General features: G+C 43.6%; 3 protein-coding genes across 10 annotated transcripts in view; 1 reads left to right on the forward strand and 2 right to left on the reverse strand.

Moving 5' to 3' along the window:
- The window catches only part of LOC122561324 (ectonucleoside triphosphate diphosphohydrolase 4-like), a 98225-nt gene extending 47106 nt beyond the window's left edge, over nucleotides 1–51119 (forward strand). Inside the window, exons 5-13 of the mRNA XM_087998736.1 lie at nucleotides 11283–11433; nucleotides 13316–13419; nucleotides 18085–18144; nucleotides 22084–22238; nucleotides 29776–29942; nucleotides 31789–32113; nucleotides 39144–39229; nucleotides 43216–43377; nucleotides 44443–51119. Of these exons, the coding sequence (XP_087854862.1) occupies nucleotides 11283–11433; nucleotides 13316–13419; nucleotides 18085–18144; nucleotides 22084–22238; nucleotides 29776–29942; nucleotides 31789–32113; nucleotides 39144–39229; nucleotides 43216–43377; nucleotides 44443–44650 (1418 nt within the window). The 3' untranslated portion in view covers nucleotides 44651–51119. The remainder of the gene's footprint in view (nucleotides 1–11282; nucleotides 11434–13315; nucleotides 13420–18084; nucleotides 18145–22083; nucleotides 22239–29775; nucleotides 29943–31788; nucleotides 32114–39143; nucleotides 39230–43215; nucleotides 43378–44442) is intronic.
- Nucleotides 51120–74006: 22887 nt separating this feature from the next.
- On the reverse strand, nucleotides 74007–235080 carry LOC122561323 (CREB3 regulatory factor-like). 8 transcript variants are annotated; one of them, XM_087998739.1, is made up of 11 exons: nucleotides 234985–235080; nucleotides 221239–221312; nucleotides 178483–178661; nucleotides 146523–146741; nucleotides 138222–138347; nucleotides 130330–131335; nucleotides 114315–114506; nucleotides 108373–108562; nucleotides 104016–104089; nucleotides 101413–101535; nucleotides 74007–84046 (listed from the first exon to the last, which is right to left on the reverse strand). In XM_087998739.1, exons 4-11 carry the CDS (start codon nucleotides 146529–146531, stop codon nucleotides 83958–83960), a joined length of 1809 nt encoding a protein of 602 aa, XP_087854865.1. In that variant the 5' UTR covers nucleotides 146532–146741; nucleotides 178483–178661; nucleotides 221239–221312; nucleotides 234985–235080; the 3' UTR covers nucleotides 74007–83957. The 8 variants fall into 8 exon arrangements, with proteins under 8 accessions (XP_087854865.1, XP_087854866.1, XP_087854867.1 ...); XM_087998740.1 differs by lacking the exon at nucleotides 178483–178661 and adding an exon at nucleotides 211537–211643; XM_087998741.1 differs by lacking the exons at nucleotides 178483–178661; nucleotides 234985–235080 and adding exons at nucleotides 211537–211643; nucleotides 224012–224225.
- A 10479-nt stretch (nucleotides 235081–245559) lies between these two features.
- atp6v0e2 (ATPase H+ transporting V0 subunit e2) lies at nucleotides 245560–261908 on the reverse strand. Its single transcript, XM_043713015.2, has 4 exons — nucleotides 261756–261908; nucleotides 257341–257388; nucleotides 254956–255075; nucleotides 245560–246113 (listed from the first exon to the last, which is right to left on the reverse strand). The coding sequence occupies exons 1-3, from the start codon at nucleotides 261857–261859 to the stop codon at nucleotides 254982–254984; spliced, it is 246 nt and encodes an 81-aa protein (XP_043568950.1). The 5' UTR covers nucleotides 261860–261908; the 3' UTR covers nucleotides 245560–246113; nucleotides 254956–254981.
- Nucleotides 261909–262587: the final 679 nt, after the last annotated feature.

Consider the following 262587-nt stretch of genomic DNA (forward strand, 5'->3'; position numbering starts at 1 on the left):
CCAAACGCCGCCTTCACTATCCTATCTACCTTCGAGTCCACTTTCAAGGAGTTATGAACCTGCACTCCAAGGTCTCTTTGTTCAGCAACACTCCCTTGGACACTTACCATTAAGTGTACATGTCCTGCTAAGATTTGCTTTCCCAAAATGCAGCACCTCGCATTTATCTGAATTAAGCTCCATCTGCCACTTCTTAGCCCATTGGCCCATCTGGTCCAGATCCTGTTGTAATCTGAGGTAACCCTCTTCGCTGTCCACTACACCTCCAATTTTGGTGTCATCTGCAAACTTACTAACTTATACCTCTTATGCTCGCATCCAAATCATTTATGTAAATGACAAAAAATAGAGGTCCCAGCACTGATTCTTGTGGCACTCCACTGGTCACAGGCCTTCAGTCTGAAAAACAACCCTCCACCACCACCCTCTGTCTTCTATTTTTGAGCCAGTTGTGTATCCAAATGGCTAGTTCTTCCTGTATTGCATGAGATCTAACCTTGCTAATCAGTCTCCCATGGGGAACCTTGTCGAACGCCTTACTGAAGTCCATATAGATCACATCTACTGCTCTACCCTCATCAATCTTCTTTGTTACTTCATCAAAAAGCTCAATCAAGTTTGTGAGATATGATTTCCCACGCACAAAGCCATGTTGACTACCCCGTATCAGTCCTTGCCTTTCCAAATGTACATCCTGCCCCTCAGGATTCCCTTCAACAACTTGCCCACCACCGAGGTCAGGCTCTGACTGGTCTATATAGTTCCCTGGCTTGTCTTTACCGCCCTTCTTAAACAATAGCACCACGTTTGCCAACCTCCAGTCTTCTGGCACCTCACCTGTGACTATCGATGATACAAATATCTCAGCAAGAGGCCGAGCAATCACTTCTCTAGCTTCCCACTGAGTTCTTGGGTACACCTGATCAGGTCCTGGGGATTTATCCTTTTTTAACCGTTTCAAGACATCCAGCACTTCCTCCTCTGTAATCTGGACATTTTGCAAGATGTCACCATCTATTTCCCTACAGTCTATATCTTCCATATCCTTTTCCACAGTAAATACTGATGCAAAATATTCATTTAATATCCCCCCCATTTTCTGCGGCTCCACACAAAGGCTGCCTTGCTGATTTTGAGGGGCCCTATTGTCTCCCTAGTTACCCTTTTGTCCTTAATATATTTGTAAAAACCCTTTGGGTTCTCCTTAATTCTATTTGCCAAAGCTATTTCATGTCCCCGTTTTGCCTTCCTGATATCTCTCTGAAGTGTACTCTTACATTCTTTATACTCTTCTAAGGATTCACTCGATCTGTCCTGTCTATACCTTTATAGATTAGATTAGATTAGATTACTTTACAGTGTGGAAACAGGCCCTTCGGCCCAACAAGTCCACACCGACCCGCCGAAGCGTAACCCACCCATACCCCTACATTTACCCCTTACCTAACACTACGGGCAATTTAGCATGGCCAATTCACCTGACCTGCACATCTTTGGGCTGTGGGAGGAAACCGGAGCACCCGGAGGAAACCCACGCAGACACGGGGAGAACGTGCAAACTCCACACAGTCAGTCGCCTGAGGCGGGAATTGAACCCGGGTCTCTGGCGCTGCGAGGCAGCAGTGCTAACCACTGTGCCACCGTGCCGCCCATATGCTTCCTGACATATGCTTCCTTCTTTTTCTTAACCAAACCCTCAATTTCTTTAGTCATCCAGCATTCCCTATACCTACCAGCCTTTCCTTTCACCCTGACAGGAATATACATTCTCTGGATTCTTGTTATCTCATTTCTGAAGGCTTCCCATTTTCCAGCAGTCCCTTTACCTGCGAACATCTGCCTCCAATCGGCTTTCGAAAGTTCTTGTCTAATATCGTCAAAATTGGCCTTTCTCCAATTTAGAACTTCAACTTTTAGATCTGGTCTATCCTTTTCCATCTATTTTTAAACAAATAGAATTATGGTTGCTGGCCCCAACGTGCTCCCCCACTGACACCTCAGTCGCTTGCCCTGCCTTATTTTCCAAGAGTAGGTCAAATTTTGCACCTTCTCTAGTAGGTACATCCACATACTGAATCAGAAAATTGTCTTGTACACACTTAAAACATTCCTCTCCATCTAAACCTTTAACACTATGGCAGTCCCAGTCGAAAGTTAAAATCCCCTACCATAACTACCCTGTTATTCTTACAGATAGCTGAGATCTCCTTACAAGTTTGTTTCTCAATTTCCCTCTGACTATTGGGGGGTCTATAATACAATCCCAATAAGGTGATCATCCCTTTCTTATTTCTCAGTTCCACCCAAATAACTTCCCTGGATGTATTTCCGGGAATATCCTCCCTCAGCACAGCTATCCCTTATCAAAAATGCCACTCCCCCTCCTCTCTCGCCTCCCTTTCTATTCTTCCTGTAGCATTTGTATTCTGGAACATTAAGCTGCCAGTCCTGCCAATCCCTGAGCCATGTTTCCGTAATTGCTATGATATCCCAGTCCCATGTTCCTAACCATGCCCTGAGTTCATCTGCCTTCCCTGTTAGGCCCCTTGCATTGAAATAAATGCAATTTTACTTATTAGTCCTACCTTGTCCCTGCCTGCCCTGACTGTTTGACTCACTTCTGTTCTCAGCTGTACCCGTCTCAGATCGATCTCTTTCCTCACTATCTCCCTGGGTCCCACCTCCCCACCTTACTAGTTTAAATCCTCCCAAGCAGTTCTAGCAAATTTCCCTGCCAGTATATTAGTCCTCTTCCAATTTAGGTGCAATCTGTCCTTCTTGTACAGGTCATTTCTACCCCAAAAGAGATTCCAATGATCCAAAAATGTGAATCCTTCTCTCACACATCAGCTCCTCAGCCATGCATTCATCTGCTCTATCCTCCTATTCCTGCCCTCACTAGATCGTAGCACTGGGAATAATCCAGATATTACTACCCTTGAGGACCTCCTTTTTAAATTTCTGCCTAATTCTCTGTAATTTCCCTTCAGAATCTCAACCTTTTCTGTTCCAATGTTGTTAGTTCCAATGTGGACAATGACCTCCTGCTGGCCCCTCTCCCCCGTGAGAACATTCTGCACCCTCTCCGAGACATCCTTGACCCTGGCAGCAGGGAAGCAACACACCATTCTCCTTTTTCGCTGCTAGCCACAGAAACATCTGTCTATACCTCTGACTACAGAATCCCCTAATACAGTTGATCTCTTGGAAGCCGATGTACCCCCTCTTTGCATTAGAGCCAGTCTCAATACCAGAAACTTGGCTGTTCGTGCTACGTTCCCCTGAGAATCCATCACCCCCTACATTTTCCAAAACAGCATACCTGTTTGAAATGGGTATATCCACAAGACTCCTGCCCTAGGTGCCAACATCTCGCACCCTTCCTGGAGTTAACCCATCCATGTGACTGTATCTGAGACTTTCCCCCCTTCCTATAACTGCCATCCATCACATACTGTTGCTGTTGCAAATTCCTCATTGCTTCTATCTGTCTCTCCAACCTATCCACTCAATCTGATATGATTCGCATCCAACAGCATTTATGGCAGATATAATCCACAGTAACCCTTAAACTCTCTTTAAACTCCCACATCTGACAAGAAGTACATATTACTGCAAAGGCCATTTTTACTCCTTCACAATCTACAGACCCAGCAAATAACACCATCTTATTCCTCTACAAACACTGCCCCAGGTTAAAGTAATAGCTATGGCTTATATTTTAAGTTGAATCAAGAGACTTATCTCCAAAAACATATAATCAAGAAAGAATCCACTATACTCACTACTGCAGCCTTTCTCTTGGACAGACTTAAAACAACAATTAACTTATCTGATTCTGTGCTGTGAACTTCACCCAACAGTTCCTCCAAGATTAGTTGTGAATTTCACTGTTTGTTAATTTTCCCAGATAGTGAGCACTCCGACGTCCAGCGATACACTAATTCAAACAGCAAAGACGGTAACTGTGCAGGTTCTCTCTCTCTCTCTCTCTCTCTCCCTCCCCTGCACTGTCCTCACCATGTGCTTCCTTTGTCTGCTCTTCTCCCTTTTAAATTGCTGTTGTTTTGACTTTTATTTTGGAACTTTGGGAAAAAAATGCAACAGCGTATAATTGCTGCTCCTGGAATTCGAGGAAATCACTTCCAACGCCTAAAATACCTCAAAAAAAGGAGCAGCTCTTACAGCCAGAAATTTTTCCCATCCTCCATCTTGGATTGCTAGCAAGGGAAAGTATGGGCTTTATCTAACAGGTCATCATTGTCACAAAAAAAGGTGTAAAATTGTTTGGCGCACAGCGAGTTAGTGTGAACATTGCACAGTGGATAGTGTGTGATGTCAGTTGAAAGACCATTGTTGGCTGCAGAATCACAGAATGATTATAGCCCAGTAGGAGGCCAGTCAGCTTGTTCTGTCCATGTCAGCAACATTGGAATTGGAGCAAGTCGCACAGCACCTTGATTCTGCTCTGTCATACAGTTAGATCTCAATTGGTCTTTCTCGCAACTTCCCTGTCCTTTGATTAACTTAGTGGACAAAAATCCATCCAACCCTGTTTTGAGAGCTCCATTGGTCATTCAGCATTTGCAGCCTTTTGTTAGAGTAGTTTTCTAGATGTCTACAAACCCCTCTGTGCAAAGTCAAGTGTGTGAGCATGTCTGATTGAATTACCTTAACATCTTGAGATTTGAAAACTGTTTCTCATTTACACCAAAGCATTTTCCGTTCAGAGTTGCCATTCTGCTGCAGGTCTGCACTGCATGAAATGATAACTCTCAATCAGAACATTATGGTTTCAAGGTTACACAAACATTTAGGTAAGAGTGACTACAAATGAGCCCTGCAGGTAGCTTTGACATCTGATGCTTATCGGTGATCAATTTTAAACATTCTGTGTATTTTGGTGAAGTGGTAGTGTCATAAATCTTTGGACCGGGGACCAGGTTCAATTCCTGTCTGCTGCAACAGGGTGACATTTCATCTCTGATTAGGTTGATAATAGAAGGTCTTTATGCAGTTGTGGTGCACATGTAGTTTCCTTGCACTGGATCAGGAGGCGTGTGTTCAAGTCCCACCTGCTCCAATGGTGTGTAAGACATGGTTGCAGCAGGTTTATTTAAAAATAATTTGCGAAGGGCTCTTTTGGTGCAGTAGTAATGTCCCTGCCTCTCATCCTCAAAGCCCAGGTTCATTTCCTACCTGCTGCAGAGGTGTTATAATACAGCCTGTGAACTGATTTGATGGGGGATGCGCCAGAGACAGCCTGCTGGAAGAGACAAAACTCTCAGGGAATGTTTGTGCTGGAGAGATGGTGGGAGCTCCCTCTGCTGAGAGAGTTTGGAACCCTTTGTCCCATTTCCCTTAAAAACAAGGTTCCTTGCTGTACAGTGGTAGTGTCCCTACGTTCACCCACGAGGCCCAAGTTCAAGTCCCATCTGCTCCCAAGGTGTGTCATAACGTCTCTGATCAGGCTGATTAGAAAATATTCAATATTTGGTGACTGACTTGTCACTTGTGGGTGGCATTCTAACCTTTCCCTCAAATCCCCGGGGCCTCAGCATACAGTGAAGCTGGCCTTGCACGGTGTGATCTCTGAAATGCTGTCTTTACATTAAAGTTTAATTCTCTGATGGCTCAGCTGGGTCTTAAAGAGAGAAAAGTACAATTTGTAGTTGAGGCAGTTCTCTCCTTATCCTCAGCAGCGACTCTCCCTCAGACGTCCCCTCCAGTAAAGTAAGAGAGAAAATTGGTTGCTCATCTTAGGACAAGTGGTTAGAATGCAGCTGGTCTGTCAACATTTCACCATCTGAATTATATATCATATGAAGCATTTGAGACCAGGTCTGGGATGTGTCGTGAGGCTCCGTGTAAATGCAAGTTAATTTTTCATTAAGCACGTGATTCCAAAGCTACTGTAGATCTGCGCTGTTGTGTTCTGTGGACCTCTGCTGCCCCCCTGTGGTTGTGCAACTGAAGTAGATCCATAGCTAATGAAGGATTTGTCTACAGTGCAGCCTTGTCTGATTCCAACGTGATCTTGATTAACCTGGTCTCACGCTACTCACTCCAAGTCTGTTGAGCTTTTAATAAATTAATTACTCAGGCTTTGCTTTGCTGTTGAAATTGAAGACTGATTTGTTGCTAATTCTTCACCCATAAGATCAAACCTGGTTCTGTTTCTAACAGCATGTCACTCACTGCCCAGTGGGGACATTGGTTGTCATTAAGTTCACTTTGCAAATTATTGTGGAGTTCAGCATCTGCAGAAAGACAATTTCGTCCCACTGAGAACAGAGCAAATGAGGCACTGAAGGTTTTGGGTAAAGAAGAGGCTGGTGGAGGGGATAATGTTGAAGAGTTTCTCAGAATAGCCACTGAGACTTTTTAAAAAAAAAATTTTCATGGGAAGACGGCATCACTGACAGGACCAGTACATGTCACCCATCCCTAACTTTCCTCATTAAAACTGAAAGAACTATGGATGCTGTAATTCAGAAACAGAAATAGAAGTTGCTGGAAAAGCTCAGCCAGACTGGCAGCATCTATGAAGAGAAATTAGAGTTAACGTTTCAGGTCTGGTGGGTCAGGTTCTGACGAAGGGTCACTGGACCCAAAATGTTATCTTTGAAGTCAACGATCTTGCTGTGGACCCTTTGGTCATGTGTAGGCCAGGTAGATAGGGCAGATTTCACAGATGCTACCAGACCACCTGAACCTTTCCAGCAAATTTTGTTCTTGTTCCTTATTGCCCTTGAACTGACTCACCTTTTTCAGAGTCTCGGCCATCTTGCTGTGGATCTGGGGTCATGTGTAGGCCGGGTAGATAGGGCAAAAATCCTTCCCTATGACTAGGCAGGGTCTTAACAGCCATCACAGCATTTCTTGATCATTAAGTTACTTTTCAATTCCAGATTTACTAATTGAATTCAAATTCCGCCAACTGCCATGCTGAGATTTGAGCCTGGGACCTCTGGATTATAAATCCACTGACATTCCCAGTTGACCACAAACTCCTCCTAATTATATACCATCCCTCAAACTGCTGCTGCAGTTGGCAGATTTAAGTGACTGTGTGACCTCTTACGGGATCAGGTGTCACCTTTCTCCATGTCTCCAGCTCAAGAGAACTCCTAGTACAAGCTCAGAGTACTATTTGGATGCAATTTTCAATCTTTCTCTCTGTGTCTCTCTCCCTCTCTGTGTCTCTTTCTCTCTCCCTCTCTCTTTCTCTCTTTCCTCCCCCCCCCCCCCCACCGCCCAAACTCTCAGGGGGTCATAAAAGATCTTACAGGTATGATTTTGAGGCATTCTGTTTGAAGCTGTGCCCAGTATTTACCCCTCAATCAACATCTCTCAAATGGATGGTGTGGTCATTGTCCCCTTACTGGTTGTGGGAGATTGCTGTGTGCAAATCAGCTGCAGCATTTCCTACGTTAGAGCACTGCCTACACTGAGGAAAACATAATTCTCTGTAAAGGCAGTTGGAACATTCTCACTTCATAAAACTTAGTACACAAATTCTCTCTTCCATTCAGGGCATCCCCAAGCACTTTGCTACTAATATAATTGTGTTGAAATGTAGTCCCTGATGCAATGTGGAAGAAACTTGGATACCAATTTTACACTCGATATCCTCCCATAAGCTGCTGTGAGAGAGAGGGCAGTCTCTGTTCGTACTACATTGGTGTGTCAGTCTGGCAAAGCTGATGTGCTCATATCTCTTTGGAACTTGACATGTGATCTTCAGACTCTTTAACCATCACTGAGTCAATGTCAGCTTATCTTATAAAGCACAAAAGCAGTGCTAGGTATTTTTGGTTTTAAAATTGTAATTTAATAGTGTCTTAAATAAGCTGAGCTGTGTTTTCTTTCAGGTGAGTTAGCAGTGAAGGGGCATCCTGTCTATAAAACACAGAACAGGTGGACTATTCTGAAGAAGTCATTGGATTTGACATGATTAACTGTTTTTCTTTCACCACTGTGGAGGGGTGCGACATTGCTGTTCGGAAAGGATTCCAGGATTTTAATTCAATGACAGTGAAGGAATAGTGAGATATTTCCAAGTCAGGATGATGTGTGAATTGAGAATTTGCAAATGATGGTTCATATGTATGTGCTGCCTTTGTCATTGGCATGGTAGAGGTTGCATTGTGGGCGGCATGGTGGCACAGTGGTTAGCACTGCTGCCTCACAGCGCCAGAGACCTGGGTTGGTGTGGACTTGTTGGGCCAAAGGGCCTGTTTCCACACTGTAAGTAATCTAAAACCAGATGCTGTCACATCTGCTGAGTATTTCCAGTACTTTGTTTTGATTTTGCTTTTATTTAGATGTTTTGTGTATCCTTGAGCATGATGTAATTTTACTGCCCTCCTGTGGTTACAATAATTATGAATCCTGACTATGAAAGAATTTCACGTATGTAGATTAGATTAGACTCCATACAGTGTGGAAACAGGCCCTTCGGCCCAACAAGTCCACACCGACCCTCTGAAGAGTTTCTTCAATGTCCATTGTATTAATGCAGTCTAACAGAAGTTGTTATAAACAGCAGCTATGCACTTTGCTGGAGGCTTTTTTATATAAGTTTTGAAAAACAACAGTATGAGTACTGCTGCTGTTGAAGGCTGTCCATGCTTACAAGTCACTGAAAGCCATCATGAAGGTGCATCAAGCCATTTTTATTCATTCATTCAAGGGGCGTGTTGCTGGCCAGAGCAACATGCGATGCCCATCCCTCCCTTCCTTTCCTGGAGAAGGTGGTGCTGAGCTGCCACTGTGGAGGGGTACGACATTGCTGTTGGGAAAGGATTCCAGGATTTTAATTCTATGACAGTGAAGGAATAGTGAGATATTTCCAAGTCAGGATGATGTGTGAATTGAGAATTTGCAAATGATGGTTCCTATCTATGTGCTGCCTTTGCCATTGGCATGGTAGAGGTTGCATTGTGGAAGGTGCTATCTATGGAGCTTTGGTGGCTTGTTGCAGATGGTTCACACTGCTGCCACTGTGTTGGCAGCAAAGGCAGTGATTGGTGGATAGGGATTACCAAGCATACAGACTGTTTTGTCTCAGATATATCGAAAATGGCTGCAGGAGAAGGCCATTCAGCCCATTGAACTTACCCCACCATTCAGTATGATCAATGCTGATCATGCAATCTCAGTATCCCATTCCTGCTGCTTCCCTACAGCCTCAAGAGCCGCATCCAGCTTCCTCTTGAATATATATTGAAGGAACTGGCCCCAGTGACTTCCTTTGGGAAAGAATTCCACAGGTTCATAACACTCTGAAGAAATTCTTCCGTGTATCAATCCTGAAATGGCTTACCCCATATTCTTAGACTGTAACCCGTGTTCTGGAACTCCCCAACATCAGGAACATTCATCCCACATCTAGCCTGTCCAGTCTCCTCAGGATTTTGTTTCTATGAGATGTCCCTAATTTTAAATTACAGTGAGTACAAACCTAGTCAATCCAGTCTGTCTTCATATGTCAGTCCTTCCATTTCAGGAGTCAGTCTGCTGAACCTTCCCTGGACTTCCTCAGTAGCAAGAATGTCCTTCCACAGACTAAGAGACCAAAACTGCACGCACGATTCAAGGCATGGCCTCACCAAGGCCCTGTATAACTGCAGCAGCAGCCTTACTCCTTGGATGTTGTCAAGCTTCTTGAATGTCATTGAAGATTTGTCATCCCGGTGAATGGAGAAGCAAATGCTACGTTGCCTGTCATTGTGAGAGGATTTGTGTACAGAGGCACAGAGGGTTGGATTCGCTTAGGTAAAGCTGTAGTTATGTAGACTGCACTTGGAGTCTTGTGTACAGCTTCGATTTAAGGAAGGATGCAACAAAGGATCACTTGAAATGTCCATGGGATGGTGGTACTGTACCATAATTGGGGATAGATTAGACTGGATCTGTGTTTTTTGGAGTTTTAAAAAGTTAGAGTTGACCTCATTATAAATTTTAAAAGTCTTCATCATAGAGTCATAGAAATGTACAGCATGGAAACAGACCCTTCAGTCCAACTCATCTGGATATCCCAATCCACTCTAGTCCCACCTACCAGCACCCGGCCCATATCCCTCCAAACCCTTCCTATTCATATACCCATCCAGATGCCTTTAAAATGTTGCATTTGTACCAGCCTCCACCGCTTCCTCTGGCAGCTCCACACACGTACCATCCTCTGCATGAAAAGGTTTCCCCATAGGTCTCTTTTATATCTTTCCCCTCTCACCCTAAACCCATGCCCTCTAGTTCTGGACTCTCCCACCCAAAAAGAAGTCTTGTAGGATTCAAAAGTATAAATGCAAGAAGGAAGTTTCCGCCCTGGCTAGGGGTATCTTGAACCAGAGGATGCAGTCATAGAGACACCATTTAGGATGGAGAGAAGCTCCTTCATGCAGTCTGTAGTGAAGTTTTGGATATTTATTCCCACAGATGGTGGTGGAAGTAGTCTGTACTATACAGACACTGATCAATTTCTAAATAATGAAAAGGGACAAGATATGGTGCAGGAAATCCGTGTTGAGGCTGCAGATCAGGTGTGATCTAGAATTCGCACGATACCAGGTTACAGTTCAACAGGTTTGTTTTGAAACCACAAGCCTTTTGGAGCACTGTCCTTTGTCAGGTAAAGTGACTTCTCCTGATGAAGGAGCAGCACTGTGAAGGCTTGTGTTTTCACCTAAACCTGTTGGGCTACCACCTGTTGTTCTTACTTCTGACTTTGTCCACCGCAGTCCAACACCAGCATGTCAACATCATGATCTAGAATAGCAGAGCAGTCAGTATGTAAGTTAGCTCCCTGAGTTGGAGGGTTTGTTTTCAGATGTTTCGTCACCATACAAGGTAACATCGTCAGAGAGAGTTTCCGGTGAAGCACTGGTGGTGTGTCCCATCTCTCTATTTATAGGTCTTGGTTTCTTAAGGTGGGTGATGTCATTTCCATTTTTTTCTTTTCAAGAGAAGGTGGATGGGATCCACCTTAAGAAACCAAGACCTATAAATAGAGAGACTGAACATACCACCAGTGCTTCACCGGAGACACTCACTGATGATGTTACCTAGCATGGTGATGAAACATCTGAAAACTAACCTTCCAGCTCAGTGAGCTAACTTACATACTTATAATCAGTCTGAGTTACAAATTGTCTCAAAAATCGATGGTGTGGCGGTGTCAGGAGCCTGAATGGCTGCCTGCTCCTATTTCCTCTTACAAAAAACATTCCAAAACCTAATGAACCTTTTGATGAACATCTGTTGCACCACTCTTGCAGGTATCTCGACATTGGCCTCCTCCCCAGCAAAAGCCAGCGATTATCTCCGTCCTCTCCTACAGTTTGCTGCCACACATGTTCCTGTTACCAAGCACAAAGAGACACCATTATACATCCTGTGTACTGCTGGAATGAGGCTGTTACCAGAAAGGTACTGCAATCGCAATTCGGAGAATTTCACAGGCGTTTCTCAATTTGAATATGCTTTTGACATTTGACTGTTAATCGGGTGTGCAATGTGTGCAATTAGACCTTTGCTGATCATGTTCATGTTTAAAAGAGAAATGGTGGCACGGTGGCTCAGTGGTTAGCACTGCTGCCTCACAGCGCCAGGGAGCCAGGTTTGATTCCTGTGTGGAGTTTGCATGGTTTCCTCATCCAGTGACATTACCACCTTGCCAACTCTCCCTGAACACAATCTGCTGCTGCTACCTTACCTGAGGTCAGCTAGATGTATGATTTCGCCCAGACTAGTGACAGAACCAGGGAACTCCCTGGCAAATACAGAACACAAGGGAATGAGTTTTCCAATTGTGCTATCAGGTCTGGTCGCAATTTGATCTTTTAGAAAAAAGAAAAGAAGTGCAGGGTTTTATAGATTTTATTTTTGGAAAATTTCCCATTCACTGTAACACAGACTAAATATCTCTACCAGGGTTGTTTTTTAGTTGAACGTTTTGTTTGAGCATTGATTTCAGTTGCTGACTTGAAGGTCCTTTAAGTTGGATCCCTGTTGGACTGTGTTGAATTTGGCTGTGGGGCGTGTACCTATTGCAAAGGGCCTGTAACTGCACATTGGCCTGTGGGCTACTTTGCAAGTATCCATCCTGTGAGACCACATTCAGCACTGACAATATTTCACACAAAACAAAGTCTGTCTCGCCACCTCCCCCTAAACCTGCACTCCAACTTTATTAAAAATAAAGCCTTTCCTCTCTGAGCTGTCCCATGTGATATTTATGATCAGTTCAACTTTTTTTTGATAGCAGCTGTCTTTCGATCTTCAGATGCAGATTCGAATTCAGCGTATGTTTAACAAGGTAATGTAGGCTCGCACAATGTCTAGCAAAAGCAATGCCAATCTGTGCTCTTTCTTGGAGATTTCCCAAAAGGAAAGGGAGATTCTCTATTTCACCATGAAATGGTGTGTGTCATCCGAGGGCCACAGCTGTGCCAACAAAGGCAGAATGCCCAGTGGAAGAGTGCTTCATCGAGGAATGGAAGTTGTTCCTCTACTTCACCCTCATGCTCAGATTTTAAAGCCTGTCAAATCCCCATCTTAGAGTCGAAAGTGTGGTGCTGGAAAAGCACAGCAGGTCAGTAGCATCTGAGGAGCAGGAGAATCGGCATTTCAGGCAAAAGCCCTTCATCAGGACTCCCCATCTTAGCCATGTACCCCAGTTAGGTATCTCAGCTGTTTTTCATTGGTGTTGTTTAATTTCCTTATCCAAAAGTAGGTTAATTCATAAAAATTTGGAACCGCACATTCCAATATTGAACATTATTGCAAGTTCAACGAAATTTAACTTTTCTCTGTAGAGCATGTTTCACTCTGAGATGCCTCAATACAGTTGCATTCTGAGTGATATTTCCTGCATGCATTCAGTATCAGGTACACAACCCAAGGATTTCTACACATTGTCCATCACCTTGATGCTCTTCAGCTGGAAGACATTAGACTGTGGCCTTTCCATGTTTTGATGGAGTTTTCCCATTTGGAGTCTGCCCATTGATATCACAGCAGTTAAGAGGGGACTGGGTAAGCTGAGCCTCCTGTTATGGGGAGCTATACCCCCACTGAAGATCCCATCTAGAGGCTGGCACTCTGTATCTGGACTGTGGCTGCTTACATTCTAATGGAAATGTACCAGAAGGACTGGAGCTATTCAGTGCTATAAGCACTTCATTTTATTTTCAGGATTAATCAGTTGATTCATGTTTATTTAATTAATTAATAATTAATTACTAATTCATTATTAGTTATGTTGAGGGGGAAAATCTGACCTGAATTAAACTGTTTTTAATCTCTCCAGGCAACAGAATGCTATTCTCGAGGACCTATACACTGATGTGCCAGTCGAATTTGACTTCCTGTTTTCTGAGTCCCATGCGGAGGTGATTTCTGGTAAACAAGAAGGTGTGTTTTATGGTGCATCCAATCAGCATTTCAGCTCAAAATTGGGCCCTGGCCAAATACATTTTATAGATATTTTTAATCAACCTGTTCAGACACGTTCCAACACACATCCGGACCAGGTGGGATTTGTACTCTAATCTTCCGGCCGAAGACATCGGCACTGCCACCCCAGCACAAGAGTCCTTCAGTAATGTTTTACATTCTCCAACCAACCAACATCTAAATAAAAACTCTCCACGGCATTGGCAACTCGTAGGGTCGCCCTTATTGGATGGTCTGGTCAGCTCTGCGGGTGCCCTTAAAGGGTGAACAGAAAAAGACCCGGTTTTAGCCAGCTTTCTCAAATTCTTGGGCGGTTTGGTGCAGGGGGAAGAGGGTGTTAGCAAGGGGGGGGAAGGGAGTAAGGGGAGCAATGCCATGTGAAGCAGTGAGTGGTGGGGGCTGAACTTCAAGTAGAGCAGTATGTAGAGTGAAGGTGGTGAGAATTCATTGGGTGTCAGAGACATCATCCATGAGCATGTAGGTAGAGTTCGCACAGACATACAGATCCAGGCTCCGATTGGTGACGTCAGCCTCTCCTGCTTGCAGGAGGTACTCTGTATATTGAAACCCTTCAATCTGAGACTGGTTAGGTTAACATGTTGACGGCTACAGAATCAAAATTACCGATTAGCCATGTTGTAACTGAATGACAGAACAGGCTGTCAAGGTGCTGAATGACCTACTCCAGTTCCGAGGGCATTGACTTGAATAATAGTCCCTAAATTGGGACTGCTTAATAAAGTGCGCTTAACAGTCGGTTCTTGACGTAATTGAAATTATTTATCTCTCGCAAAGAGTCACTATGATGCTTACATTTCTCATTAGACACAATGCAGATCAGGACATTTGCACAGATTCTGCATATGAATCATGAAAGCTGAACAATTGCAAATATTTCACGTGGCACAGTCGCAAAGGTCAAACATAGCCAGGCATGAAATTAGAGTTTCACTCGTGTTTTGTATTTGACTTCTTAAATTAGTTCTGACACGTAATCCAGTTTGCAAGGTTCTCTGGTCGAATTCTTGAATAGTTTTGTAATTTAAAATGCAAATGTGTATGTTTGTTGCATTCCTGGAGCGCAGAGCCACAACACTGTGGCTGTGTGTGTGTGTGTGTATTTGTGTGTCTACTCGCAGACCTATAGAAGAGACTATTAACACTTGATCTGTCTGGGGAATACAGTCATAGTGATGTACAGGATGGAAACAAACCCTCGGTCCAACGTGTCCATGACGACCAGATATCCCAACCCAATCTAGTCCCACCTGGCCCATATCCCTCCAAACCCTTCCTATTCATATAACCATCCAGTTGCCTTTTAAATGTTATAATTGTACCAGTCTCCACCACTTCCTCTGGCAGCTAATTCCATACATGTACCACCTCTGAGTGAAAAAGTTGCCTCTTAGGTCTCTTTCATATCTTTCCCCTCTCACCCTAAACCTATGCCCTCTAGTTCTGGACTCCCCCACCCCAGGGAAAAGACTCAGCTGCAACATGACCTCCCAACTCCTGTACTCAATACTCTGACCAATAAAGGAAAGCATACCAAATGCCTCCTTCACTATCCTATCTATCTGCGACTCCACTTTCAAGGAGCTATGAACCTGCACTCCAAGGTCTCTTTGTTCAGCAGCACTCCCTAGGACTTTACCATTAAATGTATAAGTCTTGCGAAGATTTGCTTTTCCAATATGCAGCACCTCACATTTATCTAAATTAACTTCCATCTGCCACTTCCCAGCTCATTGGCCCATCGTGATCAAGGTCTCGTTGTAATCTGAGGCAATCTTCTTCATTGTCCACTACACCTCCAATTTTGGTGTCATCTGCAAACTTAGTAACTATGCCTCTTATGCTCACATCCAAATCATTTATATAAATGACAAAAAGTAGTGGACCTAGCACCAATCCTTGTGGCACTCCACTGGACACAGGCCTCCTGCCAAAAAAACAACCCTCCACCACCACCCTCTGTCTTCTACCTTTGAGCCAGTTCTGTATCCAAATGGCTAGTTCTCCCTGTATTCTAACCTTGCTAACCAGTCTCCCATGGGGAACCTTGTCGAATGCCTTACTGAAGTCCATATCGGCCACATCTACTGCTCTGCCCTCATTAATCCTTTTTGTTACTTCTTCAAAAAACTCAATCAAGTTAGTGAGACATGATTTCCCACACATAAAGCCATGTTGACTCCGTAATCAGTCCTTGCCTTGCCAAATACATGTTCGTCCTGTCCCTCAGGATTCCCTCTAACAACTTGCCCACCACCGACATCAGGCTCTTTGGTTTGTAGTTCCCTGGCTTGTCCTTAAAACCTTTCTTAAACAGTGGCACCACATTAGCCAACCTCCAGTCTTCCAGCACCTCACCTGTGACTATCAATGGTACAAATATAACTTAGTAAGAGGCCCAGCAATCACTTCCTTAGCTTCCCACAGAGTTCTAGGGTACACCTGATCAGGTCCTGGGGACTTATCCACTTTTATGCGTTTCAAGACATCCAGCACTTCCTCCTCTGTAATATGGAAATTTTTCAAGATGTCACCATCGATTTTCCATGTCCTTTTCCGCAGTAAACACTGATTCAAAATACTCATTTAGTATCTGCCCCAATATGAAGTGTTAGCCAGTTACACGCCTGAAATTATTACTGTGTTTTATTGAAAGCTACAGGTGCCATACTGAAGGCACAGAGGTGTGGTATGCTGCATGGCATAGTGTCAAATCAGGGCAGATGAGCCATGACCAAAGTCCTAAATTTAATACAGTTTGTACTGATGTGGGTAATCCTACCTGATGCACCATAGGCTGCACAGCCCTCTTGCCCTTCACTGTTTTCCCACTGATTGCTCTGTGAAAATGTGAATATCTGTTGATTGTGCTCAGTCTTGATCTTTGTGACTGCAGTGGCTGTCCCCTCTAAGGCAGAAGGTTGTGTGTTTCCATATCCCCCTGCTACTGAATCTGGGCCTCTTGATTATTGCACACAATGAGATCGCCACTATGCTATCATGTTCATCCCAAAATTATTCTTTCCCTAGTTAGGCAGCCTTTTGACATTCACTACATCTATATTCCTTCCTACTTGAGAAATAATCACTTGTACCAAAACTGCAGGATAACAGGAGCCTATTAGGTTGTTTCTGTGAGATTAAGAGTAGTACAGAGATGAGGATGGAAGGCCTTAAATGCTGTACAAAGCCTATTTATGCAGACACTGGGATGGTCTGGGCCCTATCCCAGCTTGACTTTGTTTCCTTTATGTAGTTGTAAGAGGCCATGAGTTTGTTGCCACAGAGCAACGACATTACAAAACACTTGTTAAAAAGAAATTCAAATCAGTGATGTTTGTCATATCGTTGACAGCCAGCAAGTATTCGATAGTTTTGGTGAGCTGGGAATTGTAGTCCATCACTACATCAGTCCTATGCACCATGTTCTTGCAAATTACTCCGAGAACTGCAAGCTTCACTACACCTCCGCATGAACTTGATTGATATCTGGGTCAGCAGTACCAAGGCAACACAATTGCCCCTTGCTGAAGCTGTGCAAATGCATGTGCTTTATTGTAGGAAACCTTTGTTTCTGGTAGCTTTCAGATTTTCCTTTTGGTTTTTTACATGAAGATATAATCGTGTATAAATTTAACTCCTTGCACCATTGTTCAAAATATCAGTGAGCGATGATTAATTATCTCTGTAATTTAACCACCCCTGCAGCCAAACTTGATTAAATCTTCAGATTTTACAGGGTTCCGTTTGTAAAGTATGATCAGAATAGACTGAATTAAACAAAAAAAAAGTTGCAGTTTTTTTTCCCCCACAATTGAAATTCCTCTCATTGTGTGTTGGATTTCCGTTGAAAGAGCCTTCTAGAAACTGACAGAATGTCAGACGATGCTTAAATGCAAGCATTATTACTTGTACTTTAACAAAACCTTTTCATTGCAATTGGTCAGATTGTCCAATTACTCAGTCAGTGGACTCTAAAGCACACTGAAAAATCCCTTTGCATGTATTACATTTCACCAGCACTGGTATTTGATCCTATAAGGTGGAGACTTCATTGATGGAAGGGACTGAAGGTGAAAGCTTGCTGTTAAGTTGCAAATGACCACATATTCCAGCTAAGTTTGTAGCAAACCTCCTGCAAACCAGATCAAACTAGTGCACAACCAGTAAGACTACATCATTTGCCTCACATTTCATTCTGTCTCAAATCTTCGCTACTCTCCATGACAAAGTACTCCATCTTGGAGATGCAGTTTCATAGACCTCAACCTTCCAATAACCAACACAATTTCCTTTGCATTCCATCCAATTTCCTGTTGATACCATTGATCATTTCTGCACCCTTGTCATTTCTAATCTCTGCTTAAAAATGTTCTTCCCCACATTCCCTGCACCCCCACTTCCTCCCTCATCTCTTGCCCAAACAGTTAAATCCCTGAAGTCCCTGTACCATTAATTAACAGGAGCATCATTAGATTTTCCACAAGCTCCTTTGCTCCAGGATAAACAGCCTCAGCTTCCCCAACCCTGGGTTAGTATTCTGAAACACACTCACATGTTTCACTTGATTAATGTTGTTGCTGATTTGTAGAATTATTTTGACAGGAGTCTACGCCTGGATCGGAATCAATTTTGTTCTTGGTAGATTTGACCACATTGAAGATGGTGAGTTCACCCATTAGTATGTTTGTTTCTTTAATGGGTTGGTTGTGGATCTCTGTAGCCCAACCATAGCCCTGCTGTCTGTTCTAGTCTACATCAATTCTTAACTCCTGTTGCACGTGTCTTTGTTCCACCTTGTGTTTTCTTCATTATCAGTGACATATATTTCAGCTCTCCATCCCCCTTTTCTCTAGAGGTTTCTGCCCAGACCTCCTTCCTGGCCTAATTTTCTTTCCTGTTTTCTAAAGCCATCTTAAAAACACATCAACTATGCCGCATCTCAATGCATCTTTCCTTCTTTCAGCCATTTGTCCTTTGCTCCCCCCCCGAGGTGTTTTGGATTACAGGTACTTGTTTTTTCTACCAAGTGCTACCTAAATGTAAGTTGTTTTCTTCCTCGTTCTCATTTGGCCGGTTTCTGTTTCATGTTTACTGCTTTATTTTTGTCTCCAAAAAGTTATTTTTGCAGGAAGTGTTCGTACAACCACCAACATCCTTTCAGAAGCTCCTAATTTCACACGTCTGTCTCAAATTGTACATCAAGTCTTTCAGTTACTCAAAAGAAAAGTAATTGCAGTCAACTAGTTTCAATTCCTGAGTTGAAAGGGTAAACAATATTCTGGATATAGGAATGTAGGGAAGTGTAATTGGCTATTTAGCCCTTGAAGCTTGTTTTGTTATTCAGTGAGATCATTCTCCGATCAGTATGGAGAGGCTATAGAGTAGTGGTATTGTCACTGGACTAGTTATCCAGAGAGTGTGGTGCTGAAAAAGCCCAGCAGGTCAGGCTGATGAAAGGCTTATGCCCGAAACATCGATTCTCCTGCTCCTCAGATGCTGCCTGACCTGCTGTCCCCTTCCAGTGCCCCACACTCGACTCTGATCTCCAGCATCTGCAGTCCTCACTTTCTCTGTTATCCAGAGACCCAAGTAATGTTCTGGGGAACAAAAACGGAAATTGCTGACTAAGTTCTGCAGATCTAGCAGCATTGGAAAAGTCTAATGCCTTTCCATCAGGACTAATGTTCTGGGGACATGAGTTTGAATCCTACGGCAGATGGGAAACTTGAAATCGATGTATTTCAGGAATTAAAAGTCTAATAATGATGATGGAGCAATCGATTGTAATAAACCTGGTTCAGTAATGTCTTTTAGGGAAGGAAGACTGCTGTCCTTATTGGGTCTGACCTATGTGTGACTCCAGACCTATTCACAGTATGTTTGATTTTTAATTGCCCTTTGAAGTAGCCTAGCAATCCACTTGGTTCAAGGACAACAAGAAATGCTGACCCAGCCATAATGCCCACATCCTGTGAATTAATTTTCTAAAAAAAAATTATATTCCCAACTAGCAAAAACTGATGGATTTTGGGTTTAACTGTTAGAGATCAAACTAATACAGATGAGTTTTCATTTTGGAAGAGTTCCACATTTGAGCACCAGACACTGATTTTCATGTTCTGTTGTCCCATTCAGATTTCAACACCAATAGGAGATGTTTCTCTCTGTCTACTATTTTGAGTTCTTTTCAAAATCCTAAACGCCGCAACGAAATCATCATTTAACCTTCTCGAATGTTGCTAAAAGGAGGAAATCGATTCCATATAAGTTTGCACTCTTCAGGACAAAGGCAAGAATGCCAAATTTCAAACTATCATAACATGTTATACTTCATTAAGGAGAAAAAGGTGCTAATGAGTTGGCAGGTCATCTCTGACTGGTATTGCCATGGTTAACTAGAGGCTCCCAAGTCATGAACATGTTCCTTTTGTGCACAGATTATGGCTCCCTGCATATGTGTTGCTCTAGCAAGCATAATTACCACATTCTGAGCTTGACTGAATACCTTACATTGGTTGTCATGTAGCTATTATTGTATCCATATTATTCAGCCCATTCGCAAAACCACATCAAATGTTATACATTTTAGTTTAGGTTTTGCAAGTACCGGCTTGATGAGTACGGTCTGTACACCAGCTATAAACAAACAATTGAAGGAACATAAACAGCAATTGCTGGAGAAACCCAGCAGTTCTGGCAGCATCGATGGAGAGAAAGCAGAGTTGATGTTTCAGGTCCATTGATCTTTCATCGGTGGTTGTTCTGATGAAGGGTCACCTGAAACATTGGCTCTGCTTTCCACAGGTCTGTCAGACCTGCTGAGTTTCCCCAGTGATTTCTGTTTTTGTTTCAGGTTTCCAGCAATTGCAGTTCTTTGAATCAATAACATGTTTCCTCAGTGATATAAATAAGGCAATCAGTCAATAACTGGTATGCATATGGATAATACCACTCAACCAATCATAAGCTTATTTGGCCAAACAGGCCTACCCTGCCATTCAACAAGATCATGGCTTATCTGTCCCAGACTTGAACTCCTCATGCGCAACAGGTCATCATAGCTCTCAACTCCTCAATATTTCAAAAATCTATTGACCTCTTTAAATACTTTATGATCAAGTCTGTACAAGGCAAAGTTGATTTGCTTTCAGTCAGCACCCTTTTCTCCTGTACTATAAATTGTTGTGATCAGTGGAAATTTGGCATTCTTGCATTTGTCCTACTGAATGCGAGATGAGAACATGTGGACACATGCCTCTTTTCAATGGTATTTCTGTACTGCTAAGTGGCTTAACCTAATACACAGGGAATTTGAGCCTCAATTGTATAATCTTTTTCATAATTTTGCTTTCAAAATCTTTTAACATACTGGTGAGAGAGAACGCAGTTTCATTTGTGTTGGATTAATGTCCCCAGTCTAACCATGCTAGACGTAACTCCTGGAACAATTCAGCTGCCTTCAGTCTGAATTTGAAATGAATTTGGGTGACGTTATGTTTGTTGCATTTTGGCTTTAAAAAGTATCTGGAAAAATATCTGATTGAGAAAGGAACTGAATGTTCCAAGGACAGATTTAGATGAACTCTTTCCATTATGCTAGGTCACAGGAAACTCTCAACTGGTCAGAGCTGAGCAGCATAAACAAAATGTCGATCAATATCCTGGCATTTGATTTTCTGCAAATTACACAGTACTTGATTTTTCACTAGTGGTTATACAACTGTTCCCCCACTTCCTCTTGCCATAGGCTATTCCTTCTCACCTCAACACTCGTAAAAGAATATAGGAGGGTCTTGGATGGGACAGCTTGTTGGAAAGATGAATATCATGGCTAAAATGGTCTTATTTATTGAGATCTGATCCTCTGAATAGGAGCAGTTAAAAGGTTGGTGTTAGGCTAGAACAGACCTGAGTTTGGATATCTTGCAGTGAATGTTTCATCTCCTGATTTTCTAAGGCCTTTCCATCACTTACAAGGCACGCAGTCAGGAGTGTTATGTAAATCTTGCCACCTGTCTGAATGAGTGCAACTACAATGACACTAAAAGTTCAGTATCCTCAAGGACAAAGCAATCTACTGACATGCAACTCTTCCAGCAGATCTAGTCTTCATCACCACAATGACAGCAGTGTGTACAAGATGCACTGCAGAAATTCATCAAGGTTGCTTTGACAGCACTTTCCATTCACACAGAAGGGCAAGTTCAGATGATGTTTGGAAACAACGCGACTATCCAGATTTGTATCTACATCGCTGTTTCTTCGATGTCGCTGTGTCAAAATCTTGGAATTCCCTTCCTAATAGCACTGTGGGTATACCTACATGACTTACAGTGGTTCAAAAGGGCAACTAAACACCACCTGCTCAATGGTCATTAAGGGTGGGCAATGAAAAGTGATCACAACCTTTTCGGCTTAGGCTTGGAGGGCCGAAGGGCCTGTTCCTGGGCTGTAAGTTTCCTTTACACCATGGTCACACCCATATCCTGTGAACCCATATTTCAAAAATGTTGTTTGTGCTGTGTTACAATGCTTTATCAGACTTGAAGACGTCACTGACCTAATCGCAGCCTCATTCATTTGCTCTCCTGTTGTTTTTAGATAATGATGCACGTGTTGCTGTGACTGTCTCCAGCAATCCTAACCAAGGTCCTGTGATTCGCAAGCGAACTGTTGGCATACTGGACATGGGTGGAGCTTCTGTTCAAATTGCATATGAGGTGACGAATCCTGTAAGCTTTACCTCACCAGTGCAGGTTAGAACAACATTTTATATCAATTATTCTTAATAAATAGGATGGCTTTTAGATTGTGTCAGTGGTTGCAAGAAACAAACTGCAAAGACTCCCTGCCTCTAATGATCTGTCACACTCTGATGCATGAAACTGTTTTCCAACCTACAGAAAATAAAACAAAATCAACCCTTTCTCACAACCCAACTTAAATCCTGTGCACTGATTCCTGTTGGAAGGTGTTTAAGCAGTAGGAATCAGCAAGGTCAGGATTGAACTCAATTATGATTTCCCTGTGCAATTGGATGGCTGTATATACCTGCCTGAAGAACAGCCGTGTCAGGCGGTACTAGACTTCCAGAGTGTTGAATTGCCCTTTAGTTAGTTGATGCATCAGCAAGGGGCCTGGGGTTTGAGACATGACGACAGAAATTTGCCACCTCCACCCATGGCCATTCCTGCCTGTGTCTTACTGTAATTGGTTAACGTTTCTGGTCTTCCCACGGGCAGTTCTGGACTCAGCATTGAGTTCAGCTCCAGACCAAGAACTCTTTCATGTTTTTGCCATGTGCTAGTAATAATTTGCTTTCCCTGCTTCTACTTTCCTTCATTAGCTGGGAATTTATGCTCACTCTGTTTCTTCACTACAACTGCCACCACCCCTTTTGACTTTTGCACTATGACATCTTTGTTATTTAATCTTTTCTGCCCTGTACTCTGTACTAAGCCTTCCCTTTTGTTCTTCCATACCTACAGATTTCCGTGGCGTATTACACAGCACATTTCTATCCTTGGTTCTCAAGGAAGTTGATATTTGATTGTTTAACTCTGTAGTCTCACCACAGATGCTGCCAAAGCGATTGAGTGTTTTTCTGAACTTCCTGCACTGAGTTCAGATTTTCAGCATGTGCAGTATTTTACTTTGCTTGTTCAGTTCCCTCCATAGCCTCATCTCTTCCCTTTTTTGTATTCTCCTTCAACTCTACAACCTTCTGAAACTAACATTTCTCTAACTCTGGCTTTATGTGTATTCTCAATTTTCTTTCCCCCACTGAATATAGATGAGCCTTTGGTTGTCTATACACAATACACTGCAATTCCCTGACTAAACCTGTTTCCTTCTATACCTGGATTCCTTTAAGGTGCTCCTTGAATCGTGCCTTAATGACCAAGTTTTTGGTTCCCATCTTAATTTCTCCTCATTTCATTATCAAGTAGGGGAGGCAATGACCTCGTAACATCGCTAGACTTAATCTAGAAACTCAGTTAATGTTCTGGGGACCGAGGTTCAAATCCCACCATGACAGGTGGTAGAATTTGAATTCACTAAAGAATCTGGAATTAAGAGTCTAATGATGTCCATGAAACCATTGTTGATTATCAGAAAAATCCATCTGGTTCACTAATGTCCTTTAGGGAAGGAAGCTGCCATCCTTACCTGGTCTGGCCTACATGTGACTCCAGACCCACAGCAATGTGGTTAATTCTTAACTACCCTTTGGGCAATTAGGGATTGGCAATAGTTACTGGCCTAGCCAGAGATGCCTACATTCCGTGAGTGAATAAATTTAGTAATTAATGTTCCTGTGATGCATATTGGAAAGTTATATTACCTTTAAAAGTTGCTTACATGAACAAAAATTGTTACTATTACAAAGTCTCATTTTCAACCTCCGATATTGCTGTACCTGCAAAGTGCATTATGGGGAACTTTAGTTCTCTCGTAACCATGACCAAGTCAATTATAAACACACAAATCTCTTTTGTACAACCAAACTGCCGAATGTAGTGGTTTAGGCAGATTGCCACCACTATCTAGGGCAGTTAATGACGTATAATAAATTCTGGCTTAGCCAGCTGCTCCCACATCCCATTGAAAATAACATTTCAAAAATGTCCCTCTTCAGTGACAGCAAATTGTCATCATGTGGCAGAAGTACTATGGCAAACAACTAATTTCAATACAAAACCCTCCAGTTGACATCCGAAAAGGTTTTTTAAAAAATGGTAAATTATCTCTATTTCATGAAGAGAATGCACTGGAAACCAATTAGTTACCCGCTTATGTTGCTGGCTTAATACACTTCCTGGCGTGGGACTCTTTAGGATCAAATCTGTAATTCAAAGGTTCAGTGCTAAAGTAATACTGAGTTTTCTATTGCTGCTATGAGGGACTATTACACTGAAATCAGAACTCGCTCTATTGTATTTCACTTTTGTGTTGGAGACCAGTCATGGTAATCTTCTACGACTTAATTGGCAAGAGGAGAACAGCAGAAATGTTTAGCAATTAGCTCATCTTCCCTGAGCCAACTACTGGGCACAACGTGATGTTGAGCAACAGTTCATTACCATTTACTGTAGCTTCTCCCAGATCGCGGGAGGAAAACAAAGTACCAACAGTAAACACAGTGGCCTTTGCTGTATTGATGTCAGCTGAAAGACAGGATCAGGTTTAACAATGTTCGTTCTTTCCTGCTTTTTGCCCATTCTCTTACCCATCCAGTGTACCCATCCCTCACCAACCACTCTCCATCTCCACCTATACCACTTTACTCCACTTTCTCCATTCCCCCGTCTCCTCCTCACCCACACCTCTCGTGATCCTCTTCAGTCACCCATCTCCCCCCCCTCTAGGTTAGAATGCAGTTGACTACTTCCATTCCTGCCATAACCAATGTTTCCTCACCCAGCCATTGAGACTCGGTTCACATTTTTTCATGAATTGATGCATGGTGTCTGCTTCTGGAAGAAATGACTGTGACCTCAGAGGCTGCAAGCAGTGACAAGAATAAGAGGGAACATTGATCATTACAGAAAATCATTTGCAATGGCTTCTCCTCCTGTTTCCACTCTATTACAACTGATAGTGTCCTCACTTGCGCCCACCTATAATTTATCCTTAGCTCATTCCTTGGCGCTTGGAACAATCATCCAAATAGTTGGCGCATGCTGAAGGCACACAGTTCTGTCATATCCGTGTAACTTCTGACATCTTTGGCTCCCAAATTGTCCCATTTTGTAGCTAACATTCCGTAAAGGACCAGCAGAAAAATCCCCCAATGACACATTGGGAAGATTCTCAAGTCCCTGCCTCCAAGCTTCTTTCCCTAGATTAAAAAACCGAAAGAACTGTGGATCTAGAGTATTACAGCACAGCACAGGCCCTTCAGCCCTCAATGTTGTGCCGAGCTGTGGAACCAATCTATCCTACACTATTTCATTTTCATCCATATGTTTATCCAATGACCATTTAAATACCCTTAAAGTTGGCGAGTCTCCTACTGTTGCAAGCAGTGCATTCCACACGCCCTCTTCTGAGTAAAGAAATTACATCTGACATTTGTCCTATATCTATTACTCTTCAACTTATAGCTGTCTCCTCGTGCTAGCCATCACCATCCAAGGAAAAAGGCGCTCTCATAAAGTCTACCCTATCTAACCCTCTGAATATCTTATGTTTAAGTTAAGTCACCTCTCCACCTCCTTTTCTCTAACGAAAACAGCCTCAAGTCTCTCAGTCTTTCCTTGTAAGACCTTCCCTCCATACCAGGCAACATCCTAGTAAATCTCCTCTGCACCCTTTCCAAAGCTTCCATATCCTTCCTATAATGTGGTGACCAGAACTGTATGCAATACTCCAAGTGCAGCCACGCCAGAGTTACGTACAGTTGCAGCATGACCTTGTGGCTCCAAAACTCAATCCTTCTATCAACAAAAGCTAACACACCGTATGCCTTCTTAACAACCCTATCAACCTGGGTGGCAACTTTCAGAGATCTCTGTACATGGACACTGAGATAATGCTGCTCATCTACACTACCAAGAATCTTGCCATTAGCCCAGTACTCTTTATTCTTGTTGCTCTTTCCAAAGTGAATCACCCCTCACTTTTCAGCAGTAAACTCCATTCGCCACCCCTCAGCTTAGCTCTGCAGCTTATCTATGTCCCTCTGTAACCTGCAATATCCTTCAGTACTAACCGCAACTCCACCGGCCTTAGTGTCATCCGCAAATTTACTAACTCATCTTTCTATGCCCTCAATCACTGCTAAATCACCCTCAATCCCATGCCGCCGCATTTTATGCAACAGCCTATTGTGGGGTCTTACTGAACGCGTTACTGAAAGCCTAACTGAAATCCACATCAACCACTTTACCCTCATCCATCTGTTTGGTCACCTTCTCAAAGAACTCAATAAAGTTTGTGAGGCACGACCTACCCTTCACAAAACCATGTTGACTATCCCTAATCAACTTATTCCTCTTGAGATGATTATAAATCCTATCTCTCAACCTTTTCCAACACCTTACGCACAACCGAAGTAAGGTTTACTGGTCTATAATTACTAGGGTTGTCTCTACTTCCCTTCTTGAACAAGGAGACACCATTTGCTTTCCTTCAGTGTTCTGGTACTATTCCTGTAGACAATGATGACATAAAAATCAAAGCCAAAGGCTAGGCAATCTCCTCCCTGGTTTCCAGAGAATCCTAGGATAAACCCATCCTGCCCAGGGGACATTTTTATTTTAACGCTTTCCAGAATTGCTAACACCACCTCCTTGTGAACCTCAATCCCGTCTAATCTAGTAGCTTGTATTCTCTTCAACAACATTGTCTTTTTCCATTCATTTAGCGCTTTCCCTATCTCCTCAGATTCCATGCACAACTTCCCACTGCTATCCTTGTTTGGCCCTAATCTTTCCCTAGTCATTCTTTTATTCCTGATATACCTATAGAAAGCTTTAGGATTTTCCTCTGCCAATGACTTCTCATGTCCCCTCTTGGCTCCTCTTCACGCTCTCTTTAGGTTTCTCCTGGCTAACGTTTAACACTCAAGCACCCTAACTGAGCCTTCACGTCTCATCTTAACATAAACTACCCTCTTCCTCCTGACAAGAGATTCAACTTCTTCAGTAAACCACCATTCCCTCGCTCAACCGCTTCCTCCCTGTCTGTCAGGTACATACTTATCAAGGATGCTGAGCTTTTCCAGTAATTTCTAACTTAGTCTCTGTTCCCTTGATAATGGCTCCATTTTTCTCTGGCTGAAGAGCAACCAGCCACTTTGGGCTAAGTTTCCCTTCAATTATAAGGATTGCTGTGTAAATATTTGTTCTTGGGGAAAAAAAACAACAAAATTTGTGGTCTGTTGAACTATAAGAATGTTGATTATAATAGCTCTCAATTTTTGCCAGGTGTGATAAGAACTGCTCCCTCAGCTGTTGCTGACAATTGTCCTTTACTGTTGTTTTGAACTAGTTGTCTACAGATAGCAATATTCCAACTCAAGGTTTTGTCCAGGGTCATACGTAGTTATTCAGTGAATTAATTCAACACAAAGCTTGAACTGACTGAGGCACAACATTGGGGGGAGACATTGGTACTGAAGGTTAAATGGTCACACAGCAGACACTTCATTTGAAGCTGATTGAAATCCTGTCACATTATACACAGGAACTGAAGACCAGTGACTTCAGATGAAGCAAGGTTAAATCATGTCCTAGTCTAATGAAGGCATAAAGTGAGCCTTCGTTTGTGGTCGGATATTCTGTCCTCCTTGCAAAGCACCTTGACCTGTACTTTGATTGATAGATATAACTTGCATTTATGTAACACTCTTCATGACCTCAGGAGATCCCAGATTGCTTTTATGTCTAATGCAGTACGCTATTGAAGTGTAACCACAGTTGTGATATTATAATTAAATTGCAATGTGTGAGACAACTCAGAAAGCGAGCAGTAGAGTTGGTAAAACTGTCAGAGCCCAAAGTACTGACTGTAGAGAACTGGTTGGAAGATGAGAAACAGAAGCACCACAACACCACCGTTGGGAAGAGGGTATTTTTCCAGTGTAACAAGTTTACATGGGTGCTTTTCAGTATAAATGTAAACATAGAGGTTTATTACAGAAATGTTGACAACAATTATGAGCGGAATTTAAATAGAAACACAGTTTTTATTTAAAAATAAATTCTCGATTTAAACAAATCACCTTTGAAACCCTTTTTTTAAACAAAAATGTAGTTGGACAAACTTTTCTCCGAGCTTCAGGTGAAAAGTGGCTGATACTGATGGCACTGGCAAAGATTGGAAAATTGTTCCATTCCCAGCAGTGATGGACTTCACTGGGAGTATAAATTTCATTCATAACGTAATAAAGGATTTCTTTTTATACTTTAGGTTTCTACTGTAAGGAAAGATGGGAGGATGTTTTCTGGAGGTTTTATTTGAACAGAACATGTAATAGGAGCAGGAATCGTATATTCGTCTCCTCAATACTACCCCCTCATTCTACAAGAACGTGGCCGATTCGCCCCAGGCCTCAAATCCTCTTTTGTGCCAAGTTCTCATATTTCAAGATCTAACCGCTCTTTAAATACTTTGTGGTCTAGCCTCCACAACTCTCTAGGACTGAAAAATTCCAGTCATCCTCTGGGAGATAAAATTCCTTTGCTTCTTAGTTTTGAATGAGTGACCCCTGTGAGTCTGTCCCTGAGTTCAAGATTTTGCCACAGGTGGAAACATCTTTTGAGCACCCACCCTGAAAAGCCCCCTGAAAATGTTGCATGTTCAACTGCCTCCAGTGTGTGTGTCCTTTTTTAAATGCAAAACGGTACACCGCACTCCTGGTGCAGCCTCACCAGCACCTGGATATTTGTAACAGGACATCTATTTCTAAACTCCCACTCTCCGAGCAATGAAACCCAAATTTCCATTTTCCTTCTTAATTTTTTTGCTTTACCTTCACACTAATTTGCTTTTTGTGCACAAGAACATCCAGATCACTCTGTGATGCAATCTTTTTGAGTCTCTCTCTATTTAAATAATAGCTTGTCTTTTGATTCCTCCTTGCAAACTGTATTACCTCTCACTTTGCTACGTTAAATTTCATCTGCCGTGTTTTTGTCCACTCACGCAACCTATCTACATCCCCATGCTGGTTCTTCATGTCCTCCCTGCAACATGTTTTTGAATCATCAGTAAACTTGGATACATTGCATCCTGTCCCTCTCCTTCAAGTCATTAATACAGATAGTAAATAATTGAAGCCTAGGCCTCAAACATGTGGCAATCCACTAGGCTTTCCGACCAGAAAAGGCCCACGAATCTTGCTCTATCTTTTGTCTGCTAACCAATCCTAAATCCATTTACCCCCATACTGTGAGTTCCTATCTTATACAATAACCTTTTATGTGGCACTTTATCGAATGTCTTCTGAAAATCTGTTCCTTTTTTATCAACTCTGCTTTTAATACCTTCAAAGTACTCGAGCAAATTTGTCAAACACATTCCGTTAATTCTATTTGATTACATTAAGCTTTTCAAAACATCTCAATATTTCTTCCTTATTATGAACCCTTAGCATTTTTCCAATGATGTTAGGTGAATGGCCTATAGTTTCCAGCTTTCTGTCTCACTGCCTCCTTGAACAGGAACATCACATTAGCAGGTTGGGTGGCATAGGGAGGAGAAAAGGTACTTAAAAGATTATTTTTGTATGCATCTCCCATGGTGCATTCAATTAACTTCAATTAAGCTGCACATTTATGATTACAGGAAGAAGCTGCCAAAGGTTTACTAGCTGAATTCAATCTCGGCTGTGATTTGCATCATACTGAACATGTGTACAGGGTATACGTAACTACCTTCCTGGGATTCGGTGGGAATTATGCACGACAACTCTATGAAGATCTAATTTTCAATAATACCACTGCCACGAATAGGTATGTTATACATCAGAGCGCAGTAGTTTACTTTTGGAACCCCAAAATTGGATAGCAAATCCAACAGCTCAACTTGAGATACAGGCAGCATGCTGGCAGTGATCTCTGTGCCAAGAATCATGGCAGTTTCCTGATCCTGATTTCTATCTATTCTTTCTTGTTTTTAAATGCATTCGTATAGCCATCAGTGAGATGAGACTGTCTGACCTTTGCAGTCAAACAGTTGGTGTTTGTGCTGATAGTTGATGACTGATGTATTAGAAGATAGATAGCAATGTGTAAGAGGGAGATGGGGAAAAATAAGGGGAGAAATGGGCAGGAGTATGTAGGAATCCATAAACACAGCCCACTGAAAAGCAGAGTAATGCTTATGCAGTATATTGCTGTAAGAGAAAGAAGTTTATACTTAAATGGTATCTTTCCCTCACACAGGCTTTTATAGAGCACTATTGTAGTTGAATATGAATATATTTTGACTTGTATATGCCCAAAGATAAATCAGTACTCTAAGTGGATATTATTTAATAAGTGGATATATAAATTGCAGCAAAACTCTGTTTCATAATAAGTTTATCGCAAAACTAAATATTTTGAAGTTGACACCACATTCTGCACTTCAGCATTCAAGGCCAACTGGGGACAAGGAATAAATGCTGGCCAGTAGGCAACACCCACATACCACCAGCAAATAAAGTGAATTGAGTTAGTAATTCTCATTGTCTGCATTGCAAATGATGGATCAAATAAGAGGAAATGAATGGTTCAAAATCTTTTTATATAGTGTAATAATAAATATCTGGACTGATTTACAGGCTGTGATCTAGTTGAAAAGGATTTAGCAGATTTTTGAGGTGTTAAAAAGTAAAGCTGTAATTACAGTTTAGGTGGTTTGTATTTTTTAATCATTACTCACATGGGTTCAAGACATCAGCTAAGGACATATAAAAATGCTTCCAAATTTTCCGTCTAAAACCATCCAAGGGAGTGTTGCTGAACAAAGAGCAGGTTCATAGCTCCTTGACAGTAGAGTTGCAGGTAGATAGGATAGTGAAGAAGGCGTTTGGTATGCTTTCCTTTATTGGTCAGAATATTGAGTATAGGAGTTGGGAGGTCATGTTGCAGCTGTACAGGACATTGGTTAGATAACTTTTGGAATATTGCGTGCAATTCTGGTCTCCTTCCTATTGGAAAGATGTTGTGAAACTTGAAAGACTTCAGAAAAGATTTACAAGGATGTTGCCAGGATTGGAGGGTTTGGACTATAGGGAGAGGCTGAATAGGCTAAGGCTGTTTTCCCTGGAGCGTTGGAGGCTGAGAGGTGACCTTATAGAGGTTTATAAAATCATGAGGGGCATGGATAGGATAAATAGACCAGGTCTTTTCTCTGGGGTGTGGGAGTCCAGAACTAGAGGGCATAGTTTTAGGGTGAGAGGGGAAAGGCATGAAAGAGACCTAAGGGGAAATTTTTTCATGCAGAGGGTAATATGTGTATGGAATGAGCTGCCAGAGGAAGTGGTGGAGGCTGGTGCAATTGCAACATTTAAAAGGCATCTGGTTGGTTATGTGAATAGGAAGGGTTTGGAGGGATATGGGCCAGGTGCTGCCAGGTGGGACTGGATTGGGTTGGAATAGCTGGTCGGCATGGACGGGTTGGACCGAAGGGTCTGTTTCCGTGCTGTACGTCCCTCTGACTCGATGACTCTTAAGCTAAACATGACTTTGAAATTGAGATAGATGCCATTTATTTGAGATACAGTCCAAATGGAATAAATGATAGAGAGAGCAAACGTGATTTAAGTAACTGGAGAGTTTGATTTTAATATTAAAGTGGTTACCTTTCTTGCAGGTTGCTTGACCAATATATGGGTGTCAGTGCAGAGAGCCCCTACCTTGATCCTTGCCTGTCAATTGAAACAACCGACATCATTCAAAAGGATGAACAGACAATGCACTTGAGAGGTGCTGGGAACTTTGATGAGTGTTGCAAACTAATAAAACCACTCCTGAACAAAGGGAATGAGGCAAACATGTCCCTCAATGGGGTTTATCAATCCCCCATTGACTTCCATAATAGTGAATTCTATGGATTCTCTGAATTTTATTACTGTACTGAAGACGTCTTGCGCATGGGAGGTCACTATGATGGCGTTAAATACACAAAAGCAGCCAAGGTACGGAAATCTAGTATATTTTTTCAAATGGTCATAAAATTGTTTGGTAAAATCCAGTGTATAATATATATAGCTCAGATGCCATGTGTTTTTACTGAATGTGGCCATCACTAGCTAGGTCATCATTTATTGCCCATCTCTAATTGCCCTGGAGAAGTTGGCAATGAAACATGTTCTTGAACTACTGTAGTCTGTGTGGCATAGGTACACTCACATTGCTATTAGGAATGGAATTCCAGATGATGACCCAGCGAAAATGAAGGAATTGTTTCAATTGAGGATGGTGTGAGGCGTAAAGGGAAACATGCAAGTTTTGCTGATCTTGTCCTTCTAGGTGGTAGAGATAGCAACTCCAATAGGTCCTCTTGGAGAGGTCTTGGTGAGATACTGCATTGCATATTGATGCTACTATGCATCAGTGGTTGTGAGGGTCAGTGTTGAAGGTGGGTGCCTCTCAAGCAGCCTGCTTTGTCCTAAATGGTGTCAAGCTTCTTGAGCATTGAATAAACTGCACTCATCCAGGCAAATGGGGAGTATCCCATCCCACTTCTGACTTGTGCCCTTATAAATGGTAGACAGGGGAGTCGAGAGGTGAGTTACTTACTGCAGAATTCCCAGCTTTTGACTTACTCTTGCAACTACAATATTTATATGTCCAGTTTCATTAAGTTTCTGGTTAACACTAACCCCCAGGATATAATAAGGAGGATTCAGTGATAGGAATTTCGTTTGAATTTTGAGATGGCCATTGCTTGGCACTTATGTGGCATGAATGTTATTTGCCACTTATTAGCACAAGCCTGAATGTTGACCGGGGTTTGCTGCATATAGAGATGAATTGCTTTTCCAGTTTCTGCGGAGATGTGAATATTGTTCAGCATTGTGCAATCACCAGTGAACATCCCCACTGCTGACCTTATGAAAGTAATTGATAAAACTGGTGAAAATGTTTGTGTTGATGCACTAACTTGAGAAACTCCTGCAGTGATGACCTTGGACTGAGAGGATTGACCTCGATGAACCACAGTCTTCCTTCATGCTTGATTTGATTCCAGTCCATGGCGAGCTTTCCCTCTTGACTCCCATAAACTCTGGTTTGCTAGCGCTCCTTGATCCCATATGCTCTCAAATGTTGCCTTGATGTCAAGGGCCACCACTCTCGCCTCGCCTCTCGAGTTCAGCCTTTCTGTCCAAATTTGAGCCAACACTGTAATGAGCTCATAATCTAAGTGGTTCTGATAGAATTCACAGTGCATCAGTGAATAGGTTATTGTTGTGCAAGTGCTGTTTGATAGCACTCTCAACGATCACTTTCTCCACTTTACTGATGATTAAACAAATGGGGCAATAATTGGCCCGAATGGATTTGTCCTGAATTTTGAGGACAGGACGTACCTGAGAAATGTTCTGCATTGCCAGATAGATGTCATTGTTGTAGCAGTTGTTGGAACAGCTTGTTTTGGACATAGCCAGTCCTTCTCTTTTTAATTCACTTGTGGGATGTGGGCACCTTTGGATGGGCCAGCATTTATTGTGTGTCCCTTGAAAACATTGGTAAGCTGTCCTCTTGACCTACTGCACTCCATGTGCTGTAGGTAGACCCACAATATTGTCAGGTGTTACAACACGGTGTAAACCCTCCTGCTTAATTAAACCCTCCAGCAACACAGAAAAGATTTCACAGTAATCTGTGAAAATTTGAGACTAAGAACTATTTAAAGTAAAAATTAACAACTTTATTTCTTAAATTATAACAGAGAATAATTAACTAACAACTATTTACAACTCCTTCCTCTAACCTAACTTTTACCTTCCCTTCTATAATACTAGTCCAATAAAACCCCCCAATTAAGATTTACCAAAAATTCAAGTTTTCAAAACCAGCCAGATGTCAAATCTTCTCTTCCTCTGTCTTTTCTTCTTGGGGGTTTCTGTTTCACAGGTCACTGATTGATAAAGGTATCTTTAAGAGAGCTAGTCTCTGGGCAGACTGCAGATGCTGGTGGCTTGGCAGTTGTCCTTCCAACTGTTTTAGATTAGATTCCCTACAGTATGGAAACAGGCCATTTGGCCCAACAAGTCTACACCGACTCTCCGAAGAGTAACCCACCCAGACCCATTCTCCTCCCCTATATTTACCCCTAACAGTATGGGCAATTTAGCAAGACCAATTCACCCGAGGAGGAAACCAGAGCACCGGGAGGAAACCCATTCAGACACAGGGAGAACGTGCAAACTTCACACAGTCACCCGAGGCAGGAATCAAACCCGGGTCCCTGGCGCTGTGAGGCAGCAGTGCTAACCGCTGAGCCATCATGCTGCCCAATTTTCCCCGATCTCATACCCCCAAAACATCGGATTGTGTCATTGGCTTTTAAGGTTGTCAGTATACTAAATTCAGACTTGATTGGAGTTTGGTATTTTTTCGGGGTATAATTTAAACTGGTTGGCCTAATTCAAATTTTTTTGTCGTGTCCAGCAAATCGAGTTGTTTGACCAAATGTTAAATTATATCTTTTTCAGAACACTTGGTGCTGTGTCAGATAGTTCTGCTAGCTTTTAGCTCTCTTAAAGGTACAGTACACTTAGATCTTCATAACACAGGGAGGCAATTCCAGGGTTTTGGCCCAGCGATAGAGAAGGGATAGCGATTTATTTCCAAGTAAGGATGATGAGTAGCTTGGAGGGGAGCATGCAAGTGGTGCCCTTGTCCATCCAGATGGAATTGGCTGAGAGTTTGGAAGGTGCTGACTAAAATCTTTGGATTGCTCCAGTGTATCTTATCAATGGTAGACAATGCTGCTACCTAGCATTGGTGGTGGAGGGAGTGGCGCCTCCATAAGCATTCAATCACGTGGGCTGCTTTGGCTTGGATGTTGTCCAGTTTCTTGTGTTGTTTGAGGCTGCATCCATCCAGGTAGGTGGGAAGTATTCCATCATACTCCTGACGTATGCCTTGTAAATGGTGGGCAGTGTTTGGGGATCAGGAGGTGAGTTCCTAGTCTCTGAACAGTTCTTGTTGCCAGTGTATTTATATGGCAAATCCAGTTCAGGTTCTGGTCAGTGATAACCCCTAGGATGTTGATAGTTGGGGATTCAGTGATGAAATTATCATTCATTATCAAGGGATGAAGGTTAGCTTGTTTGTTTTTGGAGTGGTTGTTGCTTGGCATTTGTGTGGTCTGAATATTACTTACCACTTTTCAGACCAGGCTTGGTATTGCATTTAGACATGGACTGCAGTCTGGAATGCAAGTCTTCAGTACTGTTACCAGAATGTTGTCAGGGCCCATAACCATTGTGATGTACAATGTCTTCAGCTATGTATTGAATAATCAATGAAGTGAATTGATTTGGCTAAAGATTGGTATCTGGGCTGTTGGGGACCTTGTGCTAAGGCTGAGGTCGATATCCATCTGATTCAGCTGATTGATACTAGCGTATATTGTCCAAATGAGCCTTCTCTCACCTTTCTTCACAATTTTGGGATAATATTCTCTTCCTGCTCCCATGTGTTTGTCTAATTTTCCTTAGAATGCATCAATGCCATTTGCCTCAACTAGGTCTTGTGTGGAGTTCCAAATTCCATGGTAAGAAGTGCTTACCTTTCACATGTAAAATTGTTTGTCGCATTTTTGACTCTTTCATCCAGAAAGATGCTGCAAATTTTTCTTCCCCATTCTTCCTCCCTTTCCTGTCATGGTATATAATGATTTGAAGATTTTTGACTCTGTAGCGCTGTCCAGAGGTCTGTGCCATGTGTTGGTCCTTTCTTCTGTGGTACCAGTGCTAAATTTGTCTGATACAAATTTAAGTCATTGTCGTTAATTATCATCATTATTACAGTTTAGCTTGATGTGTTCTGGATCCAGTTCTCCAGTGCCATGGAATAAAAGTTCATTTAAAAAGCAGTTAGGATATCAATCCTGTTAGAAAGCTTTCTGAGACACAGTGAGTGCTACATGGATATGTGTAGGAGCCAAAAATGCACACAGTATGAGCCCACAGGCAGTTTTTGGTATGATTGGCCAAGGATGGAATGTTGACTTCGAGAAACATTTGGAATTCTTCTAGTCAGCTGGGAGTTTACCATCTTGTCAGCTTCTACAAGATCACCTTTCACTCACCTCTTTCTCAATCTTAAAAAGTCCCATTTTCTTGTTGATTTGCTATAAGACCATTAGAAATAGGAACGGGGTTTGTCCCTTGAGCCTGCTGCACCATTCAATATAATCATGGCTGATCCAACACTCCTCACACTCACTTTCCTGCTCTTTCCCTGTAGCCCTTTATTTTCCTACTGATCAAGAATCTAGTTGTTTCAGCCTTCAGTAGATGCTTACTCTGCCCCACACCTCTCTGTGGTAAGGAGCTCCCAAGACATGCGACCGTCTGAGAGAAGAAATTTCTCTTTATCTCAACCTTAACTTGGCGCTCTGTTAATTCTGTAGCTGTGTCCTGTGGACCTAGACTCGCCAGTGAGGGAAAACATCCTTCAGCGTTTACCCTGTCAAACTTCTCAACACTGTGTCTTCTAAACTCCAGTGAGTGGAGTCCCAACCTGTTTAATCTTTGCTCTTAAGAGGGGTGACTTGATAGAGGTTTATAAGATGATCAGAGGAATAGAAACTTTTTCTCCGGGTACAACAGAGTGTTACAAGGGGACATAAATTTAAGGTGAAGGGTGGAAGGTATAGGGGGGATGTCAGGGATAGGTTCTTTACCCAGAGAGTGCTGGGGGCATGGAATGCACTGCCTGTGGGAGTGGCAGAGTCAGAATCATTGGTGACCTTTAAGCGGCAATTGGATAGGTACATGGATGGGTGCTTAAGCTAGGACAAATGTTCGGCACAACATCGTGGGCCGAAGGGCCTGTTCTGTGCTGTATTGTTCTATGTTCTAATCCCTCCAAATGGGAGATCATCCTGGTGGACCTTCTCTGAACTGCCTCCAATGAAATTATACCTTTTCTGGTTATAAGTTTGCGCATTGAGCTGGAAGGTTTGTTCTCAGATAATGCTAGGTAACATCAGTGAGCCTCTGTTGAAGCTTCACAAAAATCGCAGATATCTTTTCTTAAATAAAGGGACCAAATCAGCTGAGGCACTCCAGATGCAATCTCAATAGCACCTTGTACAGCTACAATAAGACTTTCTGACTCTTATACTCCAACCCTCTTGAAATAATGGCCAACATTCCATTAGCCTTCCTGATTACACACTGCATCTGTGTGCTAGCTTTCTGTGTTCCTCTGATGTTCGAAGCGTTTACTGAAACATTTCGAAATCTTGAGTGACTATCTTGCATCTTTGTGACCAGAAATGAACGCAGCGCATAAGAAGTGACCTAACTAAATTCTTATGCAGTTGGAGTCTAGCCTTCTCTGGTGTGTAATCTCGTGTTGCGATTCAGCATGCTGTTTGCCTTGTGGTTCACTACTTCAGCGTGATTTGTCTGATCTGCTAAAAACCTCGTGGTCTATTTCAATTTCCATGTTTACTCACATTAGCATCACAGATAAATGGAGAAATACAGGGTCAAAGATGTGGTTGCTTTGAGTTGGTTTCTGAATAGGATCTTCATTATCTCTCTCACAGAGCAATAGTGTTAAGGTGTGAAAAGAAAAGTTAATTTGGTTTTTAAAAAAATTAACATATAAATAAGATTACTTTATAAACCAGTGGTTGGTAGAGACTCTCTCACGTGAGATTGAAATTTAATACAATCTGGGAGAGTTTACTGAGGTACCATTTATAAGAAAGTACAACCAAACTCTCAAGCTCACAGCATGACTAGGGTTTTCCGCAGTCGCCACCAATCTCCTCCAACATCTGCATCAGATGAACATTTCAAATTCCTTTTCCATTTGGACAAAGCCTCTGTTTAACCCACATTGATGAGAAGGTAAGTGTGTGCACAATTGAGAGGAGGTCAGTCTCAGAGAGACAGAGTGAGAATATTAGGCTTGCTACACAGGTGGGATACATTATGCAGTCACCTTACCAAGTTCTGGTAAATGCTTTGTATTTCTTTCTATAGATGTGATTGACAAAGGCAAGACATTTATTTTCTGTAAGTTGGTGTTAATTTAAAAAGAAATTGGGAATTTGTCCCATACTAGTAGGAATGAGCCAGTTAAGTTATTAACTACAATTCAGAAATTCCAAACCACCAGAATTTAGTTTCCTTTTTGATTTTTAAAAAAATGGGGAAAGTAGCTATTGCAATTTGGCATTGCATTTGTCAATAGTCATAGAGCACAGAAACAGACCCTTCAGTCCAACTCGTCCATGCCGACCAGATATCCTAGCCTAATCTAGTCCCATTTGCCAGCTCTTGGCTCATATCCCTCTCAATCCTTCTTATTCATATACCCATTCAGATTCCTTTTAAATGTTGTATTGTACCAGCCTCCACCACTTCCTCTGGCAGCTCATTCCACACATGTACCACCCTCTGTGTGGGTAAGCTGCCACTTAAGTCCCTTTCATATCTTTGCCCTCTCACCCTAAACCTATGCCCTCTAGTTCTGGACACCCCATCCCAGGGAAAAAGGTCTTATCTATTTATATTATCCATGCCCCTCATGTTTTGTAAACCTCTGTAAGGTCACCCCTCAGCCTGTAATGCTCTGGGGAAAGCAGCCCCAGCCTATTCAGCCTCTTCCTACAGCTCAAACCCTCCAACCCTGGCAACATCAATAATGCTAGGAGAAAGTGAGGACTGCAGATGCTGGAGATCAGAGCTGAAAATGTGTTGCTGGAAAAGCGCAGCAGGTCAGGCAGAGTCCAAGGAGCAGGAGAATCGACGTTTCGGGCTCATGCCCGAAACGTCGATTTTCCTGCTCCTTGGACTCTGCCTGACCTGCTGCGCTTTTCCAGCAACACATTTTCAGCATCAATAATGCAGCAATTTTGAATATATTATTGTAATTAATCTCGCAAGCCTGGTGAGAGTGTTCCATGAGAAGCTTTTGTGATAACCAAATGACTTTAAGATTAATTTTATTCCATTGCAATTTTTTTGTTAGGATTACTGTGCTACCAAATGGACAACGTTAAAAGAACGGTTTGATCTAAATCTGTTTTCATCACATGCTGATCTTCACAGATTGAAGTAAGTATGTCAGAGACTTATCTTAACACATCAGAAGCTTGAACAGAACCACATAAATCTCTGCCCAAGTAATTGTTCAAGGGCTGTGGTTGATGGGTAGGCTCCAAGAGGTCAACTGAGATACTGTATTAAATGGATTTTACATGGCACTATGTTCAGACAGTGTTCGAGAACAGTCGAGTAATTAAAGACTCTGGGGCTGAAGGTTAAGGTGAGCAAAGAAGGAAATAATTTGACAGGATAATTAAAAATGAGCAATAAATGCAAGACTTGCCAGTGATGTTCACATCCCAGAAACAGCTACTAACAAAATGTTCCAAATATATCCGCTCCCCTTCCACAGTGTTTGCCTCAAGCATCTAATAGGAGGAGAAAGACGACAGGAAAAAAAACCTTCTTGAGGTGGAAAGGAGGATGAAAATATTGGAACATCTGATTCAATTATGCAATAAGCCATTCCACATTGACAAATTAGAGACTAGACAAAAGGCTACCCTGTATTCATAGAATAATAATGCAAAAAGAGGCCATTTGGCCCATTGTTGTGCGCTGGGTCTCTGAAAGAGCAGTTCACCTAGTGCTGACCCCTATCTAGTTCAGCATGCTATTTGTCTTGTGGTTCACTACTTCAGTGTGATTTGTCTCATCTGATAAAAACTTGGTGGTCTGTTTCAATTTCCACGTTTACTCACATTAGCATCACAGATAGCTGGAGAAATACAGGGTCAAAGATGTGGTTGCTTTGAGTTGGTTTTGGAGTAGGATCTTCATTATCTCACACAGAGCAATAGTGTTAAGGTGTGAAATTCCTGTAATTCACTTCCGTTTTGGATAATAATCTAACTCTCTTTCAAATGTCATGTCCAATCCTACTTCCACCACACTTGCAGGCTGTGCATTTCCAGCTCTTAACCACACACTGCGTTGAAAAAAAATTTCCCTCCTGTCTCGATTGCTTCTTTTGCGAATTACCTTATATCATTGTGCCATTGCTCTTGATTCCTTCGCCAATAAGAACAATTTTCCCCCATCCTTCTTTTGAGTTTCCTCAGAATTTTATCAAATATCCTTTCAATCTTTGAGGAAAATAATCCCAACTTCTCCAGTTCTGTGTCACTGAAGTTCCTTGAGTCTTTCTCATGAATCTTCACTACACCTGTCATTAATTAGTTGATCTTGATCAGAGGCATGCTCATTTCTGCAATCAGAGAGGGAAAATTTAAAACCTCCTTTATTTTCTGGATTAAAGTTATACACAGATTTACACACTAACACAGCCACTGCAGGTGAAACTGTTTACTGTACTTTTGTACAACAATCAGGCTAACCATCTACCTGCTACCTATGCTCCTTGTTAACATGAATGATTAGTTATTTAGGAGAGGATTTTCTCGCTTGCTATGATCAAATATATCCACTGACCCTCTTTGCAGCTAAGGTCAGTCTTGCTGGACCCTACCATTTAAGAAACACACTGGGCACATGATGGAACCATTATAAAACCGCATCAGTTACAAGCAATTGTAACTACAAAGAGGTTTTCAAAAGCTTGGCACTAAATTGTGCACTAATCTCCTGGACCCTTCCTTTTGTCTCCTGATTGATGGGCGATTGTGTGACACAGCTCCTGTGCCTGATGTTTTAATTCTCAGATGGGAAGTGAGTGTCACTAATGAGGCCAACATTTCTTGTCCATCCCTAATTGTCTTTGAACTTATTGGCTCCCTAATCTATTTCTGAATCAGCCGTATCACTTGGGTCTGGAGTCGCCTTTAGACCAAACTGGCTGTGGACATAGATTCTTTTCTGTAAACGACATTTGAAAACCCAGATAAATTTTCATGGCAATAAGTGAAGGTGATCACCTAGTGGTATTATGTCCAGACTATAATTCGGAGACCCAGGCAATGTTTGGCAGAGCTGGGATCAAATCCTGCCAAGAATTTGATTTCAGCATAAATCTGGAATTAAAATGCAAATGATCATGAAACCACTGTTAATTGTCAGGAAAACCTTATCCAGTTCACTGATGTCTTTTAGAGAAGGAAACTGCCATCCTTACCTATCTGAACTACGTGAGACTCTCAACTGTAATTAGGGATGGTCAGTGAATCCTGGCTCAGCCAGCTATGTCCACATCCTGTGAATGGTATATATTTGTAAAAAGCAATGGTTTTGTGATTGTGATTAGACTAGTCTGTCTTTTTAAATTCTAGATTTTGTTGATTTCAGGTTTCACCACCTGCCATGGTGGGATTCAAGCCTGTGTCCCTGAATCATTAGCCTGGGGCTCTGGATTACTCGTCTAATGAGGTTACCAGTACACTGCCCCTTCACCATGTTAAATGATCACACTCTCTGTTGGAGTTTTAGAGATGGATTTTATTTGTCTTTTTTAAAATAAAAAGTATGTATGTTTCAGCCAAATCTATCATAAATTTATCAAAGTTAAGGACATCAGGTGAAGGTTTGTGTTCAGAATTCTCTGCCAGATCCAGCCAATCTGAATACAAGATATGGCAGTAGTTCTGCTGTCGAAGGGGCCACTGTTTGGGAGAGAGTTTAAACTGAGGTCCTGTCTGCCTGATTAATTTAGAAGATCTCCAGGCACTCCGTCCAGTCTCCTAGCCAATATCCGCTCTCCATCAGTACACACTGCATTGGTGAGTCATCTAATGCCTGCTGACATTGAAATGTTGCCACATCTTTTCAGATTACAAGTCCCTGCACTGCCTTATAGAAGTGCCTTGAAATGATTTAACATGAGATAAAGCTGTACGTGGACTGAATTCTCTGCTTTTGTGCAGTAATGTTCTACACTGGAGAATAGGAAAAGAGTGAATGACTCACATGGAGAATGACATTGGTGCAGAGATTGTCTCTCTGCTGCAGCATTCTGTTTTGTAATTATTCCATTAATGCAAACAGATTGATAGCAGGAAAGGAAGCGCAAGTGATCATTGAATGGAATATTTTGAAGTATGCACTGAGCAAATGGCAAAAGGAATCGTGAGTACTGGGTTTATTTTCCAACATAAACAGAGATGGAAGAGTGAGGTCCCGTTCATGTGGGACCCCAGCAAGAGAGTGAGAAAAAATAGTTCTAACAGTAGTAGACACCAATCCTGCATTTTTAAAGGAAGAACTTGCATTTGTATAGCACCTCAGAGTAACTTTTGCAGTATAGACAATTGTTGTTTTACAGTATGTTGCAAAATTCAGTAATTGTAAGGGAGACATGGGGGATAATTAGATTAATAAAATCATCTAAAATTTAGAGCTGTAAGGACTACAATCTATTTTTTTGTTTCTTGAGGCTCTCCATTTAAGAAACTCCTTAAAGCCCGTCCCTTTGAAGAAGCCCCCAATATCTCATTTTGTGGCAGAGTGTCTTTTTTTTAATTCACTTGCTTTGTCCTAGACAGTGTTGAGCTTCTTGGATTGTTGGGGTTGCACTTGTCCAAGCAAATTAAGAGTATTCCATCACACTCCTGACTAGCAGATGGTGGATGGGTTTTGGAGAGTATTCACCACAGTATTCCTTGTCTCTAACCTGCTCTTGTAGCCACTACATTTACTTGGCAAATCCAGTTCAGTTTCTTGTCAATGGCAACTCCAGGATGTTGAAAGTGGGGGATTCAGTGATGGTAACACCATTAAATGTCGAGGGGCGATGGTTAGCTTGTCTTGTGTTGGAAATGGCCATTGCCTGGCATTTGTGGTGCGAATGTTGTTTGGAACTTCTCAGGTCAAGCCTGGATTTTGTTGTATTTGGATATGGAGTGCTTCATCTAAGGTGCTGAACATTGTGCAATCCTCAGCGAACATCCCTACTTCTGACCTTACAATGGAGGGAAGGTCTGGATCTAAAGTCACACTGGATAACATTCCTGTCACATATCCTGGCATGTTTTGCTCTTGTTGCATGTGGGGTGTACAATTTATTTTGGTCTGTCATTATCTGACCACTTTCTCTAACTTTGTAGATATCAGTGTTTTAAGTCTGCATGGATGCATGAGGTTTTGCACAGTGGTTTTAACTTCCCAGTTGACTATTCCAACCTGAAGACAGCTCAACTGGTGTATGACAAGGAAGTACAATGGACACTGGGAGCAATTCTTTATAAAACTCGCTTTCTACCTCTCAGGTAAGTTTCCTCAACAAAAGAATGGTTGGCGAAACTCGAAGGATTTTGCAAAGTCTGAATTTCAGACTCTCATTGCTGTTTTGTGTGCAAGCTGTGTTGTTATTGGCAAGAATTTAGAAATAGCAACATTCACTGTGCATAGAAATAGGACAATAACTTCTGGTCATTGTATATACACTGTTAATGGTGGAAGTAAGGATGTTGGTGTCTGAGCTTCCCTTTATTTCCAAACACAATGAGAGATTCATCAATGAAACAAAACAGTGTGAGTGTTTCCTCATTACACACTAAACTCCCCGTTGAATGCTAGGTCTTGTCCATTCCCGGTTAAACACCCTTTTACTAATAAGCGGCCTCTCTGGTGCTGAAAATTAACTTTTCTAATCGTAGAGTGTCATTCCTTTAAAATTTAGTTATTTAAAATAAAACAAATGATTATACTTAATGTGTTTTGTATATTCCCTGAATTCCATTTCCGTCTCATTGATCTAACAAACACTTCCTGTTTCAGACACTGTGCTGCTCATTAACCGTGCCTCAATCGGATTTCTTAAGGGAGCACACTGTTGTTTGCTCCCAGTTGCCCTGCAGAGGCCATTGCACCTTATGACTAGTTGACAGACAAAAACCTGCATTACAAAAGTCCATGGGCCATTGCAAATCATAGCAATGGCCTGTTTTTTGTTTTGGGGTATCCTTGGGATAGTTTTTGTTTTAGATGGTACTTTAGTGTGATGAACCTCCTTATCAATGTAGAGCCTGACCACTTTTTAATCTCTCACTTTTTATTACTTAAAAGGTATTGGTAAAATTTCAAAGCCATTTCCCTGTGTTTCATTAAGTATGAGTGCCCCTCCCTCTTGCAAAATAAAAGGCAAAATCTCTGTCTGTCTCTCTCTCTCTCATTTCTTTTTCCCTTGTCTCTCCCTCCCTCTCTCTTGTCTGTCTCTGTCCTTAACTAAATATTGCTCAGCAAAACGAGGAAGTTAAAAGATTCTGTAGAAAATGATGGTAATGGTTTTTTCCCGGCTCTCTCTTCCCCTTAACCCCCTCCACCAATGACAGGGATCTCCAGCGAGAATCTGGAAAAGCAAACCATTCTAGGTGGCTGCGTATCTCCTTCGTCTACAACCACTACCTGTTCTTCGCCTGCTTCTTTGTGGTCCTTCTCGCCATTGCCCTGTATATCTTGAGATTACGGCGGATTCACAGAAGGACACAACGTGAGCTGCTGTGGATGGAGGAGGGCAAATTGTCAACTGAGGGGCTCTGACTTGCAAGATAGATCCATCAGAAAACATTCCACCATTCTCTTCATATTCCAGGGCAAATCTCAAGTGCACCATGGGCAGAAGCCTTTCAGATACCTCAATTATTTATGTTTAGTCTGGAAGTTCCTGCCTTTGGATAACTTTGTCCTTTCCAACCATCTGACTTCCTTTTCGAAGTTGGAGGTGGTTGAACATTCAGTAACCTGTATTTATTTTCATTCACCCTGTGATGTTGGGATGCGAAGTGATACATTTAAAGTTGTGATGATTTGTATGATGTCTTGATATCAGGTCTTGTCTGCATTAATTATTCTCCAGAGTCGCCACAGGGTAGGTGGTGGGAACAGTACTGATGTTTTGGGTCCTCTTCTACTGGCACCCAAAGACTTGTTCCCACAGTTCTCCCTCTATTCCGGGAGTGAAGGGTCAGCTGAGATCATGTGTCCCTGGAATGAGGTCCCTTCTCAGAAATCAGTGCTACCAACTGAGCCACGCTCACATTGCCAGAGTCACCTACATCCACTCCAAGAGTGAACATTAAGGCAGCTGGAATGAGGAACCTATTTGACATGGATTCAAATGGGAAAATGGACTGATGTTTTTCAATTAATTTTTCTTACTCATTCATGTGATGAGGTCATCGCTGGTTGGGCCAGCATTTATTGCCCATCCCTAATTGCCTGGAGGAAAGTTCAGAACCAACTACATTGCTGTGCACCTGGAGTCACATGTCAGCCAGACCAGGATGGCGTTTGCCTTCTTAAAGGACATTAGTGAACCAGGTGGGTTTTTCCAACGATCGGCAATGGATTCATGGTCATCATTAGATTCTTAATTTCAAATTTTTATTGAATTCAAATTCTACCATCTGCCTTGGCGGGATTTGAACCTGGTTCCCCAGAATGTTACCTGGGTCTCTGGATTAACAGTCCAGCAATAATACCACTGGGTCATTGCCTCCCCTAAATTTGGGTAGATGATCAATAAAACCACTGATGTGTTTTTCATAAGGCGATCTAAGGGACAGAATAATTCAAAATGATCCCCAAACCCCTGGTGAAAGCCACTGAATCTACTATATTATGGTCCGTTCAGTCCAGCAATGCAGCGCTGTTGTAGGCCATTGCCAATTTTCATGGAGTTGTCTGAAAATTAAAATCTGGATTCTCAGTAGCCAGATTTTGTTCTTTATGCTGAAACAGTACCTGAATTGCAAGAGATTTTTAAAAAAACAAATTAGTTCATGGATTGTGCGTCACTCCAGTATGTTTTGCTCCTCCCTAATTGCCTTGGCGAAGATGGTGATGAGCTACCTGTGTGAACAGCTAAAGTCCAGAGGAGCGCCCACTGTGCTCAAATATAGAACTACAGCTGCAGTAAGCTTCTCTTGGGAATTGAAGGACACTTACATTTGCTGTTGATCTGTGCTCCATTTTTGCATTGAAGGTGAGAAATCTTTGTTTGGAAGCATCCTATAATTCAAGAATCCAGGCTTCATCTCGTCACTGCCAAGATAACACAGGCGATGTTGAGAAACGTATGTTGGAAGGAGGCAAATGGGTGTGGGCTCGCTGTCTCTCTCTGCTGTGTTCCGCTTCCAAGTGTCGCAAGTCTTTGCAGCATGAATTATTACCAGCTGCATGAAATTTGAAAAATGTAGTGCTGGGCATTCCCTTTAACTATTACCATATCATTCTTGGAAATCACTCTGACACACACAAGCACGGTCTTGTGGAGCGGTTATCACAGCCTGACAGGACGGTTGTGCATTGTTTTTTAGTGAAATGATTTCCCCTACTTCAAGCTCAAAATGTCATATCACAGAAGCTCTTGTTAACTTTGAAATTTCCTGTGATGAAATGGGAAGAGGTTTATAGATCCAGTGCTCCATTGTTTTGATTTGAACCCTGTGCGTGTGCGATCTGAGATAAGACTGCACACTTGGGGTTGCTGTTGCTGCTAAATTGTGGGTAATTCTTCTTCAAACAGTTGGGCACTTTTTAAAAGTTATTGCTGACCAAATGATTGAATGTCTCTTATTTTTAAACAAAAGATTTTTCTAATTTACGAATGTAAATGCTGGAGCATTTTCTGAGTCTAAATGGAAGCAAAGGATTTAATGCAGTTTTCGTGAGCCTGAGACATTCCAGTGTGCCATTGGAAATGTTGCACTGTGGGAAATGCAGCTGTCAATGTGGGGCTCAGTAAGATCCCACAAATAGCAATATGATATTGACCATGTAATCTGTTTTATTTGGGTTAATTGAAGAAAACTGTTTACCAGGACAAGGAATAACTCTCCTGCTGTTCTTCAGGATAAGACCATGGTGTTTTTAACATCCCATCTGAGAAAGTAAACAGGGTCTAGAATTAATATGTCGCATCTGAAAGTCATTCCCTCAGTGCTAGATTTTTGTACTCAAATCTTTGGGTGTGACTCAAGTTTCTGAATGCAGCCCAAGAAATTGGGATGAGGATGTTCACTCTATATGTGTGAAATGAGTCCTGGGCAGCTGTTATCCAGCTGTGGTGTTACTAGTTATGCCCACAATATTGAACTGTGGTTCAGCTACATGGTGATGATTATTAAACAAGAATGATAATGAAAGAAGGAGAAAGTGAGGACTGGAGATCAGAGTCAAATAGTGTGGTGCTGGAAAAGCACAGCAGGTCAGGCAGCATCCAGGGAGCAGGAGAATCGACGTTTTGGGCATAAGCCCTTCTTCAGGAATCTGCATTTACTTAACATGTTTCAGGTGCTCAAGGTGTTTCGAAGCTCTCCACAGAAATGAAGTGTTGTCGCTGTTGAAATATGGAATGTAGGGTCTACGCTGTTCTGGTGATGTTTTAACGTTGAGATTAAAGCATGTTCCTGCCTTTGTTCTCTACCTAACTGTTGCTATACCTGGCTTTGAGCACTGTTGATGGAAAAATGTCCTATTCCAAAGTATGGCCATCAGTTAGCTGAGAAGCAATTCTTGTTTCCCCCTCTCTCCCACTACCTCACTACGAGAGTAATTGAGACCTGGAGCTCACCATTTGTCTCCCATAGCTGGTTTGCCACCTACCATTTGCCTACTTCTAATTGCAATCTAACATTCAAACTAACAAGCCCACCCCATGTAGAGACCATATGAATCTACTATCATGGGTTCTTCCAGGACACTATCAGGGGGATTTCTTTGCAGCTACAGTTCCACACTGGGCATACCCACAATATTTCTCATTATATATCTTGCTTTATTGGGAGTGATCAGGAGGACATCAGGGTTTAAGTCTGCATGCTATCACTAATTTCTAGCTGCTGTTCAGCTGGGAGCATTGTTGCCACTGAGGCAGAAGGTTGGGGATACACATCCCTAGCAAAGACTTGAGCACATAATCGAGGCTTGGCAGTATGGTGCAGTACTTAGAGAATACATTTGGATGTAATGTGTGAAACTGAGGACCCATCTAACTTCTCAAATGGACGTTAAAAATCCTGATGGCATTTTTTTTTGAAGTGGCTATGTCCTGTTTGGAATCCTGCCAATAATTATCCCTCAAGTGCCATCACTTAAAAAAAATTCTAATGATTGCAGCATTGTAGTTTATGGGGTCTCACTGTGCATAAGTTGGCTGCCACAATTCCTACTTTGCTGCAGCAATCTCATTTCAAAAGTATGTCAAAGACTGTAAACTGCTATGGCACATCCTACAGTTGAGATAATGTGCATTCTTCAATAAAACAAAAGTCACCAAACTCAAAAGCGTTAACTCTACTTTCTGTCCACAGGTGCTGCCAGACCTGCTGAGTTTCTCCAGCAATTTTTTGTTTTTGATTTTACCCTCCTTACTTGTGCAGACCCTTTCATGCATTGTTACACAAGAGGCAGGACTGGATGAACCACTGCTTTCAATGTTTGTTTCTGCCAGTATAGTTCAGCAACAAATTTAAACCCCTGTCAGCAACCATTGTTCTCACCGTAGGCAGGCTGTGCACACATTCCACCAGTGTACCTGTTGTAGTGGATACCTGTGGGAAACTTGCTGTAACACTGTGAGCAACTCTCCTGTGGGAATTGTTCCGTGACTGCACCAATACTCTGGATCTCCTGATGTCAGTGGCTTTTTTTTTTAAATAGCTTTCGACCATAGCAGTTGAAGATTTTGTTGCAGTGTCATTGACGATACTTTCTTCCCCTGTGTCATTGACGATACTTTCTTCCCCTGTGTCATTAGATTTAAATGATTTCCCTTTGTTTTAATCCAGTAGTGTTTGTGGTGCATTTCTCCTCCAACAGTAAGGCAGCGAAACCTGCTGAAAATACTTTTTCTGAAAAGAATTATATTTTTATAGTTGCATTTTTCTTTGTCATTTTGCTCAGTTGTGAGGACTTGGGGAAATTGTTGAAGTGATTGACTGACTGACTAACTCACTCTCCATCCGATATAAAGTGTACAAGTGACAAAAGTTGAGTGTGGTTCTGATTTCCTTCCCCGATTTTTTCCCCCCCCCAATTCCCATGGGAAATTATATTGCTATTTTCTGCCATGCTGTGGTTATTGATCTTGCCCTCTCAAAACTTAAAAATGTCCTAATCTTATCAATCTGTGCAGCAGTAACATCATACTGCTAATGTCATCTGAGCCAAATATGGAGTTCTAAGTTATCCTGTCCAGACGAGAGGAAAAACTTGTACAATAGTTTTGTTTTTGGAAACTTCCCCAGTTGGAACATCCAACTCACAGATCTGTTGATGTTCATGTTCAGGCAATTTGAAAACTTCCCCAGCTGGTAAACAAATCACCAGAAGTAGCCCAATATTATACAGACGAAAAAGGTCCAACCTGCAGGACCAGGTGGAGCGGTCTATGGTAGCAATACGGTTCGACTTGGAACTCTGAACTAGGAAGTGGATTGGGGGTAGGAAATGCCCTGGTTCCTGCTTACTTGGCAATAATCAACATGGAAGACAGCAGTCAGATCAGCTATGGTGCTCTGCACCTAATGGTTGCTGCCGAAACATAAAATACCCTTTTGTGAATCATAGACAATATTAGGAATAAGACAATGGGGAAGGAAAAGAAAAGAAATATTGAACTCGATTTATTATTCCCAGTTTATACTCCACTGAACTTTATCTCGTTAATAAGCTTAAGCTTCTCTATGGATGTGATCACTGTTCATGTTGACTCTTTATTGACCAACAATACACAATCTTAAGCTTTAGTTCCAAAGTCTGAAGTTTCTTTGCTGTCACCTAAATTCCTGTCATGAATATGCTGCGTACCAGCCCAAAGAAGCTAGGAATACCAGTCATTAAGTTCTGTTGATGGTTCGGTTTGGAGTTGAAACTTGAGAGCTTGTCAGTGGAAGTCTCATGGCAGCACAATATCTTCTGGTTAATTAATTAGCAAATGCAATGATTTGCTATTTTGTTTTAACTTATTGATGGTTAGTCTCCACCTCTACTGAATCTAGAACTGTTGTCTACTGACGCTTTCCACCCAAAATCTTTTGAAGGTATATGGAGGAAGATAAATTGCAAATTTTCAATGTTTATAAGTGTACCGATACTAATTAGATACAAGTAAGTTAAGTCAACTAATACATGTCTGAACTTCTAACTCATATGTTGCCTTCAATCTTGTAACTGAAACTCAGAGTCAAACAGATTTGCTGTAATTGAATTATATTTGTGTACTCTAGAATGAGATAAAATTTAAAACTAGAATTGTTATTAATATTGTGTCTAGATACATATAACTTATTAAGCAAGCAATGCATTTGATTTGATTTGTGCACTTTGGAGCTATGAATGTCACTGGCAAAGCCAGCATTTATTTCCAATCCATAATTGACAACTTCAGTTTTGCACCGGGATTCCTTCCAGCCAGGCTGCTTATTATTCCTCCATGTCGGCCTGATAATGTGGGCTCACTGGTTGATAGGACAGAGCTTTGTATCCAAAGATTACTGCTTCTGTCCCCAGCAGGTAAGAGACCAAAGTGCAGCTTTGTAACATTTCATAACAGCCTAGTGTTGGCAACCCAACAGGGAATACAATTCGCAGATGCCTAAAATATTTCCAGGTGATTCTAAGTTCAAAGTTTACCTCATTTCATTTGTAAACATGCTGCAGGTTAATCAATAGCCAATGCCAAGACAGCACAGTGGACCCAGTCAAGCCAATGCAGGCTGTGGTTTTTATATCACTTGGCAACGTGCACCCTAAGTAGTGTTTAGCGTTCACAGTTTAAAGTTATCGAATGATTTTCCTTCTGCTGAGTCATGAGACTGGTTAATTCCTACCTAATAAATCGCAATTGAATGTTTGTATTCATTGAGTGATATTAGATCATTTCCTTTGTTTCGTAAGAATTGCTTAGTTGGACCTGATATGCCAGCAAACTATTTAATGACGTACATTTGTCGAGAATTTTAAAGTAAATTACAAAATAAAATTTCAGTGTCATTTGTTGATCTCACCACCATGGACTCTGACTCTATAAACCTGATCTCTACTGGCAAATAAAACACGGGGAAGGGTGTAACTATATGAATAGGCAAACATAGAAAATAGGTGCAGCAGTTGGGAATTTGGCCCTTCAAACCTGCATTTCCATCCAGAATTATCACGCAATCTCAGTATTCCATTCCGGTTTTCTCTCCGTACCCTGATCTCTTTAGCATCAAGGGCCAGGTCCAGCTCTCTCCTGAATTTATCGAATGAACTAGCCCCAACAGTTTTCTGTTGGAGAGTATTCCCCAGGTTTACTCATCTCTGAATGAAGAGATTTTTCCCTATCTCAGTACTTGAATAGCTTACCCCTTAGTCTTAAACTGTGACCTCTTGTTCTGAACTTCCCCACATCGGGACCATTCTGCCCGCATCTAGCCTGTCCAAATCAAGACTTTATATGATTCTGTGCGATCCCCCTTCATTCTTCTAAATTCCAGTGAGTACACGCATGGTCGATCCAGTCTTTCCTCATATGTCAGTCCTGCCATCCCGGGAATTGGTCTGGTGAACCTTTGCTGGACTCCCTCAACAGAGAGAATGTCTTTCCTCAGATTATGAGACCAAAGTTGCATACAATACTCAAGCTGTGAACTCATCAAGACCCTGCAGCAAACTAAACAAATTCCAAGTCTAACACTGTCCGAGCATCATTCGACTTACCTCCAATTCTGAATGAATTCTTCAATTAGTCTCGTTCCCTGGCTCTTTCGCCATGGCCCTGCATGTTTCCCAGTTTAAGAATATGTGCAATTCCTGTTTGAAAGTTAAAATCAGCTTTTCCATCTGCATAAAGACAATTTTTCCTCATCTCCCACTGGCTCCCTTGCCAGTTACCTTAAACCTGGTTATCAACCCTCCAGCCATTGAAGACCGTTTTGGGCTATTTCCGCTATTAAAATGTTGCTGATCAGTTGTCCATTGACCCTCTCTAAAATGAACATTGCAGTTTTTCTAGTCTCACCGCTAAACAGATATGAAAGTTTGAATTCCATTTCTCATTGAAACTGTTATCCATTAAACAATAATTAAATAGAAACTAAATGCATTGCAATGAAAACCGAAACCAGGCAAGAGTCGTGGCGCTTAGCCTTTAACTAGTATAATAATGTTTTGCTTATTATTTATTCTTTGATGCAATATGGATGCTGCTGGCAAGGCCATCATTTATTGCCCATCTCTAAACTCTGCCGTTTCAGACTGCAGTTAAGAGTCTAATCGCATTGCTGTGAATCTAGAATCCTGTGTAGCATGTTTCCCTCCCCACAATAACACCAGTGAACCAGATTTTTTTAAACAATTGATAGCTTCATGTTTACCAATGGAACTATCTTTTCAATTCCAGGTTTATGAAGTAAATATAGCTTCCAGGAGCTGCTGTGACACATTTCTGATTGTGAAGCCATTGGCATTACTCTACGCCACTATTTCCTTGTTTATATAGCACCTTTCAGATCTTCAGAAAATGCAAAGACTACTTTACAGAGTAGTTAAGTGTTGAAATGTGGGAACCAACTTGCACAAAGTAAGCTGTCACAGGAAGCAGAGAGATAAGTGACCAGATCATTTTGGTGATGTAGAAGGTCCCCACGTTAAACAGTCACACCAAGGTTCTCTAAGGGATCATTTACGAAGTCCGTGGTGATAGGGAATTGGCAACAGAGGTAGGACTATGAACCTGGTCAAAATCCTAGTCAAGAATGCGCAGACATGAGGGTTGCATTAAGGTGTTAGGGCACCTGTGTCTGAACAGAGTCTGGCAGCTGTGACTGTGACATCAGATGACTCCTTACCAGTAACTTAATTCCTTTGCTAATTTTCACCTAGACTAATTCTGCATCATATTCTATTGCTCTTGTATCACTGCCTGCATTGTTACCCTCCCTGATAAACAAAGCTACCCAGGCTCTTTTTCTGAATGTCTATTCTTCCAGATCGTGCAATAACCTTACATTTTGAGTATGAAATCTTGCTCACACTGCAACCCTGTCTCTGCCATAGCTATCAAGTCATACTCATTTATTTCTATTTGTGCCATCAACTTATTTGTCTTGCTACATATCTTGAGTGGCAAAGTGATTGGGTTAATAATCTAGAATCCCAGATCAATGTTCTGCAGGCATGGGTTCATACCCTACCATGGCAGATGGTGAAATTTGAATTCATTAAGAAGTTGGCTAATGGTGGTCTTGTAGCACTGCTACTTAACATTTTAAAAACAAAATCTGGTTTACTGATTTCATTCTGGGAAGAAGATCTGTTCTCCTTCCTTGGTCTGGCCTACATATGACAATATTGTTGACTTTTAACTGCCCTCTGCAATGAACTAGTAGCTCGCTGGGCTCAAGGCATTAAAGGTGGGCAACAAATGGTCTTGCTGGCACATGAGTAAAACAACAGACTGGAATTTGAAAGTGGAATGATTAATAATAAGGATAGTATTATAGCAAGGTGAGGATTTGAAGTCTTTCATTGCAGTGAGGAAAGCAGTCTATCCCAGAATAATAAATTCATTCCAATTGAGTGTCAAATTTGAGGACACATATTTTAACAACATTAACCTTATTGCACTGTTCATGGACTTCTAAGACCAAAGAGACGAGAGTAAGAAAAAAAGTTCAAGAAAGCCACATCCTGTCATCAACCACAGACTGACCAACAGCCTGATTAATGAAAGACTGTCGTTTGGATTTTTTTCTCTTTTGTTTTGATGGAATACATAATAACTAACCCACATCAATCTTCCTTCCTCAACAGTGCACTGATAGGCAGAACCCTAGTTTAATATCTCACCATACTCCAGTGTCCTTGGCAATGCAGCATCCCTTTGTTTTGACCTGGTAGGAGTCTTGGTCTTGAAAAGTTTGACCAATGGTGTCAACTAGGTCCTGGAGACAATGACAATGAACCAAACCTTATTGATTGTGCAAAGGCCTCCTTATTAATGCACTAGTCGGACCACAGCTGGAATACTGTGAACAATTTTGGATGCCTTATTTGAGGAAATATATACTCTCATTTGAGGTAGTCCAGAGCAGATTCACCAAGCTGATATTAGGTATCAAGGGACTGTCTTATGAGGACAGTTGGTGAATGATGCCCGTACTTGGAATGTGGAAGAATTCTTGGGGAACATGACAAGTTAGATACAGAGAGGTTGTTTCCCTTTGTGGCAGAGTCCTGGACCAGAAGGCTATCTCTGAATAATGGGTTGTATGTTCAAGACGGAGATGAAGAGGAACTTCTTTAACAGTAGTGATTCTGCGGAATTCTTTATTGCAGAGAGCTGATGAGGCTGGGGCATTAGGTACATTTAAGGCTGAGAACGATTTTTAATCAGTAAGGGAATCAATGACTATGGAGCAAAGGCAGAAAAGAAGTTGAGTATAAACAATTCAACCATGATCTCAGTGAACAGCAGAGGCAGACTTGAAGGGCTGAACAGCCTGCTTCTGCACCTGCATCTTAAAGTTTGGCAGCTGTGCCAGAATTGGGAGAGATGTCTCACAGCAGAGTTGTTATATTCTAGGAAACCTACCTTATGGGCAATTTTCCAGAAACCATCACCTTCCCTATGTATGTCCTGTCACAACAGTGGCATCGGAGTACATGGTGAGGACAATGCAGGAGAGAGAGAACCTGCACAGTTACTGCCTTTGCTGTTTGAATTCGTGTATTGCTGGACATCGGAGTGCATCTGGGAAAATTAACAAACAGTGAAATTCACAACAAATCTTGGAGGAACTGTTGGGCGAAGTTCACAGCACAGAATCAGATAAGTTAATTGTTGTTTTAAGTCTGTCTAAGAGAAAGGCTGCTGTAGTGAGTATAGTGGATTCTTTCTTGAATTATCCTCACTATAGGAGGAAGTCAAATATCTCATGCATTTTGTATTTGCAAATCTGCCTGCTGTACTTTAAAAGCAACCTCCAAATCTGCAATGTTTGCTTGCTAATCATAAAATTTTATTTTAATGTTTTTTTTTAGCTCTCCTGTTGGTTCATACTCTTATCAAAAGTGTACAGATGACTGATAATTCATTGTTCTATTTTGCACTAATACATTGGTGCCTCGGAATCCGACTTTAATTCGTTCCAGGAGGCTGTTCCGATTGCGAAAAGTTCTGATTCCAAAACTATTTTCCCCATAAGAAATAATGGAAAGTGAATTGATCCGTTTCTGGACCCCAAAAAAACACCTTTTCAAGACACTTTTAACTGCAAATACACATGGTTGCGGTAAAATGAGTAAATAACCTAAATATCAAGTATTTGATATATGTCTCAGTTGAAGTAAATAGAGCACAGGAGACAGAATTGTCGTTCTCACGGACTTCCTCTTACTCTTATTTGCTTCACTACTCTTCTTGGGTGCCATGGTGAATGCACAAGGGTGATAATTAAAAAAAACAGCACAAATCAAGGTGGAAACATGATGTAAACTAGTGATGGATACACGAGAGATGCTTTCACGATACTTCCCGGGACGAACTGAACAAACAATGTGCAACCTGAACGGTACGTAGTGTTCGGATTCTGAAAATGTGTTTGGATTTTAGGGAAACTTTTCTTGAAATGATTGTTCGGATTCTGGGGTCAGCACTGTATATTGAATGAGCCAATAAAATGACATAAGTAATATAGAGACAAGAAGTAAGCCTGCGCCAGCATTCAATAAAATCATGGCTGACCTAATTGTAACCTTAAATCCACATTTCAACCATCTCTGATAACCTTTCACCCCTTTGCTTAACAAACATCTATCCACCTACCTAAAAGTATTCAAGAACTCTGTTTCCACCCTCCTTTTCATGATATCAGCTCCAAAGACTCCCTGATTGGAAGTGTGTAGACTGCAGCTATTAAAAATGAGCTGTTATTTGTTATTTTCTCCTTCCCTGTTTTGTACACCCGTTTTCATTCTTGAGCCCAGTTCTAACAACAATGGTCATTTCCCACTAATTCTACAAAAACTTCATTTATATTTATATTTCAGCTTCAATGTAGAAACCTGCCCCAAGTTGCTTTACAGAGTGCAATCAGATGAAAATAAACACCAAACAAAGGTGATATTAGGCATGGTGATTAAAAGCTTGATCCAAGTGCAAGGTCTTAAGTTGTAGAGGGGGAATGCTAGAGTTTAAAGGCCTGAACAGCTGAAGACATAGCGATTGATGATGGCCGAAAGAGGTGGAAGATACCACAGAAGTAAAAGAAGTCAGTGGAGGCACCTATCAGTCAGGGATTCCTGAAACAGTAAGCCCAGGGTGTGGTCAGGTGGGCAGCAGGTGAAATGGCAACAAGATTGGTTAAGAGTTACAATCAAGAATGCTGGGAGCTTTGGTCACGCTAGTTTAAACTCTCACCTTGGTTAGAAGTGCAGTCAGGACACGCTGGAGCTTATACTGTAAGCTGTAACCTGCAGTTTCCTGTTGGCCAAGTGAGAGAGGTGTCTCAGTGGTCTGCTTGACACACTGACACCACTACCACCACCTTATATGAAGTACGGTTTGTGGCTGTTTACGACTCGCTATAAACATTTGGGAGTTGTTATTAGTAAATTCCATTGGCTGGAATCGACCATTATGATCAGGTTTGTTCAATTCATTGGCTGAGTGTCAGAGAGGTTCCTGGACGTTGAGCACATTTTGTGATAACAGTTAGGAGGATAAAGGTTTTGGCAGGAATGAGCCTTGGGACCAACATTTGAGAAGCACAAGCCCTGAAGTTATCTTCAGAGAAGACAAAGACCCATGAGGCAAGATCCATACCAAGAGCAAAGTTGGCTGCTTCACTCAAATCACGTCAGTATGTATTTCAAGCAAAATTTAGAGTTAGTGTTAAATGTAGCTTAACTTAAAATAAGGTCAAGTGAAGTTAAATGAAGTAAAAAGTAAATGTTACAACAAATGTTTTTTTAACCCCTACACTGCCGCCTAACTGCGGTAGTGCTTATTACGAATGTGATTTATCTTGAGTCTTGGTACCTAAAGGGTTAAATAAAGAAAGGTTTATTTAATTAAAATCCAAATTGACTTCCCTGTCTTTTGTTATCACGCAAAGGGAAAACACCTGGGAGAATTGTTTGTGTGTGTATGTGTATTTTTCTGTATTCGGGGGGGGGGGGGGGGGGGGGGGGAGGTGGGGTTTGGGGTGTGATATTAGCGAGGCAAGGCAAGGAGGTGACATTAAGAACCAATTTCTAGATTGGAGTGCTGTGGGAACTTAGAGGCAAAGGATGTTGGTGAGCACCAGAACACTGGGTGAGAGAGAAAAGGCAGGAGAATGGGATTGAGACACAAATCAATGAGCAATGACCAAACTCAAAGCAGCAAACCAATGGGCCAAATGACTTAATTCTGTTCCAGTATCAGTGGTATTACATAGAGGGACTTGGGGGAAGTTAGGATACAGGAAACCAAGTGGCTGTTCTTCATTCTTGGGCCTAGACCGTGAACATCAGCAGGTTATTCCCACTGTCGGTCGGTGTGGTGACTCAGTGGTTAGCACTGCTGCCTCACAGCGCCAGGGACTTTGGTTCAACTCCATGCTATCTACATGGAGTTTGCACATTATCCCTGTGTCTGCATGGGTTTCCTCCAGGTGCTCAGGTTTCCTCCCACAGTCCAAAGATGTGCAGGTTAGGTGAATTGGCCGTGCTAAATTACCCATAGTGTTAGGGATGTGTAGGTTAGGTACATTAGTCAGGAATAATGTAGAATAATAGGGTAGGGGAATGGATCTGGATTGGTGTGGACTTGTTGGGCCAAATGGCCTGTTTCCACACTGTAGGGATTCTATGATTATTCCGATGAGGGGGTTCCACTGTGTCCTTTGCTCACTTCTATGTATATGCAATCCTGGTTAGACGACAGTGGGAGCACTTGGCCTCTCTATTGTATCAGGAATATTATGTCATTGGAGGAGATTCAAAGTATGTTTCTTACAATCAGATCAGAACTGAAGGGTTAATTGTTTTGGGAAAGGTAGAAACTAACAGACTGCAGCACGATTTATAAAAGTGTTGAAAATTATGAAAGAGCTTGACAAAGTTGGCATCAAGATGTTTTCAGTTGCAAAACAAAACCAAATCTAGAGACCATAAATTCAAAAGGATGGCTAAGAAATCAGATAAGGAATTTCTTTCAGTAGAGTGTGGTGAGAATGTGCAACTTGCTACCAGATGGAGTAGTTGACATGAATGCTATTTAAGGGAAAATTAGTTACACACATGGAGGTGAAAGAAATGGGAGGATGGGAGATTACAGTTAGAAGTAGTTCAGGAAGAGACTGATAGAGTATATAAATATCGACATGTACCTTTTCGGCCAATTGTCCTGTAGTTGAGCTTATAACCACTTAGCAATTACTTTTCCACAAGGTTTGAGAAGATTTGTAGCTCAGGTTGAGCTTCTGGATGTAGGTTTGCTCGCTGAGCAGGAAGGCTTGTTTTCAGACGTTTCATCACCATTCAGTGAGCCTCTGGATGAAGCACTGGTGGCGTGGCACACTTTCTATTTGTATTTAGGTTTCCTTGGGTATGTGATGTCATTTCCTGTGGTGATGTAATTTCATGTTCATTTTCTCAGGGGGTGGTAAATGGGATCCAAGTTGATGTGTTTGTTGATAGAGTTCTGGTTGGAATGCCATGCCTCTAGGAATTGTTGTGCGTGTCAGAAGTCAGATGCTGGAGATTAGATTCAAGATTAGAGTGTTGCTGGAAAAGCACAGCAGTTCAGGCAGCATCTGAGGAGCAGGAAAATCGATATTTCAGGCAAAAGCTCTTCATCAGGCTTTTGCCCGAAATATCGATTTTCTTGCTACTCGGATGCTGCCTGACCTGCTGTGCTTTTCCAGCACCACTCTAATCTTGATTCTCGTGAATGTGTCGGACCCACTCTCACTGGTATCCTTACATACAGATGAGGAAGGACAACACATCCATTCCAAGTCAAGCCAAACAGAGACACGCATGAGAATTCCTAGAAGCATGGCATTCCAACCAGAACTCTATCAACAAACACACGGACTTGGATCACATTTACTACCCCTGAGGGGAAAAAAAACAGGAAATGGCATCACCATGGGAAATGGCATCACTGACCCAAGGAAACCTAAACACACAAATAGAATGCAGGCCATGTCACCAGTGCTTCATCCAGAGGCTCATTGATGATGTTACCTAGTATGGTGACGAAACGTCTGAAATCGAATCTTCCAGCTCAGTTAGCAATTCTACATCCAGAATTACTTTTCCAGTGGGGATCACATGATAGTGACCAAGAGCACTAATCAGGCCAATTTCCTGACAACCTTAGAAGAAAAATACTGCGGATGCTGAAAATCTGAAACAAAAACAGGAATTTTTGGAGAAACTCAGCAGGTCAGGTAACATCTGTGGGGAGAGAAACAGAGTTAACGTTTAGTGCCCAGTGACACTTCTTCAGAATGGAAGAAGGGATTGGTCAGAAGTCATACTAAGCTCAAAATGTTAACTCCGCTTCTCTCTTCACAGATGCTGCCTGAGCTTCTCCAGCACTTTCTGTTTTTGTTTCAGATTTCCAGTATTCCTTTCAGTTGTACCCTTTGTCATCTTAAACCGTTTGAGATTAACCAATTCAGCACTAACCCACACAATGTATCTGAAGTGTTTCCCACAGCTTACAAAATGACTCTCAGGGAACTTTCCACATTGGTTACTCATTTTAAAATAAATATTCTGTATTAATCTTGGGTGTAATTTTAGATTTATGCTTTAATCTAGCTCCATCCTCATGTCACCCCAAAGGTCTTCACAGTCAGTGAGTTACTATGGCAGCATGCTCAACCGTGATATCATCAAACTTGGCTGCCAATTTGTGGTCATAGAGGTGCCATGGAGTGTAATCGAGTCAATATTTTCTTAGTATTGATCGGGGTTGGGGTTAGGTGGATAATGTCAAGGGCATCTCCCCTGCTTTGCTTCCTTTAGTACCATGGAACTTCTTCACTTTCAACTGAAGAGGGAGATGAGCCTCAGTTTGACATATCATCAGACAGATGGTGCCTCTGATTCACAGAATTATTATGGTGCAGAAGGTGGCCATTCAGCCTTGCACTAGTTCTATTACTTCATGCCAATCTCCTACATTTTCCCCATATCCCACCATTACTACCCAAATAACCATTCACTGCCCTGCTAAATACCTCAACAGAATTTGGGCGGCATAGTGGCAAGCACTGCTGCCTCAGAGTGCCAGAGAGCCGGGTTCAATTCTCACCCCCGGCGACTGTGTGGAGTTTGCACATTCTCCCCTTGTCTGTGTGGGTTTGCTCCGGTTTCCTCCCACAGTCCAAAAATGTGCAGGTTAGGTGAATTGGCCATGCTAAACTGCCCATAGTGTTAGGTGAAGGGGTAAATGTAGGGGAATGGGTCTGGGTGGGTTACGCTTAGGAGGGTCGGTGTAGGCTTGTTGGGCCAAAGGGCCTGTTTCCACTCTTAAGTAATCTAAAATAACTGCATTTCCAGGCAGGGCATTCCATGCCCTAACTAATCACTGTGAAATTCATTATACTCACATTTTGCTTGCTTTCTTTGTACATTACTTCAAATCTAGCTCCCCTCCTACCCCATCACTCTTATTCCTTTCACAGGAGGGAACAGCTTCTCCCTATGCTCTGATGAAGAGTCACCTAGACTCGGAACGTTAGCTTGCACTCTCTCCACGGATGCTGCCTGACTTGCTGTAATTTCCAGCAATTTTATTTGTTGACAGAACACTGCCTCATTACTGCACTGAGTGTGTCAGCCTGGATTTTATGCTCCAGGTTTTGGAGTGAGAATTAAAACTCCAATCTTGCGCTTAAATGTACAATTCCACTCTATAAACCCATGTTTCATTTGCTGCTAACCTGTCCCTTTAAGGCCATCTAAGACCATCCTGTGGTGATGTGTTTGGGTTTGTTCAGAAGTATAAGGTACCTCCTAACCCTGGCCCCACTCCTCAGGAACAGAGTGAAATATTTTAAATGATAATGGTGTAGCACAACAGGAGAGGTTGGGCTTGATTTCCTTCGAGCAGATAAGCATGAAGAGAGATTTAATCAAACTGGCCAATGTGACTAAGGATTTAAACCAAAGGCACAATGAGGGTAAAGTCTTTTTGCAGAGCAATTGCCATTGTCTGGAATGTGCTGTCTGAAAGGATGGTGGAAGCAGATTCAATAGTGCATCTCAAAAAGAGAATTAAATAAATGCTTGAAGGGGAAAACATTGCAGGGTGTAGCAGCGTCCTGGCTGCTAAAACACAGAGAGGTTGCTAACTTGGCCAAACAGCAAGGGATGTTGGGTACATTGATCAAGTAAAACAAAACCCACACACCACACACACGGCAAACACAGTGGCCAGGTGCTAATGACATTAGCATAATCTAAAAGGCAACAATTATCCTGGGTTGAGAGTGTGGTGCTGGAAAAGCACAGCAGGTCAGGCAGCATCCGAGGAGCAGGAGAATCGACGTTTTCGCCATAAGCCCTTCATCAGGTGCAAGGCTTGTGTGTTGGGGGGCTGAGAGAGAAATGGGAGGGGGTGAAGGTAGCTGATAATGCAATAGGTAGGTGAAGGTGAGGAAGAAGGTCATAAGTCAGAGAGGAAGGTGGAGCGAATAGATGGGAAAGGTGATGGACAAGTCCGAGACAGACATATCCCCAACAACTTATCCATGAAACAAAGGAGAGCCTAGACAGAAAGGCATTATATCCCCTGTGACACAAACAAACAAACAGTAACATGCCATCCAAATAACTGATTCCGTTTCAAACTATTAAGAGAGTCTTCCTGATTGGCCAGAACTATAGTGTGTTCCAAAAAATGAACTCTAAAGACCTGCAGACCACTCTGGAATTTTCTGGAAGCCTAGAGAACAGACCAGCATTGCAAGGGGCAGGGATCCACTGACCATCCAGAGAAAGCAGCTTCGCAGAGACAGAGCCAGATCCAGAGTCAGAGCCAGGGACACAGATAGAGACAGAGCCAAACCCAGAGCCAGAGATAAAGACGTGACTGAGATAGAGACAGAGCACGACTGTATAAACCTACAAGAGACTTGGGAAGTATTATAAATTTAAGGGTTCAAAGTTTGTGAGAAGATTTGTAGCTCGGGGTGCTCGAACAGAACCACAGCAAATTTAAGGGGTTGAATAGGATTAGAGATAGTTTAGTTTTGTAGTAAAAGCTTTGTAAATTGTTTCTTAACAAAGTTGGGATTGTTTTGCATTAGCACCGGCTTGTGTTCATATTGATTTGACCGCTTTGATTTTGTGGGACACCTGGACAAATTCATTCATAACATTCAGGTCAGAGTTGTCTCACTAGACAACAAAGGCAACAGAGCAAGAGCAGGGGAATTGGAACAACTGTTCATTCTCGCATTGATACTATTTGGTGGTAATATAAAGCATGGTATGAATCAAGAAATTAGAGGTGCATGTAACAAGGGCAGTACTGTAATCATGAGAGATTTTCTATCAAGACTAGGAACTTTAATTAGCACCAACTCTATGAGAATGGATTTCTGGAATGCATGTAAGTTTCTCGAGGAGTATGTTGAAAAAGATTCTATTTTAGATGGAGTATTTTGCATTTGAAATGGCTAATTAATAATTAAAAAGTAGCCTTATGGGAAGAGTGACCATAATATATCGAATTTTACAATTTCCATTATAACTCCCCTTCCCTGGAATTTCTATTGTGTCACTTACATTTGAATACAGCTCAGTGACTGAGCAACTATGAGAGAATTAGTCAGTCCAATTTGTAAATATTCTGTTCTAAGATTCAGTGAAACAGAACCTCTCGATAGCTTTATTAAGGAGGCTGATTATCTCTGAGTTGATCCATTTTATATGTAAATTAGAAACTCAATCTTGAATCATTGTGCAATTTTCCAGCACATTTCAAGAGCAAACAAAGCATTTGTGTTTTTCTGAAATGCACTGGGCTGCTTTATTCCCTTGCAATCAAATACAGATTAAATTTTCATAATTTTGTGATGACTACATTGTAAATTTAATCTTTTAGTGACCTCCACACATCAGCTGTTGCTGTCGGCTATGACATTTTGGATTCCATGGCAACCTATCCAGTATCTTGCAAAAGATCAGACTTCAAGCTCATTAATATAAAAAACACCATGCCATACTGTCTTTAAGAAAGGTTACAATAACAATACTTGCATCATGGTTTTAATAGAATAACGGCCTTGTGGAAAGAGTTGGGTCTGTACCTTGCTCTGCAGGGAATAGCTGATCTCAGCTGAGGACCGAAGATTGAGATGCCAAAATTGGATTAAGCCTCCTCAGAAAGGGATGGGGATGGGAAGGATTCACTCTCCTAATAATGCCCCAGTCCTTTGGTTAAGCAGAATAAAGTATGGATAACAAGCAAAGGTTCATGCAAAGCTATATTTTGAAAACATTATTTCAGGGATATGAGCATTAATGATAAGAACTGACATAACTCCACAAAGGCTGATACCATCAAATCACCCTTTATTTACATGTGCACAGTACATGACACTGACCCAGCTGCCTCAGAGCCAGCTCTCAGAGTGAACCTGACCCCTGACACTCCTGTTTGTTTTTTTTCTTTTTCTCTTTCCTTTTTCTTTTTTTCTTTTTCTTTTTCCCCCAGCACCCATGGTGTGTGTGTGTGCAGGTGCGAGACCTTGTGTTTTTTCTTTTTTTTCTTTTTATTTTTTTGCCCCCACACTACCGCCTAACTGCGGTAGTGCTTATTTTTTTCCCTCAGCACCCATGGTGTGTGTGTGCAGATACACTCCTGTTTGTATCTGTCAGCTAAGGTTCCCTGATTGGACCAGGTTAACAAATTGGCCACTCATATTCCATGAAATTCACCTGGCTGACCTCGTTACAATCACCACATGTCTTTTCCATTGCTAAATACTCTCAAGAGAGTGGTGCTGAGCCACCATCTTGAACTGCTACCATCCAAGTGGTGTAAAGACACCCACAATACTTTTAGACAGGAAATTCCAGGATTTGGAACAAGTGACACTGAAGGAGTGGAGATATATTTCCAAATGTTCTGCTTTCCATCAAACAATCTCAGACCAAAATTCCTTTTATTCATGGTGGGGGGGATGTATTTATTGCCCATTCACTAATAGCCCTGTAGAAGGCAGTGGTGAGCAGCTGTGTTGACCCATTGCAGCTGTTGTGGTGTAGGTAGACTTAGGGAGGGAGTTCCAGGATTTTGATCCAGCGACACTGAATGGACAGTAATATATTTCCAAGTCAGGATGGCATGTGGTTTGAAGGGGAACTTGCAGGTGGTAGGTTTCCCTACGTGTCTGCTGCCCTTGTCCTTTTAGATGATCCTGGTTATGGGTTTATTACTGGAAGCTTGGTGAGTTGCAGCAGCGTACCTGTAGGTGGTACACACTGCTGTCTCTTTGTCTCAGCAGGGGAGGGAACGTGAAGGTGAATGGATGTGCCATCAATGAAGCAGATTGCTTTGTCCTGGATGGTGTTGAGTTTCTTGACTTTTGTTAGAACTGCACCCATCAAGGCGAGTGGAGAATTCCATCACACTCCTGACTTGTTAGGTCGAACATGCAGCATGGGCCCAACCAGTCCATGCTAGCATTTATACTTCACTCAAGTCTCCAACCATCCTTCCTCATCAAACTATCAGCAAAAGTCTATATTCCTCTCTCTCTCTCTCTCTCTCTCTCTCTCGCTTGTTTATCTAGCTTTCCTCTGATGCACCTTACCATCTATCTTGTTGCTCCCCATTGGAGCAAGGTCTACAACCTCACCACTCTCTGACAAGGTAATTTCATTTGAATTACCGTTTAATTTCTTGGTGGCTATCTTACATTTATAGCCAATCAGTTTTTCTGTTGGCCAAAGGCAGCATCATTCTCTTCCTTATTGAAGAGAAACCAGGCCCAGCTGTTCATCCTCACTGAATTACATTGGCCCTGTAAAAGTTTCCTGCCCCCTCTCCAATGCCTCGACTTCTGCTGATAAAACAACCAGAACTGACCGCAGCACTCCCGAGTGTGCTCTAACATGCCTCAGACACCACTGTGCTGCCCCCTCTCAATGGCCTGCTGGGGTAAAGCCTGACCATGGATGATCACGTAGCATTGTCAGGAATTGCGTCTGAATAATATGATGCGAAATTATCACACCAGACAATTGCTTGATTTGCTACGCTTGCCCCCAGACGCTTGCGAGGGAGCTCTTTCACAGGGTCAGCTGGGTAGGTTCTGCGTTTGTCATATCATGTCAATATTAAGCAAGATGCTCCCAGACTATTTTTAGTTTATGCTCAGTATTGGGCACAGAGGAAAACATTTGATTCAAGCACATAACACATTTATTTCTATGACTGCCTGAGGCACTCACTGAAATCTGGTTGGAAAATTCTGATTTGACTAGCCCCTACCTAGCAAGTGCTAGTTTTAGCCAGCTGTGCTCAATACAGAGCTCCTTCAAAAGATAAAGTGGCAACTGGACTATTTCGATTTGGGGCTCGTTTCAATTTTCAATATCTTAGCAACTCAGAATTCATCCTGACATTTCCCGAAACTGCTATTCATGTCCCATAGCACCAGGGGTATAAAAGATGAGAGAGCACAGGTAAGAGACAGAGTCAATGAGAGTGAGTGAAAGTCTGCAAATGAGAGAAAATGAGACGGAGAGAATGCATGTGAGAAGTCAAGAGAGTGTGAGAAAGAGAGGGAGAAAGAAAGAGGAGCGAGAGAGAGACACTCAGACAGACAGGGAGAATGAGTTAACTCAATTTCATAGAATCATAGCATCCCTACAATGTAGAAATAGGCCATTTGGCCTATCAAGTCTCAGTAACCCTCCAAAGAGCAGCCCACCCCACTACCCTATCGCTGTAACCCTGCATTTCCCACAGCCAATCCATCTAACCTGCATATCCCTGGACATTATGGGGCAATTTAGCATGGTCCATCCACTTAACCTGCGCATCTTTGGACAGTGGGAGGAAATTGGAGCACCCAGACGAACCCCACACAGAGATGTGGTGGTTTTAGGTGCACAGGATAACAATGTTCATTGGAGTATTATAAACCCGGGTTCAATTCCCACCTTGAGGAGAAAGTGAGGTCTGCAGATGCTGGAGATCAGAGATGGAAATGTGTTGCTGGAAAAGGGCTAATCCTGAAGAAGGGCTAATGCCCGAAACGTCGATTCTCCTGTTCCCTAGATGCTGCCTGACCTGCTGCGCTTTTCCAGCAACACATTTCCATCTCAATTCCCACCTTGGCCAACTGTCTGTGTGGAGTTTGCACATTCTCCCAGTGTCTGCTTGGGTTTCCTCCCACAGTCCAAAGCTGTGCAGGTTAGGTGGATTGGCCATGCTAAATTGCCCACAGTGTTCGGTGCATTAATCAGAGGGAAATGGATCTGGGTGGGTTGCTCTTCGGAGGGTCGGTGTGGACTTGTTAGGTTGAAGGGACTGTTTCCACACTGTAGGGAACCTTGTTAAAATGGAGACAGGCTATGGACGTTTGTGGTACAGTGATAGCTCTGGGTCAGTAGGTCTGGGTTCAAGTCCCACCTACCCCAGAGATGTGTCATAACATCTCTGAACCAGTGGAGTAGAAATATCTAGAGCCAGGCAAGGGAAGGTTGCAATGCAAGGTGTTAGAGCCAGCTACCTCCTGGTTAAAGTACAGGGGATGGGGAGTGGTAAAGCAGCCTGTGTGATGCACAGAACATGATGGGTTCATATGTGTTAGCAATTACAATTAGGCATCTGCTTATCTGTAAAAGTGTTTCTGACATCCACAACCATCCCTTACGAGAAAGAACCAGTACAGAACTTGTTCCAGATGCCCTCTTACTTCAATGTTGCCAGGATTCTCTCTTGTTGCACTCTGCTAAATGCCACCTCAATAGAATAGTCACTCTCACCTCTCCCCACACTAAACACTAAAAGGAAACTGGTCTACAGCTGAAGCACTGTAACCAAAGAGCTGGAAGGTCAGCGTCCAGCTTTCTCTCAGCTGTTGCAGACACAGAGGGGAGACTTGGTAGAAGTCTTTAAAATTATGAGATTTGAGTTGACGCTCAGAATCTTCTTTCCCCCCAGAATTGAAATGTCTAAGTGTTTACGGTGGCAAGTGTTTACGGTCAGAGGGGAAAGGTCAAAGGATACGTGAGAGCAGGTTTTTTTTTTACACAGGGAGTGGTAGGAGTCTGGTAGGCACTGCCAGGGCTGGTGGTGGTGGCAGATACCATAGGGACATTTAAGAGATTCTTAGGTAAACACGTGGATACGCAAGGAATGGAGGGATATGGATCGAGGGCAGGCAGAAGGGATTAGTTTCATTTGGCATAACGTTCATCACACCATGAGTCGAAGGGCCCGTTGCTGTGCTATACAGTTCTATGTTCTATGGAGGGCTGAATGGCCTCTTTCTGTGCTCCTATGCCCTCAGTGATGTGCACATTGGAAACTATTTGATCACAGCATGTGATTCAATACTTATTCCAGCAGCAAACCTGTGCTCGAAACAGGACTCTAAGAGAGTATTCACAAACTGCAGTGAAGATGGAAAAGGCGAAGACTGTAATATTTGCAACAATCCATCTCGACTTCTCCCTGAGCATTACACCAGCTGTCACTCCAGTGAGCTGCGAGATACTTGAGACACAGTACTGAAGGCTTGTGCTGCAGGGTTAGCCACATACCTTTCCCCAGGCCATTCCAACGTAGTCACATTGTCTATGTTTTCGGGTAGATGCTGACAATGGTTCAGGTAGATCTTGCCCTGAAACAGTAGGATGAATCCAACCTGGCCAATTACTGTCGAATTGACCTTGATTATCAGCAAAAGTGATGCAAGGGATTATTGACAGTGTCACAGGTTCACAGAAGGGTTGCAGAGTTGCTGCTCGGGCTCTTCAAAAGCATCATTACCTTGTGCCAATCTCCTCCTTTCTCCTCAGACTCTTGCACATTACTTTTAACCAAATGCCCCTCCTGAAAGCCTCAGTTGAACCTGCCTCCAGCACAGCTCCAGTCAAAGTGCATTCCAGACCCTAACTACTCACTGAGTGAAAACATTTTTCTTCATTTTACCTTAGATTCAAAAAGTGAAGTCCAAAAGAAGCAATGTTCTTTCAATTTTGTTCCTTTTCCAAATGGGAACAGCGTATCCCTCTCTACTCTATCCAGCCCACTCATGATTTTGAAGAGCTCAAATCAAAATTCTTCTCAGCCTCCTTCTCTCCAAGAAGAACAGTCCCAACTTCCTCAATCTATCTTCAGTGGCCACAAGGATCGGTGCTGGGTCCTCTACTTTTCATCATTTATATAAATAATTTGGATGTGAGTATAAGAGGTATAGTTAGTAAGTTTGCAGATGACACCAAAATTGGAGGTGTAGTGGACAGTGAAGAGGGTTACCTCAGATTACAACAGGATCTGGACCTGATGGGCCAATGGGCTGAGAAGCGGCAGATGGAGTTTAATTTAGATAAATGTGAGGTGCTACATTTTGGGAAAGCAAATCTTAGCAGGACTTATACACTTAACGGTCCTAGGAAGTGTTGCTGAACAAAGAGACCTTGGAGTGCAGGTTCATAGCTCCTTGAAAGTGGAGTTGCAGGTAGATAGGATAGTGAAGGAGGTATTTGGTATGCTTTCCTTTATTGGTCAGAGTATTGAGTACAGGAGTTGGGAGGTCATGTTGCGGCTGTACAGGGCATGGGTTAGGTCACTGTTGGAATATTGTGTGCAATTCTGGTCTCCTTCCTATCAGAAAGATGTTGTGAAACTTGCAAGGGTTCAGAAAAGATTTACAATGATGTGCCAGGGTTGGAGGATTTGAGCTATAAGGAGAGGCTGAATAGGCTGGTGCTGTTTTTCCTGGAGCGTCGGAAACTGAGGGGTGACCTTATAGATGTTTATAAAATCATGAGGGACATGGATAGGGTAAGTAGACAAAGTCTTTGCCCTGGGTGGTGGAGTCCAGAACTAGAGGGCATAGATTTAGGGTGAGAGGGGAAAGATATAAAAGAGACCTAAGGGCCAACTTTTTCATGCAGAGGGTGGTACATGTATGGAATGAGCTGCCAGAGGAAGTTGTGGAGGCAGGTACAATTGCAACATTTAAAAGGCATCTGGATAGGTATATGAACAGGAAGGGTTTGGAGGGATATGGGCTGGGTGCTGGCAGGTGGGACGAGATTGGGTTGGAATATCTGGTCGGCCTGGACGGGTTGGACCGAAGGGTCTGCTTCTGTGCTGTACATCTCTATGACTCTATGGGGAAACTTCTCATTCCTGGAACTGATCTTGTAGACCGCTTCTACACTCTCTCCAATGCCTTTCCATCCTTCCTGTAATGTGATTCATGGAAATCAATACACCTGTCAAGAGGAAGTTACACAGCAATAATTTGTTCAGTTTGTATTCTGTTATGGCCACGCAGCTCCCTAGCTCATTACAGCCTTGGACCAAGATTGAAAATGAGCTGAACTCCAGAAGGTCAGGGGAGAGTGACTGCCATTAAGATCAAGCTCCCAATGAAGATCATGTGACATTAAGGAGCCCTGGCAAAATCGAAGCAAATGGGGATTGGGGGAAAAGGCTATGTTGGTTGAAGTCATATCTAGCTCAAAAGAAGTTGGTTATGGTTGTTGGAGGTCAGTCATCTCAGTCCTACATATTATTACAAGCAATTTCTCAAGGTCTTCAGCTTCAGCTGTTTGAACAATGATCCTATCTCCATCACAAGGTCAGAACTGATGATTAGAGTGTTCAGTACTGTTTGCAACTCCTCAGATATTGAAGCAATCCTACAAGCAGCAAGACCTGGATAACATTCAGACTAGGTCTGCTAAGTGGCAAGAAACACTCGCATCACACAAGTAGCAGACAATGATGTAACCATCTCACCCCTGACATTCAATAGCATTACTATACCACTCCCACAACCTGCAATTTAATAACGACCAATTCTTACTGGGGAGGTGTTGACATGTTTGTAAGTCACTAAACTCGTGATCCAAAACCCCAGTTAACATTCTGGGGACAAGGATTTGAACCTCACCATGGCAGTCAGTGAAAGTTAAATTTCAACTTTGAGAATGCCAGCCTTGTTGTGACACTGTGATCATTGTTGATTGTTGTAAAAATCCATCTGATTCACTAATGTCCTTTAGGGAAGGAAATCTGCCATTCTTACTTGGTCGGGCCTACATGTGACTCCAGACCGACAGCAATGTGACTGACTCTTAACTGCCCGCTGGGTAATAAATGCTGGCCTAGCCAGTGATGGTCACATCCTATCAACAAATCAAAAGAGAAGCTTCTTAGTGACAAATCATGAAAATTGACTCCCTGCAGAACTCTGCTCTGTTCCTTTAAAGTTAAAAATCGCACAACATCTGGTTATAGTTACCTGATGAAGGAGCTCTGAAAGCTCGTACTTCCAAATAAACCTGTTGGACTATAACCTGATGTTGTGTGATTTTTAACTTTGTCCACCCCCCGGCTCCTCCACATTACAGCTGTTCCTTTAAGATAATGCAATGGGAATGTTATTTAGTATTTACCTTGGGGGGGGGGGGGGGGGGGGGGAGAGAAGGTTTTAGTTTAATACTCCATCCAAAATACTGTGCCCTCCGTCAGTACTGCAAAGGGATTATCAGTTTAGATAATATTCTCAAGTCTCTGAAGTGGGACTTCAACCTTCTGGCTTAGAGGTGAAGAGTATTACCAATCAGCATGTTACATTTGTAGAGCTCTCTGTGACTGGCAGACTCCTTTGTGACCATTAACCTGTGTCGTTTGGACTAGAGTGTTGTCTTCTGTTAGGCTATCAAACTGCCTTTACCTCCAGGACTCGAGCTTAGCTAAAAAAATAATTTAAAGAGTGATTAAAATATGCAGCTGGGCCTTGGGGAGATCTTTTGCTGAAACTTGAGCTGTCTGTCATTGAAGCTGTAAATAAAAAGTACAAAGGAAGCTCAAGGTCATTGTTTTAATAATTCGCCTCTCGGTCTTGAATGAAATATTAAAGGAGGAAAATTTAACATCTCGATTCTAACACTGGGCTCTCTTCCACTAGTTTGATAAACTCATCCAGCCACACAAACTTGGCAAGATGGGATTTACTGCTTTGTGCTGTTCATCTTTGTCAAGTTAACTACAAGATTTCAGATTCACTTGGAGGAGTAAGGGTTACAATTGGCTTTTTATTTGATCAGAGTGAATCAGCAATGATCATCAGATAAGAATCTGCACCATCACATTATGTATTGTTATTCTTTCTGATTAAAGGTCATCAAGACTTGAAACATGAACTCTTCCTTCTCTTTCTCTCACCACAACTACAGCCTAACTTGCTCCAGATCTTTGTTTTGTATCTCACAATTTATCTGGGGTGAGCGCTTTGGATGTCTCCTGTCACAGGAACATAGAAAATGTGTGGGAGGAGGTCATTTGGTCCTTCGAGCCTGCAGCACCATTCAGTATGATCATGGCTGATCCTGTAATTTCAGTATCTCACTGCTCGCTTTCTCTCTCTCTTTTGGCAGAAAGGGCCAATATCCCTTTGTGTTGCCCGACGTCGAGCTAAATCAATTCACAAATTATCAAAATTCCAGGCCATTAGGTCTGGAATTTGGCTGAGAAAGGACCTCACCTTCTGGGCTTCATGTGAGACAGCTCACAATGACTGTAAAATGCAAAGTGACCAGGGTTCCAGAGCGTTCTCTCTCATTAGGAAGAAATGATTGGGGTGGGGGTGGTTTAACCCAAGGGTCACCACACCTCAGTGGTAACATCACTCTGCATCGCAAACCGGCCACCTGAGCTAACTGACAGCCAGGGAACAGGAAGTTTGGGTTAAACAGTAAGAACAGTCAAATGTCTCACCTACAGAAGATAAGCTTGATCTGTTTGGGTTTGAGCAGGAAGGGAAGGTTGTTGAATTTGGACAACATGCTTCAGGCATATTGAGAAATAATTTAATTGATTTAAAAATGTTTCCTTATAGGAGATGAGGAGGAATCCAAATCCTGTTCTGTATCCATTGATTCCTGATTCACAGCAGCATTAGTAAAGTAACAAGAGGTGATTTTGTGCTGACTGCAATATCTCTACACGAGCGGTAATTATTTTTAATTTCGCTCATGGGGATACCAGCGACACTGGCATGGTTGGCATTTATTGCCCTTTACTAACTGTCCTACTGGCTCCACAGTGTGATCAATCCAACCCTGTGTGTGTAGATGGTTACCATGCTTTCCCCCTTGTGTACTGGTCTGCTTCTTGTTTTGCAATTCACAGCCCAGTTTGGGCCATTCGTTCCGCACCTCAATACAGACTTGGTTCAAACATGGACAAAACAACTGAATTCCAGAGGTGAGGTCAGAGTGACAGCCCTTGACGTCAACGCTGCATCTGACTGAGTGTGGCATCAAGGAGCCCAGAATTAAACTGGAATCAACAGGAATCAGGGGGGTAAACTCTCCGCGTGTTGGAGTCATACCTGGTACATAGGTTGCGGTTATTCGAGGTCAGTCATCTCAGCTCCAGGACATCTCTGCAGGAGTTTCTCAGGGTAGTGTGCTAGGCCCAACCACCTTCAGCTGCTTCATCATTTACCTGCCCTCCATCTTAAGATCTGAAGTGAAGATGTTCACTGATGATTGCACCACTCCTGACTCCTCAGATACTGAAGCAGTCCATGCTCAAACACAACAAGATCTGGACAATGTCCAGGCTTGGGCTGACAAGTGGCAAGTAACATTCACACCACAGAAATGCCAGGCAATAACCATTATCAATAAGAGCCAATCTAACCACTGACCCTTGGCATGCAATGGTGTTACCATCACTGAATCCCCTACTATCAACATCCTGGGAGTTATCATTGACCAGCAACTCACTGGACTCATTACATAATTGCAGGGACTACAAGAGCATGTCAAAGGTTAGGAATACTGTGATAACTCACCTCCTGACTCCACCATCCACAAGGCAAAAGTCAGGAATATGATGGAATATTCCCCACTTGCCTGGAATAGTGCAGCTCCAACACTCAAGAAGCTTGACACCATCCAAAGCAAAGCAGCCTGCTTGATCAACACCACATCCACAAACATCCACTCCCTCCATGACCAATGCTTGGTAGCAGCAGTGTGTACTATCTACAAGAGGCACTGCAGAAATTCAAAGTCCCCTCGACAAACTCATGACCACTTCCAGCTAGAAGGTCAGGGGCAGCAGATACATGGGAACACCACCTCCTGCAAGTTCCCCTCAAACCACTCACCATCCTGACTTGGAAATTTATCGCTGTTCCTTCAGTGTCACTGGGTCGAAATCCTGGAATTCGCTCCCTAACAGGGTTTATCTACTGCACATGGACTGCAACGGTTCAAGGTGGCAGCTCACCACCACCCTCTCAAAGGCAACTAGAAATGGGCAATAAGTGCTGAGCCCATCCAGCAATCCCACAAGTGAATAAAAAGACGCATTGATCAGCACTGATGTGGAAAAACCAGGGGCAAAAGGTGTGAGTGCTGTATACTGGCCAGTCCACAGTGCTGCAGTACCAAATGGAAACTGGGTGCAATTAACCTCAGACTATTGCTTCCAAGTAACTCTGAGGATATCTGGTCCCTGGGCGGGGTGTGTGCCAGCCTACTCGATGGCAATAGAGGAAGGGGGGGGGGGGGGGGGGGGGGGGCTGAGGGAACGGGGAAGACAGCCAGTGTCATCCTGAGTAACACTCTTGCAAACTCTCTACCTTTTCCACATTACACAACCTTGGAAGAAATCAAAAACAATTTGACAGATGGAGAAAATTATTGGCTTTATTGATGGTCTCAAACAATAAAAAAAATTAAACATTTTTCAAGAAAATGATTTCGTTTAGATAGCAAAATTCTAGCGAGCTCTAATGAATAGCTGGGTCTTCAACAAATTTGAACTACAACATTTAAATAAAATCTTCTTAAAAATAAAGACACCATACTATATTTTTTAAACACAAATAATCAGAATCCAACCAGCTCAAAATTTACAATATAGGTGAACATTTAATAGCAAGGGATCCCAGATTCTAATCATCTTTGATCCGTTGACTAGCCTGTTTTATTAATCATGACTGATTTACGATCACTGCTTGGGAGAAGGAGAGACATCAAATGTGCTTTACCACAAAAACCCTTGTTAAACAACATCCAGTGAATGAACAACTCCCATCAATAGCAATTGCAAAGATTTATCCCTCAACTAGAAATCAATTAGATCTGTGCTCATTTCTTGACGAACCCCTTTGGAGACAGATGAAGGTGTTTAAAAAAAATGAAAAAGACAATACATATTTACAGCACTATCTGTTTAATTGTTTACCACCCAGCACTGTGTCTAATTTCAACACACAAGCTACAGGTATGATGGAATAATTGCAGAAGGATGGTGAAGTTGCGTTTTTCATCTGGGGAAAGAAGAATGGCTTCAGAAACCAGTTCAACTCCTTTGGAAGGATCACCTTTTAAAAAAAAAGATTACTTATAGATCTGCAGTGTGAAAATCTGGCCCCACTCCATCCAAAATCACCTGGGAGTTGGAGCTCTCTCTTTCCCTACTCTGTACAATCACCTGCCTGGACAAAAAAAGATTGCACAACTTCTATATTTAGAATAAATGCACCAAACAGTAGCAGGTTAAACATTATCAACAGGTTAGAAACTACAAACTGGGGAGGGATAAAACAACTTTGAACAAAACTACATAATCCAAGACAGAAACTATGCATCAGTTAGGGAAGAGAACTTTCATAGTTCATCGTTTCTCTCCAGTCAAATTCCAGGCAATTTCACCATATGGGCTTGATTCAATCACAATGTGGGGAAGGTCTCCATTTGAAAAAACAGTGGAAGATACCAAATATTAGTCGCTATGCCCGCGTGTATCAGGGCAAGGCAGCAAGGTATCAACATCGGGATGGAGTGTCAGCACAGAAAGAATTCATGAAAATCACAGCTCACTTGCTGACCAGTCCAATGTAGGTTTATCTCATTCACGGTATTGTGCATTTCCGGGTTATGCCTCAGCTATCTTCTCCAAGGTATGAGTCACGAAACATTGAGCTGTTTCGAGTGACTTAGAATTCTTGCTTCTTTAAAAGTCAGCGATTCCCATCACCTATATCAGAAACTTCCATCAAGTTGGACCCACCAACTTTATTGATCAAGGCAATATGAAACAACTGTGCTTTACCTTCAGCTACAGTTATCCCTGCTCTCCTCCCATCAGCAGTGTAGTTAGGCTTAGAGAGTTGTGGTGTTCTCGCAAAATATCAACTGTCACTTTTACCCAAAAATAATGTATTGTGCATATCAGGAGTGGAGGCCAGAATAGAGAAAGCTTCTACTAGGGGAAGAGCAGAGCTCCAGTGATGGATCTGGGCTCAGTTGCTCTTCCTTCACCCACAGTACTGCACTCCCTTATTCCAGTTATGCTACTGCAAGAAGGTGCTGAGCACAGACAAGGCCACATGCCCCTGTCCTTTTGCACCGAAAAATAAGTGAAAATTGAAGAGTGAGTCATGCTCAGTTGTCCCAAGCAACATAATTAAATGTCCTGCCTCTCACTTCTCTCTCTCTATGTATGGCATAGGGAAACAAAAAGTCAGAAATCGTAAAAATGCAGAGTTGGAAGATATCCCCTGTTCGGATGGGGCTGTTTGGGTTCAGACAGGCCCAGAAATAATTACCTTTGGGTCCACTTGGAGGAATGTAGCGACAAACTCGATTTCTGTATTTCTTATCTCCTTGACTCCAGCCAACCTGTATGGCTGGCTTGCAGACACAACTTTAATGTTCACGTGTTGGAAGGGAACAAAAATCACTTAAATTGCTGAATGATCAGGTCAGGGGTGGACTGAAAGGAGGCGATTCCCCTCTGGGGAGCAGTTCCTCGCTGGTGAACTGGGCCTCAATCACACAGTTATATACAACTGTACAACGCAGGATACGGAACAAAGAACGAGATAATTGGTAAAGCAGAACATAATTAATTTGAACTTGAAGAGGAACATTAACCCTGGAAAAAAATCCAAATATCGCTTCTGGAGCCTTTCCTTTGACTCAGTTTGGTTCTGGTGGGACAAAGATGTACAATTACCACGTGGGTTCACTTATCCTTTGAGTGATTTTGGGGCCGTCGAACACTGCCCTGGACAGGTCAGAAACCAATTAAGGTCAATTTGTCATTTAATTATTTTCAAAAGGAAGCTTTGAACAAATTTATGGAGTTGGGAGCCATTTGATTTATTTGGAAGAGTCCCACCAATCCCCCTAGCTGGCCATTGCACAAGTGTGTGATCCTGTACAGGGGAGATAAGAGATAAGCCTGAGGCCTGGTTCAGGCTCTTCACCATCTCTGACCTGACAAAATAAATAGTGATCCCCTGGCTTTCAACACGAACCCTTAGAAAGGCGTTGAGCAGCTTGACTCTCCCTGGCCCTTTACAACCCCTTGGGGAACAGCGTTAAAATATACATCACCAAACATATGGACTTTGACAGGCAGGACAGCCCGTGTGTTAAGAAGCATTTCCCATTAATATCCTGAAGCTCAATGACATGGAGAGAATCTCAATGAGAGGGTGCAAATTGAAGCAAACAGCTCTCTGCACAGACCTCATCAGTCTATCTGATTGCAGTTAGATGGAGAGCCAGAGTCTCCTCACAGAGGGATCTCCCGCTGTCCACAGTCCAACGTAGCCTCCAGCAGCTGAAAGCTAAATCGATAGCTCATCAATACTCAGCCATTTTCGCAGTCACGGAGAACCCTTGGCTGAGGTCTGCGCATGTGGTAGCAGGGGGAGGTGGTGAGGAGGAGGGGGGGTGGGATTGAATATGGTGAGGGCCAGTGGGTGAGCCACCTTTGAAAGGGAGTGAGGGGGGGTGGGCGGTGGTTTTTTCAACCCTCCCCCACAAATCAGTGGGGGGAGGGGATAAAAAGTGACTGGGAAAGAACAAAAATGGGCAAAGTGCAGAAGTCAGGAGTTGCATGCCACCCAGACTGTAAAATAAATGCAAGGTTTGGTGTCTGAGGGGCACAGGGAAAGGTGCAATGACAGCTCAAATCATCCAGAGGTGCCATCTTGGCCAACCCTGGAATTCAGACTCCTTCCTGAGTAAGATGGAGTTACTTGTGTGCTTCAATAACTTGTACAAAGAGTGAGGAGCCACAACAACTCAATAAGCCTAGCTGTAGCTAACCTTAATATGGATTTGTTTTACAATACACACACACTTTCAACCTTCTGATGAAAATTCAGACCACACTTATCCAAACTACTAAAATATAGACTCTTGACAACAGATTTACTCCACATTCAAAGTAGTTTACAGTACTTATTAGCCAGGGACAAGAAAGAAGACCTCTGTATATACATATGACACTTGCATAACAAGCAAAGATCAGTGTAGCAGCTTTCAGTTATAAATGGCCAACCTGCTCAGGTTTGTAAATGGTTCCTGTTCCCATCTCTCAAACAACATTCCCTTGGATGATGCCTGCTTCTCAATCAATGGGGCAGACAGCAAACAATTTTCTGTATCCCTTTCATTCTCCCCCTCCATCACACTCCCTCCTCCCACTACTGGATGATTGCTTGGTGAAAAACCAGGCAGGACCAGCTGCTCCTTGCTGCAGTTAAATCCAGGCTCAAGGTGTTGACCCAGCTCCCAAAGCCCCCGCCCCTTCATCCATTCTCTAGCCCCAACCCACCTTCTTAACCTGAGCTAATTCCATGGGAAAATAAAAATCCACGTTCACACCCACCTTGGCACAATGAAGTTGGCACATCAATATGCTGATCCCTCCCCATTGGCCTCCAGGAACACAGTGTGTAATAAGGGGATATCGAGGAACGTGCACACATTCAAGATGGCGTCGCTCTCAATGAGAGAGTTAGGCCTTTGGGCGAGTCCAACATTCACATTTCACCAACATCACTTCGAAAAGAAGATCAGCCCTGTACATTTCCTGATCAGTCACATAAGAATCTTGCAGTCATACAGAAAGGATTTCTTCAAGTCTCTGACATCTGTCCAGCCACCAAAACCTGCACTGTAATCACTGTCAGAGTGAGCCTTTGTTGAAGTTAAATTTTAAACCACTCGAGTTGGCAGCATTGGACTGACAGTGGTCGGGGGCTACATGTTGCCAGAGAGGAGGCATCCATTAACTGTCATCCACAAACTCAAACTCAGCTGGATACTGTGCGGTGTTTTAGAATGGTCTGGCTCCATCTTCAATCTTTGGTCTGGATTGGGAAGAGGTGATGCTGGGTTGGGGAGGAGATGGCGTTGCTGGTCATTGAGGAATTAGCTGTAGGTATTCATGAGTTGAACATTCACCAGGATGAAGAGTTACAACTGACTGCCAGGCCTCAGCAGTCTGTAACCACGTCAGCAGCTCCAAGTGAGGAGTTCTGCCAGTCCTTATTCTGGATGTTGATTGGAGGATCATGAGCAAAGGAACTTATGACTCTTGGTCTTTTACATCTGATCCGTGGAACCCGAAAACAGCAGAACAATCAAGCTATCTTCATTCTACACATACAACACGGGTTTTGGGGGAATTATCAACTTGAGTTCTGAAAATTACACATATCCCTGGAGACCATAGAAGAATCAAGCTACTGGAGAAAGTAATGTAGAAGGAAAAACTAACTGCTGGATATACAATGCAGTTGGGCAGAGGCTGTGTCAACACCACGGGCATATCAAGAACTCAAAAGGGTTGGAAACTTCTACTTCTGGCCTTGAAGGAACCTTCTGATGAGGGACTGGCGACAAAACCCAATTATATGCCAACAGTGAAAGAACATTCATATTTTTCCTTCATGTCCCGACAGGAAAAGATCCCGATGGCCAGGACATAGGCATTTAACCCTTTACTTACCATCAAACCCCGACTCTCATTGGCAGAGAACAGGGAAGATTTGCAAACCCCTCACAGGTTGGCCATTGACTTTTAATGAAACCATTTACACAAGTGCTGAGTTAATAACAGAAAGAGCCAGCTTCAGAACCTCAACTTCAAATATTACATTCTGTTCGTAGCCGACAACTCTCCTTCTTCCCTCAAAAGGCATACCTTGTGTTTTTATTTTTATATATATATCTCTATATACTTTATAATATATCAAAGCCAAGCCTATGAAACTTTGGACATTGACTATTTCTAGCTCTGCAATGTATTACAATAACTTGCTTAATAAAGTGCTCAGAGTCAGCAATATAAGTTCTGGACTTGACAATACTATATGCTAAAATACATTCTTCTCCTCCATAAGTGAAATTTTCAGCTTCTCCAAATGCTTTGGCCCCACTGAGTTATAAAACATAACAGCCCTGACTTACAAAGGAGAGGCAGTGCCATCCTCAACAAATTGGAGGGTTGGGATTCAGGCTTCAGAGTGTAACTCAACTCAAACTACACATCCACCCTCCCGATACTAGACTTCCTGCCAAAAGGACATTCCAGGGACAGTACATGGGTCAGACAAAGTCAGGTTCAGCGAAACCAGTTTCCCATTCTTTGTGCTCTGCCATGATGTGAGTGACCAAGAACATCTTGCCCCATTCTAGCCCCACCCCTCAAAAAGGCAGCTTCATAGATAGACCCCAAAGTAATGAAAACATTCAGACATTATCGGCAGTCCAGAGCAGTGTATCCAATTTCTTCCTGGCACTCAGTATCTTATTGAGTTCACAGCAGGTGCAATAACACTTCAAAAGAAGCCCCTGTTCAAAGAAACCCAGCTTCCCCAACAGTCAACACCAAGGATTCCACCTTCACCCATCAGGATGATGTATACAAGAATATTTGCAGGCCTCACTTTAACATGGGCACAGCAGCATTGAAGGGAATAGAATAGGAAATGAATACATAGCAACATAGAAACATGTGTACAGGAGTCGGGAGGGGGGGAGCAGAAGAGGGGGGGTGGTGGGACAGGGAGGGCGGGGGGGCAGGAAGATGAGAGAGAGGGAGGGAGGGCGAGAGGGAGACTGAGAGGGAGGGCGAGACGAAGGGAAACACGGAGGGAGGGAGAGAGGGGGCAAGAAACACAGAGGGATGGAGGGAGAGAGGGGACAAGAAACAGAGGGATGGAGAGAGAGAGAGAGAGAGGGGGGCGAGAGAGAGAGAGAGGAGGAGGGAGAGAGGGCGAGAGAGACAGGGAGTGAGAAAGGGTGAGAGAGTGGAGAAGAGAATTGTTACAGAAAGTGAAGTTTAATGTCTATGGAATAGCTTTTCCAATTTCTTGACCGCACTCAGAAAGCAACTTAAAACCGCACAGTTCTGAAGGAGGTGATATTCACCTCAAACATTAACTAAAGGCAAACCTGCTGGATTTCCAGCACCTCAGGTTTTTTTTTCAGATTTCCAGCATCTGCAGTATTTTGCTTTTAATTAAACTGCGCAGGATTGTTAAATCAATCGGAATTCTCTAACTGCCTCTGGTACCAACAACTAAAAGCCAGTCAGAAGCCATAGGCTAGCAAATATATAAAAAAAAACAAAGTTCCAATTTTAAAAAGAAACAAATTGAAATTTGTGCTTTGCTCTCACCAAAGCAGAAACGTAGTGGCCAGGAGACATCGGCATCGTGAGGTCAAAGGATCTCCCACAGAGTCACAGACGTGCTATGATGGAATGGGAGCAGGAGATTTATCTTTTAACCCGAGACATTGTCAGGACTGGAGGTTAAACCCTTCTGAAAAAAAACACTCGGGAAGATGGGGTTATTGAGATCTCCCAGTGCAGCACCCAAGTGGTAAAGGATTGAAGAAATCTTTCAATAAAGTTCTCTTTTTGGCCTCATCAAGTTTTGAAGTAGACTTGTTCTCCCCAATCACCTCTGGGGAGAAGTGGGATTTTTCTCTGTTCTTTCACTTTATCAGTTTTTTAAGATTTTTCAGTAGTGTTTCATTGTTCAGTTGTCCATTGAAACTTCCAGGCAGTGTTTAGATTCCTGCTGGAAGTTGGGGGAATGTGGCAATTTATCAAATTCACAGAATTGAAAATGAGTATAATTGCAGCACAGGGGGATTGGGGAGAATCTCAACCAAGAATTTCACTTTCACATTTCAAGATTCAATTGTCTGGAAAAAGACTGGTAAGGGACAAGATGAGAGAATGAGAGAGAGAGAGAGAGAGAGAGAGAGAGACACACACAGAGACAATGAGCGTGAGAGAGTGCGAGTGAGCACGAGAGAGAGAGAGAGAACGCATGGGGAAAGAGTGTAAGAGAGAACAAAAGGGTATGATGAGATAGGTAAAGAGAGAGAGAAAGACAAGGGATGGGGGGGTGGGGGGAGGGAGAGAGAGATTACAAAAGGCATAGAAATCAGGCTTCAATTTGGCCCTTCTCTCCGAAGGCCAGAGAACATGGCAATGTTTTACCTTAGTGCAAAGAAAATTGAAGAATCATTATCCAGCATGACAAAAGGGAAGGCAATTACTTTACTAAAAACAGAAAGTGCTGATGAAACTCAGTTTGGCAGGTTTGGCAGCACCTGGAGAGATCAAAGTTAATGTTTCAAATCCATTTGGACTCTCCTTCAGCACCAGACTCGAAACATTAACTCGGTTTCTCTCTTCTTTGACACTGGAGTTTCTTCAGCATTCTCTGCCGTGTTTTTTTTCAGATTTCAATAGAGCTGCTGGCTTATGATTGGCTGGTAATTCTCAGTCTGTCCATCTTACCCTCCCCTGGGATAGGTCAGCTGCCGTCCAATGAGATGCCATCAATGATGGATATGGGCAGGCTTCTCAAGAGACATCCTGGGGCTCTTACAGAGCTCTCCAGGTGCCAGGCAACCCCCTCCCCCCCCATCCCACCAGTTAACTACTCCCCAAAAATCACCTCTGTAATTGTGTTCACGACAGGCAAGTCCCCCTCCATTTGGCCATTGCCGAAGATACCCTGGCTAGACAGTTTCCCACTCCCTGGGGCCTTTACACAGTCTGTCACCAGCATCTGGAATAACAGCTTTAACAGTAATTGCACCCCCTTCAGATTTGTTTTTCCTTCCTCAGTCTTCTCCTCTGCCCCAGCTTGGTGCTGGGGTGGGATTGATAAAGATCAGTTGCTCTCTCAGCTCCCGAAGTCTAAAGGGCCATTACTGAAGAGGGAATGTGGTCCTAGTGGGTTATTTCTCCACTGGGGATATCTAACCCAGGTCTGTTTTCCTTCCCCTGTGCCTGATGGACAAGTTCTGAAACTTGTTGAGTTCCAATTCCATCATAGCAGGAGCCTAGGACCAATTCCAAAGCACGGGAGGCAATTTAAATATGGAACGAAAATGGTGAAAACAGGGGTGAATCATATCTGATGTGGGACAACTCACTCTAGCCTGATGTCAATGTCAGTCAACTCTTGGGTCTTTTGTAAGAAAGCAAAGCCAAAAAATGAAATCGGCAGTCAAGGAGAAATTTGTTGCAAGATGCACATTCATAACTGTCCTCAAGAATACCTCATTCTCGTCCCCAACTCTGCTCCTCACCATCTCTCGCAGATAGGACTATGTTAACTGTCAGTAGCTAAACTTTATTTAGAAATTCTCTCCCGCGTCCCAACCCTAACCTCCCCCCCACCCCCAGAAAAAAATAAAGCTGTCACCCAACACCTGTAAAAGTGATTTCTCTTTTTGTGTCTATCTGTAAAGTTAAAGTGCTTATTATGTATAAAACATTAAATCACAGGAACTACAGGGAGCCACCCAATTCCCAATTCACAGTATCCATTGAATAAAGTCTGGTCAAGTCATAAATTCTACATTCAAATGCACCTATGATAAAACACTGGACTTTTCTTGACCAAGCATCGCTTTCACTGTGTCACCAAGGCAACCAAAATTCCATCATTCCTTCGCCAAATCCCAACACCCCCACCCACCTTCCCCCTCCCCCCACCCCTCCCCCCCCCTCCTCCCCTCATCGCACTGCCTTTTCTCACAGTCACTGAAATATTCCCGCAGAAACACCATTAACGCCTGATGTTCCAGGACCATGTTTTTTTTTGGTGATAGCGGGAGGGGGAGGTGTGTGTTGATGGGGTGCCGGGACATATAAAACACTACACTTACTCTGAAATCAAACGTTCTCCTTCAATAAAAAGGATGTTAACATCTGGAAAATGAATCGTGGGAGTTCAGTGGAGGCTGGATCGTTTCAGAGAGTCGTGTTCACCCACCATCAGAATCATTCCGACGCAACTGAGATCGCCCTCAAGTCTGACCCAGCAAACAAACAGCCAACTCCCTGTGCCCTCTTTCCTCAATCACTTGTTGAAAGGCGAAAAGAATATTAATGCAGCTCAATCTGCTATTCTTACCAAAATCGACATCATTTCCTTGCGTCCCTTATTGCCATCAGCTTAAGCACCCCATAATTTTGCCCGGGGGATCAGTCCCAGAGGACACAGATTGGCACACAACATATCTCCCAGGCATGCCAACATCAAGGGGCACTGGGTGACCAGAGCAGGGAGCAGTGGCAAAATGGGTGAAGACAGGGATTCAGGAGAGAGTGTCAAAACTCTCCCCCAAATCCCCTCACCCTGCCAAACACCAAAAAAAAAACCAAGATTACAGGTAGCGCAAGGGTGCTGCAGAAATAGTGACTTCTTTTCTGTTTGCATTCTCCCTTCCCTCCTGTTTAGGAACATCCTGTTGTTAAGGAGAGGTTTCGAATTGAGGACGATGCTCACGATGGTCAGCTCAGTCCTGCAGCAGACTCTCCAGCGGACACCTTCTCCAGGACCTCGTTCACAAACTCAGACGTTTGACCTGCCACCGAGCAGCCTGCAACACAAGACACAAGAGTCAGTGAACAGCCGAGTGAGCATTCCACACAGGCACTGATTCAATTCAAAAAAGATCAATTAATTAAATTATGCTGGAGGTGGGTCAGCAGGGTAGGCAGCATCTGCAGAGAAAGGGTGGGGAAGAACAGAGAGAGAGAGCGGGGAGAGACGGGGGGGGGGGGGTGAAAGAGAGAGGTGGGGGGGGGAAGAGATAGAAGGAGGGGAAAGGGAGAGAGAGAGATTGTGGGACAGAGAGATGGGGGGGTGAGAGAGATGGAGAGAGAGAGATGGAGAGAGAGAGATGGAGAGAGAGAGATGGAGAGAGAGAGATGGAGAGAGAGAGATGGAGAGAGAGAGATGGAGAGAGAGAGATGGAGAGAGAGAGATGGAGAGAGAGAGATGGAGAGAGAGAGATGGAGAGAGAGAGATGGAGAGAGAGAGATGGAGAGAGAGAGATGGAGAGAGAGAGATGGAGAGAGAGAGATGGAGAGAGAGAGATGGAGAGAGAGAGATGGAGAGAGAGAGATGGAGAGAGAGAGATGGAGAGAGAGAGATGGAGAGAGAGAGATGGAGAGAGAGAGATGGAGAGAGAGAGATGGAGAGAGAGAGATGGAGAGAGAGAGAGATGGAGAGAGAGAGAGATGGAGAGAGAGATGGAGAGAGAGAGATGGAGAGAGAGAGATGGAGAGAGAGAGATGGAGAGAGAGAGATGGAGAGAGAGAGATGGAGAGAGAGAGATGGAGAGAGAGAGATGGAGAGAGAGAGATGGAGAGAGAGAGATGGAGAGAGAGAGATGGAGAGAGAGAGATGGAGAGAGAGAGATGGAGAGAGAGTGATGGAGAGAGAGTGATGGAGAGAGCGATGGAGAGAGAGCGATGGAGAGAGAGAGAGAGAGAGATGGAGAGAGAGAGAGAGAGAGATGGAGAGAGAAACAAGTGTTAAAACTGGAAATAACAAAATGCTGGAAATTACAGCAGGTCAGGCAGTGTCTGGCGAGAGAGCAAGCTAACATTTCGAGTCTGGGTGACTCTGAGCACTGTGACCAAACGTGGCTATCCTGGGCTGACAACTTTCTGTTGATGGCTGTGGAGAGTAATATAAGGTAGAGGGGAAGTCACCATAGTCCTACTGGACAACAGCATTGCTCTCTCATTAACTGGAAGGTCACCATGTCTCAGGCGAGGGGAGAGTCTGGGGAGAGTATTTCACGGTAACCTCAGCTGGTGCAGGAATTGAACCCACACTGTTGGCATCTCCCTCCATTTCAAACTAGGCATCCAGCCAACTGAGCTGATGTAATATTGGGCCAGTGAGTTAGCTTCTTTGGAGATACTTTAACACTTCAGGTCATTCATGCTTTCATTAGATCCTTCTTTCTTTAAAATTGAATTCTTTGCTCATTTTGACTTCAAAAGAAAATAAGATGGATGCTTGAAGGTAATTAACCTGCAATGTACCAGCGATAGATCAGGGACTGGGATAGACTGGCTTATTTTACAGACAGCCAACAAGATGGTTCCTCCTCAAGGCAGATTTGAGAGAAAAGTGCAAATCATAAAGGGTTTCCACAGAATGAATCAAGAGAAACTGTTTCCCAAAAGGTTACAACCCAAAGGACACAGATTGAAGGTGATCGGTGAAAGAATCAGGAGCAACATCAGGATATGAACAGGCAATGAGCTGTCTGTCAGGTATAATGGGGGTCAGATGCAGGAGAGTGGGTGAGTCAGATTAACTTGTTTGCTCTTCGAAAGAGCTATGGAGGACTTGGTGGGCTGAATGATCCCCTAATATGCTGTACTTTCCTATACTTACCTTAGAAAGGATATGATTGTCATAGGGGGAGTACAGTAAAGGTTCACGAGATTGATTCCTGGGATGGCAATTTGTCAAATACTGTATGTTGATTCGGCCTCTATACACTGGAGCTTAGCATAATGGGAGGGATCTCATTGAAACATTTACAATTGTAACTGGGCTGGATGGATTGGACACAGAAATGATGATCTCCCCAGCTGAGGGGATCAGAACATAGGGGTCACAATCTCAGTACATGCAATATGCCATTTGGAGACTGAGATAAGGGGACATTTCTTCACTCAGAGGGGGGTGAAGTGGGGGAAATGCTCTACTATAGAAAGCACTGGAAACCAAGTTATAAAATGTGCTTCAGAGAAATCTAGATAGAGTTGTAGAGACTAAAAGCTGTTGGGTACTGGAATAGTGGAAGAGTATAGCATTGAGATAGAGGATCAGCCATGATCATACTGGAGTAGGCTTGATGGGCTGAATGGCTTGCTCCTATTTTCTACCCTCCTGTTCTCAGGCTCACTAACAGAGTAAGCTAGTTACCAAGTGCACAGACAGGGAGTGCTAAAGTTTCTGCATGCACACGATCACATGAGCTTTTTTTTCCAAGGAAGGAGCATTTAGACATTTATGTTGCAGTTACAACATGCAGAGGCAGGCTACGTGATCTCCAGCATTTGTCATTTTCAGTACAGATTCCAGCATCTGCAGGCATTTGCTCCTAGCAGACAATGTGAAGCTGACACTGATCACAGTGCAGTGCTCCAGGGATGAGAGCAGGGTACTTATAGATTGAACAAGCAATGTTCTGCACAGTTAACATCCCTGTTCTAAAATGTATGAGAGTGTTAGAGGTAGGCAGTGTGGAATTGAAGTTACATTTGGAGGAATCGGGGAGGAATTGATGCACTGGCAGCAAATCACCCCAACACAGAGCAGAATTTACGCAACAGAGCAAAGATTAAAAAAAAAGCTTAGTACAATTATGATTATTTTAACAGTACATATAAAAGGTACAGTACAGTAGTGATTATGTACTTGGAGTAACAAACCAAAGGACTAGACAAAATAATGGAGACAACATGAGTTCAAATCCTATCGCAGCAGAGAGAATTTAAAAAAGACAATAATAATGAAAATAAAATGAAAATTAGGTCTCATTATGAAGTGGCCAGCTTTTGAGAAGTGCACATATCACCCAGTCCCAAACTGGCAGCATATACAACTCCGGTCTCACAGTAGGACAACTGACTCTGGAATGCTCTCTGACAGAAACATTCAAATCACTTGGCTGTATCAAATGTTGCAGTTTAATAAAAGCAATTCACAACCTTTCATTGGCCCAACGAGGGATCTGCAATAAATACCCTGTCAACCGTCAGCCACAATCTTATTGAAAGATGGAGCAGGGTCAAGGGCTGAATGGTCTAAGATTGCACAGGTCCATATTGAAGATCTAAATACTTTCAAACTGCTTTCAATTTTTCATTTATGTGCAAGGCCAGCATTTATTGCTCATCCTAATTGCTTTCCAGAAGGTGGTAGTGAGCTGTCTTTTTGAATATGACTGGGTGGTTTCCTCAACCATTGCACAGGGCAGTTAAAGAGTTAACCACATTGCTTTGGTCTGGAGCCATATGCAGACCAGACCAGCCAAGGACAGCAGACTTCCTTCCCGAAGGAATTTTCTTTTCTTCATTCTTCCGAGGGATGTAGGCATCGCCATTTATTACAAGTCACTACCTTCCCTTGAATTGATTGGCTTACTAGGCCATTTCAAAGGGCAATTAAGAGTCAACCCAGATGGGTTTTCAAAAACAACCCTTAGTTTCACTGTTGTCTTTATTGATATTGATTTTTAAATGATACATTTATTTAACTAATCTGGATTCTCCATAACTGGTAAGATATCAACCTGTGGCCAGGTTTTACACTACTAGCTCAGCAACACACCTATTCAATGCTCCAACACAAAGGTTTCTCCCAGACTGCACCACAAGTTCCTGGTCCAAATTCCTATCCATTCCCTCATGCTGAGGAGCTTGCATTGTAAAAGGCCAGTCCGGGACAACATCAGGCTTAGTCCCAAGGCTCTCCAGACTCCATTGACCTAATGATGATAGCTCATCAGTGACTGAACATGGAGGATCTGGCAGTCTAGTGCTGTAATTGAGTATGGGTTAGCATAGTCAGCACAGGAGAGAGAGAAGTTAATGCAAGGCAGCTAGACAATGACACCAGATTCTGATCAGTCATTCAAGAGAAAGTTGTTCAGTTAGAACGTCCTGACAAAATCCTCACACCTTTAAAACGAAAGGAGGGTCATCCCCTTTATACTAGGTCAAAAGGATACTTCTGAATTCCATGCTAAAGCTAATTGCCAGGGCTGCTTTGAAATGCTGCATTTTTCATTATTAAGTATTAATTACGTGCTCCTCCCCTCAAATGATCATCCCTCTTTATGTGGAGGAAGTTAGAAGGTTAAAGCTGTAACGCAGAGATTGTGACTAACCACCCAGCCTATAACCAGCCCAAGAAACAGTTCAGACATCAGCTGTCAGGGCTGACTTAAAGTCTTCGAGATGTACAGCACAGAAACAGACCCTTCGGTCCAACTCGTCCATGCCGAACAGATATCCCAACCCAATCTAGTCCCATATCCCTCTATACCCTTCCTATTCACATACTCATCCAGATGCCTCTTAAATGCTGTAATTGTACCACTTCCTCTGGCAACTCATTCCGTACACACACCACCCTCTGAGGGAAAACTTTGCTCCTCAGGTCCCTTTTATATCCTTCCCCTCTCACCCTCAACCTTTGCCCTCCAGTTTTGGACTCCCTCACCCAAGGGAAAAGGCCTTGTCCATTTCCCCTATCCAGGCCCCTCATGATTTTATAAACCTCTATAAGGTCACCCCTCAGCCTCAGACATTCCAGGGAAAACAACCCCAGCCATTTCAGCCCCTCCCTATAACTCAAACCCTCCTAGTAAATCTTTTCTGAACTCTTTCAAGTTTCACAACATGCTTCCTATAGCAGGGTGACCAGAATAGAATGTAGTATTCTAAAACTGGCCTAACTGACTTGTCAATCAGATACTGGAACCTTCTATTGCAACCTCTGCTCTAGATCAAGGCAAAAAAAGCTGTGACTGAGGGCTGAGTGGGAGGAGCTTCCTTGCTCTCCTTCCTTTCTGGTACCTTTGATTTCGAAGATCTTTCTGGTTCAAAGCCATTATACATTTTTTATATCTGGTTCCAAACTACTGAAGTGTGAAATTCCCCAGTAACTGATCCAAGCACAGCTCAACAGTCTATCCTGGAGCATCCGCAAGACAAAGAAACTGTTAACAGAAGTGTTCAATCACAAGATGAACTGCTGATTGCCAGCTGCTCTCTGAAATGTAGGAACACATGACATAGGAACAGAAGCAGTTATTCCTAAAACAGATCATGGCGGACTAGCTAAATAAACACCACTTCCTTCCCTATATCATTATCCCTTAATGTCATTCACAACCATAAACCTACTGAAATTTGTCTTGATCATACTCAATGAGTGAATCTCCACAGCCCTTGGAGGAAGAGAATGCCAATGATTCACTGCTTTCTCAGTGAAGGAATTCCTCCTCAAGTCAAGCTACAGCAGCCTCCCCATTAACCTGAGATTCTTCCCCTGTTTCTTGATTCACCAGACGGGAAACTAATATATCTGTATCTACCCTGTTCATGCCCTGCAAGAACGTCATAGGTTTCAATGAGATCATCACTCATTCTTCAACATTCTAGAGAATATAACATCAATTTCCTCAAGGTGTTCTGATAAGACGATCCTAGGGATTAGTTTGATGAACCTCCATTGCACTCCCTTTATGACAAATACATCCTCCCTTAGATTAGGAGACCAAAATGGCACATCATAATCCAGGCTTGGTCTCAGCCAGGCTCTGTACAACCACAGCAAAACATTGTTACTCCTGCATTCCAATCCTCTTATGATGAAAGTCAACATATCATTTCTCTTAGGCAAAAGTGGGTACTGCAGATGCTGGAGATTAGAGTCAAGATTAGAGTGGTGTTGGAAAAGCATAGCAGGTCCTGCAGCATCCGAGGAGCAGGAGAATCGATGTTTTGGGCCAAAGCCCTTCATCAGGAATATCATTTCTCTTCCTAATTGTAATTGCATGCAACATGTAGATTTTGAACAATTGTGGCCCAAGCTCTGATCCTTGCAGCTGTACCAACTGCCTGCTATCCTGAGAATGACCAGTTCATTCCCACTCTCCATTAGCTGTCTGTTAACTAACACTCAATCCATGTTACCAACTGAGTTGAGGATAATCAGATTATCCGATCAGCCATGATCCTACTGAAAGACTTCCTTTAGCTCCTAAACCTTATCATCATACTCCCAATTTCACAGGCTCTGACTTGTTGTTTTAACCAGTCTCCTTTGTTGGTCCTTAATGAGAGCCTTCTCAAATGTCAAATACACCACATCCACTGTTCTCCTCCTATAAGTGACAGGTCTGTCAAACACAATCTCCCCTTTCACAAATCCATATTGAATCTGTCCAAGCATTCAAGAGTTGAGTAATCACATCCTTTAGAAAAGTTCTAACACCTTTCCTCCTACTGACATCAAACTAACAGGTCTGTCAGCTCACTTTCTACGCCCATGTCTGACACCAATGCCAACACAACCTGTACCATCATCACCTTGGCATGCCAAACACCCTTTCTTTAATAGTGTGGTCACATTTACTACTCTCCAAGCCTGTGAATTTTGAAAGATGACCAACATTGCATCCACCATCTCTACAGCCACCCTCTTTAACACTCTGTGATGGAGTTTTGGACCACTTTCTGAAACTATCTAATCCACGAGATTCTCTTTATAGCCATTTGATGATCTGGGTAACTTGAGAGGCCAAATCACAGGACAGCTCACAGCTGGTATGGTTCTGGAGCCACATTGAAGATAAAAGGCTTCCTCGGTAAGTGAACAGTTTGCGTTTTTAATGTCAACCCAATCAGTTCATTAATGAGCAAAAAGCTTTCACTACTGTAGCATTTTTCACAACCCTGGGCTTTCTCAAAGCACTTCAGAGCTAATGCGGTTCTTTTGAAGTGTCACTATTTTAATGTAGGAAACCAATTTGCACAGAGCAACTCTCACAAATAGTGATGGGTTAATGGCCAGATAACCTGTATATTTCCAAGGGTGATTAAAAAAATCCTTCATTTTTGTGACTACTGGATTTCATATGTTTACCCAACAGAGCCCCATAAGGAGATATGTAGCCAGGTGCCCAGGAGGAGTCAATGAGTTTCTGAAAGGAAGGGAGGTGTCATGTTTCAGGGGCAGACCTCCAGGATTGAGGGCCTTGGAAGCTGAGGATGTCTTCATTAACAGGAATTTGGGGATGTGAATGAGGCCATATGGAAGGAGTGTGGACACAATTGGACAGTTCACCCTGGGTACTCCCGTGGCCACAGTTAGCAGAACCCTCACTCAAATTCTCTCCCATAAACCCTCTGCTTTGACAGTGTGCACTTTCACTCTTTTCTATGTAAAGCACCATTTATATTCTTTGCCTGATCAATGTTCAAACTCACTCTCTCTCTTATTTACCCTTCTTACACAGACCCTGGATTCTGTTATTGTGACAATGGCTGATAATTTGCCTTTGACAAAGTCAGTACAGGGCTAAAAGATCTGATCAGGAGAGGGGGCAGGAGAGAAAGGGAAGACAAAAGGGGAGAGAGAGAGAGAGAGACAGACACACAGAGAGGGACAGCCAGACAGAAGGAAGAAAATGGGGAGGAAAAAATGAATTGGAGAAATGGTGAAAAGCAAGCAGAGAGCAGTGTAATTAGACCAAATAACCCAGTGAGTTTTCAAAGTTTAAATTTCAGTGTAATTAATATTTTTCAAGTGCTTTTGAATGTTGGCTGTGAAGTCTCTTGTGGGTTTTAGGGGGAAAAATAGAATCCAAATTAGGGAGTGGAGAGACCAGCAATCGCAAGATGGATTATGTTAATCAGTGATATCATCACCAAAAGTCCAGCACTTTCCTAATGTAGACTGAGCCTGAGAACAAAATGTCCCCTTGGGGCAAGATCAAGCAACATACAGGATGACCCATGGTTTCGGTCTGTGTGCACGTGGGTGTGACAGTTATCTGATGTACCGAATGGTTGAATGCTTTTAGCATTATTCATATCTGCCCGAGACCGTGGAGTAGGCCCACCGATACAGTCATACAGTGCAGAAAAGGCCCTTCAATCCATCCAGCCTATGCCGATTTATCTACCCCTATCTCATTTGGCCTATTGCCTTGAACGTTATGACACTTCAAGTGCTCATAGTTTTAAAGAGGTTTCCGCCCAACTACCCTCCCAGGCAGTGCATTCCAGATTCACATCACCCTCTGTGAAAATATTTTCCTCAAATCCCCTCTAAACCTCCTGCTTTTCACTTCAAAATGATAGCAAAGGGAACAGCTGCTCTCTATCCACCCTGTCGATGCCCCTCATAATCTCACACACCTCCAGGGGGTTCCCCTCTCAACTTTCTCTGCTCCAAAGAAAACAGCCTGAGCTTATCCAGCCTCTTTTCATCGCTAAACTGCTCCATCCCAGGCACCATCCTGGTGAATCTCCTCTGCACCCCCTCCAGTGCAATTACATCCTTCCGTTAGCGTGGTGGCCAGAACTGCCCACAGTACTCCAACTATGACCACTTGAGCTACTAAGACATGGTAATCTTCCCAAGATGATAGCAGGAGAAAATGAGGACTGCAGATGCTGGAGTACCAGAATTGAAAATTGTGGTGCTGGAAAAACACAGCAGGCCAGGCAGCATCCGAGGAGCAGGAGAATCGACGTTTTGGGCATAAGCCCTTCTTCAGGAATGAGTTTTTTGTATTTACTTTCTTTGATGTTCGATATGGCTAGGAAAAAACGTTTGTTCAGTGTATGAATCCTTCTGAGGATGAAGAACAGCAAAGAACAGCCAAGATGATAGCCAGCAAGAGGCCTTTATGACACCTCTATTGCTCACCGTTGATATTACTAACATTTACAGCACTGACCTTAATGTAAACCTTTTGTAAGATGTCAGATTCTCCTTGTAAAGGGGAGGAAGGATTTAGGAGCATGAACAGGCCATTCAGCCCCTTAAGCTTGTACTGCCATTCAATACGATCATGGCTGTTGTGGTTTCAACTCCACAGGGTCACAATTGGCAAGTGTAGGAGGAGTCCATTCTGCTCATCATGCCTGCACCGGTTCTATCCCCTAGTGCCAAATCCCTTGCCTTTTCCTCCAATCCCTGCACACCATTTCTATCCAAATAATCATCCAAACCCTCTCTTGAATGCCTCAATCGAACCTGCCCCCAACACATTTCCAATCTCTGTATTCCAAACCCTAACCACTCACTGTGTGAGAACCTCTTTTTTTTCCTCATATCACCCTTCCTTTATTGACAAATCACTTTAAATCTATGGCCTTATCATCTTGTCCCATTTGCAAGCTGGAACAGCTTTGTCCCACCTACTCAATCCAATCTATTCAGGATTTTAAAAGCCTTGAAGAAATCTCCTCTTTGCCTTCTGCCGTCTAAGGAGAACAGTCTTCAATCTATCCTCATCATTGAAGATCCTCACTCCTCTATCCTCATAACTGAAAAATCTGAACCCACTTGCTTATCAGACCCTTCAATCTTCCATTCCACTTGCAATCTCTAGGTTCCTAGGCCTCCCCCATTAGTGCTTCTAGATTTATTTTGATCTTCTTTCCAATTCCTTCCAACTGTGGCAGTTCTTTTTTGACCTTGCGTTTCTCAATTATGAAAGAAATGTTAAACACCCTACAGTTCATTTTGTTTTGAAATGGGTGAGTCAGAGGAGGAGATTTCAACATCAGAATGTTTCCAAAGTATTAGCAGTGGAGAGACAGGTCATTCCGCCCAATGGTCCATGCTGGCGGTTAGACCCCACACAAGTCTTCTTCCATTCTTCCATGCCTTGTCCAATCAGGATTTGCTTCATTTCCTTTCTCCCTCATCTGTTTATCTGTCTCCCCCTAAAATACATCTGTACCTTAACACCTTGTGATGGGCAAGTCCACATTCTAACCAATCCTATCGGTAGCCAAAGTGAGGAAGTCTTACCCAATTTCTGCAAGATGTTGAGCCAATTCATGATAAGGCCATGATGTAAGAATAGGATTTTAATAATCTCAATGACTCCAACTTTTGACAAGGCTCATGCAATTGGAAAGGAGCCACAAAACACGGATGGGCAGGAATTATCATGGAGATCACACTGGAAGGGATGGGAGAGAGGTGGAAGTGAATGGATCAATGATAATCAAGGGGAGCCACAGGAAAATGGGGGATGCACCTTGGGGAAGACAAGAGAAATGAGTCTGCATAGAAACAGGATTGGGACAAGGGGCACCAAAGCTGAAAAGAATGAGTCACAACGCAGAGACAGAAAGAAAGTTGCAAAAGCACTATGCGATAGAGAAATAGGAGAGCTCATGAGAAGGAGACAACATAGTCAAGAAGATCAATTCTACAAGGCAAGGCCTCATGACACTGTGGGGTGCTAAGGCTTGGGTGGTAGAAACAGCGTCACAATTGGATAATGCCAAACCTCACAAGGGGCTAAAAAACCAGACCAAAGGAAGAAAGGAATTTCTTTACAATTTCAGAATGATCCTGGAATTCAGGAGGTTAAGATAAAAAACCAGACCACATAAACAACCTTATCAATGATCAAGCAGTGATCGAATGGAGTCTGTTAAAATATCTCCTTCCCTTGGTCCAGAAATCAAGCAGAAGGACTAAACATTTAACACTAACACCATGTTATTTAGCAGTTAAATCAGAAAATGTTTCTTTATACACAAGGATTCTACAATTCAGTGCTCTGTGGGTGCTAAAATAATGAACAACAGGGGGTTGGGGGAGGAGGGGGGGGTGAGGGGGGAATGATTAAAAAGACCACTCGGCACCTTGAGCCTGTTCCATCATTTCAACTTGATCACAGCTGATCTCCTACCTCACTGTTATTTTTCCCACACTCTTTTCCCATCTTTAATATGCAACTATCTGAACTTCAACATCTAGACATCTATCAATTTGCAGGCATTTCAAGAGGAGATAGATTTTCTTGTTAAGTACTGTACTGGTATTGAGGGATATGCAGCTAAAACAAGGTAAACTTGCAGGTTGAGTCAGTAGTTTGGAAGGCAAGTGTAATGTTGGCATTTATTTTGAGAGGACTTGAATATAAAAGCAGGGATGTACTTCTGAGCCTCTATAAGGCTCTGGTCAGACCATATTTGGAATATTTTGCACAGTTTTGGGCCCGATATCTCAGGAAAGATGTACTGATCCTGGAGCAGATTCAGAGGAGGTTCACAAGAAGGGTCACAGGAATGAAAAGCGTTTGAGGACTTTGGGTTTATACTCGATGGAGTTTAGAAGGATGAGAGGGATCTATTAAAACATACAGAATACTGAACGGCCTGGACAGAATGGACATTGGGACGATGTTTCCATTGGTAGGAGAGACTAGGACCCGAGAGCACAGCCTTAGAGTAAAGAGGGGACCTTTTAGAATGGAGATAAGGAGAAACTTCTTCAGCCAGAGAGTGGGGAATCTATGGAATTCATTGCCACAGAAGGCTATGGAGGCCAGGTCATTGAGTATAAACAGGTTCTGGATTGTCAAGAGAATCAAGGGTGATGGGGAGAAAGGAGGAGAATAGGGTTGAGAAATATATCAGCCATGACTGAATGGTGGAGCAGACTTGATGGGCTGAATGGTCTAATGTCTGGTACAGTAAACAGGAGTGTAGGTACAGATCAAGTGTAATCTGATGGCATAGTGGAGCAGGAGAGAAGGGCTGAATAGGGCATATTCCACCCTTTATTTTTAGAGAAAAATACAAATTGATCCCATTCCAGAAACTGAGATGAGCTAAGATTGCTGGAGCAGCTTTGAATAGCTGCTTCAATATAATAGACAACAAGTGAAGAATTGTCCAATAACTCCAGGGTCATCTTGCTGTGGAGGTGATATTGCATTATAGTCATATCAGCAATTCCACATGCTTAGAAAGATAGTCTGGTTAATTAGTGTGAGAATTAGCCTGCAGCTGGTCATCCTGGGAATTTGAAGAATCCCATGCAGCCACTTGGAGAACAAGTTAATTTAAAAAGGGCCACATTCTGCTTCTTTTTAAGAGACTCATTTAATTCAACAAACTTAAAGTTCTGATGAGTTTAACTCTGGCTTAATTTATAGGGAATACTTCAAAAGACTCAAGATGGTGGCAGAGTAGGGTTCCTGAGCCTGAGCTCAGCTGCTCCGTCCATTGATTGTCACATTTTCGTCTTTTCCTTCCGTCCTCAATGGCAATGAGTTGAGCCAGCACGGACCCGAGTTGGAGCCCAGCGCGGACTTGTCTGATTTTACTTTTTTTCTGACTTTAACCTCACTTTGCTTCTGTGAAGAGTACCCGGCAGCTTCAGCAGTGGCTGCATTGTCGAGACCAGCCCCAGGACAGTCTCACAGTGGTAATGTCATTGGCAGAGGCAAGATGGTGCCAAAGAATGGAGACATGGTTCTGTGGCAGTGAGGGGACTTGTGCTGGTGACGGTCTCAGTGTCGGAGTGGAAGAGCCCAGATTCAGGCTAAATACTTAAGAAGGCCTGTCAGGCTAAACTTATAACCTTCTTTCTTTTCTACTTTATACCTAAGATTTTGTAGCTTTGTCACTAAGATGGTTGTGCAGATTGGTTAAAAATCCCACAACACCAGGTTATAGTCCAACAGGTTTAATTGAAAGCACTTGCTTTCGAAGCACTGCTCCCTCATCAGGTGGTTGTGAAGGATCTGATGAAGGAGCAGCGCTCCGAAAGCTAGTGTTTCCAATTAAACCTGTTGGACCATAACCTGGTGTTGTGGGATTTTTTACTTTGTACACCCCAGTCCAACACCGGCATCTCCAAATCATGACTGGAGATTGGTGACTTTGTACACTTTTCACTGTATTCCTATATCTCTGTACTCGAGCACACGTGATAATAAAACCTAATTTTAAATCTAATTTTTAGGTACTTTACAATATGAAACATATACAGCAGCTAAATGCAGCAATTAGATTAGATTGGATTAGATTCCCTGCTGTATGGAAACAGGCCCTTCGACCCTCCAAAGAGTAACCCACCCAGACGCATTCCCCTATACTATACTTACCCCTGACTAATGCACCTAACACGACGGGGCAACTTAGCATGGCCGATTCACCTGATCTGCACATCTTTGGACTGTGGGAGGAAACCAGAGTGCCCAGAGAAAACCCACACAGACACGGGGAGAATGTGGATGAGGTGGGGGACCTCATTTCCCCTTCCCCCACCTCATCCTAGTTTCAAACTTCCAGCTCCGCACTGTCCCCTTGACTTGTCCGGACTTGTCCGACCTGCCTAGCTCCTTTTCCACCTATCCACTCCACCCTCTCCTCCCTGACCTATCACCTTCATCTCCTCCCCCACTGACCTATTGTACTCTATGCTACTTTCTCCCCACACCCACCCTCCTCTAGCTTATCTCTCCACGCTTCAAGCTCTCTGCATTTATTCCTGATGAAGGGCTTTTGCCCGAAACGTCGATTTTGCTGCTCGTCGGATGCTGCCTGAATTGCTGTGCTCTTCCAGCACCACTGATCCAGAATCTGGTTTCCAGCATCTGCAGTCATTGTTTTTACCTCGTTGAAGGACTGAATGGCCTAATCCTTCTCAGATTTCCTATGTTTAATGCAGTCCATATCGAGTAAACTAATGGAAACTCTGCTGGTGTAATAAACTGATTAGTTTGTCAATCTAGCTACTGAGCCCAATTTTCAGCACCCCAACTACAAGAAAGAAACAACAACAACTTTAGCAGGGTGCAAGTTTCACCTGGCATTCCAAATGAATCTAAGCTAGCCGTATTATTTAATACAGACAACATTACTCCACTAGAGTTAACTTGGGTAGCTATTTAAAAAGTAAACTGTGCTCTCGTGGGGGGAGCTGCAAGTCCAAAGCTGTTCCGAAGCAGCATTGACTGGAGGCCAACAATTCTCATCACTTTCTCGCTGCCCTTGAAGAGGTCGAGCAGTGACAGCGAGACTGTTTCTGGTTGGTAAATAGGGGTGAGGGGGGGGCGGGTAGACAGCAACCAATCGTTGCTAATGTTTGCAGAAACTGCCCTGGTAACAAAAATTGCCTTTTACTGTAAATGCAGGCAGAACTTTCCTGAAGTCATTAACCTTTAACTGAACTCCCATGTTACTGTAATTAGAGTTTGATTGCCCCCAACCCCCACCCCATAAGAGTCAATAAGCAGTGTACGTGCCTATTAAGGATGTGAAGGCATCGGAAAGGGTTCAGAAACATTATATTAACAAGAACTGTGCAGAGGCTGGAGAAGTTCATTTGTGTGGTACCGCATTTCTCCTTAAGGAAAAGGAGGCTGAGAGGAAATGCAACAGAGGTGTACAAAATCACGAGGGTTCTGGACAGAACTGTGACGGAAGGATCTAGAACCAGAGACGGAGTCAAGGTGATTGTTTAAAAAGAGCCAGAGACAATTCGGAGCAAACTATATTTTTTTTAACGCAGCAAATGTTTGGATCTGAAATGCATCGCTTGGGAGCTGGATGGAGGCAGCTTCAAATACGTCTTTCAAAAGGAAACTGGATAATTACCTGAAGGCAAGAAGAAAATTGTAGAGCCGTGGGGAAAAGACAAGGCAGTGGGCACTAGCTTAGTTTCTCTTTGAAGGAGCAGGATGTACCCAATGGGTTGAATGGACTTTGTGTTCTACGATTCTATGACAGGGATGCAATAATTCCATCCTTTCAGATCATCTTACACTGCCACTCATCAGGAACAGAAGTAGTCCATTCAGCCCATCGAGTCTACCCTACCATTCAATGATATTGTGGCTGCTCTAATAATCCTCAACTCTACTTTCCTGCCTTATCTCAACAACCTTGATTTCCTTACTGATTAATTAACAGTGTATTAACAATAAATACACATCTTTCATTCTGAAACAATTATTTTTCTCTTAATTCAAGGAAACAATAATACAGTTGGCATGAGTGACTGACTAATCAAAGTTGCCATAGTTATACCAGCATATAAGACTGGTCTCCCAATAGAGAGCAACAGGTAGTGATGGTTTAACCTGAGGGTCACCATACCTCAGGTAAGGGGAGAGTGTGAGAGAGTGTGAGAGAGTGTGAGAGAGTGTGAGAGAGTGTGAGAGAGTGTGAGAGAGTGTGAGAGAGTGTGAGAGAGTGTGAGAGAGTGTGAGAGAGAGTGAGAGAGAGTGAGAGAGAGAGTGAGAGAGAGAGTGAGAGAGAGAATCCTTTATAACAACCCAAGCTGCACATGGTGAATTGAAGCCACATTGCTGGCATCACTATCACAAACCAGCTGCCCAGCCTAAATCTGTATTCTCAATCTATTAATCATACCCAAGACCTCATCCTGTTAATCCATGTAAATGCACTCCCTCTGTGAAATCAAATCTTGCAACAACCAAATTCATTGACCTCAATCTCATCCAAGTAAAAGAAGTTACGACTTATTTTTCTTCCTCAAAAGAGACTCTGTCTACACCCCTCAAGGATATGTTAGAATTACTAAACCTTCCATTTGATGGATGTGCTGCTGAATACATTATTTCTCCAGTGTTCTTGGTATCTATTGTCTCTTGCACTACAACTACAACCACTACACTCCGTCAATGCTATACCGTCATCTCTCCCTTCACAACAATCACATTAAGAAGCCCTCAAGTTTATCCAGAACCTGAATATCCCAACTGTAACCAAGGAAGCTTTGCTAATTGTCATTCATGAGAAAAGATACACTATAAGTTTAAGTTCTTAAAGACAACCTGCTCTCATCCACACACTGCATCCTCTTATCAGCTGTAACTGTGACACATAGGCCGTGTTACTGGACAGCAAACCAAAGGCCCTTGGACAGATGATCAGAGGGGATTTCAAATCCCAGCTCAACAATTTAAACTCCACTTGTTCAATAAGTCTAGAATTAGGTTAAATTTTTAGGCCCTGATTGGCTTGGACGTTTATGGGAGTTGTGACTCATTTCCATCCTGCCCTAGCAATTTCCCAGAGGCAGGGTCTCTGTAAGCACACTGTAGCCAAGTGACCAAAAGGACAAGTTCTGGAGGTCAAAAGCTTCTCAGAGTACTGGGGGTCAACATGGCTGCTTGAAGACAGGCAGAGAGACTCAGAGAGGCCCAACAGCAGAGCAGGGCATGGGAGTGGGGTAAGAGCACTCCAAGCAGCATGCTATCCTGTCAAAGATTCACTTCAACTCCCAACAAGGGAAGCCTAGCTGCTAAGGACTCCTTATTATTTAAAACTTAGAGCCAGAGAGCAGAGTAAATGATTGAGGTGCAATAGCATGTATGTTATTGGACTAAGGCCTGGATAATGATCTGGAGACAGGAGTTTGAATCCCACCAGAGCTCCTGGGGAACTTAAATTCAATTAAAGTAAATCTGTAATAAAAAGCTAGCATCAGTAACAGAGGGAGATTCAATTGAGGCATTCAAGAAGACATTGGAGAATTTGAGGACTGCAGATCTGGAGATCAGAGTCGAAGAGTGTGGTGCTGGAAAAGCACAGCCGGTCAGGCAGCATCCGAGGAGGAGAGTCGATGTTTCGGACATACGCTCTTCATCATGAACATCAATTATGCCTGAAACGTTGATTCTCCTGCTCCTCAGATGCTGCCTGACCGGCTGTGCTTTTCCAGCACCACACTCTCCGGCACTGGAGAATTATTTGGATAAAGATAATGTACAAAGCTTGGAGGAAAACGTAGCAGATTAGTACTAGCAATGACACTCACTTGAAGGGCCAGTGCTGGCACAAAGACCTCCTTCTGCATTCTGTGATAATCACCAAGACCCAACTGTTTAAAAATGCCCTTTAGTAAAGTGAGACCCAGTTACCATATCTACCCTATCTGTAACTCCAGACCCTCAGCAATGTGCTCAATCCCCAGCTGTCCTCCAAGATGATCAAACAAATTACTGTGGAGCACTACAAAGATCCATAATGCAAATGCAGCAGCATTTTAAGATGGCAACTCACCACCATCATTAAGGACGATGAAGAGACAAATCACAAATGCTGGTGTTGCCTGTGACAACCACATCGTGTATACGTTTGGAGAAAAGAAACTACCCAACCTGGCCCTAAAGTACTTAACACAGTGGAGCTCAACCTTGCAAACATTATGACATTTCCATTTCCCAAAGCCAAAATCAAAAACTACCAATAAATTGCCAATACATAGCATTGCAAATTCCTAGCCAAATGGAATTGGATCACACTTGACTAAGCACATCTCAGCATCTTACACCAAGTTTCAAACTGAATTCCATGGATGTGCCAATTTGAAACCTCCTCAAACTCAGGAGCTCTCTCTCGTTCTTACCAATTGTGTCTTTCATCAGTTTCTCCAGCTTTTCGGTCATGCTCTCTTCTTCAGCTCGATTACTGCTCTCCACTCGCTGCATAATCTGCCGCTTGATTGCGACAATAACTTTGAGTAAGTTATCTTGGGACAAAAGAAACAACAATTTTAATCGACGTCAATTACTTGCATTTTCCATATTGATATTAGCTCAGCTGAAAGAGGCCTCTTAAAATAACTCCAATCTTAACATGCAACAATTATTTTGTAGTACAACAACACTTAAGACAAATGAAAAGAAGTAGGCCATTGAGCCCATTATACTGAATGATTAACTAGATCCAATCATTACTAATCTGATAATCCTCAACTGCACTTTCCTGCAATTTCCCTGTAATCCTCAATTCCCGCACTGATTAAAAAATGTGTCCATCCTGGCTTTGAATATAATTAACAACCCAGTCTTGACAGCCCCCTGTGATAGAGAATTCCACAGATTAGCTACCCTCAGAGAGAGAAGAAATTCCTCACCTCTGCCTAAAATGTGCAAGGACTCATTCTGAGATTATATCCTCTGGTCTGAGACTCTCCCATAAGGGGAGACAACCTTTCCAAATCTACCCTGTCAAGTTCCCTATGAATTTTGTATGTTTTAATAAGGTTACCTGTCATCCTTCTAAATTCCAATGGGTAATGCCCAAACTATGTGACCACTCCTTGTAAGACAGTCACTCCATACCTCATCAGCTGAGTGAACCTTCTCTCTACTGTCTCCAATGTCAGTTGGGCTTTCCTTAGTTTTAGTTTCATTGTTATCTACACAAACATGGCTACCATTTTGTGAACAGTAGGCTCCAAACGACCATGGGAGTTTTTGGGTGGGGGAGAAAGGTGTTTAGGGAGGGGCAAGTCTATTCTTTGGGTTAATAAACAGGGCACCAAGAAAAATCTCATTTCATTTTGAGATACTGTCTGTAAGACCTTTAACATTCACCTAAAGTCAGGTCATTAACTTAGCTGAAACACTGCACCTCAGACAATGCAGCTCCCTGCATTGTAGTGTCAACCTAACTTGTGTACTCAGATCCTGAGAGAGAAGCTTCAATGCTCCCCTTTTGACTCTGTAGCAAGATGCTAATCAGCTGATGCAAGCTGATACCTGGCTATTAAGAGATATCAGATATTTTCCCATTACTTTATTTGTGTATTAGTAACATCTCTTTTTTCTTTTAAAAATACATAAGTATCTGGGCAGATGATTATTGATGAAACCATCCAAAAGACACAGGAGAACCTAGGAAGGCAGACAGAATGGGCAGCTGGATGGAAGCTGCAGTTTAATCAAGAAAAATATTTGCTAATGCACTGTGAAAACAAGATCAGACAAATAATAGGTCAAGACTTTGAGAATACAGGCCAAATGGTCTTGGGTGTGCAGGTACACACACACACTGAAGGTGATATCACCAACCAGGTACAAATATAAAAGCAAGACAAACTGAATCTTCAGATTTGTACTGAGGGACAGGATAATTTGTACAACCACACTTTCGTACCATAATTAGTTCTGGGTGTGGGTTTGGGGGCAGGGGGGGAGGTTTATAAATTCATTAGTATTTCAGCAGGTTTTACAGATCATTGAAAAATTAAGGTTCACTTTCTTCTTAGGGTAAAAAGGTGAAAGGGATTGAAATCATGAGAACTACTTTCATGAGTCAATCAGATGGTAGTGAGAGAGCACAAATATAAGATAATAGGAATTAAGGTAAAGTTGGATACACATTCAGAATGGTTACAATTAGGAATTCTTGACTAAAAACAAATGCAACCTTTCAAAATGGAGGATCGATCTATTGTCTGGAACATTTTGCAATTTCGTTCCAAAAGGTAGATTGTTTAACTTTCTTCTCGGTTTACCGCTGTTGTGCAAAAGGATAATGTCACAGGAAAACTGCTAACGATTTGATGGGAAGGTATTCTTTAATTTATCCGTTCAGGTGAATCAGATGGGACTTGAACCGGGAACTCCTGCCTTAAAAGGAGAGGACATTACCACTGCGCCACAAGAGCCCTCAATTTGATTAAAAGGTTTGTCAGATAAGGAGGGAAAAATCATATACATTATCACATTCTTAAAATGCCTTCAAGCTAACTTATAACTATTTAATTGTGTCTGGAATGTTATGGGGAAAACGACGGAGTGAGAAAAGGTTCCATAAACAACAAATTAATTTTGGAAACTGAAATTTAATTACTGCAAATGAATGCTTCCAGTGTCTGCACAGCGTGAAGCTCTCCCTCAGTTTGAGCCCAGATACAGGCGGCTGTGCAGCAGGTCAGGAATGGGAGGGGAGGAGACTCAGTATTGTTGCCTGGAGACACTACACTTTGCCAAGACTGAGCTGCCTGATTCCCTGCAAAGACTTGCAGGGATTCGCTCTGAGAACCAGGCCAAGAATTCAGGGTGGGTTCACAGCTGAGGGAATGTATCCCTTGGAGGAAGCGATGTGGGAGGCAGGGGAAAGGGGCAGGACTGGGAATGGTGCAGGGACCAAGTTCCTCAAGTCAATCCCCATTCCCCTCAATCCAGCACTAGTCTGTAATATGGAGATGGGGACACTCACCGTGCTCGGTGTTGAGACCCCATAACTTGATTTTGTTGGCCTCATGTTGGGCTTTCTTCTTTAGTCTGCAGGCCCTGTGCACACAAACAGAAAAGAATGTGTAAGATGTGGTGAAATGGCACCCTTCAGATCCTGGCCTCAACTGCACTACATGACCGTTCGTTCATAAATATGGAATCACACACAACTCAAAAAAAAAGAACCTGTGAGATTGTGAGTCTTTAGAAAGAATGTTGCTCAAATAAGATAATGGGAATTAAAGGTGAAGCTGCATAAATATTCAGAATGGTTACAATTAGAAAATCTTGACTAAAAACGGATGCAACATTTCAAAAATGGAGGGTCGATCTATTGTCTAGAAGTTTCTGCAATTTAATAAGGTTTTAATAAGGTCAAGACACAAAGTAATGTCGCCATAGTCTCAGAGGGCAGGGCTGCTCCCTCATTAAAGAGAGATAACTGGTGCTGATTTAACCTGAAAGTAAAATAAAAGCGCATTCTCTTGTCACTCTGAAACGTGATTAGCATTTCCCATGACTATGACATACTAACAAGGAAAAGGCCATTCAGCCCTTCCAGCCAACTGTCATTCAATAAGATCATGGCTGACTTGAATTTTACCCCAGCTCTACATTCCTGCCTGTCCCCCGCAATATTCAGGCTGTGTCAATAATAAGATCTATTGCTTCGCTCAGAGTAGAAGCTGTTTCAAAAGTAGTGAATGTTCTGAATGCTGTAGTTAACTCCAGGTTCGTCTGGATGGAATTGAATACAAAACACTCGAGATCATGAATAAAAACTGCAGGTGGAAACACTCACTGGGTCAGGCAGCATCTGTGGGGAAAACATGGTTCACTGCAGTTTGTCTGGTAAAGTTTGCAGGGGCACTGTTGTACAAGGATCTGAAAGGGTTAGTGCTGAGGCGTACCTTTTGCACTACCCACTGTATACCACCATTTAGAAGGAGAAAAGATTAGGATCTTGAAGGACTGAAAATAAAGTTACCAGTTTCCCAAAAGATCACAGTGCTGCTCTCTCATTAGGAAAGAGATGACTGGTGGAAGTCTAACCGGAGAGGTTGAGAAGGAGCGTCCTCAATGGTAACCTCAGCTGGTGATGGGAGTTTAACCTACTCTGTTGTGCCACTCGGCATCACAAACCAGCCATCCAGCCAACTGAGCTAACTGACCTGCGGTAGAGATGCAAGTCTGTGAGATAATATACACAGACTTGTGTTCTTGAATTTCTAATATAGAACACTCAAGCACACAATAATATAGGAGGTCAGGTTATATTAAATGAAAGACTATTTGATAGATACTTACACAGAACCTTGAACGCGGTAAGTCCAATAGCTTTAGACCCCCAGCAGGGAAGCCACGTTTGCAGGGAGGTTTCAGGATATGATCACTGGCACAGTTAATAGAGAATAGCTCAGACCTGGTCAGAGGAACAGAGTCCGGGATTGTTCTCACTGCCTACTACAACAGTCTCGAGAGCACCACTCCCAAGGCTTTGTGAATGGTCGTGGGCCTGGGGTAGGGGTCAGGGGTCATTGCCTGCCTCCCCTCCCCGCATTGGTCTCCACCTTTCCTACTTGCTGTGCGAGAGTCACGTTTACAGCACTGCTGAGTTGGGGTAGCGAGTACTTCTCTTGCCTTGGCTACAGCAAGCATGGAGGAAGTGAGGACTGCAGATGCTGGAAAGTCAAGGGTCAAAAAGTATGGAGCTGGAAAAGCACAGCAGGTCAGTCAGCATCTGAGGAGCAGAAGACTTGACATTTTGGGCCAAAGCCCTTCAGGCTGCTCTACTAGTTCCCACCCAGCTCATCCAAGTGGAAAAAAGTCAATCAAATCAAATCGGAACTCCCCATTAGAATACGGGGAAGGTAGAGTCTAACATAACCCCTGGCAATCGGGTGGTCCTTGGGATGATGAGCTGAATCTGATTTGAATTTTTCACTGCAAGTTTCACACATGCCACATGCTTTTATCAGGACTAGGATACATATAGTCCTGAAGGTGTTGGACACCTTCAGGACTATATGAATAAAAGTAAAATGCTGCAGATGCTGGAAATCTGAACCAAAGATGGAAATATGCTGGAGAAACTCAGCGAGGACTGGCAGCATCTATGGATTCGGAAATAGTCCTCTTCAGAACTTCAACTGACATGCTCAGATTTTCTGTTGTCACCGGCAACATTCTACTGTGAACTTAGCAGGACAAGGGCATGGCAATTCCTCGGATGTCTTTCAGTTTTCCCCCTTTCACTTGCTGGAGCTAGACACTGTATGGAGTGAATTCCTATTCATCATTCCCTAGGATCACATCACCCTGGAAATCTAACCTATTCCCTTTCAAAGGGAAGGTGTTTGATTCAACAAGAAACACTGGATCAAATTATAGCCTCCAAAGCTTCCCCAGAGTAATGCAGAAGATAGGTAATTAATGCAATCTGAAATGCACTCACAACCAAAGGTAATATGGCAATACCCGAAATTAAAAAAAACTGAGGATGCTAGAAATCCGAAACAAATTGCTGAGGAATCTCAGCAGGTCTGGTAGCACCTGTGGAGAGAAAGCAAAGTTAATGTATTGGGTCCAGCGACCCTTCTTCAGTTAACTCTGCTTTCTCTCCACAGATGCTGCCAGACCTGCTGAAATTCTCCAGCAATTTCGGTTTTCAAAATTGAACTTGGAGAGATGCCAGGGAGTCAGGTCTTGGGCAGATGGTGTCAAAACCCCTTGCTGTACGCCCACTGAGTACAACAGTGGAACATCAAATCAATCTCTGTCTGATAGATGGACAATGTTCTGCATTAAAGACAGGCTTTTTCTGAATTTTTGTAGCTGCAATTTATAAAGATTATTCTCGCTCTTTCCTAAGTGTTTGTTGACTTAAAGAAAGAAAGGAAGGAAGAAAGAAAGACCTGTATTTATTTTGCACTTTTGATGATGATGGACATGTCAAACTGCTTAACAAGGAGACAGGGAGGACTGCAGATGCTGGAGAGTCACAGCTGATAAAGCGTGGTGCTGTAAAAGATACAGGACATGCAGCATCCGAGGAGCAAGAGTCGCGGTTTTGGGAAGGACCCCTCATCAAGATGGTGCCTAACCTGCTGTGCCTTTTCCAGAACCACACTTGATCAAAACTGCTTTCCTGATGAAGGGCTTTTGCCCAAACCATCGATTCTCCCACTCCTCGGATGCTGCCTGACAATAATGGTTCCAGCACCACACTCTCGACTCTGACCTCCAGCATCTGCAGTCCCCACTTTAGCCAAAACTGCTTTACAGTCAAGGGAGTATTTATATAAATGTAGTCACTGTTATAATTCGCCCAGAGTGAATTACCACGAACAGTAACGTGAGAATGACCAGATTTATCAGGTTCTTTGATGCTATTTGAAAGCCGTGTCCCTGGAGAGAGCTGAATCAAAGTCCTGGAATTCCTTCAGCATTGTGGGTGTCCTTACACTCTAGGGACCGCAGTGGTTCACAAAGGCAGTTCAGCAACTCAAGGTCAGCCATACGACTGGACTATAAAGACTGGTCTAGTCAGTAATACCTACATCCCAGCAATGCAAAAATAAAAATCCCTCCACTTCATGTCCATCTACAAAAACAAAATCGCTGTCTCTGAAAACAAGAAAGTAAGATCACTGAATATTTTTAAGGCGAAGGTGAACAATTATCAGGGATTCAAATTAAAAATAAAGAAAAGCAGAGGCTGGAAACCTGAAACAAAAAACAAACAGGTGGAGAAACTCAGCAGGTCTGGCAGCATCTGTACTGCGAAAGAATTAACATCTTGAATCTAGTGACAAAAGTTACTAGACTGGAAACAAGAACTCTGACAGGATTGCAGAGTTCCTGCAGCACTTTCTGTGCAAGATTCTGAAGTGATCGGGGAGGGGGGATAGACAGGAACGTGGAATCTGAAACCAACAGAACATCTTATCAATGGTGTAGCAGAGGGCTGAATGGCCTACTTCTGTTCCTAAATGTATATGTCGTTACTCGGAAAAGAAAAAAGTATTGTAGTTATTTTTATTTCTATAGCACCTTTCACAACCTCAGGCTGCTGGAAAGTTGTTTTAAACCATGAATTGAGGGGTTTGGACTGTAATTGATGGCAGGAACTGTGACTATATCCCAAAAGAGAGTATTTTCTTGTCTTCCCATTCCTGATGGATATGTCAAAACTGCTCCAATTGGAAGCACGAGATGAGTTGTCACAGTTTAAAGAATCACAAGTCACTTTGAGAGACATAACGTATACGCTTGCAACAAAGAAATGACTCTAATCTACTTGATGCAGCTCAGCTAAGTTGCTTGCTGATTTTATTTACCTAGAAGCCAGTTTATTTTTCTCCTTTCTGGACCGTGGTCTGGCGTTCACTGGCAGCTCGTTCACTGGTGTCAGGTCATCAATTACCTTGTTGAGCTTCTTCAGTTCATCTCCGATGTGCAGTAACTTTCTTGGGTTAGGCGTCAAGTCATCCACATCTGTGCGCCGGGATTTTTTCGCTATTCTGCGTCCTGGATCAGAGGATACAAACAATTACATAGGAGAACGGAACTCTTAACAATCATCCTCTAGCATCATCTACCAAGAAAATGACGCTTCCTTCAGAGACCTTTCCATCTGTATTGGTCACACCGCAAATTAGGTTTGCTGAGGGAGAAAGGGAATGGGTGACCAAAAGGCAGAGGAAGAGCAGGAAGGCAGTGCAGGTGTCCCCTGCGGTCATCTCCCTCCAAAAACAAGTATACCATTTTGGATACTGTTGGGTGAGATGGCTCACCAGGGGAAGCAGCAGTAGCCAGGTTCATGGCACCATGGCTGGCTCTGCCGTACAGAAGGGCAGGAAAAAGAGTGGAAGGACTATAGTCATAGGGGATTCAATTGTAAGGGCCATAGCTAGGCATTTCTGTGATCATAAACGAGACTCCTGAATGGTATGTTGCCTCCCAGGTGCACAGGTGAGGAACATCGCGAATCGACTGCAGAAAATTCTCAAGGGGGAGGGTGAACAGCCAGTTGTCGTGGTGCATGTAGGCACCAATGATACAGGTAAAAAAATGGGATGTTGCTGTACAAGAAGAATTTAGGGAGTTAGGAAACAAGTTAAAAAGTCGGACCAGAGAAGTAGTAATCTCAGGATTCCTACCAGTGCATGTGCTAGTCAGAGTAAGAATGATAGAATAAGCAGGATGGATGCGTGGCTTGAGAGATGCGGCAGGAGGGAGGGGTTCAGATTTTTTTGGACATTGGGACCAGTTCTGGGGGAGGTGGGACTATTGCAAATTGGATGGTCTCCACCTGGGCTGGACTGGAACCAATGTCCTTGGGGGGAGGTTTTGATAACGCTGTTGAGGAAAGTTTAAACTAATGTGGCAGGAGGATAAGAACCAAATGCGGCTAGAGGACAGCAAGGAGGTAGTACCTAAACCTTGTATGGAAATAAACAATGAAGTCAGCGTGAGTAAGGGGAAGAGTGGGCAGGAAGCGGAGGATGAACGCAGAGGGACTGATGAACTGAGGTGCATTTGTTTTAATGTAAGTAGTAGGTAAGGCGGATGAACTTAGGGCTTGGATTAGTACCTGGGAGTATTATTGCTTTTACTGGGACTTGATTGAGGGAAGGGCATGATGAGCAACTAAATATCCCAAGATATCGATGCTTCAGCCAGGAGAGAGGGGGAGGTAAAAGGGGTGGAGAGTTGCATTACTGGTCAGAGAGCATATCCCAGCTGTACTGAAGGAGGACGCTATGAAAGATTAGATTAGATTCCCTACAGTGTGGAAACAGGCCCTTCAGCCCAACTAGTCCACACCGATCCTCTGAAGAGCAACCCACCGAGACCCATTTCCCTTTGACTAATGCACCTAAAACTACGGGCAATTTAGCATGGCCAATTCACCTAACCTGCACATTTTTGGACTGTGGGCGGAAACTGCAGCACCCGGAGGAAACCCACGCAGACACTGGGAGAATGTGCAAACTCCACACAGTCAGTCGCCCAAAGCTGGAATTGAACCTAGGACCCTGGTGCTGTGAGGCAGCAGAGCTAACTTCTGAGCCACCGTGCCACCCTTAAATTAATTAGGGAGCTAAAAGGGGTGGAGGAGTTGCATTACTGGTCACAGATGATATCCCAGCTGTGCTGAAGGAGGGCACTATGGAAGACTCGAGCAGTGAGGCAAGATGGGCAGAGCTCAGAAACAGAAAGTTTGTGGTAACAACGTTGGGGCTGTACTACAGGCCTCCGAACAGCGAGTGTGAGATAGAGGTACAAAAGTGTAAATAGATCATGGAAAGATGGAGAAGCAGCAGGGTGGTGGTGATAGGAGATTTTAATTTTCCCAACATTGACTAGGATTCACTTTGTGTTAGAGGTCTGGATGGAGCAGAATTTGTAAGGAGAATGCAAGAGGGCTTTCTAGAGCAGTATGTAAATATTTCAACTCGGGAAGGGGCCATACTGGACCTGGTGTAGGGGAACGAGTCCGTCCAGGTGGTTGACGTTTCAGTAGGGGATTACTTTGGGAATAGTGATCACAATTCCATAAGTTTTAGAATATTCATGGACAAAAATGAGAGTGGCCCTAAAGGAAGAGTGCTAAACTGGGGGAAGGCCAACTATACCAACATTCGGCAGGAGCTGGGGAATGTAGAATGGGAGCAGCTGTTTGAAGGTAAATCCACATTCGATATGTGGGAGGCTTTTAAAGAGAGGTTGTTTAGAGTTCAGGAGAGATATATTCCTGTGAAAATGAGGGATTGAAATGGCAAGGTTAGGGAACCATAGATGGCTAGCTAAGAGGAAAAAGGAAGTGTACATAAGGTCTAGGTGACTGAAGACAGACAAAGCTTTGGAAGAAAATCAGGAACGTACGACCAATCTGAAATGAGGAATTAAGAGGCTAAAAGAGGTCATGAGATATCCTTAGCCAGCAGGGTTAAGGAAAACCTCAAAGCCTTTTATTCATATATAAGGAGCAAAAGAGTAATTAGTAAAAGGGATGGCTCACTCAAGGACAAAGGAGGAAAGTTATGCGTGGAGTCAGAGAAAATGGGTGAGGATTCTTAATGAGTACTTTGCATCGATATTCACTGAGGAGAGGGACAATGTGGACGTTGAGGTTAGGGATAGATGTTTGATTACTGTAGGTCAAGTCAGCATAAGGAGGGAGGAAGTGTGTATTCTAAAAAGCATTAAGGTGGACAAGTCCCCAGGTCCGGATGGGTTCTATCCCAGGTTACTGGGGAAAGTGAGAGAGGAAATAGCTGGGGCTTGAACAGATACCTTTGCAGCATCCTTTAACACGGGGGAGGTCCCAGAGGACTGAAGAATTGTTAATGTTGTCCCCTTGTTTAAGAAGGGTAGCAGGGATAATCCAGGTAATTACAGACCTGTGAGCCTGACGTCAGTGGTAGGGAAGCTACTGGAGAAGTTACTAATGGATAGGATATGTATGCATTTGGAAGAAAATGGGCTTATCGGTGATATGCAGCACGGTTTTATGCAGGGAAGATCATGCTTGCAAACCTAACAGAATTCTTTGAAGAGGTGACAAAGTTGATTAATGAGGGAAGGGGTATAGTTGTCATACATACAGACTTTAGTAAGGCATTTGATAAGGTTCCCCATGGTAGGCTGATGAAGAAGGTGAAGTCGCATGGGGTCCAGGGTGTTCTAGTTAGATGGATAGAGAACTGGTTGGGCAACAGGAGACAGAGAGTAGTAGTGGAAGAGAGCTTCTCAAAGTGGAGACCTGTGACCAGTGGTGTCCCACAGGGATCCGTGCTGGGACCATTGTTGTTTGTGATATACCATAAATGATTTGGAGGATAGTGTAGGTTGCCTCATTAGCAAGTTTGCAGATGACACTAAGATTGGTGGAGTAGCAGATAGTGAAGGGGACTGTCAGAGAATATAGCAGAATATAGATAGGTTGGAGAGTTGGGCAGATGGAGTTCAATCCAGACAAATGCGAGGTGATGCATTTTGGAAGATGTAATTCCACAGTGAACTATACTGTAAATAGAAAAATCCTGGGGAAAATTGATATACAGAGAGATCTGGGTGTTCAGGTCTACTTTTCACTGAAGGTGGCAACGCAGGTCAGTAGAGTGGTCATGAAGGCATATAGCATGCTTTCTGTCATCAGATGGGGTATTGAGTACAAGAATTGGCAGGTCATGTTATAGTTATATAAGATTTTGGTTCGGCCACATGTGGAATACTGCGTACAGTTCTGGTCACCACATTACCAAAAGGATGTGGATGCTTTGGAGAGGGTGCAGAGAAGGTCCATTAGGATGTTGCCTGGTATGGAGGGTGTGAGCTATGAGGAGAGGTCGAATAGATCAGGTTTATTTTCACTTAGAAGGAGGAGGTTGAGGGGGGAACCTGATGGAGGCCTACAAAATCATGAAAGGTGTAGACAGGGTGGATAGCAAGAAACTTTTTCTCAGACTGGAGGACTCCATTACTAGGGTTCATGAGTTCAAAGTGAGAGGGGAAAAGTTTAGGGGAGATACACGGGCAAAGTTCTTTACACAGAGGGTGGTGGGTGCCTGGAATGCTTTGCCAGTGGAGGTGGTAGGAGTGGGAATGATAGACAGATACATGAATGGGCAGGGAGCAAAGGGATACAGATCCTTAGAAAATAGACATCAGATTTAGATTTGCATTGGCAAAGGCTTGGAGGGCCAAAGGGCCTCTTCCTGTGCTGTCAGGTCTGTGTTCTCTGTTCTGTCCTGTAGGGATTCTAGGATTCTATGATTCAGTCTTGCCCTTGGCTTTTTGAAAATGATCAGGGGTCAGAAAGGTGCCTGGTTCCAACCCTGGTCCGCGTTGAGTGATCGATCTCACTCCCATAGGCTGGTTTCGTTTGGAGTTACTGCAGTCAAGGAAGTGAAAATGCAAAGGGCTGGATTCCCCAAACGAGTTTGGCAGCTCTCGCTGTCAACACAGGAGTGTGTACATGAGTGTAGACTCCAGAATGCAAATTAAAAAGATCATTTGTTCCCCAGATTACGAGACTTCATCACATTCTGCACCAACACCTCCAGTTGTTCACTTGGCAATGGGATGCTCATGCCAACCTGTACAGCTGCAGAGAATTCTCCTTACCCTTTCCTGAAGCCACTGATTTCTTCAACATCACACTAAATCCGGATATTCAATAAGCTGGCCACCTGGCCTCATACATGACCATGAACTGGTGGACCAATGATGACAGGACACAGTTGGGTGAAACGATGCCTAACTTGATGCCTACACTCTAATGTTGGCAGCAAGAGCTGCCAAATAGGTTTGGGAAACCAATCTCTTTACATTTTCCACTCCCTCGGCCTCAATGACTCTAAAACAAACTAGCGTTTGGGAGTGAAATTGATCACTCAACACAGACCAAGGCTAGAACCAGGTACCTTTCTGATCATTTTTAGAAAGCCAAAGGCAAGACTGAATTATGGAATCCTAGACCCTCTACAGTGCAGATAGAAACCACCTGGCCCATCAAGTCTGCACTGACCCTCCTGAGAGCACTCTATCCCTCACCCTATCACATTAACCTCGCATTTTCTATGACTAACCCACCTAGCCATGAATCCCTACTCAATATGGACACTTTAGCACAGCCAAACCACCTAGCCTGCACGTCTTTGGACAGTGCGAGGAAACTGGAAACTGAAGCCAGATTAAGAAATAATATTAAAACACGACTTCTTTTACTGAGAAAGTGGCCATGCTTAAATGTAAAGCAAAAAAAAAAAAAAAAAATTGCTTCGGAAATTCCTCTCCCTCAAAAGATTTCCATTTCCTATTGTCATTCATAATGTTCAGTCTGCTGATGTTTCTCAATCTTTTGGTTCAACTCCCTCACCATAATAACTACAAATCATACAAAATCATAAGATGTTAGGAACAGAAGTAGGCCCTTCAGCCCATCGGATCTGCCCCGCCATTCAGTGAGATCATGGCTGGTCTGATCATCGCCATCTCCACTTTCCTGACTTCCTCCACAACCTTTGATTATGACCAGTTAAGCCTTCCCTCTGCCATTCAGTAAGATGATGGCTTAACTTCGACCCCCAACTCCACTTTCCCGGCCTATCGCCAATCATTCAATGGCGTTGAAGTCTTTACCAACAACAACATGCATTTATATAGCAACCACGAAGGTCCAAGACACGCCATAGACACACATCAGGCAAGACGTACAAGGCAGCTAATGGGATGAAGGCTTCCAGTGGCATCCACTCATTTTTGCTCTCACCTTGCCCGATGCCGTTTTCCTTCTGATAGACATTACTCGGTAACGTGGAGCAGTCCCACTCCGAAGGCTGCAGGGTCCGTTCTTGTTTGCTGGGCGTGGTGTGGCTGTCACTGTACTCCCAGAAATATCGCCGCTTCAGCCGCCTGCCGCCCACCTCCGATGTGACGTCAGTCGACGTCTCGTGCTCATTTCCTGAAACATTAAAAAAAAAGTTGCACGTGGCGTTTAAAACACCTCCCTGGGCTCTGCGCCTTTCACATCCAACACTGCCGACAACAAAACCAAAAACAAAAGGGGTGTCGGGAAGCAGGAACCTGGCCCAAGGGTGACCAGCAAGTCCATCGTGCAGCAATCATTGCCTTAATGAGAGGTGAGAAGGACATGCTGATTAGCCACAGGCACACAGTGAAAAAAGCAAATCTATCGAAGAATTGATTAAAAGCTGCCACAATTCTTCATGGTTGCACTGCTCCCTTTCCGTACACCTCGCTGCATCTCCTCAACCCTCCGAGAATTGCATTCTTTTAAGTCCACACTCTCGCAGCACGGTAGCTCAGTGGTTAGCACTGTTGCCTCACAGCGCCAGAGATTAGATTCCAGTCTCGGGCGACTGTCTGTGTGGAGTTTGCACATTCTCCCTGTGTCTGCGTGGGTTTCCTCCCAAAGATGTGCAGGTCAGGTGAATTGGCCATGGGAAATTGTCCATAGTGCTAGGTGCATTAGTCAGGGGTAAAAAGTAGGGGAATGGGTCTTGGTGGGTTGCTCTTCGGAGGGTCGGTGTGGACTTGTTGAGCCAAATGTGTTTGCGATGATTTCATTCAGTGCTAAGTAACTGACAGATGCAGCTAAACCATTCAGTCAATTATCAAGCTGACTGCTTAAGACTTGATGGCACTTTCTTACTGTGGAGCTCAGCTTGGCCAAACATGAGTGATTAGTTCTCAGGAAAGGTCAGTGAAAATGTCAAAGAGTTCAAGGGACAAATTATTTTAAATATCAATGCTCAAGCCATCAAGCGAGTGACAGCGAGAGAGGCATCTTTCCAAGCTAATCCTTCTTTGTATTTTCATAAACACATTACCAGCTTACTGATCACAAGGTGGCTATCAATACTGCTCCACTCCAAGTTCATCCCTCATCATTTCATCAGCTTCACCTCCCACACAAACCTTTGTTTGTCTATTTTTACAGATGCCAGTATGGCAGAGAAACAGAACAATGAAGCAATCCTGTTAATATATTTATAACCTTTGATAATCTTTAATGGATTTCAGATCAGTGATCTTTCCTGAGAATCTCTTTACCAGTTCACTGTCAGTGTGAGAGTGGCGGATGTATAAGAGGGAATGATTTTACTGACCCCCATGAGCCTCCTTAAGGAGAGTCAAGGGGCAGAGTTGAGTATGGTGGCCATTACAAAGGAGAAAGTACTTGATAAGCTAAAAGGTCTAAAAATTGATAAGTCTCCTGCCCTGGATGGGCTACATCTTAAAGTTCTGAGGGAGGTGGCTGAGGAAATAGCAGAGGCGTTGGTTGCAATCTTTCAAAAATCACTGGAGTCAGGGAAAGTCCCAGATGATTGGAAAATCACTGTTGTAACCCCCTTGTTCAAGAAAGGATCAAGACAAAAGAATTGGAAGTGCAGGGTCAAATTAGAACAAGTCAGCATGGATTTAGTAAGGGGAGGTTGTGCCTGACAAACCTGTTAGAATTCTTTGAAAAGGTAACAGGTAGGTTAGACCAGGCAAACCCAGTGGATGTTATCTACCTAGACTTCCAAAAGGCCTTTGATAAGGTGCCTCACGGGAGGCTGCTGAGTAAGGTGAGGGCCCATGGTGTTCGAGGTGAGCTAATGGCATGGATTAAGGATTGAGGATTGGCTGTCTGACAGAAGGCAGGAGTTGGGATAAAAGGTTCTTTTTTGGAATGGCAGCTGGTGACAAGTGGTGTCCCGTAGGGTTCAGTGTTGGGGCTGCAGCTGTTCACTTTATATATTAATGATCTGGACGAAGAGACTAGGGCATTCTGGTGAAGTTCTCTGATGATACGAAGTTAGGTGGACAGGCAGGTAGTACGGAGGTTCTGGATTAGTGGTACTGGAAAAGCACAGCAGTTCAGGCAGCATCAGAGGAGCAGTAAAATCGACATGAAGGGCTTTTGCCCGAAACGTCGATTTTACTGCTCCTCAGATGCTGCCTGAACTGCTGTGCTTTTCCAGCACCACTAATCCAGAATCTGGTTTCCAGCATCTGCAGTCCTTGTTTTTAACCTAGGTAGTACTGAGGAGGTGGGGAAGCTGCAGAAAGATTTAGACAGTTTAGGTGAATGGTCCAAGAAATGGCTGATGAAATTAAATGTGAGCAAATGTGAGGTCTTGCACTTTGGAAAAGAGAACACAGGCATGGACTATTTTCTAAACGGTGAGAAAATTCATAAAGCCAAAGTACAAAGGGATCTGGGAGTACTAGCCCAAGATTCTCTAAATGTTGACTTGCAGGTTGAGTCCGTGGTTAAGAAAGCAAATGTAATGTTGTCATTTATTTCAAGAGGGTTGGAATGTAAAAGCACCGATGTGCTACTGAGACTTTATAAAGCTCTGGTTAGGCCCCATTTAGAATACTGTATCCAGTTTTGGGCCCCACACCTCAGGAAGGACATACTGGCACTGGAGCGTGTCCAGCGAAGATTCACATGGATGATCCCTGGAATGGTAGGCCTAACATACGATGAATGGCTGAGGATCCTGGGATTGTATTCATTAGAGTTTAGAAGGTTGAGGGGAGATCTAATACAAACTTACAAGATAATGCATGGCTTAGAAAGGGTGGACGCTGGGAAATTGTTTCCATCAGGCGGGGATACTAGGACCCGTGGGCACAGCCTTTAGAAATCGAGGGGGACAATTTAGAATGGAAATGAGGAGACATTTCTTCAGCCAGAGAGTGGTGAGCCTGTGGAATTCATTGCCACGAAGTGCAGTGGAGGCCGGGACATTAAACGTCTTCAAGGCAGAGATTGATAAATTCTTAATCTCACAAGGAATTAAGGAGAGTGCAGGTAAGTGGAGTTGAAAGCCCATCAGCCATGATTGAATGGCTGCGTGGACTCGATAGGCCAATTGGCCTTACTCCCACTCCTATTTCTTATGGTCTTATGGGGCCACCTCTACTTCCTGAATTTCTGTCAATTGCACAACCGACCCCTTGACAATTGAGGACATGGTTGTTGTAAATGCAAAATTCATCGCTTTTATATTAAATACTGCTACTGTAACCACTGCACACACTGAATGAAAGTGTTGCCTTTACATTTTTAATAGAGGCTTTTCAAGATAAAAGGAACTGCTAAATTGGCTGATCCATCAAAACATCAGATGGCCTCACTTTATGCTATGCTCCTCTAGAAGATACCATCAGTGCAGTGCTGCCACCCCCATTCCCCATTGTGTCATAATAAACCGACATTCAAGAAGCCACTATTTTCAGAAATTTATTAGACGCTAGTCTTCATATCTTTAATTGAAGACATGGAGCCTGAAAAATTCAATCTCAATCCCAAGAGAATGAAGATGGGGTTTGAATTGCAGTAGAGCCCCATTGGCAACATTCTTTCAGTCTACTCTATACCCAACGTTTCTGTAGGAGAGGAAATGGAGGTGCATTAATACACTGAACTGAAAGGTGAGAGGGATCACCTCTTTGGAAAATGTTGGGTAGGGTGGATATGGTATCTGACTCATATACCATGGATATGAAAAGTGTACACAGGTGTCTAGGCATCTGGTCATTGGAGTTTCACTGTTCTACATATATGCCACATGTGGACAGACAGACAGACAGACAGACAGACACGTACACATAGTACTCAGCCATCCTAAACACCCTTATGCACTGCCCCCTCCCTCATTTCCCCTCTCATACCCGCAAAAGTAAGTATGTCACCTTATTGTGTACAAACCTCTCAAATACACTGGACAATGTAGCATTGCTGTCACTGTCCCAGTTAACTGGAGTCAATAAGCGCAAAGACTGAGTCCTTCCAAAATGTCTAGAGTGGTATGGTGCCTTAGTGGTTAGCACTGCTGTCTAATAGCACCAGGGACCTGGGTTCAATCCCACCCTCGGGCAACTGTCTGGTTGGAGTTTGTGCATTCTCCCTGTGTCTATGTGGGTTTCCTCCCACAGTCCAAAGTTCAGGTGGATTGGTCACACTAAATTGTCCAGGGATGTGCAGCTTAGTGGATTAGTAATGGGAAATGGGGCGGGTCTGGGTGGGATGCTCTTTGGAAGGCTGGTGTGGACTCAGTAGGCCAAATGGCCTGTTTCCATTCTGTAGGGATGAATCTAACCTCATAAACTGGAGGTCAGCCAAATCTCCACAGCAAGTATCCTATTGTACCAAGATTCGTTTCCTCTAACATCTTTAATGAAGTCTATTGGAAGCTGCACACTTCAGCCAGTGTAGAGATTCACATTGACTGCTGGAGCTTATTAAAAAGAGATGAAACAGGGATCTGTATTATCCTGGAAATGCAGAGATCATCTGCATTGTTTAGGATTTGGAAGACTGAATTAATTCAGCAGTAGGTTTGGGGAAGGGAAGTTTTTAACTGGTTGAACTGGATGATCCGGTTATCATCAACTTCCAAGTAAGTTGAGTGATTTAGAATTGCTTCATCATAGATGAGAGTTTGTTTGGAAATGTTATCAGCTCCCCTCATGGTAAGGTCTCAGGAACAGGCAGTTTAATTATAAACAGTATAGACGGTCACTTGCATCCACCTGAGAAAGTAGAGCCATTTTGATTATCAGAACTCTTGCTTTCTCCCAATATTTCTCCTGAACTCTCAGGTTAATATTTTGGTGAGATTCCACAAAGCCAAGCTTTCTGATGTCTCACCATAGCTGGTGCCTCTCCAACATTACACTCAAGGGGCGATTTACAATAAATTGGTAAAGTGAAACTTGGCCGGCAGCTTAGCCATTTCTAATAAACAGCTCAGACCTGCTGTATCTAATGCCCCGACAACCCAACTCTCCGGGACAAATTCAATTCCCCAACCCCTCGCTTAACCGAGGGTGACTGCCCCTTCATGGCTTCCCAAATTGCTGCCTGCTCAATTAGCCCCACCAACAGTTCCACTGTGATCTCATCTCCCAAACTACAAACGAAATACACAACAGGATACCAACAGGAGCGGAAAAAGGTTTGAGCGCGGTCAAAAGAAAGATGCAAATTGGTTAACAAAAATTGTAAAAATATTAAAACTTGTTCATGGGATGTGGGTATTGCTTGCTGTGCCAGTCTTTATTGCCAATCCCTAATTGCCTTGGAGAAGAAGCGGTAGGGGAATTGTCTTCATGAATCACTGCAGCCCTTGGGATGTTGTGACACCCACAGAGCTTCAGGAATTTGACACAGTGATACTGAAGGAACTGATGTAGGTTTTGCCTCCAGTCAGGGATCATTACCTGATACAGCAATGCTTATCTAATTGTTTAACATTAATAAAACAAGGCATGGATAAAATGGGATTGGAAAATTCAACAGATATTGTTTACAATTGACTATTATATAAAAAGACTGCAATCACATGAATGGTGCCTTGGCAGATAATAGGTCAGAGCAACATACTTTCAAAGAGCATGTCTTGCTTCAAGTGGTCCCAAGTAAGATGGAGTCTGAGACCTATATACTCTCAGGTCACATGCTATCATGCAATAATGAAATCATGAGCAAGTCTCTTAAAGGCATACTGAGACACTGAATATAGAGACAGAAAACAAGAACCACAATATATTTCTAAGTCAGGATGGTGAGTGGTTTGGAAGGGAATATGCAGGGGGCCGTGTTCCCGTTTATCTGTTGCCCTTGTCCTTTTAGGTCACGAGTCTTTAGAAGTCTCTTCCTGAAGAGGCTGTGAATATTCCAAAGGTAGATTGGGGATAAGTTATGGGGGTGATGGAGCTCAGGTTAGGTGAGGAATGTAGGGTAATCAGATCAGCCATCATTGTATTGAATGGCAAAACAAACTGCCTTCATCTGGTTTCTAAATCATATGTTCATAAGTTTGAAACACGTTGGGATTTGGGGAGGGGGAGGGGGTGCAACTTTTTTAAAAAAAAGCTCATGAGATAGGTGTTGCTGACAAGGTCAGCATTCGTTGTTCATCCCTAATTGCTTTGAACTGAACAACCATCCAGGTCATTACTGTGGATCTGGAGTCATGTCTACACCAGACCAGGGAAGGTTAGTAGATTTCCTTTCCTAAAAGGACATTTAGGAAATATCGGGGTGGCATGGTGGCTCAGTGGTTAGCACTGCTTCCTCACAGCGCCAGGGACCTGGGTTCGATTCCAGCCTCGGGTAACTGTCTGTGTGGAGTTTGAAAATCCCCCCCTGTCTGCGTGGGTTTCCTGCGGGTGCTCCGGTTTCTTCCCACAGTCCAAAAATGTGCAGGTCAGGTGAATTGGCCAAGTTAAATTGCCCCATAGAAATCAGGGATGTGTAGGTCAGGGGTAAATGTAATCGGGTAGGGGAATGGTTTGATCTTCAGAGGGTCAGTGTGGACTTGTTGGGCCAAAGGGCCTGTTTCCACACTGTAGGGATTCTATAGAATTCTATTAAATGAACCAGATGGGTTTCCACGACAACTGATGATAATTTCATGGAGACGATAACTGAGACAAGCTTCATGTTTTAGATGGTTGGGTTTGAACCCATGATCCCAAGGCGTTAGTATTAAATGCAGAAAGTGCTGGAGAAACTCAGCACGTCTGGCAGCATCTGTTTGAATCTGATATGACTTCTTTAGAACTGAAGAGAAGTGAAAGGTGATGGCTTTTACACTTGGGAAAAATGGGGAAGGAGAACAAGTGAAACATGGGGTGGAGGTGCCCACAGCAGAAGGCCAAGTGGCTGCTAATAGTAGTACAGGAGAGAACAGATGAAGGGTAGATATAAATCGATGGTGTCGAGAGTGTGTGGTGCTGGAAAAGCACAGCAGGTCAGGCAGCATCCGAAGAGCAGGAGGATTGACGTTTCAGGCAAAGGCCCTTCATCAGAAATTCCTGATTCTCCTGCTCCTCGGATGCTGCCTGACCTGCTGTGCTTTTCCAGCACCAAACTCTCAACTCTGATCTCCTGCATCTGCATTCCTCACTTTCTCCATAAATTGATGGTGTTAACTGCAGAAAAAAAAAGAGGTCAGCTTTGCTCAGAGCAAGCCCTTACAAACAAGATTTTTTGATAGTGACTGACAACGTGTGTTTCAGCATGTGGGTATGCCTCAGTCTCTCTCTGGGTATATCTGTCCCTCAGTCTGTGCATGTGTATGCATGTCTATCCCATAGTCTATGAAAGTGCATATGTTTCTCAGTCTGTGCATCTGTTCTTCAGTCTGCATCTATGCATGTTGATATTTTTGTCTATGTTTCTCAGTGTGTGTGCATCTCTCTCATTTGACTGTCTCTCTGTCTCTGTGCAAGTAAATTGAAGAGCATCAGCCTGAATTCCTGGATTATCATTCAATAACATCACCACTATGCTACCAAGAACAGAAATGAGTGATTGAGGAAAAAGTGATAGGAGATTCACAGTAAAGACTGGATAAGTTGAACTTTGTGAAGGAAGGATACGGAGCTCACAAGAAAGTCCCAGAGTTCATCAAGGGTTCAATAATGCTCCTAAAGTGTAGACATAAAGTGTACTGTACTTCCAATCTGGAGGCTGCCTTTAAGCACAGACAACGCACTTAGTCACTCAGTCAGGAGGATAGTTTTGACCCTGAAGCTCTGATAGTGGAGAGTGCACACACAAATGTAATTTGCCAGACAATTTATGGGCCTGATCAGGGTCAGTTGTTCTCAAATTAGTTAGTATTGGTCACGTTATAGAATTCCGTAAAAAAAGAAATTTAGGACAAAAGTTTTCATCTTGCACACATCAGGACAATTTGCAAGAATACCAATTCAAGGGGAAAGCCAATATTTACATTGAGAGGAGTGCCCTCTCATACAGGATAAAAGCTTTGACAACGTGTGCATTTTTTGAGTAATTCTCATTCCTAACTATCAAATGTCTATACAACTTAAAGTAATTTACACCATAGCAAATTTGACACCGTGGCTCATTACGTTCATATCAAAAATAGATTCAGTTATGTATTTTAGATTTACTCACTGTCCATATAGTGTAGACGTTGGACTTTTCCACCTAAATGAATCACATTTATTTCCATTTCTTTTAACATCTTCATTGCTTATGTTGTACAAAACATTATGAGACATGAAAACTCCAGGGTCCATCTATTTAACCTCCCACTATCCTGACAGTCCCATATTACAATAATGATGGACATGCTGACCATCACCTGAACAGGTGCATGAACAGGAAGGATTTAGAGGGATCTGGGACAAATCCTGGCAAATGGGACGAGATTAACGTAGGATATCTGGTCGACATGGACAAGTTAGACTGAAGGGTCTGTTTCAGTGCTGTACATCTCTATGAATCACAATCCATTTCCTTCAATGAATTTACAGAAAACCCAATCACAATTTGGGGAAAGCCCTCAATCTTGGAGAGATTTGGAAATTATGATCCGAATTTTACAACATAGGAAACAAGACAGGTAGCAAAATGGCAAGGGCAGACAGGGAGAAAGGCAAGTTAGCACTCTGGCTGCTTTCACTCGGCCAACTCAGCTGCTAAGTGGTTGAATAACAGCCTGTTCTGAGGGCATTTTGCTCTCTTTCGGCAGTGAGGGTCGAAATATTTAAAAAAAAATTAATTCATGGGATGCAGGCGTTGCTGGCTAGTGCAGCACTTATTGCTCATCTTTGATTGCCCAGAGGGCGATTCTTGAGTCAACTATGTTCTTTGGGTTTGGACTGGGTAAGATCCTTCCCTAAAGGGCATTGGTGAACCAGATGGGCTTTTACAACAATGGTCACCATTAGGCCAGCTTTTAACTCGGACTTTTATAGAAATCAAATTTCACCATCCGCTATGTTGAAATTTGAACCCATATTCCCTGGGGCATTAACCTGGGTCTCTGGATTACTAGTGCAGTGACATGACCACGACACCACCACCGCCCCTGAACGTGGCAGACTCTCAACAGTTTCTGGGTAAAGTCGGGTTGGGGGGGCCCGGTCTATAGTACTCGATAGTCCTGGGAAGGGGCCCTCTCAGCACCAATGGCCACTTGTGCAGCAACAATCCTGACAACACTGCAGTGCCAACCCACATCAATCCTGGATCCACAGGGTCACTGGGCCTGACTTAACTTCCTTTGAGGATGCCCAGCAATCCAGGCACCTATCCTTCGAGCAACTGTTAGCGAACATACAAACAAGGAACAAAAGAAGGCCACTCAGCCCTTTGATCCTTCTCTCCCATTCTATAAGATCATAGATGACCTGGTTTTAACTAGGAGAAAGGGAGGACTGCAGATGCTGGAGATCAAAGCTGAAAAATGTGTTGCTGGAAAAGCGCAGCAGGTCAGGTAGCATCCAAGGAGCAGGAGAATCGATGTTTCGGGCATAAGCCCTTCTTCAGGAATGAGGAAGGTGTGCCAAGCAGGCTAAGATAAAAGATAGGGAGGAGGGACTTGGGGGAGGGGCGTTGGGAATGCAATAGGTGGAAGGAGGTCAAGGTGAGGGTGATAGGCCGGAGAGTGGGTGGGGGCGGAGAGGTCGGGAAGAAGACTGCAGGTCAAGAAGGTGGTGCTGAGTCCGAGGATTGGGACTGAGATAAGGTGGGGGAGGGGAAATGAGGAAGCTGGAGAAATCTGCATTCATCCCTTGTGGTTGGAGGGTTCCTAGGCGGAAGATAAGGCGCTCTTCCTCCAGGCGTCGTGTTGTCATGGTCTGGCGATGGAGGAGGCCAAGGACCTGCATGTCCTTGGCGGAGTGGGAGGGGGGAGTTAAAGTGTTCAGCCATAGGGCGATTGGGTTGGTTGGTGCGGGTGTCCCAGAGGTGTCCTCTGAAACGTTCCGCAAGTAGGCGGCCTGTCTCCCCAATGTATAGGAAGCCACATCGGGTGCAGCGGATGCAGTAAATGATGTGTGTGGAGGTGCAGGTGAATTTGTGACGGATATGGAAGGATCCCTTGGGGCCTTGGAGGGAAGTGAGGGAGGAGGTGTGGGCGCAAGTTTTTTTTAGTGGTTTTAACCTCAACTCTCCATTCCTGTATACTCCTGATTGAATCTTTCATCCCCTGAGTAATCATGAATCTACCTACCTCTGCCTCGAAAATATTTAAAGATTCTACATCCACTGCCTTTTGAGGAAGAGAATTCCAAAGACTCAAGTGTCATAATTCCTTCTCCTCACCTGTTTTAAATACAGTCGGTTCTGCTATAGCGCGTGTTTCATCAATGCGAATCGACTTTAATGCGATTGAAGAATTTAGACCGTTATTTGTAGAATGCGTACATTATTTACCTGTACTGCTATATAGCGATTCTGGTCCCATGAGTTTAAATGGTGCGGCTATTGTGTGATTTTCACATAACGCGAGATTGTCCGAGAACAGAACTATTGCGATATATCCAAACTGACTGTAGGTGCCCCCTTATTTTTAAACTGTCTCCCTAGTTCTAGATTCTCCCACAACAGGAAACGGCCTACCAACATCCAGCTGGTCAGGTCCTCTCGGGATTTTATATGTTTTAAGCAAGGCTCCTCTGACTCTTCTCAACTCCAGAGGATACAGGCCCAGCCTGTCTAGCCTTTCCTCATATGAAAATCTGCTTATTCCAGCTATAAGTCTAGTAAACCTTACATTAATGCTTCCAATACACTAACATTCTTCTGTAAGTACAGTGACCAGTTCTGTACACAGATCTGGTCCCATCAATGCCCCCCAAAGCATAACATACACCCATAGAGAATAGGAGCAGGAGTAGGCCACTCTGGCCTTTGGGTCTGCTCCACCTTCAATATGATCATGGCTGATCAACCCTGAGCAATTTTGTTTCCCCCCAAGTCAAACAGCACAGAAAAGGCCCTTCAGCACATCGAACCCATACCTACATAACTACCACTAAAGATGCATTAATCCCAATTTCCTGCACATGTACCATATGTTATGATATCTCATCCAAATACTTTTTAAAAGGTTATAAAGTTTCCGGCCTACACTACCTGCCCAAGCAGTGCATTCCAGGTTCCCACCGCTCGCTGAGTGAAAACAGTTTTTCCCAAATCCCCTCTGAATCTCCTACCCCTCACCCTATGCCCTCTCATGATTGACCCCTCAACCAAGGGAGCAGCTGCTCTCTCTTCACCCTGTCCATACCCTTCATCATCTTATACATCTCAATCGTGACCACTTCAGTCAGCTCTGCTCCACAGAAAATAATCTTATAGAGGTTTATAAAATAATGAGCAGCATAGATAAAGTGAATGGCAGGTATCTTTTCCAAAGGGTGGGGGGGGGGGGATTTCAAAATGAGGGGGTATATTTTTAAAGTTAGAGGAGAAAGATTTAAAAAGGACATGAGGGGCAATTTTTTTTAAATACAGAGAATGGTTCATGTGTGGAAAGAACTTCCAGAGGAAGTGGTGGATGTGGGCACAGTTATAACGTTCAGAAGACATTTGGAAGTACACGAATAAGAAAGGTTTGAGGGATATGGGCCAAGCGCAGGCAGGTGGGGCTAGTTTAGTTTGGGATTATGTTTGGCATTGACTGGATGGACCGAAGGGGTCTGTTTCTGTGCCGTATGATTCTAATCCAGGCCAATCCAGTCTTTCTTTACAGCTTAATTTTTCCATCCCAGGCAACATCCTGGTGAACCTCCTCTGTATGTACTCTAGTGCTATCATATCCTTCCTGTAGTTAGGTGACTTGAACTATATACAGTACTCCAGCTGTGGCCTGATCAACGCTTTGTACAACATTATTTCCTTGCTTATATACTCTGTGCCATGACTGATGAAAGCAAGTGTCCCATAAGCCTTCTTAACTATCCTATTCACTATCATGCTTTGCCGACCTCGGGAATCTGTGAATAATTAACCCAAGATCCCTCTGTCCCTTTAAGTTATCCAGTGTCCTGCCATTCATTGAATATTCCCTCACCTTGATTCTTCTTCCAAAGTGTATCACCTTGCACTTATCAGGGTTAAATAAATACCATCTGCCACTGGTCTGCCCATTTGACCAACTCACTTATATCTTCCTGTAACTTACAACCATCTTCTTCGCTGTTAATTACTGTACCAATCTTGATGTCACCTGCAAATTTGCTTAACATTCCCCCCACATTTTAATCTATATCAGCAGTGGTTAGCACTGCTGCCTCACAGCGCCAGAGACCCGGGTTCAACTCCCGCCTCAGGCGACTCTCTGTGTGGAGTTTGCACATGCTCCCCGTGGCTGCGTGGGTTTCCTCCGGGTGCTCCGGTTTCCTCCCACAATCCAAAAAAAAATGTGCAGGTTAGGTGAATTGGCCATGCTAAATTGCCTGTAGTGTTAGGTGAAGGGGTAAACGTAGGAGTATGGGTCTGGGTGGTATACGCTTCGGCGGGTCGGTGTGGACTTGTTGGGCCGAAGGGCCTGTTTCCACACTGTAAGTAATCTAATCTAATCTACTAATTTATACAGCTAAGAAACAGTAAGTGTCCCAGCACTGATGTGTGGTGCACCGCTAGAGACCAGCCTCCAATCAATCAAGAACCTTCTGATCCATCTCGCCAAGTTTCCCTGAATTCCATGTCCTTCATCCTTCTCAAATCAGTCCCCCTTGTGGGACCTTGTCAAAAGTTTTTCTAAAGTTCATATAAACTACATTAACCGAACATTCCTCATCCACACACAATCACATTTTCAAAACATTCTAACAAATTTGCTAGGCATGACCTCCCTCTGACAAAGAGATGTTGACTATCCCTAATTAACCCATGCCTTTCCAAGTGGGTATTAATTCACTCCATCATAATTTTCTCCAATATAGTTTCCCCATCACTTAAGTGAGAATCACCCGTCTGTAATTTCCTGGTTCATCTCTACCATCCTTCTTAAAAACCATTAGCTGTCCTCCAATCCTCTGGTAGTTCCCCCATGGCCAGAGAGGAATAAAAAATTTGTCTCAGGATGGGGCTTTGTCCAGTTTTAAGCCTGACAGAGCCTCCAATACCTCCCCATTTCCTATGTACAAGCTTCTCTCAGTTCCTTTCCCTGAATTCCATACCTACATTCTCCTTTTCCAGAGTGAAAACCGAAGGAAAGTATTCACTCAAAACCCTTCCAATATCCTGCTGCTCCACACACAAGTTGTCCTCTTGGTCCCAAACTCCTTCCCTGCTTAACCTCTTTCCTTTAATTTGTGTGTAAAATATCTTCGGATTCTCCCTAATTCTATTCATAAGTCCTTTCTCATGCCCCCTTTTTGCTCTTCTAATTGCTTTCTTAATTTCCTTCCTGCACTTCCTATATTCCTCTCAGGCTGCAGCTGAATTGTTCCCTTTGGACTTGCTAAAAGCCCTATTCTTTTTCCTCATCCACTCCTGAATTGTTCTAGACATCTAGGGTTCTCTGAACTTATTGCTCCTGCATTTCCCTCTAAAGGTTATGTGTTGGACCCGTACTCTCTCTTTTGAATGCTTCCCATCACTCCGGTGTGGACTTACCCACAAGGAGCTGTTCCCATCCACTGTTCCTGCAAGGAGCTGTTCCCATCCAATGTTCCCACCTACTGCGGCCAAATCCTGCTTTATTTTAATAAAATCTGTCCTCCCCAATCCATAGCTATCTTTTACAGGCCATCTTTTTTCCTTGTCCAGACTCCCCTACTCTCAGATTCAATTCCCCTCACACTAAATCATTACATTCTACTAGCTTTCCTGATTACTTGTTGTACCTGCAAATTAACATCCGGTGGTTAGTAATGACATAAATAAGGCACAGATCTTTAATGAATAGACAGCACCTGTGGGGAGGTGAGAAATGTGTTCCTGGTCACCCCCTGCATTTCTGCAGTCTTCACTAAACTTAGCTCTGCTGATGTCATAGAGTCATAGAGAGGTACAGCATAGAAACAGACCCTTCGATCCAACCCGTCCATGCCGACCAGATATCCCAACCCAATCTAGTCCCACCTGCCAGCACCCGGCCCATATCCCTCCAAACCCTTCCTATTCATGTACCCATCCAAATGCCTCTTAAATGTTGTAATTGTACCAGCCTCCACCACTTCCTCTGGCAGCTCATTCCATACACGTACCACCCTCTGCGTGAAAAAGTTGCCCCTTAGGTCTCTTTTATATCTTTCCCCTCTCACCTTAAACCTATGCCCTCTAGTTCTGCACTTCCCGACCCCAGGGAAAAGACTTTGCCTATTTACCCTATCCATGCCCCTCATACCCTGGCAACATCCTTGTAAATCTTTTCTGAACCCTTTCAAGAATTGCACGCAATATTCCAACAGTGGCCTAACCAATGTCCTGCACGGCCGCAACATGTGCTCCCAATTCCTGTACTCAATACTCTGACCAATAAAAGAAAGCATACCAAACGCCTTCTTCACTATCCTATCTACCTGCGAGTCCACTTTCAAGGAGTTATGAACCTGCACTCCAAGGTCTCTTAGTTCAGCAACACTCCCTAGGGCCTTACCAAGGAATGTTTTTTCTCTTAAACATGCTACAGTTACCGCCTGTACAGAGATTACAACTAACTTATTTATCATCAATTAATGTAACATTCAAATATTTCTCACCATCTAATTTCTCCCCCATCTCATTGATATTGACACCTCTTCATGGTCTGTTGGTCCCTACCTAATTCTGGTTGCTTCTCTGATGACTCAAGCCAGTGGGAATTTGAGAGTGACAGTCAAGCTGGGGATTGATCTCACTGAATCACTTAAACATATACTCAGTTAATCAACACAAAGCAGCCCATTTGATTGGCACCCTTAAACCTTTACTCCCTCCATCACCACCACATGGTGGAAGGAGTGTGTACCCTCTACAAGATGCACTGAAGCAATTCAGCAAGGCTCTGTCAATAGCATCTTCCAAAGCCATGACCTCTACCATCGAGAAAGGCAAGGGCAGCAGATATAAGGGAACACCACCCCCTGCAAGGTCCCCTCCAAATCACTCACCATCCTGACTTTGATATTTTCGTGTTGCTGGGTCAAAATCCAGGAACACCGCCACCACCCCTCCCCCCCCTCAACAATGGTAGGGAGTCTAACCCAGACCCCAAGGACCACAGTATTTCAATGCTGCAACTTGTCACCACCTTCTCCAGTGAATGGGCAACAAATGCTGGCCCATCCCATGAATACTTGAGCTGAGATTGTTGATGGAAAACAGAAACACAACTTTGAGAGCAATGAGACCAATAGCTCACTATGTCAGTTTCCACAAGAGTAGTTTGACAATGTTTCTATCCATCTCTTGGGCCATTTTTCTGCAACCCAACCCCAGTGTGGTTAGCTCCATTCAAGATGCCCAACTATGAAATGATATCTAAAAGCAAAAGGCAAGACTTCAAAAGAATCTCAGCACTGGAATTCCACCCCTCATACTTCCCAAAGCCTCCAGTATCCGCCACCTCCCTCTCGAATAGTTCCTTCAAACATTCCTCTCTGATCGAGCTTTAGTAATCCATTTAAAGGTCTCCTTGTGTGACTTTGTTTTTTTTAAAAACTTGATTATCATTTTGCAAAACGCCTTGGGCTGCTTTGCTACAGTCATTGCATTATATAAACGCCAGCTGCTCGAAGTCAAGAACAAAGTGTAAATCTACCCTCAGCCTATATAAAAACCGGAAGAAGTGTGGACGCTGTAAATCAAAAACAGAAATTGCTGGAAAAATTCAGCAGGTCTGTCAGCATCTAGGGAGAGAAATCAGAGTTAACTTTTCAGGTCAAAGAAGGGTCCTGTGAAAGGGTCACTCGACCTGAAACGTTAACTCTGACTTCTCTCCACAAATGCTGCCAGACCTGCTGAACGTTTCCAGCAATTTATATTTTTGTTTACACATTCAACTTACCGGCTTCCGAAAGGTAGTCGCTGAAGTCGTCCTTATCTTCATCATCATCTTCCTCCTCATCGTCTTCATTCTCGCTGTCATCCTGCTCACTGTCCGAGCCGTTCTCTGGCTCTAACCTCTCTTCACTTGCGTGCAATCCCAGGCCTTCAGCGCTGAAGAGGGAGTAGTTGTGCTCCTGGCTCTTCAGTTCAATTCCAGCTTCAGGGCTTTGTCCCCCACTTGCCTGCCGGGCAGACCAGCTGGGGAATGCAGTTGGGTGGGTACAGACAAGACCATCCCCCTTATTGAAGTCAGGTTTCTCTGTACCCATGTCCCCCAATTCTGTGGTCGCTAATCGTCTTTGATGCTTCCAAGAATTTGATCCTATTTTGTTATGAATTGCTCCTTCCTCTGGGTTTGATGCAGAGTCAACAGATGCTGTGGAGTTGCTGGTTTGGTCACTGAGGTCATTGCTTCCGGAGTTCAATGGTATTTCAGGATTTTTGATACAGGACTTGCTGCTTCTCAAATGGCTCTGCTGGTCTTCCCTTTTCTGAAGAAAAGCAGTGGTTTCTGCCTGGAAGTCAGGATCTATTAAAGGATCCATGCAGTTGCCTTTTTTAGGGTTTCCTGCAGTTCTGCAAACACTGTCAGGTTTACCAGAGAATGGGGAAGCCTCCTTCACAGGTCGAAGAAGACACCAAGCGTCAGCAACAAGCTGCGAGTCATCAGCATTCAGCTCAGCTAACGTTGGTGTTCGCGAAATCTCGGCTTCGTTTTGATAAGGACTTGTGTGCTCGTCCAAACCCAACAGGTCCAACTCCTTGTCATTCCAAAGATCCACTTTGGTGTACTTGGTAAAGTCTTCTAAAGCTGATATATCCCATCGCTCACATCTGTCACTGTCAGATGGTTCATCATCCACCAGGTCACTCAACAGCTCTATATTCTCTTTCACAGGACTCCTGTACAAATTCAGACTTAGCAGATCATTTCTGGAGCTATTTGTATAAGCCAGTTGACGTTCCTAGGATTGAAAAAAGTACAATTAATATCTTGAGTATGTTTTATTCCCCCCTCAATCCCTGCCACCAACTCCGGACATCCTGAGCTGACAATGATACCACCTGGCAGAGGTAAGCCATCCCTACGACTGGGCAAGGGAGAAAGGCCATCCTTGCCCAAGTCCAGTGAGATAGTTAGGAGTACTTTGTAAAGTGTGAATTTACCTACTCAACTGGTTTTGAGCTGTGGCCTGAAGTTACTCCAGTGGGAGACTGGGGGAAAGTAAGCTCCATGTACAAGGCACCTGTTAGGAGTGTGATGGAATACTCCCTGCTTGACTGGATGGGTGCAGCTCCAACAACACTCAAGAAGCTTGACACCATCCAGGACAAATCAGCCCGCCTGATTGGCACCACATCCATAAGCATCCATTCCCTCCACCACTGACATTCAGTAGCACCAGTGTGTACTATCAACAAGATGCACTGCAGAAATTCACCAAAGATTCTTAGACAACTCCGTCCAGCACTACTACTTAAAAGGGCAAGGGCAGCTGTTACATGGGACCACCACCCCCTTCAAGTTCCCCTCTAGCCACTCACCATTCTGACTTGGGCATATATTGCCACTCCTTATTGTCGCTGGGTCAAAGTCCTGGAATCCCTCCCTAACAGCAGTGGGATCTACTACAGAACATGGACTGTGGCAGTTCAATAAGGCAGCTCACCATCATCTCAAGAGCAACTAGAGACAGGCAATAAATACTGGGCCAGTGGACAACCATGACCCACAAGTGAAAGGTGTTTAGAGGCAGAAAGCATGGCTTGCCTTTAAAGGGGATAATCCAGTTTGTGCAGACACAGACATTAACCCCTATCCTATCACGGTAACACATGGAATACTGCTGAATGTGAAATAGGTCTTAGATTTTCAGCTCCATGATTTCTAAGCAAATGTTAAATAACTTCCTTTTGACATTCTTGTGAACAATCACAAGGAATGGGCCAAGATGATTTTAATGAATACAGGGATTTATCTAATTGGTGCACAAGTTCAGATGGGAATTTTCAAACACAACAAGTCAGTATAAAAGCGAGACACCTACCAACACAGAACGTGGCCATCAGGCCCTATTCAATTAGTCCCTTGCTCTCTCCCTGTAAATGACTTGTAAATCTTTCCTATTTACCAGATTTCATTCTGAAGGTTTCTATTAAATCTACTTCCACTACTCATTCAGGCAGCTCTCTCCAGATCCCAACAGGTGTCTTTGTACATATCTGTTTTCCTCATGTTGACTCTGGCTCTTTTGTAAATTCTAAGCAAATGTCTAAGAAACTTGAAACATTTTTCAGAAAAAGGTCTTCTGCACAAAAGTGTAAAGCGAGATAGTATCAAGCCGTGCAGGCCTTTATTTCATCGGTGTGGTAATGGTGGTAAACATTAACACCAAAGATTGGAAAAAAACGCAAAAAAAAACCAAGTAGTAACCCATTCTGCTCAATGAGCCTGCGCCACCACTCAGTGTGATAGAGACATACAGCACGGAGACAGACCCTTCAGCAGGATAGAGTCATACAGCACGGATGCAGACTCCTCAGCAGGATAGAGACATACAGCACGGAGACAGACCCTTCAGTGTGATAGAGACATACAGCACGGAGACAGACCCTTCAGTGTGATAGAGTCATACAGCACGGAGACAGACCATTCTGCCCAACCAGCCCATGCCAACCACAATCCCAAACTAAACTAGCCCTCTAAACTTTTCCTATTCATGAACCTATCTAAACATCCTGTGGACTTTTTATCTGTACCTGCATCCACCACTTCCTTTGGCAGTTCATGGCTGATCATCAAAGTTAGTACCCTGTTCTCACTTTCCCTCCATACTCGGCGATTCCTTTAGCCCCAAGAACTACATACAACTCTTTCTTGAAAAACGTACAATGTTTTGGCCTCAACCATTTTCTGTAACAGAGAGTTCCTCAGGCTCATCACTCTCTGGGTGAAAACATTTCTCCTCACCTCTGTCCTGAAATGTGGATTAGTGGTGCTGGAAGAGCACAGCAGTTCAGGCAGCATCAGAGGAGCAGTAAAATCGACATTTCAGGCAAAAGCCTTTCATCAGGAATACAGGCAGAGTGCCTGAAGGGTGGAGAGATTGTATTCCTGATGAAGGGCTTTTGCCCGAAACGTCAATTTTACTGCTCCTCGGATGCTGCCTGACCTGCTGTGCTCTTCCAGCACCACTAATCCAGAATCTGGCTTCCGGCATCTGCAGTCATTGCTTTTACCTCAGTCCTGAATGGCCTACCCTGTATCCTCAGACTGTCAGCCCTGATTCTAGACTCTCCAGTCACTGGGAACATCCTTCCATGGTTTAGCCTGTCTAGTCCAGCTTGTTTGTTTGTTTAAAATAAAATTTAAAAGAAAATAATAAAAAAGCCTGGGAACCAAGGAAAAACAAATAAATAAGAAACAGGTCAAAGATCTCTTTGCACTTCTGAACATTAAGTTTTGTTTTGCTGTACAGTACTCACCAGTTGTATGTAATGGCTATTTATGACCCTAAAATAGCAACTGCAGCAAGTTATGGCAATAGTTTTCTCTATTGGTAAGAAAGGTGTACTGCAATATTTAACACGTACTCCACAGGTCCGTAAGAATATGTCATGTTATTTTCCTGTAGAAATGCAATACAGGTGGCGAGAAAGACAGTTTGGGGTGGGATAGGAATGGAGGTCACTGCAAAGGAAGCTGTTATGTTCCCCACCCATAACTCGGTTCCACTAACCAACATTCGGATTGAACATTGAACTGGGCATGACCTCGATCCAGAGGCTGAAAATCGGCAAAAATACAGTTGCTGTAAAAGTTTCCATTACTTTGCTAGATCGTGACCATTCATCCAGATTGTCACTGGGATTTTGCAAACATCTGCGAACAGTGCTGCTGTCAGCTGGGGATAAGATTAAATCCCCCCCCCCAAAAAATCTGAACTTCTTACAGACATAGAGACGGACTGCACAGAAACAGACACTTCAGTCCAACTCATCCCTGCCAACCAGATATCCTAAATTAATCTAGTCCCATTTGCCAGCAATTGGCCGATATCCCTCTAAGGCAAAAGTGAGGACTGCAGATGCTGGAAAATCAGAGTTTAGGTTAGAGTGGTACTGGAAAAGCCCAGCAGATCAGGCAGCATCCAAGGAGCAGGAAAATCGACGTTTTGGGCAAAAGCCCTCCAGAATGTTCTATTGCCGTCAGAATGTTTACCGATATCTCTTTAAACCCTTCCTATTCACATACCCATCCCTGATGCCTTTTAAATGTTGTAATTGTAGGGGCCCCCACCACAATTTCTGGCAGCTTGTTCCAGACACACACCACCCTCTTGTGTGAAATATTTGCCCCTTAGGTCGCTTTCATATCTTTCCCCTCTCACCTTAAACATATGCTCTCTAGTTTTGGACTCCCCTACCCTGGAGAAAAGACCTTGACTATTCAACTTATCCGTGCCCCTCATGATTTTATCAACTTCTTCATGAGGAAGACAGAGTTCTAAAGGACTGCGTGACTGAGATTGGCAACACATTTGCTACATATGTCGTGGTTTTATGTGTTGAATGTGCCATTTAAAGCTTGAGGAACTAAAAAACTTGCAATGATTCTAGGTTTCAGCACATAAGGGCTTAGCTAAAGGTAGTGATTGGAACCAGGTGGATCTCATGGAGTACGAGATCCTGATTGGGTTTAACTTGGGCCAATCGGGAAGCCCTGGCTGATCAATATAAACAGGGCCTTGCTGTGCCCATTTGCCACCAGGCAATGGGGATCCCCAGTTGAGGGCACTCTATGCGGGAGTCCTTCCCCTTTCTCTCAAGGATCTGGGGTGGAGAGTGTTGCACGCAGCAGTCCCCTGAAACTGCAGATTGCGGTGGTTCACGGACTCCCAGCCCAACTGCTTGTTATGTGGACCACTTATATATTGGGTGTGCCCCACCCCACTCTCTTTTTAGTTACCTGGAAATTCTTCTCCTTTATTTTTGGTTGCACTTCAGCCCCAAGCTCCCGATCTTTGGGCACCTGGTGCGGAGCGGGTGGGCAGGCCATACGATCTCCTCGTGGGTCTGCTCCTGGGCCTGGCCAAACTGGCTATAAACAGGTCCAGGCAGCAGGCCATGGAGGGGGTCGTTAGGGCCGATTGCCTGCCCCTCTTCCGCGGTTACATTAGAGCCCGGGTTCTCTGGAGAAGGAGCACATGGTGTCCACCAACACCCTTGAGCTGTTCAGAGACAGTGGGCACCGCAGGGATTGGAGTATTTTATTTCCCCCTCCAACTCTACTTTGATTTAATCCCCGCCATCCCCTTCACATTTTTGATCACGCAGCATTGCCCTTTGATGAGGATGGCACCACTTGCCACTGGCCATTCAGGTGTTTCCTTTCTTCCTAATGGTGGAAAATGAAGAAAGATTTATACACCTGATGTCTTTCACTGTGTCTCATAGCTGCACACACATGATAAGGGTGTTGGGGTAAGAAATAAGTATTACCGCTGTTAGGCAGTAGTGTGGGGTGAAAGAAAAACAAAAAAAAAGAAAAAAAAAATAACCAGGAGATTAGATCTCCTCAGTTTAGGAGACTGACTGTGCTGGCTGGGCCACAGTCAGTGTAAAAAAAAACAGAAAAAAATGTATAAACAGGGGATTTAGAATTTTCTCAGTTCGGGATTCTGACTCTGAGCTGGCTGGCCAAAAGAACTGCAGATGCTAGAAATCAGAAACAAATCTCTGAAGAAGGGTCACTGGCCTCGAAACACTAACTCTGCCTTCTCTTCACAGATGCTGCCAGCCCTACTGAGTTTCTCCTGCAAATTCCGATTTTTGTTTGGGGCTTAGTTAAAATTGTAGTTAGAGTATGCATTGATTGATCTTGGAAAATAAAAATTCAATCCTTCAATAAATAAAAAAAAGGAAAATATTCTAGTTAAAAAAAAACACAAGTTATGGCCTCATTCAAGATCATGGCAACTGGCATTCGACAAGGTTCCCCATGGGAGACTGGTGAGCCAGGTTAGATCTCGTGGAATACAGGGAGAACTAGCCATTTGGATACAGAACTTGCTCTAAGGTAGAAGACAGAGGGTGGTGATGGGGGGTTGTTTTTCAGACTGGAGGCCTGTGACCAGTGGAGTGCCACAAGGATTGGTGCTGGGTCCACTACTTTTCGTCATTTACATAAATGATTTGGATATGAACAGAGGAGGTATAGTTCGTAAGTTTGCAGATGACACCAAAATTGGAGGTGTAGTGGACAGTGAAGAAGGTTACCTCAGATTACAATGGGATCTTGAATGGATGGGCCAATGGGCTGAGGAGTGGCAGATGGAATTTAATTTAGATAAATGTGAGGTGTTGAATCTTGGGAAATCAAATCATTTAATGGTAAGTGTCCTGGGAGTGTTGCTGAACAAAAAGACCTTGGAGTGCAGGTTCATAGCTCCTTGAAAGTGGAGTCACAGGCAGATAGGATAGTGAAGGCGGCATTTGGTATGCTTTCCTTTATTGGTCAGAGCATTGAGGATAGGAGTTGGGAGGTCATGTTGAGAATATACAACACATTATACAACAAATGTGGTTAGACCACGTTTAGAATATTGCGCACCATTCTGGTCTCCTTCCTATTGGAAGGATGGTGTGAAACTTGAAAGGGTGCAGAAAAGATTTATAATGAAGTTACTAGGGTTTGAGCTATAGGGAGAAGTTGAATAGGCTGGGTCTTTCTTCCCTGGAGCTGAGGGGTGACCTTATAGAGCTGAAAATGTGTTGCTGGAAAAGCGCAGCAGGTCAGGCACCATCCAAGGAACAGGAGAATCGACGTTTTGGGCATAAGCCCTTCTTCAGGACCTTCGGGTGACCTTATAGAGGTTTATAAAATCATAAGGGGCATAGAGAGGATAAAGAGACAAAGTCTTTTCCCTGGGGTGGGGTGGGGGGAGTCCAGAACTAGAGGGCAGAGGTTTAGGGTGAGAGGGGCAAGATATAAAAGAGACCTAAGAGGCAACTTTTTCACACAGAGGGTGGTACGTGTATGGGATGAGCTGCCAGAGGAAGTGGTGGAGGCTGGTATAATTGCAGCATTTAAAAGGCATTTGGATGGGTATATGATTAGGAAGGGTTAGGATGGATATGGGCCGGGTGCTGGCAGGTGGGACTAGATTAAGTTGGGATATCTGGTCGGCATGGAACAGGTTGGACCAAAGAGTCTGTTTCTGTGCTGCAGATCTCTATGACTCTACGACTGAAAGGGTGGAGGAAGTAGATAACTTGCAAAAATGAATTGTGTGTACATGTGAAAAAGAAGAAATCTGCATGTCTATCGGAAGTTATGAGAACAGGCTGGATAGGCTGGGACTTTTCCCAACGGAACGTGGGTGATTAGGGGTGATCTAGTAGACTTTATGAAGTCATGAGGGGTATAGATAGGGTGAATAGGTAAGGTCTTTGTCCTCAGGGTGGGGGGGGGGGGGGGGTAGTTTCAATACTTGGGGCCATATTTTTAAGACGAGAGGAGAAAGATTTTACAAAGACATGAGGGGCAATTCCTTTATTACACAGGGAGTGGTTCCTGTGTGGAATGAACTATGACAATGAGAGAGGGAAGTAGAACTGGATGGTTCTAAAAACCTAACACAGGCACTACAGACTAAGAAATCTCTTCCTTTGCTGCAGGATTCTCAGATATTTGCTCACACATATTTGACACAGATGTATTTGCAGAAGCACTATTATTAGTCTAGATGATTTGCAGTGCACACACTTTATTGACCATTGATTTGTGGGATTCTTAAGCTACTGTCTAAAGAAGAGATTTTACAAATAGACCTTTTGTGGTCTGCACACCTGTTCATACAGGAAGCCAGAGTTCGGACTGCTGTCTGGGCTAGCAACAGTCTGGTCCAAGGATGAGTAGATGCAGCAACTTCGAAAAGCATCTCCGAAGGCAGGTTCCATCCCACTAACATTGGGCTGAGAGAAAGAGGAGAATAATCATTAGAGTTCACAACTAGATGTACTCATTAAAAAAAATACACATTTACAGTGCCTGCCCCCAACGGATCATGAGCAAAGCAACTGCTGATGCCAGAATCACCTACTTGCTAATCCTTTGTCAGGCAGAATGGTGATTTGCTTTGTAAATCCCGGCAGGATTAAAGCAATCTGGTCACACCCTGGCTGCACTTTGAGGTGAGCCTCCATTAGATTAGCCCTTTGCTGGCTCTTACTCCTGATCTTCTTTGGCAGCAAATCCTTTGACAATGGGATCCTTTGCAACCAGTACAGAAAGCAAAACATGCTTAACTGATGCAACAAAGGAAAGGCTTGCTGCACTCCGAGCACTTAAGAGCACTACAGGGCTTTGCAGGTTACCGTGGCAGCATCACGGTGACTCATACTTCCAGGAGATAGTTAGAGCTGGATTAAAAGCATCATGTGTAATTGGATATGACATATATTTTGAAAATGACGATGCAGGACGCTTTACTTTGCTGCTTTAGCTACAGGATGAACAGGGAAGCGGGAGTCACTCACTCAGTTTTTAGGTGTGTCCTGGTGTGTGACACTCTAGCGCAGCTCAACTCGCAGACCCTTATGCAGAGACCAGAATGCAGGCTGGCTGTCAGCTCTCAGAATGACAGACGTACTATGCCATGGGAAGGAAGCCATTCAGTGTAGGCTCTTCAAATGACCATCGTGACTGCCTGCAAAAGCCCTGCCTTTTCCCTGTGACTCCCGCACATAGCCTCTGCTGAAATAATCATCCAATGCCCCTCTCGAATGCCTCAATGGTATCTGCTCCCCATCCTACATCTTCAGGCAGTACAGTACATTGCAGACCCTATCTTGTTAGCTCAGTTGATTGGACGGCTGCTTTGGGATGCGGAACAATGTTAATGGCGCAGAATCAATTCCTACACTGGCTAAGGTCACCACCAAGTTATCAACCTCAGCGCTCAGACTCTCAGGTTCAACTCATCATCAGGAGAAAGTGAGGACTGCAGATGCTGCAGAGTCAGAGTCAAACAGGGTGGCGCTGGAAAAGTACAGCAGGTCAGGCAGCATCCGAGGAGCAAGAGAGTCAATGTTTCGACTCATCAGGAAGTCCTTCATAAGTCCTCACCATCAGTCTAATGAAAGAACAGCTTGATAGTTCTTTTGGAATATGGGACTTTATCTTTACCATCAAAAGGCCTTTGAATGAGATATTTAACCTTGTCCCTCTCTGCCTTCTCAGGTAGATGGAAAGATCTAGATTGAGAGTAGCATGGTGGCTCAGTGGTTAGCACTGCTGCCTCACAGTGCCAGGGACCCAGGTTCAATTCCACCCTCAGGCAACAGTCAGTGTGGCGTTTGCATACTCTCCCAGTGTCTGTGTGGGTTTCCTCAGAGTGCTCCGGTTTCCAAAGTGCATGTTAGGAGGATGTGCCGTGCTAAATTGTCCAGTGTTCAGAGATATGCAGACTAGGTGGGTTAGCTATGAGAAATGTGGGGTGATAGGGTCTGGGTGGGATGCTCTTCAGAGAGTCAGCGAGGACTCAATGGGTCAAATAGTCTGCTTCCACACTGTAGGGATTCTATAATTCCATAAAATTCTCAAAGAAAATCAGGTATGTCTCGGCAAATTTGTAATCCTTAATCTTTTACCCTGTTTATCCTTTAAAAGGCTGTGGGCATCGCTGACAGTCAGGGACATAACAGATAATGTCAGTGGTCGCAAACTACGAAGAAACATAAAGCAGACAGTGAGTCCTTTAGAAATCTGAAAGTAGGTCACAGCAGCTGAACTACGTTTGCATTACAATCTATTGGCGTCTGGTACAGCAACAGGTCAGATTTAAACATTCTCATCCTTTGCTCAAATCACCTGGCTCCATCTTTGTAATCTCCTCCCGCCCACACAACTCGCAGAGAATTCTGTCCCTCCATCTCCAGCTTTGAATTGCCCAGGTTTTTTCTGTGCCAACATGGGCGGTCGCTTTGACCCGGAACCTTGGAACCTCCTTCCTAAAACTCTCCTCTCTCCTTAAAAAGAGGTTTATCAAGTCTCTCTGTTTGAGCTTTTGGGATCATAGAGTCATAGAGATGTACAGCATGGAATAGACCTTTTGGTCCAACTTATCCATGCCGACCAGATATCCTAAAGTAATCTAGTCCCACCTGCCAGCAATTGGCCCATATGCCTCTAAACCCTTCCTATTCATATACCCATCCAGATGCATTTTAAATGCTTTAATTGAACCAGCCTTCACCACTTCCTCTGGCAGCTCATTCCAGACACACGTCATCCTCTGCGTGAAAAAGTTGGCTCTTAGGTCCCCTTTAAATCTTTCCCCTCTCACCTTAAACCAATGCCCTCTAGTTCTGGACTCCCCAGCCCAGGGAAAAGACTTTGTCTATTTACCCTATCCACATTCCTCAATTTTCTAAACCTCTACAAGGTCACCCCTCAGCCTCCAACACCACAGGGAAAATAGCCCCAACCTATTCAGCCTCTCCCTGTAGCTCAAACCCTCCAACCTTGGCAACATCCTTGTAAACCTTTTTATCTCTTAGTAGTACAGCACCCTTTCTGTGTGCTCTCTCTTACACTAGCTGAAGGTGCTACCAAAATGCAAATTGTTAGTGTTTTGAGAAAGGGAAAGAGGACTGGAAGATACGGCAGTAAGCTGCATAAATGCTTACAGTAAATCCTTCAGGACTTGATGGATTAAAACCTGCTTCGAGAGGTGAATTTATTGATCCAGGACATGCCCCTTGCATAGTTATTTCTAAGTTTAGTTATTTCTAAGTTCACACCAGTAATTTGAGATCTAAAACTGGAAGAGTTGAGGCTGAACGTTGTTTTCTAGTCTATGTGTGGGATTGTGAGCACAAGACAGGTCGCAGACAAATGGCTTCAAATGGTTTTCAATGAGTGTTGACTGGAATCAAGACAAGTTTGGCTGGATTGTTTCAGGATTGCCAGATGATTGGTATGTTAAGTGTTCAACTCTTCCCAATCTGCCCCTCAGCTGACTTTACTGAGATGAGGAGAAATGTTTTCACCCAGAGAGTAGGCGAAAGTGAGGACTGCAGATGCCAGAGATCTGAGTCAAGATTAGAGTGGTGCTGGAAAAGCACAGCAGATCAGGCAGCATCCGAGGAGCGGGAAAATTGACGTTTCGGGCAGGAGCCCTTCATCAGGAATTCCTGGTGCTTCTTGGATGTTGCCTGACCTGCTGTGCTTTTCCAGCACCACTCTAATCTTCACCCAGAGAGTGGCGAGCCTATGGAACACACTGCCTCAGAAGGCATTTAGAGCCAAAATATTGTTTTAAACAAGGAGATAATACTTGGTTCTGCAGGCTAAAGGACCTATGAGGGGAATGTGGGCACAGCTTGGGTGATTAGTCATGATCATTTGAAGGACTGAGTGGTTTTCTCTTATTCCTAGTTTCCATGTGTTTATATCTTTGTGTTCCTCAGTTCCTGATAGTGCAGAAACCCCATCATCACTGTGTGTTAATAACTGGGTGACAACCTGCATTCCTTTGCACATCAGGTGATAACTAACACCTCAGAGCACCATTTCCAAATGTAGGTGATGACAAATGAAATCCTCATTGCGGGTTAATCTGAGCAGTAAATGGCATCAGAAAAGTCCAGTAAAACACCTCTCCGAGGTTAAAGCAAGTTCCTGCCACAAAGCAGTCTAGAGAAGGCCAGGTTGCCCACACTGTCAATCCTAAAGTGTCTTTTTTTTTTACAGAGCAGTAAAGGTTGGAGGGTGACACCATAAGATGTAGGAGCAGAAGTAGGCCATTCAGCCCATCAAGACTGCTCCCCCATTCAGATAGATCACTATTGATCAAATAATCCTCAACTCACTTCCTGGCTATTCCCCATTACCCTTGATTTCCTTACGGAGGAAAAAAAATCTGCTTCTCAGCCTCAAATGCACTTAACAACCCAACATCTACAACCTTTGCAGTAAAGAATTCCACAGATCCATAACTTTCAGAGAATTAAATGTCTTAAATGTGCAACCCCTCATTCTGAGATTATGCTCTTTGTTTCTCCTTGTCAGAGAGAGTCTAGGACCAATTTCTCTGCATTGAAAGCTTTCAAGTTCCCTATGAATCCTATACATCTCTATAAGGTCACCTCTCCTTCTTCTAACCTCCAGTTAGTACAGGCCCAACTTACTCAACCTCAACTCATAAGACAGTCCCTCCATTCCCAGTATCAGCCCAGTGAACCTCGCCCGGACTGGCTCCAATGAGCAAATGGCTGCAGTGAACAGGTGTACTCCACTGAGTACAGATGCAGAGTCCTCAACCACTCCTCATATGACTAGCCCTTCATTCTGGCATCATTCTTGCAAATCTCCTCTGGACCCCCTAAAACGCCAGCACATCTTTCCTCAGATATGGGACCCAAAACTACTCACAATATTCCAAATGTGGTCTATACAGCCTCAGTGGTACATCCCTGCTCTTGTTTTCGCGTCCTCTTGAAATGAATGCCAATGTTGCATTCGCCTTCCTAACTGCCGAATGATCTGTATCCCAGCATCTGCAGTTTTGTTCTATTTTAAGAAATCTGCTGTCCTTGCCCAGACAGGCCTCCAGAATGTGATTGACTCTTATCTGCCCTCTGAAATGATCCAGCAAGCCACTCACTTCAGAGGGTAATTTGGGATGGGTAACAAATCAACAGTGGCAACCTACAATTATTAAAAATAAACTCCTTTTGGATAAATGTTTAGTAACCAATAGGTAGATGGGGCTTCAGAGCTTTTTCTAGTTCTAACCTTCTAGGAAATTCCCCTTACCTGCCAAATACGATCATAGTCGCATCACAACATGACTCAGAGTCATCTAGAGGCTCATTAAACCCTATTTCTACTCCTGACCACCCACAACAACAATAATATTCTCACTTCAATGGGCGTGAAGCACTTCAAGATGTTTAATGTTAAATTGGAAAATGATAGTCCCTTATTGGGCAATTCATCTCAGTTTTATTCAAAGACATATAGAACTCAAGAGCGCAAAACCAGTCTCTAAGCCTTTATGCTCTGCACAGCCCCTTCATTCACACCATCAGAATCGCCTACTTCTTCCTCCTTGGTGTACCTACTTAACTTCCTTTGAAATCTCTCTTCATTACAAGCTATGCTCCCTGCCAAATACTGCTTTCCAATTCACCTCCGTAGGTATCCTGTAGACCTCTGCCGAAACTAAATATCACACAAAGCTTGTCTGCAGCAAGGTAAAGCGATCACATCAAGCAATGCCATGTGCACATCCTCCAACACAAGACTTTAAAAAAAAATTCGAAAATATTCTTATTTGCATAATATGGAAAAGTAAGAAGAGGCAATTGGAAAGGTCAACTTTGAATAAGTAAATACCTTGGGATCCCATGAGCTATAGGAACTAGTCACATCGGACAGACAGACAAACACATGCATACTTGCAACCAAAAGCAGACTGAGGTCAGGAGGTCTATTAGACGATGCAAACCAAAATAAAACAGATAGAAACTACAACTTCCTCCTGGTTTGATCTGAGTTGAGCTGCAGCGGGTCGGACTATTCTCCAGGAAACACTGCAGCAATTGCTAAGTGGGGTTTGTTATTTTGTTTAGCTTCTGCAGGTGGTCTGGCAAGTAGCCAGAGGAAGAGGTTCAACTATATTTGGCGGAGAAGAAACTTGACACTCAGGACTGCCTTGTGCTACAGCTGCTTTGGGGTCAACGTCAGCCGTGGCTGTTGTTCCCTAATGAAATAGTTCCATTGCAAACCTAAGGCAGCCACTGTCAGCCCAGACAGGGAGCATTGAAGGGGGTAGTCTAATTGTTGCTGAATTATCAATGCAGCGAGCCAGGAAATGGTTTGGGGGACCCAGGGTTCGAATGTTACCACAGCAGATGGCAGAATTTGAATTCAATGCAAGTCTGGAGTTAATGATGTAATGATGACCATTGTTGATTCACCTAGCTCACTTTAAATGAAGGAAATCCATCAGCTGGTCTGGTTTACAGGCAACTCCAAACAATGTGGCGGACTCCAGAACTATGTTCTGAAATAGCTGAGCAAGCCAGTCATTACGGGGAACTAGGGATGTGCAATAAAATGCTGGTCCAGCCAGCAATGCCCAAATCTGGTGAATGAAAAAGAAAATTGCACATTCTCGTACCATCCAGAGAAAGGTGATCCCCATCCAGGCAGGTCACTGAGCAGGGGGACAGGAATGTTTCTCTCCATAGCACTGGAGTTCATTCATTCATTTGTTTTCATTGTGTACATCGTGGGCTTATGTCTCCCTTCTCTCGGGCTTTCTTCAAGCCTCAGTCCACACCTTAATGTGATCCACACATCTGATTATCCTCTTTGTGTTTTTAATCTACATTTTCTCTTTCAGTTGTTGCTAGTTCTGTCTGGTGAATGGGTGGGTGGGTGAGTGAGTCTGTGTGTGTCTCTCTCTCTCTCTCTAGTAAAATATATACATTTGCCTCTACATAAAGAAGGGGCCGTTATGGTCTTTCCATCCATTGTCTGCTCTTGGTTATGTTGCTCTCTGCAACTAAACTTGGCAATCTTCTGGATTTTTGGACTTTTCTACCGCGATCTAACCTAGGCAGTTGGGTTTCCGTTAATCTGTCAACTGAGCAAGCTCGGTAGAAAGACCCAATCTCATTTTCCCAGGGGAAGAAAGGCTCTTATCACTGTCTCTCTCACACCTTAAGGATGTCCCAAAGCAGTTTGAAACCTGCACACAGTGCAGTCATCAATATAATATAGAATGCATTGCAATTTGCATAGGGGAAGATTCCATCAATAGTAATCTGATCATGACAATCTCGCAGTGTAGTCTGAGGAATAAGCATCAATCCAGGACACTTGGGGTAACACTAATCCCCCCTCACTCTTGCTCACTTTCAAAGTAGCACTGCGGGAACTTTTACATATATCTTGGACAGCATGCTGGGCCTCACTTTGGGCGGCACGGTGGTACAATGGTTAGCATTGCTGCCTCACAGCGCCTGAGACCCGGGTTCAATTCCTGCCTCAGGCAACTGTCTGTGTGGAGTTTGCACATTCTCCCTGTGTCTGTGTGGGTTTCCTCCGGGTGCTCCGGTTTCCTCCCACAGTCCAAAAATGTGCAGGTCAGGTGAATTGGCCATGCTAAAATTGCCCGTAGTGTTAGGTGAAGGGGTAAATGTAGGGGAATGGGTCTGGGTGGGTTGCTCGTCGGTGTGGGCTTGTTGGGCCGAAGGGCCTGTTTCCACACTGTAAGTAATCTAAACACCTCATCTGAAAAGTGGCAATTGCAACATTGCAGCACTCCCTCAGTCCTTTATTGGAGTGCCCAGTTAGAATTTGCGCTCAAGTCCCTGGTGCGAGACTAGACGCTGATGGAAACGCAGGTCCTTCTTTTAGTGTTATTCCCTAACAGAAATCAGAATCAAAGGAAATAAGGAGAGGGCATGAGAGAAATAATTTTGTCCATTCTGAAGGCTTTGTGACATGCCCATCTGCCAGCACACAAACAGGCTCTCCTATCAACCACAACATTTCATTGTAATTAACACAATGTTGAAATAAAAATGAATAAAAACAAAATTTTTGCCATTAACCTGAATGGAGCCTGTTCCCTTCCAATAAATCTAACATTTCTGAGGGACAGAAATCTGCCATCCTCACCTGGTCTGGCCTAGGTGTGACTCCAGATCTACAGCAATGCGTTGACCCTTAATTGCCCTCTGAAATGGCTGAGCAAGCCACTCAGTTCAAGGGCAGCTAGGGATGAGCAATGGATGCTGGTCAGCATGAGTAAACAATTTTTTTAAAAACACACTCGACAAGATTATGGCAAGTGGTGACAATACCATTTCTGCCCATACGTGTGCACATGCGTGGTCAGATTAAGTTTGAGTCACAAAGATGGACAAGACAAGGGTCAAGAAATTGGATTTTCTAGGCCCCTTCTTTATGTAGAGGCAAATGTATACATTTTACTAGAGAGAGAGAGAGAGAGACACGCACACACACAAACACAGACTCACTCACTCACTCACCCATTCAACAGACAGAACTAGGCAGGGCAGGTGAGGCGTTCAGGGTAGTATGTTAAGAATAAACAGAGAAGTTCATACCTGTGGCATGACCGAGCCTAAGTTGGTGCCTCAGAACAGGAACAAAATGTGGCAGGCCCCCAAAATCAGTTGGCACGAAAATGCTTTCTACAGCAAAACGAATCGGTCAAAACTCCCCAAGGACAGTAGGAGTTCGGTGATCAGGGACGATTAGAAAGAAAATTATTTACGGCTCAAGTCTGTTCCATCTGGCAGTATTCGATTTCTTCAATGTTGGCTCTATGAAGGGGGAGCAAAGAGAGAGAGAGAGAGAGAGAGGGGGGGGGTTGGAACACTATATTTGAAAAGAAATACATGGTTTGACGTTCATTACTTCGATCAGAAAGGTTCAGGTCTTCGACACAAACAATCAAAGCCGCCAAAGCTACAGACTGCAACCTGGCACAGTTAAAGCAGGATCAAGTCAAATCACATGAACGCAGAATCCCCTTCAAAGCTCTCTGTCACAAAGAGGGCAGTGTCTGATTAAGCACCTATTTCAGGGAATACAAGAAACTGCACAGCCTCCTGTCCCGAAATAACATTTTGCAAAAACAGACAGGCCGTCACAGGTTAAAGCAGGTTTATCAATTCATAACATCTACCTCCAAAACGGGAAATATAAAGCCAATAATCAAAACATTTGATGGACCATGGTAAACACGTTTGTAGAAGAATCTTACTTGGCTACAAATGTTTGACCGCAAACTTTTCTTTTGAAATGTAAAGTAAAAGGAACATTGGGTAAACATCAACATTCTCTCTTATCACCTTGCCAGCCTGCTGCAGCATTTAGGCTTGTACATCTCTGGGTCACAAGTTTTCCAAACTTAGAATGCGACACAACCTGGGTAAAGGGATCTCACTGCAGTACAATGTAAGTGTGTCTCAGTCTTTCTAAACGGTTAGTACATTAAAGAGTCACAGAGTCATACAGCATGGAAACAGACCCTTCAGTCCAATCAGTCCATGCCTACCATAAATCCAAACCAAACTAGTCCCACTTGCCTGCACTTGGCCTATATCATGTACTTATCTTTTAAGTCTTTTAAATGTCTTTTAAACATCGTAACTGTACCTACATCCAGCACATCCTCTGGAAGTTCATTCCACAAATGACCCATTCTCAGTGTAAAAAATCTGCCTCTCACGTCTTTTTTAAAATCTTTCTCCTCTCACCTTAAAGATATGCCCCTTAGTCTTGAAAACCCCCATTCTAGGAAAACGTCCCCTACCATCCACCTTATCTGTACGCTGCATGATGTTATAAACCTCGACAAGGTCAAGGTTTAATCTTAAGCTCCAGTGAAAAAAGTCCCAGCCTATCCAGTCTCTCTTTATAACTAGGGGCAGCATGGTGGTTCAGTGGTTCCAACCCTCCATACCTGCAACATCCTGGTAAATCTCTTCTGAACCCTCTCCAGCTTAATAATATCCTTCCTATAACAGGGAGACCAAAACTGGACACAGTATTCCAGAAGAGGCCTCAGCAATGTCCTGTATAACCCTCAGTATAATGTCCCAACTCCTAAACTCAAAGGTCTGAACAATGAAGGCAAGCGTGTTGAATGCCTTCTTACCCACCCTGTCTGTGTGTGGCGCATACTTCAAGGAAAAATGCACCTGAACCCGCAGGTCTCTCTGTTCCACAATGCTGCCCAAGTCCCTACTTTTAACTGTATAAGTCTTTAATTATATAAGTTAGTTAATTATTATAATTATACAAGTTGGTTCATCTTCTGGTTAGTACAGGAAATTCAGATCATGATTAAGTTTATAGAGTCCTAGAGTTGTATCGCACGGAAACAGACCCTTCAGACCAACTTGTCCATGTCAACCAGATATCTTAAATTAATCTAGTCCCATTTACAAGCGTTTGGTCTATATCCCCATAAACCCTTCCTATTCATACACCCATCCAAATGCCTTTTACATGCTGTAATTGTAGCAGCTTTCACCACTTTCTTTTGCCATGATTAAGTGGCAGAGTGGAGTCGATGGGATGAATGGCCTTGCTTCTACTCCTGTCTTATGGTCTACTTTCTCTGGCAGCTCATTCCACATACACACCACACTGTGTGGAAATGTTACCCATTGGGATCCTTTTAAATCTTTCCCCTCTCACCTTAAACCTATGCCCGCTACTTTTGGACTCCCCCAATCCAGGAAAATACCTTGTCTCTTTACCCTAGCCATGCCCCTCATGATTTTATAAACCTCTATAAGGTCACCGCTCAGCCTCTGACGCTCCAAGGAAAACAGCCCCAGCCTATTCAGCCTCTCCCTATAGCTCAAATCCTCCAACCCTGGCAACATTAGTGTAAATCATTTCTGGACCCTTTCAAGTTTCACAACACCTTTCCTGTAGTAGGGAGACCAGAATTCTGAAAGTGGCCTAACCAATGTCCTGTACAGCTGCAACATGACCTCCCAACTCCTATCCTCAACGCTCTGACCAATTAAGGAAAGCATTCCAAACGCCTTCTTCACTATCCTATCTACCTGCAACTCCACTTTCAAGGTATATGAACCCGCACTCCAAGGTCTCCATGTTCAGCAAAGCTCCCCAGGACCTTACCATTAAGGGTATAAGTCCGGCCCTGATTTGCCTTTTTAAATGTCGCACCTCACGTTTATCTAAATTAAATTCCATCTGATCAAGATCCCACTGTGCTCTGAGGTAACCTTCTTTGCTATCCACTACACCTCCAATTTTGGTGTCATCTGCAAACTTACTAACTATACCTCCTATGTTCACATCCAAATCATTTACATAAATGACCAGCTTGTGGCCCACCACTGATCACAGGCCTCCAGTCTGAAAAACAACCCTCCACCATCACCCTCTGCCTTCTACCTTTGAGCCAGTTCTCCCCTGTATTCCATATGATCTAAGAGGATTCTGGGTAATCCAAGATGGAAGATAATAAGAAACTGTGGCTGTTAAGATCTGCTCCTTATGGAGATTTTTTTTTCAGGTGTTGGAGTTGACTTCCTCGAATTCTAGGAGCAGTAGTTACGTTTTGTAAGATGTTGCATTGTTTTGGAACTTTGGGGAGAAAAAAAAAATCAAAACAATGGCATTTTAAGAAAGAGAGAGAGAGAAACGAAGGCAGTGACCACATGCGAAGTGAATCCAAAAAAAGTTATTGGGGGCTATTCGTTAGGAAGTTATAACTGTAACTTTTAGGGAGCTAATTAAGATTTAACTTGTAAACTAACAGCCAATAGAGGGTTGTTCATGTCAGTTGGTGGGGTTTTGTGTTCTAGGCGAACGTCAGGACTGCAGATGCTGGAGATCAGAGTCAAGAGCGTGCTGCTGGAAAAGCACAGCAGGTCTCAGTGAAGCAGGAAAATCAACGTTTCTGGCAAAAGCCCTTGTGTTCTGCCTGCAAGATGTGATCAATCATGGACACTGACAGCATCCCTGATAACGACATCTGCAGGAAGGTGTACCTAGCTTCAGGTGCTCATCGAACAAACAGATCGGCTTAAGCGGCAGTTGGAGACACTGAGGAGCATACAAATAGCAGAGAGTGGCGTAGATAGAAGTTAGAGAAACACGGCCATACCCAAGGTAAAGGAAGATAGATGGTTGATCGTTAGATGGGGCAGGCTGTCAGTGCAGGATCCCCTGTCAAACAAGTTTTCCGCTTGGAATACTGATGAGGGGGATGGCCCACCAGGTAATAGCAGCAACCAGAACAGTGGCACCATGGCTGGCTCTGCAGTACAGAGGGGAGAGACCAACAGTTATTGGAGATTCAGGGGCACATATAGGCACTTCTGTGGCAGTGAGAGATCCCAGGCTGGTATATTGCCTCCCTGGTGCCAGGGTCTTGGATCTCTCTGAGCAGGTAAGGACATCCTGAACTAGAAGGGTAAACAGACAGATGTCACTGTCCATATTGGTACAAATGACATGGTTAAGGTGAGTGACAAGGTCCTGCAATGATAATTCAGAGAGTTAGGTTGTAAGCCGAAAAGCAGGACCTCTAGGTAGTAATCTCAGGATTACTCTACATGCTGCTGAGGCTAGGAACAGAGATAGCGTGCAATTGAACATGTGGCTAAAGAGCTGTGGTAACTGGAAGGGCTTTAGATATGCAGATCATTGGAATGTCTTCCAGGGAAGTGGAACCTGTACAAGAAGGATGGGTTGCATCTAAACTGGAGACGCACCAATATCCTGGCAGGGAGATTCCATAGTGTCACTTGGAAGGGTTTAAACTAGCATGGCACGGGGATGGGAACCGGAGTAGCAGGTCAGTATATATCAAGACTGGGAAAGAGCTTGAGACTAAGGAAAACATAGCTGAGAGGAAGAGCAGTCAGGAAGAGGTTGCTGAGCTCAGTGGAACTGGAGGCTTGGACTGTGTACTTGCTTCAATGCAAGAAGTCTAACAGGTAAAACCCTGGATTAATACATGCAATTAGGATGTTGCTATCACAGAGACATTGTTGAAAAACTGACAACATTGTCAGCTTAATGTTCCAGGATATCAATGTTTAGATGGGACAGAGGAGGAAGCAAAAGAGGTGGGGGAAGTTGCATTACTGGTTAGGGAGCATACCACAGCTGTGTTGGGGAAGGACACCCTGGAGGGATCTTGTATTACGAATAGAACTCAGGAATACGAAGCATGCAATCACAGTGCTGGGATAGTACTAAAGACCTCCCAGCTGTCAGCGAGAGATAGACCAAGAGATATGTAGTCAGACTGTGGAAAGATGTGAAAATAACAGGATTGTGGTGGTGGGTAATTTTAACTTGCCCCATATTGACTGGGACTTGCTTAGTGCTGGAGTTTTGGATAGTGTGCAATTTGTTAGGTGTGTGCAGGATGGTCTTTTGAAACAGTATGAGAGTCATCCAACAAGGCTGGGGGTCTTACTGGACCTGGTATTGGGAAATGAGCCCGGCCAGGTGACCAAAGTTTCAGTGGGGGAGCACTTTGGGAACAGTGATCATAATTCTGTAAGTTTTTGGATACTTATGGATAAGAGTGAACTTCGGACCAAAGTATTAAATTGGGGAGAGGCGACCTATAACTGAATCAGGCAAGAATTGGAGGATGAGGATTGGCTGTTTGAAGGTAAACTCACATCTGACACGTAGGAATATTTTAAAGACCAGCTGATGAGAGTGAAGGACAGGCATGTTCCTGTGAAGGTGAAAGACCGGAATTGCAGGATTCAGGAACCTTGGATGGTGGGAGAAATTATCAGTGTGGCGCTGGAAAAGCACAGCCAGTCAGGCAGCATCCAAGGAGCAGGAGAATTGATGTTTTGAGCATAAGTTCTTCATCAGGAATGAGGCTTCTGCAGTCCTGACATCCTCCCCAGGGGAAATTGTTAGCTGAGTCAAAAAAAAGGAAGCATATCAAACATCAAGGCAACTAAAAACAGACAAAGTCCTTGAGGAATACAACAGGCTGAAACAGGGAGTTAAAGAGGGCTAAAAGGGGCTATGAAATGTCCTTGGCCAACAGGGTTAAGGATAATCCCAGGGCATTTTATATACATTAGGAACAAGAGGGCAGCGAGGAGAGAGTAGGCCCACTCAAGGATAAAGGCGGGAGGTTATGTGTCGAATCAGAGGAAATGGGTGCGATCCTTAAATGAGTTCTTTACATCAGTATTCACTAAACAGAGGGACATGAGGGATGCTGAGGTTAGGGAAAGGTGTGTGAATACTGTTGCTCAGGGCAACATAATGACAGAGGAAGTGTCGGGTGTCTTGAAATACATTAATATAGACAAATTCCAAGGGCTGAACAGGATCTATCCCAGGATACTGTGGGAGGCAAGGGAGGAAATAGCTGGGGCCTTAACAGATATCTTTGGATCAGAGAACTGGAGATTGGCCAATCATGTTCCTTTGCTTAAGCATGGAAACAGAGATAATTCTGGTAATCCTGGTGAGCCTGACAGCAGTGATAGTGAAGCTGTCGGAGAAGATACTGAGACACAGGATTTGTTCATATTTGGAAGTGCTTGGACTGGTTAGTGATAGGCAGTATGGATTAGTGTAGGGAAGATCATATCTCACCAATTTGATTGAGTTTTTATAAGGAGGTGAAAAGAATGATTGATGAGGGAAGGGCAGTGGATGTTGTCTACATGGACTTTAGTATGGCATGCAATAAGGTACCTCATGGCAGACTGATGCAAAAGGTGCAGTCTTATGGGATCCATGGCGAACTGGCTAGATGGATATAAAACTGTCTTGGTCTAAGATGACACAGTAGCGGTGGAAGAGCACTTTTCGGAATGGAGATCAGTAACTAGTGGCATTCAGATATACAAACAACAAAGGTCCCAGCACCGATCCCTGTGGAACACCACTAGTTATTGATCACCATTCTGGTGATCAAGAAGGCATACGGGGCTCTTGCCTTCATTGATTGGGGCATTGAATATAAAAGTTGGCAAACAATGCTGCAGCTCTACTAAACTTTAGATCGACCACGTTTGGAATATTACATGCAGTTCTGCTTGCCACACTACCAGAAGGACATGGGTGCTTTGGGGAGGGTGCACAGAAGGTTTACCAGGATGTTGCCTAGTCTGCAGGGTTTTAGTTAAGAGGAGAGGTTGGATAAACTCAGATTGTTCACGCTGGCGAGACTGAGGCTGAGGAGCGAACTGTTAGAGGTCTACAAAACTATGAGAAGCATAGATATGTTGGATAGAAAGAGACTTTTTCCCAGGGTGGAAAGGTCAACTACAGGAGGGCATGGGTTCAAGGTGAGAAGGGGCACCTTTAGGGGAGTAGTGCAGGGAAACATTTTCACACAGAGGGTGGTGGGTGCCTGGAATGCACTGCCAGTGGAGGTGGTGGAAGCAGGCATGTTTAAGGCATATCTTGATAGACATGTGAACGGGAGGTGAACAGAGGAATAGAAGCAATGTATGGGCGATAGGTAGCAGGTCTAAATAAGGACTAAGAATCAGCATAGGCTTGGTGGGCCAAACGGTAAAAGATCTCTAGTTAAGAACAGTCTCCAGCACTGAATATGCTTTCCTGAAACATTTCCAAAGCATCCAACTACTATTGCTCTCTGAAGTGGTTGGAGATATTTGCTTTTTTTTAAAAAAAAAATGCCTCTACTGCTTTTTGAATTCCCAGTTTTCCTCAATAAACTTGCATTTATAAAATAACCTTTAATAAGTAACGCATGCCAAGGTACTTTTTAATGCCTATTAACATATGCCAACAGGGCACTTTCAATGTTTTATGTTAAGAAAAGAACACCTTTAAAAGGAGGTAATGGTATGGAAGTCAGGAACATTAGGAAAAGGTTCCAGGGCTTAGTGCCAAGGTGGTTGAAGGTGTGAGTACAAACGCCTCTTTATTCACTGCACATTTCTCCTCACCTTCAAAATCCTCCTAGGGGCCTCCAGACCACCTTTTTTCGTTAACTGACTTTATCCCTTAACTCAAGAGTTACAGACGCAGCCAACCAGCTTTGAGGGAATATTGCTTCAAGGCAAGAGAGGGGGACACTACCACTTTGTAAAGAATCCGTCGTTTCTTTGTGAACTCCTACTCAAATGCTTCAACTGAGAATCAGTGTGGGACAGTTGGCTATGTTGACAGATAAAATTTTAAGACAACTGGTAAATTAACAAGGGGGAAAGACAGTGGTGTACTCTTACTTCACTGGCTTAGAAATCCAGTGAAGGTACTCAGAGCACAGTGGTAGTGTCCCTACCTCTGAGCCAGAAGACCCAGGTTCAAATCCCACCTGCTCCAGAGGTTAGTAAAAACATCTCTGAACAGGTTGATTCCAAAACATCTAGAAATCTAGGGGCCCAAGCTAATGTTCTGGGTTCAAATTGAACCACAGTGCCTAGTGGAACTGAAAATCAATTAATAAATCAGGAATTAAAAGCTAATCTCAATAACGATGACCATGACAACAATCATCAATTGTAGTGAAAACCCATTTGATTCACTAATACCTTAATTGACCTGTTGCACTCTACATGAGAATCCAGAGGCAGGTCAAAGTTATTGACTTTTAACTGCCCTTTGAAATGGCCCAGCTTCAACTCAAGGGCAATTATGTACAAGCACAAGGAGCAGGAGTAGGCTGTCTGGCCCTTCGAGCCTGCTCCACCATTCAATAAGAACATGGCTGATCTTTTTAGGGCCTCAGCTCCACTTACCCGCCCTCTCACTATATCTGTTAATTCCTTCATTGTTTGAAAAAAAAATCTATCTTAGCTTTAAAAACATTTACTGAAGTAGCATCAACGACTTCACTGGGCAGGGAATTCCACAGATTTACAACCCTTTGGGTGAAGAAATTCCTCTTCAATTGGAGAAGGTGATGGCCTCGTGGCATTCTTACTGTTGTCTGCATGGAGCTTGCACATTCGCCCAGTGGGTTTCCACCGCGTGCTCCGGTTTTCTCTCTCAGTCCAAAGACGTGAAAATTAGTTGGACTGGCCATACTAAAGCGCTGTGTAGCAATATGTACGTTAGGTGCATTAGCCATGGGAAATACAGGGATGGGTCTGGGTGGATTGGGCTTGTTGGACCCAATAGCCTGTTTCCACACTGTAGGGATTCTAAGGATCTTGCCCCAGAAAGAATACAGAAAATAATGGGGGGGGATTGTTAGGCAGGAAATGGTGATTTTGAATGCAGCAGGGGTGAAGAAGTCAGGACAAAAGAGAGGATTTGACAAACACAAATAAGGAGACGTTTTCAGGGCTATAGGGAAAGAGCAGGATGGGATGAGAACAGGTAGGACAGGTAGAGAGAATGGTGAGTAACACAACCCTGGCTTTCTTAATAGGGGCAGAGAAAACAAAAGTTGGACTTGGGCATAAGAGTTCAGCTCGAGTATGGTGTCCAGTTATGAATGCCACACTATTAGGAGGATGTGAACATATTGGAGAGAGTGCAGAAACTGTTTACAAGAGTGGTTCCAGAAATGTGGAACTTCATTCATGACGATCAGCTGAAGAAGTTGGGACTGCTCTCCTTGGAGAGAACAAGGCTAAAGGGAGCTCTGACAGAGTTTCTCAAAACAATGGGCAGGCTTGAACAGAACAGAGAGGGAGAAACTGTTCCTGCTCGTAAAAGGAACACAAACAAAAAGGGCATAAATGTAAAACAAACTGCAAAAGAAACAATGGTGAAGTGAGGAAAAGCTTTTTCACTCAGCGAACAGTTAGAGTATGGAATACACTGCCTGGAAAAGTGGTTGAGACAGGTTCAACTGGGACATTCAAGAGAGTATTCGATCATTATTTGGATAAAAATAATGTGCAATGCTATGGTGGGGGATAAAGCAGGAGATTGGCACTTGAGTAATGATGGCGAAAGTGGAGACTACAGATGTTGGACACCAGAGTTTAGATCAGAGTGGTGCTGGAAAAGCACAGCAGGTCAGGCAGCATCCGAAGAGTAGGAAAATCGACGTTTCGGGCAAAAGCATTTCATCAGGAATGAAGGGCTTTTGCCCAAAACGTCGATTTTCCTGCTTCTCCGGTGCTTTTCCAGCACCACTCTAATCTTGATTTGAGTAATGATTGTCATTTAATGAGTCAGTGCAGGCACGATGGGCCAAATGGCCACCATTTACGCCATGGCACCTCTGTGGGCTGTGACTAACTGAATAGCTTTTCTTAAAAAGGAGCGTTCTGAAGGTACAGCTGCCAATGGCAGGACACGAGGAAAATTAGGACGACACAAAAGGCCAGAACGTGTCCATCTTCTTCTCAATTTCTTTTAGGTCACTAATAGAGGAGGTAGGGAAAGGGGCGATGTATCTGCTGCAAATCAAGTTCGAGATGAAAGCCTCTTTGCTTCTCTATTCCCTTTTAAGATCCTGTTAAACAGCTGTCTGAGGAAAAAGCAGGGGCTTCAAAAGCTTGCTGTTCAAATAAACCTGTTGGACTATAAATTGGCGTTGTGTGATCTTTGACCTTCAACGCACTGTTCAAGAGGGATGGGACTGGGGGAGGCGTGGGTAAGGAGGGACACCTCACAACTAAAAAAGGGCTAACGTTGCAATGCTCATTAGGTGTTTTGCCAACAATAGTATCACAGGATAATTATCCTGAAAACAGGGGCCCTGAGCAGGGATGGAAATTTTAACGGGAACTGGAGGCAAAGAAAGGGCGGCACGGTGGCACAGTGGTTAGCACTGCTGCCTCACAGCGCCAGAGACCTGGGTTCAATTCCCGCCTCAGGCGACTGACTGTGTGGAGTTTGCACATTCTCCCTGTGTCTGCGTGGGTTTCCTCCAGGTGCTCTGGTTTCCTCCCACAGTCCAAAGATGTGCAGGTCAGGTGAATTGGCCATGCTAAATTGCCCGTAGTGTTAGGTAAGGGGTAAATGTAGGGGGATGGGTGGGTTGCGCTTTGGCGGGTTGGTGTGGACTTGTTAGGCCGAAGGGCCCGTTTCCACACTGTAATGTAATGTAATCTAATCTAATCTAAAACATATTGTCCTAACTCTCATGGTCTGGTGGTAATGTCTCTACCTCTGGGACTGGAGACCTAGGTTCAAGTCCCACCTACTCTGGTGATGTGCAATAACATCTGAGCAGGTTGATTGAAAGGAAATCTAAAGTATCTTGCCTCCCAAGTTATAATGGGAAACGACTACGCTAAACATTCAACAGTCAATTTCAAACATCGTGTTTACTCAGAAATGGTTGCTGATCTATACAAATGTCACTTGAGCTTATGGTCACCATATTTAGCTCAGAAAACAATTGACCACAATTCCCATTTATAACTGCTCCAGAGAGTCTCAATTACATGGTGCGTAAATATTCACAGCACATTGTCTACTTGCAGCAGATAGCAATATTTGAATTCAATAAAAATCTGGACTAAAAAGCTAGTGGGATGACGACCGCAAAATCACTGCCCATTGTTGAAAACAAAACCATCCAGTTCACATACGCCTTTTAGGAAAGGAAATGGATATCTGCTTATTCGTATCCAGTCTGGCCTACATGTGACTCCACATCCACAGCAGTGCAATTAACTCTTAACATTCCTATGGGCAATTACGGATGGGAAATAAATGGTGGCCGAGCCAGTGACACAAACTACCCACAAACAAACAAAAAAGATATGTCACAACGCCACAGCTAGCAACAGAGTCAAAAGGGTCAGGTTAAAAAGGAATACAACTGGCAAAGAAATCAACTGCCCTACTTAAAGCATGCAGATGATATACTGGGCACCAATGAAAAATAAGTAACATTCCCTCAAGCTTTTGGCCTATACTCAAGACAATCCCAGTTAAACAAACAGCTCCTTGATTAAACAAGCAACATGCAAAAAAAAGCTGCAAAAATTCAACTTACTTCAGCCACATGTTTGGTTTGGTTAACCCCAAATGCCAAGTGGCTGTATAGACATATGAGCTTGTGCCAAGAGGGGTCTATCAAAAAGCTCAGTGCTGCACACTGCAGTTTTGATGCTGCAGAAATAGCAATCACTGTCTCTCGATCTAACATCACAATTTTCAGGAAATTTGCAACTACCAAAGGCCCTAGTGGCAACTGCAAAGAGGTGCAGATAGGTAGAGGGCAGGTCTATCTCACCATGATTTCCTGTGAAGATCCTACTAGGGAGCAATTTTAATCTGAGGTGATGACTGTGAAGCTGAAGAGGTTGGGTTCTTATTCCCTGCCTTGTTTAACACAAGCGCCGTCTTAGATAATGGTTCTGAAATGGTTAATGTTGGACTCTGCATTAAGTTCCATGCAATCTGATGATGCTATTGGGACTAGGCAACAAAAGGCAAGGAATCTCAGAATCTCAAAAAAAAAAGAGAACATTCTCAGACTCTTCAGTCTTTGTAGCATTGTCTATCTTACCAATGTATTTCGTCCCCGATTGAGGATGTCACAAAATACGTTGATGAAGATAGAGCAGTGGATGTGGTGCACATGGATTTTAGCAAGGCATTTGATAAGGTTCCCCATGGTAGGCTCATTCAGAATGTAAGGAGGCATGGCATACAAGGAAATCTGGCTGTCTGGATTCAGATTTGGCTGACCCATAGCAGGCAGACAGCGGTGGTAGACAGAAAGTATTCAGCCTGGAGCTCAGTGACCAGTGGTGTTCTGCAGGGATTGGTTCTGGGACCTAAGCACTTTGTGATTTTTATAAATGGTTTGGATGAGGAAATGGAAGGGTGGATTAGTAAGTTTGCCAATGACACGAAGGTTGATGGAGTGGTGGATAGCGTGGAGGGCTGTTGGAGGTTACAACGGGACATTGACAGGCAGATGGAGTTCAACTTGGAAAAGTGTGAAGTCACTCACTTTGGAAGGTCGAATTTGAATGCAGAATACAGGGTTAAAGGCAGGAATCTTGGCAGTGTGGAGGAACAGAGGGATCTTGGGGTCCACGTCCATAGATCCCTCAAAGTTGCCATCTAGGTTGATAAGATTGTTAAGACGACGTATGGTGTATTGGCTTTCATGAGCAGAAGGATTGAATTTAAGAGTCACGAGATTATGCTGCAGCTCTATAAACCCTGGTTAGACCACACTTGGAATATTGTGTTCAGTTTTGGTCTTCTCATTATAGGACGGATGTGAAAGCTTTAGAGAGGGTGCAGAGGGGATTTATCAGGATGCTGCCTGGAATGGTGGGTATATCATAGAGTCATAGAGATGTACTGCACGGAAACAGACCTTTCGGTCCAACTCGTCCATGCTGACCAGATATCCCAACCTAATCTAGTCCCACCTGCCAGCAGTCTTATGAAGAAAGCTTGAGGGAGCTAGGACTTTTCTCATTGGAGCAACGAAGGATGGGGTTGATTGATAGAGGTGTACAAGATGTTGAGAGGCATAGACAGAATGGATAGCCAGAGACCTTTTCCCATGGCGGAAATGTCTATAATGAGGGGGCATACTTTTAAGGTAATTGAAGGAAGGTTTCGGGGAGATGTTAGAGATAGGTACTTTACACAGAGAGTGGTGGGTGCATGGAATGTATTGCCAGCAGTTGGATACATTAGGGACATTTAAGTGACTCTTAGATAGGCACATGGAAGATAGTACAATGAAGGGTAGGTAGATTAGTCGGATCCTAGAGTAATATAAAAGGCCGGCACAACATCGATGACTGAAGGGCCTGTACTGTTCTGTACTGTTCTATGTTCTATATCTTGCTCAAGACAAACAGCCTTTTCTCATTAGACTAGAGTGACTTTACTCTATTATTGTAGACCAAAAAGGCCCCATAGACGAGGTTAGAACAGGTGGGGATGGCAACTGTCTACCCAACGCCATGTTGGCAGTCACTGGCAATGCATACTGCTACGAATCTTCAAACTTGAAGATTCAATCCAGCAGAAACATAGCAACTTTCTGCTCATGTTCCACTTGATGCTGTGGATGTGGCAGCTGAAAATGGCTGTATACTTTAGATTAGTAATCTCGAGGTTTAGACTAAATTTCCAGAGACTAGAGTTCTCACCAGGGCAGATGGGGAATTCAGATCCAAATAACTGAATTTGGAATAAAGCATTAACTATAAAACTGCTAGGCCATCATCAAAATGCATCTGATTCACTGATATCCTTTCGGAAAGGAAGTCTGCCAATCTTACCTGGTCTGACCTACATGTGACTCCCAGACCCTCAATGTGATTGACTTCTAACTACTTCTGACATGGCCCAGCAAGTCACTCAGTTGGATTCCAGAAAGCGACTCACCTTCTTAAGGGCAGTGAGGATTGGGCTGGCCTTGTTAGCAATGTCTACACCTTGAGAAGATATGTTTTAATCAACCAGTTCAGAGATGTCATGGTGCACCTCTGGACTTGAACACCCTCCAGACCTCCAGGTCCAGAGTTAGTGACACCACCACTGCGTCGCAAGAGCGTTCTGAATAAAATCATATCCCATGGGAACAGGGTCAAATTAGCCCTTGTGTTCTCAACACGCACTTTAAAAGGAGGGAGGATAGGTCACGCAGGGGATGGTGGAAGCTGAATTTAGGGAAAAATGGAGTCCAAATGGCAATGCAAACAAATTGACTTTAAAGGGAGAAACTATTAAAGCAAGGAAGGGGGAGGGAGAGAGATTGGAAAAAATATTAATTGCAAAACAAATTTAAAGCCTTTGAGATTCACACAAATGTTACCAGAATCCGACCAGGAGAGACAGAGAAAATTTTGGCTCTTTTTCCTGGAAGAGCAAAGAGTCAGAACAGAATCAATAGAAATCTTCGAAAGGAAGGAAGTGTTTTAGAACATAGAACATAGAAGTTTCGACAGTGTGGATGTGGAGAAACTGCTTTTATCTGATCTGTTGGTGATAGAATCAAGAGTGAATGTGTTGGAGACAATTCCTGCAGGAATACAAATACAGAATTACGCATTGGGTCTAACTTTATTTAGTCACCCTAAACAATACTGCTCAGGGGCATGGAGCTTACTGCAAGATCACTTAATTTACAGCTTGATCTACCCACACATTCTCTCAGGACTCTATTAGAGCTTCTGCTCCCTTCCAGATTTTTCTTTGATGATCATGTATCACCATGAGACAGACTCTGATGTTAGTCCCATTACTCCGCAATGTTAAATTACACAGAACTTTGATAAGACCTTTCTTTGCAGTTCTGGTCTCTATGCTTCAAATAGGATATTGAAACTCCAGAGAGAGGGCAGGAAGGCAGACTGAAAAAAAAATAAATCAGTTGTAAAATAGAGATGAAACATGCTTTTGAGATTCACACAGATGCTACCGGAATCTGATGAGGAGATACTGACTCTTCTCACTGGAAAAGCAGGGATAAAAGTCTTCAAAGGTTTTGATAGCATGGATAGCATTGGAGTAGCACAGTAGTTAGCACTACTACCTCACAGCAGGTGTGTGTGTGTGTGTGTGTGTGTGTGTGTGTGTGTGTGTGTGTGTGTGTACGTACATTTTTGCAGTGTTCTGGTTCCTGTCACAGACCAAAGCTGTGCAGGTCAGATGGATCGGCCATTGTAAATATGAATTTACGGGAATAGGATGGATGCTCTTCAGAGGATTGGTATGGTATTGATGGGCTAAATGGCCTCTTTGCACACTGTATGGATTCTACTTGCAGAAACTACTTCTCTCTGATCTACTGATGATAGAATACAGCCAACAATAGCAAGAGTTGGAGAAAGTTCTTTACAGAAATTGCTGAGGATGGAGAACGTGTTCTGATATGCGAGTGGTTGTAGCAAAGCTGGATACACAGACATCAGAAGAGGGGACAGAGATCACGGAGGAAACTAGACTGTCTGGAACTCATGTGGAAGATAACCACTGGCATAGCCACCTAGGCTAAATGGTAGGTTGTCTGTCGTGGTAATACAATATAACCCTGGACTAAGATACAGAGCAAGAGATCCACAGAACACTTTTTTTGATTTTAAAAGCAAATCTGCAGGAGCCGTGAACTATTTTGGCATGTCCATGAGGTCAAGGAAGTTGCTATATAAGTTCAAGGCTGTTCTTTCTTATTTCTTTCTCTACTTTGCCAAGAAAAGGAGACATACTCTGGGTATAATTTGTAGAGTTTAAAAATGCTCCTTAGCAAATAGCAGCCTGGGCCATGCTGACTACTTTGAATGCAAGCTCACGTACTCTTAGCCAAGTAGATAGTGTTCTAATGGGGGACAGTACTTATTGGTAATGTTACTGGACGAGTAATCCCAGAGAGCAGAAACAATGCTTCTGGAACGTACGTTCAATTCCCACCACAACAACCGGGGGGGGAGGGGAGTTAACTTAAACTAATCAGTAAATCTGAAATAAAAGGTGTGTCACATTAACCCACAGGGCTCATGAGTGGGCTTTGGGAAGAAAATCTGGTTTCATCTGGCCTACACTTGACTCTAGACCGACAGCAATGTTGTTGAATCTTATCTGCCCTCTGAAATGGCTCAAGCAAGGCACCATTCAAAGGCAATTAGGGATGGCCAACAATTGCTGTCAATGATGCACACATCCCAACTATAAGCAAAAGAGACTGAACTTCCAGTCGCATTTTAAGGTCATCTTTACAAATAATAAAATGTTAATTCTTTATTTTATATCTTTGTTCATTCCCTCATACCATTGTTAATTAGAAAGTAGAAGAGATCAGTTGGGTGGAGCTTGTGATATGTCAGCCAATTATCTCCCCTTCACCATGTCTGCTCATTCTGAAAACTGTTGCCCAGACCAAATGAGATTAGGTTCCCTACAGTGTGGAAACAGGCCCTTCAGCCCAACAAGTCCGCATTGACCCTCCGAAGAGTAACCCACCCAGCCCCTCTGACTAATGCACCCAACACTATGGGCAATTTACCATGGCTAATTCACCTGACCTGCACATCTTGGGACTGTAGCAGGAAACCGGAGCACACAGAGGAAACCCACTCAAACACAGGGAGAATGTGCAAACTCCCGACAGACAGTTGCCCAAGGCTGGAATCGAACCGGAGATCTCACTGGTGCTGTGAGGCAGCAGTGTTAACCACTGAGCCACAGTGCCGCCTGTAGTTAAGTACAAACTGTAAAATTGGGCCAAAGTGATCCACGCTGATGTTCATGTTCCATCTTTTATGATGTAACCCTATCAAAATATCCTTCTGTCCCTTTCCCCTCTTATTTAATGGAAAGTTAGATAAATACATCTATGCTTCTCACTCAACTATCCCTACCCCTTGTGGTAGAAAGTTCTACATTCTAACTATTAGTAAATCCTACATTGTAACCACTCACTGGGTGGATGGGGTTTCATGAATTCCCCATTGGATTGATCAGCAACTCTACTTATGGCCCACATACTGATTTCACACACAAGAATAGAAAAATCTTCATCGACTGGGACTGCCATAGTGTTAAAGGTTTAGATGGAGAGGAAGTTCTTAAGTGTGTACAAGACAATTTTCTGATTCAGTATGTGGATGTACCTACTAGAGAAGGTGCAAAACTTGACCTACTCTTGGAAAATAAGGCAGGGCAGGTGACTGAGGTGTCAGTGGGGGAGCACTTTGGGGCCAGCGGCCACAATTCGATTCGTTTTAAAATAGTGATGGAAAAGGATAGACCAGATCTAAAAGTTGAAGTTCTAAATTGGAGAAAGGCCAATTTTGACGGTATTAGGCAAGAACTTTCGAAAGCTGATTGGAGGCAGATGTTTGCAGGTAAAGGGATGGCTGGAAAATGGGAAGCCTTCAGGAATGAGATAACAAGAATCCAGAGAAAGTATATTCCTGTCAGGGTGAAAGGGAAGGCTGGTAGGTATAAGGAATGCTGGATGATTAAAGAAATTGAGGGTTTGGTTAAGAAAAAGAAGGAAGCATATGTCAGGTATAGACAGGATAGATCGAGTGAATCCTTAGAAGAGTATAAAGGAAGTAGGAGTATACTTAAGAGGGAAATCAGGAGGGCAAAACGGGGACATGAGATAGCGTTGGCAAATAGAATTAAGGAGAATCCAAAGGGTTTTTACAAATATATTAAGGACAAAAGGGTAACTAGGGAGAGAATAGGGCACCTCAAAGATCAGCAAGGCAGCCTTTGTGTGGAGCCACAGAAAATGGGGGAGATACTAAATGAATATTTTGCATCAGTATTTACTGTGGAAAAGGATATGGAAGATATAGACTGTTGGGAAATAGATGGTGACATCTTGCAAAATGTCCAGATTACAGAGGAGGAAGTGCTGGATGTCTTGAAACGGTTAAAAGGTGGATAAATCCCCAGGACCTGATCAGGTGTGCCCGAGAACTCTGTGGGAAGCTAGAGAAGTGATTGCTGGGCCTCTTGCTGAGATACTTGTATCATCGATAGTCACAGGTGAGGTGCCGGAAGACTGGAGGTTGGCAAGCGCGGTGCCACTGTTTAAGAAGGGCGGTAAAGACAAGTCAGGGAACTATAGACCGGTGAGCCTGACCTCAGTGGTAGGCAAGTTGTTGGAGGGAATCCTGAGGGACAGGATGTACATGCATTTGGAAAGGCAAGGACTGATTAGGGTTAGTCAACATGACTTTGTGCATGGGAAATCATGTCTCACAAACTTGATTGAGTTTTTTGAAGAAGTAACAAAGAAGATTGATGAGGGTAGAGCAGTAGATGTGATCTATATGGACTTCAGTAATGCGTTCAACAAGGTTCCCCATGGGACACTGATTTGCAAGGTTAGATCTCATGGAATACAGGGAGAACTAGCCATTTGGATACAGAACTGGCTCAAAGGTAGAAGACAGAGGGTGGTGGTGGAGGGTTGTTTTTCAGACTGGAGGCCTGTGACCAGTGCAGTGCCAGAAGGATTGGTGCTGGGTCCTCTAACTTTTGTCATTTACATAAATGATTTGGATGCGAGCATAAGAGGTACAATTAGTAAGTTTGCAGATGACACCAAAATTGGAGGTGTAGTGGACAGCGAAGAGGGTTACCTCAAATTACAACAGGATCTGGACCAGATGGGCCAATGGACTGAGAAGTGGCAGATGGAGTTTAATTCAGATAAATGCGAGGTGCTGCATTTAGGGAAAGCAAATCTTAGCAGGACTTATACATTTAATGGTAAGGTCCTAGGGAGTGTTGCTGAACAAAGAGACCTTGGAGTGCAGGTTCATCACTCCTTGAAAGTGGAGTCGCAGGTAGATAGGATAGTGAAGAAAGCGTTTAGTATGCTTTCCTTTATTGGTCAGAGTATTGAGTACAGGAGTTGGGAGGTCATGTTGCGGCTGTACAGGACATTGGTTAGGCCACTGTTGGAATATTGCGAGCAATTCTGGTCTCCTTCCTATCGGAAAGATGTTGTGAAATTTGAAAGGGTTCAAGAAAGATTTACAAGGATGTTGCTAGGGTTGTAGGATTTGAGCTCTTGGGAGAGGCTGAATGGGCTGGGGCTGCTTTCCCTGGAGTGACGGAGGCTGAGGGGTGACCTTATAGAGGTTTACAAAATTATGAGGGGCATGGATACGATAAATAGACAAAGTCTTTTCCCTCAGATGGGGGAATCCAGAACTAGAGGGCATAGGTTTAGGGTGAGAGGGGAAAGATATAAAAGAGACCCAAGGGGCAATTCTTTCATGGAGAGGGTGGTACATGTATGGAATGAGCTGCCAGAGGATGTGGTGGAGGCTGGTACAATTGCAACATTTAAAAGGCATTTGGATGGGTTTATGAATAGGAAGGATTTGGAGGGATATGGGCCGGATGCTGGCAGGTTGGACTAGATTGGGTTGGGATATCTGGTTGGCACGGACGGGTTGGACCAAAGGGTCTGTTTCCATGCTGTACATCTCTATGACTCTATGACTACGTGTATCCTTTCGTAAAAGCATAGAAAATAGGTGCAGAAGTAGGCCATTCGGCTCTTTGAGCCTGCACCATCATTTAATATGATCATGGCACTGATCATGCAATTTCAGTATCCCACTCCCACTTTCTCACCATACCCCTGATCTTTTTAACCACGTTGGCCACATCCAGCTCCTTCTTGAATATATCTAACAAATTGGCCCCAACACCTTTCTGTGATAGAGAATTCCTCAGACCTTTCATGACAGAGTTACCAGGATGCTGCCAGGTATGGGAGGTTTGCGTGATCAACAAAGGCTGTTTTCACTGGAGTGCAGGAGGTTGAGGGGTGACCTGACAGAAGTTTATAAAGTAATGAGAGGCATAGATAGGAGTTGATGGTAGTTGTCTTTTCCCTAAGACGGTGAATTACACGATTAGGCAGCACATTTTTAACTAAGTGGAGAGAGATTTAAAAAAAGATATAAAAGGCAAATGTTTTACACAGAGCGTGGTTTGTATGTGGAGTGAACTTCCTGAGGAAGTGTTGGAGGCAGGTAAAATTATAACATTTAAAACAAATTTGGTTGGATACATGAATAAGAAAGGTTTGGAGGGATATAGGCCATGAGCAGGCAGCTGGGACTAGTTTCATTTGGGATTATGTTTAGCATGGATTGGTTGGACCGAAGGGTCTGTTTCCCTGCTGTACTACTCTATGAAGGATTTAAAGGGTCCTATTGGAGCACTGTTCAGCATTCTCTTTTCTGGGTTGAAGGATATAACCTGTTCAAATCTTTCCTGACAGGTACAACCTCTCAGTTCTGGTATCATTCTGAGGAATCCGATTTTGCACCATTGCCAGTGCCTCCAATTCCAGCTTAAAATATGGTGAGCAGCCCAGATGGAATTTCACATTGGCCCCAAAGTCCTGTACTTTCTGCGGGAGCCTGTGCCCCACAACCTGAGCCACCTCCGGAATTTTAATTTTGTCCCTTTTAAGGACGTAAAAAGGCGGGCCCTGTATCGACTGCTGCTGCACACCGTCCACCTCTTCTCCCTCATCCACCGTCCGGACACGCCTTGGCATGCCCATTTGCCACCGGGCGGTGGGGATCCCCAGTGGAGGGCTCTCTACGCGGGAATCCTCCCCCTTTCTCTCGGGGATCTGGGGTGGAGGGTGCTGCACGCAGCAGTCCCCTGCAACCGCAGATTGCGGTGGTTCACGGACTCCCAGCCCAACTGCTTGTTCTGTGGCGCTGTGGAGTCCGTGGACCACGTATATATTGGGTGTGGGCGTTTGCACTCCCTTTTTGATTTTCTCAAAAACCTCCTCCTCTGCTTTTGGTTGCACTTCAGTCCCACGCTCCTGATCTTCTGGCACCCGGTACGGAGGAGGGAGGGCAGGTCTGAAGACCTCCTCGTGGGTCTGCTCCTGGGCCTGGCCAAACTGGCCATCAACAAGTCCAGGCAGCAGGCCATGGAGGGGGTCGTTAGGGCCGACTTGCCTGCCCCTCTTCCGCGGTTACATTAGAGCCGGGTGTCCTTGTAGAAGGAGCACTTGGTCTCCACCAAAACTCTGGAGTTGTTCAGGGAGAGGTGGGCGCTGCAGGGAGTGGAGTGCATTATTTCCCCACCAACTCTATTTTGATTTAATCCCTGCCCTCCCATTCACTGTTTGAACACACAGCGTTGCCCTTTGAGGTGTAGGGCACTGCTTGTCACTGGCCACTCGGGTGTTTCCTTTCGTCCTGGTGGTGGAAATTGAATAAAGATTCGTACAACTTGTGTCTCACACCTGCACACACAACATGGGTGCTGGGGAAAAAATAAGCACTACCGCGGTTAGGCGGTAGTGTGGGGGTTAATATTAAGAAAAACAAACACTCTGAGAGCTGGCTCTGAGGGAGCTGGACCAATGTCAAGGACTCCCAAAAAAAAAGAATAAAATATGGTGAGCAGAACCGGTCACTGTATCCCAAATGTGGTCTAGCTAATGCATGACACGGCTGAATATTACGTATCTTCTTTTCAATCGTGCCTACATTTGGACTGAGGAGAGATGGCACTGGAGGAAATAAGTTTAGAATAACTGGCACAAACAAAACATAGGCCCTGAGTGAGGCTGCATGGGTGAGCAGAAAGATGAGAAGAATTTTATTGTATTATGCAAAGAGTTATGAACCGCCCAAAAAAAAATAAAGTGGCGACAACCGATTCAACAGTAGCCTCCAAAAGGAAACTAAATCATCACTTGAAAGTGAGAAACCTGAAAAGTTAATCAGGAAAGAGAAAAAAAAGAGAAGATGGACTAATAGATAACTCAAAGAAATGACACGGACATGACCTATCATCTTTACCCCCACCTCCACCCACCTATTGCACTCTCGGCTACCTTCCCCCCACCATTTATCTCTCCAACCCTGAGGCTCCCACCTTCATTCCTGATGAAGGGCATTTGCCCAAAACGTCAATTTTCCTGCTCCTTGGACGCTGCCTGACCTGCTGTGCTTTTCCAGCACCACACACTTGACGCTAATCTCCAACACCTGCAGTCCTCACTTTTGCCCGATTGGTGAAACAGTCTGTGTGGCAATGTGGCTCAGTGGTCAGCACTGCTGCCTCACAGCACCAAGGACCCGAGTTCGATTCCAGCCTTGGGCAACTGTCTGTGTGGAGTTTGCGCGTTCTCCCAGTGTTTGCGTGGGTTTCCTCTGGGTGCTCTGGTTTCCTCCCACTGTCCAAAGGTGTGCAGGTCAGGTGGATTGGCCCATAGTGTTCAGGAATGTGTAGGTTAGGTGCATTAGTCAGGGGTAAATGTAGGGGAATGGGGGTCTGGGTGGATGACTCTTCAGAGGGTCAGTGTGCACTTGCTGGGCCGAAGGATCTGTTCCCACACTGTTGGGATTCTAGGATTACATCCAACAGTCTATTTCTGTGCTGTACAAGGGAGGGGGTGATGTATTTATTGTACCTGTAATTTAAAGAATTACTTTCAGTAGTCGTATTTTGAATGTAAAACAAAATCCTTCACCTTGGTAACTAAGGTAACTGAACGATACTCCAAAGATCATCCACTATTTAAAAGAGGCAACAAAGAGGCTCCTTAAGAACGAGCAGAGTTAACTTGCACGTCATGCAGCACAGAGTCACTTTGTTCTATGACAGGTAATTGGATGACTAACCTATTCAAGGACAATGTGTATGTTTTACCCAAGCTTCTAGCAGCATTCTCAGAAACAAACACCAGTGGCAAAAGTAAACCAACCAGCAAATTATCACAAGTTTACTTGCCATGTTATCTCTGAGGCTGTTAATTTGGGCCATATATTAAGCGGAAACACTTCCGGCATAGTCTCTGTCACCTGACAGCAACTAAACAAATTGGCTTCATGAAGAACAACAATAAAGTTAACCAGTTCTTAAGCAAATCTAAGTTTATGCAAGGTTAACTTACCAATCATTCACCAATTGCTCTCTCTGCTAAAACAAATGTTTTTTTGATGATTTAAGAGAATAAGGTGGAGTTTAATTCATATAAATGCAAGGTATTGCATTTCAGTAAAACAAACTGGGGCAGGACTTCTACAGTTAAAAGTAAGGCCTTGGGTAGTCTTGTGGAACAGAGAGACTTAGGGGATCAAGTACATATGTCTTTAAAGTTTGCATCACATGTAGACAGAGTTTTAAGTAGGCATTTAGCACTCTAGCCTTCATTGCTCGGACCTTTGAGTACAGGAGTTGGGATGTCACGTTGAGGTAGTGCAGCCCATTGGTGAGACATTTTCTGGAGTACTGTGTGCAGTTCTGGTCTCCCAGTTATAGAAAGGACATTATTAAGCTGGAGTGGCTTCAGAAGAGATTTACTAGAAATTTGCCAGGAATGGAGGGTTTGAGTTATAAGGAGAGGGTGGATAGGCTGGGACTTCTTTCACTAGAGCTTAGGGGTGATCTGATAGAAGTTTATAAAATCATGAGTGGCATAGATAAGGCAGGTGTCTTTTCCCTGTGGTGGGGCTTTCAAGACTGGGGGCCATATTTTTAAGGTGACAGTGGAAAGAGTTAAAAATTGTGAGGGGCAATTTTTGTTTAAACACAGCAAGTGGTTCATGTATGGAATGAACTTCTAGAGGAGGTCATTTATGCAGGTACAGTTACAATATTTGAATAAGCACATGAATAAGAAAGATCTGGAGGGATCTGAGCCAATTGCAGGCAGGTAGGACTAGTTTAGTTTGGGATTACAGTCAGCATAAACTGGTTGGACCGAAGGGTCTGTTTCCATGCTGTATGACTCTATAAGATGATATATCATCAGGAAATTTCAGTAAACATACAAATTTCCAATTTCCAATGTGAGAACAGATTTTTATTTAATTTACTCATGGAACACGGGTGCTGCTGACTGGCCAGCATCCATTATCCGTCACTCACTGCCCTTGAACAGAGAGCTTGCTCGGCCATTTCAGAGGGCTTTTGCCTGAAACGTCGAGTTTCCTGCTCCTCAGATGCTGCCTGACCTTCAGTGCTTTTCCAAAACCACACTCTCGACTCCATTTCAGAAGGCAGTTGAGGGTTAACTACATGGCTGTGGATCTGGAATCACATGTAGGCCAGATCAGCTAAGGACGGCAGATGTCCTTCCCTGAATGACATCAGTGAGCCAGATTGGTTTTTCTGACAAATCAGCAATGGTTTCACAGTCAACAGTAGATCCTTAATTCGACATTTTTCTTTACGGAATTCAAATTCCACCATCTGCATTCAAACCCAGGTCCCCAGAATAGTGTCTGGATTAATAATCTAGCGACAATACCATCAAGCCATCATCTCCAAAGAGTACAGTTAATCAATAAAAACCTATTTCAAACAGATTTAAGGACAAAATTCTCTCATGTCAGATTCATAATCATGACCTGAGGATTAAGAAAAACCATTACCAACCAATTGAAGACTGTATAGCAACTCCCTGCTCAAAGCCTTAACATGCTGGGGGAAAAAAATCATTTAAAAAGTAAGTAAATCCATTTATTTTGTTTATTTTTGTTGCTGATTGTTAATGGATTTTGTCGGGTTGACTTGCATTCTGTTTGGTTTAATCCCCCAGAAGATACAGCTGTTTTGCTTTCAAAACCCCAGGGTTCCTTTGAGCCTGAGTGGATAGTAATAATTTCAGTTCACTTGCAGGTCCTGTTTAAATGGTGCCCACTGAGGTGATTGCCCAGGGGTTAGACAAAAGATTTCAACCTGCCAAGGAGTGGAAATGCACTAGGGAATGTTCGGAGTGAGCTTAATAACTCAAACATCACAATCCCGTTGTTCCTGATCCTATCTGATCATCAGTCAGGAGTTACAATTTGTAATCAGTGTAAGAAACAGTGGACCTTCAGATTGAAATTGACCTCCAGACTGGCTGCTGGATCATTTCCCAGCTCATTTGTCTCTCTATTTGCAACAGAGTCAACCAGGACAGATGTGGGCATCGCTGGCTGTCTAACCATAGTTGCCCTTGAGAAGGTGGTAGTGAGCTACCTTCTTGAACTGCTGCAGTCCACAATGCCCTTAGGAAGGGCATTAAGGATTTTGATCAAGTGAAACCGAAGGAACGGTGATATATTTCCAAGTCAGAATGGTGAATGGCTTGGAGGGGAACTTTCCAGGATGATGTTGTTGTATGAAGGTACCCTGTTTGGTCCATTACTTATCCTAGAATAAGTTTGTTGCAGCTATCTTCTTTCAGGGGAGGAATCTGGAGAGGGTCTAGATTGTAGGTCCACGAATCAGGGGAGAGATGACAGGTTGTGGTTTCAGCTGAGGGTCACCATACCTCAGGCATGGGGGCGGGGTTTAAAAGGCAGGACTTCCATGGTGGAGCACAGTTAGCTCACTTGGCTGTAATGCAGAGGCTGCCAACAATGTGGGTTCAACTTCCATCACCGGCTGAAGTTACCATGAAGGACTTTCAACCTCTCTCCTCATCTGAGGCATGGTGACACACAGGTTAAACCACCACCATTAGTCTCTCTCCTAATGAGAGAGCAGTCCCACAATCCTCTGGGGTTCTGGCAACTTTACTTCTTCACAATCCTAGGCTTTTCACCTACTAAATGGTGACGCATAGTGGGCAATGCTAAAGATATACCTCAGTATTAACCCTTTCAGATCATTATACAAGACCGTCCCTTGCAAACCTTACCAGACAAACTCAGTTCAGTGAACCATGTTTCTCCCCACAGATGCTGAATGATCCAATGAGTGTTTCCACTTGCAGTTTTTATTCATAATCTATGTTTTACATTCATTTCCATTCAGAAGGACATGGAAGGCTTTTGCCCAAAATGTCAATTTTCCTGCTCCTCGGATGCTGCCTGACCTGCTGTGCTTTTCCAGCACCACTTTAATCTTGACTACAGAATTCAGAATGTTTGTTGTTTTTGAAACCGCTCCTACTCAGAGCAAATCAATAGACCTTATTATTGACACAGCCTGAATATTGCGGGGGACAGGCAGGAATGTAGAGCTGGGGTCAAATTCAAGTCAGCCATGATCTTGTTGAAAGGCGGAGCAGTCTCGAAGGGCCGAGTGGCCTACTCTTGTTCCTTGTTGTTTTATTATAGTCATGGGAAATGCTAATCACATTTCAGAGTGACAAGAGAATGAGCTTTTATTTTATGAAGCAGCCAACAAAATACGGGGATAAAGGAAAGCATTTACGGGGCTTGGGATTCAAAACTTCACGCTACGGCTTGTATGGTTGACTTTTCTTTGTAAAAGAGTATTGACAATGTAAACGGAGGAATGAGCTCTGTTTGCATAAACAGAGACTGGCAAATCCAGTTCAGAAATGCAATCTGCCAATGGAACAGTTTCTTGTGTAGAATCCTGTACTTGGGTCTGAATAAGTTAATACTGATATCACAGGGGTTTTGATGAAAAGGAGGAACTTGAGGGAGACAGGCCTGAGGTTAGTGTACTCCTAGCTGTCTCCATAGTATTGCAAGTCACATTCATACAACTTGTAAACTGTAACTGTCATGAAATAAGTTTCATATCATTTACTCAACAAAACGTTTCTGGATAGACCAAAAACGTAGATAGCCTAACCCTCAGCTTTAAGACTTTAAATGCAGGTTGATAAACATGCGCTTCATGGGAATATACTGGTGATAAAGCAGCAGGAAGCTCAAGTGGAGCATAAACACATCATTTGGCCCCCAACAACTCTAAGTCAGTTTCTGTGCTGTACATACATTAGCCTGACCTCATCAGAAAAGGTGCTTTTCCTTCTTAAACAGAGTCTCTTCTTTTCGCTGTGTTCACTTCGTGCTATGTGGCAGGGAATAGAGAAAGGTTTCAGCTCATAGACTGAGATAGTATCTATGTTTGCAATCTCTCTCTGAACAGGTTGGTTAGAAAATGTGACAACCCTCTGGGACTTGAAACTGGGCCTCCTGGCCTAGAGGACATTACTGCTGCAACACAAGAGTCCTTCCTTTCGGATGTGTACACTGGGAGTGAATTCACTACAATAACGTAAAGGGTGGAGGATGGGCAAATCCAACTGAATTGAGAAAGGGGAGGGGAAGAAAGAGCACATAAAATTTCAATGAATCAATAGGAGGTGCTCTTTCCCAACAGGGCCAATGCAGGATTAGTATTCAGAGAGTTCCAACTGAAAACAGAGCATATTAGCGAGTAAAAATATCCCTGCCCTAGGAAACAAACAATAGTTGGGACAAAAACGAGATGTTGATTGATTATTTGGTTGAAGGAAAAGATTTACAATGATACTTATGAATAGTTTAAAAGATACAAATCAGACAGTTTATGAGATAAGGTGTTTCCTGTAACACTTACACTCTAAGCGCAGTGATGTGATGCCCAGATTACAGATTCTAAAGTTGGGTGTGAACCTATGACCTTCTGACATTAAAGGGAAGAATGGCCTCACTGAGCTAGTATCCACTGGGACCAATCACAGCAGACAATGCCAGCTGGAACTGTCACATTTCCTATTATTTCAATCCACATGACCAGAAGAATTTGATTGGAAATTTTACAGCAGGAAGGGGAGGGAGTGGTTTGACACGCAGTCAGTCAGTCATGGAATGGGCACAAACAGAAGCACCTAGCTGTAGTAAGTTCCCGAGGCCACCACATAGACTTGGCTGAAGATGAAGCATCATTGCTGGAGAACCTACAGCACAAGATGTCATGGAATAGAATCTGGCTACTTTTCGTCTGAGCTGAACCAAGGGAAATGGATAGTTGTGCAGGAGCGAGGTCAACTTTATGGTCTATTTTGTAAAAGGTTAGTCTGCAGGTACAGCGAGTCATCAGGAGAGCTAGCAGAATGATAATGGTTTATTGCAAGGGGAATTGAATGCAAGAGTAGGGAGTTATACTTCAGTAGTAGAGGGAATTTGTGAGACGGTATCTGGAGTACTGTGTACAGCACAGGTCACTGGTTACAGTATGTTAACATGTCGGGAACACGTTTATGAGACTAATACCTGGAATGAGTGGATTACCTTGTGAGGAAAGGCTAGGCCTGTACCCCCTGAAAGAAAGTGAGGATTGCAGATGCTGGAGTTCACAGTCGAGAGTGTGGTGCTGGAAAAGCACAGCAGGTCAGGCAGCATCCAAAGAGCAGGAGAATCACCAGAATGTCGATTTTCCTGCTCCTCGGATGCTGCCTGACCGGCTGTGCTTTTCCAGCACAACATTCTTCAAGTCTGTAACCTCTGGAGTCAGAGGAGGCTTAATTGAAACTATAAAAAAACTGAATGGACTCGACTGAGGGGATTTAGAAAGGATGCTGTCTCAAATTAGGTAAATGTGAGATGTTACATTTTGGTAGAGCAAATCAGGGGAGGATTTATACACTTAACGGTAAAGTCCTGGGAAGTATTGCAGAACAAAGAAACCTTGGAGTGCAGGTTCATAGTTCCTTGAAGATTGAGTCGCAGGTAGACAGGAGGTGTTTGTACGCTTGTCTTTATTGGTCAGTGCATTGAGTATAGGAGTTGGGAGGTCACATCGAGGCTGTACAAGATATTGGTTAGGCCACTTTTGGAATATTGCATTCAGTTCTGGTCTCCCTGTTACAAGAAAGATGTTGCGAAACTTGAAAGGGCTCAGAAAAGATTTACAAGGATGTTTCCAGAGTTGGAGGATTTTGCGCTAAATGGAGAGTCTGAATAGGCTGGAGCTGTTTTCCCTGGAGCTTCGGAGGCTGAGGGGTGACCTTATAGAGGTTTACAAAATCATGAGGGGCATGGATAGGGTGAATAGACAAGGTCTTTTCCACAGGGTAGAGCAGTCCAAAACTCAAGGGCGTAGGTTTAAAGTGAGAGTGGGAAGATTTCATAGGGACTTAAGGGGCAACGTTTTCATGCAATGGGTGGAATGAGCTGCCAGAGGAAGTGGTGGGAGGCTGGTACAATTACAACATTTAAAATATATCTATATGGGCACATAAATAGAAAGAGTTTAAAAGGATACGGACCAAATGCTGACAAATGGGACTAGATTAATTTAGGATATCATCGACGAATTGGACTGAAGGGTCTGTTTCCGTGCTCTATGTGAGAGAACCTAGAACTAGGAGTTATAGTTTAAAAATAAGGAGTCAACCATTTAAGAGATGAGTAAACATTTTTTCTGTCAGACGGTTGAGAGTCTTTGTTATTCCCTTTTTCAAAAGGCAGTGGATGCAGAGTTTTTCAATATTTTTAAGGCAGAGATAGATAGATTTTTGATTCCCAAGGTAATGAAAGATTAGTGGGGCATGCAGGTACAGCTGAGGCTAAAATTAGATCAGCTACCATCTCACTGAATGGCAGGGCAAGCTTGCACGACTGAATGGCCTACACCAGCTCATTTGTTGAGCAGGTAACCTGACACAGAGGCAAACAAGTCTAGACAGACTCACTCTCACACCTATTACACAAACTGACACAGGGAGAAAGTGAGGATTGACATATGTCATTAAAGAAATCTTCACTTTCACTGAATGAGTTTCTCTGTCACCACTAACACTCAGCTGATGCAACTTGCACTAAACCTCTAACAAGTATTCCTGCCATGTTGTAATGTTTATTACTTGTTGAACCTAACTCTCGAGTGACCCTGTTCCCCTACGTCAGCTCAGTAGGCAACTCCTCTCACCATGAAGGTCATAGATTTAGACTCCTATCAGGAAACCCAGGCTGACACTCACTGTGCAAAGCTGAAAAAGTGTTACATTGTCACAAACTCCATTATCCAGATGAAAGGTTAAACCATGGCAGCGTCTGACCTCTCCATTGAAGGTTTAAAAATTGCAGTTTACATAAGAACATAAGAAATAGGAGCAGGAGTAGGCCATCTGGCCCACTGAATCTGTCCCACTATTCAATCAATGGCTGATCTTTACATGGACTGAGCTCCACTTACCCACCTGTTCACCATAACCATTATTCCTTTACTGTTCAATAATCTATCTTTTCCTTAAAAACATTCAACAAGATAGTCTCAACTGCTTCAATGGGCAGGAAATTCCATAGATTCATAATCCTTATTTTGAGGCTATGCCCCCTAGTTCTAGTTTCACCTGCCAGTGGAAACAACCTCCCTGCTTCCAACTTATCCATTCCCTTCATAATGTTATTTGTTTCTATATGATTCCACCCTTCATTTTTCTAAATTCCAATGAGTATAGTCTCAGTTTAGCAGGCTAATTCTTGGAATATCAGGACAGACATATGGAGAGAGACTAGATCAGATAGAACTATGTTTCACTTGAGCTTCCTGCATCACTGTTTTATTATCGGTATATTACTGTCTCGTGCGATTATCAATGGCACATGTAAATTCACAATATTCCAGCTGAGGTCTGACTGTACCTTGTATAGTTTTAGCACTACCTCCTTACTTTTATATTCTACTCCCTCGGAAATAAAGGCCAGCATTCCATTTGCCTTCCCAGTTACCCACTGAATTTAGATGCTAGCTTTTTGTCATTCATGCACAAAGTCTCCCAAGTCGCTCTTCTGTATGGTTCTGCAGTCTTTCTCAATTTAAACAATATTCAGTTCTTCCATTCTTCATTCCAAAGTGCATTACCTCACATTTTCCCATATCTTCCATCTGCCAAATGTTTGCCCACCCACTTGTCTACGTCATTGAATCAGAGAATCATGGAGTGCAGAAGAGACCCTTTGGACCATCAAGTCAGCACTAACATGCGAGAAACACCTGACCTTCTATCTCATCCCATTTACCAGCACTTGGCCGATAGCCCTGAGTGTTACAATGTGCCAAGTAATTCGGACTTTCCCACCATTTGCCTTCCTCAAATTTTCCTCATCCAAGTGATTAATATATACATTCATTCACCCTGAACAGGGCTGTTGTAACATGGTTCTGGGAGCAGGCAGGACTTGAACCTGTGTCTTCTGGCCTAGAGGTAGGGGCAATACTGCTGCATCAAAATAGTTTAACATGTATGGTAAATAAATGTGTCCAACAATACCTCATCCACAACAAGTTACTGATTTTGGTGAGCTATGGGCTGTTGTCAAGACAGGCACATTCCCACCAGAGTGACAACGGGATCAGAAAGAGAACACTGTAGCACCAATTGGTCTAACTTTGACATACAGAGTCAGGGAGAGCCAGGCACTTTGCTGCCTCCTTACCGCAGCAGACACCCAATAACATGCGACTCAGTCAGGATCCCACAAACAGGGCAGTAACCCAGAACGTCAGAAAGCAGGAAATGTACCAAGGATGACAGGCAAGCAGGAAGTGGCAAGCATTCACAGTCATAGAGTCATAGAGATGTACAGTGTGGAAACAGACCCTTCGGTTCAACCCGCCCATGCCGACCAGATATCCCAATCCAATCTAGTCCCACTTGCCAGCACCCGGCCCATATCCCTCCAAACCCTTCCTATTCATAAACCCATCCAAATGCCTTTTAAATGTTGCAATTGTACCAGCCTCCACCATTTCCTCTGGCAGCTCATTCCATACATGTACCACCCTCTGCATGAAAAAGTTGCCCCTTAGGTCTCTTTTATATCTTTCCCCTCTCACTCTAAACCTATGTCCTCTAGTTCTGGATTCCCCGACCCCAGGGAAAAGACTGTGTCTATTTATCCTATCCATGCTCCTCATAATTTTGTAAACCTCTATAAGGTCACCCCTCAGCCTCCAACGCTCCAGGGAAAACAGCCCCACCTGTTCAGCCTATCCCTATAGCTCAAATCCTCCAACCCAGGAACATCCTTGTAAATCTTTTCTGAACTCTTTCAAGTTTCATGGTCTATAGTTCCCTGGCTTGTCCTTACCACCCTTCTTAAACAGTGGCATCACGTTAGCCAACCTCCAGTCTTCCGGCACCTCACCTGTGACTATCGATGATACAAATATCTCAGCAAGAGGCCCAGCAATCACTTCTCTAGCTTCCCACAGAGTTCTATGGTACACCTGATCAGGTCCTGGGGATTTATCCACCTTCGTGCGTTTCAAAACATCCAGCTCTTCCTCCTCTTCAATATGGACATTTTTCAAGATGTCACCATCTATTTCCTTACATTCTGTATCTTCCAAGACCTTTTTCCACAGTAATACTAATGCAAAATACATTTCTCTCAAGATGCATTCAGACTTGGGGAGATTGGCATCACTGCTATTTATCAGCCATCCCCCAGTCCTCACCTTGTTGGCTGGGGCTGCCCACACATAAGAACAGCAAACTCGTGAACTGAAGTTACCCGGGCCCCAGCTGCAGGCTTGGGCTGTCTCGAACCAGATCACTCAGAGATGACATAAAGGTGTAAATCCTTATTTGGTGAAAATGTAATGAGGTCATCCTAACTGTGTCCTTGGGCCAGAGCCTATAACGAAAAGACACAGGCTCAGCAGATGAGCCAGAACCAATGAAGAGTAAGACACCACAGTTCAGGAACATAAGTAAAAAGGATTTTGGGCATGCCAGCAACAACAACTCCGGAGATCAACCGAGTACTTGGGGAAATCACCTGGTCAGCATGAACTCCTATTCTCAGGTATTAGCCTTTAAATTCTTTGACTGTTCAGGGAACGTCATAGAAACCTAGTGGGTGTGCGCATAGATTTTAGTCTTGTATGAATTGTATGCCTGTTGTTAGCCTTTTCATAACCAAACGGTGTGAATTGTATGTCTGTTTTAATTAAATTAATGAAGTTGGTGGTTAGCTGATGTAGATTTTACTCTTTTCCAGCCAATAACTGTTGACGAGGGTGGTAATTGGGCAACATAATTGGAGAAAGATGCTGATGGGTCTTTTGTCACCGAGTCAATGTCGGGTTTTTGCGCGAGTCACTCTATGCAGTAGTTTAAATGCAGAGTTTCTCATTACTAAATTTCAGGGGGGAGGCAGGAGTCTATGATTGTCGTGTGAATTTATGTAAAAGCCAGAACAGCAGGATTTCTTCCTGGAGAAAGACATTACCATCTGAATCCGTCTGGGTCATTTAATCAGACAGCTTCAGTGTGATATTTCAAATCCAGGTTTTACTTCCAGATAAAACCCATTTCAAATTCTCCAACTCATTCAAGTGCTTAGGGAAAATTTCAAAAACATAAAATAATTCATGAGCATCCATAATTGGGCAGTGAAATTGGGTACAGTAGACTATATTTTAACCCTCCCCATTAATAAAGTATTCCTTGACATCTTTAAGAGGAGTAACCTGGAGCAGTGTGATTTCTACATTAAACATTGGATTTATCTTCAAAGCCAAGTATTAAACTCCAGCTCCATAAGCTGAAAATTACATAATTTAAATTTAAAATGATCCAATTTCATCAATGTACAATCAGCTCCAAATTTTTATTTTGACAATGACTTCTAAAACATCTCTACTAGTGTCTGTGCACCTAATGAAAATGAGACAATTTAAAAACAGCCTTCTCGAACCAATGCACCTTTACATTGTAATGGGGACCTAGCCTGATTTGTGTTCCTCATATAGAGTCATAGAGACGTGTAGTACGGAAACAGAACCTTCGGTCCAACTCATCCATGCCCAGCAGATAGTGCAACCCAATCTAGTCCCACCTGCCAGCACCCACCCATATCCCTCCAAACTCTTCCTATTCATATACCCATCCAAATGCCTTTTAAATGTTGCAACTGTACCACCCTCCACCACTTCGTTTGGCAGCTCAATCCATACACGTACCACCCTCTGCATGAAAAAGTTGTCCCTTGGGTCTCTTTTATAGCTTTCCCCTCTCACCCTAAACCTATGCCCTCTAAACTTGTGTCAAGGTTCACTGGAAATGAGAGTTCAAGTTACTTTGGGTAATTTCTCACTGATATTTAAAATTCTGAACAAGAGTTAAACCAGACTCTAAACATTAACTCTGTTTCTCTCTTCACAGATCCTGCCAGACCTGTCGAGTTTCTCAAGCCTTTTCTGTGTTGGTTTCAGATTTCCAATCTTTTTGTGCAGATTCCAACAATTGCACCCAGCAGCATACACACAAACAGGTAAAAGAAAGGGGAACTCAACCTCACTGAAACATCCCACACCCCACAGCCACCTCAAGCCAATCAGCTTTGCACTTCGCGGCCCCCAAAAATGATCATCCATCACTTTCCAATCTTCAGACCAGACCAACAACTGAAGTGCATTAACACCACCTCAACACCACCTTCTCTGCATTGATCACAGTCATCAGATTTATTCAGCGTATCAGTGCAGTTTCCTTTTAAAGTAAAAGAATTTATGCCAATGCACTTCATATTCCAGCTAATTCAAATCCAATTTCTCCATCATTTCCTTATCTCTAACACTAAACAAGGAATTCAGAGTGGCAAGGAGGTGATGGGGGGGGGGGGGGGGGGGGGGAATATTAGAAATACAGAGAAAATTGCTGCCGGTTCATTCTCTGTCCAGACACCTGAAGTTTGAAGCACAAAAACAATATGACATTTGAATTACAGTGTCGGGAGTCTTATTTGCCCCTTACCCAATTACTCCCCTTCCCTGATCTGCAGTCCAAACGTTTCTGTCCTTCATTGCTTTACACCGAAATTCCGACTGAAAGTAATTCAAGCAGCCCCTAAACAGCCAACCTTAAAAACATTAGAGAAAGACGACAAGCCAGAGTGTGCACAGGTCAACTAACCTGATCATAGACTGTGCATCAACCCTTTAAGGCATTAAGATATAAATAGCATCATGGGACTAGTGGGTTTTTGTTTGTTGTTGCAACCATTCAAATCCAGAGTGAGTGATCCAGCCCTTTCCTGTCAACTAAATATTAACCAGTAAAAAAAATTCCAAAGATACAAATTTGCGCCCAAAGTGGCAGGAGCTCATGAAAGGTCCATTTAACATGAAGGGTGACCGAAGGGGAGGCCACCCCAGCTTGCACACCGAGCCAAAGGGGAACTACAGACCCCAATCAATCCCATGTACAAGTTACAGCTGGGACAACTATTCCTGACTGTACGCTCTGAGGCACTAGTGACAGGTGTCCAAGTCTATCAGCTTCCACACTTGGGCCAAAATACAAATTCCCTATTTACTTTTGTTGTATATATAAAACCTTCACTCACGGACGGATTGAAGCTGGTCTTGCCCTGGCTACCTTGAACAGTCACAAGCCAGGCTCAGTGTATTGATCATGTGGTTAGTAGCAGCCAGTCACTGACAGTGTCAGTGAGTGACACATCAGTCAGCACAGCACAACACAGCAGACCAGATGACAGCCAAGCAGCCAGTGACTCAGCAGTTTCCTTGCTCTGAGCAGACGCTGAATCCTCTTCTCTCACTTGGAAGCAGCACCACAGTTGACACAGAGGCATTAAAGTACCAACACTGGTCTATGTCCATTACCCTCCCCTCACACCCCCACCAATCCTTCTCTTCTTTGTATATTCCACTTTCTTCAGACATTGCATTGAAACAAAAAAACATAGAAAAAAAAAGGTGCAGGAGTAGGCCATTTGGCCCCTTCAAGCCTGCACCACCATTCAATATGATCACGGTTGATCATGTAATCTCAGTGTCCCATTCCCACTCAGTCTCCCTTGATCCCTTCAGTCGCAAGGGCCACGTCCAGCTCCCTCTTAAATATATCTAATGAACTGGCCCCAACAGCTTTCTGTGAGAGAGAATTCCACAGGTTCACAACTCTGAGTGAAGAAATTCTTCCTCATCTCAATCCTGAATGGTTTACCTGTTATTCTTAGACTATGACCCTAAATTCTGGATTTCCCCAACGTCGGGAATATTCTTTCTGCATCTAGCCTGTCCAGTCCCATCAGGATTTTATATGTTTCTAGGAGATTGCACCCCCATTATTCTTCTCAATTCTCTATCCGCACAGTCCTCCATTCCCTCATCTAACCACTAGCTTTCCTGAAGAAGGGCCTGTGCCCGAAACGTCGAATCTCCTGTTCCCTGGATGCTGCCTGCTGTGCTGTTCCAGCAATAAAGTTTCCCCTTAAATGTATCATCTCAACCAATTCCTGAAGTAGCAAGTACTAAATTCTCACTTGTGAGAGCTTTCACCAGGAAAGTAACATCCCCTTGAATTCCTCGCTGGATTTAATTGTGACGATAATCTTTAATTATGCACACCTCAATCTACTTTTCTCATTGTAAATCTGTATAATTCAATACCCCAGAGTGGTGGACATGAACAAATTTGAGGAGAAGTTAGACCGAATTGTAATTAGTAACGGGATAAAGGGTTATGGAAAGCAGGAGTTCAGGCCTGAATTAGGTCAGACATGATTGTATAAAATGGTGACACAGGATCAAGGGGCCAATCAACCTACTCCTGTTTCTCATGTTTAGATTAGATTAGATTCCCTACAGTGTGGAAACAGGCCCTTCGGCCCAACAAGTCCACACCGGCCCTCCGAAGAGTAACCCACCCAGACCCATTTCCCTCTGACTAATGCACCTAACACTACGGGCAATTTAGCATGGCCAATTCACCTGACCTGCACATCTTTGGACTGTGGGAGGAAACTGGAGCACCCGGAGGAAACTCACGCAGACACGGGGAGAATGTACAAGCTCCACACACACAGTCGCCTAAGGCTGGAATCGAACCTGGAATGCTGGTGCTGTCTGAAGGTATAATAAATTCCTAAAACACCTTGAAAATTGAGCAGGTGAAGCATTTTCCTCTCACCCACTGTTTCATCTTGTGTCTCAAGTTGCTGTTCCTCAATGCAGCAGTCCAGGAGTTTCTGCACTCAACACTGTTTGTAAGAGCCATTGTTCATTTTAAGAAAGGTAGGTTTTTGCAGACTATTTGCAAGGTCTTTCACCTTGACTACTGAAAACTACAAAACCACGCACTATGGAGTCAATCAGCTGATATCCACAATTACTACTCAACTAGAAATGGTGTCAGTGTTGGTGGGTGTGCGTGTGTCTGGGTCTCTGTCTGTGGGAGGCAGAGAGCAGTGTTGTGAAACCACATCAAGAATGGGAACATAGTCACATTTCTACACTGCAGCCTGGAAATGCTGAATCCTGCTTTGATGGTCTGCTAAAATCTAGACTGATGTCTCAGTGCCATACTGAGGGAATCCAGCATGGCTGGTAGCGCTGTCTTCTGGGTGGGCTCTCACACCAATGCTCCATCCGCTTTCTCAGGTGGATGTAAATAAAAACTCGTGGCACTAATGTCCAAAAGGAGCAGAGGAGGCTTCCTCAGTTTCTTGGCCAAAATCTACCCCTCTCTCCACATCACTAAAAACGGGTTATTCATGACCACTTCCATTGAGAAAGACAAAGGCTAGCAGATACATGGGAATACCACCTTCCGAGCCACTCACCATCCTGACTTGGAAACATTTCGCCATTCCTTCATGTCACTGGGTCAAAATCCTGGAATTCCCTCACTAATGGCATTGTGGATCAACCCACAGCAAGTAGACTGCAGTGGTTCAAGAAGGCAGCTCACCCCCACCTTCTCAAGGGGCAACTAGGGGCGGGCAATAAATGCTGGGCCCAGCTGGTGAAACCCACATCCCAGGAGTAAATATAAACAAAAATTGGTTGTTAGCACATTGTGGAAGTTTACTGTGCACAAATGCTGCAATGCTGACATCAGAGCAATCTTTCAGATGTGGTCCCTGCTGCAACATGCACTGATCTGAGAGGTGATGAAAGGTGCTTTGTAAATGCTCGGCCTGTCCTCTTTGCAGCTTCCTCAGTCTGTATTAAGAGCAAGCAACCGGCATTGCCCAAGGCATGAATCTAGGGTTTTATACACTGTGTAGTTTGGCATTGCGCTGCTTGTTAAATCTAGCCAGGTCTTCTTTGATTGCTCCCATTAATGAATATTGTCCAGTCTAGCAAGAATGCTCCAAGCTCTTCCAGTTGATTTGACACTGGAGACAGCTCATTATTTATAAATAACAATTCCTGAGAGATGTACTTCACAGAACATTGTCAAACTATTAAATCACATGGACTGCAATGAGACACATATTAACATCCAGCCCACATTATCCTCCTTAGCTTATCTAACTGTGTGTATACAACAACAACTTTCAGGAGAGAAACAAGAGGTACCAGGGTTGGCCACACACAACCACAGCTGCTATAGAACGCAAAAAGGCGGGGGGGGGGGGGGGGGGGGGTGAAAAAACTGCATTTATATAGCGCACTTCACCACCACTAGACAACTCAAAGCACTTTACAGCTGACAAAGTAGTTTTGAAATAGTCACTTCTGCAATGTTAAAAATGATGTGGTAGCGAATTTTGCGCACAGCCAGCTCATATAAACAGCAATTTGCTAATGGCCAGACAATTATTTCCTGTAATGTTGATTGAGAATAAATATACTATTAGTCAGGTTATTACAGATTGCTCCCTTGCTCTTTAACATGACATAGGATCTTTTACATCTATAAGCAGGCCTCCATTTCACACCTACTCTGACTGACTGCACCTTCGACAGTGCAGCACCCCCACAGTACTGGACTGAAGCGTCAGCCTTGATTTTTATTCTCAAGTCTCTGAATTGGAACTTGAACCCAGAACCTTCCGGCTCAGAGCAAGTAAGTGCTACCACTGAGCTATGACAGACACACAGAAGACCAGCTCAAAACACACAAAGAAAAAAAGTGGCCAATTAACTGAGGTGCCAACAGCAAAGTTTACAATAGTGGGGGGCTCTTGTGGTGCTGTGGTAGTGTCCCTCCCAGGCTGATTATGAAAGATCTAAAAATACCTATGTTTGGAGGCATTTTGTATTGCTAAAAGATGGGACCTATTCCTGGGTGGCTCATATTTTGGCTGGTGCACACATGACAAATCAAGTGGTCTCTTTCTGTGCTTAAAGTTTTCTACATTTCAGTGAGTGAGACAGCCAGTAAGGACAGTGTAGGGGTGTTGAATGATTGCACTGGGCAAGCTCTGGATATGGTAGAACTTCAAAATAGCTGCTTTGCATCAATGTTCAGTTACTAATGCACTGTACTCGCTAAACTTAGACGTTAAAGTGGGTGGAGATATAGTCCTGGATAGAATTGCCAATCAGAGCAGGCTGCTGGTCTAGATGAGTACCACCCAGGCTGCTCAACGAGGATGGACAATGTGCCTCTTACATTTAACTTCTCAGCTGGAATTGGAGAAGATTGATGGTGGGGTGTGAGGGGTGGGGGTGGTGTGGATAATGATGTGGATGCGTAGGTGCTGAGGCCATGGAGGGATTTGAAAAGGTGGAGGGGAGTTTTAAAAATGAAGCACCGCTGGACCAGCAGTCAGCATAGGGGCAGTGGGTAAGTGAAGATGAGGGCCCCAGGTGCAGTCAGGTTTATAGTCCACAGTGCTGCTCACAAACCGCTGCAAACTTCATTGCTGCAATTATCAGAACTCGAGAAGAATGTAATGCTTGGGCATTCCCATAACAAACACAGTGGCCTTTGACTGACTTTGCACAAGAGCTTCTTCAGGCCTCATTGTGAAGACTATGTCCAATTCTGTTTCACTCACAAGCTGAGTAACAAGGCTCCTGAGATAGCACCTTCCAAATTCATGACCACTTCCATTTAGAAAGACAAGGGATACATGGGAACACCACCCTCTGCAAGTTCCTCTCCAAGCCACTCACTATCCTGACTTGGAAACATATCACCGTTCCTTCACTGTCGCTGAGTCAAAATCCTGGAATTCCATCCCTAAAGTGGGTGTCCCTCCACTCGAAAGATTACAGCAATTTAAGAAGGCAATTCATCATCACCTTCTCCAGAGCAAAGTTAAAACTCATGCAACACCAGGTTATAGACCAACAGGTTTATTTGGAAGCACTAGCTTTTGGAGTGCTGCTCCTTCATTGGGTGTTTGTGGCTTATAAGATCGTAAGACACAGAATTTACAGCAAAAGTTCACCGTGTGATGCAACTTGAATTGTAAATTGAAAAAGACCTGGATTGTTTAAGTCTCATCTTTTAGAATGACCATGTTGGTTTCAGTTCTTTCATATGTAAATCCCAGATTTTTTTTTTTAAAAAGTTACTTTCTCAACTGAAATTTAACAATAATGCCATGTCGCTGGAGCAAGTAGAGATGGGTGATGGTCATCAGACCAGCATCCTGGACTGATTGGCAATTCTATCTAGGACTATACTTGCACCAACTTTGACATTTCAACGTTGAGCGTGAAGTGTACAGCGCATGAGTAAGTGAACATTGACGCAAAGCAGCTGACCCAGCCAGTGATACACACATCCCATGAATGAATCAAAAATAAAAAAGGCCTTGGATAAAGGACAGGGGAGAGACATTAGAGTGAGGCCCAGTGTAAGGGCCTGTGGCTACCTTGGCTGTTGTAATGAACTGGGCAGTTACAATAATGAGAGGATGAAACTGCATCCACTGTTCTACTGGGCTCCTTTATAGAGTGGGTAAAAACAATTACTGCAGATGCTGAAAACAACAGGTCCACGTCCCCAACAACCCACCCTCCTGTCCTGGCACCCTCCCCTGCCACCGCAGAAATTGCAAAACCTGCGCCCATACCACCTCCTTCACCTCCATCCAAGGCCCTAAAGGAGCCTTCCACATCCAAAGTTTTACCTGCACATTCACCAATATCATTTATTGTATCCGTTGCTCCCGATGCAGTCTCCTCTACACTGGGGAGACTGGACGCCTCCTAGCAGAGCGCTTTAGGGAACACCTCTGGGACACCTGCACCAATCAACCACACCGCCCCGTGGCCCAACATTTCAACTCCCCCTCCCACTCTGCCGAGGACATGCAGGTCCTGGACCTCCTTCACCGCCGCTCCCTCACCACCCGACGCCTGGAGGAAGAACGCCTCATCTTCCGCCTCGGAACACTTCAACCCCAGGGCATCAATGTGGACTTCAACAGCTTCCTCATTTCCCTTCTCCCCACCACATCCCAGTTCCAAACTTCCAGCTCAGCACTGTCCCCATGACTTGTCCTACCTGCCTATCTTCCTTTCCACTCCACCCTCCTCTCTGACCTATCACCTTCATCCCACCTCCATCCACACATTGTACTCTTTGCTACCTTCCCCCACCCTCCTCTCTGACTACCACCTTCATCCCCACCCCCATTCACCTATTGTATTCTGTGCTACTTTCTCCCCACCCCCACCCTCCTCATTTATCTCTCCACCCTTCAGGCACTCCGCCTCTATTCCTGATGAAGGGCTTTTGCCGAAACATCGATTTTCCTGCTCCTCAGATGCTGCCTGAACTGCTCTGCTTTTCCAGCACCACTCTAATCCTTTATAGAGTGTGCATATTGAATTTAGTGGGTTAGAAAGGATCAGGGGACAATGTGCAGAACTACACAAACATCAGCGTTAGCTTGCTCTCTCTCCATGAATGCTGGCTGACCCACAGTGATCGCCAACATTTGTTGTTTTCAACATCAAACTGGGTTTGAACTTTTCCCGTCAGAGGATGGATTTTCGGAATGAATTTCCAATCCTGGCTCAGCTCCTGTAGTGCAGAGACCCTTCGTCCAGATTGACATCATCTCTGGACTCCCACCCAAATCTGGTTGAGGGCTCTTTCACAGGATATGGACACCACTGACAAAGACGACACTTGAACTGTGTGTCCCCATTTCGGAAGGCAGTTAAGGGTAAACCTCTGGAGTCACTTCATCCAGGAGATTGGCCTTGGCAAAATGTGCATGTGCACAAAAATGATGGGCTCACTCGATACTCGGAAGAATAGAAGTCTCAAGGAGTGCAGCAGTTTGAAGGGTTAGGAATGTCTAAATCTATTTGGTATTCTAATTGCAGTATTGTCTGTACAAAGTAACAAGACAGACAAGCACCAAGACAGCTAAGTGACAAACAAACTGCTTCCAGTGTCTACTAGATTGACATTAAAGGGGCAGTCCCTGTACTTGTAAACTGTGACCTAAATTATTGCATAATTGGCATGATTGTTTAACTTTGGAAAGGTATATTTTAAATTTATTTTATTTGTGGCTGAACTTATAAAAATAAATTTACATTTCGACAGTGTCTTCCACTGTCTAATAATTCTCAAAGTGCTTTACAGTCAGTGAAGTATTCTTTAAACATTATTGTTGTTGCAAAGCAGAATCCTGTTTGCACACAGCACGAGTACACAGACAGCACTGTGATAACAAGCAGACTACCGACTTTAGGTATTCAGCTGAGGAATAAACATTCGCCTGGAAAGGAGGGAGAATTGTCTGCTCCTCTGCAAAATAACACCGTGGGATCATTCAAATCTTCTGTAATGGTAGATGAGGACTCAGTTATAATATCTGATGTAAAGGAGGCTGCAAAATTCCAAAATAGTTCGGAATTCCCTCAGCACTGCACAGAGTGTCAGCCTCAGCTGCCTGCGGAGGGACTTGAATCAACAACCTCAGACCTTAGAAGCACAACCCAATGAATCACAGCTGACCCAGTTCTCACCTTAGGGAACAGGAATTCAGTTCGCTGATTTCTTAAGGCCATCAAGGGAAATGTTAAAGACTTTGTAGGAAAAGGTCAGGGAAGACTTAGAACATAGAACGTTACAATGCAGTTCAGGCCCTTCGGCCCTCATTGTTGCGCCAACCTGTGGAACCAATCTGAAGCCCATCTATCCTACGCTATTCCATTTTCATTCATATGCTTATCCAAAAATCATGTGAAGGTCCTTAAATTTGTCGAGTCTATTATTGAGTCTACTACTGTTTCAGGCAGTACTACTACTCTGAGTAGAGAAACTACCTCTGACATCTGTCCCAAATCTATCACCCCTCAATTTGAAGCTATGTCCTCTCATGCTAGCCATCACCATCGGAGGAAAAAAGCTCTCGCTGTCCACCTTATCTAATCCTCTGATTATCTTATATGTCTCAATTAAGTCACCTCTCAACCTTCTCTCTAACGAAAACAGCCTCAAGTCCCTCAGCTTTTCCTCAGAAGAGCTTCCCTCCATACCAGGTAACATCCTAGTAAATCTCCTCTGAACCCTCTCCAAAGCTTCCACATCCTTCTTATAATGCAGTGACCAGAACTGTACACAATACTCCAAGTGCAGCTGCACCAGAGTTTTGTACAGCTACAGCATGACGTCATGGCTCTGAAACTCAATCCTTCTACCAATAAAAGCTAACACACTATATGCCTTCTTAACAACCCTATCAAACTGGGTGGAAACTTTTAGGGATCTGTGTACATGGACACCGAGATCTCTCTGCTCATCTACACTACCAAGAATCTTACCAATAGCCCAGTACTCTATTCCTGTTGCCCCTTCCGAAGTGAATCACCTCACACTTTTCTGCATTAAACTCCATTTGCCACCTCTCAGGCCAGCTCTGCAGCTTATCAATGTCCCTCTGTAACCTGCAACATCCTTCAGCACAATCCACAACACCAGTGACCTTAGTGTCATCTGCAAATTTACTAACCCATTCTTTTACACCCTCATCCAGGTCATTTATAAAAATGACAAAAAGCAGTGGCCCCAAAATAGATCCTTGTGGTACCCTACTAGTAACTGAACTCCAGGATGAACATTTCCCATCAACCACCACCCTGTCTTCTTCCAGCCAGTCAACTTCTGATCCAAACCACTAACTCACCCTCAATCTCATGCCTCTGTATTTTGTGCAATAGCCTACCATGGGGAACCTTATCAAATGCCTTACTGAGATCCATATACACCACATCAACCGCTTTACCCTCAGCCACCTGTTTGGTCACCATCTCAAAGAACTCAATAAGGTTTGTGAGGCATGACCTCCCTTTCACAAAACCGTGTTGACAATCCCTAATCAACTTATTCCTCTCTAGATGAATATCAATCCTATCTCTTATAACCTTTTCCAACACTTTACCCACAACCGAAGTTAGGCTCACTGGTGTTTAAATCAGGGTTGTCTCTCCTCCCCTTCTTGAAGAAGGGAACACCATTTGCTATCCTCCAGTCACCTGGCACTAATCCTTTGGACAATGATGACAGAATGATCAAAGCCAAAGTTTCTGCAATCTTCTCCCTGGCTTCCCAGAGATTCCTAGGATAAATCCCATCTGGCCCAGGGGACTTATCAATTCTGGAAAGTGTGAAAATAGATAACACCTCCTCCTTGCGAATGTCAATCTTTCTAATTTAGTAGCCTGTTCTCAGTATTTTCCTCGACAACATTGTCTTTTTCCAGAGTGAATACCGACAAAAAATATTCATTTAGCGCTTCCCCTATCTCCTCAGACTCCAAGCACAACTTCCCACTACTATCCTTGATTGGCCCTAATCTTTCTCTAGTCATTCTTTTATTCCTGATATACCTATAGAAAGCCTTAGGGCTTTCCTTAATCCTAGCTGCCAATGACTTCTTATGTCCCCTCCTGGCTCTTCTAAGCGGTCTCTTTCTGTCTTTTCTGGCTAACTTGCAACTCTCAAGTGCCCTAACTGGGTCTAAACATCGCATCCTAACATAAGCCTTCTTCTTCCTCTTGACAAGAGATTCGACTTCCTTATTAAACCACGGCTCCCTCGCTTGACCACTTCCTCTCTGCCTGACAGGTACATATCAAGAATACGCAGTTGCTGTTCCTTTGAATAAGCTCCACATTTCAATTGTGCCCATCTCCTGCAGTTTCCTTTCCCATCCCATGGATTCCAAATCTTGCCTGATTGCATCATAATTGCCTTTCCCTCAGCAATAACTCTTGCCCTGCATTATATACCTATCCCTTTCCATTGCTAAAGTAAACATAATCAAATTGGAGTCACTATCACCAAAGTGCTCACCTACCTCCAAATCTAACACCTGGCCTGGTTCATTACCCAGTATCAAAGCCAATGTGGCTTTGCCCCTTGTTGGCTTGTCAACATACTATGTCAGGAAACCATCCTGTACACAGTGGACAAAAACTGACCCATCTTAAGTACTCAAACTATTGTATTCCTAGCCAACATTTGGAAAGTTAAAGCCTCTGTAACAACTACCCTGTTAGTCTCACTCCTATCCAGAATTATCATTCCTGTCCTCTACACCTCTGGAGCTATTCGAAAGCCTATAGAAATCTCCCAACTGGGTGACCTCCTCTTTCCTGTTCCTAACCTCAGCCCATACTACCTTAGTAGACAAGTCCCCAAAAGTCCTCTCTGCCACCATAATACAGTCCTTGACTAACAATACACCTCCCACTCTTACCATCTGCTCTGTTCTGACTGAAACATCTAAATCCGAGAAACTGCAACAACCATTCCTATCCCTGCTCTATCCATGTCTCCAGAATGGCCACAACATCAAAGTCCCAGGTACCAAGACGCTAATTAGCTCGCAGCAAGTCACTACTGAAAAGTGAAATTACTGCAAGCCCATCATTACTTAAAAAGGGAACTAGTGAAAAGTTGGGACCATTTCATATCTTTGGAAGAAAACTGCCGTTACATAAACTATCGGCCTTGCAATCTGTTGCTTCATTTTAGGCCAACATTTAACAATTATCTGGTTTTTTTTGAGAAAATACTAAAGAAAGGACTCTCATTAACATTAACTTGCTTGTTTTGGGAAATGAAGTTCTTCCTACTCCGGACATGGCTTGGCAGCATCAAGTGCTCCCTGACAATGATGCAGCATTCTCAATGCCACTGCCCAAGGCTGTTTCAGCCCCAGAATGACTGACCCACTGCAATAAGCAACAACTTACCATTCAATGACTCTGATTTACAACATTGCTAAACATTTTATAACAGGGGGTAAACATTTGTAAATGCTTAGTTCAGGCAATTACTAGGAATTTTAAATAGAGTAAATAGATTTCACTGTCAGAAATGTCTACAACGGGAGGATGTGGATTTAGGATTACGGACGAGAGATTTTGTCAATTTTTTTTCATCAGAACAGGTTGCAAGAAATGCCAGTTCCAGGGAAATCAACATTTCTAACCGTATGAGAGCAGAGTGCCAATTGGTTGGCAATCCTGCAGAATAATGGTTACCCCGATCAGTTTGCATGGTATACAATGAGAACCAAACTCAGGAACGGGTCAAAGAAAGTTACTTTTGGTCCTGAAAAATGTGCAGTCTACTTCAAATTACCCAGGAAAATCACTGCATCTCAAACATCTGCGCAACAGGTGAAGCTAGCTGTTTCACGTTACCACACATTTGCAACACGTAAAGTGTTTGCCACTAACATGACCCCAACAAGCTAAAAAGGTGTTCTGCTAAATGACAAAAATGGATAAGTTGGTAAATAAATGTCAGTGCTAATGTGATGCCAAACATATAGGCATATATCCCAAAGACTGGCTAATTGTATCAAACAGCATTGGCTGCTTGCAAAAGCCAAGGCACTGACCGTAACCAACCACCCACACAATGTCAACATTAGACGTGATTCCATTACTAGATAGAATTTGTTGGATACTGTTGAGCTAGCAAAGAATGAGACTGATGACCAATTTTGAATGGTCAATCAAGCTTGCAGTGTGCTCCTCTTGCAGCACTGGAAGCTACGTGTACAGGGCCTTGTCCTTAGCAGACAAAAAAAAATACCCACATGCACATCGTGTGTCTGCTTCACCTCAACAAAATAGGTGTCAACCAGTTAATGGTTCCTTTCTCAGAGGAATGCCTTGACCAAAGGTAACTGTTAGGCATTGGTTAATTTTGAACTTGGCAGGTTGACTGTCAATCATCATTAACCGGTGCATTGTCCATGGCAACATCTCTACAATTAGCCTTCTCCAGTCATACAGTGTAAACCTTGGCTCCACTAAAATTGACATTCTTGTGAGTTGCCTTCCTGAGTGCAAGATGAAAAACTTTGACAAAACTCTACTTTTCTCAGCAATACTCTAGATTGAAGTTTCTTTATTCTTTCATGATATGGGTATCAGCAGAATTTGTTGCCCATCCCTAATTTGCCCTTGAACTGAATGGCTTGATGGGACCACTTCAGAGGGTAGCTGGAAGTCAGCCATATGGCTGTGGGTCAGGAGTCACATGTAGGTCAGACCTGAAAAAGATGTCAGATTTCTTTCCCTAAAGAAGTGAACCAAATAGGTTTTTACAATAAATCTACAAGAGTTGTCACTGTCATCATTACGGAGATTCATTTTATATTCTGGATTTGTTAATAGAATTTAATTTCCACTACAGAAAGAAAACCACCAGAGTATCCACCTAGACCTCTGAAAGACCAGTCCATTGTCACTAACCCACTATCGTCCCCTAAAGGAAAGAACCAGAGTGGGAGGGCTTCTGGGATCTGGAATGTGTTGACAGAAAGGCTGCTGGAAGTAGACTAGGTAATAACTTTCAAGACTATGTTGGATAAATATTAACAAGACAAACATTTTCTTGAGTTATAGAGAAAGAGCAAGGAATGTGCAACAAAATGTAAGAGGAGGAGGTGGTCATTGCTAAACAGAAGTTTCATCCACACTTGAGACAGGAGAGAGTAGAGGGATAGGTGGATGACAAGTAGCGATTGGGATGTGAAGCTGCATTCTAACAATACGGCCACAGAGTACATAAACAATAACATTCCGTTAAACTTGTCTGCATCAAGTTTGTCTAAAACACAGGTTCAGCCTTAACTGGAATATTACATCCATTTCTGGGCAACATACTTCAGTCAGAAAATGAAGGCATTAGAGTCAATGCAGAAAGGATTCAGGAGAACAGTACCAGGAATGGGGGTCTTCACTTTAAAAGGGAGAGATCGAGAGGTTTTTCTTGGAGCAGAGAAGACCGAAAGAAGATTTGATAAACCGTTTCAAATCCATGATGGATCCAAGCAGTTTAGGAAGAGAGAAACTGATGTCATTAGTGGAAAGGTAGCGAATGATAGACTAAAGGTGCTTGGCAAAGCAGCACAGGAGATAACAGGGAAAAACATTTTCACGCAGCAAATGGTTGAGAGCTGGAAGCTGCCTGAGGGTGTGGTGGTGGTATGTTCCACAGAGGTATTCAAGACGGAATTGGATTGTGACCTGAAAAGGAAGATTGCAAAGGATTACAGGGAGAAGGTGGAAGAATCCTCAAATCAGGGAGCCAGCAGAGACATGATGGGTGAATAGTCTCCTTCTATGTTTTAACAATTCAAAAATTCATAGCAAAGATCTGTTAAAAATACAAGAGAGATAGGCCAAAGTGACTGAGGAGAAATATTAATGTTGAAATCAAGGGAATTCGAAACAACAGTCCAATTGGCACAGTGGCCCAGTGGTTAGCACTGCTGCCTCACAGTGCCAGGGACCCAGGTTCAATTCCAGCCTCGGGCAACTGTCTGTGTGGAGTTTGCACATTCTCCCAGTGTCTGTGTGGATTTCCTCCGGGTGCTCCGGTTTCCTCCCACAGTCCAAAGATGTGCTGATTAGGTGGATTGGCCATGCTGAATTGCCCGTAGTGTTCTAGGATGTGTAGGTTAGGTGCATAAATATAGAGTAGGGGGAATGGGTCTGAGTGGGTTACTCTTCAGAGGGCCAGTGCGGACTTGTTGGGCTGAATGACCTGTTTCCACACTGTAGGGATTCCATGATAATCTGTTCTGTTTTGTTTATGGTTGTGGACTGGGCCAGCATGTATTGACTGTCCCTAATAGCCCCTAGCAAATGGGCAATTTGAGAGGGTTGTTAAAGAGTCAACCGCATTTCTGTGGGTCTGAGCCACATGTAGGCCAAACTGGAACAGCTGGAGGGAAACCCACACAGCTGCTGGAAGAATGTCTATGTGGAGTTTGCACAGCCACCCAAGGGTGGGATCAAACCTGGATTCCTGGCACTGTGAGGCAGCAGTGCTAACCACTGAGCAACCGTGCCCACCAGTTGATGGCCTTGCTGACAGTTGCCTCACTCCTAGTCTCTGGTGTCCCACAGTGCTCTTTCTCACTCTCCTCTTTATAAGACCCTCCTGCACCTTGGACAGTTAGGTGGGGTTCATGATCACCTGTCCTATATGTGTGTGTGCTCCTGTAAAGTGTCTTGGGAAAGTTCACTGCAGTCAAGCTGTTGTATAAATACCAGATGTTACTGATAATGCCATGTTTATATTCAAACACTGCCATTGCAAATTCCTTCATGGTCTCACAAAAATTTTAACTCATCAAAATGGCTGTAGGATACAGAAAGATATAGATCAGTTGATCAGATGGGCAGACGGTGGCAAATGGTATTTAACCCTGATAAGGGTGAGGTGAGGCACTTTGGAAGAAGAAACAGGATGAGGGAGTATTAATGAACGGCAGGACATTGGGTAGCTTAAGGAACAGAAGGCCCTTGGGGTAATTATTCACGGATCCCTGAAGTCGGCAGAGCATGTGAATATGATGGTTAAGAAGGCATATGGGATACTTGCTTTCATCAACAATGGCACAGAGCATAACAGCATGGACTTAATGTTGGAGTTGTACAAAGCGTTGTTCAGGCCACAGATGGATTACTGTGTGCAGTTCTGGTGACCTCATTGCAGGAAGGATATAATAGCACAAGAGGGGGTACAGATGTTGCCTGGAATGCACGAATTTAGCTACAAGGAGAGACTAGATAGGCTTGGATTGTTTTCTTTCGAGCAGAGAAGATTGAGGGGGTCATGATTGAGGTGTGTAAGATTATGAGGGGTATGGACAGTGTGAAGAGAGAGCAGTTGTTCCCATTGGTGGAGGGGTCAATCATGAGAGGGTATAATTTTAGGGTAAGGGGTGGGAGTTCTGGGTAAAAATATTTTCACTCAGTGGATGCTATGAATCTGGAATGCATTTCCTGGGAAGGTCGTGGAGGCTGAAAACTTTACAAATTAAAAAAAAAATTTGGATGAGCACTTGAGATATCATAACATTCAGAGATATGGAAATTGGGATTAGTGCACTTTTAGTGATAGTTATGTCAGCGCAGGCTCGATGGGCCTTTTCTGCACTATCTACCTGAATTTGTAAGAAAGAATGGGGCACGGTGTCAGTAAAGGACAGATTGAAATGATGGTGTGTGCTATGTCACAGGCACAGTGGATTTACACAATTACAAGAATCCCTTTCATGCAGATCTCATTGTAAGTGTGACATGTGATGCGAGAACCCTTGGGCAGAGCTTGGTGGCACAACCAATGCACTGAGCATGCTCCACGATGGGGTAGGTGAGCGCAAACTAAAGGGGTCCAATGATAGACACCGACTGCACTCCCCTTCAGAATCAAAGAATCCCCATGGCTAAACCACCTAGCCTGCACATACCTGGACACTGGGTAGTTTACCATTGCCAATCCACCCTATCATGCACATCTTTGGCCTGTGGGAGGAAACTGCAGCACCCAAAGGAAACCCACGCAGACATGGGGAGAATGTGAAAACTCCACACAGGCAGTTGGCAGAGCTAGAATCGAACCCGGGCTCCTTGGCGCTGTGAGGCAGCAGTGCTAACCAACGTGCCATCCCCAAATGCAGCAATAGCATTGGAATGATTGTGCTGCAGTGCTGGCTCACTCCCCATCCCCCCACGACATTGGCACTGGGTTTAATAAGTGTGACCTACGTTACAAAGGTACATCTTCTAGAGCAGAATGAATCAAAGCTCTCTTAATATCTCTGGTTCTGGGTGAATAAGCTTTCTCATTTCTCATTATCTAATCTGTGCTGAAAGTGACTGGTGCAATATTACAGGGTACCTTTCAGAAAAAGAACATTCTTGATTACAAAGCATTCCATGTCCCGATGTCAAACAAACAGCAATTTTACTTGACTGGATGTCAAACTACACGACATAAACTTAATAGGTCCATCAACATCTGAGCTTAGAGTTGGGCATTTCAGATTGGCATTTCATAGTCATCTTCAAATTTACAGAAAGAAACAATCCTTTGGAGACCCTGATACTTGGAGCGGTTACAGAAACAACAGGTTTCACAGGCTTCTTGCAAACTGTCAGCCTCATGTTTCAGGACTCATTGTTTGCCATCTCAGTCACTTCCTCTATCCCTTCAGCTGTCTCATTCCATTGAAAGGACACAGAAGATACAGCCAGTAGGGCAATAGATGCTGATATTTTGCAAAATGTCCAGATTACAGAGGAGGAAGTGCTGGATGTCTTGAAACAGTTAAAGGTGGATAAATCCCCAGGACCTGATCAGGTGTACCCGAGAACTCTGTGGGAAGCTAGAGAAGTGATTGCTGGGCCTCTAGCTGAGATATTTATATCATCAATAGTCACAGGTGAGGTGCTGGAAGACTGGAGGTTGGCAAACGTGGTGCCACTGTTTAAAAAGGGCGGTAAAGACAAGCCAGGGAACTATAGACCAGTGAGCCTGACCTCGGTGGTGGGCAAGTTGTTGGAGGGAATCCTGAGGGACGTGATGTACATGTCCTGAAACATCGATTCTCCTGCTCCTTTGATGCTGCCTGACCTGCTGCGCTTTTCCAACAACACATTTTTCAGCTCTGATCTCCAGCATCTGCAGTCCTCACTTTCTCCTCGAAGATTTTAACCTACTGCGAAACCTCTTGCAAGGATGCCTTCCTTGAAGAAGCTCTCTTCCTCCCTCTACAAGGATTTAAGTGAGTCCCTCTCCCCCCACCCCCACTCTGGCCTATCACCCGCACCTTGACCTCCTTCCAACTATTGCATTTCCAACGCCCCTCCCCCAAGTCCCTCCTCCCTACCTTTATCTTATCCTACTGGACACACTTTCCTCATTCCTGAAGAAGGGCTCATGCCCGAAATGTCGATTCTCCTGCTTCTTGGATGCTACCTGACCTGCTGCGCTTTTCCAGCAACACATTTTCAGCTCTGATCTCCAGAATCTGCGGTCCTCACTTTCTCCTTGGAGGATTTGAGCTATAGGGAGAGATTAAACAGGCTGGGGCTGTTTTCCCTGGAGCATCGGAGGCTGAGGGGTGACCTTATAGAGGTTTACAAAATTATGAGGGGCATGGATAGGATAAATAGACAAAGTCTTTTCCCTGGGGTCAGGGAGTCCAGCATTAGAGGGCATAGGTTTAGAGTGAGAGGGGAAAGATATAAAAGAGACCTAAGGGGCAACTTTTTCACACAGAGGGTGGTACGTGTATGGAATGAGCTGCCAGAGGATGTGGTGGAGACTGGTACAATTGCAACATTTAAGAGGCATTTGGATGGGTATACGAATAGGAAGGGTTTAGAGGGATATGGGCCGGATGCTGGCAGGTGGGACTGATTGGGTTGGGATATCTGGTCAGCATGGACCGAAGGGTCTGTTTCCATGCTGTACATCTCTATGACTCCATGACTGCCACCTTCCTCGCTTTCTCTCAGGCCTGTCAACTGTAGCTAAGCACTTGTCAACTTCCACTGTAACGCAGTGGTGGTGATACACGAGAGGTCAATAGTGCAGCCGGAAACCCAGTTTAAAAAATTTATTTTCTTTCCCCCATCCCCAGGGGTCATCTTTGTTATTTTCTCTCAGTAGGAACCTGCTGTTTCTCTCAGGTTGGAGGCTGCTCCTCTTGTTCTCCTGCTTTTGAGAATGCTTCTCTCCAGGGGGTTGAGGATGGGGTTGGGGATAGGGGTAAACAATCCCCTCTACTTCCCATCCCCAGGGGGAAACATTCTGCCCTGTGTTTGAGGGGAAGGTGATGGTGTCACATCAACATTACTGGATTTGCTAACCAGAACATTCAGGTTCATCTTCTGGAGGGACGGAAGCTTGAATCCCATCCCGGCAGAATGTGAATTCTGAATTCAATGAAAATCTGGGATTTGGGTCAGGCTAATGGTGACCATGAAAGCACTGTTAATTGTCAAGAGAATCTATTCTGGTTCACTAATTCCTCCTGCGGATAGCTCCAAAATGGAGGGATCATGACTGTGTAGAGACAGTATTTAAATTTAGAAAGGCATCCTGTGTTGGCACAGGAATGGTGGCTGAAGGGACTGTTCCTGTGTTGTAATGATCTTTGTTCTAAGGAGCGCTGGTTTAAAGCTAAGCTTGTTTGTTCAGGGCAGAGATGAGGAGAATATGGTGTTTCCTCGGTCAGTGGACTGTGTGACTTTGGAACTCTGTGCCTCAGAAGGCAGTGGAGGTGGATGGTCATTGAATAAAATATTGACTCGGTGAGTTAGATAGAATCTTGTCAGGAAGGGGAAAAAAAAAATTGAAGGTGACCAGGGTTAGCTGGAAACATGGAATTCAAACATTATCAGATCAGCCAAGATCTTACTGAATGGCTGGCTTGGGTAACTGAATATACTGCTTCTGCTCCAACAGTATTTAGTATGTCCAAAACATCCTTCAGGGAATGAAATCTACTGTCCTGATCCAGTCAGGCCAATCATAAGACAGAAGTAGACCATTCAGCCCATCAGTCTGCTCTGCCATTCAATGAGATCATGGCTGATTTGAAAATCCTCAACTCCACTTTCCTGCCTTTTCCTACAACCCTCGATTTGCTTACTGATTAAAATTATGTTTAGCACAGCCTCGATTATACTTAAATGATCGAGCGTAAACAGCCCTCTGTGGTAAACAATTGACTACCCTCAGACAAAATTCCTCCTCATCTCCGTCTCAAATGTGCAACTCATATTCTGAGATTATGCCCTCTGATTCTCGACTCTCCCACAAGGGGAAAACGGCCTCTCCACATCTCCCTCGTGACTCCAGACCCATAGCAATGCTAAGTTAAAAATCACACAATACCAGGTTATAATCCAACAGGTTTATTTGGAAGCACTAGCTTTAAAAGCACTGCTCCTTCATCAGGTGGTTGTGGCATATAAGATCGTAAGACACAGAATTTATAGCAAAAGTTTACTGCATGTAAGATTCTGTAAACCTACTTTTTAAGATGAGAATCAGTCTGACCATTGTGACACGGACAGACAGTCTCACACAGAGCAGCTCACACCTTAAATGCATTATCTGGGCTGACATGACACCAATTGTTAAAAGTTCATTTGAGAATGTAACTTTTTTAAAAAGTTCTGTGATTTACATATGAAAGAACTGAAACCAACATGTTCATTCTAAAAGATTAGGGACTTAACAAACAATCCAGGTCTTTTTCAATATATAATTTCAGTTACATCACACTGTAAACCTTTGCTATAAATTCTGTGTCTTACACGCCACAACCACCTGATGAAGGAGCAGCGCTCCAAAAGCTAGTGCCTCCAAATAAACCTGTTGGACTATAACCTGGTGTTGTGTGATTTTTAACTTTGTACACCCCAAACTCCAGCATTTACATAAATGATTTTGATGCGAGCATAGAGGTACAGTTAGTAAGTTTGCAGATGACACCAAAATTGGAGGTGTAGTGGATAGCAAAGAGGGTTACCTCAGATTACAACAGAATCTGGACCAGATGGGACAATGGGCTGAGAAGTGGCAGATGGAGTTTAGTTCAGATAAATGCGAGGTGCTGCATTTTGGGAGAGCAAATCTTACCAGGACTTATGCACTTAATGGTAAGGTCCTAGGGAGTGTTGCTGAACAAAGAGACCTTGGAGTGCAGGTTCATAGCTCCTTGAAAGTGGAGTCACAGGTAGATAGGATAGTGAAGAAGGCATTTGGTATGCTTTCCTTTATTGGTCAGAGTACTGAGTACAGGAGTTGGGAGGTCATATTGCGTCTGTACAGGACATTGGTTAGGCCACTGTTGGAATATTGCGAGCAATTCTGGTCTCCTTCCTATCGGAAAGATGTTGTGAAACTTGAAAGGGTTCAGAAAAGATTTAGAAGGATATTGCCAGGGTTGGAGGATTTGAGCTATAGGGAGAAGCTGAACAGACTGGGGCTGTTTTCCCTGGAGCGTCGGAGGCTGAGAGGTGACCTTATAGACGTTTACAAAATTATGAGGGCATGGATAGGGTAAATAGGCAAAGTCTTTTCCCTGGGGTTGGGGGAGTCCAGAGCCAGAGGGCATAGGTTTAGGCTGAGGGGGGAAAGATATAAAAGAGACATAAGGGGCAACTGTTTCACACAGAGGGTGGTACGGGTATGGAATGAGTTGCTAGAGGATGTGGTGGAGGCTGGTACGATTGCAACATTTAAAAAGCATCTGGATGGGTATATGAATAGGAAGGGTTTGGAGGGATATGGGCTGGGTGCTGGCAGGTGGGATTAGATTAGGTTGAGATATCTGATCAGCGTGGACGGGTTGGACCAAAGGGTCTGGTTCCATGCTGTACATCTCTATGGCTCTTAAATCCCTCTGGGCAATTAAGGACGTGCGCACACATCATCACAAACAGATGACAAAACAAAAATCTGGGGAGAAGTTCCAAATCCTGTTGAACCAAGAACTCAGCAGTTAAAAATCAGTTTAAAAATCTTCAGTTGGGTCTAATTTACCGAAGACAACAACCAAGTTCCTGATAGAGCTTCTGTTGACAGAACACTAAGTGATCTTAATCTTAAAAAACAGGAAACAAAGATTGCCATTCAAAGCCAGAAACCCACTTCAGCATTCACTTCGATCGTGGTCAATCTACTCAACTCCATTTATTACCACGTCCTTACCCCTGCCTCCCCCCCATATACCAGACCTTGTTATCACTTGGTCTGCTAGAACACTGCTAATAACCGGGGCCGAACGGTGACTCAGTGGTTAGCACCACTGCCTCACAGCGCCAGGACACAGGTTCGATTCCAGCCTTTGGCAATTGTCAGTGTGGAGTTTGCACATTCTCTTCATGTCTGCGTGGGTTTCCTCTGGGTGCTCCGGTTTCTTCCCATAGTCCAAAGATGTGCAGGTCAGGTGAATTGGCTGTGCTAAATTACCCATCGTGTTAGGTGCATCAGTCAGGAGTAAATGTAGGGAAATGGGTTTGGGTGGGTTACTCTTCAGAGGGTCAGTGTGGACATGTTGGGCTAAAGGGCCTGTTTCCATGCTGTTGGGAATCTAATCTGACACACTACTCAGTATTAGTTCCCATTAGCAGCTATTCATTCTCCCACACTAATCATTATCCACTTCTTTATCTATCCAACTGTTCTCCTTTCTCTTTGGGCTCCAGGTCCACACCCCCTCCCACCACTCTATCCTCTGCATTAAAAGCAACTTTTTCCTAGTTACCATCAGAGTCAAAGCATACAACTCTGATTTCTCTCCACAGATGCTCCCAGACTAGCTGAGATTTTCCAGCAACTTCGTGTGTGTGTGTGTGTGTGTGTGTGTGTGAGTGAAGCCCTTCCTGAATGGCCTGGTTTAAATTCTAAAATTCCCTCATCCTCAATGCCCCCCTGTTCAATTTGTTTAGAGATCCTCAACTTTCAAGCAGAGGTGCAAATACGAAAACATGTGGCATGCGATTCAGAATCCTTGGAATGAGCATGGTGGTACAACCAATGCACTGAACATGCTCCATGATGGGGAAGGTGAGTGCAAACTGAAGGGGTCCAATGTTACAGACTGACTGTACTCCCCTTCAGAATCACAGAATCTCTATGGCTAACCCACCTAGCCTGCACATACCTGGACACTGGACAGTTTACCATAGCCAATCCACCCTAACCTTCCCATCTCTGGGCTGTAGGAGGAAACTGGAGCACACTCAGAGCTGTCTGTGAATGGTCTCCGCTATTAAACCCTCTTCTCATCGGCTAGCCAGCTCACCTTATTGATGATTTACATTGATTCTCCTGGTGTGGCACTCGGAGGTGCCCAACTTTCTTCCCCTGTTAATTTAAGTCAACGTGAATTTGTTTAAAAACAATACAAGGTTGCTTCGTTGCCATCTGTCACCAATCTCCTCTACGCAAAGTGGCCAGACACAACAGGCCTGTGCAGCACTCACACGGAGCAGGGAATGGGGGGTGTATGTATCTCAACTCCCATTTAGATGCTGATAAACATTCACTGAAAATCTTTAAGTCTTCACCAACAACAAACGTCACCCCAATCAAAACTTCTCCTCATGCCAAATCTCGTGCACCCATCAATTTTGTGAGATATACAAGGTGTTGGTCAGGAGGTGCGTCAATTTTGAAATTCTCAATGTAAAACTGTTCAAGTCACCCTGGCCTCACCCCTCCCAGTCTCACTCGGGGTTAGGATCACAGGTCTTGCTTGATCAGCTCCAGAGGTGGTTGAGTGTGTTTGTGTTGGACTTTGCGTTTAAGAGCTAGGAGGGAAAGGTGGAAACTGATACCTGTGCTAAACTACAGATTTACAATAAAACCCTTTGTAAGTCTCTGAACGTCTTCTGCTGCCTAATTTTATGCATGATATCAGTCTGTTAAGCATCTCTAAATTCCTTTAGCTCTACAATTCCCAAGATCTCTACTCTGCTCTGCTCTCTTTCTAGCTTCTTGTGCATTCCCAATGTTAAGTTTTTCACAATTGGCAGCTATCCCTTCAGTTGCCTAGGCCCTAAACTTTAAAAACTCCTTTCTACCTCACATCCCCCTCTCACCATTTCAGACATTCTTTTGAACTGGCTCCTTTGACCTATCACCTTACATGGTTCAATGTCAACATGGGTCTCTGCCTATAAACTGCCTTGGGAAATTTCCTTATGTTAACGCAAGTTATTGTGCAACTGTCATAAGGCAGGGATCCAAAGTAGAAAATAACAACATTCTTAAAATTAACAAAAAATGTGTCTCTCCAGTTCACAGGATTGAGTCATAGGAGTCAGTTTTTGTAGGACTGAGAAAGGCCATTCGGCCCATCATGTCTGTGTCGATCATCAAGCATCCATCTATTCTAAACAAATTTTCCTGCACTTGTCCTGTAGCCGTGTACGCTGTGGCATTTACAGTACTCCTCTAACTACTTCTGAAATGTGTCAAGGGCAGTGAGTTCCAGAGACCAACCACCCTCTGGGTGAAAAATATATTTCTTCAAATCCCCTCTAAATCCCCTGCTCCTTACCTTAAAACTGTACCTCTTGATTACTGCCCCCTCTGCTAAGGGAAGCATAGATCATGAGGAATGTTATCGAGACCCTTCATGCTTCCCTTAGAATTTAACCATTAATCTGAAAGTATCAAGTTAAAACTATAACCCTCCTGACACAGTTGTGCCTGAGGTATCTCCTCTGCAGTACACTCCCAGCTTGGCACCATATGTTACATAAATTATTCACATGCACATTAACTGACAGCACCTATCTGGTTTAATCTGGCTGTTGCCTTTTCAAATCCGGAATAGTTCCAGTTCTATGAAGATACATCGTCGAGAAAAGCCTTAACCCTTGAATTGTAGCGAAATATACAATGGGCAGCACTTGCAGGTTAAAGATAATTTTCTTGCTGGGACACACTTGGTTTGGTGCTGTGTGTGAGAGCGCGAGAAGAGAGATCGAGAGATGGGGGAAGAGAGATAGAGAGGGTGACAGAGAGCGAGCAGAGAGACAGAGAGAGAGGAGGGTGACAGAGAGACAAGACAGACAGAGAAAGAATGACAGACAGAGGGGGGTGACAGAGAGACAAGACAGACAGAGAAAGAGTGACAGACAGAGGGGGGTGACAGAGAGACAAGACAGACAGAGAAAGAGTGACAGACAGAGAGGGGGGGTGACAGACAGAGAGGGAGGGACAGACAGAGAGACATGAACTCACACCTTCTGGCCCAGAGGTACAGTCACAACAGCCTGCCACAAGACTCTGGCTATCTGGATACAATTCAGACTTGCTAATTAATGGCAGTTCCATGCTCCTGCCCAGTTTAACCTGTTAAGTGACCGCTGGATAAATAACGAATTGCAGAAAACACCCATCCAATCCACTTTAGGGAGGGAAATCTGTCATGTTTACCCAGTCTGGCCTTCCTGTGACTCCAAACCCACAGCAATGTGGCTGACATGTAACTGCCCTCTGCATTGGCTGAGCAAGCCACCGCCCCCCCAAGCTGTAGAGTCTCTCGACTGAGCAATTTTGAAATCTCGTTTTATTTAATTAGATACACCTACAATACCAAGCAGTTAGATAATTGGTTTATTGAAAAATCACCATGACAGCAGCAGGTACCAAATCGCCATGACAATACAAATAAAACAAACAACCACTATTCACAATTGCAAACGATTTTTTAATAGAAGGATTGCACATTTATAATATTATGGGCCTTGTTAATTTTCTTCCCTTGTTTACATATTTTGAATAAATGCATGTCATTCATTTACAGAATGAAAAGGCGCCTGTAATCTGTGCTTTGTATTAAAGCCCATGTGTTGTCAGCGCGAATTATGAAATATTCAATCATTTACATGATATTCACCAGTCTGTCTTTCATTTTATAATTTATTTAAATAATTGTCAGTAACTATTTTTCAAAGTTACAAACGTAGGGGAATTGGGCAATTTCACAGTCTATTTGCTTTGCATCTTATTTGCAAAGGATATCCTTTCTCCTCAGTTCTATACACTTTTAGTTTTGCGTGGTAATGCCAAGAGATATCAATTGACTGTGGAGGTGGGATTCAGGGGTTTTCTAGTGAAGTCCAAACAGAGCATTTTCTTTGGTAAGCAAATGCCTCATCCTGCAGATGCTGAAGATCTGAAACACACACAGATGCTGGAGAAACTCAGCAGGCCTGGCAGCATCTGTGGAGAGAGAAACAGAGTTAACATTTAGAGTCCAATATGACTCTTTTCCAGAACTCAAGATGAGGAGTCAAACTGGACTCTAAGCATTAACTGTTTCTACTCCTGCTCCTATTTTCAATATTTCTAAAATGAACAGGTAAAGTCACCTAACGACTGTTACTTCAGGGAACTTGCCACTCTAACCTTAGTATCGCCTCCTACAAATTGGGGCAACAGCAAACCCTTGGGGCCCTCTGTGGTGGCCTCACAACCTGCTGAAATTGTAAACAAACACAGAAACTCAGCAGGGCTGGCACCAACCTTGGAGAGAAAGCAGAGTTAATGTTGAGAGTCCAGTGACCTTCTTCAGAACTCACTGAAATTGCATTTGGAATGTCCAGCAACGGACAATAAAAACAGCAAGAGTGAGAATGACAATCAAGATGAGAGGTGGGTCGCAAATTAAATTGAAGCAGAAATTGTGCTCATCAACAAGACACATTAACAGTTTCTATTTTCACAGATGCTGCCAGACCTGCTGAGTTTCTCTTGCACTTTCTGTAACCCTCTTCAGTTGGTTGTTTGCTATGTTGGGAGTGAACCCAGCCATCTTCATAAGAATGGCCTATTTCTGTGCTGTGCGTTCAATCTGATTGGTCCATTCCCACGGTTTTGGCTCCACACACATCTCCTCTGACCTTGTATCATCCCAGCCCATCAACAGAAATTGCTTTCTCTCTCATGTACTTATCTAGTTTCCCCTTGCTATTCACTTCAAATCCCTCCTTCTGGTCGCATGTTCCACACTTTGCATTTGACCTTCTCCTGAATGTCCTCCTGCATTTATCCTGGAAAAGGGGAAAGTGAGGACTGCAGATGCTAGAAATAAGAGTTGAGAGTGTGGTGCTGGAAAAGCACAGCAGGTCAGGCAGCATCCAAGGAGGATGCTTCAGGCAAAAGCCCTTCATCAGGAATGGGTGGGGGGGGGGGGGGGGGGGGGGGGGGGGGGAGGAGGGGTGAGGTAGCTGTGAAGGCAATAGGTAAATGCAGGTGTGGGGGGTGATGGTGATAGGTGTCAGAAGGGAGGGTACAGTGGATAGATGGGAACGAAGATGGACAGGTAGGACAGTTCAAGAGGGCGGTGCCAAGTTGGAGGGTTGCATCTGGGATAAGGTGGGGGAGAGGGGAGATGAGGGCTGTGAATGGAAGATCCCCTGAGGTGATAAGGTTCTGGATGGTCTGGTGGTGGGGTCCGATTGTAGGTGGTGGAAATGGCTGAGGATAATATGCTTAATCCGGAGATTAGTGGGGTGGAAGGTGAGGGCAAGTGGGGTTCTGTCCTTGTTGTGGTTGGAGGTGTGAAGTTCAAAGGCAGAGGTGCGGGAAGTGGAGAAGATGCGCTGGAGGGCATCAATCACCATGTGCGAGGGGAAATTGCAGACCTTGAAATAAGAGCCCATCTGGGATGTCCTGGAGTGGAACTGGTCCTCCTGGGAGCATATGTGGCGGAGGCAAAGGAATTGGAAGCAAGGGATAGTGTTTTTACAGGAGGCAAGTTGGGAGGAGGTGCAATCCAGGCAGCCGTGGGAATCGGTGGGTTTGTAGAAGATGTCAGTATTGAGTTGGTCACTGGAAATGGAGGTGAAGCGGTCTAGGAAAGGAAGGGAGGTGTCCGAGATGGTCCACGTAAACTCTTCCTCCCCACCCCCACTTTCCTGATGAAAGGTTTATGCCTGAAACATTGATTCTCCTGCTCCTCAGATGCTGCCTGACCTGGGTGTGCTTTCCCAGCACCACATTCTCGACTTTATCCAGGAACTATCTGCTTCACTATCATTGTGACGTTCAGGAACTTACTTTGTGCTGCATCCACCTGGAGATGAATTTCCACCAAAATCATTTTCTTAAATCTTTGCATCGGCTCCAACGAGTTTCTAAAAAAATTCCCTTGCTTCTCTCAGAATTTACAGGGCTGTCATTCGATGGGGGAGCATTGCAGGATCATGACACTTGGTTACATTGTGATTGTTCCTCATGCCCCTGCCCTGTACAATGAACCTTATCCAATTCCTCCTCAAATGTTCCAGATGGTATGCACTGGCTCATTACTCAGCTCAGCCAACATTCCACAAAATTAACACGACACATTCTAAGTGAACAGTCAAACAGAAAGAGAAAGTGAAAACTGCTGGGTAACTTCCTAGAGATATTTAAAATTATGAAGGGGCATATGAATGACCAAAATTAGAGGTCATAAATGCAAGGGAATTACCAATAAATCCAGCAAGAAATTCAGGAGAAACTAGAGCGGTGAGAATGTGGAACGCCCTCAAGGGACTAGTCAAGACAAATAGCGTTGATACATTTAAGGGCAGGATAGATAAATAGGTCAGGGAGAAGGATACGCTGATAAAGTGAGATGATCTAAAATAGGAGGTGGTGTGCATGGAGGAGATTAAACCACCAGCACAGACCGGTTAGACCAACTGAATCCATTTCTGCACTGTTAAGCTTGACGTCATTTTGAAATCCAACAACCCTGACTCTAATTTTCTGTTCCTTGTTTTCAGCACCGTCACTGGTTCCTGTTCCAGAGCCACAGAAAATGGGACAGATACTAAATGAATATTTTGCATCAGTATTTACTGTGGAAAAGGATATGGAAGATATAGACTGTAGGGAAATAGATGGTGACATCTTGCAAAATGTCCAGATTACAAAGGAGGAAGTGCTGGATGTCTTGAAACAGTTAAAGGTGGATAAATCCCTAGGACCTGATCAGGTGTACCCGAGAACTCTGTGGGAAGCTAGGGAAGTGACTGCTGGGCCTCTTGCTGAGATATTTATATCATCGATAGTCACAGGTGAGATGCCGGAAGACTGGAGGTTGGCAAACGTGGTGCCACTGTTTAAGAAGGGTGGTAAAGACAAGCCAGGGAACTATAGACCAGTGAGCCTGACCTCGGTGGTGGGCAAGTTGTTGGAGGGAATCCTGAGGGACAGGATGTACATGTTTTTGGCAAGGCAAGGACTGATTAGGGATAGTCAACATGGCTTTGTGCGTGGGAAATCATTGAGGAGAAAGTGAGGACTGCAGATGCTGGAGATCAGAGCTGGAAATGTGTTGCTGGAAAAGCGCAGCAGGTCAGGCAGCAACCAGGGAACAGGAGAATCGACGTTTCGGGCATAAGCCCTTCATCAGGAATGAGACATTTGGGCCAGGGGTGCTGAGAGATAAATGGGAGGGGGGTGGGTTGGGGGGAAGGTAGATGGGAATGTGATAAATAGACGAAGCTGGGCCAGAGGTGATAGGTCAGAGAAAAGGGTGGAGCGGATAGATGGGAAAGGTGATGGACAGGTCAGGAGGGTGGTGCCGAGTTGGACGCTTGGGACTGGGAAAATCTGAGGGGGAGGGGAAATGAGGAAACTGTTGAAATCCACATTGATCCGGTCTGGTTGCAGAGTTCCAAGGCGGAAAATGAGGCTTTCTTCCTCCAGGCACAGTGGTTAGGGTTTGGTAATGGAGGAGGAGAAAGTCAGGACTGCAGATGCTGGAGATCAGAGCTGAAAATGTGTTGCTGGAAAAGCGCAGCAGGTCAGGCAGCATCCAGGGAACAGTGTTTCCCGCGTGGGAAATCATGTCTCACAAACTTGAATGAGTTTTTTGAAGAAGTAACAAAGAAGATTGATGAGGGCAGAGCAGTTGATGTGATCTATATGGACTTCAGTAAGGCGTTCGACAAGCTTCCCCATGGGATACTGATTAGATCTCACGGAATACAGGAAGAACTAGCCATTTGGATACAGAACTGGCTCAAAGATAGAAGACAGAGGGTGGTGGTGGAGGGTTGTTTTTCAGACTGGAGGCCTGTGACCAGTGGAGTGCCTCAAGGATCGGTGCTGGGACCTTTACTTTTTGTCATTTTCATAAATGATTTGGATGCGAGCATAAGAGGTACAGTTAGTAAGTTTGCAGATGACACCAAAATTGGAGGTGTAGTGGACAGCGAAGAGGGTTACCTCAGATTACAACAGGATCTGGACCAGATGGGCCAATGGGCAGATGGAGTTTAATTCAGATAAATGCGAGATGCTGCATTTTGGGAAAGCAAACCTTAGCAGCACTTATACATTTAATGGTAAGGTCCAAGGGAGTGTTGCTGAACAAAGAGACCTTGGAGTGCAGGTTCATAGCTCCTTGAAAGTGGAGTCGCAGGTAGATAGGATAGTGAAGGCGGCATTTGTATACTTTCTTTTATTGGTCAGAGCATTGAGTACAGGAGTTGGGAGGTCTTGTTGCGGCTGTATAGGACATTGGTTAGGCCACTATTGGAATATTGTGTGCAATTCTGGTCTCCTTCCTATCAGAAAGATGTTGTGAAACTTGAAAGGGTTCAGAAAATATTTACAAGGATGTTGCCAGAGTTGGAGGATTTGAGCTACAGGGAGAGGTTAAACATGCTGGGGGTGTTTTCCCTGGAGCGTCGGAGGCTGAGGGGTGACCTTATAGAGGTTTACAAAATTATGAGGGGCATGGATAGGATAAATAGACAAAGTCTTTTCCCTGGGGTCGGGGAGTTCAGAACTAGAGGGCATAGGTTTAGGGTGAGAGGGGAAAGATATAAAAGAGACCTAAGGGGCAACTTTTTCACGCAGAGGGTGGTACGTGTATGGAATGAGCTGCCAGAGGATGTGGTGGAGGCTGGTACAATTGCCATATTTAAGAGGCATTTGGATGGGTATCTGAATAGGAATGGTTTGGAGGGATATGGGCCGGGTACTGGCAGGTGGGATTAGTTTGGGTTGGGATATCTGGACGACACGGACGGGTTGGACCGAATGGTCTGTTTCCATGCGGTACATCTCTATGACTCTAAGCTCATTCCAGCACTGAACTGAAAATTCTCTAAGCTGGTCATTCTCAACACACCCCTAATCTGAATTTCACGCACAAAACAACAAAAACACAAGAAAATCCCCTCAGCTGGATTGCAAGGAAGATCGGAATAGGCCATTCAGCCCTTTGAGCTTTTCCACCATTCAGTACAATCACGGCTCATCATCCTACTCAGTCCCCTGTTCGTCCTTTTCCCCCCATACCGTTTGATCCCTTTAACCCAAAGAACTACATCTAACTCCTTCTTGAAAACTTTCTATGTCTTGACTGGAACCGCTTTCTGTGGTAGAGAATTGTATATTCCTCCTGCCCCCTCAGAAAACCAAAAATATTCCTTTCAAATTATCCCTTGGGCTTCCCCTTCCCAAGGACGTTGCAGTTCAATGTTTCAGATTTCTCTTACTCACAATGTTGTGGGAAGCCTGGAAAGTCCCATTTCTCCCATTTGCAAACAGGACATCACAGAAGTCACTTCTCTCTCACGTCTTTGATTTCTTAAGTCACTAAAAATCAGTAAGTGGCTCCAAGCAGTGCATCTTAGCCTGGTCCTCGAGGTTCACCACTGGAACAAAGAGGGTCACTTAGAGAAGGGGATCCTATAACATTTGGTGCCACATAAAAGGTAGAAGTATGTCGAATTCCATCTCCCCCTCTCTTGTTCGTGCACGCCTGCGCGAGCGAGAGAAATGTTTAAAAAATAAATCAATTTATTGTCTTGAAAAAAGCCAAAAGGCTTCACACCAGAATACTTCCTGCACTGACCCAAACACAGACTATGATTCAATGCCACTTGGATTGCTTTTCCTTTTACTGCAGTTGAGACAATTGTGACATTATAATGATTGGCAGTTGCATTCAGAGTTACTGTGGATTCACTAACCTGGGAGTTACAATACAGCAGAGGACATGGGCTCAAGTTCCAGGAGACAAAACTGTGGATTTGATTTCAACAAAATTGTAAAATTGTAGACTGGCGATAGAGCAAATCTGAAATGAGAAGAAATTTATTGAACCATAAATCCTTCACTGCTGCTGGGTCAAAATCTTGGAATGCCCTCTCTAAAGGCATTGTGGGTATATCCACAGCTGTTCAAGAAGACAGCTCACCACCACCTTCTCAACACGCAGCTAAAGGTGGAATGTTGGTTGAGTCAGTGATGCCACGTCCCAAGGGTAATAAAAAAAGTTCCAAGATCCTGAATTTTGTACTCTTACTGAGCATTCATGGATGATGATGTGAATGTGTGAGGGAACAGAGAGATAATCTCTGCAGATCCTCAGTTTAAAAAGTACCCATTATCGGCTGGCATGGGGCAGACCCCCAAAAGCATAATATGCCAGGTTGCCAACATGTCTGTCAATGGCAGCATCCAGTACTTGCTGTTATTGCCCGACAAGCGTCACCTAGTTACCACCACCGGCAGTGGGAAAACCGTGGTTGCATCTTAATTATGCCAGTGCCAACACTGGCACCAGGAACATCAGATTCCACACAGGGTGCCACCGTGCCTGTCCCAGTGCACTTCAAATTATTGCATCTCCCGTGCAGTCCAACAAGGAATATCACTTAGATATTCCCAAGGTCATACTCCCAATAACTGCTTTGTGCATAGCATTCAGCTTCAAACTCCACTGCAGGAGGTGCGCAAGAGCATTAATCCTGTGGGATCCTATTCAGCATTGGGTCATACTGACCTGAACGAAATGTGATCGCTCAGGGCTGAGAGCATGAATAAGTTACAAGGGCTTGAGTGCTATTTCAGTTAATCCATTGTAATGTGCTGGCAGCTTCATTTTCCAGCGAGCACACTGAGACATGACTCTGTGGCCCCAGATTATTTATTTTTTTTCCACATATCAGATCCATTTGGTCCAATGAAAAGCCGCGATCACCACACCAAATCAAAGAAAGTTTTCCATCAAATAATATGCTGAGATAGAGAAAATTCCACTGGTGGATGATCTTGGGTTACCTATACCAATGATTTCCATGTAAGAGCTTCATTTAAATTTATTTTAATAGGCTTTGCTATTACAAAGTTTTAAAAGAGAAAATGATGTGCAATTATGCAGCATTTTTAAAAGACTAAAAATTGCCTCAAGTATTTATGAAGGAGCATACAGTAAGCCTTTGCAAGTGTCCTAGTCAATTCTCTGGCACTAGATCCTGCTCAAGATGTTGCACTAAATGTCACAGAATGAAGCTTTCCACCATATTTATTGGCCTGATCGAGTCCCTTCACAAAGTCAGCTATGATGGCCTTTGGAAGATATTGGAGACATTAATCTCAATGATTCGAGAGTTCCAAGAAAACATCGCATGCATATCCTGGATGAAGGGGAGTGTTCTTATCCATCCTCAGTCATTCACGATGTTCCACAGGGCCGTGTTGCCACACCAATCCTCTTCAGCATACGCGTTCGCCAATGCCTTCCATAGTGGTGATCCTGTATTGCATTTCGAATGGAAGAGGAGCTGCTCGATTGGAGATGACATCAGGCAACAGCCAAGTTCTTGAACAAGATGGTTCATGATTTCTGACTTGTCGATGACTGCGCATCAACTGCCAGTTCAGGGTCACACTGCAACACAGGATGGGTTTGTTCTCTGCCAGAAGCAATATCATCACCCTTGCAACCAGCATGAAGCAAACAGCAGCACTGTACCAGAACATTCCAGGAAAGCCTGACCTCCGGCTCAAGGTTTAGGTTCTTATCATGAACCTGTCAGCAACAGATTAATTCACATATCTCAGTGGAACATCTCTCCAGCTGTCTGTACTGATGGTGGGCAAGAACTTCCAAAGCTTTTAGAAGACTTTGAACATCAGTCTAGGATTGAGGAGAAAACAAATCTGTCCACCAAACTGAAATTCTTCAGAACAACAATCCTACCCACTTTGCTCTACACACAGGACACTTGGTCTATGCACCAGCAACAGGACACAAAGCTCAACCATTTTTAATTTAGCTGCTTTCAGAAGCTTTTGAAGATGCTGAGCAGAACAAAATAGCAGAAAGTGAGTTACTCACCCATGCCAAGCCTTCATACCATACTGATTACAAATGAGATCATCGGGCCCTTTAGCCAGAATGCCTGACTAATCGCCACTTCCCTGATCAGCCTGGGCTCCGTGACAGTCAAAGCAAGCATCAATAGGACACTCTGAAGTGAAATTTCACTGAGGAGTTTTGATATCAACTAAGAGAAGCACCCTTTGATCACCTGGCACAATCAAATAATAAGAAGTGCTCCGTCCTTTGAAAGCATATCAGACGCTGAGAGATAACACAAAGCGGTAAAGTCCAGAGCCAACAATTTGTCCAAAGCTCAATCACCTCTGGTGTCCCAACTTATTTGCAGTAGAACATTCAGGGCACAGATTGAGTTTAGCAGGCATTTTACATACCCATCTGTATGTAAAACAAAAAGGGAGTTAAAAAGAGACATTGAAAAGTTAGGAGGTGTAAGCAGGAGCATAAGATTAGACCAGGTGACGCATGCAGAGATTAACCTGGTACAAGCTCAATAGGATCAATGTTTATTTCAGTGCTGTAGCATATAAACAGCAGGCATATCATGACTATTACATGGGATACACTGAAAGTGATGAGAAAAAAGCATCCAACAGGGGCAACAGAAAGTTAAACAATTAATCAATAGCAAGAGAGGAGATGGAAACCAGCTCTTTCCAATCATGTAGAGTTCCAGATCATGAACAATGTGTTGTAGAGTTGGTCAGAAATAAAGAATATGTGCAAACCCACAGTGACAGGAGTGTTCTGTTAACCCATCCACACACCCCCTGCAACCCCAATTCCAACGCTTGATCAACTTGTACAGCAGCTGGCATAGCTTTCTCTTTGCCCTGATCAACCTCCCTAGACTTTACCACTATCTGCGCAGTCACTGCTGCTCAGTTTCCCCTTCTGTGGTTGATTGTGATCTCTGTTGTGTGCCAGGGCTCCATCCTGCACACCTGCTTTGCCATCATCTATGTACTATCCCTCAATAAACTTGCAGTGAATACGGTGAATGCACAACCACCTCTGACGCGAAGACTTTTACCACATGCTTGTCATACATCAGACAAAAACGATACAAGTCAGAATTACTTGCAACTTGAAATCTTAACTTTGTTTTTGTTCTCACATACGCCTTTATTTGTTCCATCACTTTGGGTCAAATACAGTAAAGGAAAAGAAGGGATTCTGTAAAATTTGTAGTGAGTATCCATTGCTCGCTCAAACTTCCATCTCCATCTTGATTCTGAGCAGCTGAAACCATGATTGTTAAATCTAAAGGTGCCCCTTTCACTTCAAAAACACCATTTCTCCATTCCTCATTTTCCCTTTCGTATGCTGTAGCTAATCCCATATTGTCTCATGCACAAGGACTGTCCGGGATTAGCACCACTAGCTCAATGAATCAAAGAAAGAATCTTAATTTAATGAATTACATTTTCAAATCCCTCAAACCGTACTTACAGCATGTGAAAATAATTGTTGTTAATCATTCTCCCTCATCTCACTGCACAGACTACACTTTCACTGACACTTTAAATCTCTATTGTCACACAAGCTGTTTTAAATAGTCACAAAGTCCTCCACCTTGAAACATATCATCAATCCTGCACATCCTTCTTTCCCAATTTTTCCACTTGCAACAGAAAATCTCTCAACTGCCCCCCCCACACTTAAACACCTAAATATCGTAAAATGCAAGAAGCTCCAAGTTATTATTTTGAACACTGAAGGAGTTGGACACCCCCCAGAATCCCAAAGGAAATGTTTCAGAATATGGCTGCCCCTCCCTAACATTTGCAAGAGCGCTGTCAGTACATGGGAGCTACCCAGCAGCCAGCTGGTGTAACACAATTAACAAATCCAACATAAACAAACACATGCCGGTTAATACAACATCATATTTGGAAAGAATATTTTCCGTAACCCTACTGGATCTCTTGCAAGGAACAAAGTGGTTATGGCAACATGGATTCAGACAGAATTCTGATCACCTCATCCTACTTTCAAATTTGAATTCAATAAGAATCTGAACAAAAAACAAGCAGGCCTATTAATGACCAAATAACTAATGTCCACCTTGATAACAATCCATCTGGTTCACTAATACCCTTTAGGAAAAGAAATCTGGTCTGCCCTGTTACCCACAGTAATGTTCTTAGCTCTTAACTGACTCTGGCCTAGCCAGATTCTAGATTAGATTGGTGCTGGAAAAGCACAGCAGTTCAGGCGGCATCCGAGGAGCAGGAAAATCGACGTTTCGGGCAAAAGTCCTTGATGAAGGGCTTTTGCCCGAAACGTCGATTTTCCTGCTCCTCGGCTGCCGCCTGAACTGCTGTGCTTTTCCAGCACCACTCTAATCTAGAATCTGGTTTCCAGCACCTGCCGTCCTTGTTTTTACCTCTGGCCTAGCCAGCAATGTCCATGCATCATGGACACATTTTTTGATAAGGTGTCAGAAAAGATGGAATACACTATGGGATTTTCCATTAGGAGGATTCCTGCACTTAAAATGACAGGTGACAAACTTGCACTAAAAAAAAAAGTGTTCTGGCTTTGGCAAGGGGTTAAAGTTCAGAGCCCAGCCTCAGGAAATACTGAAAACTGATGATAACGATGAGAACATGAGGAGTTAACTTCTTGAGTTGGTCCCCTCTTCACGACCGAAAGATGGACAAGGTAAATGGATAAACTGCGTTGCTGGAAAAGCACAGCAGGTCAGGTAGCATCAGAGGAGCAGGAGAGTTGACATTTCAGGCATAAGCCCTTCATCGGAATGACAGCATAGAGGGAAGGCAATAATGAAAATAAAACTAACTCCAAAGAAGGACAGCAATAAACAAAGAAACTGGTCACAAAAAGCAATGATGCAAAAGATCATGTGAGTCAGATAACAGAAAGAAGCACTAAAGGCACAGCCCAAGGGGAAACAAAACACAAGCAATTGAAATTTCAGAGCACCAAAACACAAGGACAGATGGTAAAACATAAAATTCCAGTAATACTGTGTTCTTCACTCAGTATTAACAAAAACCAAAACTTCTCACCAATCTGAATATGTCCCAATGCATTGCACAGACAAAGAACTTTCATAGTGCACTCTCCATTATAAAGTGGGACAATGGACAATTTGCACACAACATGGACTCAGGAATGTCAATGAGATAATAACCATATAATCTGTTTCAGTGGAGCTGAACAAGGGATAAATATTGATCAGGACACCAAGTAAAACCTCCCGACTTTCCTTCAAAATAATGACACACTATACATTCATCTTAAGAGGACAGCTGGGGACTTGGTTTGATGTTCAGATGAACAATGGTATCCTGACAGTGCAAACCTCCCTTGACACTGCACTGAGGATGGCAGCGTGGAGTATGTCTTCAAGCCTTGGAATGGGACTTGAACCCATAACCTTCTGATTTAAAGTAGCGTGCAATACCTAAAGAGCCAAGAGTTCAAAATGTGTTCAGTACTCATGGAGCAAATGCATTGCGTGCAGCTGAGTAAAGAATGAGTCAAGCCATAATGCCCAGATTCTGCTGAGCTTCCCCTGCAATGGACACTATAATGAAACCAAACCTTCCAGCTCAGTGAGCAAACCTACATCCAGAACCTCAACCTGAGCTGCAAATCTTCACAAAACTCACTGACACTATAATGGTTACAATCTTAGCTACATTTCGTTCCAAAAGTAGGGGCAGAATGAATGGCAAGAGGGAACGCCCAGGTTACGAGTGAGACCAGCCCGAGATGTACATGCTTGTAGGTGGTTGGCCTGATCAGGTCTAGACCTGGACAACACATCCAGTAAGATGGTCGAAGAGCCCCTGGATACTAATCCTCTGGATAAGCAAAAGCTGTGATTCAATGAAGATTCATTACCTTCAGAATAGCTGCAGAGGATGTGGGAATGGCAAACGTTTCCTCAAAAAAGGGGAGCAAAAATGCACAGGCTGAGTAAGCACAAGTCATGATTTACATGCACAATTTATATCCTGTTCACAGATCAAAACAAACCCTACATCTTGATAAAACCATGTGACAGAAATCAGTCATAAACAAGTAGTAAGCAGCAGTTTCCTCCAAAACAAAACCAACTTATGTGGTCACACAAACCTATGCATAGTATATAGCTTCCACTTCCTCACTTTATAGTCACTGTGCAATATGGCAGCAGAGAAAGTAAGCGAGCCAGAGTGAGATCAGAGCAGAATACAAATCAATTCCCAATGCTACTGCTGCCTGCAAGAGTTTAAATGCCAATAAGGATCAAGTGGTCCAGTTTTGAACTAACTGGGTTTCTCTTAAAAACAAAACACAGATATCCGGTTCAGAGTCAATGAGATCCTTCTTTATAGTATTATTAATAATCATGATACTATGCCGTATCTAAAATACTTAATGCCTTACCAGTTGCAAACACATCAAAATTGGCAAGAAACTGAAATGCTGCAAGTGCCCACACAAAAAGTCACCATATTAATCTCATGCTTTGAGTGTTGGGATTGAAACAAAAAACAAACGAGGGCAGGTACAGAAGCATTCGCTTCAGAATTCAGTATGTGAGAGCTTCCGTGTAACAACTGTCCCACACCCATATTCTTCAGGTTCAGTAACCTTTTACTCTGAGCTGGTATGCTTTTTTGTCCATTTCCACAGTCTCCTCTCCTTTCTCCAGGCTAAATCAGTGACCATCCACAGGGAATGCAGGCAAGCAGCCTCACCTGAACCTCGAAAGGAGCTGTAAACTAACATTTCCAAATCCACCACCTTCATCAACCTGTACTTGCACCAAACCAAGGAGAGTGTGAAATCCCTGTAGGTGCAATTAATAACTCATTGTTTCAAATTTACAGTGGGTCAGTAACGAAAAACATCAAGAACCAAAAGGCTTCACTAGGTATTTACACAATGTTACCTGTTATCCAGGTGTTGTTATATATTTCTGTTGACATTAGATATTTTCCAATGTTTAATAGTGTCAGCCCCTCATTTCAGTGATTTGGGCATTTGCTTTGAACTACTCGATACCCAATTCTTTGTGCGCTGGGTTGATCTGTATAGGTTCTGTGTGCACATGTACCCTTTCCAACTCTCTGAAGACAGACGGAGTCAATACTAGAGAAGGCTGTGGCTGGTTTGACATTCCTGATGAAGGGCTTTTGCCCGAAATGTTGATTCTCCTGCTCCTCGAATGCTGCCTGACCTGCTGTGCTTCTCCAGCACCACATTCTTGACTCTCATCTCCAGCATCTGCAGTCCTCACTTTCACCAGGTTTGGCATATAATCTACTCACTAACAAAAATACATACAAAGCCTATCATTCTAGGCCACTTATATAGGAGGCCATATCAATGCCAGCACTTTGCTGGAGTAATCTAAAATTAATCCTCCTGTCTACTATATTTCCTAATCCCATCAGTTTCCTGGTATGTCCAGGTGAAGGACACATATGAATACATGTCAAGTCCTTTTGTTGGCACAATCTTTGACAATGCAACCATTTAGCCTTCGTGGTTGTGTCCCAGATATTGCTGGCATTGTTAGATGTAAAGCATTATAAAGATGAGGAACTTTTAGATCAAATAAAGAGCAACATCCATCCAGTACACCTGTTACCATCCTAGTAGGCAAACTCATACATCAATAACGGCAATGCTTATAACTTCTATCCAAGTCAACAACAGACCTAGACAATGAGGGGAGGTCAACCTCCAACAGTTGAGAGTTTCACAACCATTGGACCCAAGTCACCCATTAATTGTTGCACTCGCTGTGCATCACACCCACAAGTTCCTCTTCTAGTGTCTTCCAAAATGTTACTTTCTGAATGAAAATCTAATTTGCTATTGAATGAATCAATAATTTCCACTTTCCCTGTCTCCTCAGGGAATCTGTTCTATAGATTGACCGCTGAAATGTTATTTCTATAAATTCATTTTGAATTCATAATTTCTTCAAATGTTGGCGACAACCTCTCCGACTGCCACTCCATTTAAAATAGCTTTGAAATCTAGAATCTCTCAGCACCTGGCCAATTGTCAGCCCTGCTCATTCCAGCTCTTTGAAAAAGTTATTCAACATATTCATACTTTAGTTTCCAGCTTCACCCCCACCACAGAACCTTGCAAATTATTTGTCTCCAAAATGATTTGATGGGATGGTAAGGTTGGAACACTAACAGCGAATATATAATTTGGGTTGTTTTCATTTGGAGGCTTTGATTCCATCATCCTTGCATGTAGAACATTCTAGATCCTGAACAGATACATTTTCCTATTTTCCCCTCCAATTCTCTGGCTAGCTATTTCAAATTCAGACGTGCTCACCATTATCTTGCCATTTTGGAATCTGAAAATCATCAAATGACTCAGCTCATAATCTTCTCTTTTCTAAATGAAAAGAAGCCCAATTTATATAATCACTGCCTGTATTCCAACCCTGCCATCCCCTCAAATCATTTTGGATGCAGACTTCTGGATCATTTCAATAACCGCAAATATCTTTTCTGTACAGTGACAGCCACGACTATACACAGTATTCCAAGTGCCATTGTAATAACAATTTATAAAATGGCACAACCACCTCATTACTATTGACCTTTTAACACATCTCAACATTTGATTTACTTTCTCACTGGCATCTGACATTGGTGCAATAATTTTAATCTACTGTATAATAAAGACCCTTTGATCTCTTTTTCATATACATTATCTTCCTTCCACTTAAGGTGTAGCCCCCTCCTACTAGATCATGTTTAGCTCCATATGAAGTATTTAGCATTTCTCTACAGCTCATCCATTCTGAGTAAGGTTCAAATCCTGTAACTTATCCTGTACATCACAATATAGGAGGAAGAGGAGAGAGGAGTTGAGAAAGTGAGGGATAGCATAAATATTATTTGCCTTAACCTCTGCCCCTCAGATCCAAAAGGGAAAAATAGACAAAAAGACACATTTTTGTCCATGCTTCTTGTCTTGTGTGCAAAACAAAATACTTTAACAAAATAGATGCCCTTTTCGGCAAGTTCTGTTCAACCAAACAGCTATTCGAACATAGAATCGACAAATAGGAATTCAAAAACATTTTTTCCACTAAAATGATCTTCTCCAACAATCTAAATGAGGTGTAAAATAGCAGAGCAAAAGGGGCAATCTGATACTGAAGGAATTAAATATTAGATTATTTGAATTAATGCAGACATCAGACAGTAAACTGCACAATGTAGGCATTGTGGATTTGCACCATCAGCTCTGCTAAAGCTTGTCTGAAGGGACATCATTGAATGGAAGGTTTTGACTCAGCACTAAATAAAATTAAAATTCTGCATTGTCCAACAATACCCACAGAAATATGCAGGCACTGAAAAGAACTAAAACATCAGGAGCATTGAACTTTAGCCTGCTCTTTCCTTTCTGTCGTATCAATTAGTTGAATTTAAAAAGACAAATAGACTAACATCAGAAAATGCTTAATGTAACAATCGACAACACATAAATAGATATTTAAAATCAAAAAATAAAAGATACTGGTCACCAATAATCTACTTACCATTATCTTGGCAGCTTAGTTCTGAGCCTCCCCCACATTGTACTGAAAATTACTGTATCTTCTTAATGCTGATGCTGTCATAGACAAGAGATACCAGTGTCAGATGTTACAAGTATCAAACAATTGCCCCCCCACCCCCCCCTTTCAAAATATCTGTTTCTCCTTTAAATTTGAAGATGAAGTAAACTTCATTAGTTTCCCTTGCTTTCTAGATTGCAGCTGGTTACTTCATTTATCGGTGACTGGTTTTAACTCTAGGGTCACTGACACACAGAGAGAAAGCACCGGAGGAGGGGGGGGGTTGGCTGTTTCTCCTCTCCATGGGGCAAGGAAGGGAGGGAGAGAGAGAAAAAAAGTGGAAAAGGGGAGGGGGAGAGAGAGAGAGAGAGAGAGAGAGATTAAGACAGCGAGAGAAAGAGTGAAGGGGGGGGGAAAGAGAGGGTGGGAGAAGACGAGTGAAGGGGGGAGAGAGAGAAAGGGAGGGAGAAGACGAGTGAAGGGGGAGAGAGAGAAGACGAGTGAAGGAGGAGAGAGAGAGAAGACGAGTGAAGGGGGAGAGAAAGAATGAAGGGGGGGGGGGAGAGAAAGAATGAAGGGGGGGGGAGAGAGAGAGAGAAAGAGTGAAGGTGGGAGAGAGAGAAAGAGTGAAGGGGAGAGAGAGAGAGAGAAAGAGTGGAGGGGGAGAGAGAGAGAGAAAGAGTGAAGGGGAGAGAGAGAGAGAGAGAGAAAGAGTGAAGGGGAGAGAGAGAGAGAGAGAGAAAGAGTGAAGGGGAGAGAGAGAGAGAGAAAGAGTGAAGGGGAAGAGAGATATTAAGGCAGCGAGAGAAAGAGTGAAGAGGAGAGGGTGAGGGGGAGAGGAGAGGGTGAGGGGATGAGGGTGAGGGGATGAGGGTGAGGGGATGAGGGTGAGGGGATGAGGGTGAGGGGATGAGGGTGAGGGGATGAGGGTGAGGGGATGAGGGTGAGGGGGAGGGTAGAGGGTGAGGGTAGAGGGTAGAGGGTAGAGGGTAGAGGGTAGAGGGTAGAGGGGGAGGGGGAGGGGGAGGGGGGGAGGGGGAGGGGGAGGGGGAGGGGGAGGGGAGAGGGGAGAGGGGAGAGGGGAGAGGGGAGGAGGGGAGGAGGGGAGGAGGGGAAAGGGGAGGAGGGGAGGAGGGGAGGAGGGGAAAGGGGAGGAAGGGAGAGGGGGAGAGGGGGAGAGGGGGAGAGGGGGAGAGGGGGAGAGGGGGAGAGGGGGAGAGGGGGAGAGGGGGAGGGGAGAGGGGGAGAGGGGGAGAGGGGGAGAGGGGGAGAGGGGGAGGGGGGGAGGGGGGGAGGGGGGGAGGGGGGGAGGGGGGGAGGGGGGGAGGGGAGGGGGAGAGGGGGAGGGGGGGAGGGGGGGAGGGGGGGAGGGGGGGAGGGGGGGAGAGGGGAGAGAGGGAGAGGGGGAGAGGGGGAGAGGGGGAGAGGGAGGGGGGGAGGGGGAGGGGGGGAGGGGGAGGGGGAGGGGGGGAGGGGGAGGGGGGGAGGGGGAGGGGGAGGGGGAGAGGGAGAGGGAGAGGGGGAGAGGGGGAGGGGGAGGGGGGGAGGGGGAGGGGGGGAGGGGGAGAGGGAGAGGGGGAGGGGGAGGGGGGAGGGGGAGAGGGAGAGGGGGAGGGGGAGAGGGGGAGGGGGGGGGGGGGGAGGGGGGGGGGGGGGAGGGGGGGAGGGGGGGAGGGGGGGAGGGGGGGAGAGGGGGAGGGGGAGAGGGGGAGAGGGAGAGAGGGAGAGGGGGAGGGGGAGAGAGGGGGAGGGGGAGAGAGGGGGAGGGGGAGAAAGGGGGGGGGGAGAGAGGGGGAGGGGGGAAGGGGGAGAGAGGGGGAGGGGGGGAGAGAGGGGGAGGGGGGGAGGGGGGGAGAGAGGGGGAGGGGGGGAGGGGGGGAGAGAGGGGGAGGGGGGGAGGGGGGGAGAGAGGGGGAGGGGGGGAGGGGGGGAGAGAGGGGGAGGGGGGGAGGGGGGGAGAGAGGGGGAGGGGGGGAGGGGGGGAGGGGGGGAGAGAGGGGGAGGGGGGGAGGGGGGGAGGGGGGGAGAGAGGGGGAGGGGGGGAGAGAGGGGGAGGGGGGGAGAGAGGGGGAGGGGGGGAGAGAGGGGGAGGGGGGGAGAGAGGGGGAGGGGGGGAGAGAGGGGGAGGGGGGGAGGGGGGGAGAGAGGGGGAGGGGGGGAGGGGGGGAGAGAGGGGGAGGGGGGGAGAGAGGGGGAGGGGGGGAGGGGGGGAGAGAGGGGGAGGGGGGGAGAGAGGGGGAGGGGGGGAGGGGGGGAGAGAGGGGGAGGGGGGGAGGGGGGGAGGGGGGGAGAGAGGGGGAGGGGGGGAGGGGGGGAGAGAGGGGGAGGGGGGGAGGGGGGGAGAGAGGGGGAGAGAGGGGGAGGGGGGGAGGGAGGGAGAGAGGGGGAGGGAGAGAGGGGGAGAGGGGGAGGGAGAGAGGGGGAGAGGGGGAGGGAGAGAGGGGGAGAGGGGGAGGGAGAGAGGGGGAGAGGGGGAGGGGGGGAGAGGGGGAGGGGGGGAGGGGGGGAGGGAGGGGGGGAGGGAGAGGGGGAGGGAGGGGGGGAGGGAGAGAGGGGGGGGGAGGGAGAGAGGGGGGGGAGGGAGGGAGAGGGGGGGTGGGAGGGAGAGGGAGGGGGGGGTGAAGAGATAATGAGTGAAGGGGGGAAAGAGAGAAAGAGATATTAAGACAGAGAGAGAAAGAAAATAAGCAAAGAAAGGAGCAAGCGAGTAACAGAAGAGAGAGGGAAAAAAAGACTTGAAGCTGCTTTCAGTCACCTGCCGAGTTGTCGGGATATTGGCTCAGCTCTTGCAGGCTCGGGTTAAAGTGGGGTACCAAGTGAGCGGCAGCGCCCGCTCTCAGACACTGCTGGTCGGGTCCCTGTCAAAGCCAGTAGCCGGTCTCAGGCCCACCCGGAGTCACAAAGCGGTCTCACTCGAAAAGAAATCGTTCGGGGACGGTCCACAAACGGGAATCTCCCCAGCCGCTTCCCTTCGAGGCAAATAAATAGCAACTTCAAACTTTTTCTGGCAGCTTTCAAATCCAAAGGTAAACTCCTGTCTAAATCGCCCTGAAGTAAAACCGAACTTTTTAAAAAGAAAACATTTCCCTCATGAGTTTTGAGTGTTATCGAAAACCCAAAATATAAGGTCACTTCACTGTTTAAGAAAGAACATTTTAATCTCCAATATACAAAAAGGGGCATTCTGTTTCATTGTTTATAGAACAAAGTTCAATTTTAAACCTAAAGTTAAGCACCGGTATTTTGATTATTTATGAGCTAAGTACAGCAAAGGCTTTCAGAAAGTATTTTAAAAGGGTGTTATTTGGTAGAGATCTGATGGACTGGTCCAGTCAGGAGGAGGCTGGACAGTGTAAGATTGGGAGAAATTGTTCCCATTAAAAGAACTGAGAACGAGATTGTGTACACTTAAGGTGATTGGCAAAATAAGCAGTTAGAACCAGAGAAAATCTTTCACACAACACAGATCAGGAAAACACTCCATGGTAGGTTGAACCAGGTCCCTCAAGAGGATACAAAAGCAGAAATTGCTGGAGAAACTCAGCAAGTCTGGCAGCATCAGTGGAGAGAAAGCTGAGTTGACATTTCGGGTCCAGTAACCCTTCACCTGAATTGATAGTAGCTAGGAAAAGGTGATGAAGGGTCACTGGACCTGAAACATTGAGGAGAAAGAAACACCTTTTCCTAGTTATTATCAATTCAGATGAAGCGTCACTGGACCTGAACTGCTAACTCTGTTTTCTGTCCTCAGATGGCAGACCTGCTGAGTTTATCCAGAAGATAAACTAAGTTTCTGTTTCAGTTTTCCAATATCTGAAGTTCTTTGTTTCGTTTCATATTTAAGGCGGAATTGGAATGGTTATCTGAAAAGTAAACAGTTGCAAGGCCACAGGGAGCAAGCAGGGGAGTGCTTCTGGACTCTTGTAGGAAGAGCCAGCAGAGGAATGATTGGCTAAATGGCTTCCTTCAGAGTAGAATTGTATACAATCTTGGATTCACGTATTATTATAGACCAGACCAAATCCCCTCAAAATAGATTAAGAAGACACCTAGACTCTAACTCTTTCTTATTTTAACAGCAAGTGTTAGAAATTTCAATTCAATTGGTCAAACTACTTGTCTTGAAAAATAGAAAAAGCAAAACACACTTCATTCATACACTAGAGTTAAAATACAACCAAAAAAAAGAATTGGAATAACTTAATTCTAATGGAAAACTTAACAGAATATTAGATCATTTAACTACTAAACAGTAACTGTTCCAGTATAGTAACATCCCATAAACACTCCCTTGGCAAAGGCAAATTCAGTAAAATAGATTGTTTCATATGCAATTCTAGCACCAGGAAGAGAACTCCCCAGCCTTTAGCTGTAACAGAGGGAGAGGAGGAACAGCTTCCACATCCAACGTGAAGCCCCAGCAACTGCTGGAAGATAAAACTAAACATTCTGGTTCTGGGGGGAGCTTGATACCAATCATTCAGGCTGCGTCTACTGTTGCAACATTAAAAAAAACCTAGGCCTCACAAGCTGTTTATTCTATTGGCTTTGAGTAGATTGCACAGCAGCTCTTTCTCAACTTTGCTTCATAAATAAAAACCAAGTTTAAAATACATCTCTTAAAGCCATAGTATTGTTACAATGGGAATTAATCAATTATCAATGCTTCAATTTTCTACTTAACTAAATGTTAACCAAAACCTAAAGTACTTAAATCCATAAAGCTTATGTTCATTAAAATAAAACAAAGAACTGTGGATGCTGAAGATTTGAAACAACAGCAGATATTGCTCGGGAAACTCAGGAGGTCTGCCAGAATCTGTGAAAAAGAAAACAGAGTTAATGTTTTGAGTCCAGTGACCCTTCTTGAGAACTAGTAGTAGCTTACAGATTACTGAAAACCCTGGATAGAATGGATGTGGAGAAGGTATTTCCACTAGTAGCAGAGATTCAGACCAGAGGGCATAGCCTTGGAGTGAAGGGTCAACCCTTTAAATCTGAGATGAGGAGAAATGTCTTCACCCAGAGGGTGGTGAATCTGTGGAACTCATTGCCACAGAAGGCTGGGGAGGCCAAACTATTGAGTTTCTTTAAGACAGGGATAAATATGTTCTTGATTAGTAAGGGAATCGATGGTTATGGGAGAAGGCAGGAGAATGGGGTTGAGAAACATATCCACCATTATTGAATAATGGAACAGACTCGATGGGCCAAAAAGCCTAATTCTGCTCCTATATCTTATGTTCTTATAGCTAGTAAAAGGTACATATACTGAAGACAGGGAATGGGGAAAGGAGTGAACAGTTAGGCAAAGTGGAGCCCAGAGAGAGCCTTTCTTTCTCCTTGGCATACAGTCAAGTGTCCATTTGTCCCTCTGTCGTTCTTTCTCTCTGGGCTCCATCTATGACTATATGCTTGCTCCTTCACCCCACACCCACTCCCATTTTCAGCATATATAATAGCTAGGAAAAAAATGCTATCAGTTCTGAAGGAGGGTCACTGGACTCAAAATATTGATTCTGATTTCTCTCCATAGATGCTGCCAGACTTGCTGAGCTTTTCCAGCAAATTCTGTTTTTGTGGCTTGTATTCACCACATTTTACGGAGATTACTGTTTAGTAGATTTGTCAAATGCCATGCAGCTCTCTAATTTAAATATCTATTTTTAATCCATGTTTTAATTATTTGACATACTTTTTTCTAGTTAGCAATGTACAAATAAGTTCCAAACTTCAAATCCTCTTTTGCAACTGTAAGTTACCTGTATGAACAGCATCTATTTATGTTAAACTCCATTCTATTTAAAGAATCCTGAACAGAATACAATCTAAGTTACATATTAATACATCATTGCATTTTACCTAATTTACAAGCCAACCTATTTAAATATACTTTTATCAGCTGCCTTACAACTTTATGGCAACGTCCAAACATCTCATAAACAAATATTCAATTCAGGATTTGAACTGGGCTCAACAAACAAATATTGGTAATTGAAATAGTGGAACAAATATGATTAGATTATAGTTTGTCATTTACACCAAAGAAGTGTTTCAGATTGCATATCCTTACACAGATTAAATTAATCTCTCCTTCCACTTTGCCCATATTCCGAAAGGGTTTCTGATCATGACAAACTGTTTTAGAAAGGGCTGGAAAAAAACATAATGCAAACTGAATTCAAGACATCTGATCCTTTTGGTCACCCTTCCATCAGTGCACTTTTTCCTGTACAGAACTGGATATGAGACCACAAAAAACTTCAGCAAGATTAGAAATGAAATAACTGGATGTTTTGAGTGTGAGCATGTTCTGTTTTCAGTAATCTATTTCCGGGAATTCTACTCATTTTCTTCTAGTTCACTTTCGTTTTCTGATTGTGATAAAGGCTGACCTTTACCATAGAAGGTGAGGTGGAAAATTTCTTTCACTTTCTCCTTTTTAGTTACAAAGCCCAATCTCTCGCATTTTCCGAACAATACCTCCATATGTCTCTGTCATTCTCCATATCGCACTCTCTCACCCCACTAGGTAAAGTTGCCATATTCCCAGAGGAGAAAGTGAGGACTGCAGATGCTGGAGATCACAGCTGAAAAATGTGTTGCTGGAAAAGCGCAGCAAGTCAGGCAGCATCCAAGGAGCAGGAGAATCGACGTTTCGGGCATAAGCCCTTCTTCAGGAATGAGGAAGGTGTGCCAAGCAGGCTAAGATAAAAGGTAGGGAGGAGGGACTTGGGGGAGGGGCATTGGGAATGCGATAGTTGGAAGGAGGTTAAGGTGAGGGTGATAGGCCGGAGAGGGGGTGGGGGCGGAGAGGTCAGGAAGAAGATTGCAGGTCAAGAAGGCGGTGCTGAGTCCGAGGGTTGGGATTGAGAAAAGGTGGGGGAAGGGGAAATGAGGAAGCTGGAGAAATCTGCAATCATCCCTTGTGGTTGGAGGGTTCCTAGGCAGAAGATGAGGCGCTCTTCCTCCAGGCGTCGTGTTGCCATGGTCTGGCGATGGAGGAGGCCAAGGACCTGCATGTCCTTGGCGGAGTGGGAGGGGGAGTTAAAGTGTTCTGTCTTGGGGTGGTTGGGTTGGTTGTTGCGGGTGTCCCAGAGGTGTTCTCTGAAACGTTCTGCAAGTAGGCGGCCTGTCTCCCCAACGTAGAGGCGGCCACATCGGGTGCAGCGGATGCAGTAAATGATGTGTGTGGAGGTGAATTTGTGACGGATATGGAAGGATCCCTTGGGGCCTTGGAGGGAAGTGAGGGGGGAGGTGTGGGCGCAAGTTTTGCATTTCTTGCGATTGCAGGGGAAGGTGCCGGGAGTGGAGGTTGGGTTGGTGGGGGGTGTGGACCAGACGAGGGAGTCGCAGAGGGAGTGGTCTTTCCGGAACGCTGATAGGAGAGGGGAGGGGAAATATATCCTTGGTGGTGGGGTCTGTTTGGAGGTGGCGGAAATGACGAAGTATGATACGATGTATCTGGAGGTTGGTGGGGTGGTAGGTGAGGACCAGTGGGGTTCTGTCCTGGTGGCGATTGGAGGGGCGGGGTTCAAGGGCAGAGGAGCGGGAAGTGGAGGAGATGCAGTGGAGAGCATCGTCAACCACGTCTGAGGGGAAATTGCGGTCTTTGAAGAAGGAGGCCATCTGGGTTGTTCGGTATTGGAATTGGTCCTCCTGGGAGCAGATGCGGCGGAGGTGAAGGAATTGGGAATATGGGATGGCGTTTTTACAGGGGGCAGGTTGGGAGGAGATGTAATCTAGGTAGCTGTGGGAGTGAGTTGGTTTAGAGTAAATGTCCGTGTTGAGTCGGTTGCCCGAGATAGAAATGGAGAGATCTAGGAAGGGGAGGGAGGAGTCTGAGATGGTCCAGCTAAAGAGGAGCATAGGGCTGCTCTCTCGGGGAGAGTGAGAGAGAGAGAGAGAGTGTGTGAGAGAGAGAGAGAGAGAGTGTGTGAGAGAGAGAGAGAGAGTGTGTGAGAGAGAGAGAGAGTTTGAGAGTGAGAGAGTGAGAGAGAGAGTGTGAGAGAGAGAGTGTGAGAGAGAGAGTGTGAGAGAGAGAGTGTGAGAGAGAGTGTGTGAGAGAGAGTGTGTGAGAGAGAGTGTGTGAGAGAGAGTGTGTGAGAGAGAGTGTGTGAGAGAGAGTGTGTGAGAGAGAGAGTGTGAGAGAGAGTGTGTGAGAGAGAGTGTGTGAGAGAGAGTGTGTGAGAGAGAGTGTGTGAGAGAGAGTGTGTGAGAGAGAGTGTGTGAGAGAGAGTGTGTGAGAGAGAGTGTGTGAGAGAGAGTGTGTGAGAGAGAGTGTGAGAGAGAGAGTGTGAGAGAGAGAGTGTGAGAGAGAGAGTGTGAGAGAGAGAGTGTGAGAGAGAGAGAGTGTGAGAGAGAGATTGTGAGAGAGAGAGAGTGAGAGAGAGACTGTGTGAGAGAGAGTGTGAGAGTGTGAGTGAGCGTGAGAGTGTGTGTGTGAGCGTGAGAGTGTGTGTGTGAGCGTGAGAGTGTGTGTGTGAGCGTGAGAGTGTGTGTGTGAGCGTGAGAGTGTGTGTGTGAGCGTGAGAGTGTGTGTGTGAGCGTGAGAGTGTGTGAGAGAGTCAACTGGTTTAACCAGAGGATCACCACACCTCAGGTAAGTGGCAAGATTGAGAAGGTTATCTCAGCTGGTACAGGAATTGAACTTGCAATGTCTGCATCTCAAACCAACCATCCAGCCAACTGAGCTCAGAGCGTTGTAGACCTGAACAAAATTGCAACAGGGAGAGACTGGAGGCCATGGGGGTTTTAAAACAAGAAACGAGAACCTTACAATGTGAGGTATTGCTCATTGAGCAGCAGACTGATTAATACATGGCACTTTGTACAAGTTACAGCACACTGTCCACTGAGATGTTCCTGAGCTTAAATTTACTCAATACACTCTCTCTCCTTGTTATTACCCAGATCTTACCCTTTTCCAATGTTATCTCAGTTTTAACCCCTGCTTATTTTCACTCATTACCTTTACCATGGTCTTTACCATTATTTTTTATTTCTGGCTCCCCTTTCAGTAATTATCCTGATATTTCTCTCAATACAATGATTACTGATCCCAGTCTGTCTCTCACCACATCTCAAGCTATAAATGCCCATTTTATCTAATCTTGCACCTGCTAATTCGTCTCCAGTTTTAGAACTGCTCATCTACCTTTGGATGCCATCTTCCGCAGTAAAACTCTCACTGGCTCCCATTCTGGCTTTTCTCTCTGCCACATGCTTCAGCCTAACAGATGCACAGCTGGGTTGAACAGCCATCAACAGATCTATTGAATGACAGCGTTAGATTTCCCTCTCTTCAGCCAAAACAGCTCAGTATTCCAGGATTATTCTGAAGAGTAATCAAAACCTCTGGCTTCTCGTCTCCACTACCAACAAATTCCTTACAACCACTTCTCCCTGTCTGTCTATCTGTACTCAGCTCAAAATAATTCATTCACTTTCTTCTGCTGATGCTACCCAGGCTTTCTCCCCTTTCCCACCAAACCAAACTTCACTCCAGGGCCCCCTGTCCTCTGCACCTGTTCCTCCCTGTTCCTCCCCATCTCCCCCAGTTGGAGTTTATCTTATCTACAGGACCCAACCTGTCTCCCTCCAGATTCTGTTCTCACTACACTCGAGCTCCTTTCCTGGCCTCCTCCTTCTCCATCAAACTAGTCACTGTCATTCTCATCCCCAGAAGCTCACCCTTTTTTTAAAAACCAACTATTGACCCAACTCCAGGTTCCCTTTCCTTCAACATAGTTCAGTCTTCTCAAAACCATTCGCACAACTCTCAATCTAGATCTCTACAATTGGATTTCTGCTCCTGTCACAAGCCGTAAACCAAAGTCAGAATGCAATGTTCCAGGACCAGAACCCTTCCTCATCTTGACTTGCCTTGAGCCTTTGATTAGACTCAACCGTATCATTCTCCTTAGTGCCTCTCCTCCATTGTCCAGCTCTGCAGGGCTGCTCTCACTTCATTTCACTCCTACCCATCCACTAGGATCAATCTACTTGTTCCCACATTGTTACCTCTGGGATCTTTCTTCAACCCACTCCTCTTCCTTATCTACCAAATTGCCTCCGGAGATGGGGTCACCTTCCACTGATGCACTAAACAGAGTCATAGAGATGTACAGCACAGAAACAGACTCTTTGGTCCAACTCGTCCATGCCATCGACCTGGACCCAATAAACCGACCACTGCAGCGGACAGCTGGAACTGACAACCGGAAGCGGCAGATTCAAACCACTACAAATGCCAGAGGAAAGATCACAGAAGCGCTTCACAGGAGGCTCCCAAGCACTGAGGATGTCACCTAGACAGGGGACAAAACATCTGCAACACAAATTCCCAGAACCACAACAACGAGCACCCGAGCTACAAATCTGCTCACAAACGTTGTCCATGCCAACCAGATATCCTAAAATAATCGAGTCCCATTTGCCAGCACTTGGCCCATATCCCTCCTATTCATATACCCTTGCAGATGCCTTTTAAATGTTGCAATTGTACTAGCCTCCATCACTTCCTCTGGCAGCTCATTCCATACACGTATCATCCTGCATGAAAATGTTGCCATTTAGGTATCTTTTAAATCTTTCCCCTCTTAGCCTAAACCTATGCCCTCAAGGTGGAACATTTCAGAACAGGAGCTGACCATTCAGACCTACTCTTCTCATCAATTTGATCAGGGAGTTCTGCAACTTAACTGTTTTCCAGTCTACGATTCATATCTTTCAATTGCCTTGGCTTACAAAACTCCAACTATTTCGGTGATAATACCCAGCCCCTCCTCTCTCTGTTCCCCTCCACAGAGCGCTATGTAATATTGAGTCCTCGAAGACTGGTGCAGACATGATGGACCAAATGGCCGCCTTCTGCATCCTAACAATTCTGATTCTATGACAGCCAGTTCCTTCAGTCAAAACAAAGTGACGAACAAAGCCATTATTTTTTGCAACAAACTGTTAACGCAACACCATTCTGAACTGAACATCCAAAACCTTTCTGCCCTCCTTTTGATTGCTCCAGAGTCAGGTATTCTTAGTTTTTCCTTTAGCAGAGCTAAACTTCATTCTACTATTAACGTCTGTTCTGGACCATAAGATATAGCAACAGAATTAGGCCATTCAGCCCATTGAGGTCTGCTCCACCACTCAATCCATGGATTAGCTGTTTCTCAACCCTGTTCTCCTGCCTTCACCTCCCCCCCCACCTCTGTTACCTTTGATCCCCTTACTCCAAATCTCTCATCTGTACAACCATCACCACTCCCTTTACATTTGTTCTGTGACCCTTGTGATCTCTAATCTCCCTCACTGTCTGACCCTTTCTGTTCCACCAGCTCCTACCTGCATTTTTCTACAGCAGAAAATTCACCACTTTTCCATTCCCTTTAGTTCTGATGAAGAATCATATCAAACTCAAAACATTAATTCAGTTTCTCTCTCTCCACAGATGCTGTCAAACCAGAGTTTGTCCAGCCCTTTCGGTTTTTATTCCAGATTTACAACATTTACAGTTTTTTTTGCTTTTGTTTTGGGATCAAAACTCTTAGAATCCCTAAGGGATCACCTACTTCCAGATCTCTAATATTACCCTCCATCCCTTTCTCTGTCAAAGCTTTGGCAAATTCTAGATTCTGATGCAATGCTGTCTGACCTCACATCACAGGGACATAGACATTAAATCAATTAAAAAATGACCATGCTGTCTCAAACATGTGTTCCATATTCCCTGGCAGTATACAATACTGCCATTATAGTTATTTATTTATTAATCATAATCTCTGTCTCCCTGACACCTTCTATTCATTCCTATAATCTCTCCCTTCCTTTTCCAGTCATTAGTCTTCAAATATTGTCATGAAGCACAGAAACAGACCCTTCGTTCCAAACATAAACATGCTAAACATAATCCCAAACTATTCCACTTCCCTACTCCTGTCTCAATATCCCTCCAAACTGTTCCTATTCATATACTTATTTAACATTCCAGTCATTATTCTGATGTCTTCCCAATTATCCTGATTTTCTTCATCTATTCTAACACCTCTCCTCATTTTCAGTTACCCAGATCTTCCTTTTCATTCACTTTATTTCTTCTTTTTACAATTACTCAGGTTCTCTTGCTCTCTCCCATCACTTTACTGCCACACTGTTGACTATTTGTTTCTGACTGCGATCAGATTGACTTTGACGTCCCTGTTCCTGCCATTATCCTGCCCTTACTTTCACATCAACCATTTACTATTCTCTCATTGATCTTTTCCCCCGCCACTACAGGCATTTGTATTTTTCCCTGTCAATTTTTCTACAATGTCAATGATCTTTCTCTCTCTGTCAGACTGATCAATTTGCTGTCATCTTTCAGTAATTCTCTGCCCTCCTGCCCCTACACAGCCCCACCAAAGCCGCCTTCTTCAGATTAAATTCTTCCAATACTTATCCCACTCCTCCCTTGTCCTATGTCATCATACAACGCTGTATTGTAACCAGTGAATTAAATTTGCTTATTCCCTGAGTAATTTATTTAAATCTAGTACCAGGGGTTTGCAACAAAACTGGTATTACTTCACATACACAAACTTCCAGCATCTCGATCAATTTCTGAAGCTGGGAATCCATCAAACGTGAAAACTCTGAACATTTCAGAAAAAAAAACCCTTTAATTTGAGTTGAAACAAATCATCGTGGTTGTAATTGGGGAAAAGAAATATCGAGTCTTTGGTTTTCCTAAGAATTTCTTTTTTGTATGTTTTGGGAAAGTGAAATAAATTGAATGATTTGTCACGAGTTGCAGTATCGCCAGCGGCTGACTTGATGCAATGTCTAGGCAATGAGCCGGATTCATTGAGGGTGCTGTCAAAAAGATTACGCATAAAATCTCTCTCCAGCATTGAAAAGCTCCTCCGAGATCAAAACACTCGGGGTATTATGCAAGGGACGCAAAACAGTTAACCCTAAACCGCAGGATAAACCGGCGAAAAGGTCACTTGAGCACTTCTTCAGAGAGTTGGGGCACTTTTCAAATGGTATTTGGGGAGGAACAGCCGAGAACAGATTATACTGGATTCATTCCTAAAACAGTTGTGGCAGGTTGGGTAAAATGGCCTCCCCGACTTGTGGCTTGGATTATGTCAGGGGAGTAGCAGAACCCCAGCACCTTCATTTCCAACAGCCCCAGCCACGAACGCTGTGTCCCTTTAAAAACAACTCCAATCTGATGAGGGAGAGGGCCTCCGCTTGGACTATTTCCGCCTCTCGGCCTCTGAAGCTGAATGCCAGTTGAATTGTACATTTATCACAAAAAGCAACAACAGTTCACTTTAGGGGGTGTCTTGGTTGTAATTTTGTGACCTCAAGATTATTTGGTGTTTTTCCAGGTTTAACAGAGAGAGAGAGATTTCCTATTTGCAATGTTAGGTAAGAGTGGTGAATCCAATTACGGGAAGACAGACTCAGAAACGAATCGGGAACAAACACAAAAATGTGTCCCTGCCTTGATACTCGACTCCGGAGGGCGATCACGGAGGGGAAGGGGATGCTAAAAGTGCACCAACAACGCTTACTCATATCTGCACCTATATATAAACGAAGGGAGAGAGAGAGAGAGAGAGAAACAACCCAGACAGCCGATCAGGAAGACTGCAACAACAAAGACAGAAAACAGATACATTATAGCGATCCAGGCAAAAAGCGCCAGTCTGACACACGCGGATACAATTAACTTACTTTGTAGCAGGTTCCTGAAAAAGTTCGCTACACCTAGATCCTTGAAGCAATCCTTCCCCACCCCCCCTACTCTTCTCCCCTTCAGTTTTGTTGCTGGGTTTGTTTTGATTCCGTCAAGATGATCATATGACCAGCCCCACAAACCCTCCCCCATCCCCTGTCACATGCTCCCGTGTCGTCTGCAACCTTAAAGCGAGGATGTCTCTCATTACTGTCACCCCTTCACACATTTGCGGATCCTTCGGGAGGATGAACACAAATATTCCAACACCTCGTTTCTTTTTGAATCCCTCCAAAAGAGGCATCATCGTTCCGATAGCGAGTGCATCAGTCGCTGATTCTCATGGGGTTAGTGAGGGTGGGTCTGGTCTAGTTAATCTCACTCCGTCAGGTTAGGAGGAGAAACGTATTTGCGTCCACTCCTTCCTTCCTATTCGCCGTGAAAATGGGCGCAGACGTGATCGTTGACAGTTGGTCTTGGTTACGACACTCCCTTTAGTCGAATATCTCACCCCCCCCCCCCCCCCCAATGCCAGCTGTTGCCCTGAGGTTAACTCCGAGGCGGAAGTTTGTGGATTCGTGGTTCTGTTCCAGTAACTTTAAACACAAAATCTAGGAAGGATCCATTTCCCCTTAGCAGTCAGATCAATAAACAGGCAGTGAAGGGGAGGAGGTGATGGGTTCAGAGGGTGGGGTGGATTGAGGATATACAGGGGAGGATTGAGCGGAGGTGGGAAGGGATGAGGAGGTGGGCATGGTACGGCATACGTTTCAACTAATTGCTGGAAGGATGGCAGAAGAGGCGGGGAGGATTTTTCCCCCACCTAAAATATAGCGGGATCTGAAACTCGTCGTCTTAAAAGGTTAATAGATGCAGAAAGATTAACTGCATTTGCAAAATGCCCGAATAAGCACTTGAAATACTTTAGTCTGTGCTGTTGTCGGCTCAGAGTTGGAAAGTGGGTTGGAGCCATACAGCTCGTTTTCAGCTGATGGACTGAATGGTTTTTCTTTGTCTGTAATTGTCCCAAGCTTTCTACCGGACCCCCTCAATACTTGGATGAGACATTACACTGAGGACTTGGCTGTCCTCTCATGTGGGCATTAAAGATCAAACAGTGCAACTTGAAAACAGCAAAGTTTAATTCTCTGTCTCCTGGTCAGTATCTGCCTCTGCAAACAAACAGAAGAGATGTTAATTCATTTAATTATCATCTGGGAATGTGATTTGTGTAAGTTGGCTTCTGTCTTTCCCCCAATAGAAAAATTACAATTCGTCAGAAATACTTAATTGCCTTAAAGTATGTCATAAATTCACACTGTCCAATTCATGTCCTGATGTTAGATGCAATTCCAGATTGGACAACAATCGCTGAGGAATCCTGAGTGTGTTAACAGCGACACGAACACATTTAAGAATCAACTAGGTGAAAGCGAGGACTGAAGATGCTGGAGGTCAGAGTCAAGATCAGAGTGGTGCTGGAAAAGCACAGCAGGTCAGGCAGCATCCGAGGAGCAGGAAAATCAACATTTTGGGCAAAAGCCTTTCATCAGGAATGAAGCAGGGAGCCTCCAGGGTGGAAAGATAAATGGAAGGGGCTGGGACTGGAGAGAAGGTACCTGAGAATATAATAGGTGGATGAAGAATCAGTCATCAGTCAAATGAGCATTGCCACTCACACCCATGGATTCATTCTACCATTGAAAGGAATATGTTTTAAGTCTTTTTAAAAAAATATCCAGGAGCTTAGAAGTTTCCTGGTACTTTATTCATGGCAACACCTCTGTGAATCGGAATTGAATTCCAAACCAAAAAAAACTCCTTTCCCTCATGTAGCATCATGGGAGAATACAGAGTTTTATTAGTCCTGATGAGTATGAGATAAAGCTCCAGTGACATGTGTCTCTTTTCAGCAAGATTCAAAAGTGCTATACAAATGCAAATTTATTCCAATGACCTAAACCAGGATAATGGACATCCCAGAAAATGGAATTGACTTAGGTGTCAATTGGAGCATCTAACAGGATATTATCTATTCGGCGATGGAGCAATGTAGATAATATTGCTTGATAATGGTCCAGGGAATGTGGAGAAGGCAACGTAATTTTCAGTAAAGCAGGAGATCAGTAGTTTGCTGTGGGATAGGTATAGGGATAAGGTGCTCTGGTCTCAGAAGACAACCTGCCCAGCAACAGGAAATGACCTGCTGCTTAACCTCAGAATCAATGCATGAGCAATCAACCCCCAATCGTTCCAGCTGCGATTGTTTACACCAGGCAAGCCTTGTCAGCTTCAAAGGACAGACTGGCCAACTCACATGGGCAGCAGGTTATGGTGTGATGCTCCTGATACCTTCTAAGGTACTCTGAGCAGTGTCACTGGAAAGTCTCCCGTCTTTATAATGGAAGATGATCTCCAATAATTTTCACCTCAAAGTGTAAAATGTCATTTTTATAAAATGGTAATTTCCTGTAGGTTTTTTGGTGATCAAGTTTTCTTCTATCAAAAGACTGCAGCCCATAATTCCCAAGATCCAAGGGATCCTCATTCATAATTCCTGTAGCTGACATCAGCCTGTCCCTGTTAACAATGCTTTCTCCTTCTTAAAGCACTGTACTGAAATTAAAGTGACAGAAAAACTTGCTTTTTTTAAAAAATAGCACCTTCCCTAACTCAACAGTCCAGAACAGTATATCGCCAATCAAGGACTTTTGGCTTTATTCTTCGGAGGATGAGTTTTGCTGACTGGGCAGCATCTCAATCCTTGACCCCCCCTCCCCAAAAAGGTGGTGCTGAACTGCTTTCTTTAATAATTGCACTGTGGATGTCCCTACACCACAGGGGCAGCAGTGAAGAATGTTCCAGGATTTTGACCCTGTGACAGGTAACAGTATATTCACAGTTGTAATACAGAAAATATGGCAGCTGATTTATATACACCAAGCTCCTATAAATAGTGTTGCAATAATGACCAGAGAATCCAAATTAAACAATGTTGATTGAACAATAATAGTGGCCAAAACACTGGAGTGGTCTCCTGTTATTTTTCAAGATAATGCCAAGAGTTTAGACAGTCAGAATTCGTAGTATATGCAACCCTGGCTGATTACCACTTCCTAACATAGGGCACCACGACATATTAAACAGCGAAGTTATTTGGTTAGTAGTTTTGTGTAAACTAAAGTGTATAAAATCATGAGGGGCATAGATAGAATGAATACATATAGTCTTTTTCCCAGGGAAGGGAATTGAAAACGAGAGGGCACAGGTTTAAGGTGAGGGGGGAAAGATTGAGGAGGACATGAAGGGCAACTTCTTCACACAGAGAGTAGTGCGTATATGTAATGGGCTGCCAGAAAAAGTAGTTGAGGCAGGTACAAAAGCAACATTTTAAAACATTTGGATAGGTACATGGATGCGGAGGGATATGAACCAAATACAGGCAATTGAAACTAGCTGAGTGGGCACCATGGTCAGCACGGACCAGTTTGGGTCGAAGGGCCTGTTTCTGTGCTGTATTACTCTATGATTCTATGACATCTTTTGTGTTCATCTGAAAGGGCAGAGAGTCCCAGTTTGACATCTCAACCAAAAGCCAGCATTTCCAACAATGCTACACTCGAATGGCAGCCTAGGTTTAGAAGTTGCAGCAGCCAATTTTTTTTAACGTTTTTATGTGAACATTAGGACCAGCGAAAGTTGCTCATCCCTAATTGCTCTTGTACTGACTGGATAGCTAAGACAATGACTCTTAAATGCCCTCTGCAACCACATTACTGTTGGTCTTGAGTTACACGTTGGTCAGACCACATCAGGATGGCAGATTTCTATCTCTAAAAGGGATATTAGTTGGGCTATTACATCCAGGCTATTACGGTGATCAATGATAGTTCTCATGGTCACCATCACAGACTAGTGGAATTTAAACCCATGTCCCTAAACCATTATAGCAGCAAATTACGACAGATGCTGGAATCTGTATTGAAAACAAAAAAATGCTGAAAATCCCAGCTGGTTAGACACCATCTGTGGAGAGAGAACAAGCTAACGTTGAGTCTAGATGACTTTATTACAGTACCAACTACCTGACCTGCTGTGATTTCCATAATTTTTGTTTTCCCCAAACCATTAACCTGGATTTCTAAGATTGTTAGTTCAGCAACATCACCACCATTTCACTGTCTCCTTGTAAACAAGCTCCCCTGAGGGGGTCAGTTAGCTGGATACCCAGAGAGTGGTGCAGAATCAGGGCAAGGTTTTCAATCCCTATCCTAGCTAATGTACCCTTGGAGTGCTGACACCTCACCTTGCCCCGTGTTGATGCAAAGTGGTTGCCCACTTGTCTGATGATGTATAAGTACAACAAATGACAATGGTTCCTTGTGACTTAAGGATAATTATCTTTCCCCTTTCGGCTTGCTGGAACTTGGTATGCAAGCCATGAGCCAAGCAATATAGAGGCCTTCCAGGCTGTAGAGAAATGTGGCCTAAAGATTAAAGACAGAAAGCTCTTTACACAATTTGCTAATGACTCGTGTAAAGGAGCAAAACTGAGAGGCCTCGAGTTATTAAAAGGAGCTGATACATCATAATTGACACGTGCAGTTTCAAAAGTGAAAGAACAGTATCCCTATGTGTTTGGAAGTGTGAACAATTTGACGATCACAATAGACATTCAATGCTATGAACAAGTGGCATGCAGCCAAACTGTTTATTAATAAAATTTGCATCCAGTTTCATTCCTGACTGTTTCTAGTATCGCATCATTATTTTTAATTCCCCTTCTTCAATAGCTACACCCCACCCTTCACCAATCACAAACATAGGCTATTTAACTTTCGCTACAATATGTCAGGCAGGAAAGATATAAAAGTATATGAAGTTTACAATAACCAGCAAGTCCCCTTAATCCATTGGTGGACAGGAAGGCACTTTTTGGGTGTGCCCATCAACACCCAAATTCAGAATGCAAATAGGCCCAGAACCAGTTTCGGCTGTGAACCTAGAACGCGGTCTCTGCCATGCTTAATATTCTGTTTCAAAATAACCACAGAGACACACGAGAATTTAAAGTTCAAAATCCTGTGTGAAACATACAATTAGCAGGTAAAATCCCTTCCTTCATACAAACCACTGGGCGAGAGTATGGGTGTAGCAGATGCAACTCTGGGTAGGCATATTCCTGGAAGATTTAGCATGTAACCCTTAATCACCAACCCCCACATTCAACCTTGTAATCCAGTCACTGGTCACTTGACATGCCCATCCTTGCTGCATTCTATGTTCCCACAGTGAAAGACTCTCGTTGGCTGTTTCACCAATGATTATGAAGCATCCTTTATTGCTATATCTCTCTGACCATTTTACAAGTAGTAATTTATTTTTAAAATGATTTTCTTCATTCCTCTTTGATTTTTCTCCCAGGTTGCTCTTTGCATTGTGCTGGAGATACATGTTTTTGGGGGCCTCAGGGCAATCCTGGAGGGCGGGCAATCCCCATCTGAGGTGAGGCAGAACATCAATAGGGCTACCATATTCTGAATTTGGGATTTTTATGTTTACAAAAGCATCCTTAAAAAGCAGAGAATTACTTCACACTCATTTTTAATATTTAAGACTTTGACATAACAATATGGTCAAAATCAGACCATGGCAACCACTATTCTGAGTACCAACCGTGCAATTCTGCTGTCTAATCTTAATGGTAACACTCTTGTCTAACTTGGCTTCAGAGTAAAACAATGTCGAAAGTGTGGTGCTGGAAAAGCACAGCAGGTCAGGCAGCATCCAAGCAGCATCAAGAACTGACGTTTCGGGCATAAGCCCTTCATCAAGAATGAGGATGAAGGGCTTATGTATGAATGGCATAGCCCTTCCTTATTCCTGATGAAGGGTTTATGCCCGAAACATTGACTCTCCTGCTCCTCTGATGCTGCCTGACCTGCTGTGCTTTTCCAGCACCATACTCTTGACTCTAATTTCCAGCATCTGCTATCCTCACTTTCTCCATCGGAATAAAACAGTCGAATGTTGATCGTTTTCTCATCATCTTCATTGTTCTGCAATGAAATTAACTTGCAAAAGCACAGCCTTTTGGATAGTGTGGCACCTTGGTTTGAGAAACAATTTGGACACTTCAACAGGAGGCTGAGGGGTGACCTTATAGAGGTTTATAAAATCATGAGGGGCATGGATAGTATAAATAAACAAGGCCTTTCCCTGGGGTGGGGGAGTCCAGAACTAGAGGGGATAGATTTAGAGTGAGAGGGGAAAGTTCTGAAAGGAACCTACGGGGCATTGTTTTCATGCAGAAGGTGGTGCATGTATGGAATGAGCTCCCAGAGGAAGTGGTGGAGGCTGGTACAATTACAACATTTAAAAGGCATCTGGATGGGTATATGCATTGGAAGGGTGAAGAGAGATGTGAGCTAATTGCTGGAAAATAGGACTAGATTAATTTTGGATATCTGCTGAGCTTGGCAGTCATCTTTATAGATTAATAACATTGCAGCAAAGGAGCCAATTCAATCCATTGGAAATGCTCTAGCCTCTTGGTAGAATGAACCAGATTACTCCCACTCCCACAAAGTTTCCCCATAATCTCGCAAATTCTTCTCCTTTAGAGTACTTATCCAATTGCATTTTGAAAACTTTGAAATTGCTTCCATCATTTTTCAGGCAATCCATTCCAGATTGAAACAGCATAAACAAATTCCCCACATCCTATCTCTGTTTTTTTTGGCAATTACCTTAAAAGTTGTGCGTTTTGGTGACTGAGGTTTCAGCCATGAGCAACAGCCCACTCTCATTTCGTCTGTCAAAATCTTTCATGATTTTAATACCTCAAAAACAAAAAAAAATTACTCAGAAGACAAAAACATTGAATAAATGAAAAGCTGAAAGAACACGGGAATAGTAACATAATGGCTCTGTCATCAGTCGAGTGACCCAGAGACATCCCACCACAGCAGCAAAGGAATTTAAATAAGTTTAAATTTGGAAGTAAAAAGCTAACATCAGTAATGGCAACCATGAAACAACTGGATTATTCTAAAGATATTTCTAGTTCACAAATGTTCTTTTGAAAAAAGGTAATCTTCTGTCCTTTGGTCTGCATTATTTTGATTCCAAAGTCAATAGCTGACTTTTCACGAACCTGTGGCCTAGAAAGGCACTCAGTTTCAGAGAAGTGTTCCAGCACCACCCTCTTAAAGGTGGAATGGAGAGTCATTACAAGCTGGCCTTAGCATGCCCACATTCCATGGGAAAAGGAATGGAATTATATGGTTCTCAACTCTGCTAAGCCCTCCAGCTTGACCATAGATCATCTTTTACCCCAATTTCACTTTCCTTCCTGATCCTTGATTCAATTTGTGGTCATAAATCAAACATCTTCGTATTGAATAAAGTCGATGGGAGTAACCTGGTTCATTCTACCAAGAGGCTAAAGCATTTCCAATGGATTGAATTGGCTTCTTTGCTGCAATGCTATGGATCTATAAAGATGTCTGCCAAGCTCAGCAGATATGTACAGAGATGTACAGTGTGGAAACTATGAAATAGGGGCACTATGAAATACTTTTAGCTCTGAAATGGTCTACATCTTTCTCTCTTCCTCTATGCAGCTCCTTAACACCAACCACTGGGTCAAAGACTTGATCACTGTCCCGACATCATAAGATGTGGCTCGGTGTCAACTTTTTCTTTTGATGATCACTCCTGCGAAGTGCCAAGAGATATTTTGCCCCTTTTAAAAAGGTGCTATATGAATGCAAATTGTTGTTATTCCCTCATTTTACGAGAAAGGGCAGGAGAAGCATCTGTCAGACAGAGTTGGGAATACACAGAAATACACATTTAGCACTTCTCTCCAATGACAATACATATCACCGGTAGGTAACCTTTAAACCATCCATTTGAATTGTTGGCAACATGCATCTTGTGCACTTAATAGTTTGCTATGCAGTGAGATGAGGTGAAATCTGAGTCTAAATGCTCTATTTTGTTGTGTAAGGGACAATTTCATAAAAGGCACACTTTACATTAGTGAAAGCGTCAGCCCTGACCTTGCCCCACCTGCTCATCAAATTAAGGCACTGAGAAAGGGCAAGTTAAAGTGAAGAGCACCTTGTTATGTAATATACAAAGCTTCAAAATACACAATAGCATTTGCCATTAACAGCAGTTAGATATATAAACTGCCAAATTTCTGAGCAGTGCCACTCCCATGGTAATTTTGGTGACAACGGTGGCAAGTGTCAGGTAGATGACCAACAACTGAGGTTTCAAAACCCACTCGCACTCACTCATCAAGGTGCCTTTCACCAATCCTCTTCATCCCAAACAGTCCTTCACTCATCAGCCATTGCCTGGAATACTGTAGCCTACAACATATAGACAGACAGGACACTGACCTGGATCTACACTTGCCCATATTTCCCTCCCCACCCCCATCTGCACTCTTGTCAGGTCCACACCCCCCACCAACCCACCCTCCCCTCCCAGCACCTTCCCCTGCCACCACAGGAATTGCTAAACCTACGCCTACATCTCTGCCCGCACCCCCCCCCCCACCCCCCTCACCTCTGTCCAAGGCCCAAAAGGAGCGTTCCACCATCTGTCAGATATTTACCTATACTTCCACAGATATCATTTACTGTGTCCATTGCTCCCGATGCGGTCTCCTCTACACTGGGGAGACAGGACACCACCTTGCGAAATGCTTCAGAGAACATTTTCAGGATACACACACACAATGCAACCCCACCGCCCAGTGAACGAACACTAACTCCCCCAAGGACGTGCAAGGCCTGGGCCTCTTCCACTACCAAACCCTTACCACCTGATGTCTTGAGGAAGAACGTGTTATCTTCCACCTTGGGACCCTCCAATCTCACAACGTCAATTTGGATTTCACCAGTTTCCTCACTTCTCCTCCCCCTACCTTATCCCAGATCCAACCTTCCAATTTGGCACTGCCCTCTTGACTTGTCCTACCTGTCCATTTTCCTTCCCACCTATCCGTTCCACCTTCCTTTCCAACCTATCACCTTCAACTCCCTATCGCATTCTCAGTTCCCTTCCCCCAGCCCCACCCTCCTCCCATTTATCTCTCTACTCCCTCTACTCACAAGCCTCATTCCTAATGAAGGACTTATGCCTGAAACGTCAAGTCTCTTGCTCCCCAGATGCTGCCTGACTGGCTGTGCTTTTGCAGCATACACTCTCAACTCCAATTCCCCAATGTGGTTAACTGATTTATTGTTGGCGATCAGACAACCCTCACCTCCATTCAATGGTCCTCAATAGAAATGAATCTATCTCATGTGGCAATAGGGCAGTGATGCTCCCACAGAGGAACAGCTCAGCATTATGCTTAGAGGCTAACACACAAAGGCACATTACTTATCCATAACCCCAAACAGTTATCAAGCAGCCAATAAAAGTTGCAATCCTGGAGAAAAATAAGTTGGTACCAAAAATGTTTTTTTTTCCCTTTTAAGATCATAAAACTAGGGTAAAGAACCAAGAAGTATGTGGTGTGCGACTCTAGAGGCTGGGAGGAGGATGGAAAATAGTACAGCCGGAAATCAGTTCACTAAAATAACACCACATTCAGATTATTTACAATAGCTACAGACCGCAGGAATGACTTGGAGATCAAGGGTAGCAGAAACATGGGAACACCACTGTACATTCCCTTCCAAACCACACACTAACCTGACTTGGAAATATATCACTGTTCCTTCAGCATCATTAGAAAATGTTGGAACTCACTCCTTAACAGCACTGTAGGTCTACCTATACAACATGAACTGCAGCGGTTCAAGAAGGCAGCTCACCACCACCTTCTAAGGAGCAACTAAGGATGGGTAATAAATGTTGCCCCAGCCATCCATATCCTATGAATGAATTTTAAATAAAAACCTCCAGGATTCCCAAAATGATTGCATTGTGGTTATGGTACCGAATCAGAAATCCAAAGCCTTGGGGCTGATAACATCCCACTTTGGTAACAGGGGGAAGAACCCATTTGGCTCCCTGCTGTCCTCATATAGTCCAGTCTGAGACACTCCAGGCTACTGCAATCGATGTGAACTGTCCATTAAAATGTTGTGGCAAGACATTCAGCTTCGATTTAGTTAGATTAAATTCCCTACAGTGTGGAAACAGGCCATTCCGTCAACAAGTCCACACCACCTTCCAATGTAATCCAGCCAGACCCATTCCCCTACCCTATATTTACCCTTGTCCAATGCATCTAACACTATGGGCAATTCAGCATGGCCAATTCACCTGACCTGCACATCCTTGGGATTATGGGAGGAAACCGGAGCACCGAGAGGAAACCCATGCAGACCGGACAGAATGTGCAAACTCCACACAGACAGTCGCCCAAGGCAGGAATCGAACCCGGGTCCCTGGCGCTGTGAGGCAGCACTCAGTGGCTAACTAATGAGCCACTGTGCCGCCCTATTAAAAGGAAATTAAAAATGGGCAATAAATGCTGACCTCATTAGTGATACCCATATCAATTTCAGTGAATTTGTACAAAGATAGAAGAAAGGTTGGAATGGGACACAATCTAATTTTATTGCACTGTCAATGTTTTAAAGATTACAGCATTTAACATCAATTCCTACTTTTAAACATACTTAGAAACAGAATGCTGGAACAAAATAACTATTCCCTTACAAATAAAAACATTGCTACATGATTTGTCACAGCAAACTTAAGTACAGTATCACAGTATAGCTACCCTCCATAATGCCTGGTTCTTTTGGATAAAAGAAACAAATGTTTAATTTGAGCAAGTTCCTGGGACATATTGTAATAATGAACAGAAAAAAACTTCAAACATTCGCATCTGAGCATTGTACACACTTGATTTAAAACATCCTCAAACCAATTTGCACAAAGTCTTTGGGGACTCCAGGGGTTTGGTGAGACAGAGATCATCATTTTAATTCAGGCAATGAAGCCAGATCAGAAAGAAAAGTCAAAGGTAGAGCTTGGGCGGGCTGGAAGTGTGTGAAAAATCTCTCACAAAAAGTTTTACTAGGTATGATTTTTACAGGGAATATAGAGATCTGGAATATTCTGGAATGTTCAGGTCATCAGTCAGCATCTGTGGAGAAAAGAGTTCATGTTTCAAGTATCAACCCTTCTTCAAACTGAACAAGAGTACAAATCGAATGCAATCAAACAGAGAAAGCAAGCAGCAAGAGAGTCACAGCATACACACTTAGGTTGTTAACTTGATGTAATTTTGTTTGATGTTTGAGGCCCATTTCTTCAATTACATTGGCATTTTCAGGATGTAAGTTTGCTAAATGAGCTGGAAGGTTCGTTTTCAGAAGTTGCGTCACCATACTAGATAATATAATCAGTGAGCCTCCAGTGAAGCACTGGTGTTATGACCTGCTTTCTATTTATGTGTTTAGGTTATTTGGGTTGGTGATGTCATTTCCTGCTCTTTTTCTCAGAGGGTGGTAAATGGGGTCCAAGTCAATGTGTTTGTGAGAAAAAGAGCAAGAAATGACATCACCAACCCAGGGAAACTCAAACATATAAATAGAAAGCGGACTATGCCACCACTGCTTTATCCAGAGGCTCAATGATGATGTTACCAGGTATGATGATGAAACGTCTGAAAACGAACCTTCCAGCTCAGCGAGCAAACTTACATCCAGTACCTCAACCTGAGCTACAAATCTTCTCAAAACTTGTTGGCATTTTCATTTTAATGTTGTTGCTTGTCCTCTCCCCACCACTGCCTTTCTTTCCTCTGGCATTATGTCCCTCTGCCCTGGTCTCCCAACTTGCCCTCCTGCCTGGCCTTGCTTCAACCCCCCACTCAGTCTTGTCCCTCATCCTCTGCCCTTATTTTAGCTGTTCCCTTCTTCGACCTCTGGTTCCAATCCTTGTACTGACGCACCCCCTCTACCTCATCCCACAAGTTGGTCAGCACAGCGACTCTCTTCCAGGAACTTTTGGTTCACTTGAAAAGTTGTTTCTTTCGATTAAAGTCACGATTTTCAGCAAGCAAACAACTGGAAGTGAAGACCTACTCTATCCCCTCCCTCATATTTGTTTGGCTTCGTTTTGAAAACTCTGAAGTGTTTCGGCCAGTTCCTATGGTGTTCTGTTCAGTTTAGATGTTTAGTGCATGGTGCTTCTACCCTGCACTGGTCAACTCTGCTGCATCGTTAATGGGTAACGATTGCATTTTTGTCCTAGTTCATGCATCACAGAAGGTTAGTATGCAGGCACAGCAAGTAATCAGGAAATTTCGTGTGGGAATGAATACAAGAATAATGAGGTTATGCTTCAATTAGACAGGCCATCGGTGAGACCAGATCTTGAGTACTCTGTACGGCCCTGTCACCGTACTTACAGAAGGGTGATAATGCACTGGAAACAGTTCAGAGAAGGTTTACTAGATTAATACCTGGAATGAGAAGCCTGATGTCTGAAAAAGTCCTGACAGGCTGGGCCCATATCCCCTGACCTTATTTGAAGAGTCAGAAGTGACTTAATTGAAACATAGAAGATCCAATGGGGACTTGATCGGGTGGGTGTTGAAAGGATTCAACATCCTTTGATTCTTGTGGGAGAATCTAGAACTGGGGATCAGATTCTAAAAATAACAGATCACCCACTGAAGACAGAGATGGGAAAAGATTTTATTTCTCCTCTGAGGATCAAGCGGCTTTGAAAGTCTCTTCCTCAAAGGGTGGTTGGTGCAAAATCCTCAAATAATTTTAAGGCAGAGATAAGTAGATTCTTGATTACCAAGGGGGAATAGCAGGAATGCAGATTCAAGGTTAAAATCAGATCAGCCATGACATTATTGAATGGCAGAGCAGACACAAACAGCCAACTGGCCTAGTCTTATTCCTTACTCAGATGCTGCAGTTCCAACGTTGGCTGACCGGTTGTGTGTCCTAGATCAGCTAGCCACTCAAATGCTGAATTAAGGTTCCAACACCTGGGAGAACATTGCTTTAAATTCTGTCAGTGTCAGAGTTTAATGCCATACCTGGAATACCGGACACTATTCCTCAGGAAGGACAGATTGGCTTTAGAGAGTACAAATTAGATTCCCCAGAATGATACCCGGACTCCTGGATTAAATTTTGAAGGCATTAGCCGGGAGGTGAGAACACAAACTCAAGCAGTATTCCCTGGAATTTAGAAAGTTAATATGGCAATTTCATTAAGATGTTGAAACTTACTATATTGAAGGGAACAGGTTAGTTTCTCCTATCCTACTTCCTCTGGTTGCCACATCTTGGACTAGGAAGTATTGTCATCTTTCAGTGAGAGGTTAGGAAAAAACTTCTATATACAAAGAATGACAGAAGTTGTAACCATTTTGCCTAAGTGGCAACTAATTCTAATTCCATTTTTAATCTATAAATCTCAGATTGAAATTTTTGTTAATATTTGCTTAATGAGAGATACAGGGCAAAGGTGGTTAGACGTACTTAGGTCACAGCACAGTCACTGAATGATGCATCAGCTTCAGGCACTGCATAGTCACCCCCTCTGACTGGTGATAGGGACTGCTAGGGCTACATCAGTACCAGACATCCCCCACTGCAGCAAGAAACAAGCTGTTCTCAAAACGCATTCTACTAATCCATACTATCCCAATGAGATTTAGAAGTAACTATCTTGAATTGATAGCCCTGGCTTTGAACTTGCACAAAAGTCATAACATTCTCTGCACATCAACCCCATAGAATTCATTCATAATTTTATAGACTTTTAGATTAGATTTCCTACAGTGTAGAAACAGGCCCTTTGGCCCAACAAGTCCACACCGACCCTCCAAAGAGTAACCCACCCAGACCCATTTCCCTCTGACTAGTGAACCTAATGCAATCAGCAATTTAGCATGGCCCTCCCACATCTTTGGAATGTGGGAGGAAACTGGAGCACCTGGAGAAAACCCATGCAGACACGGGGAGAATGCGCAAACTCCACATAGACAGTTGCCCAAGGCTGGAATTGAACCTGGGATCCTGGTGCTGTGAGGCAGCAGTGCTAACCACTGAGCCGCTGTGCCGCCCATAACTTCCATTAGGTAATGTCAGAACCTTAACCTTTTCAAAAGGAAAGCACCAACACGATCAGCTCTTTGCGAAAAATTCTTCAGTGCACTGATTGTAATGAGGTCAGCCAGGAGGACATTATAGAATTTAAGTTCCCTGATTGCACCACATTAACAGCCCCACACAGGGAGCCCTGGCTGACAGATATAAACAAGAGTGACCCCTTTTCTCAAAAACCTCCTTCTTTGCTTTTGGTTGCACTTCAGTCCCACGCTCCTGATCTTTGGGCACCGGGTACGGAGGAGGGAGGGCAGGTCTGAAGACCTCCTCGTGGGTCTGCTCCTGGGCCTGGCCAAACTGGCCATAAACAGGTTCAGGCAGCAGGCTGTGGAGGGGGTCGTTAGGGCCGACTGCCTGCCCCTCTTCCGACAGTAACATTAGGGTCCAGGTGTCCTTGGAGAAAGAGCACGCGGTGTCCACCAACACCCTGGAGTTGTTCAGGGAGAGGTGGGCGCCGCAGGGAGTGAAGTGAATTATTTCCCTGAGCAACTCTATTTTGATTTAACCCCTGCCCTCCCCTTCACTGTTTGATCATGCAGCATTGCCTTTTGATGTGAAGGGCACTGGCCACTCAGGTGTTTCCTATCTTCCTGGTGGTAGAAAGTGAATAAAGATTTGTGCACCTTGTGTCTTTCATTGTGTCTCACACCTGCACACACACAACATGGGTGCTGGGGAAGAAATAAGCCCTACTGCAGTTAGGTGGTAGTGTGGGGGTAATGAAAAAAAGAAAACAAAAACAGGAGTACATCATGGGTTCTGAAAAAAAAACAATGCTGGCTCTGAGGAAGGACTCTCTGGCTGTAAGTCAAGGGTGACTGGTGACTGAAGACTGAAGACCAGTCTCTGTGGAGTTATTTCATTCAGCTTTAGAGCGATCTATGTAAGTCTTTTTACTATTCCTTCCAGGTGTGTGTGTCAATTTTATGTGGAGAATGACCTGCATATAGCAATCATCTACATATATATATATACCTCCCATTAGTCAACTTCCTTTTCCCTCAGTGTATTTATCCCTCTCTCAAAAATGTCAGCATGAAGTCAACTTTGAACTTCTCCCCGAGAGAAGATTCTCCCCATAACACTCCTGACAGGATAAATCAATTTGAGCTGCAGAATGCATTGCGAATCTCACACTGTACATTTTTTCCAATAATTACTGCTCCTGCCCTTCACATTGAGACATTATAGTTCTTGCAATATTGGGATGGGGGGGTGGGGGGAGGTGGCATCAATCTGATGTAGACAGAGAAATGCCTCAAAAATCAGTATGGAGAAAGAAGGGACCGCTAGGGCTACATCAGTACCAGACATCCCCCATTGCAGCAGCAAGAAACAAGCTGTTCTCAAAACGCATTCTACTATTCAATGCAATCCCATCTGCCCTATCCCAACACTACCATCCACACCATCACTTGCTTCATTTATAGCCTGATCCTGGTCTCTGGTGGAATTGACTTTTCAAATATTTTAAAGAAAAAAAAAAAAAAAAAAATCGCAGGGAACGCTCAGCAAGGGCCACATGACAACAATCAGGAATGGACATTGTGGCTTGCTTTCTTAGAATAAATATTGCTCCTCTGACAAAAAACTAATTGCAGTTGTCCTGCTGGGATTAACTAAAATCCAAACAGATCAGGTATCAGACTTTGGATTGACATTTGCAGGATTTGTACTGTAAAGAGCTCCTGGGTGCAATGAGGAACAGAATATATTCGACCTGTAGTACTGCTTCCCTTACAGTAAGGGGTGTTGTTGTTCCCCAGGAGTGATAGAGCATCCTTGCGCCATCAGGTGACAGAAACTACAATTGTCAGTTTAATATGGAAAAATATTAATGTACTGTAGATCATAGAATCATACAATCCCCAGATGTGGAAGCAGGTCATTCAGTCCATCAAGTCCACATCAACCCTCCAAAGATCATTCCACCCAGCCCCACCCCCTTACCCTACTCCTGTAACCCTGCATTTACCCACAGCTAACACACCTAATCTGGACACTATGGGGCAACTTAGCATGCACAATCCACCTAACCTGCACACATTTGGACGGTGGGAGGAAACCAAAACACCCACAGGAGACCTGCAGAGAGAAGGTGCAAACTTCGCAATGACAGTCACCTCAGGCTGGAATAGAACCTGGGTCCCTGGTGCTGTGAGGCACCACTGTGCTAACCACTGAGCCATTGTGCTGCTTCATTTTAAGCAGGATACAATGCTCAATGAAATAACACTAAATTATCTCCATTTTATATGAATTACAGTAATCAGTAAAAGGGATGACGGGGGAATGTTTGTTAGGGAAGAAAAATATTGTGTTCTTTTGCCTGAGTAACTGAACAAACCAAAACAAGATGTGCTCAGTTTAATCTCCTTTCACCTAGGAATCACTTCTCTCAGTTGGGATAAGAACTCAGGCAAATTCAAAATTGGAAAAAGGAGGAGGTGGTATAAACAGCAATAGTCTCCCCTTTGCTGGAAAACCTACCATGAGGACAAATCGGGGCTTAGCGGTGAATTCCTCTCTAACCAAACAGTGCTCGAGGTTAGAAAGTAGTGTTGGCAATTTTGTAGTGGAGGTACCCTGCACATTTACTTAGCAGAGCAAATCGATTCAACTCAATTTCAAATAAGGAATCCTCTTGTGGTGCAGTGGTAGTATCCCTATCCCTGAGCCGAGAGACCCAGGTTCAAGTCCCACCTGCTCCAGAGGGGCATATAAACATCTCTGAACAGGTTGATTAGGAAAAGTATGTCAAATAAAGAGATGCAGAAATGGTTGCCAAATTGTTCAAATGCTCCTTTCTTCCCATTGTGCCGTCTTCTGGCAATGCATTCTCTTGCAGTGTTCAAAATTCCCTGCATTGATTCCCTCTTGATTATAAAGAATTTGGAAATAGCTTCAAATGTGTGAATACCAGACATAAATTCAAACAGCTGCAGCATTATGAAGTAAGGTTGAGGGAGCTAGGGCTTTTCTCATTGGAGCGAAGGAGCATGATAGAGGTGTTCAAGATGATGAGAGGACTAGATAGAGTGGATAGTCAGAGACGATTTCCCAGAGTGGAAATTGCTATCATGAGGGGGCATAATTTTAAGGTGAATGAAGGAAGGTTTTGGGGAGATGTCAGAGGTAGGTTATTTACACAGAGTGCGGAATACACTGCTGGCAGTTCAGTCAAATACATAAGGGACATGTAAGCAACTCTTGGATAGGCACATGGAAGATGAAGGCTATGTAGAATGGGATAAAAGATTGACAACAGGGTCCCAGGTTCGATTCCAGCCTTGGGCGACTGTCTGTGTAGAGTTTGCACATTCTCCCAGTATCTGCGTGAGTTTCCTCTGGGTGCTCCGGTTTCCTCCCACAGTCCAAAGATGTGCAGGTTAAGTGAATTGGCCATGCTTAATTGCCCATAATGCTAGGTGCATTAGTCAGAGAAATGGGTCTGGGTGGTTTACTCTTCGGAGGGTTGGTGTGGATTGGTTGGGCCGAAGGGCCTGTTTCCACATTGTAGGGAATCTAATCTAATCGAGGGCTGAAGGGCCTGTACTGAGTATTTCTGTTCTATGTTCTATAAAGCTGTGAGGCTGTTTTTGTTGGTTATACTGTCTCCACCTTCAGTCCTGCACACAGAAAAACTCGGGTGGCTAAACGTATGGGACCTCTCATTCCCAAAGGGTTTCCCTGCCCACACCTACTGAAACACCTTACAGATCCTGCCGTTACCAACAGGCTGGTGGTTTCTAATGGTCTTAAATATGGAAGAACAAGCTTGGAAATAGTCACTCAAGTGGCTCTAGCCTTGCCTGAAATGATTTTGATGTTGACGGTGGGTTTGTCCAGCTGAATTAGCCTGCTTTCACACGCCAAGGGCTGTTCACATGGGAAAAAAAAAAACACAAAAGAAAGCCTACGCTTTCCAAATAAAATTAAAGCCAGATCACAGGGAGGGAATTACAGGTCAATAGCTACTTGAGGACAGCAATCAGTTTAAACCCATTCTTATTTAATGTTGTGATCTTCAGTTAGATTACAGCCTATAAAGGTCAAAGGTAAATTTGTCATATTCCCAGAGGATCATAGTCCTCAGAAACAGAGAGAGAGAGACTGGTGTTGAGTTTAATCAGAGTTTCACCACACCTTAGGAGTGGGGTTGAGAGGGCAGGACCTTCATAGTGACCTCAGTTGGTATGGGATTTGTGTCACTGTGCATCGCAAACCAGCTGTCCAGCTAACTGAGCTGACATGGTCAGTGACTGAGTCCTGGTTATCTATTATTCTCTCAATACAGCAGCTGAAGCCCTTGATAAGTTCTTAACCTACAGCTCACTCCCTTTCCATTGCTTTTGCAAATTTAAGACATGAAATTTTGCACACAATATTTTCTCAAGTTCAGCCAGAGAATGATGAGGTATCTGAGCTGCTGTCAGCTCTTTGAGATCCTCTGGTTTGATAATCTATCAGAGAGAGTGACCAATAGTAAGTTGGACATTTTCATAACCAAGAGACACTCGCAATAATGTCGCTATACTGGTTGGTACCTCCTTTCTGGCTGGTGTCAGAAACATGAAAGATACCCATACTGTGGAGCTAAGACAAGGCATTATTAGATACCTGAGAGAGAAGAGGAAAGGGAGAAGCCTCAAGAAAGGCAGAAAAATGGTTTTTAATGCTACTCAAATAGAAAATGGAGAGAAATGAATAAAATTAGTGACCAGGAGAGCCCACTCGACAATGAAAATCAACCTTCCCGTACAGGAGGGTCCCTGATGGTCTGAGCGGGGGGTGTTCATGTTACTTGTGGGTTCCTTTCCCTCTTGACCCTATTTTTGGGGGATAATCACATTCAGACTAGAACTGGGCTATTCAAGGCCAAAGTCAGGGAACATTTCTTTCCACAAAGTGTGTTGCAAATCCAGAACTCAAAAGGCTGTGGATACTGGTTAAATGCAACTTTCAAAACTAATGTTAGTAGATTTTTGTTTGGGGGGGGGGGGGGGGTGGAGATTGGTGCAGAGTAGTGGAGGGCATCAAGGGATTTAGGGTGAAGACAGTTAATTGGACTCAGTGTATAGATCACCCAAGACTGATCGAACAGGCCTCTTTCTATTCCTGTAATTATCCTCACTAAATGTTCTTTATAGATTGTGACCAGCCCTTTCTATGGCACGAACAGCATCGCTTTGCTCCATTACATCATGGAAACTTGGACCCACTTGATAAGGTGACATTGGCAGCCCTGGTCTCTCTCAGAGCAGGACTCCTCCCATTTCAACAACTACAACCTATATTTATGCAGCACCTTTAGCAGAACAAAACCTTCTAAAGTTTTTCACAGAAGCATGATCAAAAAAAAAGCTGGCATGGAGCTGTATAAAGACATATTGCTAGAATGACAAATAAATTGATCAAACATCAAACAGGAAGGCTTTAAGAAGCATTTTAAAACAGGAGAGAGAGAGAGAGAGAGACAGACAGACAGACAGAGAGGCACAGAGTTGTGGAAATGAAATTCCAGAGCTCAAGACCCAGGTGTCTGAAGACATAGCAACCCATGGCAGAGCGATGGAAATTAGGAATCATGAAACGATAGAATTCCCTTGTCTTTATTATGGTTGGACAACTATTTAGTTGGAATTCAAAGCAATGCTGGTGCTGGCTATGCTGTAAACAGTACTGCAGTGGGAAGCCTGGTTGACCTTCCCGTCCCAGCACAAGCCAAACACAGAACAGCTGATGGGTTGAGCCAGTTCAGTTTAAGGCATCGAATTGAACCTGAAGGCAGTAGCAGTATTAACTTTCTCTCTCTCCCCCTCTCTTTCCACTGAGCTTCATGTACTGTACCATGGATGATCCGACGCAGTTCTCCTTTATTCCCAGAAGTAACGGAGATACCAGATTGTCTCATTCTTGAGCTGCGGGCCAAAGAGAGGGTTCAGCTGAGCTAGGATGGCAATGAGCCAGCTAAAGGAAAGAAGGAAATTACAGAGTTTAATCCAATAAAGTGGCTTCACGTGAGGATTACTTAATTAACTTCTGTTGCCACCGAATCCCGGTTACAAAGGAAATCTTGAACAACCACAAGGTATGAATCCTTTATCTAGTCACACCAGGTTGTTTGGCTTTCAATAAAATCTATTTAATTGCACCAAATTTATTCCAATTAGGGCCAACTAGCAATGTTACTCTTTAATTCAAGGGTTTGAACTGACAGTACAGAAAGGACTGACTACAGTTCTAATCTCACTTTTGTAACTTGGTAAATATACTTTATTAAGCCTCAATGTGGAGTCTATCTCAGCAGGCAAGACAGGACACAACCAGCAACCAGTCACATTCTAAATGAAAGCAGAGTAGCAACAGACTTTCCTAAATCAGCTCCAAGAGAAATCAGAATCCTGCCTTATACTCAGCTTGTTATCTGATCCATCACACATCTCTGACTTTAATCTTGTGCCTGCAATGCAAAACTCTCTATCTAATGCTGTTTGAAAGTCCCAGTATCTTACATCTACCTTGTATCCCACATCTATCTCTTATTTATTCATTGACAGGATGTGGGTGTCATTGGCTTGCCAACATTCATTGACCGTACCAAACTGACTCTCAACTGCTCTCTGGGCAATCACATTGCTACGGTTAGAGCTGGATTTTTAATATTACTCAAGATGTCAGTGTCTCTGGCATCTTATTGTCTATACCTAGTTCACAGAGTCATAGAGATATACAGCATGGAAACAGACCCTTCAGTCCAACCCGTCCATGCTGACCAGATATTTTATATAAATCTGATCCCATTTCCCTCTAAACCCTTCCTATTCATATACCCATTCAGATGATTTTTAAATGTTGCCATTGCACCAGCCTCCACTACTTCCTCTGACAGCTCATTCCATACACGTACCACCCTTTGCATGAACAAGTTGCCCCTTAGGTGACTTTTAAATCTTTCCCCTCTCACCTTAAACCGATGCCCTCCAGTTTTGGACTCCCCCATCCCAGGGGAAAAGACTTGTCTATTTATCCTATCCATGCCCCTCATGATTTTACAAACCTCTATAAGGTCATCCCTCAGCCTCCAACGCTTGAGAGAAAATACTCTGTCTATTCAGCCTCTCCCTATAGCTGAAACTCTCCAACCCTGTCAACATCCTTTAAGTCTTTTCTGAACCCTTTCAAGTTTAACAACATCTTTCCTATAGCAGGGAGACCAGAATTGCATACAGTATCCCAATAGTGGCCTAACCATTGCCCTTGAGAAGGAGATGGCGAACTGCCTTCTTGAGCTGTTGCAGTCCATTTAGTACACCCATAATGCCATTTGGGAGAGAATTCCAAGATTTTGACCTAATGAGACCGAAGGGAACAGCAATTTATTTCCATGTCAGGATGGTGAGTGGCTTGGAGAAGAACTTCAAGTGGAGGTGTTCTCATTGATCTGCTGCCCTTGTCCTTCAAGATAGAAGTGGCTGTGGGTTTGGGAAGTGTTGTCTAAGGATCTTTGGTGAATTTCTGTGGCGCCTCTTGTAGATAGTACACACTGATACTACTGAGAAATGGTGCTGGAGAGAGTAGATGTTTGTGAATATGGTACCAAATCAAACAGGCTACTCTGACCTGGCTGGTGTCAAGTTTCTTGAATGTGTTTGGAGCTGCACCCATTCAGACAAGTAGGGGCATTGCAACACACTCTTAATCCATACTTTTGTGGATGATGGACAGGTTTTGGAGAGTCAGAAGGTGAGTTACTTACTGCAAGATTCTTATTGTCTGACCTGTTCCTGTAGCCACTGTGTTTAATACTTAGTGCAGCTCCGTTTTTGATCAATGGCAACCCTCAGGATGTTGATAATGCGGAATTACAGTCAATGGCATTATCTTTGCCATTCTCTCTTGTTGGAGATGACTTAGCATTTGTGGGGCACAAATATTTCTTGCCAATTTTCAGCTCAAGCCTGGACATTGTCTAGGTCTTGCTGCATTTGACATGGACTGCTTTTGTTCTCAAGTTGTTGCAAACACAGTGTTGGATATTGTTCAATCATCAGCAAACATTTGAATTCTGAGCTTTTATTTCAACCCAGAAACCTGAAGCAAACTGGTTTACAGATCCTACAGCTTGTTCCTCCTTTAAGAGAGAGATAGGGCATTATTAGCTATCTGCCAATTGACCTTTATAAGTACATTAGCTTCTTTTAGCATACACACAGTCCATAACATGGTACTTACAATAAATAGCAACAAACCGCTGTCGTGACGATCATTGTTATTATTACACTGCAAAATAAACAGAAGGATGGAATTAAAAATTAATAAGAAAGGCCAATACTCTTAACCAAACAATGTGTCAGGTAATACATGAGGGAAACCAAGGAACTCAAAATGCTTCTCAGCTGAAGGTCAAGAAGTGGGAGGGAGAGGCAACGTACAATATTAAAAAGAAACAAAATGTGCATTAAGGCCTTCCTGGGGACATTTCTATAATTTTCACCAGGCCCACATCCTTCAGATTTCTCCATTCAACAAATTCTGACCTCTTGAGCATCCCCAATTTTTAATCACTTTATCATTGGTAACCACGTATTCAACTTTCAAAGCCCAAAACTCTGGAATTCCCTCACAGAACTTCTTACTCCCTACCTCCATTTCCTCTTTTAAAGTACTCCTTAAAATTGACATCATTGACCAAACTTTTGATCATCTGTCCTAATATTGCTCTGAGTAGTGCAATATCATTTCCACATTATAACACTCGTGTGAAGCATATTGGGATGGTTCACGCTAAATACAAATAACTACCACGTTGTGGGCATCACTGACAATGTTAGCAATTGTTGTCTATCTCTACTTTTCTCTCGAAGTGGTGACGGTGAGGGATCTTGAATTGTTGAAGTCAGTTTGACGTAGGCAGACTCATGTTTAGGAAGGGTTTCCAGGATTTTGACCCAGGCACAGTGATATATCGTTAAGGTAAATGGCCATCCTATTGGATTTATCAGTACCTCTCCTGTATCTAAAATTATTCTTCGTTTAAGCCTTTAACATGATTGCAGCTATGCCACCCCATCAAAACTCAAGCGATGGGTATGGGGATCAGTGTCAGGGTCTCAATTATTGACAATTTGTATTGACAACTTGAAAGAAGGAATCAAAAGGCATGGCTTCTAAATTTGCTGATGGTACAATGAAATAGGTAGGAACACAAGTCGATTTTCCTGCTCCTCGGATGCTGCCTGATCTGCTGTGCTTTTCCAGCACTACTCTAATCTAAACTCTGGTTTTCAGCATCTGCAGTCCTCACTTTTGCCTAGGAACATAAGTTGTGAAGAAGATATAGCAAGTCTGCTGTTGGAGACAGGTCAGAGACAGAAATGAGCAAAAATGTGACAGATAGAGTACAATGTGGGAAAACGTCCAACTGGTCAGGGCAACTTGATAAGCCATATATGGATGCAAATTTGCTCGCTGAGCTGGAAGGTTTGTTTTCCATAAAAACAAATCTTCCAGCTCAGCAAGCAAACTTACATCCAGAACCTCAACCTGAGCTACAAATCTTTTCTAAACTCAATAAGCAGTATATTATTTAAATGGAGAGAGACTGCAGAAGAGAGAGATCTGGGCATCTAGATACATAATTCATAAAACATTAGAATACGGTCATAGCAAATAAATTAGGAAGGCAAATTTTGTTGTTTATTGCAAAGATAATGGAGTATAATAGCAAGAATGTTTTGCTATAGTTGTAAAGGACATCAGTAAAAGCAATCTGGACTAATATGTACAATACATTTTGGGTCCTTTATTTGAGAAAGTGTGCTTGAAGCAGTTCAGAGGAGGCTCTCTCAACTGATATCTGGGGTGGGGAATTGACTTTTCGTGAAAGGTTGGACAGGTGGAGACAATATATTTGAATTCAAAAGACAGATGATCTGATTGAAACATTCAGGACATTGAGATGTGGATGATCTTGAGGAGATCTAATGGTGTGTAGCTGTAAAGACATTTCACATCTTCAGGAGACTAAAATGAAGTAGCATAGTTTAAAAATAAAGGTCTTTCAGTTAAGATGGAGACGAGGAGGATAATCTTTTTCTCTCAAAAGGTTGACTGTGTTTGGATTTCTGGGGGAAAAAAACCAAAAAGCAATGGTTTTTGAGGGGGGTAGGGTTTATTAAATATTTTAATAGCAAACGTAAATTGGTTCTTGGCCAAGCAGGGAGTCAGCGGTTACCTGGAGTAGACAGGGAAAACGGATTTGAGGCCACAACTAATCATCAAAGTGATCTTATCAATTGATAGACTGTTTGGCCCCTCGAGTCTGCGCGATCATAAATTTGTACATATAGGTCTCTAATCCAAAAATAGCTCTAAATCAAGCACAATTTAGTGACTTCACACTGAAGGCAGTGTGAATGAGATTTTTTAAAACAAAAATCGACTTAGAGGTGCCAGTGGCGGACAAAGTTAAAAATCACAACCAGGTGATAGTCCAACAGAGCTGGAAATGTGTTGCTGGAAAAGCGCAGCAGGTCAGGCAGCATCCAGGGAACAGGAGAATCGACCCGAAATGTCGATTCTCCTGTTCCCTGGATGCTGCCTGACCTGCTGCGCTTTTCCAGCAACACATTTCCAGCTCTGATCTCCAGCATCTGCAGACCTCACTTTCTCCTCAAAGATAGTCCAACAGGTTTATTTGGAAGTACAAGCTTTCAGAGCGCCGCTTAGGAGATGCCAAAGAGTAGTGAATGCACAGTGGATGTTAACAGTAGGAGTACATATTCCTCAGTCCTTACAAGAGTAAGATTGGCCTAAAAAAAAAGAATACCGCAAAAACTAGCAGAGGGATTGAGATGGTGATCAATACCAATGTTGTAACTGCCTCATAGGGACCAATGATAATGCCATTCAAACCTCAGAATTATCCTTCAGTACTAAACATATTCTCATCGATAAAGATGAACAATTCAACAGCATTTTCTACAGTCCCCTTCAGCATAATGGTTGTGTGAAGTTTCGGAATATCCTATGCAGCTGTAAGGCCTGCAAAACAGAGATGGCAGCAATTCACAAAACTTATGCAGGCCACACCATACATGCATCAATTTAAATTAAATACAGAATCAGTAGGGGAAGCATTTTTTTAGGCAGGAAACTTTGCAAATTATCTTTATAGCACAGTCTGGAATGGACTGAGAGGACACTCCATTGTTGTCCAGCAACCAGACAGGTTTCAGAGCTTAAACCTGAATTGGAACACCTCCATATCACAGATGTCTCACTGAATATTTACTCCATAAACAACTTTCAACCAAAATATCAATAGTATATCTAAGATGTGCAAATAAATGAATGACAAATACATAAATGTCTTCATTACAGCCAAAACTTAACTACTTCAGACTTGAGGCTTCCGTCAATCTCTGCAACACTGATCGGCAGAATAAAACCACAAGCTATGGCTCAGTGAGTATGTAGTCACCTCCAAATCACAAGATTGAGAATTTAAGTCTCACTCCGGGATGCTAACACACAAACTAATCCTGATGCTTCAGTGCAGTATTGAGGGGATGCTGGAACATCAATGTGCTGTCTTTTGAGACATTAAACAGAGTCCCCAATTGCCCTAATGCGTGTCACATTTCAAAGAAGCACAGGGAAACTAACCAATAATTATCCCTCAAACAACCAAATCAAAAAGTAATTGCAAGGGTGCAGGGAAAAGACAGCAAAGCAGTCTTAACCAAGTTATTTTGGCAGAGGGCCATTATGGGTATGACAGGCTGATTTCCCTCGTTCTTTATTGCAGCAATCCTATGAATCCATGGACAGATTATCTGGTCATTTTGACATGACTATTTATGGCAGCTCACTGTGAACAATGACCATTCACGTTTCAAAGGTAATTCATTGGTCACAAGTTGCTTTAAAGCATCCATGGTGGCTGTGAGAGAGACTATGCAAATATAAGTCTTTCTTCATAACTATTTGCAATTTATAACATTAGCATAATAACAAAACCTCCCAAGATACCTTACAGATAACATTAACCTTGCATAAAACAAAACATAGGAGGTCACGAGGAGAGGTGACCTGGTCAAAGAGGTAGGTGTCACGGAGAATCTTAAAGGGAGAGAGAGATGGAAAAAGGGGGAACTTACATGCAAATTAGCAGAAAAACAATAGGCACTGAGGCGGAGGCAGAGAAAATGAAAACAAAGGTGATGAACTGAAATACAAATCAAAAATAGCAAATAAAAAAAAGCAAATAAAACCGAAAAACTGCGGATGCTGTAAATCAGAAACAAAAATAGGAATTGCTGGAAAATCTCAGCAGGTCTAGCAGCATCTGTGGACAGTTAACTTGACCCGAAACGTTCACTCTGATTTCTCTCCACCGATGCTGCCAGACCTGCTGAGCTTTTCCAGCAAGTCCTATTTTTGAATCAAATATAACACCTTCCTTCTACATTTGGAGGTCTTCTTACAAAATCACGGGAAATTAAGGCGACAGAAAAATTCAAGCATGTAATAAATCTAAAGGCATGAAAATATATACTAAGTCGTGCAGAATGACAGACCCCAGACATCCCCCACCCACCAGTAAATCCATCACCATTCGTTAGAAACGCTGTGTGGATACGTACCCTCTGTTGGGACCCTTCGGCACAAACCAAGGCAGAGCAAAGCCCACAAGCCCCCAGAAGATAGTGAAGCAGACCATGGGGATGGTCACCGAATGGCTGGTCATCTTGTCCTTGTCCCAGTCTCCTGCTTCCCCACTGCCAACCGCTTCTTCCACCAGCCCCACAAGCGGCCCAATCCACCAATCTCACTCCGCCTGGCAATCCCGCCTATATCCAGTTCCCATTGGTCAGCGATGACACCACTGCCTTTCCATTGGACAAACCCCATGTTCATCATTTCCCCAGCTCCCCTGTGATTGGATACTAATTCAGGTTACACTTTTTAACCCCCTTCAGTTCATTTTCCCCTTTATCCTTGGCTCCCAGGATGTTCCAAGCAACTCATTTAAACCTTGCACTTCCATCGAGGTAGATTGCAACAATTGTTTTGTAGCAAGGATCAAGGGTTGTCTTTGTCGCCATGGCGGTACGTCATACATGGGCGAGATTTAACTACCCTGACACTTTGTGATTGGCAGGTTTTCCCGTCTGGATCTGTGATTGGTTGGATTGGGTGTCAATCATTAGAAAGCGGGCCCTCAGCTGTTCTGTCATATTGTAGTATCAATATGATCCCACACTGGGACTTTTCACCCTCTGGAAGGAATCCCCCAGCCTGGACCACCCCCCAAAAATGGCATTCATTTTTCATCATTCAGAGATCGAGACTTTTAAAAAAATTAGGACAAATTATCGATTGGCCTATTTAAAAGAGGATTGAGGGGATTTTGTAACTCCTGGCTGCAGAGAGCTGAGGCTTAGTGCATATTTAAGCCAGAATTAACGGAGAACA

Source organism: Chiloscyllium plagiosum, unplaced genomic scaffold (assembly GCF_037043375.1).
Source record: "Chiloscyllium plagiosum isolate Xiang-an unplaced genomic scaffold, Cpla_swu_hap1 HiC_scaffold_22, whole genome shotgun sequence".
Lineage (NCBI taxonomy): Eukaryota > Metazoa > Chordata > Chondrichthyes > Orectolobiformes > Hemiscylliidae > Chiloscyllium > Chiloscyllium plagiosum.

Excerpts from the sequence above, each read along its gene's own strand:
- LOC122561323 (XM_087998737.1), bottom strand. Across the intron at positions 131,336-138,221 it reads CTGGCTTCCTGTATGAACAG|GAACGTCAACTGGCTTATAC; the intron begins GTGTGCAGACCA and ends TTTCAATCCTAG. Across the intron at positions 104,090-108,372 it reads AAAAATAAACTGGCTTCTAG|GGCCTGCAGACTAAAGAAGA; the intron begins GTAAATAAAATC and ends TTGTGTGCACAG.
- atp6v0e2 (XM_043713015.2), bottom strand. The coding sequence starts at position 261,859 with ATGACCAGCCATTCGGTGACCATCCCCATGGTCTGCTTCACTATCTTC. Across the intron at positions 257,389-261,755 it reads CCGAAGGGTCCCAACAGAGG|TGTAATAATAACAATGATCG; the intron begins GTACGTATCCAC and ends TTTATTTTGCAG. Across the intron at positions 255,076-257,340 it reads GCGGTTTGTTGCTATTTATT|CTGGCTCATTGCCATCCTAG; the intron begins GTAAGTACCATG and ends TCTTTCCTTTAG.